Source organism: Rhinatrema bivittatum, chromosome 8 (assembly GCF_901001135.1).
Source record: "Rhinatrema bivittatum chromosome 8, aRhiBiv1.1, whole genome shotgun sequence".
Lineage (NCBI taxonomy): Eukaryota > Metazoa > Chordata > Amphibia > Gymnophiona > Rhinatrematidae > Rhinatrema > Rhinatrema bivittatum.
In genome coordinates this window covers 133,873,670-134,134,254 of record NC_042622.1, presented here as the reverse complement: position 1 = coordinate 134,134,254, position 260,585 = coordinate 133,873,670, and the positions used below count along the sequence as shown (strand labels likewise).

General features: G+C 44.8%; 2 protein-coding genes across 9 annotated transcripts; one reads left to right on the top strand and one right to left on the bottom strand.

Moving 5' to 3' along the window:
- Positions 1-43,441: 43,441 nt before the first annotated feature.
- Positions 43,442-256,703, bottom strand: DPP7 (dipeptidyl peptidase 7). Of its 8 annotated transcripts, XM_029612205.1 has the most exons (15): positions 256,482-256,703; positions 251,797-251,997; positions 242,166-242,305; positions 221,312-221,356; positions 220,975-221,138; positions 199,374-199,509; positions 179,675-179,756; positions 176,748-176,914; positions 154,072-154,132; positions 103,743-103,861; positions 103,139-103,295; positions 94,345-94,409; positions 64,758-64,828; positions 55,317-55,353; positions 43,898-44,039 (listed from the first exon to the last, which is right to left on the bottom strand). In XM_029612205.1, the coding sequence occupies exons 1-15, from the start codon at positions 256,579-256,581 to the stop codon at positions 44,028-44,030; spliced, it is 1,557 nt and encodes a 518-aa protein (XP_029468065.1). In that variant the 5' UTR covers positions 256,582-256,703; the 3' UTR covers positions 43,898-44,027. The 8 variants fall into 8 exon arrangements, 6 of the variants coding, with proteins under 6 accessions (XP_029468062.1, XP_029468063.1, XP_029468064.1 ...); XM_029612202.1 differs by lacking the exon at positions 55,317-55,353 and having other exon boundaries at positions 43,442-44,039; positions 64,663-64,828; XM_029612203.1 differs by lacking the exon at positions 55,317-55,353 and having other exon boundaries at positions 43,442-44,039.
- LOC115096915 (kelch-like protein 9) lies at positions 122,954-153,898 on the top strand. The gene is made up of 4 exons (XM_029612201.1): positions 122,954-124,439; positions 134,074-134,326; positions 142,191-142,351; positions 151,409-153,898. The coding sequence occupies exons 1-4, from the start codon at positions 123,375-123,377 to the stop codon at positions 151,772-151,774; spliced, it is 1,845 nt and encodes a 614-aa protein (XP_029468061.1). The 5' UTR covers positions 122,954-123,374; the 3' UTR covers positions 151,775-153,898.
- Positions 256,704-260,585: the final 3,882 nt, after the last annotated feature.

The following is a 260,585-nucleotide window of genomic DNA, read 5'->3' as shown; positions in this document are numbered from 1 at the left end:
CCAACAAATCACCACCTGGTGCAAAATTAAGGATATTGCCGTCAGATCCTTACGCACCATGCTAATAAATTGTCATCCAGACATGGAACCCCAGTCATTCCCCCCCCCCCCCCCCCCCCCCCCCCAAATGAATAACCACCGCGTGCGGATAGCCAAACCGCACAATGCTCCTTTGTATGCAGAGAAGCAACTCGTCCAATTTCATGCCACCACGACCTATCCAGTGCACAGTCCCATTTAGTTGGCTCAGGTCCAAATGAATTCCGTATGGACGTTTCTGTGCGAGTCTGAACGCCCGTCCAATGTAAGACCTATTGCTACTCTTACCTCTCTGTCAAAAACTATTGAATCAGCCGTGCTTTTCCAGTTGAGAGATTATCTATCAGAACATGATATTTTACACCCAGATCAACATGGTTTTAGAAAGGGCTACTCAACAGAGACCCTCTTACTTTCATCCTTCGATACATATATACGAGGATTGACTCTAATACCGATTTTCTTTTGATCTTACTGGATATATCAGCAGCGTTTGATACGCCTGATCACAAGATTCTAATATCTAGACTACAAGCGATTGGTATACAAGCTACAGTATTGAATTGGTTTACTAGTTATCTTGCCAACCGCCATTGCCAAATAAATTTTAAAGGCAAATCCTCTCAAATTTACACACAAAATACTGGGGTCCCACAAGGATCATCCCTGTCACCAGTTTTATGTAATATATATCTCCTTCCATTGTGCCATATACTAGCTACATTGGATGTACAATTTAAGATCTATGCGGATGACATCCAAATCTATGTTCCATACAAATCTTCTTGGGCTGAGACTACTTCACTGTGTAATCTCTACTTCAAAACAATTGAACATTGGTTAAGCCATAGCCGGCTCAAACTTAATGCCAAAAAAACAGAACTCCTTCTAGTGAGCGTACTAGATAACCCTACAAATGGCCCACCACCTCTGGTTACCTTAGGTAGTGAGGCGATTAAAGTTAAGAAAGTCGCCCGTAATTTGGGAATACAAATTGATACAAATCTAGCCTTATCTCATCATGTTTCCACTTTAGTAAAAAATTCATTTTTTAAGTTACATACTTTAAAAAGATTAAAACCTTTACTCTTCAAAAGTGACTTTCAAACAGTCCTTCAATCCCTCATTTTTGCTGGTCTAGACTATTGTAATAGTCTATTTTTAGGCCTTCCAGATTCCGCTATAAAACCATTGCAACAAATACAGAATTCTGCGGCCCGATTATTAGTAGGATTACCAATGAGACATCATATTTCTCCTATTTTGTATAAACTACACTGGCTTCCAATCAAATTCCGCGTAAAATACAAAGTTCTTTCTCTAATTCACTCTTTAATCCATGATTCAGATTCAACTTGGCTTTGTACATCTCTACAGTTATACAAACCAGCGAGACATCTCAGATCTTCATCTCAATATTTGCTGGATGTCCCTACAGTTAGACTGGCGAGACTAAACATGACTAGAGAAAGAGCTTTCTCAGTGGCGGGATCTCTGCTGTGGAATTCACTGCCTAATACTTTAAGGCAAATTACCAGCCATAGTGAATTCAAGAAGGCAGTAAAAACTCATCTATTCAAGATCGCATTCGGTGATCTTGACAATTTGAACATTTAAAGCCAATAAGATATATATCATATGCTCCTATTGATTGTACGATTATACATCTACCAGTGCCTTAGCCTCTATTAGTCTCAGGCTCCTAAGGTTTCTTTTTACTTTTTCTGGCTTTTTACTTGTTTTGTTATAAATAGGTATAGTCTTACTTAAAAGAGTAGGGATTATAATGATATACTGTATTTTTTTTCTTTCTTTCTATTTTTCTCTTTCTATCTTATTTTATTATATTTTAACCTTTGGTCTTAATTTATTTTACTTTATAGTTTTTATTTAAAGTAATTTTTAGTTATTTTTTTTTGTTTTTATAATTTGTATTTTGTAAACCGTTTTGGTCAAACTCGTTTGAAAAGACGGTATAGAAATATTTTTAAATAAAAAAAAAAAAAAATAAAAAGAATGTCCCACCAGTCAAATTTCTCAAGCTTGACTTACAGGACCTGCAAAGAGAAAAGTGTTAGTGTATGCTCTCCCTCATTGTGGCCCCGGGCGTATGTATCCCTTGAAGGCCCCCAACTTCCACCGCCCAATTCTTTGAATTGTTCCACTCGGCAGACCAGCACCAGTAGTTGACGTAGCCGCTCCAATGCAGAACGAATGGGTCCCAAAACGCGAGACATCCAAACCCAATGCGCCCAGGCCCGCCTTCAATACCGCTTCAAACTGGAACTTAGTGAGCGGACGCAAATCCGAATGGACTAAAAATCTGTCCTCCCCTACCGGCCGAAGGGCAACAAAAGCCATGTAATTTGCTATCGGGCATGTTCTACATCCTGGGATAGCCCGCAACACCACAGAAGCACCCTTCCCTAACTGATCGGTCTTCAACAGAGGGATAAATAAAACAATAGTTTCGGGGGTCCTTGTAACAAACCAGGTAAGGAGCCCAGAAGTCTTCCATCCCTTCGTGGCTCTGGCCACCAGCTCACTAACTCTAAAAGCCCCAAAGAATGCAAACACGGAAGCCACCCGGATTAGTTGGCATTCATCCCCGAGCTACAAACATGTGCAAGGACATCCAATAACCTGAGCAATATGTCATGAGTAATAGGCAACCTCCCCACAGAAACCCTCATTCCTTCCCTAGCCAAGCAATAATCGCCTAATCAAAAAACGACTGCAAGGGAAGCCCCACCCATGCGCTCTCATAAAAAAGGAAAAACCCAATATACGCCTACCCACCGCTGCCCTAGTACCCCCCCTCCTTCTTAGCTTTTTCAATGTAACTCATGAGGGCCAAATCAGATACCGGGCCTCCACACCAACCCTTTTCTGCCAGGAAAGACACCACCTGTTCAGCTCCCCGCACGTAAGCAGACCACATAGCTAATGATGCTTGTAGCATCTTCCAGGCTTCAGGAAACCAAATCGCCAGAGGAAAAGAGGCACTGAATCTCCTTGAGGGTCTGCCTCCGGCGCCAGCCTCTTGAACAGGTCCCACTTTGAACGAGAAAGAGAATCGGCGATAGTATTAGCGTCTCCCGGTATATGACGCGCCCATACTGACATATTCAATTCCATACAACATAATATGAACTCCTGGAGTAATTAAGAAACTAGTAAACATTTTGCCGCTCTTTTATTAATTATCTCTACTACTCCCAAGTTGTCACACCAGAAAATCTCTTTCTTATTCCGCAACTTCTCTCCCCACAGTACTACCGCAACTACTATGGGAAATAATTCTAAAAAAGTGATATTCCTTGTAATCCCCGACTGGTGCCACTCATCTGGCCATGAAGCTGTGCACCAAGCACCCTGACAATAAGCTCCGAACCCAATTGAGCCTGCCGCATCAGTACACAGCTCCAGGTCCACATCTGACACCGCTTCCGACTGCCATATCAATGTCCCATTAAGGTGAGATAAAAATCTGTTCTAAACATCCAAATCCTCCCTCATCTTGTAAGTTATTCTAATACGGTGAAACTGTTTCTTAACTCCAGACATAGCAGCAGACAATCGGCGCAAGAAAACCTGCCCATGGGGATCACTCTACAGGCGAAATTTAAACTCCCGACCAAAAATTGTACTTGCTGCAATGTCAGCTTCTTTGCTTTAAGCACTTGCGATACTAAACCTTTTAGCTCACACACCTTAGTTTCCAGTAATCTCGACAGCCTAGCCACAGAATCCATTTCTATGCCTAGAAAAACAAGACATGTCGCTGGTCCCACTGTTTTATCTACCGCTATCAGGATTCCAAACTCCTGTGCCAGCATATAAAAACCGGCCAAGAGATCTGCACAAATACTAGAATCAGCCTCCCCGACAAATAAAAAGTCATCCAAATAGTGCACCACATTATTACAACCCGATTCCTGTTGCAAAACCCAGTGAATAAAGGAACTAAGAGCCTCAAAGTAAGCACAAGTAATCGAGCATCCCATTGGAAGGCATTTATCTACAAAATAACTACCCTGAAACTTAAATCCCTAACAAGGGCATGCTCCCCGGATGTATAGGTAATATCCTGAATGCAGATTCTATAGTATCTTGGCCATCAGTGCACCCACGCTGCAGTTCTGCACCAAGCGCACCGCAGAACCAAAAGAGGCATATCGGACTGTACACTGGTCTCGAGGAATAAAATCATTAACAGACCGACCTGCTGGGAAGGACAGGTTATGTATTAATTGGAATTTTCCCGGCTCCTTTTAACCGCCAATGGGGACAATACCAGATCCTCAAAAGGAGGTTCTTGAAACGGCCCCGCAATGCGTCCCAAACTTATTTCTAATACTAATTTATTAAGAACTACCTCAGGCTTTCCCGCAACTGAAGAGGAATTGCCCCTGCCCCCAACCCCTGTGGGCCCTTCAAACGGAATAACGAAACCTTCTGTAAAACCCTGCCATAGCAACAACGCCCGTTCTGAATCGATATACTTGGGTAACCAAGCCCGGAGTGCCTCCACTCTAACAGGAGAAGGGGCCAAACTTAAATCCTTATTTTGTAATATTTTTGTGCAATCCCCCTGTAACCGCTCCCCAACTTGCAGCCCCATCTCCCGAATGCTTGCTACACTTGGACAGTGGATGAGCCGCCCCGCAACCGGAGCAGTAATGACGGAACTTACAGTCTGTAAAGTTACATGACTATTTGTTAAACCGCCCACAGACGTCGGCTGTCCCTGCCCCACTCCAAGCTGTTCCCCCTGTGCCCGACCCACGAAAGGAATGTCCCTTGGAAATCGCACTCGCCCCAGCCATGCTATGACCTGCTGAAGAGATTTTGGCTGACATCTGCGTGAGCCTTAGCCCCACATCCCGCATCCCCCAGGACATAAACCTATTTTCTTCCATGCGATTACGGAAACGCTCGTCGTAGTTTAACCACGACCATCCATCATACTCTTTGCTCGCAGCTAAAATGGTATCCGCATACGTAAGCAGTGGTTCATATTGAGTACTATCTCTATGTCAGATCACGCTACCTAATCTAAGGAAACATCTGATCCAATTTAGCAAGTTCCTAGCCACTTTCTTATGTGTGCCTGGAAAACGCTCAAACTTCTTCTTCTTAGATTCCTTTCTCTGCCCTCTCCTTCCCTCCAATAGCTTAAATATATCTATATATTGCTTCTGCCTTATTTTCTTTCTTAACGCCCTTGGCACCTCCTCCCACAGCTCAGTACACGATACAAGCTCAGGCACTCCTCTATCTGGCCCTTTTTCACCCTTCACCCTTCTCACCACCTGAAGTAGAACAGGATACAGAGGAAGAAGACTATGAGGAATCGGACGAACTAGAGCTACTACGCTTTCGCTTGCATTTATTCTTCCCTGCCGCCCTTGTCGCCCTCTGCCCCTCCTCATCAGCCGCAGTTACCTCCATTCCCGATGCCCTTACTCTCCTCTCTCTCTTCCTGCCCTCCCTTTCCCGCACAGTTTCCCTAACCATAATTGCCGCTGCGTCACCTCTACACTCACCCCCGTGACTCGTCCTTCCGTCTCCTTCATCCTCTGTGTGACCCATTGTGCCGGTGACACTTGCTGCTGCAGACCGAGGATTCCCACACCACTCCTCCTCCCGTGACGTGCCTGGACCTTCCGGCATCCGTTGTCCTCCAGGGCTCTGCGAAGGTAAAAGCACAGCAACAGCAGCAGTACCCAGCACAGTAGACCTGTTTATGCTACCCATTTCATACCGTGCTCAGTCTCCCACTAAACCCCAATTCGGGACTACACCCGGGGATCTCCAAGCAGGTGGCGCCAAAGATCCAAACGGGAATCCCATCTCACCCCCCAGTGGCCAATATTCAGCCGGAACCCCCCCAATTAGGACCCAGCAGGGAAGCTAAACGGGCCGAAAGTCCGCCAGAAGCCCAGGGAGCTGTTGGTCTCCATGGCCTCTGTACACCCTCACTCCCCAGTCCAATTCCCCAGTCACTAACCTGATGCCCAAGACCCGAACCCCCAAATCCCCACTCTCCTGGATAACCTGAGCCAGGCAGAATAGGCCTCCCCTCACTCCCTCGACACCTCCAAAACCTGCATTAGCGCCGACCAGATCCCCTGCCTCCTCCCTATTCGGCACTCGCCTCTCAATATCGGGTAAACGCTGAGCATTACCATTCTGCGCCGCACCCCTCGTCCCACAGGGTGCAGGATTAGTCTCTCTTTGCCCCACTGCCACACCTGCTCCCCTGCATGCACCCATGTTCCTTTCCAACCCCAAAACGAGGCCTTGGGGATCAGTGTCATCCCTCCCTGTAAACACTGGCCGAGGATCGGAAACTTCCACCCCAGACAGCAACACTCCAGGAGCCGCCGCTGCATCCTCATTCTCCCCAACTGACATAGAGAAGGCAGGACCTGAGGCACCGAGGACACGAACAGGCCCTCCCCAGCCAGCGCAGTTTTCCCACGCCTTCAGACCAGACGCTGTTCGGCACCAGGGCACCTCCGGCCATCCCCCTCAGCTAATGGCACCTGCGCCCCAACTCCTCCCACTCCTTTCTTCTGCGATCCTGCCTGCTTAACCTCCCGCAGCACAGCAATAATTAAGCCCTCTCCCGCCTCCATTTCATGCTCACCCGGCTCAGCATGTAGGCGAATCGCAGACCCGTCTGCCACTCCTGGCTCAACCTCCACCTCAACAGCTTCCTCAGAATCCATGTATTAAACGTCCGAATTTGTGTTTTTGTTGGGGGGGGGGGGGGGTTGTTTTCTGTTTGTTTTTAAAGCTCAAATACCTCACAGGACTCAGGAAATGCAGCGGCTTCAGGGAGCAACAGCAGACGAGTGTTTCTGACCGTCACTCCCCCGTCATACATCCCCACCAGGCTCCTCCCATCCGGGGAACCAATAGGTTCCCGCGTTTTTCCCCTGAGGCTTGAAATCAAACCTTGTCATTTAGTCAGCCAATGGGCTTCCCTGCCGAGCACTGACATCACTTTCAGTGCTCAGCAGCTTGCCCCTCCCCCTCGGGAGCCAGCACGAATCGTGCCTGGCGCCCATATTACTTCTCATGCTTTAACAAGTTGCATCTTTGCACCTGCTGGCTTCAGGGTTCAGCTGGTAAATGAAGTGAGGGTAGGAGTGGTTTTGTTTCTTTAAAGGTGAGGATGAAAGTATTTTGTGAGAGAGAAGATAAAGACCTCTTCTTTTATTATATTGACTGCTTAGAACTTCATGTTTCAAGTGAATCTTCACCAGCTGTTTTACAGCGTGGTGGCAGCGATTGGACCATGAGAGAAGACGTGACAAGGCCATCTACTTGATAGTATTGCTGTCTTCAGGAGCTGCAGTAACAGAAAGATCCCCTTTGAATTTCTATACAGAGAGATGCATTTTCAAAGGGGTTTGTCTGGCTAACTTTTGAGTTAGCCGGACAAACACGATTTAAATATCTGGCCCCTTTAACTGGATAAATTTTATCCAGGTAAGTCATTAACCAAATCAAATGTATCTGGATAGACTGGAGGAATTCCCAGGGTGTTCTGTGACCTAGTTGATGTAGCTAGATAATTTGTGTGGCTAACTCTGATATTCAGAGTTAGCATAAGTTATTCATGCCTCAGAGCATGGTTGAAGTTATCTGCGAACGTGTACCCAGATAATTTTACCTCAATTGGTTGTATTAACAATATAGCCATTAAGTAGCAGAAAAAATAGTTTGTGGGCCTTCCAGCCCAATCTCCCAAACTCTCTAACAAAGTGTATCTAATGTCCGGCTAATCGCCTGAAAACCCCCACACCCACCCCCCTAAAAGATATGAAAATTGTGTGGGCCTATTGGCTTGAAGAGCCGCCCTCTCCTCCCAAACCCAGTAAATAAAGGTCTCCAGGCACCCTCATTGTGCCCCCAGACTGTCGGGAGTGCGGTATGATCGTAATGTTCCTGCTGGGGTCCAGCGTTGCTTTCACATTATCTGACAGTAATGCTGAATGCCACCAGGAGTGCTAGGATCCTACTGCCCTTCCAGGAGGATGGCGAGCTGGGGGCCTGAAGACCACATGTATTTGGGGAGGGGAGAGGAGCAGCGAGGCTCCTTGGACCAATAGTCCTGCAATGTTTTGAATTATGACAATTCTTTTGGGGGGTGCATGAACTGGCATTTACAATTTGTTAGGGGTGAGGATGGGGGTCAGGCCAGTAGGCCTGCAAACTTATTTATGTCTGCCACTTTACTGTCTATAATTTGAATATAGCTGCTTAAGTTAAAGTTATCTGAGCATGTACCCAGATAACTTTTAAACTTATAAGCTATATTCAAACAGCTGGTTAGGTTTGAAAGTTAACAGGGTACGTATACCCACTTAAATTTAAATGAGTATTTTCAGCAGGACATTTATATCACTGAATTTCCTTTAACAACTTATCTAGCTTTAGCTGGATAAGTTGTCCATGTGCAACTTTTCTGAATATTGACCTCATAATGAAGATTTTGAGAATTTTTCCTTCAAGCTCACATAATATAGTGTATTACCTTGCTGTTTGCACAGAGTCTGCACTGTAGATTTCTACAATCTATTGACTGCTCCTTATGAAGCAGAGTTTCCTATGGATGCCTGTGAATTGTCTGAAGAAATCTATTATTCTCCAACAGCCTGCTCTGTGTACAAGCTTGATGCCAACAAAGTAAGAACAGCTGTACTGTCATTTTAAATGAGCATTCCAAACCAATATCTATAGCCCTGGAGGCTAGTTAGGCATGTAATGTGCTATGGAGGAGATTTTGTAAAATAGATTATTATTTGTAATAAAAGTGAAGTAATTTTATTACAAAATATGAAATGCTATAATATATAGGTATGAGCAAGAAACAGAACGAGGAGTTCCTTAAATACATCCCCAATAACAGTGGTTTCATCACAGATGTAAAACATTAAAAATTAAAGAAACTTCAATTCCCAAATGTTAAGCTATAAAGCCTAGACATGAAATTTAAGGGTTAAGTACAAGCAAGATAAATAGTATGGGATCTAGGACCTGATTTACTAAACTTTTGACTCATAGACATACAATGGGGTTCTAAATTTTGAATTTGTCATGACCACCTTGTTAAGCCTTTCCTCTGGAATTAGTGCATTAAAAATATGGAGTTCGAAGCCATTCATTTGCAATTTACTAGTTCTGAGATAGCCCATAAGAGCATGTTTTGTTTTATGCTGCTTTAACAGAAGGTCTTACCTGGAGTTAATGGTTAATCCAGCAATCACAAACAGGCTGATGCAATACTGACATGATAAAAACGTACCAAACTGGATGCACTTTTTTTTTAAAGCGCACACAATCACCTCTCCTGGCGCTCGTTGCAATACGCAAATGAGCCGCTGGCTAAAAAGGACACGCTAGGGATAAATTGTGCAGCCTTAACGTGCCCATGGTATCGAGTGCCCAGGAGACGTGGCTGTGCACAGGTTAGGAAAACGAATGCTCGATTTTACAAGTGTCTGTTTTCCTAACGCATGCACAGTCACGGGCTAGGGAGACGGAGGCTCGTAATGTGGAGCATCTCTTGCTAATCTGACTGCTTTAAAACCTTTTTTTTTTTTTAAACTGCTTCTGTGGTTCCTCCTCCTTACATGGAAAAGCAGTATTTTCTGCTCTTCTATGCATGGCTTGGGGCGCCTCAAAACAAAACGCCAGCTCCGGGACTGGCGTTCATTTTTTAGCATAAAAACATGAGCGACCAGTGCGTGGTGACTGTTTATATCGGGCATCAACATGTATTTAAATGTGATGAGCACTATTAGCTATGCGCTGATTTGGATGCGATAATCCCGGTATTGTATCGAGCATAAGTCTAGCGTGTGCAAATCATGTGGCCCCAACCATGTGTTCAGCGGCATGCTGACCTTGGTGCCTGATATTGCATTGACCTGAGAGTCTTAAAACCCAGATATAAACAGGAAGGAATGGAAAATGGATGCCACTACCATTGTGTCCCCTGTAGGCTCGTTTTATGGAAGACCTCCCTTGATGCCAGCAAGGGTTCCTGGTTCTGTCTGGGCTGTGTCATCCGTGTTGGGAGGTCTATAAAAAGGTGAAGTCAATACAAAAGAGATAGTGAAGTGATCGCAAGATGGCATTTCAAAAAACTTATTTCATTAAAAGCTTTTTTCAAATTTGAATAATCAAGATGAAAAAAATCTCCATATGTGTTATCAAATCCCCAGTAGCTCTGTGCTTGTTATTTAAAATTATAATTTTATTATTATATAAAATTATTATTAAATTATTTTCATATTTTTAAATAAATCTCTATATGAAGGGGAAAAGATCTCAGAAACTATGGTATCTCACAGGGAAACCAGCTAAAACAATTAAATCAGATCAAAAAACCCTCATTTTTATTTACTTTTTTTCTTTCTTTGTCAGTGTTAAATTATTAAGTGCCAGCTACTTTAAAGGCTTAAACCGCTATAAATTTGTTTGATTCACAATATTAGGTTTTACAGGAATGAATTGAAAATTTCCGTTTGGAGTTACGTACATTTTTTAGAGATGATGCAGACTATCAGGTTCAATATATATCCTTGAAGTAACTCTTCAATTAAAAGAAATATTAAGAGGATTACTTTTGATTCTTCATCAGATAGTTCTTCTGATTTGGATAATCCAAACAAAACTTCCTCTCCTCATTTTTTAGAACAAGTCCTGAAGGGAAGGAGAAATCAGGGGGTTTGGAGAGCCCAATCACAAAGATGGACCAGACCCACTGTATGATCTCAGTTGTGATCATGTCTCTGATAGAATTTTTATTGATATGGAGGTACAGCTACTTGCAAAAGAGTTGCCCTTTGTTCCTTCTCAAATACATGATTATTTTCAATTACAAATTGATTTACATAGATGTACTCATTTTTTGTCCTTGGTTATACTTTTTTGAATACCCTGCTGAATCCATTACACCATCTAGGGGAAGGAATCTGTCAAATTGGATTTCTCCAGGTCTATTAGATTCTATTTTATTAACTTTCTAGAGAATTGGTATTGAGAGATTTGAGTGAATTAGAATAAGTATCATTAAAAATGGAAAACAATTTATCTAAAAGGGAGTGGCTCTCAGGAATTTGTCCATCGATTGTAATTAATGCAGCAGATAAAGAGGGAGCAGTGGTCTTTCAAAGTAGAAGCAATTATGTTGCTGAAAAAGGTCAATTTTTTAAAATAAGAATTGATACAAGATTTTATCTGATCCCATCATTCCTCTTCAAAATAAAATCAAACAAAATACATTTTCTGCTCTTTAGTATGGTTTTCTCACTAAACATGAACATATGTTTTTTAAAGTGAGTTTTCCAAGAATTACCTAAAATACATAGACCTTAAAGAACCCGCCTGGACGACCAACACTCTTAGCCAGTGGTTTTTTTGCTGGCATCGTTATTAATCATTAAATAGATTTATTTTTATTTTAAAAATCATTTCTATTTGGTACAGCTTTATATTGCATGATTTTAGTGTTTATTAACATTATTAAAGATTTTGAAGAGCAGTGCTATGAAGATATTAATAAGTTTATTTTTGTAAACTTGGATGATATATCTCTTAATGCTAGCATTCCTCAAGATGAGGTGGTGTCAGTGTAAAGAATTTGTTTTATCAGGACACCTGAGATCTCATAGAGTTGCCTATGAGATTCATTTTGCAACTGGCAGCTCTTACCTTTGATATATAAATATTTTATTTTCAAAAGTATTTTTTTCAACAGATTTCAAGGCCTCTGTGACACCATCTTTTGCCAGTTTGTATGTGTCTCATTTTGAGTCAATATATAAATTATATAAGAATATGAAAAAGATATATTGATGATTTATATTTCTTACGGATGGATACAGAAGATCAACTTCTCCAGTTTAATTTTTGATTTAATAGTTGTGTTCCACATATGCAATTTGTTTTGCATTATGATTTGTGGAAAATTTCATTTTTGGATCTGTTAGAATGTAAAAATGAATCTGAATCGGTCATCACTAGTTTATCAAAAATTGACAGGAACACTTTTTTATATTCTTGATTCTCATAGATTTTTTTAGGAATAAATCTTCCTTTTCACAGTTTTTGAGATTAAGAAGAAACTATACCAACATTTTAGATTTTTTTTCTTTAATTATAGTTTAACATTTAATCCATATACATACATTAAAGCAAAGAAAAAATGAATAATAAGAGAAAAATAAAACTCAGGAAAACAAAAAAAAGGTAAACATCTTATAATACATCTTCGGTTTCTGTCAAATTAGGGGGGAATGGGGAACAACTGGAGAAACAATTTACTAACAGGGCCTGATTTTAAAAAGCATTTACACATGTAAAACTGGGTTTTACTCAAATTAATCCACTTTTCTCAAGTAAATGGACTTTTAAAAATTGCTACAATATACGCCATTGAATTGTCCATAGGATTCGCTTGCGTAAGTGCACTTTGCTCACGTAAATGGTTTTTGAAATTTGCTATGATAAGTTACATTTATATGTGTAAATCCTTTTTGAAAATTCAGCTGTCTGGTCCACCCAACATTATTCCGATTCTTATACATCCCACTAACACTACACAGGCATCAAAGTTATGCAGTCTTATCAAGAAGAAATGTCTCCAAATGAACAGGATCAACAAAAATAAACTTATTCCCTCGATAAACAATTATACATTTGCAAGGAAACTTCAAAAAAGATGCACCCAAATCAATTATACGTTACTTAAGCTGTAGAGAGAGGTTTTCTCATTTGAGTTTCTCTAACAATGTCAGAAAAAATCTGAATATTTTGGCCACTAAAAAAATGCATTTTGTACTTAAAATACTGCTTAAGTCTCTGAATTGAGAGAAAAAGTAACCACCAATGTAGCTTTAGCTGAAATGACATTTTGGGAGTTCTGCAAAAAAGCTAACACGTCAGATCTCTCAAGAGGGGCAAACACATTTATGGAACCATCTTCTGCATTAGTGCTTTTCTTTTTTGTCAGGCAAACAGTAAGAGAGCTTGAACTCTTTATCAGAAGGAAAAAGTAATACAACAATAACATTCTTCCTAAATAATCCAGATGAAAGCAACCTTGTTTTAGGGAAATTTAACAAATGCAGATTTTTAGCTCTCAATACATTTTTCAAGGATTCACATTTATGATGCAATATCTGACTCCAGAATTCATAGTAGAATACAGAAATTAAAAAAAGAAGACACCTGAGACTCAATGACACCTAATCTATTCTTAAGACCAGTCAATTTAAATGAAGTTCCAGCAGGAAAAGAACATAGCTGAGTGACAGTACATGCTAAGGAGGCTTTGGTGCATGTGCTTCCATATACCCCTGAATGTGATATCTACTGGTTCGAGTGTAGACCCATCTACATATGAGCCCCCCAGGCCTTGAGGTGGAAGCACAGTTTACCGATAGTACCCTTATAATTTTCAGGGGCACAAACACGAGCAGATGATAACATATTGGTGCCTAGCTCTTTACTCTACTCTTCAAGTTCAGGGGGAGCGTGACATGATGTTCAGATCTATAATCTAAAGATCCTGCTGATGCAGATTGTAAAGCTTCAGCTAGTTTCAAATTAAAAGCACAGTCTTTCTCCACTCTCAATGACCAAGAGTAGAGGTATACGGACTCTGGGACTCAGAGAGCAACTTCTCAATTTGCATCATTAAGTTCAAGAACAATGGGACACACACGATGATCATCCATGGCATCTCTTACAGGAGTCAATGCAACTGGGGAAGCAGCAGCCTTCCACTTTCTTTTCCTGCTCATAACCACGACAATCTGTTCCTAGGGGCATGCCCCTTTGGTGCACAGCTTCAGCAGCGCATCAGTTTAAATAGCCCAAGTGGGCTTTAAATTTTATTTATAAATAAATGATAGCACGAGAATGTACAAGTGAGCAGGTGGAAAATAACTTACAAGGGCTATCAAGAGGCAGAGAAAGCACGGATGGCACCTTTCACAGAAACCCCCGAAGATAGCTGCAGCACATCAGTTTAAATAGCCCCAATGCTTAGATGATGTTATCGCCAGAACGTTCAAGTGAGCAGGTGGTGAATAACTCACAGGGCTATCGGGAAAGGCAGAGAAAGCATTTTAGATTTCAAGATTTCTGCTTGGCCTTTCTTCCCCCAGAGAATGTTGCAGAGGGGCAATTCATTTAGATCTGTTCATAAAACTTATAAGCAAGCTTTGTTTTTTAACAGAGACTTTTTGTTACAACAAAAATAAAAAATGCAAACAAACATTTTTAATGTGTTTTGAGACAGTCCTTTATGTCCAGCAGAATAATCAAGATAAAAAAAAAAGCCTCTATTTCCTAGTGTGTAGCCAGATGGACTCAGACCAATGGATTTTTCTCCCCTGCCAGCAGATGGAGATGGAGTCAGATTTCAAAACTGTCATAACCCTACATACACCCCTGCACTGACCTCAGCCCTTCAGTATTCTCAATCTCCAGCAGATGGTGGATGTACCTCTCCCTATGGGGATTGATGTACTTTTTGGAAGGAGAAATTCTACATTTAAATTGGGGGAAAAAATTGAGCCCCGCTCTCTGCAGTGATACCTATAAGTCCCTCCCCCAGTTGAGAATTCCTGAGGCGATTTCCGAGATCCCTCAGAGGTGTGTCTTGATCCAGTAGCCAGTTCACAGTGTGGACTTTGCTGCTTAAGCAGCTGAAAGGCAGTGGGTACTAGAGATGTGAATCGGAACCAGAATCGGTTCGGATTTCAGTTCCGATTCACATCTCTATAGATGTGAATCGGAACCAGAATCGGTTCGGATTTCAGTTCCGATTCACATCTCTAGTGGGTACAGGAAGCTGAATGCAGCGGTGACGGCCAAAGCCCTTTCCCCCTGCAGCTGGAGACAGTCTCTGTACCCTGCCAATAAGCGCTGAGCCCAAGTAAGTTTAAAAAAAAAAAAAGTGAAGAAGACTTACCTCCCAATTCAAAGACATTTGGAGGGGTTTCAGTAAGACTTCCTCTGGTCTCCTTGCTCTGTGCACCGTACCAGTGTCTATCCTGTTGGCGTAAGGGGAAGTGGGCTTCTGAGCAGGTTGAGCAGCCCCCTGTCGGTTAGGCCCTACTTTAGGCCTGGTCGGCACACCGCATGGTAGGCCGCGATGGTACCATCTTGCGTGTCTTTATGCGTGCCATATTGCCCTCCATAGAACGTTGGTATGTACATATGCACACAACCTCCTAAGCGCAGAATACAGGTAAAGCCGGGTGCAAGGATTGTGTGTATGCCTTGCCGTATACCACCTAGGTACCCGAAATCTGTGCATATAAAATTTTAAGCACGAGCCGACAGAACACACAGTTACCGCTGCCAATGGCTCCGGCAGCCAAGAAAAATAAGCACCTTTCTTTCTTGTCATATTAGGGCTTCACAGTCTGACCTGGATGCCAACTTATGGTCAGTACTGTGAGGGAAGCCCAGGGAGAGTTGGCCTCCCCGTACTTTGCTAAGCCCGACTCCTCCTATTCAGAGGATGGGTTAGCCACAGCCTTAACTGGAAATACCCCGAATCTGAGTAACCCTGTGTCTGGATCATACATGGGAGAGGGAAATTCAGTGGCACTACCCTAGTACCTGCTGGGCTAGGCATGGACCCGGCTGCCTTCTCTTGGGTGGAATTTTTCTAGGGCCTTCAAGCCTTCGTAAAGGCGCAGTCTGCTAACTCACTTGCCCCTGTCTGGATGGAATCTCATTGCTATGATGTCAAAGGCCTGTTGACAGACCTCAAGGCATGCCTCACCTCGCCAAGGGTATCCCTAGCAGGGACCTGGATGACACAGACGAAAAGGGAGGATACAGATTCCTTGGAAGATGGGAAATTCCCCCTGGTTTAGAACTGTATCGGACTATGTTATGGTTTTTCCATAGAGATGAATTGCTGGCCCTGGTTTCCCAGACACTGAAGATGTTGAGAGTACTTGGGGCGGACTCTATGATGGAACAAAAGAAGAATCCCATTCTGATTTCCCTACAGAAAGCTTCTTGCTACTTTCCAGTACTGGAAGCCATTCAGGAGTTGATTGACCTGGAATGGGATGCCCCAGAAGCAATTTTTAAAGGGCAACAAGCATTAGAAGCTCTATACCCATTGGATCCGGCATTGAAAGAGCATTTGCATTTCCTAAAGTGGATGCGCTAGTCTGTGCCATATCTAAGTGAACAAGTATCCCAGTAGAGGGAGGAGCAGCCTTAAAGGATGTGCACAATAGACGGATGGAGTCCATCCTTAATCAGGCCTTTGACACAGTAGCAATTACCTTACAGATTGCTTCTTGTTGTACCCTGGTAGCTCGTTCGTGCCTACTCCTCTCTCAGAAGGTGGATGACTCAGGGGTGAATTCCAGAGTGGTTTTGGAACCCGCCACCACCGTTTTAGCTGATGCGGGCTTGGATCTAACCCGTACTTTGGCCACAGGAGTAGCCTCAGTGGTGGCGGCCAAAAAAATAGCTATGGCTGCAGAATTGATCAGCAAACACAACCTCCAAGGCAAATCTTACAAAGATGCCTTTTAAAGGATCATTCCTTTTTGGAAACAAACTGGAAAAGCTGGCCAGTAAATGGGGCAAATCTCCAGTTCCCCAGCTACTTGCAGATAAGAGAAAACAGTTACAGCGCCCCTTGCCTATGAGGAGTCGACCCAGGTGCTCCCAATGCTTTCGCCCCTACAGAAACTTGGCATTTCAGAGGTCTCCGCCCTTTGGGAGGTCTCAGTCCTTTCATAGTTGACAGCCCAAGTAGGGGCAGGCTCGGGTTCAGGTTTGTCCCGAACCCCCAATGAAAGTTTGCCGACCCACCCTCGGAACGAGGAGATAGGTGGTCGACTGTCCCTCTTCTACCAATGATGAATCAAGATCACTTCGGACAAATGGGTACTGGAGGTCATATGAGAAGGATATGCACTGGAATTTCATAGCACTCCTCGGGACACATTCATGATGTCTCCTTGCCACTCCCAGCACAAGAAGAAGGCAGTGGAGACTAATCTTTTAAGGCTCCTCAAGTTCAGGGCTATAATCCCAGTAGCTGCACCCCAGGAAAATAAGGGGCATTATTCCATCTATTTCATCATACCCAAGAAGGAAGGTTCCTTTCGCCCCATCCTGGACCTCAAGAGCATCAATTGACATCTAAGAGTGAATCATTTCCACAAGGAAAATCTACACTCCGTGATAATGGCCATACAAATAGGGAGAGTTCTTAACCTCCCTGGATCTATCAGAAGCCTACCTATATATTCCAATCCGTCAAGAACACCAAAGGTTCCTGCGCTTTGCGTACTGGGTCGCCATTATCAGTTCCAGGCACTACCCTTTGGCCTAGCCACTGCCCGCCGAACATTTTCTAAGATTATGGTGTTCATAGCGGCAGCATTGAGAAAAGAGGGAATCCTGGGGCACCCGTAGTTGGATGACTGGTTGATCTGGGCCAAGTCCGTGGAAGAGAGTTTCCGGGTGACCAAAAGGGTGACCTCCTTGCTTCAGGAACTCAGTTGGGTTATAACCTGGACGAAAGCAGTCTTAAGCCTTCCCAGTCCTTGGAATATCTAGGAGTCTGGTTTGACACCAAGCAGGGCAAGGTCTTCCTTTCGATCACGCAGATAAGGAGATTTATGTCCCAGGTGTGTCAGTTGATGAGCACGATATGCCTGATGGTGTGGCGCTATCTCCAAGTTCTCGGTTTGATGCCGGCAACCCTGTAAGTAGTGCTGTGGGTGAGGGCATAAATGCAACCACTTCAATGCTCACTACTGTCATGTTGGAACCTGCAGTCTCAATACTATTGATTCGCCTCCACTTATGCATGGGAATATGCTCTCAGCTCCAGTGGTGGCTGCAGGAAGCTCATCTGAGTAGGGGTGTACTCCTTTCCTCCCCAAACTGGCTGGTTCTCACAACAGATGCGAGCCTCCGGGGTTAGGGAGCTCACTGTCAGGAAATGACGGCCCAGGAACATTGGACCAAGGAAGAGGCCCTTGGAGCATCAACCGCCTAGAAGTCCAGGCAGTCAAATTGGCATGTCTACAATTCAGCCACAGACTTCAGGGTCAAGCAGTCAATGTAATGTTGGACAACACAACAATGGTAGCCTACACTGCAGGAAAAGACGTCAGAGCAGACTTTCTAAACAGGGAGAGTCTGGATCCAGGAGAGTGGGCGTTATTGGCCAAAGCCTTCCAGCTGATAATAGATCGCTGGTGTCTCCCATCCATCGACCTGCTGGCCACATCTCACAATACGAAGGTTCCCCAATTCTTCAGTCACAGAAGAGATCAGTGGTCCCTGGGGATCAATGCTCTTATTCAGACCTGGCTGGAAGAAGCATTGCTATATGCCTTCCCTCCGTGGCCCCTGCTGGGCAGGGTAATTCGCAGAATCAAGCACCACACAGGATTAGTTCTACTAGTAGCGCCAAGATTGGCCCAGGTGTCCGTGGTATGCGGACATGCAAAGACACCTGGTGGAGACCTCACTGTGCCTCCCACGCTCAGAAGTTCTCTACATCCCTAGTGTATGTGTGCAAGTGTGGAGAGTATTTGAGGCCTGGTGCAAGGAACACGGCATCCCCCCTCGGGCGGTCAAAATCCCACTAATTCTGGAATTTTTGCAGGACAGCTTGAATAAAGGTTTAACCCTTAACTCCTTGAAGGTCCAGGTAGCAATTCTCTCCTGTTTCAGGGGCAAGATGAACGGAACCCTCCTGTCAGCTCATCTGGACGTAGCCTGTTTTCTGAAAGGGGGATAGTACCTCCAGCCAGCCCTTTGGATCTAACCCTATTGGAATTTTTGACAGGGCCCTCCTTCGGCCGCTGCACAGTCTTTCCTTGCGTTTATTAACCTTGAAAATGGTGTTCCTGGTGGCTATATGCTCAGCATGTCGCATCTCTGAACTGCAGGCATTGTCATGTCGGGAACCGTTCTCCGGATGACTCCAGAAGCTTTACAACTTTATACCGTTCCATCCTTCTTGCCTAAGGTAGTCTTGGAGTTTCATTTGAATCAGTCCATTTCGTTGCCATTCCTAGATAAGCACAAGGACGCGGAAGAATACCGCCTCCTCTATCATTTGAATGCCAGTAGACTTTTGGAGCGGTATCTGGAAGTTTCAGAACTGGTCCAAAAGAGACAGATAGCCTGTTTGCCTTCATGGTGGAAGGAACCAGGGCAAACCAGCTTTGTGGGCTACCATAGCTCGCTGGATTAAGGAGGTGGTCATGGGAGCCTATGTGAAGGCAGGAAAGCCCATTACCTTTTCAGGTTAAAGCTCATTTCACTAGGTCTCTGGTGGTCTCATGGGTGGAAGCTAGACTGCTGTCCCCCGTCTATCTGCCAAGCGGCGATGTGATCCTCCTTGAACACCTTCTCCAGGTTCTATCACCTGGACGTACAGATCTGAGAGGACACAGTTCTTGCAAGGGCAGTGTTAACCGGAGCGCAGGCAGCCTCCCGTCCCGATCAGGAGTAGCTTTTTGTACATCCCATTGGTTCTGAGTCCATCTGGCTACACACTAGGAAATGGAGAAATTACTTGCCTGATAATTTAGTTTTCCTTATTGTTGATAGATGGACTCGGCATCCTGCCCATGGCTGCCCAAGTACGGTGCCAAGGATTCGCCCATGGAGTGGATATCGATTCCAAGAGATTACGGGTAAGCCATCATCTAGTCCTAGCTCAGGGCATCTATTTTCTTACTGGGGTTCAGTGTTTGATTGGTTGAGTACAGTTAGTTATCTGTTTTTACTCATATTTTTAATCGTTTTTTTCAATAGTATGTCCACAGTGGCTTTTGAAGAGAATACTAAAGGGCTGAGGTCATTGCAGGGGTGTATGTAGGGTGACTTCAGCTTTGAAATCTTACTCTGTCTCCATTTGCTGGCAGAGGAGCATAACCTGAGGCAATTTATCTACACTAAGGAAAACGAAATTACCAGGTAAGTAATTTCTCCATTTTGACAGTGCATCCTTGCTTCATAGAGAAATCAGATTTGCTTATACTTGTTCACGGAATCTGAAACAATATTTATGTCCCTCAGTTTTGCCATATGTAGCAATAAGTTTAGATCAAACATTGATGGGGACACTATAAATGTAGTCATTTTTCCACCTATGTGATTACATTACAGATTCAAGAGTTAATTCACCGTCAAAGCGAGTATTTTGATAGTAGTTGACTAATTGTTCTACTAATTGTATGCATTGTCATCTGTACTTGTGCTTTGCTATGTTGTAAAACAAAAAAAAAAAACCCAACAAAAGAGCTTTCCATACTAGTATGTCAAAAAATCAGAATTGTTTGTATTTAAAAAATCTTAATACATTTTGGTACATCATTGTTTGAAAAAATTGCATAATTTTCAACAGCTCCAGTGTTTCATCATAGATCATGTGAAGAGATCTGTGAGTTGGGAGCTCAAGCAAAATATTTATTGAAATCAAAACAGTGTTGGATTTTCCATTTAAACTCTGTGGAGCCTGCAGGTTTAAATACCTTGTGTGGGATGAGCTTGTTTTTATGAAGCCCTTTCTGAAGGAATCCTACTGCAAAATAATGAGTGGCTAGCTATCCTGCTTACCTTTTTGTGATGGGATGTTTTAAGTTTTAATCTGATTGGTTGAGAGTCACTATAAATGTCATGCTTTGGATGTGCCAAAATACACAAACCACACTATAGGTGATATATGATATATCATCAAACTATTACTCTATCACCAAATCCTCTAGTCAGTTTCACTTTACTAATGTTCAAAAAATTAATCAAGGTCACCTCCCAACTTAGTAAACATTTTTTAATCAATAAATTATTATGGAAAGAGGTGGTTGGTTTCATATATTTTCGCTACCACCCGGTAGTATCTGAACAGTACTTTTTCTAATCTTAACCACCAACCTCCTTCCATGAAAATCTAAGTGAAATCTGTGAAGTTGCAGTGTTTCTTCCCAAATGATTAAACTTTTTTTATGCAACATTTTTTTTTAAGAATCTGAAAAGGCTATCTTTGTTATAATCAAGTGTGCGTCAGACTTCTTAAATCAACAAAACCTCTTACTCCCAACATGACCATGTTTCAAACATGAAGTCCTTCAGGGGATATGCAAATAACGAGTCATCGGCATTAGTTTGTATCTTCCTTGCCATTCGTGTGGTAGATGCCCAATATAAACGCCACGCCGATCTCCATTGTCAAGCCGCTAGGTCGACTGATATATGTCATGGAGCACTCCCATTCCAGCCAATAGAAAACCTTTTTTTCACGGGTCCCAATCACTTCCGTAGATGTCACTCCAAGTTGAGCATACCAACCTATCAAAATTTAACCAGGGACTGCTACAATACTAATCCAAAACACTCAATAACACCACTGTTGTTCATGTTAATGCTGCCCAATTCAATTCTTCGTTCATACCAAATAGTGTCGATGTACATAATGTATATATCCAAAAAGATTTGCGATAGTCCAAATGAGACACAACATGCCCCCCCCCCCCCCCATTTGAATGCTGTACTTGTTATGTAACTGTCCATTCCACTTTTGGAACCAACCAGACTTTCCCCGTAATGGTCCTCTCGTATCACTCACACTGTCCACATTCAAAATGGCCCGTGTCAGCTTCAAGTTTTGCTGGATTTTGCACCTGGGCATGCACCACTCTATCACGAATGTTGGAACTCCTAGATGTAGCTATCAAAGGGGATTCTTTAAATATTTCATGCAAAGATAATATATGCAAATGTTTTTTAATGGGCACCGATATAGTAGCCACAGCTGTAGATTGTTTCAAAATGCATGTGATCCGTGTAAGATCCTTCACTGGTTTATACTGTAACAACTGTTGTCTAGCAATATACTTGGTGCGTTTGTATACCTGCTGAATGGCCTTAACTGGATACCCCCTAGCTTGAAAGCGTGCTTTCAATAACTTTGCCTGCTCCTCAAAAGCCATTGTAGTCGAGCATATCCTTCTAATCTGAAAAAACTGGCTAACTGGGAGACCCATTTTAAAACTTTTTGGATGATGGCTGTGAAATTTTAAAATATTTTGTTTTTATTCGTTGGTTTCCGGAATACTGTCGTTTCAAATTGACCATGTCTATATGTCACTTCTACATCCAAAAACGTTAGTTTATGTGCAGAATATTGTGCTACAAACTGTAAATGTATGTCAACTGTATTAATCCATTGCAAAAATTCTTTCAGTTGTAATTCCGTGTCATTCCACACCATGAAAATATCAATGAAATGATACCAGGCTTTTACATATTGCTACCATCGTGAAGTGTAAAGAAATTTTGCTTCAAAATTTGCTACGTATAAATTCGCCACCAAAGGGGTTAATGGAGAGCCCATCAGAATTCCATGTATCTGGTGGAAAAACTACTGATCAAATACAAAGTAATTGTTATTCTGTCAAATGCACTAAAAATTCAGAAGTGATACGTTGAGGTGTTACCCCGTGGGACAAAATCTCTAGTACAATTTGTAATGCATTCGACTGAGGTATATTTGTGTATAATGTGCTGATGTCCAATGTAACCATCCCTATCAAAATCCCTGAAATTTGTATTGACTGTAAAGTCTTCAAAAACTGTGCTGTGTCTTTGATATAAGATTTCACTAAAAGGTTGCAAGAAAAGATCTACAAAAGATGCTGGTTTTTCCAAAACAGAACCATTCAAAGAGACTATTGGTCTAATTGGGGGAAATTCAATGTTCTTATGTATCTTAGGGATGGAATATATCACTGGTATTCTTGGGTGTGGTACTTTTAAATAATTTTTTTCTTTTTCAGTCAGATCCAAGTTTGCTTGGACACATTCTGCTACCTTACTTTGAAGGTCCGCTGTAGGAGCTGCCGGAAGCGTTCTATAGTACTTTGTCCCCTAAATGTGCCAACATGGTGTTAATATACATTTGTCTATCCTGAACAATGACCACTCCACCTTTGTGGGTTTTATAATTTCTGAGGATCTGGATAAAGATAATAACGCTAAGAGAGATTGTGACACGTCACCTGTTTTGTTTCAAATTGAGATAGATCCTGTAACACAAGCTGATGAAAAGTTTGAATAAAGAGGTCTACAGGACCAGGAAGGGTACCAGTTAGACTTGGTGCTTACCACAGATCCATCCATACCACTACATGGAGTTTTAGAAGAATATAATCTAAGGCTCAATTTTCGAATAAACCTTTGAATTGAAATCCTACTGTCAAATTCCGAGTGGTGGGTACAAATGATAAACCTTGATTTAAGACTTCCAATTGGGCTTCGTCAACTTCACTAAGGATAAAAATTTATTGATGGATTTTATATAAAAAAATGTTTACTAAGTTGGGAGGTGACCTTGATTAATTTTTTGAAAATCAGTAAAGTGATATTGATTGGAGGATTTGGTAATAAGAGTAGTAGTTTGATGCTTTGGATGTGGGCATCCCGACTTTTTTCAACTTGCAGTAAAGATAGTCTAGCACTTCTAAGGACCTGTTCCGTATGGTATGGGGTGGCCAACACCAGTCCTTGAGAGCCAGAAACAGGCCAGGTTTTCAGGATCTCTCTCATGCGTATTCATTGTGGATATCCTGAAAACCTGGCCTGTTTGTGACTCTCGAGGACTGGAGTTGGCTACCTCTGGTATAGTAAGTAAAAGTCAAAATCCAGCAATATCAAATATTTAACTATCTTTATGATAAATTCTTTTGAAATTATTAAGTGTCAAAATGCATTTGGTGAGATGTAATTTTGCTTTTGGTATTTTTCACAGTATTGTCCTGATGAAGCCCTAAGGCAAAACTATTCTTTTCATCAAAGAATTAGTCATTGATTTAACAAGCTCTTTTGCTTTCATATAGAGATTGAGTACAGTGCTTTAGTTTCAATTATTCTAAGAACATAAGAACATGCCATACTGGGTCAGACCAAGGGTCCATCAAGCCCAGCATTCTGTTTCCAACAGTGGCCAATCAGGCCATAAGAACCTGGCAAGTACCCAAAAACTAAGTCTATTTTATGCTACTGTTGCTAGTAATAGCAGTGTCTATTTTCTAATCCTTTTTAAACACAGCTACACTAACTGCACTAACCACATCCTCTGGCAACAAATTCCAGAGTTTAATTGTGCATTGAGTGAAAAAGAACTTTCTCAGATTAATTTTAAATGTGCCACATGCTAACTTCATGGAGTGCCCCCTAGTCTTTCTATTATCCGAAAGAGTAAATAACTGATTCACATTAACCCATTCTAGACCTCTCATGATTTTAAACACCTATCATATCCCCCCTCAGCCATCTCTTCTCCAAGCTAAAAAGTCCTAACCTCTTTAGTCTTTCCTCGTAGGGGAGCTGTTCCATTCTCTTTATCATTTTGGTTGCCCTTCTCTGTACCTTCTCCTTCGCAACTATATCTTTTTTGAGATGTGGTGACCAGAATTGTACACAGTATTCAAGGTGCAGTCTCATCATGGAGTGATACAGAGGCATTATGACATTTTCCATTTTATTCACCTTTCCCTTTCAAATAATTCTCAACATTCTGTTTGCTTTTTTGATTGCCGCAGCACACTGAACCGATGATTTCAATGTGGTATCCACTGACACCTAGATCTTTCTTGGGTGGTTGCTCCTAATATGGAAATGTGATGCCCTTGGAGCGGTCTAAGACAGGAGGTAGGAGAACAGACCAGGCTGGAGTCTGTTCTGCTTTTCAACAGTTTAATTACAAAAAGTTCAGCAAGACAGAATCAAAATGGCTGCTTACCTCAGCGGAGTGACAATGGAAGAACAGTTTTTCCAAAAGAGCACAACACTCCATTACAGCTTCCTTCTCCCTAGGGCCTATCTAACTCTCTCAGGGCCTCACCTTTGTATTCCTTGCCTCGGGGAAATGTCCCCACCCGAGGATCCCTTTCCTGTCTGTCTTAAGGTGGACCAGGCCAGATAGCTGGAGCCGGTCCGTTAAGGCAGTCTGAGGCTCTCTGTCATATACTCTATCACATTCCCTCCCCCTCAGCTCAATCTTCCTTAGTTGAGTGCCTGCCTGTACAAGGGAGACTTCTCTAGAAAGGAAGTCTGCATTTATATTCACCTTCCCTGCTCTGTGTCGGACTTTAAAGTCAAATGGTTTAAGTGCCAGAAATCACTTCATTACTCATCCATTGGATTCTTTATTCCGAGCGACCCAGACAAGGGGTTGGTGATCTGTTACCAGCGTGAACTGGCGGCCCAGTAGGTAACGAAAAGCCTTCAAGGCCCATTTGACAGCTAAGGCCTTTTTCTCTATCGTTGAGTAGTGGCTCTCTCGGGGTAGTAGCTTCCTGTTAATGAAGGCTACTAAGTGTTCTTCGTCTCCTTTCTCTTGTGTGAGGACGGCTTCTAGCCCCACCTCTGATGCGTCTGTCTGTACTGTAAAGGGCTTGGTAAAGTCCGGACTTAGTAGAACAGGTTCTGAGCATATGTCTTTCTTTAAACCCTGGAAGGCTTCCTCTGCCTCTGCAGACCATCTAACCTTCTCTGGGGCTTTCTTTTGTAATAACATGTGAGGGGCTCCGCTTTTTCTGAAAAGTTTGATGTGAACCATCGATAGTAACCGATGAGGCCTAAAAAGACTCTCACCTTGCTCTTTGCCTGTGGGACTAGGACTCGGGTAATTGCTTCTATTTTCCGTGTCTATGGGTGGACTTTCCCTCTCCCAAGGGAGTATCCCAGATATCGTACTTCTTGACCCCCTAATTTACATTTCTTGGGGTTGGCTGTCAATCCAGCCTTTCGTAGACTTGTAAGTATGGCCTGTAATTGCCTTAGGTGTGTCTCTCAGTCTCCACTGTAAATGACGATGTTGTCAAGATAGGCCGCTGCATAACCCTGATGTGGGTGAGGTAAGCGGTCTACCAAGCGTTGGAAGGTAACTGGAGCCTCATGAAGTCCGATCGGCAGGACCATAAACTGGAAATGTCCCTTCGGTGTTGAAAAAGCCATCTTCTCCTTCGCAGTTGGTGCCAGGAGAACTTGCCAGTACCCATTTGTCAAATCAAGCATGGAGATAAACTGGGCAGTTCCCAAGCGTTCAATAAGTTCATCCACTCGGGGCAACTGGTATACGTCCAGCTTCGAAGTCTCATTGACCTTCCAGAAGTCAATATAGAACCGGATACTACCATCCAGTTTAGGTACCATTACAATAGGCGAGGACCAATCACTATTGGATTCCTCTTTTACAGTGGTCCCCAACCTTTTTTGCACCAGGGACCTGCTTCAAGCAAGACCATTTTTCCATGGCCCGGCAGGGCAGGGTGGGGCAGAGGTGTGGCTTTGGTCATATGGGGGCGGGGTTATGAAGGGGGTTGGATTTTAGTGCATACTTATCATTTAATTATGAAATTTATAATGTGAATGTGACTCAACTCACCATAGGTTCAGAATGAGTGGGAGCACCGGGCTTGTTTCCCTGGATCAGTGGGAGCACTGGGCTTGTTTTCCTGCAACAAGACGGTCCCATCTAGGGGTGATGGGAGACAGTGATACACGAAGTGTGTTCCTTATGTCCAGTCTACTCCGTAATCTCGTTTTTGTTGTTGTCATTGCAGAAAACCCAGTTTCACAAAGATAGGATGTTGGAAATGGAAGCAGAGTTTTCAGTGCTTTTATGGCAATCTCAGGATATTCTGCCTTGACTTTAATCCAGAACATTGGGAGATTTGCAATCTCAAGCAGTTGGTCTTCTTCAAGCACGGACAAGGTCGATTCACCTGGCTTGTTCACAAATGGGTTGTGAATCCATTCCTTCCTAGTTCGTGGGTCTTTTGTGGTTGGAAAGTAACGCTCAAACTCTACTGAAAGCTGAGATAGGTGATCATGCACCAGTTGGGAGAATGAAGGCTCAGGCTCGGTCTCTTCCAAAATCCCTGCTAATGTTTGAAACATGTCAAATATCCCTGTTCTCACTCGCCGTCCCCATACTTCGTTTGGCTTTGAATGCAGCAACTTTATCTGCCAACTTGAAGGCAGTTGTCATTCTCCCCTGAAGTGACAGATTAAGTTCGTTCAACAAGTTGAATATGTCACACAAGTAAGCAAGTTTTGTGACCCATTCCTTACTACTGAAATGTGCTGCAAGTGATTATTCTTTTTCTAAAAGAAATCTATGAAGCGGTTCTCGTAACTCAAATACTCTGGCCAGTGCTCTACCTTTAGAAAGCCATCTGACTTCTGTGTGTAAGAGAAGATGTTTCTGCTCTGTGTCCATCTCCTCACAGAGCTGCTCGAACAGACGTGAGTTAAGGGCATGTGCTTTGATGTGATTAACTTTAATCACATCTTGCAAAACGCTGTTAAGTTCAGGTGACATTTTTCGGCTTGCCAGCATTTCTCTATGGATGAAACAGTGCGTAGACTCACATTCAGACGCAACCTCTGACCCGAGTAGTTAAACCAGAAAGCCATCCAGTCATGGCAGCTGCTCCGTCCGTGCATATACCGACACAAAATAACCAGTTTAGTTTTCCTGATATGAAATCATCCAAAGACTTGAATAGTTCTGCATCTGTGGTGTTGGCTGGCAACAATAATGCACATAACATATCCTCATGCACATCCTCCTGAAAAATATATCGCACATAAACAAGCATCATTGCCTTGTTGTCAACGTTAGTAGACTCGTCAACCTGGATTGCGTACTATGGTGATGCATTAATCCTAACAATTGTACCTCGATGTCTTCTGCTATTTCATTATTTTGTCTAGTGACAGTGCTCGCTGAAAGAGGAACCTGTGCCACCTTTAACTGCAGCCTCTCCTAAAAGTTCATGGCAAATGTCCTTAGCGGCAGGCAGGATCAACTCTTCACCAATAGTGAAGGGCTTTCTTAGCCTTGGCAATGCAGTTAGCCACTAAGAATGATGCTCTCAGTGCAGACATATTTGTTGATGTGGTGGCCTTCAATAATTGCTTCTGTCCTTCGTGTTCACATTTTTTTCTTTCAAAAAACTCCAAAGGCTTATCTTTTGATGCAGGGTGCTTGGTCTGTAAGTGGCGAACCAGTTTTGAAGGCTTCATGGCCTGATTGTATAGCCAGTCGCCACATATCAGACAGAGTGGGCTTGGGGCCTGTGAATCGCCTGTTGCGATGAACCCATAATTTAAGTAGGACTCATTGTATTTTCTTTTACATGCAGCTTTTTTTTTTTTTTTTTTTTTTTTTTTTTAGCAGTCATGGAGTCTTCATCTGTCTCATCATTGGGTCTTTCTCCCTTTTCAAAGAAGCTCTCCAGCAATGTTTTTTTACTCATTTTACAAGGGTTTGAGGCGGAGGTGTAGTGGGCCCCTAACGCTGAAAGATGGCTACCGCTACTGATGACGGGCACTACTGAAGATGATGACAGCTTCTGGACATGTCCACTGCTGCTATTAAGGATGGCTGCTATGATTTTTAACTATTTGCTTTTTTTTTTTTTCACTTTTTTAACCAGCAAATCTGCTGCTGGGCTGCATCACACCGCAGGAGGGGAAAGAGGGCTGGACACATATGACGTTCTTGTCCCTGCTCCTGTCTGAGCAAATTCTGCAAGTATAGTAGCAGCACTGTACATTGAGCCTCAGTGTACAGCACTGCTACTTAGCAGCGCTATACACCAAACAGCGCTGTAGACCGGGGGGGGGTGCTGGCGGGACCTCTGTGTACAGCACTGTAGACGGGGGGTGCTGGCGGGACCTCTGTGTACAGCGCTGTAGACCAGGTCCATGCCAGGAGCCACGACACTGTGGCCAGATCGCCGACCCGCCCCACCGCACCCCAAATAATGTGCTGTGCCGGGTGCCGCGTCTACTGAGGCCAGTCCGCCGCCCCATCACGCCCCGCATAATGTTCTCTGCCGGGAGCCTGGGCCTTTTCCAGGCATAGTCGGGCAGCCTCTCCTGCCCTCCCCAGTCGGTCCTGCATCTGGGTCACATAGTCGGCCAAATTCCGCCCAGAATTGGGTTCCTCCTCCCAGGTCTCTCGTACTACATCCAGGATTCCCCGTGTTCTTCTACCATACAATAATTCAAACGGGGAAAACCCGGTCGAACTTTGAGGGACCTCTCGAATGGCGAACAGTATATATGGCAAGAGTAAGTCCCAATTCTTGCCATCTTCCGCGATGAACTTCCTCAATATCTGTTTGAGAGTTTTGTTAAAATGCTCCACGAGCCCATCAGTTTGTGGATGTTAAACTGATGTCCACAAGGTTTTTACCTGCAATAATATGCAAACTTGTTTCATCACTTTAGAGACAAACGGGGTCCCTTGGTCGGTTAATATCTCTTTGGGTAACCCCACCTGGGAAATCACCTCCACCAAGGCCGTGGTTATTGTATGAGTCTTCATATCTTGTAGAGGAATAGCTTCTGATTTCCTGGTTGCATAATCGCGAATGACCAGGATATATTTGTTTCCGTGGCTAGACCTCTCTAAGGGGCCTACCAAGTCCATAGCGACCCTCTCAAAAGGTGTCTCTATAATTTGGCATAGGCACTAGGGGAGCTGCGTGAGTTGCTGCCGGTCTGGTCAGCTGACAGGTAGGGCAGGACTGACAATAGTCCTGAGCGTGTCGATACAAGCCAGGCCAATAGAACTGGGCTAAAATCTTCTTTTCTCGTGTTTTCTCTTCCCCTAGGTGGCCCCCCAAAAGGTAACTATGGGCGAGCTGCAACACTTACTGACGATACTGCTGGGGATCCAAAAGCTGCTCAACTGTTTCGCCCTCCAGAATCCCCTTTACTACTCTGTATACTAGATTTTTCTTGAGTACAAAAAGGGGGGGGGGGGGGGCTGGCATTCGACCCTCCACCCCAGAGACTAATTCCCCATCTATTATCTGTATATTCTCCCGGGCCCCTTTTAGTGTCCCATCTTCTTGTTGGGCCCGCCTAAAATTCCCGGGGTTTCCCTCACCTATCCAGTCTATGGGTTGGGGAGCCCCCTCTAACTCCATGACTGCTCTAAAACTTGGGAATAATTATACTTTTCTATCCTACATTGTCTACGAGGCTTAGGTATCTTAGGATTATTAATATACAAGTCCATGTCTTCTAACAGAAAAACCTCTGGAAATGAGGTCTTTTCCTCGCTGAAGTCATCTGGGCCCCTCATGAGCCGGGCCCAAAGAGTCCCAAAGTCTGGATAATCTCGTCCCAGTAGCACTGGATATGGTATCCAGGGGAGCACTCCACTTTTACTGTCGCTTGTCCCACTGGAGTCTTCAGTAGGACCTGACTGGTCAGGTATTGTCTCTGGTCTCCATGTATACAAGCGAGGGTCACTGTCTGTTCATAATCACTGTGTTCTTTTTACCAGTTCCCTCCGAATGAGAGTTTTTACACTTCCCGAGTCTACTAAGGCTTGGGTCGAATTGCCATCTAGCCCACCGGACCCACGAAGGTTGTAAACCCCGAGCGGGGAATGTCCACAAACGAGCAGGAGTAAGGGGCCACCAAATTGACATCCATAAATTCATCCTCCACTCAATAGCAGTCCCAAGCAAAGTGCCCCCTCTCTCCACAGTTGAAGCAGGTCCATTTGGACTTCACTGCTTCTAGGTGTTTACTCGTTCCGCCCTCAAATCCCTCTAATGCATTATCAGGGTCTCGTGAGGTAGGGAGACTCTTCACTTCTCGGCCGATATAGCAGCTTAGGGTTCTGCCCCTCGATTCTCTTCTTCCTTTCTCCAAGCCCTTGATTTGGGAGTTCTTCTCTGCTGGAGTAAGCCCATGGCCTGTGTCTGCAGCATCCAAATAACTCTCTACTAGGGAAACCACATCCTTCACGGTCCCCGCTGTCTGTCGCCGCACCCATTCACACACTCGAGAGGGGAGAACGTCCACAAACTGTTCTGCCACGACAGTCTCCGCAACTTCAACTCCCCTTTTATTATCGGGTTCTAGCCACCACCAGCACAGGTCCTTTAATTTCTGAGCCAGAACCCGGGGTCTCTCTCCTGGTGTAAAGGTTACGCCCAGGAAACTTTTCCGATAAGATTCCTTACAGTCCCAGTCTATAGAGTACGGCAGCCTTGACCTCCTGATAGTCTTGGGCTTGCTGGTTGTCAAGGGCCAGGTATGTGGCCTGGGCCTCACCGGTTAAATGTGGGGCCACTCTCATGGCCCACTGGGACCTAGGCCAGGCCATGGCCTCTGCCACCCTTTCAAAGGTGAACATGAATGCTTCCGGGTCATCTTGGGGGCCCCATCTTTGTCAGCCGAATTTCCAGTGTTGCTGGGGTTGGACTCTGTTCCTTCCAGTGTGTACCCCATCGGTCCCTGGCACTGGGGTCCTTCATAGTAATTGGCCATTAAGCTGTGCTTGGGTTTCCAGGTGTTGCTGCAATTGTTGCAGTAGCTGCTGGTGCTGTGCATACTGGGTCTGAGCGGCAGCCCGGAGCTGCTGTTGACCCTCCACCAGGGCTTACAGTAGCTGCTCCATTTCTCAGAGAGGTTCCTGCAGAGGCTATTCTGAGCTCCTGCCCCTTCAAGACCGGAAACCTTTCCCCTTTTTCCAAACAAAAGAAAAGCCTGCTTCACCAGCTCTAACTCACTTCTTCTGTTCCCTGCCTACGGAGCTTCTCTCCTTAGCTGGTACCAACAAACAACAAAAAAAATCCTGTGTGGTTTCTGCTGCAGCCAGGCCCCCCCCCCCCCCCCCCCCCCCCCAAAAAAATATATATTTTTTTTCTGCTAGTGTGCGTCCCTGTCTGTGATGCTTAGAACAGGTAATCCTGCTTCTGCCATCATATGTGATGCCCTTGGAGCAATCTAAGACAGGAGAAGGTCAGAGAACAGATCAGGCCTGGAGTCTGTTGAGCTTTTCAACAGTTTAATTACAAAACGTTCAGCAAAACAGAATCAAAATGGCTGTTTATCTCAGCAGACTGACAATGCAAGAACAGTTTTTCCAAAAGAGCACAGCACTTCATTACAGCTTCCTTCTTCTCCCTGGGGCCTATCTAACTCTCTCAGGGCCTCACCTTTGTATCCCTTACCTCAGGGAAACACCCCCACCTGAGTATCCCTTTCCTGTCTGTCTTAAGGTGGACCAGGCCAGGTAGCTGGAGCTGGTCCGTTAAGGCAGTCTGAGGCTCTCTGTCGTATACTCTATCACAGGAACCTAACATTGTGTAACTATAGCGTGGGTTATTTTTCCCTATATGCATCACCTTGCACTTATCCACATTAAATTTCATCTGCCATTTGAATGCCCAATTTTCCAGTCTCAGAAGGTCTTCCTGCAATTTATCACAATCTGCTTGTGATTTAACTACTCTGAAATTTGATTTCCTCACTTTTTGTATTTCTTTCCAGATCATTTATAAATATATTGAAAAGTACGGGTCCCAATACAGATCCCTGAGACCCTGATCCACTGCCCACTCCCTTCCACTGAGAAAATTGTCCATTTAATCCTACTCTCTCTTTCCTGTCTTTTAGCCAGTTTGTAATCCACGAAAGGATATCTCCACCTATCCCATGACTTTTTTTTACTTTTCCTAGAAGCCTCTCATGAGGAACTTTGTCAAACGCCTTCTGAAAATCCAAATATACTACACTTACCTAACCTTTATCTACATGTTAACTCCTTCAAAAAAGTGAAGCAGATTTGTGAATCAAGACTTTCCTTGGGTAAAGCCATGCTGACTTTGTTCCATTAAGCCATGTCTTTCTATATGTTCTGTGATTTTGATATTTAGAACACTTTCTACTATTTTTCCTGGCACTGAAGTCAGGCTAACTGGTCTGTAGTTTCCCAGATCGCCCCTGGAGCCCTTTTTTTTTTTTTTTTAATATTGGTGTTACATTAGCCACCCTCAAGTCTTCAGGTACAATGGATGATTTTAATGATAGGCTACAAATTTTTACTAATAGGTCTGAAATTTCATTTTCGAGTTCCTTCAGAATCCTGGGGTACATACCATCTGGTCCAGGTGATTTACTACTCTTCAGTTTGGCAATCAGGCCTACCACATCTTCTAGGTTCACTGTGATTGGTTCAGTCCATCTGAATCATTGCCCATGAAATCCTCTGATACGGGTATCTCCCCAACATCCTCTTCAGTAAACACCGAAGCAAAAAAATCATTTAATCTTTCTGCGATGGCTTTATCTTCTCTAATTGACCATTTAACCCCTCGATCATCTAATGGTCCAACTGACTCCCTCACAGGCTTTCTGCTTCGGATATATTTTAAAACGTTTTTACTGTGAGTTTTTGCCTCTATGGCCAACTTCTTTTCAAATTCTCTCTTAGTCTGTCTTATCAAAGTCTTACATTTAACTTGCCAACGCTTATGCATTATCCTATTTTCTTCTGTTGGATCCTTCTTCCAATTTTTTAATGAAGATCTTTTGGCTAAAATAGCTTCTTTCACGTCCCCTTTTAACCATTCCGGTCATTGTTTTGCCTTCTTTCCACCTTTCTTAATGTGTGGAATACTTATGGACTGCACCTCTAAAATTGTATTTTTAAACAATGTCCATGCCTGTTGAACACTTTTAACCTTTGCAGCTGCACCTTTCAGTTCTTTTCTATTTTTCTCATTTTAGGAGAGTTTCCCTTTTTAAAGTTTTGCACAAGAGCTGTTGATTTTGCTTACTGTCCCCCTTCCAGTCATTAATTCAAGCAGTTGATTGATAAGGACGCACCAAACTAGAAATTGTTACTTGTAACCTACAAACACATATTAATGTTAAATCCATACCGCCTAATATGTTCCTAACATACAAGCTTAACTTACATGCATAGTTTATTGTATTAAATTGTTATTGTACTATGATGGCACATGATTAATTTGTAATCTATTCCACTCATATTTTTCATTATTGTGCCTTGCTGTAAACCGTTGTGATGGTTATTTAACTTAACGACGGTATAGAAGAGTTTTTAAATAAAAATAAATTAAAAAAATATTATGATCACTATTGCCAAGCAGCCCCACCACCATTGCCTCTCTCACCAAATCCTGTGCTCCACTGAGAATTAGGTCTAAAATTGCTCCCTCTCTTGTCGTTCCTGAACCAATTGCTCCATAAACTGTCATTTATTCCATCCAGGAACTTTATCTCTCTAGCATGTCCCGATGATACATTTATCCAGTCAATATTGGTTTAATTGAATTCTCCCATTATTACCGCACTACCAATTTGGTTAGCTTCCCTAATTTCTCTTAGCATTTCATTGTCCATCTCATCATCTTGACCAGGTAGACTGTAGTATACTCCTATCACTATAGTTTTCCCCCAAAACACAAGGGATTTCTACCCATAAAGATTCAATTGTGCATTTAGTCTCATGCAGGATGTTTATCCTGTTGGACTCTATGCCATCCCGGACATAAAGCGCCACACTGCTTCCCAGGTGCTCCTTTCTGTCATTGCGATATAATTTGTACCCCCGTTTAAACCTTGTCCGATTTGTTATCCTCCTTCCACCATGTCTCTGAGATGCCAATTAAGTCTATGTCATCATTCACTGCTATACATTCTAATTCTCCCCATCTTACTTCATAAAAGTCTGGCATTAGCATACAAACATTTCAAAGTTTGTTATTTGTTTGTATTTTCATTCTGCTTTTTAATTGATAGGGATAAGTTAGTTTAGCTCAGGTGAGTTTTTAGTTACAGGCACTTGGTCTACTTTTCTTATTATTGGAACCTCACTGTCGGGATGCCCTAATTCTAATGCATCATTAGTATCCTTTGAAGATACCTCCCTCCGAACCATGCGCTGCTGAGCGACTGTTGGCTTTCCCCTTTGTTCTAGTTTAAAAGCTGCTCTATCTCCTTTTTAAAGGTTAGCACCAGCAGTCTGGTTCCACCCTGGTTAAGGTGGAGCCCATCCCTTCGGAAGAGACTCCCCCTTCCCCAAAAGGTTCCCCAGTTCCTTACAAAACTGAATCCCTCTTCCTTGCACCATCGTCTCATCCACGCATTGAAACTCCGGAGCTCTGCCTGCTTCTGGGGACCTGAGTGTGGAACAGGGAGCATTTCAGAGAATGCTACCCTGGAGGTTCTGGATTTAATCTTTCTACCTAAGAACCTAAATTTGGCTTCCAGAACCTCCCTCCTACATTTTCCTATGTCATTGGTGCCCACATGTACCATGACAGCTGGCTCCTCCCCAGCACTGTCTAAAATCCTATCTAGGTGATGCGTCAGGTCTGCCACCTTCGCACCAGGTAGTCATGTTACCAAGCGATCCTCATGCCCACCTGTCTATATTTCTAATAATCGCATCACCAACTATGATGGCCGACCTAACCCTTCCCTCCTTGGAGACACATCCTTGGTGCGAAAGGACAATGTACCACCTGGAGAGCAGGTCCTTGCTACAGGATCCTTTCCTGCTGCACCAGGTTGATGCTCTCCGATCATGAGACCTTCTTCCTCCAAGGAAGCAGCAGGGCTGCCAGTCTAAAGTTGGGACTTGGCTACTATGTCCCTGAAGGTCTCATCCATATACCTCTCTGTCTGCCTCAGCTCCTCCAGGTCTGCCACTTTAGCCTCCAGAGATCGGACTCGTTCTCTGAGAGACAGGAGCTCTTTGCATAGCATGCACATGTACAATTTCTCACCGGTGGATAAAAAATCATATATGTGACACTCTGTTATTGTATGTGTTATCATTTTTGCTGGTTGACTTTTGTAAGAAATTTTTTGTATAAAATTAATAATTGAACACTTAGAAAGAAAAAAAAAAAACTAAATGGAAAATGAGGGGAATTTGTTGACTTGTGATTTGTCTTAACTGGGTTTCCTGTGGGATACCAGCAGTCTCTGAAGTCTTTTCCCCTTAATATAGAGATTTATAAAAAGAAATGGAAAAAAAATATATTAAAACGTGTTATAATTTTCAATAACGCACACAGCTATTTGGGATTTGATAATAGTTTTTTTAAATTTGAGAAAAATATTTTGGTGAGGGTAAGTTGTATTTTTTTTTTGTGTTTGTTTGGGTTTTTTTTTATCGGTCTATAAAATGGTAAAACAACCTTCATAAACTTTTCGGTCCAGTAATGTCACAGTAGAAAAATTGAAGTGGTAGTTTCCTGTCTATAACTGCTCTGTAGGGTTGTGCAGGCCAAAAAAGTTATGTGTTTGGTTTTTTTTTTCCACTGGGGTAGGTTCTCATCCAAATTCCATTTCATTGGGAGCTTTATTTGGTGATTTTTGGTTTCACAAACAGTGTGTGCTAGTCACAACAGCACACACAAAAAAGAAAACACTTCTTGTTATCATTTCTTTTTTAAAATGACATGAAACAACATAGACAGTCATTTCAAATGAAAGCACATTCCTATTGCTCTGTAATTTCTGAGTTCTGTCTTAGTTGAGTGGTTTTCTTTTGATAAAAACTATACTTAAGTGTTAATCAGATTTCCACTGTGTTTTGTGGTGGTGGATGGAGCAATTGGACACCATTGACACTGTGTAAATTATGCCTGGACTGATGAAATCATATGGACATGATGTGAAGCTTATTCTGAATGAGAAGATTTCTAGACTGTATTGCCTTAATAAAGAAACCATATTGTGCAAAATGTTTTAAAAGATTTCTTTATCTTTTTATTTTCATTTTTAACCATTTTTCTTTTCTGTTAAAATTAAGTGGAGCGAGCATGCACTCCTAAGAATATGGCAGTTTCAGTAAACAGTGATTTACTGTGAACCTCAGAACCAGTACAGTGATTTAATGCACCCCAAAATCTTTATTTTGGTCTTAGTGAAAATAAATTGAAGGTCTGTCAAGATAGCAAAATTGCTTACCTTGTAATAGGTGTTATCCCAGGTCAGCAGGATGTAGTCCTCACATATGGGTGACGTCACCAACGGAGCCCTAGTGCGGGAAAGCTTTCTGTCAAAGTTTCTAGAAACTTTTGACTGGCACTGTGGTGCCACTGAGCATGCCCAGCATGCTATGATATTCTCTGCCACAGGTGTCTCTCTTCAGTCTCGTATGTAGCAATAAGCTTTAGCAAAAATAAAATAATAAAAGGAATGTGTCCCAACTCCACGGGGTAGTGGGTGGGTTTTGTGAGGACTACATCCTGCTGTCCTGGGATAACACCTATTACAAGGTAAGCAATTTTGCTTTATCCCAGGACAAGCAGGATGCTAGTCCTCACATATGGGTGATTAGCAAGCTAGAGGCTGAGTCATTGTGTATTGAGCAACAGTGAAGTATTGTTTGTGAAAATGAGTCAGCCGAAGATCACAGCAGGTTGAATGTAGAAGGAGTTGGGATCATACTGGAAACAAGTTCTTTAAGACAGATTGTCCATAGGCTGAATCTTGTCGTCCTTCTTTGTCCAAACAGTAATGAGCTGCAAAGGTGTGAAGAGAACTCCATGTTGCTGCTTTACATACGTCAAGGATTGGCACTGAACGATAGTGTGCTACTGAGGGTGACATTGCTCTTACTGAATGTGCCTTTACTCGCCCTTGGAGAGGAAGGCCTGCTTTTTCATAGCAAAACTGTATGCAATCTGCTAGCCATTTGGATAGAGTATGTTTACCCACTGCTTTCCCTGGTTTGCTTGGATCATAAGAAACAAAAAGTTGATTGGATTTCCTGTGGACTCCCGTGCGGTTTAAATAGAAGGATAGTGCACGTTTACAGTCCAAGGTATGTAAAGCCTGTTCTCCTTGGTGAGAATGGGGCCTTGGGAAGAAAGTGGGTAAACTATGGATTGGTTCAAGTGGAATTCCTTAACTATTTTGGGAAGAATTTTGAATGTTTACGGAGAACCACCCTATCATGTAAGAATTTCGTGTAGGGGGCGTATGTTACAAGTGCTTGTAACTCACTAACCCTTCTAGCTGATGTAATGGCTATGAGAAAGATAGTCTTCCATGTGAGGAATTTGAGATCACAGGAATCTATGGGTTCGAAAGGAGAACGCATAAGTCTTGTTAATACCAGATTCAGGTCCCATTCTGTGACTGGTGGCCGAATTGGTGGTTTAAGTTGAGTCAAACCTCTCATAAACCTACTGGCAAGAGGTTGAATGGAGATTGGTGCATCTCTTATCCTGTTATGGTAAGCTGAGATTGCACTGAGATGTACTCTTACTGACGAAGTCTGGAGGCCGGAGTCTGAAAGATGGTATAAATAGTCTAGTAGAGAAGTGATGGGGCAAGTAAAAGGATCAATATTGTTTTGTCTGCACCACAAAGTAAATCTCTTCCATTTGGAAGAATAGTTCTTTCTTGTGGAAGGTTTACGTGAAGCTATAAGCACTTGAGATACAGTGGTTGAAAGACTGAGTGGTTGTAAAGTCAAGCTTTCAACATCCATGCTGTCAGGGATAGGGATTGAAGGTTTGGATGGCGCAACCGACCCTGATCCTGAGTTATGAGAGTGGGAGCTATTCCCAGACGAATTGGATCCCTGATCGAGAGGTCTAGAAGTGTGGGAAACCATACTTGGCGAGGCCAATATGGGGCTATGAGTATCATGGACCCCTTGTCCTGTTGTAGCTTCACTAGAGTTTTGTTTATGAGTGGTATCGGAGGATATGCGTATAGTAGGCCTGAGTTCCAAGGGCGAGCAAAGGTGTCCTTGGCTGGCTGGTTCTTCTGTTTGTGTAGAGAACAGAAGTTGTCCTCTTTGTGATTCAGATGTGACGCAAAGAGGTCTATTGTTGGTTGACCCCAACTTTGAAATATACTGGTCGCCACTGAGGGATCCAGCGACCATTCATGTGGTTGGAACTGACGACTGAGTCGATCCGCCACTACATTGTGAATACCTGCCAGATAAGTGGCCCGGAGAAATATTGAGTGGTTTAGGGCCCAATCCCAAATCTGAGCAGCTTCTTGACAAAGGAGATACGAACCTGTACCTCCCTGTTTGTTGATGTACCACATGGCTACTGTGTGTCCAGTTGGATGAGAACAGTCTTGTGTGAAAGGCAGTCCTTGAACGCATGCAGTGCATAACGTATAGCTCAAAGCTCCAGGAAATTGATTTGGAAAGTTGCTTCGCGTTTTGTCCAAGTACCCTGGGTTTGGAGATTGTTTATGTGAGCACCCCAACCCAAGGTGGATGCATCTGTAGTTAAAGTTATCTGTGGGACTGGTTGTTGGAAGTGTAAGCCCTTGCGCAAATCGTCCTTGTTTACCCACCAGAGAAGAGAGGAACATAGTTGGTGGGTTACTTGGACTGAAGAAGGTAGTGGTTGAATGGCTTGGATCCATTGTGATCTTAGAGTCCATTGGGTTACCCTCATGGCGAGCCTTGCTAGAGGCGTGACATGAACTGTAGAGGCCATGTGGCCTAGAAAAGTTAGAAACTGATGAGCTGTTGCTTGTGTCTTTGAGTGAATCGAGTTTGCCAACAAGGACAATGTTTCTGCTCGATCCTCGGGTAGAAAGGCCTTTGCAAGGACGGTGTTCAGTTCTGCTCCTATGAAGTGGAGCAGGTGAGACGGTGTGAGATAGGACTTTTGATAATTGATGAGAGAGCCCATGGAGTGAAGTACAGCAATTGTTTGGTTGAGAGAAGTTATTGCTCCTTGGTGAGATTGACTTCTGATGAGCCAGTCGTCTAGATATGGGAAAACATGGACACCTTGTTTGTGCAAGTGTGCTGCTATTACTGCCAGACATTTGGTGAAAACTCTGGGAGCAGAGGTGAGTCTGAATGGCAGTACTGTGTATTGGAAATGTTGATGACCCACCATGAAGCGCAGATACTTGCGATGAGGAGGGAATATTGGGATGTGAGTGTAAGCGTCTTGAAGATCCAGAGGACAAAGCCAATCTCCTTTTTGAATAAGTGGGAGCATGGTGTCTAGAGAAACCATCCTGAACTTGTCTTTCTTTAGAAATTTGTTGAGATTTCTGAGGTCGAGGATGGGACGTAGGCCTCCTGTTTTCTTTGGAATGAGGAAGTAACAGGAATAGAATCCTCTGCCCTGCTGAGTCAGAGGTACTAACTGGATAGCCTTGGCTCTCAGAAGGGTGGATAATTCTGCTTGTAGATGAGTTAACTGAGATTTTTGCTGTGGGCAGAAACTCGGTGGAGAATCTGGTGGAATGGAGAGGAAATTTAGTTTGTAACCATGGGCGATTATGGAGAGTACCCCTTGGTCTATTGTTATTGTTTGCCAGTGTGTGTAAAAGTGGGATACTCTTCCCCCCACTGGAAGTTGTTTTTGAGGATTTAAAGGTGTAGCTTGTTCTCTGGCTTGAATCTCAAAACCCTGCCGCTGGGCCTGACTGAGGCGGAGGTTGCGTGCGAGGAGCTCTAGGTTGTCTTGTTTGGGAACGTTGTTGTTGAGGCCTAGTAGATCTACTCCTGGAAGTTTGGGAGTAGTATCTTCGTGGCCTGTAGTAAGAACGCCTAGGTTCCCTCTGGGGTAGGCGTCTTTGAGGTTGTGTGGAAGTATCCTGAGGCATTTGGGACAGCTGACGTAATGTTTCTGTATGGTCCTTTAGCTGTTGGACTGCTTCTTGGACCTTATCTCCAAATAAGTTGTCTCCCAAACACGGTAAATCTACAAGTTTTTCCTGGACCTCAGGCCTGAGATCCGAGGCCTTGAGCCATGCATACCTGCGAGCAGTAATTCCAGCAGCTGCAGTCCTGGAGGCAGTGTCAAAGCTATCATAAGCCGCTCTCACCTCATGTTTCCCTGCTTCTAGGCCTTTGTTCACTATGGCCTGTGCTGGTTCTGGAAACTGTGCAGGTAAAGAATTTGTGAATTCTTCCATCTGTTTCCATAAGTCTCTCTGATACTGTGTCATGTATAACTGGTATGCAGAGATTCTGGAATTTAGGATTGCAGCCTGATACACTTTTCTTCCCAAGGAATCGAGGAAGCGGTGATCCTTACCCGGGGGAGTTGAGGAGTGAGGGCGGATACGCCTTGATTTTTTCTGGGCAGATTCAACTACCACTGATTGATGTGGTAGTTGTGCCTTTTGGAAACCAGGTGCTGTCTGTACCAGATAAGTTGAATCCACCCGTTTATTTACTGGTGAAACTGTAGATGGATGCTCCCAGATCCGGTGTTGGAGATCTAAGAGCACCTCATGAATTGGGATTGCCAAAACTTGCTTGGGTGGATCTACAAATTGCAGGACCTCTAGAGAGTGCTGTCTAGTGTCTTGCTCTGCTTCCAACTTAAAAGAATCGTCATAATCTCTATAAGGAGATTTTGTGGTGGATTTGGGTGGTAGATGTATTCCTGATGGACCCGGCAATGGGTCATCGATAGGTGGCAATGGAGATGTCTGTTCCACTGGTTTTTTTGGTAAAGTGTCGATGACATCCTGATATCTTTGTTGTAGACGCTGGAAGAAAGCTAGATCTTGAACTTCTGGCTCTTCCAGTGGTGATTGCATCGATGGAATAGAAGTAGGAGTCGATGTCGAAGGTGGTTGCCTCGGTGTTGAAACTGCCGTCGGCGGTAACATTGGTATCGATGTCGAAGAGGTCGATGGCAGTTGTGCGTATATCTATGTCGACGCAGTTATTCTTGGTGTCGACATCGAGTCACCTTTTGTCCTCTGTGTGAACCTAGACACCGGCATCGGTGGACCCACCGGCATCTGCAAAGTTGCCGGCATCGATGCTGGAAGCATCGGCATCAACGAGCCCATCGGAATCAATTGTTGTTACATGAAAGCCTGTGATACCGCTTGTCTGATGATATCAGACAATTCCGGCGTTACAATTGATGGTACCAGAGCAGTTGTAAGCAGTGGCGGAGGCTGAGGTGTAAGATCCGGTGCAGAGCCCTGCAGAGGACCAGGTATCGAAGACCGGAGGATGAGGCCCAGGAGCCGATGTTTCCTCTGTCCGTGGCCGCTTCGCCGTCGATGGTGCCTGGGGAACGGGTTCAGATATCGATGGTCATAGATGTCGATGCTTGTGCTTTGATTTTTGAGGTTCGATGGATTTCGTCGAAGATGATGAAGGCGACGAATGATCCCCCGACGGTTCCGGGCAGGGTTTTTTAAGTAACAGGCGCTTAGTCGCTCCGGCCGGAGACGACTTCAATGATGTTGAAGGCGATGGGATGAGCTGAAGACGGAACAGATGTTCCATTTTCTCCAGTCGAGCTTTGCGGCCCTTCGGAGTCATCTCGGCGCATTGTGGACAATTATTTACATCATGTTTTTCTCCGAGGCACAGCACACATTCGATGTGCGGGTCGGTAATCGACATTTTTCGAGCGCATACAGGACATTTTTTAAATCCTGTAGCCATATTTCCAGTCGACAGCCGTCGAAAAGAAGTGAGAATTCGTGAGAGGAAAAATTTTCCTTCAGCAGGAAGGAAAAAATGAGAAAGACGTACTCACCAGCCGGTGAAGAAAATACCCCGAGAGATTTGTGAGAAGAATATCAAGAAAACTTTGACTTTACAGTCAAAAAGTGTGTTGAGAGAATCTCAACGGCTCCTATCCCGCGATGCCTACAGCAGCGCGGAAAGACGAAGACTGAAGAGAGACACCTGTGGCAGAGAATATCATAGCATGCTGGGCATGCTCAGTGGCACCACAGTGCCAGTCAAAAGTTTCTAGAAACTTTGACAGAAAGCTTTCCCGCACTGGAGCTCCGTTGGTGACGTCACCCATATGTGAGGACCAGCATCCTGCTTGTCCTGGGATAAATAACGTTCATAATATTTGCTAGTGGCTTGCCACAGCTCAATTTGACTTTTGCCAATGTGAGACAGTAGGTTGACCTGGACTGTCCCAATGCATTATACAAGACAAGCATCAGAGTTTTAAGTAGAAAGGAGACTAGGTATGGATTTGTACTTTGGGATCACCTGAAGTCTGATTTGTAGCACTGATATTCCTATGCTAAAGAAAACATCAAATGTCATTTAGGCAAGACTGTTCTTGACTTGTTATCTTTTAACTCTAGGCCACTGCTATAGCCATATACATATGCTTATTTTACATTTCCAGTAAAGATTACTTACAAATTACTTTAATTGAAAATAAGTGTTTCTTAAAAGCCAGCAGTTTGTTGGAAAAATTGTTTTCCCATAGTGTTAACATACTTGGAGTAAAATAGACCCAATCATTTGAGTATGCATTTGCCATAAAAGATGGTCTTTTAAATCTACTGTATATCTATTTCATCCCTAAAGACTGATTCAATTGACAATTATGATTTTCAAAAACTGAGAGAATTATCAAAATAGCTTGTTTGCTGTTTTCATTACAAAACACTCCATATTCATGATTAGAAATTAGAATTAAGTTTTGAGAAAATACCAAAATTGTGGCATATTGCCTGAAGCAAAATCTATTTGTAGGACAATGTATTTTTAATTACTGCATCTGATTGGTAAGTGCCCCCACTTTGCCACTCCTAGATTAGTAAAATAAAAATGATTGAATTGCTGGCAGTGATAAATATGGACAAGATGTAAAAATAATAAATAAGTTTTATTTGATTTTCTTCTTTGTGGGCAATTTTCACTGATCTTGAGCACCACTTATAAGTAGGTTTGTATTTGATTGAATTTTCAGTGTCTCTGTAGAGAGAGTAGTTATATAACAGTTCATAAGTCAATAAAAATGTTTAATGAAATTTTTTGCAGGCATGCTTAGCAAATGGGTTATGGCTAAACTATTTTCTTGTAATTACAAGAAGAAGAGGAAGAATTTCTTTTAACATCCATGTGCTGTGTTTGTGAGGTTGGGCACAGGCTCCAGAGAGTTGTGTTTATAATACAAGGTGCAGGCTGTAATAAGGGCCAGAACAGATGCCACTAAGGGTTAGTTAAAGCTGTCTCCTCTGATTGATCAGCAAAAATGCCTGTTAGTGTCTCCCATGCTGTTTCAATTGTAGCATCTTTCACCCATTTGGAGATGATGGCTCCTTCTTTTCTGCGAGCCGCTGTGATACATTCTGGATCAGCTTTATTGGACCCTCTGATGGGGGATAAAAAAAATAAAATAATTTATTTATAACATTTAATATATGAAACATGATTTTCAGCCTTTTCCAGTTTTAAGTCTACTAAATATTCTTATGAAGACAATTTTCAAAACAATTTATACAGGAAAAAGTGACCTGTTGAACAGCCATCTAAAAATTGCCTTCCCTCATTGCAGCTAAAAGTGACTTTTTAGCCAAATTAACAAGAGGCATTTTGTGAGGGGGCCAGGGAGGGCATGTTTAGGTCTGAGGAGGAAAAGTATGCACACAGACAGCCTTTTCAAATCTTCATGTATAATTTTCCAGCAAATATCTGTGTGCAGAAAAAGCAGGTGCAAGTGACTGTGTACTGTGAATCTGCAGCAAGTTTCAAAGCAAAAGTATATTTGCACATACTTTTTACTTGTGGAAAGCCAACAAATAAAAAGTATGTGCAGTCTTGGATACAATGCTGACAGTTTGAAAAATGCCCCCATGAGAGGCTAATTTAAAATAGTCTGCATAAATTTGCAGGCCATGTTGCACTCAAACACCAAATTTCTCTGTTGACAAGCAGGACTGAATTAGCCATGACACGTGGATTATGACATTCGACAGCACCAAATGGACCTATCTCACTAACTCAGTAATGAGCATCTGCAGGAATTCCTTATGAGCCCCTCATTCTTTATTTATCTGTGCTACTGCTTGGACATGTACCCTCTTTTTCTCGCTGAAAAATTGTTCCATTGGCCTGTGGCTTTTTTTTTTTTTTTTTAATAATTTAACAGACCAAAAAAGAAAAAGGTGTAGAACCATGTCAACATAACATATGCCCATTCCATAGACAAAAAGTGCCATATAGATAACATATAATACAAAAAACACAAATCAGAGAAAATACAATGCTACACAGCCCCCATAAACATACAGCAGTATAGAATACCACATCCCAACCCCCTGTAACTCAGCTTGAAAATGAAACAAAAAAAAGCATCCACAATCTATTTTTTATTACAAATATGACAGGTATGAAATAAGATACAGCATAGATAATCGATTAAGTGTTTCCTTAAGGAAATCTAATCCACATCTTCCTGACTACCTGGTATTTAGCAGACAAAAGTTCCAGTTCCCTCCCGAATTCCTTATACCTATCTTTGAGCCTTCTTTCAAAACAGTAACACACTCCTACCTACAACCAAGAGCCTCAAAATATTCAAGTTGTCAAATGTGTCCATCTGAAAGGGCCAATAAAGAAATATTCAAATATCATCCAGTAGGTGTATCTTACAAATAAATGATATAGTTTTCTGAACTGGTGCCCAAAAATCTTTGAGAACTGGGGGGGGGGGGGGGGGGGAAACAATCTATGGGAAACAGTATTCTTCTGACCACACGCCCTCCAGCAAAGATCCGACCTGGGATTATCAAATACCTTTAAACAAGAGGATTAAAATAAGCTCACATTAATATTCTATATAGTGTTCCATGACATCCATTGGTAAAATGCATTTCCAAAGCTCTGACAAAATAGACTCCCAATCCTCTTGTCGCGGCTCCTGCCCCAGTTCCTTATTCCACATTTGCATCACTTTAAGAGGGTTAAAGTCATCCCATTGAAGAGCTCTATATATTTTAACCTGTCCCTTTGGATTTTTTTTTCTTTTTTAGAAAAATTCTTTCCACCATTATAGATCCTCTAATCAATGCCATTCATGGCAGTGGCTTAGTCAATACATCCCGTAGTTGAAAAAAAATGCACAAAAGGGGAAAGGATTCTAAATTAAAGTGTTTGCATCTCTGCCCATTTACAAAAAGCTCCCTGCACAAATAACTGAGAAAAGATCTTCAAAGATGAGTCACAAAGCAAATGGCAAGCAGCTGGAGACAATATTTGACATATTTCCTCATAGTCCAAAATAGGGGATATCCCCAGCAGGTGATTACCACCTGCAGGCTTCGAATAGGCCCGCCACCCCTCGTAGCAATCACAGATCAAAAAGACTTGCAAGAACACCCAGGGGAACCAACCCTTCCCACTGCCTAACTCTTTCTGCTCAGACTAGCTCCTAGAGAATTCCACTGAGCGAGAATATTAAAGAGTTGCTTTATAATAATCAGAAAAATTAAGCAAACTGATGCCCCCTTAGTTTTAGCCTGTTGAGGGACATGCAAACTGATGTGTGCCACTCTACTCACCCATACCAAATTCACCACTTTCTTATTCAAACGGGCCGATTCAGTAAAGTCCACGGGAGAGCGGACAAACGCCCGCTCTCCCGGCGCGCGCACAGGCCACTTGCCTGTGCGCGCGATTCTGTATTTAAACTAGGTGGTGCGGTAGAAACAGGCAAAAGGAGGCGCTAGGGACACTAGCGCATCCCTAGTGCCTCCTTTTAACCCGGAGCGGCGGCTGTCAGCGGGTTTGACAGCCGATGCTCAATTTTGCCGGCGTCGGTCCTCGAGCCCGCCGACAGCCATGGGCTCGGAAACTGGACGCAGGCAAAATTGAGCGTCTGGTTCTCGGCCCGACAGCTGCTGGCCCATTTAAAATGTTTTTTTTTTCTTTTTACTTTTTTTACTCTTTGGGACCTCCGACTTAATATCGCCATGATATTAAGTCGGAGGGTGCACAGAAAAGCAGGTTTTACTGCTTTTCTGTACACCCTCCGGCAGAAACTAGCGCCTACCTTTGGGTAGGCGCTAATTTCTGAAAGTAAAATGTGCGGCTTGGCTGCACATTTTACTTTCTGTATCGCGCGGGCATACCTAATAGGGCATCCGTCGGAGCACACTGTACTGTATCAGCCTGTAAGTTAGTAGAAGCAGCATAGTGAACAGTGTCCTTGGTGACCAATTCATATGAATCACGTTAACTCTACCCAGCCAGCTCAGCAGTAATTTTCCTTTAACAATCTCACCAAGGAACAATAATTTAAATTTTATTTCTTATGCTTTTTGGCCCTTCAAAGCAAATTACATTCATTTCATTTCTCTGTCCCCAAAGGGCTCACAATCTGTTTGCACTTGAGGGGACGTGACTTGCCCAAGGTCACAAGAAACAGAAGTGAGATTTGAACCCTGTTTTGTAACATGCTGCTCTAACCACTAGGCTGCTACTCCACTCTGATTTATATAGATCCCCTAAATTAGCAGACAGACAAACCCCCAAATACCTAAAAGCAGTGATATTTTATTTTAATGGGCCTCAAAGCCCTTTTGAAAGATTAGAGAAAATCAGTGCAGTTAAAAGCAGAAGTTCAGATAGTGGATATTAATCTTATAACCTGCAAATAGATATTATACAGATCCACATGCCAGTACGGGGAGGCAGCCAGTCTGTAGAAGTCTGTTTGCTCCCAAGCAACAGCAGGTCTCCTACCTGTCTGTTTTTGGGCTGTGGGATTGGTCTAACTTACACAACTCCATCACTTTTCTTCACTTGTCACACATAAGATATGCCGTTCTAGGTCAGACCAAGTCTAGTATCCTGTTTCCAACAGTGGCCAATCCAAGTCACAAGTACCTGGCAAGTACTCACAGCTGCTGACAATGTGTTAGAGAAGCCAGCAAGTAAAAGACATTTTGTTTAGTGTGGATCCTAGAAGGGGCTTTGTCCATATTGCCTTTTAGGTGGAGTGAGGACTCAAGAAAGGGTCCTGATGTAAAGTATTGTGGGATGATTAGTGTTACTTGCCCTTAATACCACACAGGCTTTATATTTACACTATTTACTCTGTCCTGGACACCTGCAGCTACACAATTATGCTCCCTAGAGATAAAACACACCTAGGGATTTATGTTATTTTCAAATAGCCCTCTGACTGAAGACTTATGACTTGATAGCATTCAGTGCCAGAGAGAAGGGCCATAGCTTGGTCAGAGATGACATATCTTCACAATGTTATGGGCCAATGATTTGTAATAGGTGCACTATTATCTTTGCAAGGCTAGAGAACGCATTGGTCTCCAACAGAGAGAAGACATAGCTACTGCACCTCTAGCCAACCATTTCTATACCTATTCCACCAGACTATATGGAAGTAAACACTAGCTAGCTAGTGGCCAGCTCCCACACTGGCCATGTACCCAACAGTTAGCTAAGAATATGCTCTCTGGATAAGGCAACTGTAAGTAAGGAGCTTCCTGTTTAGCCCTTCTGTCTTCCTTGGGAGCATACATTCAGCTTTTGGTTGTATGCCGTAGATCTTACCTGCCAGAAAAGTGCCTACTTGGAATGACCACTGGCACTCTAGCATGCAAGGTCATGTGGATCTCAAAACTTTCACCTAGTGAACCCTTAAGAGAGAAAGCACACAATAAAAACAGACAAGCAGAAAGTGTTCTTTCAAACCTGTGACCACTTTATTACACAACAAATGTCAACAGATTGAAAGCAAGTCAACATCTTTGGTAATCACATTATGCAAGGACAAGACCTGTAATTGCACATGACATTGTAACTGAAATGAACAGCACATTGGGGCGGATTTTAAAAGGAGCGCGAATAGCCTACTTTTGTTTGCGCTCCAGGCGATTTTAGTAGATACGCGCGGAGCAAGGCTATGGATTTTGTATAGCCGGCACGCGCCGAGCCGCGCAGCCTACCCCCGTTCCCTCCAAGGCCGCTCTGAAATCGGAGCGGCCTCGGAGGGAACTTTCCTTTGCCCTCCCCTCACCTTCCCCTCCCTTCCCCTACCTAACCCACCCGCCCGGCCCTGTCTAAACCCCCCCCCTTACCTTTGTCGGGGGATTTACGCCTCCCAGAGGGAGGCGTAAATCCCCGCGCGCCAGCGGGCCTCTTGCGCGCAGGGCCGCGACCTGGGGGCGGGTACGGAGGGCGCGGCCACGCCCCCGGACCGCCCCGGGCCGTAGCCACGCTGCCGACACACCCCCGAAACGCCGCGAAGACCGGCCCCGCCCCCGACACGCCCCCCTCGGAGAACCCCGGGACTTACGCGAGTCCCGGGGTTCTGCGGCGCCGGTAGGCCTATGTAAAATAGGCTTCCCGGCGCGCAGGGCCCTGCTCGCCTAAATCCGCCCGGTTTTGGGCAGATTTAGGCGAGCAGGGCTCTGAAAATCCGCCCCATTGAGTGTAGGCCTCTGCATACATTGTTACAAATGCCAACATTCCATATACAGTATTAGCATCTCATCCTTTTGCACAATCATGATTACAGCAAAGAACATAGGAAGCAAGAGTGGCACCCCAGTAGCTACAGTACAGCTCTAATGTTAGAGCTGATAGCAGCACAACTATGTGATATAAACCAAAAGGCGCCCAGACGGTCCATGTTGAAAGAGCACACTCAAAGCAGGGGACAGCCTAAGGGCCAAGGCAGCAAAGGTTAAGTAGCAGGACCAGGACTGGAGAGCACAGCATGGAGACAGGAGTTTCAGGAGAAGACCCAGCAGCATGGAGGCAGGAGCACCAGGAGAAGACACAGCAGCATGGAGGTAGCAGCAGGATGAGCTGAGAAGAGCCAAGAAAAACATCAGTATCAGGAGATGAGATGATGTGAAGAGGCAGCAGCTGGACCATGAATGGAGACCGCATCAAGGAGGCTGGTATACGGGCAGAGCATTAAGAAGGGCTTTAGAACTAGGCAGCAGGACAACAGTGGCAGACAGTTGACTATCCCCTTCAGGAACCAGCACAGGAACTCTGTAATGAAAAGGAGCCCAGCAATCTTCTTTCATCTAGCTGGCCCAGGAATTCTGGCCAGAGGCCCAGCCAGGCTTGTTCAACAAGCCTTGTTTCTAGGCATTACAGGGCATCAGTTGTGAACATTCATGGCCCTTTGCCACATCGTGGCTTGCCACTTGGGGGTCTATCCCTGGGTTGTCTGTCAGGCCAGGCACTACTACATGGCATAGCGTCTTGGGATGCTGAGGAAGGCACTGGTGGAACTCCGACAAATTATAGACATTAATACAACTTGTTTTGTAGGACCAATACGCAAAGAGTCTATATCAATCAGACCCACCATGGTAAGGTCACATTGCTTTATTTATAAATCTCAAATATTTTTAGTATTTTTCTCCTTTTTTATTTTTTTTGAGTAAAATTACTTCATGCTGCCACGGGAACTTCAATGTAAATAGTCTGATTGATAGATCTATTCCAATGCTGTAGATAAATGCTCCAAATGTAAATATACAATCTCTACATCAATGATACTTATCCATTAGAAAGAGCAAAGTCCTGATACTTATCTCATTAAAATAGCAAAGTCCCGACGCGATCGTGTTTCAAACCTAACGGTCCTGCTTCAGGGGAATCATCTACTCCAAATCTTCCACAGTCAATCTTCCCTTTATGGCATCAACGGTGGCTTCTTAAGATACTTTCTCGGCGGGCTGAATTCAGACTCGCAAATTCAAAAACATGGCGTACAAACAGGGCTTTTAACCCTCCTCCGGATGTGACATCAAACTTCCAAAAGTTCCCAATATGGTCGTCTCTTCTCCCGTATAATGATATGTAGAGAGAGTCTCCTTTAACAAATGGTCTTCAATCAAGTCCGCATGATATTTATTCCGGAAATGGCAATCAAGCCTTTCAAAAGTTCCCAATGTGGTCGTCTCTTCTCCCGTGTGATGATATGTAGAAAGAATCTCCTTTGCAATTGGTCTTCAATCAGGTCCGCCTGATATTTATTCCGGAAATGACAATCCAGCCCAAGGGCAAGTTATGTCTCATGATCTTCGACCAGGGACACTTGAAAGTCCCAAAAAGGAGAGAGTTTTCAAACAGGTCATAGCTTGTTAAATCAAAAAAGCCTGCAGACAGATATTCTTCATTGTTATGAGATGGAGAGGAAGTCACGAGGAATATGCAGATATTTCCAATAAATTCAACGGTAAATCTGAAACTATTCAAATTAATGTATACCAATTAATTTTTCTCATTGAGCCCCTGTGGATGGGCTGACTGCAATGTAAAAATCCAGTAATGTTCCCGTTGATTTAAGCGTATTTGGATATCTCCTCCTCGTGTCCCCTGGTACAGTTGTTCTAAAACCAGCCATTTCAGATCCACAAAGCTATGATGAACTTGTAAACAGTGTTGGACAAGAGGTGCTGTTAATTTAGAGGTTTTAATACAGCTTCGGTGTTCAATCAATCTGGTGCGAATCTTTCTCTTCGTATGCCCTACATATACCAGATCACAGGGGCACTGTATAACATACACAACACATTCTGAATCACATGTTGTGGATGACACCAAATCTACTGTAATGTCCAATGTTGGAGATTTCCACTGATGTCCTACTATGGTCTGTGCACACATGTCACATCTACCACAACTTTGATGACCTCCTCCTTTAGGGCTTAGTGTGAAGAGTCAAAAGCAGACCTGACAATAAGATCTCTGATGTTCTGTGCACATGAATACGCAAATCTAGGTGCGTGCTCAAAAACTTTATGTAGTGCTAATATATGCCAATGTGATTTTATGATCTGCACTACTTCATTGGTGTATGCTGAATACTTCATAACACATGTCAAGTTCTGATAAAACGGTTTCTGTTTATACTTGAGTAGTAAATCTCTGTTAGCAAACAGAGCACGCGTGAAGGCTTTATTAATAACCGATTTGGGATATCCCTTCTGGAGAAATCTTATCTTTAAATCGGATGCTTGTTACTGGAACTCTCCTTTGTTCGAACAGATCCTGCGTAATTGCGCGGCCCTCATTCTTATTTCCTCATTGGCGCGTTCCTCAGGGGCATCCCCCTGTGATGTCATGCTGCCCGGATATTTAAGCCTACTGTTTATTGCTAGCCGTTAAGTTAGCAAGGGAGATTCTTACGGATGGGATTCGCTCTCCGTACCCAGCTACTCTGCCTTCCAACTTCTATTGGACTCTTTCTGCTAACAGGGTACCCGCTCCTCGGGGGGCCTCTTTGCTTCTTTCAGGTCGCTGTCAGGTAACTGGTACTCGCTCCTCGAGGGCCCATGTTCCCTGACCCGCTGCCTGTATCCAGCTCCTTTCCTACTTGGAGGAATTCGCTACAGACACCATCAGTGAGTACTACTATCATCTACTTCTCAGAGCTGTCTCCCTGGAACCAGGTACTCGCTCCTCGAGGGCCTGCCCCCGTTCCAGCACCAGTGCCATCTCTTACGTAGAACCGCTGTGAGAGTACTTTGCCAACAAGCCTCTCTACCTCCAGGGATCTAGTACTCTCTCCTCAAGGGCCAGCTCTCCCTATCTCAGGGCTTCTCCATACTTGGGATCTGTGAATGTTCGATTGTACTCACTTTCTCAGTTCTCTCCACTACAGCACTGCTGGCGCATCCTAGCCCAGCCGCGCTACATCTTCTACTCACTACTGCCGGCTCTGGTGGTTTCTCAAACTGTCTCATAAAGAACTATCTGTGTTTGTGTGTCCAGAGCTGAGCCTGACCTGTGGCCCCTCACGGGACTTCCCCTCATGGGCGTGGTCAGCTGCTACAGTGTCCAAGGGTCCACCCAAAACCTCACTAACTATATAACAGTATCTAAAGACTGGAGGGTGGCTAATGTAACCCCAATATTTAAAAAGGGCTCCAGGGGTGATCCAGGACACTATAGACTAGTTAGCCTGACTTCCGGGCCGGGAAAAATATTGGAAGCTATTCTAAAGATCAAAATCACAGAGCTATAGAAAGACATGATTTAATGGAACACAGGGGCAAGGGAAGTCTTGCCTCACAAATCTTCATTTTTTTTGAAGGGGTTAATAAACATGTAGATATAGGTGAACCGGTAGATGTAGTAGATTTGGATTTTCAGAAGGTGTTTGACAACATCCCTCATGAAAGGCTTCTAAGAAAACTAAAAAGTCATAGGATAGGAGACGAGGTAGATTACAAACTGGTTAAAAGATAGGAAACAGTAGGATTAAATGGTCACTTTTCTCAGTGGAAACAGGTAAACAGTGGAGTGCCTCAGAGATCTGTACTTGGACTGCTGCTTTTCAACATATTTATAAATGATCTGGAAAGGAATATGACAAGTGAGGTAATCAAAGTTGCAGATGATACAAAATTATTCAGAGTAGTTAAATCACAAGCGGATTGTGATAAATTGCAGGAGGAACTTGCGAGACTGGAAAATTTGGCATCCAAATGGCAGATGAAATTTAATGTGGACAAGTGCAAGGTGATGTATATAGGGAAAAATAACCCATGCTACAGTTACACAATGTTAGGTTCCATATTAGGAGGAAAACGATTTAGGTGTCATAGTGGATAATACATTGAAATCGTTAGCTCAGTGTGCTGTGGCACTCAATAAAGCAAACAGAACATTAGGAATTATTAGGAAGGGAATGGAAAATAAAATGGAAAGTGTCTTAATGCCTCTGTATCACTCCATGGTGAGACCACAATGTGGAGCAGAGAAAAAGGTAAAATTCTTCCCACCACGATGGAATTTACTCCAGACATCAATAAGCTCAAGATCTTGCAAAGTAGTCTGCAGAAACGTAGAAATCCCCTTTCCATAATGCCAAAGAGAATATTTGCTATTCCTATCGAGTACCAGATTAAGAATAACATAATTCCCACCCATCAACAAAACTCCTTTACTCTCAGGGCCAGATTTTCAAAGGGGTATGCGCGTAAGATACGCGCGTACCCCCTGAAAACCTGGCCCAAACACCCCCTGCGCATGCCGAGCCTATGTTGCATAGGCTTCCGGCGTGCGCAAGTCCCGGGGCTTTCCTGGGGGGGGGGGGGGGGAGCGCGTGCCACGATCCGCGCGTCATCGGGGGGCGTATCGAGGGGGCGTGACACGTTCAGCGTGTCATCCAGGGGCGGCGGTGTGGGCATGGTTTCAGCCCGGGGGCGTTCCGGGGACATGGCTGCGGCCTCCGGACCAGCCCCCGGACCGGAACATGGAGCGTGGCAGCCGGCCAGGCGCGCGCAAAGTTACGCCTGCTTCGAGCAGGCGTAACTTTCGTGATAGAGGTGGAGGGGGGGGTTAGATAGGGCCGGGGGTGGGTAGGTGGGGGGAGGGCAAAGGAAAGTTCCCTCCGAGACCGCTCCGATTTCGGAGCGGCCTCAGAGGGAACGGAAGCAGGCTGCGCGGCTCAGCACATGCAGGCTGCCAATTTTGGGGAGCCTTGTGCGCGCCGACCCCGGATTTTAATGGATAAGCGCAGCTACGCGCGTATCTATTGAAATCCCGCGTACTCTTTTCTTAGTACCTGGTGTGTGAACAAAAGTACGAGTCTGCGCAGATTTATAAAATCTGCCCCTCAGTGTAAAGCAATTCAAAAACAATATGAAAAAATTGTAGACCATTCATTAAGGGGTACATTTTAAAAGACAGCGTGCACGCAAACAAAAGTACACTGGATTTTATAAGATACGACCGCCCCTTTTTGCAAGCCGCGGGACTTACGTGCGTCCCGGAGCTTGCGTGCACTGCCGAGCCTATGCAAAATAGGCTCAGCGCACGCAGGGGTTTTTTAAAAGGGTTATGCGTGTACCTTATGCACGTAACCCTTTTAAAATCCGGCCCTAAGGGTGTAAACATTAAGCATGGTAATTAATATACCATTTAATCTTCCCCTAAGAAATACTTCAGAGTCCTGAATTATCTTGTCATGGTGAAAATGGACATTTTTCCCAATCAAAATTGCAACACCTCTTAGTTTCTTCCCCTTATAGAAGGCAGAAAAATAATCTGACACCCAGGGGCATTATATTTCTCAGTAATATCAGGCTAGTATGTCTCCTGGAGAAAAACATCCATCTTCAGTTGTTTCAGTCTATGGGCCAGTGTTTTCCCTTTTAATCAGGTGGTTCAGGCTCTTAATATCCCTGTTTTAAAAACTAACCATCAAATATGGGAACACATACCAGTTGACTTTCACTATCTCCCCCTCCCATTCTATTTGCAATCATTAGTATGCACAGTAAAAAAAAAATAATTTTTTTTGAAAATCCTTTCCCTCCTTTCCCTCCCCCAACACCTTCCACCCTCCCAAATCATTAAAAAAAAAAATCCCACCTAGCAAGCTGGCAAACCTTGCTTCCCAGCATATCTCTCAAGTAGAAATTAAAATAATTAATCATATTATCCTATTCACCCCCTCCCCATCAGAAATACCACACAAGTAATGTATGTCACACTTTACAAGTCCTAACAAATTGCAAAAATCAAAAACATCAAACATCTGCAGTGAAAATAAGAATAACAGTCTTAAAATCCTACTTAATTAACATTAGCCTCAGAAGCAGCACATTCGAGAGTAAGAAAAAGAGAGTGCAAAGAGAGAAACTCAACCCACCTCCCTTTCAAACAAAACACCCATGCGGTGTTTTATCCTGAAAAAGAAAAGAGCCATGTTAGCAAGGGTTCTGTTAAAGATAGCAGCAAATTTCATTGAGTCTCAAGTTGGTTCAGACTAAACACCATAGGTCAGTGAGAGACCTGCTGAACTCAGCTCTCCGTCTTCATACAATGTTGGGGAATCCAATCTCCTGCCTTTGAGGAACCTGGCAGCTTTACTCACACTGGAACATCTGGATGAGCTGGAAGCCACACAACTTAGGCTCTCATTTCCCACTTGGATGGCAGCAGGTTCTGAACAGAACAGGAAAAAGGCTTTAGCGGCAGCAGGAGAGAAAAAGGTTTTCTGCGCTCCATAACACAAACTGAAAGTTTTGCAGGGCACAGCAGGTTAAAATGCAAATATCTCTCATATAGAACCCGCTTAACCTCTATACATGTCGCCTTCTTGTGCATCGGCACTAAAATCAGGAAAGATAAACACATGGTGATCCTTATAGTGCAAATGATCACCTTTCTCACCACTCACTCCTTGGTCTGGTAGGAGTGGAATTTTATTAAGATGTTACAAGCTCTGTTACATCCTGAGACACCTTGAGTGTTCTATGTGCATGATCCATTGCAAAATAAGGGGCTGTCTCACCTGATGATAGGACTTCCTGCAACAACTTTTTCAAGAATGAGAAGATATTTCCTTCTTCTCCCTTGGGGATTCCCAAAAGCCACATATTGCTCCGCCACAATCTATCTTCCAAATCTATGATCCTCCCCTTTAAATTTGCAACTCCCAGTCCTGTAGGTCTGAGACCCATTGCTCCAGCTCTTCAACCCATGGGGACAGCTTGGACAACTATTCATTAATTGCTGTCATCAAAATTTTCAGAGTTTGAAGGACTTTGAACAGATCATCTCTCAGGGCTCAGATCTCCAGAAGAACCTATAAGGTCTGTGGGCTCTGTTGACGTAGCCAATGCCATTGACACACAAAGCTTCTGATAAGTCTCCATCATTAAAGGATTCTCATTTGACACTCCCCTTGAACTGGGAGGACAAAGAGGGGATATGTTCATGGTTCCGTTTTCCTTCTTGGCAGAAGAAACACTTAACCCCGTCTCATCTCTTCTTTCCAGACCCTAGACTTGCCAAGCCTTTAGATACGGAAGTTTAGACCACAAAGCCATTATCTACCTTGCAGCTAAAATTCCAGATCCAATCTGTTTAGTGGTACCCTAGATCACCCTAAGGGCCTAGGAGGAGGCTGCATGGAGTCTGGTGCAGGCATCTGCCAGGAGGATGATCCTATTATCTTTGAGAAGGATGTATCTTCTCTAACTCTGGCCCAGAGGGCACAGCAGTCAGTAGATCAGATATCAGAACTGATGAAGAATTTCTTTACCTCTTTGATGGTCAATGTCAAGGATAACACCCTTCAATTATTCCTGTCAAAGATATCAGATTTATTTCTGCAAGAAGGAGTCCTAAACTCTTCCATGCCATGGGACATTCTATTAGCAACCCTGGTTGTGGAAGTCTGCCACCCTGCTCGTGCAGACCTTCCCCTTCCGTTTTGGAGTCCAGCCAACATTCGGGTCGATACAGTAAGGCCGCGGTAAAAACAGTGTGGCAGTGTCAGGCGCACCCTTCCTCCCCACACCCACAGTTCTCTAGACCTAGCGCCTGATACAGTCTTCTAATCGCATGCAAATGCATGCCGCGGCTGTGAGGCGTTAGGGAAGGGTTATGCCCGCGCAACCCATTTTACTGTATAGGTGCTTAATACAGTGCCTATACAGTAACCTGGGTGCACTGGTACCTGTCATTTCAAATGACATTTGAAATGACAGGCACCAGGAAGTGTAAAAAGTGTAAAAACCCCAAAACCTGTGTGTTATATAAAAAATATTTAAAAAAAAAATAAAAATTTTAAATACCTGTCGGAGGGCCGGGGGTCCAGGCGGCGGCGAGAAGCAAAAAAAAGCGGCATCCGGGATCCGGGGGCAGCAGCGGGGGGGCAGCAGGATCCGGGAGCGGCGGGTAGGTAGCAGCGGCAGCAGGGGGGGAGCGGCATCCAGGATCCGGGGGGAGCAGCGGCAGCGGGGGGGCAGCGGGATCTGGGAGGAGCAGCGGCAGCGGGGGGGGCAGCGGGATCCGGCGTGTTCAATCGGGCGAGCGGGTAGGTGGCAAGAAAAGATGGCCGCCTGCACGGGGAAAGCGTGCAATTGGCCGCTGAAGACGTGACGTCACGACGTTTGGCGGCCAATTGCACGCTTTCCCCGTGCAGGCGGCCATCTTTTTTTTGCCACCTACCCGCTCGCCCGATCGAACACGCCGGATCCCGCTGCCCCCCCGCTGCTGCTGCTCCCCCCGGATCCCGCTGCCCCCCCCGGATCCCGGATGCCGCTCCCCCCCTACTGCCGCTTTTTTTGCTTCTTTGCTGCCCCCCATCCCCCCGCTGCCGCTGCTGCCCCCGGATCCCGCTGCCCCTGCTACCTACCCGCCGCTCCCGGATCCCGCTGCTGCCCCCGGATCCTGGATGCCGCTTTTTTTTTGCTTCTCGCCGCCGCCTGGACCCACGGCCCTCCGACAGGTATTTAAAAAAATTGTTTTATTTTTTTATGCTGCCCCCGGATCCCGCTGCCCCCCCGTAGCAGGCCCGAGCCTTGCTACTTTTTCGGTTTTTTTTTTTTTTTTGCTTCGGGAGGAGGGGACCGGACAGGGCTGCAGGAGACCGGACTGGGGCTACACCGGACGGCTGGACTGGGGACCAGGCGGGTAAGCAATGTTTTTTTACACTACACTACACTAACTCCTACTAGGGGGAGGCGGTAAACTAGCAGGTTAAGGCCGCGGCAGAACAGCGGGTTACGGAGGAGATAATATCAGCGCCCGTTACAGTATCGCAGGGGAATAGCTAATTCCTTCATTATACAGCTTTTTCGTTCATTTACATGCTGGGTGCGGAAAGGGTTAGGTGTTTATTTTAGGAAGCGCTAAGGACGCGTGAAACTGGAGACTGTATTGCTGGATCGCCTTACTCGTCAGTATTGTGCGCTCCCAGCACGTTACAGACGGGGAATCTTTAACTGAACGTTACTGTATCGACCTGATTGAAAGTTGGGGCATGGCTGACCTAGACCTTCCCCCTTTGAGATGATTGAGGCTGTCACCATCCTCTTCGTTGAGGTCCTGAGCTAGTATTCCCCTGGCCTATGACTCTGAGGAGGAATCTAGAGGAATCCCATCTGACCCTTTATCTGACCTGCCAGAGCATTCATCTCCACCTGGAAGATCACTTTACTCCAAATTCCTTGATAAGTTGGGAAGGCCATTGCAGTTAATTTCTGTAGGGATAAAGTCCCACATTCTGAAGTTTTTGGCCTCCTTCAGATACTGGAGACCCCCATCCAAAACAGCAGCCATCCCGATGCACCAAATCCTGCAGACAAGAATGTGAGGTAATCCAGCAACATGTCCTTGCCAGAAAGTTAGACTTCAAGTATAGAGTGCAGCAATCTCCTGGTTTCGAGGTGTTTCAGATACTCCATCAATCCATGGTGTGGTAGAGTCAGCCCTGAAGCTGGCTACCAAAACCTTTATTTTCTCAAGGACCCTAGGCTGTTGGATGCCTTTAGGAATGCTCAATGCATGCATTGCATCCCATCAACTTTAGATGGTCCAGTACTTATGTGACTGCACTAAGAAGTTAAAACTTTAATGGAATATTTGGATGGGGAGCAAGGAAGTTGTCATTATGCCCTCTTGGATGCAGAAGAATGAAATCACCATCTTTTCCAATTGGTATATGAGGCCTTTGTACAACTGCCAGATCAGCAGCAGTAGCAGCCATCTGAGCCTATTGAATGGCTTGAATCAGAGCCAAGTGATCTGCAGGAGGAAGTTCACAACAAGCTGGCTTATGTCCCTGGAACTACGGACAGTCTCTTCAGGAACAAGATCAGGGAAACAGTCACCCATATTAAAGAACAGTATGTGGTCATACAGTCCTTCTTTGGAGACACCAAGTAACTGCTTGGTTTGAGACTCTAGTACTTCTGTTATAGGCAGTCCTTCATTCTGAGATGCCCCTTCTAACTTTTTCAGTTTAATTAAGTCATATCTGCTCTATCAACATCTTAGCTTCTTGTGCAAGGATGACCACATGAAAGGCAGCAACAGCAGGTTCAATCAAAACCAGAGCCAAGCTTATGACGGCATCAATCTTTGCGCCAGATTCCTTCAGTGGGAGGAAGGGTTCAACTATTCCTTGAAGAATGGAAGAAAGCTTTGTCATGAAGTGGAGTTGCTTCTCTGTCAGCAAGTGATACAGCCTGTTATGGTCAAGGAATGTGGCAAGGGGTTTTACTCCCACTATTTCCTTATCCCCAAGAAATCAGAGGGTCTGAGGCCTATCCTGGATTTATAAAATCTGAATAGGAAATTGCTAAGGGAGAAGTTCAAGATGAATTACCTCCATACCATTCTCCCCTTCATCCAGCCAAGGGGACTGGATTGTACTCTGGATCTGAAGAATACATATGGTCATGTTTCCAGCCACTCCTCTCACTGGAAATTCTTCAGGTTCATGCTGGATAGGACACACTTTCAATACAACTTTCTGTTTGGTCTCTCAATGGCTTCAAGAGTTTTCACAAAGTGCTTGGAAATGGTGGCAGCACATTTGCACCATTGAAGAATCTATGTCTTCCTATACTTGGATGACTGGTTAATACTGGGGCCTTCACAGAAGAGAATTCTAATCTCTGTAGAAAATACAACTCAACTCCTCCAGTCCCTTGGCTTCATAGTCAAAAATGCCATTTGAATCTTGTTCTTAACCAAAGGATAAAGTTCATTGGAACTTCAGATAGAATTACTAGAGGAAAGAGCTTTCCTTCCATTGGAAAGGGTTCTCTGTGAGCTTTGGTCCTGGACCTGTTGCAATAAAGTCAGGCTCCAGCTTAAGTCATCGACCACGTGGCAGCAGCAGTACACATGGTTACATAGTAACATAGTATTAATGGTAGAAAAAGACCAAATGGTCCATCTAGTCTGTCCAGCAAATTTCTTATGGTAGTAACTGCTGCTCCATGCAGGTTACCCCCCAAGCCTTATGTTAAGGGTAGTAACACTACTAGCTACATTTTTACAGGATGAGCAGCCTTGATGATTTGGGATGAGCTGCTTGAACATGCTTTGCTTTTGAACTAGGCCATAAAAGCAGTCTTATGCTTTATCCCTAATGTCTGCATATCAGTACCCCGGACCATAAGTCAGGGCCCAGTGTTGATTGTTGTCTGAATCTAACTCCTCTTTCTCCCCCACCATTGAAGCGGAAAGCAGTATTGCAATTGCGTCAAAATCATGAAAGCTAATTGGTTAAGGGTAGTAACTGCCACTCCATGCAAGTTACCCTCGTGCACCCTTTTCTTCATTTCCATGCTCTATCCTTTAGGGATCCATGGTGTCTTTTTTTTAATTCATTTACTGTTTTTTTTCCCTCACCATCTCTTCTAGAAGGGCATTCCAGGCATCCACCACCCTCTCCATAAAGAAATATTTCCTGACATGGGTTCTGAATCGTCCCCCCGGAGGTTTTTTCTTTTTTTTTTTTTGTAACCCCTAATTCTACTGTCTGCTTTCCACTGCAAAAGGTCTGAAGTTCGTGCATCATTAAAATCTTTCAGGTATCTGAAGGTCTGTATCATATCTCCCCTGTACCTCTTCTTCTCTAGGATATACATATTTAGATCCTTCAGCCTCTCCTCATTAGTCTTCCAATACAGACCCCACACCATTTTGGTCACCCTTCTCTGGACTGCCTCTAACCCTTCTCAAAATGAGATCCCTTCAATGGGGCTTTCATTTGTAGTGGCACTAGCTGACTCAACAATTTTCTTACTCTGTGTCAGTCACCAGGAAAATGAAAACGTCTCTTCAACGGTGGCTCAATCCTGCTGTTCTGGAAGTAGGATCTCTCTTGTGACTATTGTCAAGTCAGGTGAACTTGGTCACCAAGGGGTAGGGTGCACATACAGGTCTCTTCTGGACTCAAGGAACATGGGTCCCAGTGGCGTGTCATCTCCAAATCAATCTTCTAGAGCTGCACACCCTCCAGCACATGCTAAGTGAGTTTACACATCTTCAAAGAATGAGAATTCTGGCAATCAAGTAGTAGTGTTCTCTGGGAACAAAAAAGGATACATGGGATCTGGGAATGGGCGATCAGGCATGAGCCTAACTGCAAGCAGCTTATCTGCCCAGAATCACCAGTACATTAGCAGACTGTCTCAGCAGCATCTTTCTTCATGAGTGGTCACTGGATGAAATGGTGGCAGAAAAATTGTTCAACTTCTGAGGTCTTCCATCCATTGATCTGTTTGCTTCAAAAACAAACAGGAACATTGAAAAGCTTTGTTCTGTGCTTCAAAGCGAGTTCAGGCAGGTGCCAGATGTGTTTCTGCTGCAGTAGGGTGGGATGCAGATATACTCTTTGTTTCCGCCATGTCTGTTAGTGGAAATGACTATTCAGAAGGTGTTCAAAGAAACACATCCCTCCAGCTTTGGTTCTCATATCTAGTTAAGTTCTCATATCTAGTCCCTCCAGACAAGTTTGGTTCTCATATCTTGTTAAGTTTTCCAATTCCTTTGGGATCTGATCCATCACTCTTAATGCAGGAAGGAAGTCATCTGTTCAGACCGAATCTCTCCTTGCTCAACCTGACAGCATGGATGCTGAATGCTTGGTAGTTTCTTTACTGGCTTTGTCCAAAGAGGTTGAGGATATTGTGATATCTGCTCAAAAGCTGTCTATCAGGAAGGTATACAATTTTAAATGGAACAAAATAATGAAGGTACATGTAATTCCCTAAAGGACAAATACAAAAATAAACAAAAAGTGAAGTGCTAACTCCAATGCAGTAATAAATTGTTTTAGTACATTTAATAACCATAAAACGCTAATATATTTTCTAACAGTTTACTAGAATCCTCACCGCCCAAGCCTAATAAATCAACATGACAGCTCCATTAATTAAAAAACATATAAATCATACCACATTCACACAGACACAATAAAATACAAAGGTCCAAACTTGTAGTTACAATGTATAAACCGATGCAATATGTGTAACAAAGTACCCCAACAGAGGCCACTGTTGCACTAAGACTTCATCAGGGGGATTTGTAACAAGAATATGTTACAACATTTTTCTGAGGCTCGTCCTTAGAAGTGGCTTGATGGCTCAGAGGGCTTGACATGAGGTATTTAGTGAGCAATCATACATTTACTTAGGGGTAGATTTTTAAAAACAGCGCGATCGCGTACTTTTGTTTGCGCAGCAGGCGCAAACAAAAGTACGCTGGATTTTATAAGATACGCGCATAGCCGCGCGTATCCTCTAAAATCCTGGATCGGCGCGCGCAAGGCTGCCGATTTTGGGCAGCTGGCGCGCGCCGAGCCGCGCAGCCTGCCTCCATTCCCTCCGAGGCCGCTCCGAAATCGGAGCGGCCTCGGAGGGAACTTCCTTTCGCCCTCTCCTCACCTTCCCCTCCCTAACCCACCCCCCCGGCCCTATCTAAACCCCCCCCCCCACCTTAGCTTTGTTCCTAGATTTACGCCTGCGAGAAGCAGATGTAAATCTACGCGCGCCAGCAGACTGCTGGCGCGCCGTCCTCCGACCCGGGGGCTGGTCTGGAGGCCTGGACCACGCCCCCGGGCTGGCGCCACGCCCCCGGTCCCACCCCTGAAACGCCGCATCCCGCCCCCAAAACGCAGCATCATCGGGTCCTGCCCCCCCCCGACATGCCCCCTTCGACAAACCCCGGGACCTACGCGTGCCGGCAGCCTATGGAAAATAGGCGCGCCGGCGTGCAAGGCCCTGCTCGCGTAAATCCGGGCGGATTTACGTGAGCAGGGCTTTTAAAATCCGCCCATTACTGTCCAAGTGGAACAACAAAGTCAGGTCTCACAATGGCATTATAACATGGGGGCGGATTTTAAAAGCCCTGCTCGCGCCGGCACGCCTATTTTGCATAGGCCGCCGGTGTGCGCAGAGCCCCGGGACGCGCGTAAGTCCCGGGGCTTCGTAAAAGGGGCGGGGAGGGGGCGGGCCCGGGGGTGTGGTGCCAGCCCGGGGGAGTGGTCGAGGCCTCCGACCAGCCCCCGGGTCGGGTGATGGCGCGCCAGCAGCCGCGCGCATTTTATAAAATCCAGGGTCGGCGCGCAAGGGGGTGCACAATTGTGCAATTTGTGCATGCTGAGCCGCGCGGCCTGCCTCCGTTCCCTCCGAGGCTGCTCCGAAATCAGAGCTGCCTCAGAGGGAACTTTCCTTCCGGCCCCCGCCCCTCCCGCACCTTCCCCTCCCCTACCTAGAACCCCCCCTCCCCCCCACTCACCTTTGTTGAAGAAGTTACGCACACCGGCCAACGGCCGGCCCACGATCCCGGGCACAGCAGCAAATGGCCACTGTGCCAGGAGGCTCAGGCCATGCCCTGCCCCGCCCCCGCCCCGCCCCTTTTTGCAAGCCCCGGGACATAGGCACGTCCCGGGGCTTGCGCGCACCACCGAGCCTATGCAAGATAGGCTCGGCGCGCGCAGGGGCAGCTTTTCGGGGATTACGCGCGTATCCTTTGAAAATCTGCCCCTATATTTACATGACTTTGGAAACTGTAATATCTTTTGTTGGACCAGCAAAATGATTGTATGTAGATGCATTTCAGCAATGGATCTCACTTATTCTTTCTGTAGTTGCAGGGCCTGCTTTTCCATTAGGCAAATTAGGCATCATCTAGCATGCCAAGGTTTTTTGGGGGGCAGGAAAATCCAAGAAACATCTGGGTGCCAACCACCCCCTTTTAGGGAAGGTCTGGTACTTCCAAGTCTGCCTCACAGCTCACCAATAGAGGTAGCTAAGCTGAAGCGTTCCTCCTGCCAGCTCTCTTTCCTTGATTAGCTAGGAGCTGTCAAAACACTCCCACCTACTGCCAGCACAGTCTCTTACTGCCCTCCTCCTCACAACCAGGTCAGGTCACAGACAACTAGCAATCACAGCCATCACTGCTGTTTTCCCCATTCTTTTCCTTTCTCAGCCAGAAGGTAAGTCTATATAGGGGGTGAGCAAGGCTAAAGGCTCATCTAGGTTATCTAATATGCACTGACTGGCCCTGTGTAGCTGTGACCTCTGAAAAATGAGACATAATATCAAAGACTAAAATTTTGTTAGTTGAATAAAAAACATTACAACTTCCAAAGTATCCTGTTTATTCCTGGGACCAATATAACAATAGCCATATTGATTTACAAAGCTTATTTTGTAAGATGTTTGAAAATAAATCTTTGAAACTACCAAGCATTTTGGTCTGGCATTTTATGCAGGCTCTCAGTAACAGCAGCACCAGCCGGTTGAACTCCATGAACATAGTTGGTTCTGCCAATATGTACCTTAGGTCCATCTGATGACCTGCACATTTAATGTAGATTCCAATTAATGTTGAGGTCAGGTTAGTCTTGACCTGTTCAGAAAACAAAGCAAAAATGATTCCCTTGTCAAATGGTTCATCAGTATCTAGTCAGGGAATAGAAAGCAAACTTTTGGAAAATGCAGTAACAGATATGGCATTGCCTCACTCCTATTCAATAATGCTAAATATTGTTGAAGTCCATATTCAAAGGTATTTAGCTGGTTAATTTCTGAATTCTTGGGCTAAATGCCAAATTTTGAATATTTTGGACACTTATCTGATTACATTGTAGCTGGATGTCTCATTATCCAGCCAAATTTTAGCCAGAAACATAGGAACATTCCAGGACTATTTCAGATAATTTAACCCACTAACTCTGGTGGGCTGTTTAAACTTATCCAGCTATCTTTAATAAGGTTGGGTATATTCAGTGGTGCAACTGCACCACTGAATATCCTGCCAAAGTTAGCCAGATAAGTTTATCCGGCTGACTTTGCAAGCTGGCCAGTAGCTGAAAATGGACACCTTTTATATAATTTATACTTTATTACCCACCTAATATTTACAAGCAAGTAAACCTTGAGGTGGGAGACAATGGAAAATAAATAATTTTCCAAATCACCTCATAACCATACATCAATTAAACAAAACATCAGGTGCCACAAATAAACTGCTTATCTTAAAAATGCTTGATCAAAACACCAAGCTATAACCTTTCTGTGAAACTGACAATAGTTCAGCTTCTGACATATCTAAAGGGATTTGATTTCACAAGGCAGATGTAAAACAAAAAGCTGACTGCTTTTGTAGTTTCCAATTTTCTCCAAGGACGAGCAGGTCATGAGACTCTTCACATGTGGGTGATGTCATCAGCCAGAGACTCAATCAGAACCACTGACGTCATAGCTTCTAGAGTTTTCTGAGCACATACATGCTTATCCTGTATTGTGTGGGGACCCTCTCATTTCTATTTTTTCCATGGAGCTGGTCTGTTCACTGTCTGATGTAATATTTTTCCATTTACCTCTACAAGTCCTTTTTGGAGTTTTTGTACTTAGGATCCTGTTTCTGAAGTTTTCCTCCTCCCTCTTACTCCCTAGGTAGGTTTTTTGACCTTTTTCAAGTTTTCTTTATTTTTCTGTGGCCGTATCAACACTGGTATTGGTGCACTGGTTGGCTCATTTTTCTTTTAAAAATTGAATCATTTGATTTCACATCGGCTACTTTATCCAGTGTCCATCAAATTGAAGATCAGCAACAAATCAGCGCCCAGGTGCAGCTGCATCATGTCAGTCACAGAGCTGTATGACATATGTGTGCTGTGTCTTGGGTGTGAGCACGACATCTCAGAATGCGTCACATGTGGGAAGATGACTCCCTGAGGCTGTCAAACCTAGTTAGAGTGCATGGAAAAGCTCTTTGTGTTGGATAAGTCTGAGACGTCTGCATTGGTGGCATCAACAATCAGGGGCCCAAAAGGTGCACCAGATACTGTTGATGTATCATATCGAGGAAGCATAGTCCTTCAATGATATAGAGCATTGACTGAGGCTGAGAGTGCAGTGCATCCTCCAGTTCCACCCATCTAAAGAAAGTGAAGGCTCCCACTTCATTGGTATCGGTACCAAAGGATACTGATGCAGCGTGTATCATGAAGGCAACATGAGAACAGGGAGATATTGGCAGTAGCCCGTAAGTCCCCCTAAGCAGCCTCCAAAGGCCCAAATCGCAACTCCTGAAACATTTCAGGTGATCCAGCAAGATGTGACTTCTCCTGCCTCCTACCCTGTGTTGGCATTGCCAGTTTTTGACAAGGAACTGAACTGAAGAATCCAGAAGACATTGGAGCATCAACTTGCTCTATTCCCTGCAACAGCATTGACAATGATGCAAACTGACATCCAGTCCATCTTGGAATTGCAATGGCATATAAATACTGACAACTGAAGGGCAATTTGTATCGATGCTAACCACACCATTGTCTATCTCCAGTGTCTTGGGAGAGGAAATTTCCCCAGCACATTGGCATACATCGGTGTCTAGAGCCTTCCTCACTCTCTTCCTCACACCACACCTCCCACCTACACACACACACAAGTTCAGGTTCTTTCACAGGTGCAGGTGGAGAGACAGATCTACACTTGGCCTCGTCACCAATCCAACCATCTGATTTGGAATTAAGAGTATTGCTAGAGGAACGATTCTGGATCTGAGGATTTATCTAAACAGGAGAGTCCACAGGTGATCCCTCTCCTCCACAGGAAAGGAAAAGGTTCCCACTAAAGAATCTCTCTTCAAATTTAGTGAGGGAATTGTCTAAGGACATTCAATTTAATTTGGAGAAGGAGGCAGATCCCAGGGCTCAAATGTTGAATAGTATCCAATTTCTTAATCCCCCCCCTTAATAAAATCATGGCATTGCCCATCCATACTATTTTTAAGGATGTACAGATGAGAATGAGACCCCTCCTGTCCATGCATCCAGTTAACAAGAAAGCTAACATCATAGGTCATATCCAGAAAGCTTCTGAATTCAATAATGACTACTTCTGCACCAGTCTGTAGTAATTTAATCAGCTCTCAAGAAAGCCAAAGGTCTAAGACCCACTCTTCAGTGCCTCCTAGGAAAGAGTCTAAAATTCTTGACTCTCTTTGATTGTATTACCAGAATGTTATGCTCATATCAGCTCTTCATGAACCAATATTGCAGAATATTCTGGCAAAAGCCAGGTCTCTCAAAAGATATCTTTTGACCTAAGAGCAGTAGTGGACAAGGATCAGACTTCTTCAACCTATGATGTTTCTGAGCCAGCATCTTGAGCCTCTGTCATAGGAATCAGCTCTTGCAGACTCTCATGGCTGCAAGCTTTGGACCTCAGAACAGATGAGCATGCTAGGCTTGCTGACATGCCCTATAAAGGAGATGTTTCTTCAGATATAAAGTCAAGGAAGCAGTGCATCAAATAAAAGACCGCATTTATATGCTTCAGACACTCTCTTTAGTCACTATTGACCTGCCCTTTACATCATCCAGGAGTTACATGAGTAGGATACTCAGGACACACTTTTATCCTTTGCCCCTTGTTCCTTTCAGACTCCTTGCTCCTCAACAGAGGAGCCAGGAACCACAAACTGCTTCCCAGTTAAAATCTGGAATAGGGCTTTGACTAGACTCAGGAAAACATATCCAGTATCCCAGTTGTCCATTCCAAAGAACCTCACTGCTGGGGGAAGACAAAGATTCTATGTAAATCATTTTCCTAGTATAACCTCAAACAGCTAGATTCTCTCCTTATTCAGAACAGGTACTGACTACATCTCAATATCAGTGACTAATTCCAAAGGAGCTGTCCTTCCTCTTAAAGACCAAAGAGTTTGAACCTGTCTTAACAGTGGAAAGAGAACAGGGATTTTATTCCAGTATTTCCTGATTTGAAAAAAAATGGGAGAACTCCATCCCATCCTAGACCTAAGGGCCTTGAACAAGAATTTAGTAAAAAAAAAAAAAAAAAAAAAGTTCAAGATTTCCCTGGTCACTCTAATTCCATTTATTCAAAAAGGGAACAGGTTATGCACCCCAGATTTAAAAGATGGTACACCCACAAAGAAATATGTCAAAGTTAAAGGATATATCTCAGATTTGTAATAGGCAAGAAACACCTCCAGTAGCATATCCTGCCCTTCAGCTTAGTGTCCACATGAAGAGTATTCACAAACTATCTAGCAGTGGTGGTGGCACATGTATGCAAACAGGAGGTGCATGTGTTTCCCTAACTGGACGATTCAAGACTATTTTTCAGGAAGGTGCAAACAAATCAATGAACAAAACCATTCAGGTGCTGGAGTTGCTAAGAAACAGAGAGTAGGATTAAATGGTCAATTTTCTCAGTGGAAAAGGGTAAACAGTGGAGTGCCTCAGGGATCTGTACATGGAGTGGTGCTTTTCAGTATATTTAGAAATGATCTGGAAAGGAATACAACCCTTCAGGTAATCAGATTTGCAGATGATACAAAATTATTCAGAGTGGTTAAATCACATGAGGATTGTGATACATTGCAGGACGATCTTGCGAGGCTGGAAGTTTAGGCATCCAAATGGCAGATGAAATTTAATGTGAACAAGTCCAAGGTGATGCATATAGGGAAAAATAATCCATGCTGTAGTTACACAATGTTAGGTTTCATATTAGGAGTTACCACCCAGGAAAAAGATCTAGGCATCATAGTAGATAATACATTGAAATCAATGGCTCAGTGTGCTGCGGCAGTCAAAAAAGCAAACAGAATGTTAGGAATTATAAGGAAGGGAGTGGTGAATAAAACAGAAAATGTCATAATGCTTCTGTATCGCTCCATGGTGAGACTGCACCTTGAGTACTGTGTACAATTCTGGTTGCCGCATCTCAAAATAGATATAGTTGTGATGGAGAAGTTACAGAGAAGGGCGACCAAAATGATGAAGGGGATGCAACTGCTCTCCTATGAGGAAAAGCTAAAGAGGTTAGGGCTGTTCAACTTGGAGAAGAGACGGCTGAGGGTGGATATGATAGAGGTCTTTAAAATCATGCAAGGTCTAATGGGTAAATGTGAATCAGTTATTTACTGTTTCGGATAATAGAAGGAGTAGGGGGCACTCCATGAAGACAGCAAGTAGCACATCTAAAACTAATTGGAGAAAATTCTTTTTCACTCAAGCTCTGGAATTTGTAGTCAGAGAATGTGGTTGGTGCAGTTAGTGTAGCTGGGTTTAAAAAAGGTTTGGATAAGTAATTGGAGAAGTCCATTAACTGCTATTAATCAAGTTGTCTTAGAGAATAGCCACTGTTATTACTGGCATCAGTAGCATGCGATCTACTTAGTGTTTTGGTACTTGCCAGGTACTTGTAGCCTGGATTGGCCACTGTTGGAAACAGGATGCTGGGCTTGATGGATCCTTGGTCTGACCCAGTATGGCAATTTCTTATGTTCTTATATCCAATCTGAGTCCATTACCTCAACTGGAATTCATAAGAACTCTACTAGACATGACTCAGTCAAAGGCCTTTCTGCAACAACCAAGGACCAGCATGTTGATGACCCCTGTGGAAGAAAGAAAGTCAGCAGACAACACGAGATTTGTTGAGGATGTCGAGCCTAATGACATCAATAGCACTTATAATACCTTTGACAAATCTCTGCATAAAACAAGCCCAATGGACCCTAACATCTTAGTGGCTCCAAGCTTCTCAAGATCTCCAAGACAGCTTCAAATCACCTACCCTCTCAGGGACTCACTTTCCCAATGGCTGATCCAATAAAATCTCACAAGATGGATTCCCTTCCAAATTTCTCTCATACAAATTATCCTAACTACGAACATGTCAACCTTAGATAGGGAGCTCATGTAGAAGGCTGCACTTCCAAGGTTTTTGGTCTACTCAGGAGTAACATCCTCAGTTATATTTAATGGAAATAAAGGCAATTCTGAATTCTCTAAAGGCTTTCAGAGATCAGTTGACCAACAAAGTCATCCTAGTCCAAAAGGAAAACCTGGTAGCTATGTTCTCCCTAAACATGCAGGGAAGAACAGGCTCATATATCCTGTGTTGGAAAACCATAAGGATGTGGAAATGGGTCGTTTTGCAGGAGGTCACTCCTATAGCTACATACCTGCCAGGCAAAGAGAATGTCCTAGCAGATAAACTAAGCAGTTATGTGGAACCACATGAGTTTTCCTTGGACAGGGCAGTAGTAAACTAGATATTCCACAAGTGGGAAGTGCACATGCTGTGGATCTGTTGCATTGCCTCTGAACAAGAAAGTTCCTCAATTTTGTTCCAAGAAGAGGGCTGAAGCACAAACTAGCTTTGGATGTCCACTAAATTGGGGACAGTATGCATATCCTCCTATTCTTCTAGTGACTAATAATCTCCTGAAACTTAGAAGGGACAGGACCACTATGATTTTCATAACACCATATTGACCGAGACAGGTTTGGTTCCCATTTCAGCAGGACTTGTTTATTAGGGATCCAGTTCAGTTGAGGAATTCTCCCACACAGAATTGGGAAATGTTACTCCATCCTATCATTAAGTCCCTACTCCTTACAGCCTGGATGTTGAAAAAGTACTCTGTCCTCTGGATCTGCCAGATGAGGTGGCTTGAGGGATCCTGGTCTCTAGAAAAGACTCCACTTCAAGGTCATATGGTTTCCCTTTTGGCATGAGGGAAAGACCTTAGATTCTTTCTCCTCTATACAAAACTGCTTGAGCACCTTCTACTTCCAGAGGACAGAGTACTTTTTGAATGTAAACCGGTGTGTTATCTCAATTGAAATGAATGTCGGTATATAAAAATAATAAATACTAAATACTTCTCTTAGGTCTCAAGACTAACTCTGTTAGGGTTCATCTCAGTGAAACTAGTGCTGTCACCATCATGTAGAAGGTAAACCCATTTTTGTACAATCTTTAGTTAATCATGCGAGATTTGCTTTTTTTTAAGCCTCTCCTAAAACCTCCAACTTTGTCTTGGGACCTAATCATAATACTATCTCAGCTGATTAGAGCTACTTTTGAGCCATTAGATTTCTGTGAGCTGACGTTCCTGACCTGGAAGGCTATTTTTTTTTGTGGCGGTCACATTGGCACACAAAGTTCAGACCCTAGTGATTTATTCACTTTATACACATTTTTTATAATAAGGTGTTTCTGTATACTCATCCCAATTCCTGCGTAAGGTAGGGTCTGACTTCCACCTTAAATAGTCCTTTCAATATTTTTTCAGAAGCAATGTGTCCACAAAGTTGAACAAGCTTTGCACAGTTTGGACTCTGGGAGGCGTAAATCCCCGCACGCCAGCGGGCCTCCTGCGCGCCGGGCCGCGACCTGGGGGCGGGTACGGAGGGCGCGGCCACGCCCCCGGACCGACACGCCCCGAAAACGCCGCGACGACCGGGACCGCCGCCCCGACACGCCCCCGACACGCCCCCCTCGGAGAACCCTGGGACTTACGCGAGTCCCGGGGCTCTGCGCGCGCCGGTAGGCCTATGTAAAATAGGCGCACCGGCGCGCAGGGCCCTGCTCGTGTAAATCCGGGCGGATTTACGCAAGCAGGGCTCTTAAAATCCGCCCCTATCTGAATTGGACAGAAGCCTTCAGAAAGTGCATCTAGCATTTTTGTTTCTATTGACCCAAATAGTCCTGGAATTGCAATAGCCAAATGCATACTGTCTAATTAGATAAGAGATTGCATCTCTTTCTGTTATGCCTGGGCAGGCTTGACTCTAGAAGGGCATGTCAAAGCTCATTGTGTTAAGAGTATGGCAGCACTGGCGGCCCATCTAAGGTCAGTCTCATGAAAGAGATCTGCAAAGCTCTGATGTAGAGTTTAATCCACACATTCACACCTCACTGCTGTTTGGATAGGGAGTTCCAACACAACAGGTTTAGTCAATCTGTCCTGATAGGTTTATTTGAAGTTTAGAATCAATCTCCAGTCCCACTAGGACCTATTCTATTTATTTTTAGGCTGCTGTTTGAAGAAAAAAAAAAAGTTACAAAATTTGGAAAATGACCTGTTGCCAACAAAAACATTGTTGTGCTCATTGGCACTCTTCATGTATTTTCCCCTTTTTGTTTGAAGGCAGCCAGGAGATAAGGATGAGTCTCTCATCATGCTTGTCTTCATAGAAAACAAAAGTTGTTTGTTTATTTAAAAATATTTAATCGCTTTTCATGTCTAGTAGAGCTGTAGAAGCTATGAAGTCAGGGCTCTGATGACATCACCCATCTTTGAGGAGTGCAATGGTGAAGTATTTATTTATTATCAACTATTTATATTCCACCAATTCACAGAATGTTCTCAGCACAGCACAATTGAAAAATAAAATTCAATACATAAAACAAATACCACATAATACATAAAAAAAGAAGACAAATAGCCTACCAAATACTCAAATACAGCATGGTAAAGACATTGTGAAGAGAAATTATTTTGGATTTGTTGCTCTAAAAGTAGCTAGTGTAGACTCTGCAAATTAGCAGTCACATGATTCCTAAATCATTTTCCCTCCACTAATCTCACTATGATGTTCTGCAATTGCTTAAGTTTAACTGCTGGAAGCCCCTGGTACAGCGAGTTACAATAATATAACTTCCCCTATAACCAACTCATGAACGATAGTTAACAAATCCTTTTAAGCCAACACAGAGTGCAATTTTCCAATGCATCATAAACTAAAAAAAGTGGACCTGACTACCTGAGATATTTGGTCCTTCATAGTTAACTGAGTTTTCAACTGAATACCCAAGCTCCATACATCCTCTCCGGGCTTAAGCTGATATTCATTTACAGAGGGAAATACAAAGAGAGGTTTCTTTTGTCTGCTAATCCAATGCATATTTGAGTTAAAGTTCAACTGCTTAATTTCCAGCAAGTTAGCTACTGCATCCAGACAGGCACTAAAACTGCCCACAGCTTTTAACTGGTCACTATACACCGTGGATATCAACTGAGGTAGTACTCTACCTCAAACCTCTGGATTACTGCATCAACTGGGGCTAAGCAGACATTAAACAGTAGCAGTGGCAATACTGACCACTGTAGTACACTGTAAACCAGAGATCTAGAGGCAGAATGATCACCCTCCCCAGGATACTCTGCAATCTTCCCTTAAGAAAAACTTTAACCAGTCTAATGCCACTTTACTCAACTTTCGCAAATGGAGCTGTTCAAAATCTATGCAGAAGTAGCAGGAGAGCATGTTGTCCTGGAGATTTCATTAGGGAATTCTTACTCTAACTGAACAAGTATTTCCTCAGCATTTGCTGTTATAATATCTGTTAATTTTATAGTGCTTGTGTCTGTATTGTTAACTTGGAAAAGTGAAAACAGTCCTGTATTTGTTTAATGGGTGAATGTAGGTAAATATTATTGATGCTTTCAAGTGTTCATTTCAGCAAAGTTGTTTACCTGTAACTGGTGTTCTCCATCAGAGAGCAGGATTAATAGTATCACATGTGGGTGACATCATTACATAACACCATATATAGAAAGGTTGGCTCTTTGAATAGAAGCCTGGAAAGATCTGCACATATGTAGCAGGCACTGCACTAAGCAGCCTTCAGCAAAGCCCCTCAGTTTGTCAAAGCTAATGGCATGCAGAATAAAGAGGTGATTAAATTCTATGGGTAGTTGGGAGGGACTGTGAGATTATTAATCTTGCTGTTCGTGGATAATACCAGTTAAAGAAAGCAATTTTGTTTCTATAGATGCGTAGGATGAACAGCCCACATGTGGGGAAACCTCAAACGAAGGGATGTTTTGATATCACCATCCATTTACCCTCCATTAACCTGCCATTTGGGTAATTACAGGAGGAGTTTAATTATCTATATTTTAAATAGATTTTTGAGGACAGACTGATTCTACTCTCCTGAGAGGCATCAATCTGTAGGCAGTAGTAGAATGCAACAGTGTGCATTGAATTCTACATTGCTGCCTTACAAATTTCTTTGCGAGGCTGACCCAATGTATGCTGTGCAAGTAGTCATTGCCCATACCTTATGAGCATGTCATAGCCTGCAACAAGAGGCCTGCTTTTTGATAACAGATGAATATACAGTCAGAGATGCAGTTAGCTATCATATGTTCATTCATAGAACTTCCAGGTCTATTTGGCTCATAGGAGACAAAAAGCTTTGTGGATGTTCTGATTTACTTTGTCCTATTCAAATAGGACAAAGATCTTTTACAGTTGTGTATGTAATTCCACCTCTTCTGACAGCATACATGGTTTAGGAAAGAAGGTGGGCAGGATAATTTTCCTGATTTAAATTAAAATGCTAGACTACCTTCAAAAAGAATTTTGAATGTATACACAAGATGACCCTGTTGGGGAAGAACCTTGTGTATAGAGGTAGGTGACGAGCTCTTGGAGTTCACTAATTCTCACTGAAGTGATCACAAAAATGAAAACCATCTTCATGGTCAGATACTCTATATATTCCTTATATATATATATTATATATATTCCTTATATTAAGGATTTAACTATATTACTATATTGTTATGTTCTGTTCTTGTTTATTTTAATCTATCGCTTCCATACTGCCTCTGGTTTATCCCCTCCTTGTTCATTTTCCCCTGTTAATATGTACTTTCCATTCTTTTGTTCAACTGTAAACCAGTATGTTGTCCCCACTAATACCGGTATATAAAAGTTTCTAAATAAATAAATACTCTAGTGAGAATATGTCTATTGGTTTGAATAGAAGTTGTGTTAGATATGAGAGGGCCACACTGATCTTTCACGATATGGAGGGCAGCCTTAATTGTAGCAAGCTCTTCATGAAACAGGATATTAAGGGATGATTGGAAGCTGGTTTTCTTACCCCCTGGTCATTTTAGGCTGTTAAGGCACTGAGATGAGCTTGTACAGAGTTTGGTTTTAGCCCAGAATTTGATATGAAGAAATTAATGTAGCAAAGACTGGACAATATAAAATATGACTCTTCCAATCTGAGACATTAGAACCACTAGCAAATTGCTTTCTTGCTTCTAGGAGCACTCTGGATAGTGAGCAAGAGCATTATTAACAGCAACTATGATGCTCTGAATATCCCGCTGTCAAAGTTAGCTCTAAAATAGGAGAAGGAGCACCCTTTTCCCTGCCCACCACTCACCATGCTGAGAGACTAATGATGACTTGAGCCGAACTAGCTTTGTTAGGGACAGCTGAAGGAGTAGCGGAAACCACAGCTGCCTGTGCCGTACTAGAGCTCTGCTTTGCAAGGGTCCTGGATGTTATGGTTTTGAGGTATTGGAGTGGATTCTTGGGTACTGTTGTGATGGCCACTCCACAGGGAGGAGCCCCGTGAGGGACCACAGTACTAGGCTAGACTCTAGACACGCAAACACAGAGATTTGTCTTTTATTATACAGCAGAATGATACCACCAGAGGTGGCAGTCCAGGGGCCCTTGGCAGAGGAGACCATTCTCGCAATGATAGTATAGGGAGTGCAGGATGCAGGTTCCCAGTGCTGTAGATGAGACAGACTGACAATGTTAGATTACTCATTAATGGGCGGATTTTAAATGCCCTGCTCGCGTAAATCCGCCTAGATTTACGCAAGCAGGGCCAGCGCGCGCAGAGCCCCAGAACGTACGTAAGTCCCGGGTTTTTTTTAAGGGGGTGTGTCGGGGCGGGGCCAAATGATGCAGCGTTTCGGGGGTGGGGCCGGGGGCATGGCGCTGGCCCGGGGGCAGGGTCAAGGCTTCTGGACCAGCCCCCGGGTTGGATGACGGCGCGCCAGCAGTCTGCTGGCGCGCGTAGATTTATGTCTGCTATGCGCGTATCTTATAAAATCCAGCGTACTTTTGTTTGCGCCTGCTGCACGAACAAAAGTATGCGATCGCGCTCTTTTTTAAAATCTACCCCTAAGTTGGTAGCTGTATAGATGGAGATCCCAGCAGGCAGAAGTAGTTGAATACAGGCACCGAAGCAGAGAGAACAGGCCCTCGAGGAGCGAGTACCTGATCCCTGATAGGCACCTGAAAGAAAGCAAAGGGCCCCCGAGGAGCAGGTACCCAGGTTAGAGAATTACCCCGAAGGGCAGAGAGAGCTTCCAGCGGCAGCAAGGAAACGGCTGAGTAGCTTAGTCCAGACAAGTCCAATCCTTGCTAACTCGATTTGTTAGCAAACGAAGGGCAGACTAAATACCTGGATGGTGTGACGTCATTCGAGGGGACCGCCCCCGAGGTTCCCCGCCATGACTTGGATAAAGACATGGGTTTCTTTCTTAGATTGCAGGGTACAATGGTCTTGCCCGGAGGTACCGGATGTGTAGCTGACAGGATAACTCTCTTCAGGTCGATGATATGCCAAAAAGAAAGAGCTTGGCATAAAGATCCATCTTCGCAGCACTCTGCCAGCTATAAAACAGCCCTCCACTACTACAGAACGTCTACTTGGAAGCACAAAAGAGACTACTATGCAACCAAAATCCACAACTATAGATACAATCCCAAAGTACTGTTCTCTTACGTCACTAGCCTCACTAAGCCAACATCCCCAATCACATCTGACTCCGAGGCAACTGCCAAATGTGATGAACTTGCTCACTATTTTCATGACAAAATCACTAAACTTCTGACCAGATTCCCTACCTTTGCGCCTCCCCCCCTCCTATCACCATACACACTACCCCTGCGCTTTTCTCCCTCGACCTCACCTCCTCCAAAGAAATTGAATCCATCCTCAAGAAACTTAGACTCGCATCCCACCCCAGCGACACCATCCCTACTAAATCCCTCTTAGCTATCCCCAACTCCATAGCCAGAGCCCTAGCAGACCTTATCAACTGCTCCCTCTCCACTGGCACCGTTCCTGACTCACTCAAGGAGGCAGTAGTTAAACCCCTCTTGAAGAAACCTACCCTCGACCCAAAAGACCCCTCCAACTTTCGCCCCATTTCAAACCTCCCCTTCATCGCTAAGGTAATGGAAAGGGTGGTCAACACGCAGCTAATGGAATACCTTGAAACCCACAACATCCTACATGCCGCCCAATTCGGCTTCCGGAAAAACTTTAATACCAAATCCCACCTGCTCTCCTTATCTGACCACCTCCTCAGAGGCATGGGGCAAGGATGCTCCTACATCCTTGCCCTCCTAGATATCTCTGCTGCCTTCGACACCATCTGCCACTCCCTCCTCCTTGCTCGCCTTGAGGAAATTGGAATAACTGGGCTTGCTCTTGCATGGTTCAAATCATATTTATGCAATAGAAAATTCTCTGTTAAAATTAGCAATGCTACTTCTGCCCCACACCCCCTCTTACAGGGAGTTCCACAGGGTTCTTCACTTTCATCCACCCTCTTTAATATTTATCTCACCCCACTCTGTCACTTACTCTCTGATCTTAACCTTAAATTCTATCTTTACGCAGATGATGTTCAAGTCATCATTCCTATTCATACCTCTATCTCCGACGCTCTGAGACACTGGGAAACTTGCCTTGCATCTATTAACGCTCTCCTCACCAACCTACACCTTGCCCTTAACACTAATAAAACTGAGCTACTTCTCATTTCACCTCACGCTCCCCCCAACCCCTCACTTTCAAATGACCCCTCCTTCAATTCTATTGCATCATCTCTCTTTGTGAAAGATTTAGGAATCTTCCTGGATCAACAACTATCTCTGAAGAAATATGTAAGCTCCATTATTAAAGATGGCTTTTACAAACTTAACATCATGAAAAAACTCAAACCACACTGCACACTGTGATTCAAGCGACTCTCTCCATGAAATTAGACTATTGCAATTCCCTCTTACTAGGCCTCCCCTACTCAACCATAAGACCGCTGCAAATGCTCCAAAATGCAGCAGCGAGAATAATCACTAACAAACGCAAATCAGAGCACATCACCCCAATACTGAAAGACCTCCACTGGCTCCCTATCCCTTCCAGAATCCTCTACAAATCACTATCCATCATTCACAAATCCATGTACTCTCACAATTCCAATTGGCTTGACAGCCCATTTAACCTGGTGCAGTCTAACCGACCCACAAGATCAATGAATAAAGGGACCCTGCTCGTACCTTCCCTCAAAACTGCACACCTCTCTTCTACCAGAGCCCGGGCCTTCTCAATTGCTGGCCCATCACGATGGAATGCCCTACCCACCAGCCTTTGCCTAGAACCCTGCACTTTCAAGTTCAGAAAGAAACTTAAAACCTGGCTGTTCACACAAGCCTACCCGGACTAACCCACCTCTACCTCTCCAGTCTCCTCCTCCTCCTTCCCCCAATTATATCTTCACCTTTCACCATATCCCTGTACATACCACCCTGTCCTTAACTGACAACATTACCAATACCTGGTTTGTTACACTACACATTTATGCTGCACTTTATTTATCTCATGTTTATAGTTGATCTGCCTTTCCATTTCTTTCCTATGTTTGATCCCCTGTCCAGTTTATTATAGACCTTGTTATAATGTATTTTCCACTCTGTCTGTTCAATTGTAAACCGGCATGATGTCCATTCGAATGCCGGTATAAAAAAGTTCTTAAATAAAATAAATAAATATGCTGAGGTTCATCAGGTACATCTTCAGAGAGAAATGAGCGAGATAGGGCATCTGCTCTGACGTTCTTATCTCCAGGGCGATATTTCAGCACAAAGTCAAATCTGTTGAAAAACAGGGACCGTCTCGCCTGTCTATGGTTTAAGCACTGAGCGTGACGGAGGTACTCCAGATTTTTGTGATCAGTGAAAACAGTGATCTGATGTTGTGTACCTTCAAGCCAGGGGCACCACTCTTCGAATGCCATCTTTATTGCCAGTAGTTTTTTATCCCCAATGCCGTAGTTCTTCTCCGCTGGCGAGAAGCGTTGGGAGAAGAAAGAACATGGATGCAAGATCTTAGAGTCACTGGTCTGGCTTAGCACGGCCCCTACGCCTACATCCGAAGCATCGACTTCCACAATAAAAGGCCGTGTTGGGTCCGGATGGCGAAGGCATGGCTTACTCGAAAAGGCGTCTTTCAGCTTCTGAAATGCTGTGTCAGCTTCCGTAGACCTTTCTTAGTCATTGCTGTTAGTGGAACAGTTAGTGAAGAGTAATTCTTGATGAATGTTTTGTAGTAGTTGGTAAATCCCAGAAATCGTCTAAGAGCCTTTAGACCGGTGGGTTGTGTCCATTTTTGAATGCTCTCAAGCTTCTGAGGGTCCATCTGATTCCTTGTGAAATTCGCATTTAGACAACTTGGCGTATAAACGATTCTTGCGAAGTCTCTGCAGCACTCGTTTGACATATTCCTGGTGGGTATTCAGGTCCTGGGAAAATATCAAGATGTCGTCCAAGTACACAACAATACATTGGTAGAGTAGATCATGCAAAATGTCGTTCATCATGTTTTGGAACACAGCCGGGGCGTTGCACAGGCTGAAGGGCATCACCAGGTATTCAAAGTGTCCATCCTGGGTATTAAAAGCCATCTACCATTCATCACCAGAGCGGATGCGAACGAAGTTATAGGCTCCCTTGAGATCAAGCTTGGAGAATATCTTGGCTGCCTGTAGTCTAACGAATAGCTCCGAGATGAGTGGTAAGGGATAGCGGTCTTTTACAGTGATCTCGTTTAGACCTCTATAGTCAATGCATGGGCGTAATGTTCCGTCTTTCTTTCCCACGAAGAAGAAGCCTGCGCCGGCAGGAGACTTGGAGGGTCTTATGAAGCCTTTCTGAAGATTCTCCTGTATGTACTCAGACATAGCTTTATTTTCTACTATGGAGAGAGGTAAACCCTTCCTTTGGGTGGTTCTGTGTTAGGTTTCAAATTGATGGTGCAGTTGTAGGATCTGTGTGGGGGCAGCACGTCTGCGGCTTCTTTGGAAAATAAATCTTGAAAGGATGCATATTGAGGCGGCAACCCTGGCAACAACGGGGTAGTTGGCATGCAGGGTATAGGAAAGACCTTCATCAAACATTTACCATGGCAATCTGGGCCCCAACGTGAAAGCTCCAAGGTGACCCAATTGAATTGAGGCATATGTTTCTGCAGCCACGGTAGTCCCAGTACTAAAGGGTGCATGGCCTTCTCTAGCACAAAGAAGGAAATAGTCTCTGTATGAAGAGCACCAGGTACATAAGTTCACTGGTTCAGTGAGCAGGATTACTTCACCCAGTAAGGGCTCCCCATGGATAGAAGATAGGAGTAGTGGAGACGTCATGGTAGTGGTGGGGATCCGCAAATGTTCCACTAGACGTTTCAATATGAAATTTCCTCCTGCCCCAGAGTCCACTAAGGCAAGGGTCTGGTATTCTAGAAGTCCGCAGATTAAGGATACAGGAAGAGAGAGTGGAGGAGAGGGTGCAGTTAGACCTAAGAAGAGTCCTCCCACAGGACTTAGGTCTGCCAGTTTCCCAGACATATAGGGCATGTTTGTTCAGCATGAACAGCTTGTCCACAATACATGCATAGTCCCAATCTCTTTCGCATTCTTCTCTCTTTTGAAGTCAAGTGACTGCAGCCTAATTGCATTGGTTCTTCTTCGCCAGCAACTGGAACTGAGGGAATAGGCCTGGGCGTAGACTTAACTCGAGTCTCTCCCTGAAGTGGTCTTCTGGGACCCTTGGCCTCTTGAATCTTGTCACGAAGTCGGCGATCAATTCTTGTTGCCAACTTCATTAGTTCTGCTAAGGTCTCAGGCATCTCTTGAGCCGCCAGCTCATCTTTCAACCAGGAGTTCAGTCCTTCAAAGAAGAGGGTCTTCAGGCATTTAGGGTCCCAATGTAATTCTGACGCCAACGTCTTGAATTCTATGGCAAAGTCTGGCAAAGATTTATTACCTTGTTTCAGATGAACCAATGTAGATCCTGCTGTCGTGTACCGGGCAGGGTCATCAAATACTGATCTGAACAGTTCAAGGAACCCGGCAAGATCATGCAGGATAGGGTCATCACACTCCCACAATGGAGAGGCCCAAGCCAACGCTCTTCCATCCAGATAAGACAAGATATAGGTGGTCTTGGCATAAGCTGTAGGGAAATGATTAGGTTGCAGAGAAAAGTGCATGCAACATTGATAAATCCTCTACATTTCCAAACTTCCCCTGAGAAGCGTGTTGGAGCAGATAGAGGTACAGTTGTTTTGACCGTCACTTCTGGCGGTGTAACTTCTTTACCTGTGGTGATCGATCTATTCATCTGTGCGTGCACCTGGTTAAAGGCAGTAGTCAAGTTATCCAGTGAGTTCTGTTGTTCGGAGATTCGCTGGGCCAGGCCTGGAATGGCCTGCAATGCGGTGAGCTGAGCCGAATCTATGGAGTTAACAATTTGTTATGGTTTTGAGGTGTTGGAGTGGATTCTTGGGTACTGTGGTGATGGCCACTCCCACAGGGAGGAGCCCCATGAGGAACCACAGTACTAGGCTAGACTCTAGACACGCAAACACAGAGATTTGTCTTTTATTATACAGCAGAATGATACCACCAGAGGTGGCAGTAGTGAGATGATCCAGAGGTAGCAGTCCAGGGGCCCTCGGCAGAGGAGACCCGTCTTGCAATGATAGTATAGGGAGTGCAGGATGCAGGTTCCCAGTGCTGATCTGTAGATGAGACAGACTGACAATGTTAGATTACTCACTAAGTTGGTAGCTGTATAGATGGAGATCCCAGCAGGCAGAAGTAGTTTAATACAGGCACCGAAGCAGAGAGAACAGGCCCTTGAGGAGCGAGTACCTGATCCCTGATAGGCACCTGAAAGAAAGCAAAGGGCCCCCGAGGAGCAGGTACCCAGGTTAGAGAATTACCCCGAAGGGCAGAGAGAGCTTCCAGGGGCAGCAAGGAAGCAGCAGAGTAGCTTAGACCGGACAAGTCCAATCCTTGCTAACTCGATTTGTTAGCAAACGAAGGGCAGGCTAAATACCCGGATGGCAATGACTAAGAAAGGTCTACGGAAGCTGACACAGCTTCCGTAGACGTGGATAAAGACGTGGGTGGCGTGCGCGCACCCTAGGAGGGCCTCAGGAGAACATGGCGGATTGTCTTGCCATTGTTGTTCTGGGGATGCCGGAGAGAGCGGCATGCAGACGCGGTGGTAGCCAACTTACCAAGGCTAGCGGGGAGAGCAGAGAGAAAAGGTGAGGCAAAGAGGTCGAAGCCGTCTGAGACCAATAGACGCAACACTGGATATGTGCAGTATCGGTTTATAGAAGACCCTGTCTTCACTGAATGGAGGTGTTTCCTTGCTTTACAGTGTGCCTCATCTTTTTTTGAGCCAAATTCATTTATATAAATTAAGGCTACTTGATTGGACATAGTAATATAGTGAATGATAGCAAATAAAGATCAAAATGGTCCATCCGGGTTTGTCCATGAAGTTGCTTGGGATAAATGACTGTTGCTCTGTGCAAGAGACCCAATGCAGAAATGTAAACTTTGAGTTTAACAGAGGTTACTCTATTTCTTCATTTCCATTCTCTAGCCTCTGTGTTTGTCTCATTCCATTTTGAATTCTATTACTGTTATGATTTTCATCACTTCTTCGGGAAGGGCATTCCATGCATACACCACCTTTCCATGAAGAAATATATCCTAACATTGTTCCTGAGACTTCCCACTTGGAGTTTCATATCCTGACCCCTAGTTTGGATAGTTCCATACATGGCCTCAGCCATGTATGGAACTATCCAAAACCATCTTCCTTATACCTGGTTTGAACCATGTATTGAAATTGTCCAAATGGGTTAGCATTTCCTTCCCCTTTCCATGAATAGTTAACACTTCTGAAAAGGCAGTAGTCTTTGCTATGTGTCCAGTCTGCTTATCCAGAGTCTGGAAATCTCTATGTACTACTTGGTTGCTGTTTCTAGTGAGATCATCGGTCCCCAGATGGATGATATCAATTATATAATCCTTACTTTCTTCTTTAATTTCATTTAACTATCTGGTTTGCATTTCAGCCAGTCGAAGATCCTCAAAATGAGTTCCTACATTAGTGCCTCTGATGACCGAGTCTCCCAGAATAAGGAGCTTTCTGTTTTGACATTTGATAGTGTTATGGGGTTCTGTGTTCATTGAGTATCTTTTTTCTTTTCAGTTACCACTTCATTATCCATTGCTGGAACATCTTAATTTTCCAATGCAGAAAAGATATTTTGTAAGGTTACCATTGGGGAGGGTGGGAGACTCTTTGTCATAGGTCATATCTTTCCAGAGCCCACCATAATCTATTTAGTCCTAAGTTTCTGACTCCTTTGTGGGAATGGGAGCAAATAGCTTGGATGCTGCACAGTTGGGGAAAAATGGGTGTCTCTAGTCCCCAGGTCTAATCCTATCAGAGCCCACAGTAATCCATTTATTCCTGGGCTTGCTAATCTTCTGTGGGAGTGGGAGGAGATATTCTGGGATGCAGCAAAGTTGGGAAGGTTTTTATAAACAAAGACAATTTTTCTTGCAGATGAATTAGTTAATTTTTTATTGCACATAGCTGAAGGCAAATTGGACAAGCCTTAAGTATCCAGATGGTATGCCTTAGGACTAAAGAACCACATCTGTTACCACATGTCTATGAGGATCACTTATTATTGCGACAAATTAGTATTTAAATTTGAGTGGACAAAATTAGTCCTATAACCTTGTAAGAATTATTTAGAAAGAGTAGAATCTAGGAGTGGGTGGATGAGAGGGAGGGAGAGAAGAAGTAATTCCCTTAGATTCAAGTCCTTTTTAAATCTCAGCAAATTAATAATAAAAATCTAGCAAGAGATTCTAAACAGATATTAGAAAGACAAAACAAAATTAACAAGCCAGCATAGATTAAAAGGCAGAATTTGAAAGCAAGATTTTGTCTAACTTAATAAAACTCCAGAAACGTATTCGAGTCATAGCTCCAGCAGCATGCTGCATAGATCTCAGCAGACCCACATGTGCTCTGAGGCCAGGTTTGTAGTAAATCTAAGTAATTCCTCTGGCTAGAGACCCCCAACAGTGAAACAGTTAATCTCCAAGCAAAATATCTCCATTAGATTAAATCTCAGCAAATTAATATGAAAACTCTCTAGCAAGAGATTCTAAATGGATATTAGCAAGACAAAAAATTAACAAATAAGCCAGCACATATTATAAGGCAAAACTTGAAAGCCAGATTTTGTCTAAATGAAAAATAAAAACACTAGCAAGAGACCTCAAAATTGCTCTTGAAGGAGACAGTTCTCTAGGTATGGAGAAATACATACTCTGTGCCTTCTGAGGTATGCAGCCAGAACCACTAGCTATTTTCTGAAGACTCGGCATGAAATTATGACAAAAAGAAGGATCTTGTATTGGAACTGACAGTCCCCTACTAAGAAACATAGCAATTTTCTTTGATCTGGATGAATCAGGCTGCATGCATGGACATCCTTCAAATCTAGAGAGCAGAACTAGTCTCCCTTCTCCAGGAAGGCTAAAATTCTAGACATGGTGATCATTTGAATTTTTCAGGGTTCTGAGGTCTAGAATAGGATGCAAGTTTCCACATTTCTTTGGGTTTAGGAATTACTTGGAGTAGACTCCTATCCCCTTTTCTCTGAGTAGCCCTGACTGTATGGCAGGGGTTAGCAATTCAGATCCTCAAGGGTTACCTACCAGTCAGGTTTTCAAAATGTACTTAATATGCATGAGATATATTTGCATACAGTTGAGTTTGTGTGCATGCAAATCTATTTCATGCATATGCATTAGACGAAAGATATCCTGAAAACCTGACTGTTGGCCCTCGAGTACCAGAACTGTCTACCCTTGCTAAATGGCCTTCGCATTGAGTAAAGTAAAGATTTGTGCTTTCAAGAGTTTATGATCCTGTTGAACCCACCTCCTTTGAGATCCATTTGGCAGGACTTCTTTGAATCTTGGTCTGTGCCTTTACTATGCAAAGGACCAATGAGTCTGATATTTTCTGAGCTTACAAATGAGCCCATCCTGAGATTGAAATCTCTTAAAAAAAAGTAAACAAAAAAAAGTTTTCGCTGCGTGTTCAAGTCTGGTGTTTTTGTCTTGCAATCACCAGCATTGCTTTTTGTTGCTGAGTTCTCGAAAACAAAAAAGCACTAGTCTATAGCATTTACCTGGTAATAAGATTGCCCTTCTGGAAAGGGAGATGAAATCGCTTTACCAGATGCTGTTCCTCCTGCATAGCAGTGCATAATGTTTGTCACTTAGTAAACGGATCCACCATTTCCTTGATCTTAGCCCCAAACAGATTATCACCCAGGCAGGGCAGATCAGTGAACCTATCATATACATCTTTATAGAATCCTGAGGCTCTGAGAGAGGCTATCCTGTTTTCTACTATGGATAGCGATGGTCCCCTGGTAACTATATTAAAGTATTCATATGTTACTAGGATAATGTGTTTGCCACATTCCTTGCCCCCAGAGATTAGGATAAAGCTGTTTTAGTATTTTGTATCTGAGAGAAACTCTGAAACCTCCTGGAATTTCTTCTGTGTCTTCTCCAAAACAGTAAGTAAATGCTCACCATTAGCAACTGATATGAAGATATGCATGCTGGAATGGGATAAATTTTGGCAAATGAATCGAGCAGTTGCTGATCCTTGCCTGATAGAATTCCAGTATGGATTCTCCCACCACTACCGCGTGGAGAGGAAACTGAGCATTGTTGAACCCTGGTATAGCTTTGAACATATACTTTATATTCACCCATTTGGCTACCAGTTAGGAAGTGAGTGGTACCTCTCAATTTTTAATTGCCGGTCCTTAAGAATTTGGTGGACCACAGTCATGGTGTCCTTAGAGCGGTTACAATATTGGAAGAGCCAAGCATTAAGACTGGAGGCTCTGTTGAAGCTTGAGGCATCTTTTTTATAAAGGCTAAAGAGAGAAATCCAAACTGATGTGTATACATGAGCAGTGAGGAATGGGTCTGCCTAGAGAAGGTCCTACCTGAATTAAGATTGGAGCCACAGCAGGTGGCTGAAATGTAGATGCTTAGCCAGAAAATCCTGAAATATTCTAAGTCTTTTCCATAGCCTGTCTCTCATAACTGATATGGAACAGCTACATGGGCTAATATCCTCCTTTCCCCTAGATTTATCAAAATGCTATAAATATAGATGAAATAGCACCTGCAATAAAAAAAAAAAAAAAAAAGGGGGGGGGGCATGGTTAGGCTAATTACCCTGCTCCCGCATGGCACAGGCAATTTCCACAAGGCATAATACATTTATGACTCCTGCGCTATTTTTCACTTTGCATGCTGATTAATACATCATGGCCGGTGGGGGGAGAGAGAGACTGTATAGAGTCAGCCTGACACTGTATATATATGGGCACTCTGAATCGGGTTGGGTTTCAGAAGGTGGGTGGTGGTGATTTGTGTTGATTGTGTACAACACAAATCAACTCCTCTAGTTAAACTTTTCATCCATTTTAATGACTACAAATCTTTAGTGATTTCAATTTTACTATGAATACTTCAGAATATTTCTGTAACATCACCCCCCCTAAACTCCCACACCTTCCGAAACCCACCCCTTTTCAAAGTGCACCTCTACAGTGGTACATATATATAAATATATATATATATAGAGAGAGAGAGAGAGAGAGAGAGAGAGAGTGTGTCAGACTGACTCTATACAGAGTCTCTCTCTCCTCAGCATGTGATGTGCAGGACAAACCTCCTGGATCTTATCCTCACAGACAGAGGGCTGAGAAGATGAATTATCCAGAAAGAGTGCTGGGAAAAATTATTAAAATAATAGAGCAATGTGGACAGTTCACAGGATAGAATATACATTTGATTTTATATGAACATAAGATATACCATACTGTGTTAAACGAAAGGTCCATCAAGTCCAGTATCCTGTTTCCAACAGTGGCAAATCCAGGTCACAAGTACCTGGCAGGATCTCAAAATTTTAATAGATTCCAGGCTGCTTATACCATGGATAAGCAGTAGATTTTCCCAAGACCACCTTAATAATGATTTATGGACTTTTCTTCCAGGAACTTGTCCAAACCTTTTTTAAACTCAGCTACACTAACAGCTTTTACCACATCCTCCGACAATGAATTCCAGAGTTTAATTATGCGTTGAGTAAAAAAATGTTTCTCCTATTTGTCTTTAATGTATTACCTAGTAATTTCATTGCATGTCCCCTAGTCTTTGTACTTTTGGAAAGAGTAAACAACCAATTAGTGATTACCCATCTACTCTACTCATCATGAAGAGTGTAAAGGAGTATATATCAGTACTCCCTTAAAAGACCAGGCCCACGCATTTAGCCTCTACTTAAGGCACAGCCCAGAAGGGAATTTTGGTCCCAGGTTATTTCCCTAAGCAGGGGATAAGAGTGCAGGCCAGGAGTGAAAGGGAGGTCCTAGGGTCAAGGAGAAGGCAGCTCCTACAACAAGACTGTCTATTGCTGTAACTTCTAATTTAGAACTGCTGAGATAAGCAGACCTTTTCTGCCTGTTTTCTATTATGCTGTAAATAATAAAGCTGATTAAATAGTTAAAAGGCCAGTCTAGGCTAATCTTCCCTCCAGTATCCTTATATTTTATTTATTTATTTATTAAGGCTTTTATATACCGACTTTCTTGATACAAATCAAATCAATTCGGTTTACAATGAACTAAGCAGAATATACAATTAACCAATCAACAAGAGATACGGAGCATACAGTTACATTATAACAAGGAAGCCTTAACTTGGAGTAGGAAAATAAAGAAGGGGTGAACGGAGCAATAAATATATAAATAAAATGAAATAAAATATAATAAATACTATATACAGAAGAGGGGGCAAGGGGCCAACCTCTCTTTAATGGATATTATGCATGAAAAATTTGGAGAGTTTTGTTTACAGAGATGTGTGGTGTACAATTCTAGATCAGGGAATGGAGTTTGTAGTGGGGAAGGCTTGGCTGAACAGCCATGTCTTTAGTTTCTTTTTAAAAGTTGTTAGACAAGTCTCCAGTCTGAGGTCCGGAGGCATGGCGTTCCACATGGAAGGGCCTGCGGTAGAAAAAGACCGGTCTCTGAGGTTTGCGTGGTGCACTAATTTGATTGTAGGAACGTGTAAAGATCCCTTGTAAGCATCCCTTAAAGGCCTGGCTGTCGAGTGCAGTCTGAGAGGATGAGACAGGTCAAGCGGGGTTTGATGGTGGATATTTTTATGAATGATTGTGAGAGATTTATGGAGGATCCGGAAATTTACTGGGAGCCAGTGGAGATCTTTTAGAATGGGAGAAATATGCTCTCTCCGATTGGTATTTGTCAAAATCCTTGCCGCTGCATTTTGTAGCAGCTGGAGCGGTTTAATGGTAGAGGCTGGAAGACCATGCAGAATGGAGTTACAATAGTCGATCTTGGAGAACAGAATGGCTTGGAGGACGGATCTGAAATCGTAGTGGAATAGGAGCGGTTTGAGTTTTTTGAGTACTTGTAACTTGTAAAAGCACTCCTTAGTAGTGTGTTTTATAAAATGCTTTAGGTTCAGGTGACTGTCGATTAAGACTCCAAGATCTCTGGCGTGTGATATATGTGAAATATTTTGTGATTGGAGAAGTATGGGACTACCTTCTGGAGTAATTAGCAAGAGTTCGGTTTTAGAAGTGTTGAGCACAAGGTTGAGGCTGGATAAGTAGTGGTTTATAGTTTGTAGATGAGAGTTCCATAACCTGAGTGTTGAGTCCAATGATTTGGATATAGGGATTAAAATTTGAAGGTCATCTGCGTAAATATAAAATTTGAGTTTGAGGTTTGAAAGTAGGTGGCAGAGGGGGAGAATGTAGATATTAAACAGGGTGGGTGATAGGGAGGAGCCCTGGGGGATGCCAAAAGGAGCATTAGTGTGAGGTGATTCCATGTTTTTAATTTTTACCTTATAGCCTCTATTACTGAGGAAAGATTCGAACCATCTGAGGGCTGAACCTGTAATTCCTATGTCTGAGAGTCGGTTTAGGAGGATGTTGTGATTTACCGTATCAAAAGCCGCAGAGATGTCGAGGAGAGCTAAGAGAAATGACTGTCCTTTATCAAAACCAATATATAGTTGATCCAGGAGGGAGGTGAGGAGGGTTTCCGTATTGTGTTCTTTTCGGAAACCATATTGTGACGTGTGAAGTATATTGTGGTCTTCTAGGTAATTTGAAAGTTGCTTATTTACAATTTTCTCGATGATCTTAGATACAAATGGGAGATTTGATATGGGACGGTAATTGTTGAGGTCTTCCGGGTCCAGGTTGGATTTTTTGAGTATGGGTTTGAGCGTGGCCAATTTGAGCGCGTCCGGGAATGTTCCTTGTGTAAGGGAACAATTGATGATATCAGCTAGATATTTGGATATGTATTCTGGAATGAGAATCAGTAACTTGGAGGGTATTTGGTCCAGCGGGTGGGTCGAAGGTTTCATTCTTTTTATCAGCGATTCTACCTCTAAAGTGTGGGTCGAATCAAAGGAGTCCAATCTTATGTCTAAGTTTGGTAGGAGAACTGTGTCCGGAAGAGTAGGATTTGTGTTGACAGGTAATCTAGCCAGGGTATTGGTGATTTTATTTTGAAAGAATAAGGCCAGGTCATTGGCCTTTGATTGAGCTGTATCGTCAGGGATATTAGGAAGAGCCGTTTTGGTAAGTTCCGAAACATAGGAGAAGAGGGCCCTCGCATCATATAGCATATCGTGGATGCGGTGAGCATAGAAATCTCTTTTTGTTCGGAGTGTTGCTGATCTGTACTGGTGGAGAGTAGTTTTGTATATGGAAAGAGTGAGGGGATTAGAATTCTTCCTCCATTCTTTTTCTTTCCGTCTTAGATTTTGCTTCTGAGTGCGGAGTTCATTTGAGAACCATGGTTGCTTATTTTTATGGGAGGGGTTTATAATTTTTTTTGACAGTGGGCATAATTCGTTGGCTATCATTTCAGTGATGTTTTGCCATGAGGTGATAGCTGAATTAGGATTTGAAAGATCCAAGTTTGGGAGTTTTCTGATCAGGGATTTGCCAAGATCTTCTGAAGAACAAGTTTTCCTGTAGTATAGAGTTGTAGGCTGATGAGGTGTGGTCAATCCTGTCAATGACCTGAAGGTGGAGTTGATCATAAAATGGTCTGACCATGGGACTGGTAGGCATATGGAGGGTGAGATTAGAATTTGTGAAGATAAGGTCAAGAGTGTGACCCGCTTTGTGTTGGTTGGTTAATGTGCTGTTTGAAGCCCATGTCCGAGAGTGCTGATAGGAAAGAGTGCTGATAGGAAAGCCAAAGACTGCTTGCAGATTATCACATATGGTGGCAGTTGTGGGATGTCTGTTCTAAGCACCTGCATAGAGCAGAGACCCCATGCTAAAAAAAAGATGAACATTTTGGGCACTGTTTCTGTTCTAAGCATCTGCACAGAGCAGAGACCTGTGCTAAAGGATTTCTGCCCTAAGTGCCAACACAAAGCAGTGCTAAAAAGAAAAAAAAATTTCCTGGGGCCTGGCTGCAGTAGCAGCCCTGAAAATATGTACAGCGGGCCAAGAGGGTAGCTCTACCTGGATAGTAAGGGACATAGAGTGAGTTATTTTTCCGAAGAAAAACAAGCTGAGGGTATTTTGGGGTTTTATTTTGCTGTGTTCTTCAACAGGGCAATGGTCTTTTGGGAACCGAAAAGCCTTGCACACAGCAGAGCCCCTACTAAACCATCATGAAACATTTACTCCAGGTGCTCATAGAGGGGCAGAAGCAGCTACAGACTGTTATATGGGCCCTGGGTGCTCAGCATCAAGTCCTGCAAGAGAGTTTGAATAAGTACAGGCTTCCTTGATAGGGATTACAGAAGCCCTGCAAGCTAGTATAGCCTGGCATACTCCTTTTACTCCTGATATCTAAGATGTGGCTAGGAGAGGACCTAATGAAGGAGATGAATGCCAACAATGAGGAGGTAAAGGGGAATAACGCTGGAAATGGCAATATGGATCATGAGATGATTATTGTGAATGATCAACAAGAATGAAAGGAAAATGTTCACAGAGAGGAATCAGAAGATCCAGAGAAAGAACAACCAAGGGACTTAGGCTCACAGGCATGTTTTCATGGCAGAGAGAGAGGCCATTTCACCATAGAATGTCCTGAGACTGAAGAAGAAGCTATGAATGCCAACCAGAAAATATTCCACAATTGTAGCTTTGTGGATACTCCTCACCCTGGCCTTGGTACTTTTGTGGTTCTGGTTGAGCTGGATGGAGTCTCTGCACAGATGTAGTTGATTCAGGAAATAGAAAACCCCTCATTTCGAGGGAGCTAGTTAAGCAAGTTTACATTGATTATGAACTTCCAGTAACTTTAGCCTACACTTATGGAGACCAGTGGTGGAGTCTGTCACACAAGCCTCACTGCGGATGTTGGTTGGACAGACCAGTATTGAAGTGGGAACACTCCAGGAGCTCTCATACCCAGTTGTCCTGCAACATGATTTCCCAGATTTTGAGATTCTGTGAACCCACCTTTAACGCTGAGTCTACCAATTATGAAGAAGTGTCCTTGCTAGAGATCTCCCCTTGGAGAAATCCAGAATGTATTCTTGTGGAAAAGGAAGAGTTGATCCTTGAGGGTATCAAACAGCTCTACAAAAATATGGAGAGAAAGAGCTCTGAAACACTTTGGGGCAGATTTTAAAAAAGTACACGCGCGTGTACTTTTGTTCGCACAACCGGCGCAAACAAAAGTACGCCGGATTTTAAAAGATACACGCGTATCTTTTAAAATCCGGGGTCGGCGCATGCAAGGCTGCGCAAAATTGGCAGCCTGCGCGCGCCGAGCCACGCAGCCTGCCTCCATTCCTTCCGAGGCCGCTCTGAAATCAGAGCGGCCTCGGAGGGAACTTTTTTTTTTGTCCCTCCCCCCAACTTTACCTCCCTTCCCCTATCTAACACACCCCCAGGCCTAACTAAATCCCCCTCCCCTACCTTATTTCATTGAGTTTCGCCTGCCTCTGCCTCTGGCAGGCGTAACTTGCGTGCGTCGCTGGCACCCTGCCCCGGCACAGGCTGCTGTGCCGGAGCACTCGGCCCCGCTCCCGGACTGCCGTCACGCCTCCGGACACGCCCCGAACGTTGCGCTGCCCAGACACGCCCCCCAACACACCCCCCAAGCAAAGCCCCGGGACTTACACTCGTCCTGGGGCTTTGTGCGCAGGGCTTTTAAAATCTCCCCCTTTGTGAATTGTGTCTTTAAACAGGTTGTTATTCTCCTAAATACAAAGGGAAAAGTTGAGTGGTTAACTGGAAAGATGCATGCCAGGGAGTTCACTGTCTCTACTTTGCATGATGACGGATCAGAAAGAACAATATGAAGGATTCCAAGACAAAGGAGGAACCGCAGACACTCCAGGAACCCTTAACTAGCTCCCCAGAAACAATGGGGAAAGGTAACCCTAGAAAAATTAAATGAAAGAGTGTTGAAGGGTCTCCCTGCATGTTACCAACTGTGTGCATCCTCTGTCACCATTTCCTTCCATCGTGGGCAGCTGTGCTAAGATTCCTCCTTGACATCACCAGTAGGCATCTACTTAATGTGGCGTGCAGCTACAGAGATGGGAGAGAGTGTTGGAAGGCCTCCCTGCATGTTATTAACCGTGTGCATCCTCTTTTGTTTGTTTCCTTCCATCATGGGCAGATGTGCTGAGATTCCTCCTTGATGTCGCCAGTAAGTGCCTACTTAATGCGGTATGCAATGGCGTGCCAAAACCACTCACCTAAAGGGTGCGCCCCTTAGCGCAAAATTGCAGTTTGACCTCCAGCATTATTTGTTTGGAAGATTCCTTCAATGGGTAAGAAAAGGAAGGGCAGCGTTAGGCCCTACCTGCCCGGAACTTTCTTTGCCCCTATCTCATCACAACCGACATTAGTCTTTCCAATTTACTAGTCAAATATCGGATTTTTTTTTTTTGTACTTTACTGTTTGAGGAAAGTTAGGTCATAACAGCAAAACATAATCCATTTTAACATTCTGTAATACAGAGTATCAGTACATAACTGACAACTTCCAGCACAAGCATATGCAGGGCCAGTGCAACCCATTGTACAAGCCATGCACTTGCATGGGGCAGCAGCCTGAAGCGGCGGCGACCTGGAGCCACAGTCAGCCCCAATACTGACTCCACCAGGAGGCTAAGAATCAGAAGACGCCACTGCTGCGTGGCGGCTGTGGGGCCGCCTGGCATTCCCAAGCCACTACACGGCTGAGCGGAAGGAGCTGTGGGGACACCCAGTACTCCCAATCTGCTGTGCGGCTTAAAGGAAGGAGCTGCAGGCTGCCTGGCGCTCCCAACCTTCTGCCTGCTGTCCCAGGTGCTTTCCTACAGCGGGCAAAGCACGAGCCTGCAAGAGGCGCGCTCAGTCATTCTGGGCACAAGGCAAAAACTGTGGTGGGGCCTTCTGCGAATTTTCCTGGCTTGGTGGGGGGTGGGGTATGAAGGGGGGGCCTGGGAACAAGCACAGCCGCCCCGGCACTCAGGTCTGAGCCTGTGGCTGTACCAACTGCAGCTACTTCAGGAACACAGAATGTAATGGCTTGGACATTCTTCAGCCCCAGTCCCTCATCCCAGGGACTGTGAACATTATCGTCACACCATTCCCTGACTTGGCCAGCCCAAGTCTTACAAAATGGGCTCAGGAATTGAATTCAGATCTCCTGTATGGCAATATACAGCAGTTTCACTAGGCTATTATGCTGGCCACTTTGGGATCTTTAATGTCTATATTGTTAATAGTCTCAGTTTGTTTCATCTGAAATATGGCACATCAGGCAACATAGTGCATTCAATATCTGGCTGAGTAATTTTTTATTCTGTGCTTGGAAAAAAAGAAGTGTCCCCACTACTCAACCCACCAAACTGACTTTCTTGCATCAATTGATGACCTGCAGCATTTCCCATCTGTGGTGGCTATCCTCAATCATACTTAGCTTATAAGAGTTCACAAGATCAAATCCCAATGCAGTCTGACTGCAAGCTGATCATTTATTTTATTACAGCGGAAGTTTACATTTTATATGTTCCTTTATTTAAGACTAGAAAACATCAACACTCACGCCACCGCCTGCCCAAGGATCCAGGTATCCATTTGAAAATATAATGTTGCTTGCTGCTTTAAGGTCTGAAATGCAAAAGGAAAGATAAAGTTCTGAAAACAAATGCCTGTGCATTACTAATGTATGCATATGTGTCTCATCTCAGTGTAACACAAACTAGGAAATCATTGTTTTTAACAAAATACATTATCAGAATAGATTTGACTAAAAGATTAACTTTTACACAGGGTTTGTTGTTATTCTAAGTTCAGGGTTAAAGTTCAACCCTGAGCCTATTTTTATTTATTTATTTAGGCATTTTTGTATACCGAACATATTGTGAGCACTTCACGTCAGTTTACATCAAAATTTGGGGACAAGCCATTAATAGTTTGTCCCTAAAAAACATTAAAATTAAATATCTAAATAAAGCCTATAAAATGAATAAGAACTCATAATAATAATCTAAACTATAAATTACAAAATAATAAAATACATTAAAATTAGTAAGACATCCTAACTGCTAGTAACATCATTTAAGAGAATTAAAATTATAATACTAAAAACCTTCTTTATCTAATCTAAATTTTTTACAGGGGGAGTTGCTAAAAGATGTTATTCAGCATTGTTAAACGCCTGCTCAAACAATCATGTTTTTAGTTGTTTCTTAAATGGTTGTAGGCGAGCCTCTAATCGTATACTAAGTGGAAGAGAGTTCCAAAGGTTTGACCCAAATCCTATCATAGGCAAGGGGATGCCTGTTGTAATAAAAAATCAAGAACATGCCAAAACGGTTATTTTTATCTAACATGCGAATTATAAATACCAAACATGCTTGCATCACAAATCCAGCAGAAGCACATGGGATAGTAATATAAATGAATGCCTGCCCTGTGCATTTTCTTTGTTCCCTACAATGTTGCACAAAAGCAGAAGGGATAGGGGTCTATGTATGCTTTTTATGTGAAGTAACTCACACTAGTTTTAAAGGTAAAGTACCATCAAAAACTATCTTCAAGATTTAAGTATCTTGTTAGTTTACTTGGAAACTTGTATTTTTACTTTTACATTTTTGATTTGCTAGTACCTGTCCTGCAAAAGTGCTTTTAGAGTAATTTTCTGTTTTCCCTATGAATCACCATGTTAATCACGCTCTCTTCCTGAGGCAACAATTGTTAAATAAAAATAACAGCACAATGCTTTGGGGTCTTAATGTACATGTGTACATTAAGCCTCCTGCAGGAAAAAGGAACCAGAGTTAGTGGGAGGTGGGCAGCAAATGCTAGGTATTGTCTGCTGCTACGGACCAGAGTATTCATGAGCCAGGTGGTGCGGGCCAGCCCATGGTTTGAAAGAATCAGCAAAAAGCTATGATTGCTACGCTTGTTTATGGAGTGGCAATGGAAGGATTTGAGAAATGTGGGTGGCATCCACTGGAGGGGAAGGATCTAAGGAGTGTGAGGTGCATCTACCAAAGATGTTAGGGGAACTGAAGCACAGCAGCAGTAGCATCAACATGAGGTGGTGGTGAAGGTGGGGATGGAGAAGAAGGAACTGAGAAGTGGCAGTAGCAGAATAAGACAAGGGAAAGGTGGAGATCAGCAGCACACGTTGGTAAGATCTGAGAGGTGGGAGGCATATTGCAGTGGCAGGTGGAGAGGGGGAATGGAGTCAGGAGTAGTGGCTGACTGGAGGTGTGTGAGTGGAAAGTTAGTGGCTGTAGTGCAGATGAGCAATAACTAAGAAATTGCTAGTGTGAGCAGTTAATATAGCTATTAAGGAGGCTAAACTGAATACTGCAGCAAAAACAGTGAATATAATCTCACATCACAGTGAGTGTAGTGTGAGCAGGTGCTAAATGCTGGCAGGAGCTAGGTCAGGGACAAAGGAAATGAAATTGTGAGAGATGAGAGACAGAGAAGCACATTGACACAGCATTTTATGTTATTATGGATAAATCTTGCAGAAACTGCTCTGAACTGCATTTGTTTTGCAAGTGAAGAGTAAACGTTTATTTTGCCAGTTACTTGAACGGTGGCTTCTCTAGGCAGCCAGTGTGAGCAAGACTAGCACCCTAGATAGGATTTATGCCATCACCAGCAATGTTTTATACTATGGTCCACCTGGACAAAATTGTCAGACAGATGACAAAATGCTATGAGAAATCAGGGAAGCTAACCAATTTGGCAGTGCAGTAATAATCGGAGATTTCAATTACCTCAGCATTGACTGGGTAAATGTAACATCAGGACATGCTAGAGAAATAAAGTTCCTGGATGTAATAAACAACTGCTTCATGGAGCAATTGGTTCAGGAACCAACGAGAGAGGGAGCTATTTTAGATTTACTTTTTAGTGGAATGCAGGATTTGGTGAGAGAGGTAACGTGGTGGGGCCACTTGGCAATAGTGATCATAACATGATCAAATTTAAACTGATAACTGGAAGGGGAACAATAAGTAAATCTACAGCTCTAACACTAAATTTTCAAAAGGGAAACTTTGATAAAATGAGGAAAATAGTTAGAAAAAAACTGATAGCTGCAGCTGCAAAGGTTAAGTGTTCAACAGGCATGGACATTGTTTAAAAATACAATCCTACGCAATCAGATCATGTATTTCTTATGCAAACATCGTTTGTATTTATTGAAAATGATAAATAAAGGATTTAAAAAAAAAAAATACAATCCTAGACGCGCAGTCAAGATATATTCCACGCATTAAGAAAGGTGGAAGGAAGGCAAAATGATTACTGGCATGGTTAAAAGGTGAGGTGAAAGAGGTTATTTCAGCCAAAAAAAAATCCTTCAAAAATTGGAAGAAGGAAACATCTGAAAAAAATAGGAAAAAGTATAAGCATTGTCAAGTTAAGTGTAAAACACTGATAAGACAGGCGAAGAGAGAATTTGAAATGAAGTTGGCCGTAGAGGCAAAACTCATAATAAATCTTTTTAAAATATATCCAAAGCAAGAAACCTGTGAGGGAGTTGGTTGGACCATTAGATGACCAAGGGGTTAAAGTGGCTCTTAGGGAAGATAAGGCCATTGCAGAAAGACTAAATTAATTCTTTGCTTCTGTGTTTACTAATGAGGATGTTGGGGAGATACCATTTTCAAGGGTGAAGAGTCAGATGAACTGAACCAAATCACTGTGAACCTGGAAGATGTAGTAGGCCAGACTGACAAACTAAAGAGCAGCAAATCACCTGGACCGGATGGTATACATCCTAGGGTACCGAAGGAACTAAAAAATGAAATTTTAGATCTATTTAAAATTTGTAATCTATCATTAAAATCATCCATTGTACCTGAAGACTGGAGGGTGGCCAATGCAACCCCAATATTTAAAAAGGGCTCCAGGGGTGATCCGGGTAACTATAGACCAGTGAGCCTGACTTCAGTGCCTGGAAAAATAGTGGAAACTATTCTAAAGATCAAAATCGTACAGCATATAGAAAGACATGGTTTAATGGAACACAGTCAACATGGATTTACCCGAGGGAAGTCTTGCCTAACAAATCTTCATTTTTTTGAAGGGGTTAATAAACATGTGGATAAAGATGAACCAGTAGATGTAGTGTATTTGGATTTTCAGAAGGCATTTGACAAAGTCCCTCATGAGAGACTTCTAAGAAAACTAAAAAGTCATGGGATAGGAGGTGATGTCCTTTCGTGGATTACAAACTGGTTAAAAGACAGGAAACAAAGAGTAGGATTAAATGGTCAATTTTCTGAGTGGAAAAGGGTAAACAGTGGAGTGCCTCAGGGATCTGTACTTGGACCGGTGCTTTTCAATATATTTATAAGTGATCTGGAAAGGAATACGACAAGTGAGGTTATCAAATTTGCAGACGATACAAAATTATTCAGAGTAGTTGAATCACAAGCGGATTGTGATACTTTACAGGAGGACCTTGCAAGACTGGAAGATTGGGCATCCAAATGGCAGATGAAATTTAATGTGCACAAGTGCAAGGTGTTGCATATAGGGAAAAATAACCCTTGCTGCAGTTACACAATGTTAGGTTCCATATTAGGAGCGACTACCCAGGGAAAAGATCTAGACATCATAGTGGGTAATACTTTAAAATCGTTGGCTCAGTGTGCTGCAGCAGTCAAAAAAAGCAAACAGAATGTTAGGAATTATTAGGAAGGGAATGGTTAATAAAATGGAAAATGTCATAATGCCTCTGTATCGCTCCATGGTGAGACCGCACCTTGAATACTGTGTACAATTCTGGTAGCCACATCTCAAAAAAGATATAGTTGCCATGGAGAAGGTACAGAGAAGGGCAACCAAAATGATAAAAGGGATGGAACAGCTCCCTTATGAGGAAAGGCTGAAGAGGTTAGGGCTGTGCAGCCTGGAGAAAAGACGGCTGAGGGGGAATATGATAGAGGCCTTTAAGATCATGAGAGGTCTTGAACGAGTAGATGTGAATTGGTTATTTACACTTTTGGATAGTAGGACTAGGGGGAAGTCCATGAAGTTAGCAAATAGCATATTTAAGACTAATTGGAGAAAATTCTTTTTCATTCAACGCACAATAAAGCTCTGGAATTTGTTGCCAGAGGATGTGGTTAGTGCAGTTAGTGTAGATGGGTTCAAAAAAAGGCTTGGATAAGTTCTTGGAGGAGAAGTCCATTAACTGATATTAATCAAGTTTACTTAGGGAATAGCCACTGCTATTAATTGCTTCAGTAGCATGGGATCTTCTTGGTGTTTGGGTAATTGCCAGGTTCTTGTGGCCTGGTTTGGCCTCTGTTGGAAACAGGATGCTGGGCTTGATGGACCCTTGGTCTGACCCAGCATGGCAATTTCTTATGTTCTTAATTTTTGCTGGAGGATGTGGTCAAGGCAACTAGCAAGCTGAGTTTAAAAATGGTTTGGACAAATTCAGGGAAGAGAAGTCCCTAAATAGTTATTATCCAGGTGACTTAAGGAGACCCATCAATTGTCATAGGGAATGAGCAGCAAGAAACTGAATCTGCTTTTAGGGATTGGTCACTGTCTAAGACAGGATGCTGTTGCTAAATGCAAGTTGTCCAGTTGACTAGAAGACTGTATTGCTCATTGCTATTCTCTGGCTGACCTCCAGATCACAGACTTTCAAGGCTCATCAAATAAAATTCATGGCTATATCAGTGACTCACCCAAGAGCTGTGTCCACTGAAGACATCTGCAAAGCTATAACTTGGTGTTGCGTCCAGTCTCAGATGGCTTTGACCTCTGTGCCTCACCTTTCTTCCTTCTCTCTCCTCAAGCCTTGGGAAGATGGCTGCTGCCACGTCTTCATGCCACTCTCTCCGGTGTCCCTGGATCGGCAATGGCGACGGTGTTCACCATGATTTTCCTGAGGGCCTCCTAGGGTGTGCACGCACACGCCATCCCCGTCTTTATCAACGTCAGGGCGGGAACCAGGGGCATCCCCTCCGAGTGACGTCATCACATCCTGGTATTTAGCTTGCCCTTCGTTTGCTAACAAACTGAATTAGCAAGGATTGGATTGCTTCCGGTCTAAGCTGCTCTGCCACTTCCCAGCTACCGCAGGAAGCGCTCTCTGCCCTTCGGGGTATTTCTTCTCTAACCTGGGTACCCGCTCGTCGGGGGCCCTTCTGCTCTATTTCAGGTACCTATCTTGGGAAACCGGGTACTCGCTTCTCGAGGGCCTGCTCTCCCTAATCTGGTGCCTGCCACTGATCTACTTCTGCCTGCCAGGACCTTCAACAATACAGCTTCTGCTTCAGTGAGTACTAACCCTTTCAGTCTGTCCCTTTCAGCTTCAGCGCTCTGTGTCTATATCCGGGACCTGTCCCTGCTATGCTGCGCTGCCTATCACCTACTTGAGTGTGAGACTGGTCTCCTCTGCTGAGGACCCCTGGACTACTTCTGCTGTGCTACCTTCACTGCTGCCCGCTCCCCGGGCAGTACCATCGAGCTGTACAATAAATACAACTTCTCTGTGTCTGCGTGTATAGAGTCTAGCCCAGTACTGCGGTTCCTCACAGGGCTCCTCCCCGTGGGAGTGACCACCACCGCAGTACCCAAGAATCCACTCCAACACCTCATAAACATAACACTTGATCATCAGTTCATACCTTTACATCTCATTACTGTCTAGACAATCTCTCCAGAAGTAACAGTAACTTTGGGCAAGCAGTTTTGTGCAGCCTGTTAACCTAATTGTTCACTCTCCATGGGTTGGGGGTCCAAGTTGCTTATTCAGTAAGTGTCTGCCATGCTTGGGACTCCCCATGTGTCATGGCTAATTCAGTCTTGCTTGTCAACGGAGAAAGCAAGTTTGTAAACAGGGTTCTCCATCGAGAGCAGGATGTATCAGCCAAGCTTAATATCCCCCGCCTCTCTGGAGAGCCTATTATGAGATGGCCAGCTTTGGTCCTTGAGAGCCACAAATAGGTCATATTTTCAGGATATCCATAATTAATATGCATGACATAGATTTGCATGCCTGCCTCCATTGTATGCAAATCTGTCTTGTTGATACCATGAAAACCTTACCTGTCTGTGGCTCTTGAGTTGGCTACCCCTGGTCTACTACTTAGCTGAAGTTAAGCTCTACAAATTAAAAGAGGGGCTGACAAGGCAGCATGTGCATGCTCAGTAGAGTAAAAGCTCAAATAAACTCAGAGAGGAAACATTTGATGCTGTTTGACAATGTCATCACATGTGTTATAGCTAATTCATCCTGCTAAATAAGGAGAACCCTGTTCATGGTAAGCAAACTTGCTATATTATGGATATAGGCACACTATCCCTCACCTACATTGGGAAAATGAGTTATCTGATAGAATCCCTTCAGAGCTTACAGTTCTGATCTATACAAAAAAATGGCCTGTAATCAGGCAAGGATTGCATACTGAAGGTATTTAACACAGCTGCAGATAGAAGAGTGAACATAAGATATACCATACTAGGTCAGACCAAGAGTCCATCAAGCCCAGTATCCTGTCTCCAACAGTGGCCAATCTAAGTCACAAGTACCTGGCAAGTACCCAAACATTAAATAGATCCTATGCTGCTAATGCCGGCAGCAAGCAGTGACTATTCCCTATTGATTAATAGAAGTTTATGGACTTCTCCTCTAGGAACCTATCCAAATCCTTTTTAAACCCAGCTACATTAGTTGCCTTAACCACATCCTCTGGCAATGGATTCCAGAGCTTAATTGTATGTTGAGTGAAAAAGAATTGTCTTCAATTTGTTTTAAATGTGTTACTTGCTAAATTCATGGAGTGCCCTCTAGTTCTTGTTTATCTGAAAGAATAAATAACAGTTTCATATTTACCGGTTCAAGTCCTTTCATGATTTTGTAGATCTCTATCATATCTCCCACTTAGCCATCTCTTCTCCAAGCTGAACAGCCTTAATCTCTTTAGCCTTTCCTCAAAGGGGAGCCAGTCCATCTCCTTTATCATTTTGGTTGCCCTTCTCTGTTCTTTCTCCGTGCAACTATATCTTTTTTTTTTTGGTATTCCAACAGAACATGGAGTTGAGTGCTACCCTTCAAAGAGAGCATGGAGAACAGGTAGTCCAAACCTACTATCCTACTGAAGACTTGTATCCAAACACTAATAAGATGTGAATGTGTGGACTAAATGTAACATTGCAAACTTGCAAATATCATCAATGAAGGCTGATCTTATCAGCAACCAGTTCTGCTATGGCCCTAAGATTATAGGCCTTTATATGCTCCTCTAGGTCAGACATGCCTGGACATTACAGAAGGAGATGCAATTGTCTATGGAATCAGAATTGATGTGCTGTGAATCCATAAGTACACTCTACACTCTGTAGACTGGTTGGCAGTCTTTCAGGACCTCTTAGGAGTTCCTTTGGATTGTCACTGAGGGTCCCTAATACTTCCAGGTCACCCCTCATACCTTTAATCCTTGACTTCCTGCTCTTTCTGTTGGCACCAGATGGGTACTTGCTTGTAACTTCCTTTATGGCTTCAATGCCTGGATAGCACTCCTGCATCAGCTAGGATAGCCAACACATATTCCTTCTTCTTCTCCCAAAAACTGTAACCAGACTGCTATGGAATCCTAGCAACAATTCTAGGGATCCTGTATCTCATCCAAAATTTTACACAAGGTTATTTTCCCTTGCCAATAAATCCAGGGAATAAGATCTCTCTTTCTTTGGAGAAGGGAAGAACTCTCCACTCCCAGAAGACAGAAAAGAGGATAGGATCCTACAATGCCTTTTCTGCCAATCAAGAAGACAAACTCAAAGGAATAAATTATCCTCTAAAAGTCCAAAGATAAGATTCAGCTAAGTGGTCTGTTGCCAAGAGATGTACCAAGAAGAAAACAGAAACTGGGTCAGCAAGGATGTAGAAAATAAAACTTTGAAAGAGTTAAAATCTTTACTAGAGGATAACTAGGATTCTTATGGCCAAAATTAGAGGAAATAAATCTCTTCAGCAATTCTATGGGGCTGAAGCAATGAAGACACAGCCCTGTCTGTCTGAAGCTGTTTGGCAGATGAAAAGAACTGAGAGGTGCTGCTGGACTGTGGTAGCACTGCAACTACCATGCATGAACAGTGAAAGACTTTTACGCCTTTCCAGAAAGCTCTGGAAAAATCCATCTGTTCAGTGCTGAGCGCAGCCACACAGCCCATGTGTGTAACTAAGAGGAACTGCTTGTCTGCAAATGAAAGCTTCATAGACTAGCACTTTGTCTTGAGATATACATGAAATATATTGTTTGAACAGCTACTTTTCGTAAATAACTGAGTAACTTGCAAACCAGCCCAAATGCAAAAAACGTTTCAGCTTCAAATTAAATTACCGCTGCCCCAGAATTCAGTCTTCAGCCAGTCTTTTCTTGGCCGAACATGCCACTTGGAGTAACAGTATTGCTCTCGTATGGAGTCGGTAAAAGGTAAATTGGGGAACATGTCAGTCACGTTGTTACTTCCAGATAAGAAGTTTAGTTCAGTACAAGCCTAAAGAGAGAAACATTCACTATTCTAGTATAAGTAAAAACATACAAATAAAAATGAACTTTAATCCAATTTTATAATGGCCAATTGACATATTTTGATGTTATAAAACAAGTCATCTGCATAACATTATCTGAAAATCCATAAATGCTTCTTTATGTGAGGTGCTGAATCCAGTCCCATTGCTTGAGCCTCAAATATAGCCTGTGGAATTTTTTTCCCTTGCAGAAGCACCAGGAAATTAAAGATACACCATACAAAACTTATGCACACAAACTTGCAGGCTGTTTACACTTTTTTTCTTGATCCTACTACCTAGTCTTTAATCTTATGGTGTGTGGTACCAGCAGAACCCCTCTCTAGTAATACTGTTCCATAATTTGTGATTTCTTATCTATAGTTAGGAAAAATATTTTTGTTGAAAATGATCAAGCTGTGTGTTTAATTTACCTGATAATCCCACATGATGCTCTCTGGTCCACTGCCACAGCCTGTGGGATCAGCACATTTTGTGAACTGTCTATATATATCATAACAACTTGCTTCTCCAGTGGTATTGTAAAGTAGTCCTGTTAGACAAATGTAGAGAAATGGTCAGAAAGAGGCAAACATGAAAAGTTCTGTAACTGAGAGAGGGCAGCAAGCATCACTGAGAAGATAGCTTTCAGCTTTTTCTTGTATACTAGACAAGTACTTTTCATCTGAAAGAGAAATACTTTTAGTGTTGACATTTCTGCTCTGCATCTGCAGAAGTAATGAAAAAGAATCTTTAAGTGTGTGTGTATGTATTTTGGGTGGTATATTATTCCTTTTCTTCACTATAGAGAAGCCAATATTCAGTAGACCCTTTAGTGGACAAGTTATCTGGCTAATGAGAGGAGGAATAGCCTAGTTAGAGCAGTGGGCTATGAACCAGGAGACCAGGGTTTGAGTCCCACTGTTGCTCCTTGTGACCTTGGGCAAGTCACTTTACCCTCCATTGCTGAATATACTTGCTTAAAGTGGTGGATGCCTGGAATGCCCTTCCGGAGGAAATGGTGAAGTCTAAAACTGTGAACGACTTCAAAGGGGCAAGGGATAAACACTGTGGATCCATCAAATCTAGAGGGCGTGAATAAAGAGGAGGCATTCAAACACTGCACGGAGCGGCAGTAGCCACAGAGGCATTCAAACACTGCACGGAGCGGCAGTAGCCACAGAGGCATTCACGGAACGGGATGCCAGTGGCCAGTAGTTGGTGTTCCACCTTCACGGAGCGGAAGGATGGAGGGCTGCTATCTCAAAAAATAAAAAAATAAAAACAGGGGTGGGTAAGAGTATGGGGTAAGGGTGTGGCCTGCTTGTTACAGCGGTTGCTACCCCTAATTGAGCTGGACGTTCACTTGGATGCAGATACGGCGCTGCTCTCTAAATTGGTGGTGGGGTGGAGGGGAATTAGGGCTGGAGGGTACTGGAAGCCAATAGTAACAGGTGGGAGAGAAAAAAAGGGGAAAAAATGGATAAAGTGCGTAGCTTGCTGGGCAGACTAGATGGGCCTGAAATGCCCTTCCGGAGGAAGTGGTGAAGTCTAAAACTGTGAATGACTTCAAAGGGGCATGGGATAAACACTGTGGATCCATCAAGTGTAGAGGGTGTGAATAAAGAGGAGGCATTCAAACACTGCACGGAGTGGCAGTAGCCACAGAGGCATTCAAACACTGCACGGAGCGGCAGTAGCCACAGAGGCATTCAAACACTGCACGGAGCGGCAGTAGCCACAGAGGCAATCACGGAGCGGGATGCCAGTGGCCAGTAGTTGGTGTTCCACCTTCAAGGAGCGGAAGGATGGAGGGCTGCTATCTCAAAAAAAATAAATAAATAAAATAAAAACAGGGGTGGGTAAGAGTATGGGGTAAGGGTGTGGCCTGCTTGTTACAGCAGTTGCTACCCCTAATTGATTAGGGCTGGAGGGTACTGGAAGCCAATAGTAACAGGTGGGAGAGAAAAAAAGGGGGAAAAAATGGATAAAGTGCGTAGCTTGCTGGGCAGACTAGATGGGCCGTTTGGTCTTCTTCTGCCGTCATTTCTATGTTTCTATGTTGGCGGATAACTTGAAAACCTAAATGGCTATGTTTGAATATAGCCGGTTAAGTTTTAAAGTTATCTGGCCTTTACAAGCAGTTTACACTTCCAGAGCTGCCTATCAGAAGCAGTGCTGGAGTCACCAGGACTGGGTAAGACCCTCGTTCCCATTGGGATATCTGTTTTGGCCAGGATGAGACAGTTTCTGTTGTGATCTGGCGGGGGCGGGCGGGAGGGGGAATGAATGTCGGGGTATCAATGCCAACTTTTCGAATTAAACCAGGAAAGGTTGTGGCAGTGGCAGCAGGTGGGATGAGAAAAGGATTGGTCTTGTTTTGGGACTGCTAAACCTGACAGGGCCATGTATGTATAAGGGGGGGGGAAGGGTCACAATTGGGCCATGGGTCTTTAGAATTTTTTTTTTTGGGTGACAGTGACAGCTACTTAACCAAATATCTTTGAAGATATCCAGTTAAGTAGAAAGTTATCTAGCCACATAAGGCCAGATAACTTTAGACCTGCTCTGAAGCAAGTCTCAAGATTTCCGGCTTACCTAGCTGCTTTAGCCTCTCTTAGCTGGCTAATTCAGCCCCCCTATCTTAGCTGGCTAATTCAGCCCCAGTATTCCCACATTCCAGTGGGAACACTGAGAGGAGAGGATCACCTTGCTGGTGGCTGAAAGGAATCAGTAAGTTTTTGCATGGGACATTGTCTTTTTTAAAAGTATTGGGGCAAAGTTAACTATTTGGGAATATTATTTAGTGTGTTTGTGCTTTTAATAGAAAGGCAATGAATAAACAAGTTAGACTGTATTTTTAAATAGTCAGTCAATAAGGTAGCTAGTAAGCAGTAGGTAGTATGTTTATTTTTAAAAGTCTGCAGAACTGAGTGTTCTGCAGACTTTTAAAGAACTGAGTGTTTGTATTGGGAAAAAAAAACCCCACAAACCCCCCCCCCCAAAAAAAAGTAGCCAGAAGCTAGAAATAAAGCTAGGAGCAGTGTATACCTAAGTAAAAAGGTTGAATAGTTCAGCTCAGTTACTCACCTTGGAAAGGTGTTGAGGTAGTGTGATTGGGTTTGAATAGGGACCAACATTTGTTAATCAAGAGAGCAGTGAGTCACTCTGGCTGACTAACTGAAGTTAGACTGTTTGTATTTCCCAACCCACCTACCCCTAGCTCATTCCTTAATTTATAGGCAGGTGCCACTTTCACAAAAAAAAAACCAAAACAAAACATCAACAAAAACTTTATTGAGAATTCGATCAGACCCCGGTAGGCCACTACCAGACACATAGTGAATTCACGAATACATTTAAAGGACATTAGACACAGTCCTACTCCCATAGCAACCTAAAACTTAACTAGGAACTGATCAAAATTGAGATGAAGGCAGCAGTCCAGCAGCAAGAGGGGGGCTTCTCAGTCTTTTGCAGAGTGTCACATGTATGATTTTTTACCCACCGGTGAGAAGTTGTACATGTGCATGTGATGCAAAGAGCTCCTAGCTCTCAGAGAACGAGTCCGATCTCTAGAGGCTAGAGTGGCAGACCTGGAGGAGCTGAGGCAGACAGAGAGGTATATAGATGAGACCTTCAGGGACATAGTAGTCAAGTCCCAACTTCAGACTGGCAGCCCTGGTGCTGCCTTGGAGGAAGAAGGTCTCATGATTGGAGAGCATCAACCAGGTGCAGCAGGAAATGATCCTGTAGCAAGGACCTGCTCTCCAGGTGATGCATTGTCCTTTCGCACTGATGATATCTCCCCAAGGCCTACTGCCCAGGAGGGAAGGGTTAGGTCGGCCGTCATAGTTGGTGATTCGATTATTAGGAATGTAGATAGCTGGGTGGCTGGTGGGCGTGAGGATCGCCTGGTAACATGCCTACCTGGTGCGAAGATGGCGGACCTCAGGCGTAACCTAGATAGGATTTTAGACAGTGCTGGGGAGGAGCCGGCTGTCGTGGTACATGTGGGCACCAACGACATAGGAAAATGTGGGAGGGAGGTTCTGGAAGCCAAATTTAGGTTGTTAGGTAGAAAGCTTAAATCCAGAATCTCCAGGGTAGCATTCTCTGAAACGCTCCCTGTTTCACACGCAGGTCACCAGAGGCAGGCAGAGCTCCGGAGTCTCAATGCGTGGATGAGACGTTGGTGCAAGGAAGAGGGATTCAGTTTTGTTAGGAACTGGGGAACCTTTTGGGGAAGGGGGAGTCTCTTCCGAAGGGATGGACTCCACCTTAACCAGGGTGGAACCAGACTGCTGGTGCTAACCTTTAAAAAGGAGATAGAGCAGCTTTTAAACTAGAACAAAGGGGAAAGCCGACAGTCGCTCAGCGGCGCATGGTTCGGAGAGAGGTATCTTCAAAGGATACTAGTGATGCATTAGAATTAGGGCAGCCTGACAGTGAGGTTCCAATAATTAGAAAAATAGTCCAAGTGCCTGTAACTAAAAACTCACCTGAGCTAAAAAATTCTAACTTATCCCTATCAATAAAAAAGCAGAATGAAAATACAAACAAAAAACAAACTTTGAAATGTTTGTATGCTAATGCCAGAAGTCTAAGAAGTAAGGTGGGAGAATTAGAATGTATAGCAGTGAATGATACCAAATATCAAAAAGCACCCAAAACAATTTTTGGGGGAATCACACTGTAAAATCCAATTCACATTCAAAAAACCCCCTTTTTGAATTATTTCTAATAAGATATTTGAACGTTTAATAGCTCAAACACCGCTGAACGTATTCATGGCTTCTGTTTGAAGAAACAATCGATTATCCACAGAAGACTTTTGATTCACCGGCTACTATGCACACAGGATAACATCCCCTGAAGAAAGGTCTGCTTGCGGACCAGAAACGTGGCTACGTCGGGCTTTCAATCATCATCAGATAAGTCGGGACTTTTTTAAAATATTTTGTCAAGTCAACTGTGTTTGGATATTTTTTAAAAGAAGAATTTAAAAATATCACATCGGGACATGAAGATTTAATTTGAATTGGTTGCACAGAGTTTTCTAAAAAATCGGACGGTGGTGGTTTGGTTTATGATTATATATACAGAATTGAGTACACCCTGGCTGGGGCTTGAAACTCATATATATGAAACCTGCCCTCCGTCTCTTAAAAAATTTTTTTCAGCCTTCAGCAGTGAGGTTGGTTTGGGTCAGACACTAGATCCGCCGACCTCCTGCATGAACAACGCTGGTTTATTGGCAAGATTCACAGATTGTGAGCTATTAAACGTTCAAATATCTTATTAAAAATAATTCAAAAAGGGGGTTTTTTGAATGTGAATTGGATTTAGCAGTGAATGATGACATAGACTTAATTGGCATCTCAGAGACATGGTGGAAAGAGGATAACCAATGGGACAGTGCTATACCGGGGTACAAATTATATCACAATGACAGACAGGAGCACCCAGGAGGAGGTGTGGCGCTTTATGTCCGGGATGGCATAGAGTCCAACAGGATAAACATCCTGCATGAGACTAAATACAAAATTGAATCTTTATGGGTAGAAATCATGTCAGGGAAGACTATAGTGATGAGTATACTACCGTCCACCTGGTCAAGATGGTGAGACGGATAGTGAAATGCTAAGAGAAATTAGGGAAGCTAACCAAATTGGAAGTGCAGTAATAATGGGTAGGGATGTGAATCGGGCTTCAGACGATTGAAAATATCGGACGATATTTTCAAAATCGTCAGAAACCGGGGGCTCCCCCAAAACAATAGGAAAACCCCTCGATATTGATCGTGGGGGTTCTCTTATCGTTTTGGGGGAGGGCGGGAAAAACCGCACACAAAAATAACCCCTAAACCCACCCGACTCTTTAAAACTAATCCCTTAGCTTCCCCCACCCTCCCGACCCCTCCAAAAACCTTTTACAGGTACCTGGTGGTCCAGTGGGGGTCCCTGGAGCGATCTCCCGCTCCTGGGCCTTCGGCTGCCACTAATCAAAATGGCGCAGATGGCCCTTTGCCCTTACCATGTGACAGGGTATCCGTGCCATTGGCCGGACCCTGTCACATGGTAGGAGCACTGGATGGCCGGCGCCATCTTGTGCTCCTACCATGTGACAGGGGCTGACCAATGGCACTGGTAGCCCCTGTGACATAGTAAGGGCAAAGGTTATCGGCGCCATTTTGAATACTGGCAGCCGACGGTCCGAGTGCAGCAGGTCGCTCCCGGACCCCTGCTGGACTTTTGGCAAGTCTTGTGGGGGTCAGGATGGTCCCCCAAGACTTGCCAAAAGCCCCTGGTGGTCCAGCGGGGGTCCAGGAGCTATCTCCTGCACTCTGGCCATCGGCTGCCAGTAATCAAAATGGCTCCGATAGCCTTTGCCCTTACTATGTCACAGGGGCTACCGGTGCCATTGGTCAGCCCTTGTCACATGGTAGTTGTACAAGATGGCGCGGGCCATCCAGTGCTCCTACCATGTGACAGAGTCCGGCCAATGGCACAGATACCCTGTCACATGGTAAGGGCAAAGGGCCATCGGCGCCATTTTAATTAGTGGCAGCCGATGGCCCGGGGCGGGAGATCGCTCCAGGGACCCCCACTGGACCACCAGGTACCTGTAAAATGTTTTTAGGGGGGTCGGGAGGGTGGGGGAAGCTAAGGTATTAGTTTTAAAGGGTCGGCTGGGTTTTTTGTTTATCGGCTCGGGTGCAGTCGATAAACAAAACCGCGATCGGGCCCGATGAAAAAAAAACCACATGTGAATCGGAACCGGAATCCGAACCAATTCCGGTTCCGATTCACATCTCTAATAATGGGAGACTTAAATTACCCCAATATTGACTGGGTACATGTATCATCGGTACACGCTAGACAGATAACGTTCCTGGATGGAATAAATGATAGCTTTATGGAGCAATTGGTTCAGGAACCGATGAGAGGGAGCAATTTTAGATCTAATTCTCAGTGGAGCACAGGACTTGGTGAGAGAGGTAACGGTGGTGGGGCAATAGTGATCATAATATGATCAAATTTGATTTAATGACTGGAAGAGGAAAGTGTGCAAATCCACGGCTCTCGTGCTAAACTTTCAAAAGAGAAACTTTGATAAAATGAGAAAAATTGTTAGAAAAAAACTGAAAGGAGCAGTTACAAAAGTAAAAAATGTCCAAGAGGCGTGGTCATTGTTAAAAAATACCATTCTAGAAGCACAGTCCAGATGTATTCCGCACATTAAGAAAGGTGGAAAGAAGGCAAAACGATTACCGGCATGGTTAAAAGGGGAGGTGAAAGAAGCTATTTTAGCCAAAAAATCTTCATTCAAAAATTGGAAGAAGGATCCAAGAGAAGAAAATAGGATAAAGCATAAACATTGGCAAGTTAAATGTAAGACATTGATAAGACAGGCTAAGAGAGAATTTGAAAAGAAGTTGGCTGTAGAGGCAAAAACTCACAGTAAAAACTTTTTTAAATATATCCGAAGCAGAAAGCCTGTGAGGGAGTCAGTTGGACCATTAGATGATCGAGGGGTTAAAGGAGCACTTAGAGAAGATAAGGCCATCGCAGAAAGATTAAATGATTTCTTTCCTTCGGTGTTTACTGAAGAGGATGTTGGGGAGGTACCCGTAATGGAGAAGGTTTTCATGGGTAATGATTCAGATGGACTGAATCAAATCATGGTGAACCTAGAAGATGTGGTAGACCTGATTGACAAACTGAAGAGTAGTAAATCACCTGGACCGGTGAACACCCCTGAAATGCCCCTTTATTATCTGGCTAAATTATAACCAAAAAGAAGTTATCCGACTATAATTTAGTCAGAAAAGTGTTTAATGTGCCATAATGTGTTATGCGTGCTGGCCACGGCAGACCCACAGCCTGGCCCCCTCACCTCTCTCAGACGAATCCAGCGCCTGGTTCCTTGTCCCTGGTGGCAGTGGGCCAACGGCTCTCTCCTTGGGCCACCCCTAGTGCCTCTGGCTCAGCTACAGATCCTTGTGCTCCGTGTTGGGCCTCTCCGCGTTCCCCGCGGAGAGACGCCACTACTCAGTGCCGCGCCCCTCCCTAGGCAGGCATGCGCGTGCACGCGCGCACATCACTGTGTCTTAAGTAGGGCCCGCAGCAGGAACCTAGCCGCAGCCCCGGATGATGACATCAGCGGAGCTCTGGTACTTAAGCCCAGGCTCCACTCTCAAGGATTGCCTTTGCAACAGGTCCCCACGCTGGTCTTGTACTCGATGCCTCGTTGCCTCCTGGTGATTCTGCTTCGTTCCTGGTTCCTGATCCTCACTGTCTCCTGTTCCTGACTACGCTATAGCCTCTCTCCAAGCCCAGACCTCTGCATTGTCTGACTACGCTCTTGACTCTCTCCTCATCCAGACCTCAGCCTTGCTTACCACTGCTTCCAGATTGCCACCGGCCCTGACTCCAGCTTGCTCTACGACGCCTCTTCAGTCTACATCCTGGACTTGGCCTATTCAGACTTCGGCCTGTTCTTGCTCGGGCACCCCCTGTCTGACTTTGGTTCTATTGGCGCCCGGGTCCCCGGGACTCCGCCTCATCCAGTACAGATTCCTCCTCTCCACTGTTGCTGCCTCTGGGCTGATCTCGATCCTTCCATCGATGACATACGGAGGCCCACCTAAGTCCAGCCGGCCTCGGTATCCAAAGGCTCAACCCGCAGGGAACAAGGGCTGGTATTGGTAAAGTGCCAGCCGGCCTCCATCCTTCAGCCCACTCTGCCTGCCGACAGTGGGGACCCATAGGATCCCTCCTATGGGTAGCGTCAACCCCACCTCGGTCCAAGGGTCCACCTCCAGCATAACATAATGGCCATTTAGATGGATAACTTTTGAGTTATCTGTCTAAATGGCTTTTGAATATCTATCTCAGAATGTTCCCAGCTTAGTTCCATATGAGATTTGAGCATATTTATACATACTATGGTTTCTATTCTCATAGTATTACTTTGAATACAACATTCCTCCTTTTGTGCAATAGTCCATTCAATTATTGTTCGGTAGTTTTCAACTTTTTATTTAACTGCTTTGATTTTTGGAGAAATGTTGTATATTAAAACAAATAAACTAAACATTATCAGGGTAATTTTAAAAGGATAATGTAATTGTAACAACATACTATCACAGCAATTTTCAAAAACCCATTTACCTGTGTTAATTGCACTTAATGCGGGTAAAACCTATTGACAATTCAATAGCATATATTATAGCAATTTTCGAAAGACTTTGAAAATTTCCCTGTCTGTCTGAAATTGTGGAAGTTCTGCTCTCAAGGAAAGAGAGCAGCAGGAGCTTCTCCAGTGGTGTTTGCAATTAGGGATAAAAATAGAGGAGAGCCTAAAAAGTGAAAGAGTAATCATCCTGTTCAGACTGTCCTATCCTGTTTATTTTCATTAACCCGGGAGAAACAACTTGGTGTCAAGGAGACTGAGGTACAAAAGGGGAGTCCAAGAGAGTCACAGATGGTGCCCTGGAGTAGCTTGAAGGAGTGTAAAAAATCAAGGGAGACTCAAGTGCGTCTTTGAACTCTTTAGTTGATTGTTTACATTTATTGTGTGGATAGCACCAAAACAAAATGTACTCTTTGTCATCTGATCATTACACAACAAGTTATACATCTGTAAACTCTTCATTTTGGAACAACACTATCTGACATGGAGTTATTTCAAGACTAGAAGAGTGTGTCCACATCTTTTAGGGCCCTGAAGTAAGACTTTCCCCCTGTTAAAAGAACCTTAGGGAGCACTATGGGTTGCGCAATGACCTTGAAGAACATTTCATCTCATTGTCATGTGCTGGGCCCTCTGTACCATAGTCTATGGCATATCTGCATTCATTACTTGATAGTTGCCTGCTTTTCAGGGCTGGAATTTGATTCTTTCCAATACTTCTCAGTTCTCTACTGTGGTTATGCCCTTCTGCTCTCTTCACAGGATCCCCAGCAAAGTTGTCTGTCTCAGGGACAACCCTTCCTGTCTCTCTCCTACTTTGTCAACTCCTAGTCTACTGGTAATGACTTAAACACACAGTCTAAAGGATGTCTGGGTTCTATTTACTTCTTTAGTCTGTTCCCTCACAGACCTGCAAATGGCTGTATATTCACAAACCTCAGTGAAATTACTCACAACCCATAAACAGTACTTTACACAACAGGAATCACCTTTCCTCTTTTACACAGTAGATAGGTCTCACAGTCTGTGTCCTATACAACCCCATAAGCTACTCTGTATCACCATTTAAGGGGGTAATTAGTCACAATATTCAATAATATCCCACAATAGGGGTCAGACATCCCCATGTCATACAGAGGCCATGTTCCCTTTCTAGCAGCTTACCAGTCAGTCTGCCAGCTTTCCCCTGCCTTCTCCAGTTGGTGTCCCACTTCTTTGAGACCCTGTGAGACCCAGACAGTATGCCATACCAGGCTGCAACCCTCCTGCAGATTGCTCACTGTCTTCAGACTCTCTCCTTTTCCAGAGGCAGACCCAGGTTTAACCCCATCCAGGTTCAATGTATCTAAGCCTCTCCTCCTCTCTCCTTTCCCAGGCTCACCTTGCTCTCTAGATAATAATATTAATTTCACATGCATCCAGAAAAACTTGTTACTCCTGATTATAATTATCCCCTTGTGAAATCTATTGTCTGTGGGTTGCCCCAGGAATGAGTGACCTAATGTCTGATAAGGCAAATCCAGGTAGATGATGGTGGAAACTAGGGCTGTGCAGAGGGACGCCATACGTTGCATTCGGGATTCGTATTCGTCGGGGGGGCAGATACGTTGCATTCGGCAAGGGGGGCCCCCGATACATTTATACGTTAATTCTTATTCGTTTCCCGGCTAAAATTAAATTAACTACAACCCCCCACCCTCCTCACCCACCCAAGACTTACCAAAACTCCCTGGTGGTCCAGTGAGGGATCCGGGAGCCATTTCCTGCACTCACACCCTCGGCTGCCGGCATTCAAAATTGCACCGATAGCCTTTGACCTACTATGTCACAGGGGCTACTGGTGCCATTGGTCAGCCCCTGTCACATGGTAGGAGCACAAGATGGCGCCGATGGCCATGTGTTTCGCTTCCCCATGAATACAACGAATATGGCCCTATACATTGCGGATTACCAATTCGTAGGGAACGAATGCACACCCCTAGTGGAAACCTAGACGTTGGGTGTCTTCTGCCTATGCCAATCACCTTGAGTTGAGCCCTCAAGTGCTGGTGGCCAACATAGTATGAGAAATGTTGTTAGTTCCCAATACAAACAAGGAGTAAAAATCCTGAAACAGAGTGGGAAACTGGAGCATACCAGGAAACCAGGAACAGGAATGAGGTCAAACAGGAATGCTGAAGGCAGAAACTGGAGATGAAGAAGTCTTCTGGATTCAAGTAACATGGATGGAGCAAGAGTATGAAGACCAGGAAGTAGGATCAAGCTCTGGTAACTGACTGATAAAAAGCCTGAGTATAAATACATGTATAGGCAGGAAACAAGATGACCGCTGGGAGGGAATGAGGGACACAGAGTTGGGAGGACAGGAAAGTCCAAGCAGCTCACAGCAGCACCTGCAGACCAGAGATGAAGTTAGCAATGGATCCTCACATCCTTCCAGACTCTCTCCCTGTACTCGATTTTCCAGAGAGCGCCTATACTCCAAGTCATCTTCCCAATGACAGACGTTCCATATCCCTGCTCTTTCTCCTCTAGAATTCCCACCAGAGTCCTTTCTGACATCCTGGCTCCATTTCCAGCAATTTCTGACTGTGTGAGACACTTGGTTCATGACACTTGCCAACTTTTTAAAAAATTATTTTTATCCATGATTTTTCCCTGTTTCAGAAAGCAAAATTGCTTACCTTGTAATAGGTGTTATCCCAGGACAGCAGATGTAGTCCTCACATATGGGGTGACGTCACTGACGGAGCCCTAGTGCGGGAAAACTTTATGTCAAAGTTTCTAGAAACTTTTGACTGGCCCTGTGAGGCCACTGAGCATGCCCAGCATGCCATGATATTATCTGCCACAGGGGTCTCTCTTCAGTCTCGTATGTAGCAATAAGCTTTAGCAAAAATAAAATAATAAAAGGTATGAGAACCAACTCCGTGGGGTGGCGGGTGGGTTTCGTGAGGACTACATCCTGCTGTCCTGGGATAACACCTATTACAAGGTAAGCAATTTTGCTTTATCCCAGGACAAGCAGGATGCTAGTCCTCACATATGGGTGATTAGCAAGCTAGAGGCTGAGTCATTTTGTAGTGAAGCAACAGTAAAGTATTGTTGTTGAAAATGAGTCAGCCGAAGATCACAGCAGATTGGATGTAGAAGGAGTTGGGATTAAACTGGAAACAAGTTCTTTAAGACAGATTGTCCATAGGCTGAATCTTGTCGTCCCTGCTTGTCCAAACAGTAGAAAGGCTCTCAAAAGGATAGTGTTCAAGTCTGCACCTATGAATTGAAGTAGGTGAGACGGAGTGAGATGGGATTTTTGATAGTTGATGAGAAAACCCATGGAGTGGAGTAGAGAAATCGTTCGACTGAGAGAAGTGAGAGCTCCTTGTTGAGAGTGACTTCTGATGAGCCATTCGTCTAGATATGGAAAAACATGGACACTTTGTTTGTGCAAGTGTCCTGCTATTACTGCCAGACATTTTGTGAATACTCTGGGAGCAGAGGCTAGACCAAATGGCAGAACTCTGTACTGGAAATATTGATGGCCCACCTTGAAGCATAGGTACTTGCGATGAGGAGGGAATATTGGAATGTGAGTGTAAGTATCTTGAAGATCCAGAGAACAAAGCCAATCTCCTGTTTGAAGAAGTGGAAGCATGGTGCCTAAAGAAACCATCCTGAACTTTTCTTTTTTCAGAAATTTGTTGAGATTTCTGAGGTCTAGGATGGGACGTAGACCTCCTGTTTTCTTTGGAATGAGGAAATAACGGGAATAGAGTCCTCTGCCCTGCTGAGTCCGGGGCACTAACTGTACAGCCGTGGCTCTCAGAAGGATGGATAATTCTGTTTGTAGATGATTTAGTTGAGATTCTTGCTGTGGAAAGAAGCTCGGTGGAGATTCTGGTGGAATTGAGAGGAAATTGAGTTTGTAACCTCGAGAGACTATGGAGAGTACCCATTGGTCTGATGTAATTCTTAGACAATGTGTGTGAAAACAGGATACTCTTCCTCTACTGGCAGGTCTGGTCGAGGATTCAGGAGATGGACTTGTTCTCTGGCCTGTATTTCAAAAACTCACAGCAGGGCCTGTCTGCGGAGGAGGTTGCGGGCGAGTGGTTCTTGGCTGTCTGGTTTGGGAACGGTGTTGTGGTCTGGTTGACCTACCCCGAGAGGCTTGGGGGTAGTATCGTCTTGGTCGGTAGTATGGGCGTCTGGCTTCTCTCCTAGGTTGTCGACAAGGAGGTTGTGTAGAGGGTTCTTGTGGAACCTGTGACAACTGGCGTAAGGTCTCTTTATGGTCCTTAAGCTGTTGTACTGCCTCTTGGACCTTTTCGCCAAACAAGTTGTCCCCCACACACGGCAAGTCAACAAGTTTATCCTGGACCTCAGGCCTGAGGTCAGAGGCCTTGAGCCATGCCCATCTACGAGCGGTGATTCCAGCAGCTGCTGTCCTGGAAGCCATCTCAAAACTGTCATAGGCCGCCCTCACCTCATGTTTCCTGGCTTCTAGGCCTTTATGGACTATGGCCAGTGCTGCTTCTTGAAATTGTGTTGGTAAAGAGGTGACAAATTCTTCCATCTGCTTCCAGAGATTTCTCTGATACTGTGTCATATACAGTTGATAAGAAGAGATTCTGGCAGTTAGGATGGCACCTTGATACACCTTTCTTCCCAGAGAATCTAGAAACCGGTGCTCTTTACCTGGTGGGGTTGATGAGTGAGGGCGGATACGCTTAGATTTTTTTCTGGGCAGATTCCACTATCACAGATTGATGTGGTAGTTGTTTTTGGTATCCTGGAGCTGCCTGTACCAAATATGTAGTGTCTACACGCTTGTTTACTGCTGAGACAGAACATGGGTGTTCCCAGATGCGTTGGTGATCCAAGAGTACTTCATGTATTGGAATAGCCAATACTTGCTTTGGTGGGTCAACAAACTGCAGGACTTCTAAAGTTTGTTGCCTTGTATCTTGTTCTGCAGTCAGCTTAAAGAGAATGGTGTCTGCCATGTCCTGTATGAAGTTGGAAAAAGACAAATCTTCTGGTGGGGACTTTTTTCTCTGGTCTGGAGGTGAAGGCTCAGATATGAAGTCCTCAGAAGATGTGTCAGTCTGCTGATCATCCCAGGAGTCATCTGGATCGTCTCTATATGGAGATCTTGGGGGAGACCTGGTTGGATGATGAAGGCCTGAAGGGCCTGGCTGTAGATCATCAGAGGGGATTAATGGAGAAATTCCCTCCAGCGTTTTTGGTGGAAGTTTGTCGATGATATCTTGATATCTCTGTAAAAGACACTGAAAAAATGCCAGATCATGGGGTTCAGGATCTTCAGATGGTGGTTGCTTCGATGGAATAGTAGTTGGTATCGATGCAGGCGCTGTTAGAAGTTCTGTAACGGTGTCGAAGACGTCGACGGTGTTGGCATCGAGATTGGCCTCGAGGTCGATGGTATTTGCGCATAGATGGATGTCGATGCCGTGATGAATCTCGGTGCAGGCATCGATTCCATGCTTGTCGTTGGTGTCGATATCGACACCGGCATTGGTGGGACCTCCGGCATCGGCATATTTACCGGCATCCATGCTGTGTGCATCGGCATTGGCGGAACCGCTGGAATTGGTTGTTGATCTTTTAAGGCCTGTATGGCCACTTGTCTGATGAGATCAGAGAATTCCGGCGTTACAACTGATGGAAACAGAGCAGTTGTAAGCGGTGGCGGAGGCATCAGATCCTACACAGAGCCCTGTGGAGGATCTGGTGTCGATGGTTGCAGTAGAAGAGGCCCAGGCGCTGAAGGAACCGATGTTTCTTGGTTCCGTGGCCACTTTGCTGTCGATTCCTCCTGGGGAATGGAACTGGACGTCGATGGACGTCGATGTTTCGTTTTATGTTGATCGGCAGACTTCGTCGATGCTGTGGATGGCGGTGGGGAAGGATGATCTCCCGATCCTTCCGGACGAGGTTTTTTAAGTAAGACGTGCTTAGTAGCTCTGGCTGGAGACAACTTCGATGATGTCGAGGGAGATGGTATAAGTTGTAGTTGAAACAAATGATCCATTTTCTCTTGCCTCGCTTTCCTTCCCTTCACCGTCATCTCTGCACATTTTGGACAAGTATTAACATCATGCTTCTCACCGAGACACATGACACACTCTAAGTGTGGGTCGGTGATAGACATTGTTCTGTTACATACAGGGCATTTTTTGAAGCCCGTAGCCATTTTTAAGTCGACGGCCGTCGATGAAAAAATGAGAGTTCGTGAGAAAAAATTATTTTACTCAAAGAGCAAAATATGAGACCGAGGTACTCACCAGCCGGTGGAAATCCCAGAGAAACTCCAATGAGAGAGAATATAGAGAAATTTATGTGACTTTTCAGTCAGAAATTGTTGTGAGAGACTCGCAACGGCTCCTGTCCCGCGATGCCTATAGCAGCGCGGAAAAACAAAGACTGAAGAGAGACCCCTGTGGCAGAGAATATCATAGCATGCTGGGCATGCTCAGTGGCCTCACAGGGCCAGTCAAAAGTTTCTAGAAACTTTGATAGAAAGTTTTCCCGCACTAGGGCTCCGTCAGTGATGTCACCCCATATGTGAGGACTAGCATCCTGCTTGTCCTGGGATAAAACCCTTCACCCAAATGATTTGATCAGGCAAGACACATGTGCCCATGCTGACCAGAAGGGATGAAGAATGGTCTGCTTTGAAACTTACCTTCAGTGCTGTTCCTTTGTTCAATAGGGTTGGATTCAGTAATAAGGATCAAATTGCTTCAGCTTTATAAATGCTAGACAGTATACATGAGAACAGGTGGTAGAGGCTAAAACAGTAGCAAACTTCAAGAAGGCATGGGATAAATACAGAGGATCCCTAGTTGCAATAAAGTGAAAAGATAGCAAACGTATGACCATTGGTGCAATAGTTTGGTAACGTATGACCGTTGGTGCAATAGCATGGTACTATCCAGAAAGACCATGGAAATCTTGCAGGTCAGATATCTGGACAACAGCCACGCTTCAAGCTTTATAGTTAGACATGGAAAGAGAGGGATACTGGGTGTGAACTAAATGGGGGACTGTAAACTCATCTTCCCAAGAGTACAAAGGAAGAAGACATTAAAAACTGTCTTGGATAAGGAGTTATATCTTAAAAGCAGTCATGCTGTATGGCTGGCAGCTGAATATACCCTTAAAGGTAAATTTTCAAAAGTTCTGCGCATAAAAATTACCACTTATGCATGTAAAATAGCATATTTGTGAGTATACACTATTTTAGAAACCTCAACATACATGTGTAAATAAGGGTTCCTGAGTACATTAACACATGTAAAAAAAAAAGGGGTGGGCCAGAGGTGTTCTGGAGTGGGGCCAACATTTACATGAGTAGGTTGCTATTTTATAAGCAATTTATGCATGTAAATTTGGCATTTTTCTTGTGTATATTTACTCCTGCTCAATATCAGGAGTAAATGATTGTAAATATCTTAAAAGTGAAAAAATGACTGGGTAGGGCATCTGGGTGAAATGGGGGGATTTCAGACTGAAGAACCAGGAGGGTCTTCACAAGCTGTAGATGGACTGGATGAACTGGTAGACTAATTGGTAAAACTGGTTATTTCATTGCAGTGCGAATGTTAGAAAATTATGACTTACACATGTAAAAGCCAAGTTACAGGGGGAAGGGAGTAAATGCATCTAATTAATGCAAGTAAAATTTACTCAAGTATCCCTTTAAAATTTGAAGTACAAATATATCATTTGCACACACTTAACATAGAAACATAGAAACGACAGCAGAAGAAGACCAAACGGCCCATCCAGTCTGCCCAGCAAGCCTCGCACTTTTTTTTTTCCTCATACTTATCTGTTACTCTTGGCTCTTAGTAACCTTTTGGTTCTATTTCCCTTCCACCCCCACCATTAATGTAGAGAGCAGTGTTGGAACTGCATCTAAGTGAAATATCTAGCTTAATTAGTTAGGGGTAGTAACCGCCGCAATAAGCAAGGTACACCCATGCTTATTTGTTTACCCAGACTATGTAATTCAGTCCTTGTTGGTTGTTGTCTGTATATAGATCCATTTTTCTTCATTCCCCCTGCCGTTGAAGCAGAGAGTTATGATGGATATGCATTGAAAGTGAAGTATCAGACTTTCTCCCCTGCCGTTGAAGCAGAGAGCTATGCTGGATATGCGTGAAGTATCAGTCTTTCTCCCCTGCTGTTGAAGCAGAGAGCTATGCTGGATATGCATTGAAAGTGAAGTATCAGGCTTATTTGCTCTGGGTAGTAACCGCCGTAACAAGCCAGCTACTCCCCGCTTTTTTGTGAATGCAAATCTTTTTTTCCACACTTCCTCTTGCCGTTGAAGCTTAGAGCAATGTTGGAGTCGCATTAACCGTTTGTATGTTTATTGAATAAGGGTATTATCTCCAGGTAGTAGCTGTCATTCCCGCGAGCCAACCACTCTTCATTCACGTCCTCTAGACTTTATGGAGCCACAGCGTTTATCCCACGCCCCTTTGAAGTCCTTCACAGTTCTGGTCTTCACCACTTCCTCCAGAAGGGCATTCCAGGCATCCCGCACCCTCTCCGTGAAGAAATACTTCCTGACATTGGTTCTGAGTCTTCCTCCCTAGAGCTTCAAATCGTGACCCCTGGTTCTGCTGATATTTTCCGACGGAAAAGGTTTGTTATTGTCTTTGGATCATTAAAACCTTTCAAGTATCTGAAAGTCTGATTCATATCACCTCTGCTCCTCCTTTCCTCCAGGGTGTACATATTTAGATTCTTCAATCTCTCCTCATAAGTCATTCGATGAAGACCCTCCACCTTTTTGGCCGCCCTTCTCTGGACCGCATCCATCTTGTCTCTGTCTCTTTGGAGACAGAGATGAATGTGGTCTCCAGAACTGAACAGAGTACTCCAGGTGAGGCCTCACCAAGGACCTGTACAAGGGGATAATCACTTCCCTTTTCTTACTCAATATTCCTCTCTCTATGCAGCCCAGAATTCTTCTGGCTTTAGCTATCGCCTTGTCACATTGTTTCGCCGACTTCAGATCATTAGACACTATCACCCCAAGGTCTCTCTGTTGATCCGGCTAAATTCCAACTTATCTGGCTAAGTAGCACCTTTGCTGCATCTTAGATGGACAAATTTGAATTTATCCAAATAAGTAATGGCATTTATCCAGCTAAGCAGCAGCAGGCTCTACTAATCTGCATGAAGTCTGAAAAGTGCTAATTCTCTAAGTAGTGCTTTTCAGAGTTATCGTAATATGTAAGATAGCTGGATGTCTAAAAAAAAGCACTACTTAGCCAGATAAGTCTTAAAATGCTACCTATTCAGCTAAGTCAAATATCCAGATAAGTGTAAAAGCTCTACTTAACTGGCTATGAGATTTAGCCAGATATCTAAGGCTTTTTAGACTTATGTGGCTATCTGACTTTGCCGGATAAGTAGCATTTTAAGACCTATCCGGCTAAGTAATGCTTCTTTTTGAACAAGTAGCGCTTTTCAGATTTATCCAACTAAGTAACACCTGCTGCTATTTAGCCGGATAAGTGCCACTACTTATCCAGATAAATTCCGATTTATCTAGTTAAGTGCCATTACTTATCCAGATAATTCCGAACTTGCGTGGCTTGCAGTTTTTACATACATGAGCAAGTTTGCATGCATAAGTACTTGTATAACCTGCGCATATTATTTGCATGCAAGTTATAAAATACAGTAGTAAATTTATGTGTGCCCTGTGTGGACAGGTATTACTGCATAGACTGGATGATTCAATTGTTTTTCTTTTCTGCTATCATCAATTTAGCTTGTTCTGTGAGAACTTGTTGCTTTGCTAAATTATTTGTATTTCTTGATCACTTACTGCCTAAGGGACTTATACGGCTATGTGGTGGCTGCTGAATGTGGGAACATATTCAGCGGCTGCTACTTAGCCACATAAATCCCACTTATTCTGCTAAATAGCACTGAATGCACTTTGAATATTGGGTCCCATATAATTAGTAAAAAGTCAGTTTAAATAAAAAAGTCTTAACTCAGATGGAGGTTTTCAGGTAAAGTATTCCAAAAATCAGGTGCTGCAATTGAAAAAAACCTCTCCCGCATCTCAACAAGATGAGCCTGTTTCACTGATGGAACTTCTGAAAGGCTGCATTGTAATTTATAATAAGAGCTAAACTACTATTAGGTTTGAATGAATAATTTACCAGTCTCTTCTGTGAAAACTATTTCTTAGGAGCTGCAGGAGAGGGCTCTGGGGACTGGTTGTGTTGCATCTAGAAACATGTATATGCAGAGGGAAATGTTGACTTACTCTGATGAAAGAAAATTATTTTGTGGTTGTCAAGAAGGGAGGCAAGTCCAGACATGCACAGTTAAAACTTCTGACTTGACCCCACATAATTAGTCTTAGCATTTCACAGGAACCAAAGGAGGGTGTTGCTTTTGTGCTGTCAAGCAAACTCCAGCAAAGGTATATACAAAGGAAAAGAAACATTGATCTGGACTATCGTGTAGAAGCCTAGGGTTAAATGCTACCAATTTAATCTAAATACTAACAAAGACCTTTTTCTAGATTTCCAGCTATAGAGCTAGTGTGTCTTGCCATGTCGGACAAAACTACACTGCTACAGTTAACTGGAAGTAACAGAAAATTCTCAAGAATAGAAGAAATATGAAGAGTGCTACTATTGTTCAAGATAATTGAAGGTCTTTTAGAGAAGAATCTGATTTTTTTTTAAACACAGCACCTACCGACAGACTGTACTGAGAAATATGGTCTGATTGCAATTCATGCTCTCTCTGTAGACATTTCTTTCTGTATTAGATTAACTATATACTATATGTGCTCTTAAATAATGCCTCTCAGTGCTCAAAGCAGAACAGAGGTGCAATGTTTTGCTTCAGACACATACTTGCTGAAGTTGCTGGAAGGGGTCAATCACCTCCGTATGCAGAATGTTCTGTGTGACGTTTCACTGGAAGCTGATGGGGTCATCTTTCCAGCGCATAAAGTTATTTTGGCATCAGCCAGCAGTTACTGCAAAATGCTGTTTGCTGGGAATGCATCAAGCACCGGAGATCCTGAAAGTACCATTAAGGTAAAAGATGCCAGTGCCCTAGGGCTTAATTCTATCCTGAATTTTATCTATTCCAACACACTAGATCTCTCTCTTCTTAACATTGAAGATACATTGAAGGCAGCAGAGATCTTGTTGGTTCGAGAAGCTATTAAATTGTGTTTTAAATATTTAGAAGAATGCCTAAACCACCAAAACTGCTTAACTATCCTTAATATTGCAAAAAAGCATGGCCCAGAAGAATTAAAACAAAAGGCTATTTCCTACATAGGTCAGCACTACAAACAAATCTTTTCGGATGCCCAACTGCTGAAGGATATAGACAGAGTTACCTTGTGTGAAATCTTGGAGAATAACAACATTTCTGAATACAGTGAACTGGAGCTATTCGGTTTTGCAAAGACTTGGTTGCAACATGACAATACAAGGCACAAAGAGGCAGCTGAAATTTTTAAGAGAATCCGATTTCCTTTGATTCCACTAGAAGATCTTCAAAGAGATGTGCAAGTAATGCCCATCATGAAAACCAATACCACCTGTTTCAGGTACTTGCAAGAAGCATTGAGCTACCATTCTCAGCTCTATGCGCAGCCCACTATTCAGTCTGAAAATTCAGCTGTACGCTCCAGTTCAGAGAAACTGCTGGTACTAGGAGGAAGAACTAACAACAACAACATCTGCGGGAGCATCTGGGTTGGTGATCAGGGCTGCAGCACGTGGGGCAAACTTGGAGATCTTTGTACTCCTGTCTACAATCATTGTGTGGCTGTAATTAATAATTTCCTATTTGTTATTGGAGGCCAAAATAGATTTGATCCTTCAGGCAAGTATCCTTCAAATGAGGTAAGAAATTATCTTATGTATCATACAATATTAAGTGATTGCAGTATATTCATATCAAAAAATGGATCATGAATCCTTTTTGATTTAGCAGTAATGTCATAAATCTACAGTACTTTTGAAAGCCCTAATGTCGGGAACACTGAGTTCAGTTCTCAGGCCTGGTTTCTGTTCTCTGGTTCAGCCAGGGCTGGGGATGCTGCGGAAGCAGTGCTTACAGCCCCTGGTAGGGAGGGAGTCTCAACTATTGCACAACAGTGACATTTATTGGTTAGACTCAGACTGCACATATAACAAAGGGAGCCAAAATCCATAACCTCTGGCTATAAACTGCCACTGTAATAGTTCAACTAGGTGTGGAGTGGGGTGGAGGAAGGGAAGGGGGGTTTACTAAAATAGAGGAAAAAAATCTGAAAGGTTGGAAATAAAAGCTTATGATACCATAGCCCAAATAGAAGCTTGTTCTAATTGAGCTGAAAACCCAGAAGATAATGAGAAACCCCAATTGTCCCTCCCCATGACACCCCCCCAAAAAATAGTAATTGATGATGACTTGGCCAACATAGCACTATTTCAGAATGTTTATTTTCTTGTAAATTTAAATAGTGCATTTTATCAAAATGTTTAACACAAGGAAGGTTCAATATGAAGGGAAAGCCAAGGTCAAAGCCAGAAATTCCAAACCCTGAGGCACGAGGAGACAGTGACAGCCAAGGTCACACAGAGAGCTGGAGGCAGAGAGGAGTCTTAATTTTAATATCCAAGACCATCTGAATCACAGTTCAGTTATAAGTCTTTGAGAACTTGAGTTGGCCACCCCTCCACTAGGGCTCCTGCTAGAATCCTGCAATCATGGGCCCTAAATCTGGCCAGTAGGTGTCACCATTGTGCGATAACTGCAGCATCTCCAGACCTAATCAACCTTGGAAGTAAAAGACCTCAGGAGAAATTTAATATAGGTCTCTCAGCATGGTAGTGCATAGCACTAGTGATGAGACACCATGCCAGCTCTAGTGTTAGCTTTTACTTGGACTAAATTAATATATTTGAAATTAAACATTTTCAAAAATACACAAAGGGACTTACTAATGATATATATTTGCAAATAGAGAGCCTGAGTTACTAAGGCTTTTCTCCCATTCTTTGTCTATGGTGAAAATGTTTAGTAAACCTAACGCCCATAGACCTCCTATAGCTGAAATTCTTCTGTTTATTTCCCTTTCTCCCTTACTTTAACTTTACAACTCTTTACAGCTTTGTAAACACCTTTACTGTAGTGCAACCTGTAATTTACTTGTACATATAGTTGGTCAAAATACTGCTTAGCTCATTCAGCACTGACCTGATAAAGTCCCCAATGTAATAAGGCGCACTAAGTTACACACACATATCAGCACACGGTTCTGCGGATGTAGCATGGCTGTCAAAAGCTGGTCACAAATGTATGAGATGGTTCAATAAAAAACTCTCACCTACAGCTTATTTGTTGATCTATATTTCTATGAAAATAAAACTGACACTACACTGACATCCCTTTATAAATCCTTAAGCAATTCAGCTAGCAGAAAAGCACTACAAGGAATATTTCTGAAGAACAAGCAAGTTTTCTTACCGTAAATGATATTTCCGTAGATAGCCATGCTGTCTGGGACGTCCCTCTGGGCGGCCTCGAGGTGGAGCTTTTGTAGCAGTTACAGAGCTTTGCCCTGTGCAGCTGCATGCATCTTCCCACGTGGTTCAGCACCCTCTGCCTCCTCAGTCTGTAACTTAGCATAAAATATTTTGAATGCAACTCTCCCCTCCCCCTGACCCTTCTCCTCCGGCTTGGGCTGTCCATGGAGATGGGGGGGGGGTCTGCATGGCTAATTCATCTTGCTATCTATGGAAATACTGTTTACAGTAAACAAACTTGCTTTTTCCCTTCCATAGCAGGGCTGAATTAGCCATGTTGTCTAAGAGACCCCAGCTCCCGGGTTGTGCCTCGCTCGGCACATGGCACCTTCCCGTTATAGGAATCCCACTGCGAGTCCAACCCAGCTTACCTTGGATAGCCCTGAGGGATTCTTCCGTGTGAGGAAAGTCAGCATCGCCATACCCAGCACCAACGTCTGCTGGTCCAGGCAGTAGTGGACAGTGAAGGTGTGCAACGATGACCACGTGGTGGCCGACAGATGTCCACCAATAGCATGTTGCGGAGATAAGTGACAGATGTGGCTAACACTCTGACTTGATGTGTTTTGACTCTGGTCGGGAGCGAGTGGGAGCACTTGAAGTAACAGAATTGGATGCATTGGGAAATCCAGCTGGCAATGGTGCATTTTGCTACCGGGAGACCAGAGCATTCAGGTTGAAGGACACAAACAGTTGCGAAGCCCTGTGGTCCACGTGGGTTTTACGTTTATAGAAGGCCAATGCTCTTTTGCAGTCTATGGGGTGCAAGTGTTCTCTGGCATTGGTGTGCGGCTTAGGGAAGAAGATGGAAAGAATAATGGTTTGATTGAGATGGAACACTGAGACCACCTTGGGCAGGAAAGACGGATGAATGCGAAGGGTCACCTTGTTATGGTGGAACTGTAAGTAAGGAGGATAGTGGACTAGCACTAGTAGTTCACTGCCTCTCCTGGCTGATGTCAGAGCCACAAATAACACCACTTTCCAGGTCAAGTACTTGATGAGGGTACTGTCCATGGGCTTGAACTGGGATAGAATCAACTGTTTGAAGACCAAGTTTAAGCCAGGGAACTGGGGATTTTGTCATCGGGGGCCAGAGGTTCAGGAGGCCCTTCATGAAGCATGAGATCAACCGAAGCTGTTGCTAGATTGGTAGAGGGTAAGTAGGCAGTCTAGGAGCGCTTCTGGCGCGCAGGCCAACAGATCGATCTGGTGACTCTAGCACCAGGCCGAGTACCTCTTCCATTTGAGTTGGTAGTTCCTCCTCGTGGATTGCTTACAAGAGGAGATGAGGATGTTTTGTGCTTCATAGGAAACCCCCTGTTCTATTAGTAGCATCCTTTCAATCTCCAGCCTGTAATATGCAGAGAGGAGCACATCAGGTGTTGTAGGGCACCCTCCTCCTGTGAGAGGAGGTCCAGGTCGTGACCTAGAGGAATTGGTGGAGCATACCATGGCTGCCGAGGTGCTGGTGCAATCAAAATCAGGTCGGTGACATCCTCTATGCATTTCTGCAACGTGCGGGACAGCAACAGAATGGGAGGGTAAGCGTAGAAAGTCCCCCGGTCCATGGGATCAGGAAGGCATCTTGTACCATCTGAAGGGGCTAGGAAATAGGGAGCAGAGCCTGCACACTTTCCTGTTGCTCTCTGTGGTAAAGAGATCCATGATTGGAATTCCCCACCGGGCAAAAATGCGGTCCGCTACGCTCTGGTTCAATGACCAATCGTGAGGGTGGAATATTGTGTTTAGGCGGTTTGCGCAGGTATTTGCTATCCCTGGAAGGTAGGTAACCTGCAAGATGATGGAGCGGTGAGTTGCCCACTCCAGAATGATTATCGCTTCCTTGCAGAACTTCCAAGAACCAGGCCCTCCTTCTTTGTTGATGTAAAACATGGCCATTTGGTTGTCCATGTGGACCATGACTACCTTCCCTTGAACTTGATCCTCAAAAGTGAGTAGGGCATTCCGGATTGCCCAAAGCTCCAAGAGGTTTATCTGTTGAGTTCTTTCCAATAGGGACCACAGGCCCTGCATCTGCAGCTGGTCGATGTGGACTCCCCAACCCTTCTGTGAAGTGTCCATGGTTAGAATGACTTCATGGGAAGGCAGCCGGAAGAGCATGCCCATCGTGAGTGAGTGTGGGTGCAGCCACCACACTATATCTTTGCACATGTAGTGAGTCAGGCAGACTGGGTGCGACAGCGGTTGACGATACTGAGTCCACTGCACCTTGAGCCCCCACTGCGCAGGTGAAGCCTGGTGGCCCGCCATGTGGCCGAGAAGAGTGAGGATTTGAAGAGCTGACATGCTGCGGGTGGCCCACAAGTGCCTGGCTAGGATCCTCAAACTGTTTGCTTGGTCGATGGGTAAAAACGCCCTTTGGACCAGGGTGTCGATTCTTGCTCCTATGAACTGTATGACCTTGTTGCGTTTGTCGGCCGTGGCAGCAGGCCCTCTTACCCTCTTCTGCCTGCTCCAGCATCTGGCTCCACTTCCCTTGCGGCTGTGGGCCGCCGTGTCCATCCATGGGCCATCCCTGGCGCTCCTGTCTCTACAGTTGCCTCCAGTGTTCCGAGGCGGGCTTCCCCGCGTAGTCCGCGGGGAGACGCCACCGTCCCGCACCGTGCCTCTCCCTAGGTGTGCGCGCGCATGCGTGCATCTCTGTTCCTTTTAAAGCGGCCACAGCGGGAACCTAACCCGCGGTCCCGGATGATGACAACACTGAGCTCCGGTATATAAGGCCAGGCTCAGCTTCTGTTAGTCACCTTTGCAACAGGTCTCCACGCTGGACATGTACTTCGTTGCTTCCATGGTGATTTCCTCGTGCTCCTGGTTCCTGTTCCTTCCATGTTCCTGATCCTGGTTTCTTCTTCTCCTGAATCCTGTGCTTCATTCTACTCAACTATTCTTACAGACTGACCTTCTCCTGGACCCAACCTCTGCTTTGCCTGACTACGCCATTGATCTTCTCCTGGACCCGACCACTGATTTTCCTGATTATGCCATTGATCTTCTACTGGACCCGACCACTCCTTTGCCTGACTTTGCCTTTGATCTTCTCCTGGATCCGACCACTGCTTTGCCTGACTGCGCTATTGATCATCTCCTAGTCCAGACCACTGCTTCATCTGACCACGCTACTGATCATCTCCTAGTCCTGACCTCTGCTTCGTCTGACCATGCTACTGATCATCTCCTAGTCTAGACCACTGCTTCATCTGACCACGCTACTGATCATCTCCTAGTCCTGACTTCTGCTTTGACACTGCTTCTGATCATCTCTTGGACTTGACCTTAGCCTTGCCTTGCCACTGCTCCTTGATTGCCGCCTGCCCTGACTTCAGCCTGTTCCACGATGCCTCCACAGTCTTAGTCCTGGACTTGGCCTTTCAGGCTTCAGCCTGTTCTTGCTCGGGCACCCCCTGTCTGTCTCTTGTTCCTTTTGGCGCCTGGGACTCCGCCTCGTCCAGTATAGACTCTCCTGTTCTACTGTTGCTGGTCCCTGACTGACCTCCTCATCCTCCTGAAGACCTCGGACAGAGGCCCACCTAACTCCAGCCGGCCCCGACACCAAAGGGCTCAACCCGCGGGGAATGAGGGCTGATATTGGCGAAGCTCCAGCCAGCCTCTGTCAGTCAGCCAGCTCCACCTACCGATGGTGGGGACCCATAGGGTCTCCCCTAAGAGTAGCGAGTAGCATCATCCCCACCTCGGTCCAAGGGTCCACCTCCCGCGCAACAGACCTGGGTAGGCTGGAGACTGGATTTCTCGTAGTTGATCACCAGGCCCAGATTCTGAAGGCACTCTATCGATTTCTGCAGGTGCAGTTTGAGTATCGCGGCATTCAGAGCTATGAATAGCCAGTCGTCCAGATATGGGAAGAGTTAGATTCCCTTCCAATGAAGGTGGACCACCACCACCACTACTCATTTGGTGAAGACCGGGGGGGGGGGGGCAGTCCGAAGGGGAGCACCTTGTACTGGTAGTGCTGGCCACTGGACCTGAAACCCAGGTACCACCATGAGGAGCGGTGCATGGAAATGTGGGAATAAGTGTCCTTGAGGTCCAGCGAACACATCCAGTTGTTGGGCTGCAGGAAAGGCAGGATTGTCTTCAAAGACGTCATCTTGAACTTCTCCTTGAGGAGGAATTTGTTCAGGTCGCAAAGGCAAAAGATGAGGCAAAGGCCTCCCAATCTCTTGGGGATGAGGAAGTATAGGGAGTAGAAGCCCTGCCCCTGTTGGCATGATGGAATCACCTGGATGACCTGCTGGGTGAGCAGTGAAAACAGCACATCCTGAAGGATCCGCGATGTTGGGGGGATCCTGGGCTAGACCGCGTTCCAGTGAAGGGGAGGAGCCTGCTTGAAATTGAGTCAGTAACCTTCGCAAATGATTTCCAAGACCCAACGGTCAGAGGTGATCGCGGACCATGCCAGTAAGAATTGTGCTACCCTGCCCCCCACTGGCATTGATGGTGGTGGCTCCACATGACTCAAAAACTCTGCGGGGTTTGGGGGTGGGATGGGTGGTTGACGTTATTGACGTTGGCCACTGGCTCTGCCCTGCTGTTGGGTAGGCGGAGGGGTTTGGTGTTGTAACTGAAACATCGTCCCCCTGTATGGTTGATAAGGGCGGAACTATCACCTCTGGAAGCTGGGTTTGCAGTACCCCGAGTAATAACGCTTTGCACTGGTGGAAGGCTCAGCTGGGAGGAGTGATAGGACTGCCACATTCTGTTCCTTTAGTAGGGACACAGTCTCACGCAGCTTGTGCCCAAACAGACTGTCGCCCTTGTAAGGAAGATCCACCAGTTTTTCATGTATGACTTCCAGAATTGCACTTTCCCTCAGCCAAGCCAGGCGACGGGCGGTTATGACTGAGGCAGATGCCTCTCAAGGAATGTCGAAGGACTCATAGATGATACAGAGGAAATGGCGTAGTCCTTCTTCCATGTCCAGAAATGGTTACGGGAGTCCTCCGGGTGATGGGTCCACACCAAAGAAAGGTTTCAAGAACTGGAGACACTTGTAGAGGTACTGAGTGATGTAAAACTGATGCTGTTGTATTTTCGCACCCAGCATGGTGGATTGGAATGACTGTTTATCAAACTCATCCAGGTAGTGGTTGTCCTTCCCTGGTGGCGTGTTTGAGTGCAGTCTCATCTTCTTGGCTCATTTCATGGCTGATTCCACCACTATGGAAGCATGGGGGAGTTGCGGTGAGGAGTAGAATGGAGACTGCCTCATTTTAAACTTCAGGTCCATTTTTAGGGAGGTGGGCAGGGTGGAAAAGGGAGACTACCAACATTTCTCCAGCACTGAATCAAGAACGCTATGTGAGGGAAGCACCATAGGTTTGGCAGGCACCTTGAAAATCTTGAGGATGGCCATGACTTTTGTTCTGGGGTCCAGAATATTATTGGTCTTGATGTTGAGCTGTAGGCCCACCTTTTCCATGAATTTTGAATAAGAGAAGTCTTCTGGCGGAGAGGAGGGTTCAGGCGGCTCATCAGGTAGGTCTGAAGGGAGCCCAGTAGATGACCCCAGTGATGAGGGTGGCGAGCCCTGTGAAGGTGAGTTGGGCTGAGGGGAAAATGGGGAAAAGGGAAGCATGGTCTCTTCTGTGGCTTCCCCTTGGCCAGCTACATGTCCTCCTCTGGAGGGATTTCCCCTGACGATGAACAGGCCAGAGGTGAGGTGTGGTTGTCCGGTTCCAGGGAGGCAAAGAGACCAGAGAGTACTGTCAAGATCTGGGAGATGGCCTGTTCCACTAGAGCTCATCTGCTGGGGCCTGGAGTGGGTTGTTGATGTTTCTCTCCCCCTTTGGAGAGGGGGGCGTGGGTCTGTGATGGGCCTGGTATGGTGGCCAGCAGGATGTCGGAATCCAGGCCCCAAGGTTGCTGCGGCAGTGGGGGGACCACCCATGGAAAATGGGGGCAATCCAGCTCCTGTAGCTGTGGTGATCTCCTCCTCTGTTTGGAGACTGAGGAAATGTAAGAGTATAACCTCAACGAGGAGGTTGAGGAAGCCTCCGAGTCAGGGTAGTCCAATAAGGGCTTTCTATCCGTAGGATGCATATCTTGACTGTGTTTGTGCGAGTGGTGCTTCATGGGGTCTTTATGGCACAGAGAAGGATGGAGATGAGTCTGATCTGGTTGGTCTCATGTCAGTGCATTGGTGCATTGTGCACTGCGTCATGCGTCGGGGCTCGAGGCGGTGAGTCAAGCATCGGTGCATCGATCACCTGACACATGTGTGGGGCGAATGTACATCGGAGTCCAGGTTTGGTCGATGTGTTTAGGATCCTGCGTCGGTGTCTGTGTCACGTCGGGCGGACAGCGGTCCTGCTCCCAGGATGTCGGCTCCTGGGCTGAGTCGGCTTGTTTGGGGAGCCTAGTTCTTTGGCCATGGGGATTCTTGACCTTCTTGGCCCTAACGAGGCCCCAGGGAGGAGGCCCATTTCTTCTTTTCTGGCCCAGCTGTGCTGGGCCCCAGTGAGGAGTGGGACTCCGATGGCAAGGCATAGGAGCCCCCGTGGTCCTCCTGGAGTCGAGCCTTCTTTTCGGCTCACTGTCTTTGGGCCCGGGGGGACATTCTGCCACAGTTGCAGCAGGATGACTGATCATGATCCGGGCCCAGACAGATATAACAGTAATTATGCCATCGATGATTGACATCACCTTGCCGCACTGGCAGTATTTAAAGCCAGGCGGTCTCGGCCCCATGGTAGCACTGAAAAGTGCTTTTGAGTTCTTCTTTTTCTCTGAAAACAAGGCAGAGGAGAGAGCTTTGCGTGTGATCGGCAGCACGGAAGAGACAGACTGAGGAGGCAGAGCATGCTGAACCGCACAGGAAAAAGCATGTAGTTGCACAGAGCAAAGCTCTGTAACTGCTACAAAAGATTGAGGCCATCCAGAGGGACATCCCAGACAACATGGCTAATTCAGCTCTGCTATCGATGGGAAAAGTGATGTTTTTTACAATAAATGTCCTATGTACTTTATAGAAATACAAATTATTATTATTTAAGTCTATATTTGCAGAATTATTAGCAATCCAGCTTTACTGGAAAATAGAGAAAGTTAAAAACAGGTATGGAATATATATAGTGTATGTACAATTTTTTACATATGCAGTCTTTCACAAATAATAAGCGTTCAATAGAAGTATATGTTAAATGAGCAAATGTAGTATTTCAGAGTGTAACATAAAATAATGAGATGAGTGAGATACAAATACAGTGAACCTCTGATTTTTATACCAATAAAATGTTTAAACTGGTATAATAAGCCATTTGATTGATTAATCCATTTGGATTTAAGGGGGACAATTTTCAAAAGTTATTTACTTGGGCAAAAGGATAGCCTGAAAATCGCCTACCCTCTACATAGCTAAAAGTACATGAAGTGTTTCAAAACACACCTACTTTTACCTACATAAAGAGATGTTTCCAGGGGGGTGTTTAGGTCAGGGAGGAAAATAATGCACTTTGGAGGCAATTTTCCAAAGAATTTACACGCTTATATTGGCTTTTGAAAATTACTACTTTTATGCACCTAACTCCTTTGAAAATTCACTCCTTATGGCTGTATTGTCAAAAGGTTTTACACACATAAAGGGGCTTTTGAAAATCGCTATAATATATGCTACTTTTATGCATGTAACTCCTTGAAAATTACCTCCATAGAGTGCATTTTCAAATCTGCAGATGTTATTTTCTATGGAAAAAAATACCTGCAAACAAAGCAAGTGCAAGTACCTGTGGGTATATTTTCTCTAGGGCAGGAAAGAATGCAAATAATTTCCATTTGAAAACTGATGAAAAGATCCTGTGGACTAAGCATCAATGCATGCATTCTGAAAATTGTCCCCATGATGTCAGGAACCATGTGTAATCCTGGTGTAAGCCTAGCCAGTATTGGAAGTTCCTCACTGTAACATCTATTCTCTCCTGCTTTTTAGGTCTTTAGGTTTGATCCACGGAATGGCTCGTGGCTGCAGGTAGCTGGGATGTTGGAAAGGCGGACACGTTTTCATGCAGACGTGATCTCTGACAGAATCATCGTCATAGGCGGGGGAACACTGTTAGGAAACCTCACCCACACAGTGGAAGAATATAGGCCTGCTAAAAACAAATGGGAGTTCATAGCACCACTCTCAATGGCTGTAGCAGACCATGCAGGCACTAAACACAAAGGGATTCTTTATATTTCAGGTGAAAAGAATACTACAATAGATCTGTAAGCAATACGATGCAAAAATATTTATCAATTTCATTTAAGGGTGGACTGAAAATATATTTTAATTACAAAGTTCTAATTTAAATGACTAGAATGGAAAAGTTGGTGAGAATCTATTACTGATACGGAGTCCATTAAAAATATTTTAAGTTAGGTATGTAACTTACTAATAGGTAGAAAATATAAGGGTAATATTTAAAGTATTTTACATAGTTAAACATATAGGGGCAGATTTTCAAAGGGGTACGCGCGTAAGATACGCGCGGAACCCCCGAAAAGCTGCCCCTTCCACCCCCTGCATGCGCCGAGCCTATGTTGCATAGGCTCAGTGGCGCACGCAAGCCCCGGGACGTGCATAAGTCCCGGGGCTTTCCTGGGGGGGGGGTGTCGGGGGGGTGTGTCACGCCCAGCATGTCATTGGGGGATGTTCCGGGGGCGGGGCCATGGGCGTGGTTCCGGCCCAGGGGCCTTGGAGGGAATGGAGGCAGGCTGCGCAGCTCAGCGCGCGCAGGCTGCTGATTTTTTGCACACTAAATAATATACCCCAAACTTCGCCCCAATACTTAAAAAAAAAAAAATTCCCAAGCAAAACTTACTGATTCCTTTCGCCCACCAGCAAGGTGATCCTCTCCTCTCAGTGCTCACACTACAACAATAACCTCTTTCTGCACAGTAGAATCTTTATGGGTAGAAATCCCCCATGTGTTTGGTAAGAGTATAGTGATACCATCCACCTGGCCAAAATGATGAGCCAGCAGTGCAGTAATAATGGGAGATTTCAATTATCTCAATATTGACTAGGTAAATGTAACATCAGGACATGCTAGAGAGGTAAAGTTCCTGGATGGAATAAATAACTGCTTCTTGGAGCAATTGGTTCAGGAACCAATGAGAGAGGGAGCTATTTTAGATCTAATTCTTAGGGGAACGCAGGATTTGATGATCATAACGATCAAATTTGAACTGTTGATGGAACAGGGACAATATGTAAACCTATAGCTCTAACACTAATCTTTCAATTGGGAAATGGTTAAGATGGATAAAATGAGGAAAAGAGTTAGGAAAAAACTGAAATGTGCAGTTGCAAAGCTTAAGGGGCACATTTTCAAAGGCTAAGTGCGTACCATATGCGCGTAACCCGAGAAAATCTGCCCCTGCGCGAGCCGAGCCTATTTTGCATAAGCTTGGCGACGCGCGCAAGCCCTCGAACGCACCTATGTCCCGGGGCCTTGCAAAAGGGGCGGCGGTCTGGGGGTATGGCAGCTGTTCGGGGGCGGGGTCGACTGCTCCGGCACAGGCCTCAGGCAGGCGTAACTTTCGGAGTAAAGGTGTGGGGGGGATTTAGTTAGGGATGGGGGGTGGGTTAGATAGGGGAAGGGAGGGGAAGGTGGGGGGGGTTGGAAATAAAGTTCCCTCCAAGGCCGCTCCAATTTCGGAGCGGCCTTGGAGGGAATGGGGAAAGCCATCAGGGCTCCCCTTGGGCTCGGCACGCTCAAGTTGCACAGGTGTGCACCCCCTTGCACACGCTGAGCCCAGATTTTATAACATGCGCGTGGCAGCAAGAACTAAAACATGAAATTTCAGATCTATTAGTAAAAATCTGCAAACTATCATTAAAATTGCCCATTGTATCTGAAGATTGAAGGGTGGCTAATGTAATCCCGACATTTAAAAAGGGCTTGAGGGGTGATCCAGTATTTTATTTATTTATTTATTTATTTAAAGAGTCTTCTATACCGGTTAGTCGAAACATCACCTCGGTTTACATGGAACAAAAACAACGGAAATTACAAGTAACAGGGGAAGGGTAGGGGGTACAAAAAACCAATAGGAGAGCAGAGAAGCATAGGAACAATTAACAAGTGAACTATAATGTCATAAGAACAAGTTCATAGTCAAATTCAGGTCATGATCCATCACAATTCAATATTCATCAAGGATGTTGGGGAAAGGCTTGTTTGAATAGCCAGGTTTTGAGCTGGGCTCTGAATTTGGTGATGCAAGGTTCAAGTCTGAGGTGGGTTGGGAGTGAGTTCCAGTGCATAGGTCCAGCAATGGAGAGCGCCCGATCCCTTGTAGCTGTGAGGTGTGCTTTCTTTAGGGATGGCACATGGAGGGACCCTTTGTTAGTGGTCCTTGTCGGTCGATTCAAGCAGGTAAATTGGAGGGGATCTACCAGCCAGTTGGAGTGATGGGAATATAAGGCTTTATGGATAATGGTCAGGGATTTAAAGAGGATGCGGGAGGGAATAGGGAGCCAGTGTAGGTCCTTCAGTATAGGAGAAATATGGTCGTATTTATGAGCGTTGGAGAGGGTTCTGGCTACAGTGTTCTACAGACCAATGAGCTTGACTTCATTGCCTGTAAAAATAGTAGAAACAATTCTAAAGACCAAAATCATAGAACATATAGAACACATATAGAACACAGCCAGCATGGATTTACCCAATTTGCTACATTTTTTGAAGGGGTTAATAAACATGTGGATAAAGGTGAACTGGTAGATGTGGTGTATTTGGGTTTTCAGAAGACCTTTGACAAAGTCCCTAATGAGAGGCTTCTAAGAAAACTAAAAAGTCATGGAATAGGAGGTGATATCCTTTTGGGATTGCAAACTAATTAAAAGACAGGGAACAGAGCATAGGATTAAATGGTCTGTTTTCTCAGTGGAAAAAGGTAAACATAGAGTCCTTCAATATATTTATAATTGATCTGGAAAGGGATACGATGAGCGAGGTGATCAAATTTGCAGATGACACAAATTTATTCAGAGTAGTTAAATCTCAAGCAGATTGTGATAAATTGCAGGATGACCTTGTGAGGCTGGAATATTGGGCATCCATATGGCAGATGAAATATAATGTGGACAAGTGCAAGGTGACACATATAGGAAAAAATAACCCATGTTGTAGTTACACAATCTGAAGACGGCAAAGCAATGTGACAAGGCGATAACTAAAGCCAGAAGAATGCTGGGCTGCATAAAGAGAGGAATAACTAGTAAAAAAAAATAGGGGGTGATAATCCCCTTAATACAGGTCCTTGGTGAGGCTTCACCTGGAGTACAGTGTTCAGTTCTGAAGACCAAATCTCAAAAGAGATAGAGACAGGATGGAGGCGGTCCAGAGGGCGACCAAAATGGTGAGTGGTTTCCATCAAATGACTTATGAGGAGAGGTTGAAGGACCTAAATATGTATACCCTGGAAGAGAGGAGGTGCAGGGGAGATATGATACAGACCTTCAAGTACCTGAGAGGTTTTAATAATGCATAATCAACAACAAACCTTTTCCGTGGGAAAGAAATCAGTAGAACTAGGGGTCATGAAATGAAACTCCAGGGAGGAAGACTCAGAACCGACGTCAGGAAATATTTCTTCAGAGAGGGTGGTGGATGCCTGGAATGCCCTTCTGGAGAAGGTGGTGAAGACAAAAACAGTGAAAGATTTCAAAGAGACATGGGATAAACACTGTGGATCCCTAAAGGCTAGAGGATAGAAATGAAGTAATGAATGAATGGGGTAACTTGCTAGTGTGGCGGTTACTACCCTTAACTGTTGATGCAATGGTATCATTGCTCTCTGCTTCAATAACAGGGGGAAAAAAGGAAAAGGGGAATTAGATTCAGACAGCAAGCAACAAGGATATTTAATTTGGCAGTGTGGGAAAACAAACATAGGGGTAACTTGCTGATGCGGGTGTTACTACCCTTAACCAAAAAGCCTGAAACTCTTGATGGAAATTTAACATTGCTCTCCGTTTCTACGGCAGAAGGTAACAGGGAATTGGACTCAAACAGCAAACAACAAGGGCCTTGACTTTGACGTTCTGGAAAACTGATAAGTAAGCTGGGTAGGCTGGATGGACCGTTGGACATTTTCTGCCGTCATTTCTATGTTTCTATGTAAGGTTCCATAGTAGGATATATTACCTAAGAAAAATATCTGGGCATCATAATAGATAATACATTGAAACTGTTGGCTCAGTGTGCTGTAGTGGTCCAAAAAGCAAACAGAATGTTAGGAATTATTAGGAAGGGAATGATGAATAAAATGGAAAATGTCATAATGCTCTGTATCGCTCCATTGTGAGACCAAATCTTGAGTATTGTGTGCAATTCTGGTTGCTGCATTTCAAAAAAGATATAGTTGCACTGGAGAAGGTACAGAGAAAGGTGAGAAACTGTCCAACATACTTAAAAGTCTATTATTAAGGGAGCAGGTTTCAAAATGTTTGCATGTGATAAAGTTTGAGGGTATGTTTTACAGACTTTGAACCAATTTTCAAAGAAAAAGTATACCTGACTTTCACTTTGAAACTTGCTGCAGATACAAAGTACTCTTGGAGGTTTTTGCTTTCCTTTTGTGTGGGTACTTTTTCCAGGAAAAAATATGTATCGAGTTGAAAATGCAGTCTACGCATATTCTTTTTGTTATGGTTCCAGCTGCTGTGCAGCCTCCCCTCCACCACAGGACTCCAGTGAGTCATGTTCTGAACTGCATTCTCCAGCACGTCGCTGGTTTCTTGCCTCAGTCAGTCCTACAGCCTCCGCTCCACCAAGGAACATCCTTGAGCACAGTCCCTTGATTGACAAAGCTCTTCTCGCCTGCCTGCACCACACCGACGCTAGCCTGTCCCTTGCCTCAATGCTTTGGCATCAAATTCCTTTAAGCTTCTTGTTCTAGGCACCTCTGTCATGTGGCCTTACCAGGCCTTTCCTTGACTCACTTCATGACCTCTGGGCCTTCTGATGACTGTTTTGCCTTGCCTTGTCCTTTGGCCTTCTGTCCTCAGCCTTCCTTGTCTCTGTCTTGTGGCCTCTCAGCCTTCAGCTCTGTCTGGGTCTAGCCCTGAGGCCTCCCCAGTGGCGTAGCGAGGGGTGGGCGGCCGCCCCGGGCGCCGGGTCTAAGGGGGCGCCAAAAAGCTATTTAAATAAAAAAAGAAATTAGTATTTTAAGCCCAGATGTAAGTGTTGTTGAATACTGGCAGATCGTCTTATTTTATTTTATTTTATTTTGTTTTGTTATGAGAGATTTATAGTAATGGTCAGGGGCGGATTGACCTATCGGGGGATCGGGCATCCCCCGGTGGGCCGGTCTACCTGGTCACGTGGTCTCGACCGCGTGGCTTTTCTTCAGCCCAGCCTCAACGCCTTCGCCAAGCTGGCAGGGGCCGAAGAAATACAAATCGAGGCCGGCGGGGGCCGAAGAAAAAAAAATCAGCCAGCGGCAAGCGGGCCGAAGAAATGAAGATGGGAACCTCCTAGCCAGCCCCCGCTGGAGAAATTAAAATCGAGGCCGGTGGCGGCCGAAGAAAAGAAGATGGGCGCCTCCCAGCCAGCCTCAAGCGGGGGCTGGCTGGGAGGCGCCCATCTTCTTTTCTTCGGCCTCCGCCGGCTTTGATTTTAATTTCTTCAGCCTCCGCCGGAGACAGCCAGCCCCCGAAGGCTGGCGGGGGCCGAATAAATTAAAATCGAGGCCGGCAGCGGCGGAGGCCGAAGCAAAGAAGATGGGCGCCTCCCAGCCAGCCTCAAGTGGGGGCCGACTGGGCGGCGCCCATCTTCTTTTCTTCGGCCCCCGCCGGCCTCGATTTTAATGTCTTCGGCCCCCGCTGGAGACCAAGAGGGCCGAAGACATTAAAATCGAGGCCGGCAGGGGCCGAAGACATTAAAATCGAGGCCGGCGGGGGCCGAAGAAGTGAACACCGGTCTGCTAACCGCCGCCGGAGACCAGCTGTTCAACCTTGGATCGGAAGGGTGCTTCTGTGTGTATGTGAGAAAGGAGCGGTGTGTGTGTATGAGAAAGGATGTTACCGTCAATTTTTACGCAAGATGCAAATCACTGATGGAGGGAGGGGGCGCCGAAGAAGTCTCTTGCCCCGGGCGCCAAATTGTCTAGCTATGCCACTGGGCCTCCCTAGGCCTCTTCCTAACTCTAGGCCTCTCTCTGTCTCCCTGACCTCTGGCCTAGCCCTGCCTGACTCTAGGCCCCTTCTGTCTTGCCCCTTGGGGCCTTTCTTGCCTTCAGGCTTTATGTTTCATGTTCTGTGTTGTCCTTGTCTTGTCCTGACTTAGTTAGTTCCAATTCCATGCTTACCCGTACTCTGTTCCAGTGTTCCTGAGTTTCATTCTTACCTCTATGCAGCTCTAGTCTGTTCTAGGTGTTCCAGTTCACTCTTACCTTCACGCAGCTCCAGTCTATTCCTGTGTTCCAGTTCACTCTTACCTTCACGCAGCTCCAGTCTATTCCTGTCTTCCAGTTCACTCTTACCTCCACGCAGCTCCAGTCTGTTCTAGGTGTTCCAGTTCACTCTTACCTCCACACAGCTCCAGTCCGTTCCCGAGTTCCAGCCCAGCCTGCACGCCGTTCCTGAGCTCCAGTCCAGCCTGCATTCCGTTCTTGAGCTTTAGCCTAGTCTACACAGCCTGCCTTGTTCCAGGCTCACTGGACTACCCAAGTCTAGCCCTATTCTTGTCATGCTATCCTGCACCACTCTGGAGGTAGTGTCCACCATGCTTCTGCAGCAATGGAGCACAACACTTTTCTTCTTCAACCTATACATGCCCCCAGGAATGCCACCTTTAAATGCATCTAAATGTACATATGTTGTGGAACAATTATTGCACTTTTAGCTATATTGAGAGAATGCAATTTTCAGACAGCCATTTTAAGTGAGTGAATCAATTTTTTCCTGTGAACATGGCTTTGAAAATTGTCCTTTTTATCTTTAAAGATAGATTATCATTTCAGAGAATCATAAAGAGGAGGAGTTGAAGGAACCTCAAGATGTCATCTAGTAAATTTTCTTTCCTCCAAGCAGGGTGTTAAACTTGTATAATCCCAATCAAATCTTTGTGTATCCTGCTCTTAAAAAGCTCCTGTGATGGAGACTCCACTGTCTCTTAAGGTAACTTCTTCCAGTGCTTGATGCCCTTATAATTAGAAGGGTATTCATGTCTAACAAATTTCTCCTGTCCAAATTTAAACCTATTACTTCTTGTCCTTTCCATAGTGGAAAGGAAAAGTCCCAAATGCCATCCTTGTTGTAAGTCCTCTTTATATATTTGAAAACTGTATCAAGAGCCACATGGGATCCCTTCAGTTTTTTTTTTCTGCTGAGCCTGGTAGTGTGTGTTTTCTCTCATTCAAGTCTCACTTTTTTTTTTTTTTTAGGTTTTTTGCCTCTTTTATTGCACAGCAAAATAAAGAAAGCAAAAAGTTTCAATATGTTTTTTTTACAAAATGAACGGCAGTTTTTACTTAAGAAAATAGCAATTATGGCATCTTGCATTTATTTACTAGTAATACTTACCCCCAAACATCTCAACAGCAGGCCTACCTTACGTGGCATGGATCCCACCTTCCTCACACTGGCTCCACTCTCCTTAGGTGTGCGCATGCTTCGGCTGCCCAGACTTAAAGGGCCCACAGTGGGAAACAGGCTGCGACGCCCTTGGATGATGTCATAGGCTTCAGCCCTTAAAAGGGCCTTTCAGACATCCAGACCTTGCCTCAGCAATGGGACTCCTGCATTCCCTGCAGTGTGTGTTGCCAGCATTCCTGTTCCTTCTTCCAGACCAGTCCAGCCTTGCCTTCCCTTGTCCAACCTTGCCTTGTCTTCCAGCCCATCTTGTCACCCAGACTAGTCTCATCTAACCTGTCCCATACAAACATTTTGAAACCTGCTCCCTTAATAATTGACTTTTAAGTATGTTGGACGATTTCCCACCTTTCTCTTCTGAACTCAATTTACAAATATTTTGTTTTCCAAAATGTCTAAATCAAATTTAAATGACCCAAAACTCATTTGTATATAGAATTTTTCTTTTTTCTTTTTTTTAGGAGGATTTTCTGCAGGGAAAGCATTAAATGAGGTATATAGCTATCTACCACGGCTCAAACACTGGATCACCAACCGGGCTATGACATTTGCCCGCTGTGACCATGGAATGGCTACAGTAGGAGACAAAATTTTCTGCATTGGAGGACGAACATTAAATTCTGTAAGTCAACAGTTTATAATAGGCTTAATACTTGTGAATATGCCTTTTATGTTCTGCAAATGCTACCAGCCATCTAGTCTTAAGAATCCTAATTTAATTTCCTTGCGATACTATAGAACAACAGATGAAGAATAATCAAAAACTATAGTACATCAAAAGGTTCTTGTAACACTAAAAACCTTGGCAGCAGCTTTCAGAACCAAATTTAGTTCTTGGGCTTGGCTCTTGCTCCTTGATCTCAGAGCACCACAGAAATATAGGTTAATCAAAGACTGAACTTGTGACAAACTGATGAGAATGCTGTGATCAATGCATGTGTACCAGGAATTTCTCCTTTAGCATCTGGGTTCTGAAAATTGGAAAAAGTAGAAAAATGAGTATCCATGGTGGATCAGCTCCAGGCCAAGTACTGAACAAAACTCAAGAAACAATATGATCAGGCTTAAAGCCCAGTGATCAGAAGAGACTGATTTCCTCTGCATTCAGGCAGGCCAATCCCTACAAGTAGTTATGCACCTCTACCAGCAGATGGAGACGGAGTAAAAGCTGACATCATGAATATATAGCCCTGCCCTGACATCAGCTCACTAGTATTCTTCATCTCCAGCAGATGTGGACATGCATTTTCCTACTGGAGACTGCCTGTATAAAAAAAAAAAAAGAAGTATAGTTTCTGGAGCAGACAAATAACTGGATAGCACAGCTTACCTCCTGAGGTGATACCATTGGGTCCCTCTCTCAGTTGAGAGCCTTCAGCTCGGTAGCCATTTTTCTGGCATGGACTGTGGAAAAAAAAAGCAGTTGCCAACTGAGAGAGGTTTGGTGAAGACTTTCGACCTCCCCCACTTTGGCCAGAAGGGGAGGGGAGGCCAGGGAGGGCTGAGCTCAGGTAAAAAAAATAAAATTTCTTTAATTCAGAAGCAGAGCTTTTAGTGAGGCTCTCCTCCTTCTTACCAGGTCTTCCTTCTCAGTGTTGGCGTTCAGCATCTCTTGCTCACGTCTCTGGGGAGTTTAGTGATGTGTAGAGACAGTGCAGGCTCGGCGGGTCGAGCAGCTTTTTGGCTAGGCCCTGCTTCTAGGTTTCCTTTTTGCTGGCTGCATAGTAGGGCGTGGTGGTTCCTTTGTGCATTTTTTGTGTATGGCGCATGCATGCATGCCGACTTGTGCATCTAGTTCCTCGACTCCTGCTCTGTGTATACTTATGCAATCTATCATGCGTGCTTTGAGGAGTGCCTGAGCGCGTATTGTGTGCATGTATTGTGCGTGCAGTTAAACACGTAGCTGTGAGCATAGTTATACATGTACCTGGCCACGTAGCTGACTGCTAAGTGTGTATAAAGCACGTATCTTATTAAGGTACATGTTAACCAACACACCATGGGACCAAAGTCTAAGAAAGCTAAATGCTTAGCAATTTGTGCTGTATACCCTATAAGGGCAATACAGCAGGAACTTTCTGTGAGCCTGTGCCAGTGTTATCTAGATGCTCAAGAGGATTTCCCCCTACTGATTTTGCCAATGCTGGCCCATCCCCACAGTCTGAGGGGAGTGGGGCTGGAGGTGAAACACCAAGGGTGTTCCCTTCTTTAGTTGATCCACTGGCAGAGACGTCCTCAGCATTCTTGCTCACAGGACGTCAGATTTGGTCCTTTGGGGCCTGGTATGAATCCATCCTCCTTTTCCTGGATGGAATTTTTCCAGGGACTACAGACCATTCTGCAGGGGTATTTTGCAGAGACGGCAATGCCTCCTAAATCAGGGTTGCATGCCTTCCTGTATCCGCCACCATGTGCAAATGCCATGGTGCAAGAATGCCTGACGATGTTTGAGAGGATGTGATTCAAGACGACGCTGATGATGATTGAGGTTGCTCCCCTCTTGAGGATGGGGAAATTCCCCTGGATTTAGAGCCACACAGAACATTTCTCCATTTCTTTCACAGAGGTGAGTTGCCAGGTTTGTTTACTCAGACTCTGAAGACCACTGGGGTGGCTGGGAGTGATTTTTTGGTGTGCAGAAGAAGGATCCCATATTTGGTCACTCTACACAAGGCTTCATGTTTTTCCCCTCCTGGATGTGATTCAAGAGTTGATAGTACTTGAATGGAGTGTGCTAGAGGCAAGTTTTAAAAGATGTGCCTTGGCGGATTTATATCCCTTGGATCTGCAAGCAAGAGAGCAGTTGCGTTTCCCAAAGGTGGATGCGTAGATGGGTTGTCACTAAATGAACCACCATACCAGTTGAAGGATGGGCAGCTCTAAAGGATGCTCAGGATAGAAGGATTGAAGCTATCCTTAAGCAAGCCTTTGAGGTCATGGCAACAAATTTGCAAATTGTCACTTGTTGTTCCCTGGTGGCTTGAGCTATTCTGCATCCCTCTCAGGAGTCTGGGGGATTGGTTTCAGATGGCAGAGCGGTAAAAGAACCAGAGGCGGCCTTCTTGGTTGACGCAGGCTGTGACCACTGCCACCAGAGGGGTTGCTTCTGTATTAGCGGCTAGACATCAGGTGTGACTCCACAGTTGGTTGACAGTCACTGTTTCTAAGTCTAATCTCACAAAACTGCCCTTCAAGGGTTCTCTTTTGTTTGGCAGTGAGTTGGAGAAGTTGGCAAATAAATAAGAGGAAGCCCAGACCCCTTGTTTGCTGGAGAATAAGAAGCCAGTTTCAAAGCCTTTTCGTGTAAGTGGCCGCACTCAAGATTCTGAACTATTTCATCCTTATAGGGCAGCTTCCTCTCAGATACCCCATCCCTTTGATAGGACTTAATCTTTTCAGGCCAGAAGGCCTCGGAGGAATGTGGGCTCTGGGAGTGAAACCTCTCAATCTTCTTAATGAAGGTTTGAGGACTCAACTGCTGGTGCAGGAGATAAGTGGCCGCCTATCTCACTTTTATCAGAGGTGGATCCAGATTACATCGGACCAATGGGTCCTGGAAGTGATTTGGGATGGTTATGCTCTAGCATTTCTTTGTATTCCTCAGGAGATCTTTATGATCTCTCTGTGCAACTCCCCTCAGAAGAGGATAGCAGTGGAAACTAAATTGAGATTATTGGACCCAAAGGCCATAATTCCTGTCCCCAAATCGCAACAAAATACGGGCCGTTATTCCATCTATTTTGCTGTAGCCAAGAAAGAAGGGACTTTTGACCCATCCTGGATCTCAAAGGAGCCAGTTCATTTGCAGGTCACTCATTTTCGAATAAAGACTGTACGCTCCGTAATAATGCTGGTACAGTCAGGGGAATACCTCACGTCTCTGGATCTGATGGAGGCATATCTGCATATTCCCATTCATCAGGAACATCAACAGTTCCTAAAGTTTACCATTCTGGGACATCTGTTGCGTCCGGTCTCAGATGGCTTCGTCCTCTGTGCCTCACTTTTCTACAACCCAAGAAAGAGATCTAGGTGTCATAGTGGATAACACCTTGAAATCGTCGGTTCAGTGTGCTGCGGCAGTCAAAAAAGAGGTTAGGACTTTTCAGCTTGGAGAAGAGACGACTGAGGGGGGATATGATAGAGGTGTTTAAAGTCATGAGAGGTCTAGAATGGGTAGATGTGAATCGGTTATTTACTCTTTCGGATAGTAGAAAGACTAGGGGGCACTCCATGAAGTTAGCATGGGGCACATTTAAAACTAAACGGAGAAAGTTCTTTTTTACTCAACGCACAATTAAACTCTGGAATTTGTTGCCAGAGGATGTGGTTAGTGCAGTTAGTATAGCTGTGTTTAAAAAAGGATTGGATAAGTTCTTGGAGGAGAAGTCCATTACCTGCTATTAAGTTTACTTAGAGAATAGCCACTGCCATTAGCAATGGTAACATGGAATAGACTTAGTTTTTGGGTACTTGCCAGGTTCTTTTGGCCTGGATTGGCCACTGTTGGAAACAGGATGCTGGGCTTAATGGACCCTTGGTCTGACCCAGTATGGCATTTTCTTATGTTTCTTATGTTTCCTTCTCTCTCCTCAAGCCTTGGGAAGATCGCTGCTGCTGCGTCTTCATGCTGCTCTCTCTGGTGTCTCCGGATCAGCAACGGCGACGGTGTTCACCATGATTTTTCTGATGGCCTCCTAGGGTGCTCGCGCACGCCACCCACGTCTTTATCCATGTCATGGCGGGAACCTCGGGGGCATCCCCTCCGAGTGACATCATCACATCCTGGTATTTAGCCTGCCCTTTGTTTTCTAACAAACTGAGTTAGCAAGGATTGGATTGCCTCCAGTCTAAGCTGCTCTGCCGCTTCCCAGCTGCTGCAGGAAGCTCTCTCTGCCCTTTGGGGGGTATTCCTTCACTGACCTGGGTACCCGCTCCTCGGGGGCCCTTCTGCTCTATTTCAGGTACCTATCTTGGGATACCAGATACTTGCTCCTCGAGGGCCTGCTCTCCCTAATCTGGTGCCTGCCACTGAACTACTTCTGCCTGCCAGGACCTTGGGTCCCAATGTAATTCAGAAGCCAACGTCTTGAATTCGATGGCGAAGTCTGGTAAAGGTTTGTTACCTTGTTTTAGATGAACCAAAGCTGATCCTGCTATCGAGTACCGGGCAGGGTCATCAAATACTGACTTAAACAGTTCAAGAAATCCGGCAAGATCATTCAGGAAGGGTCATTGCACTCCCACAGCAGTGAGGCCCAAGCCAGCGCTCTTCCATCCAGATATGAAAGGATATAGGTGGTCTTGGCATACGCTGTAGGGAAATGGTTAGGTTGCAGAGAAAAGTGCATGCAACATTGATTAATAAATCCTCTACACTTCCAAACTTCACCTGCGAAGTGGGTCGAAGCAGATAGAGGCATTGTAGACTTGACCGTCACTTCTTGCGGTGTAACTTCTTTACCTGTGGCAGCCGGTGCATTCATCTGTGCGTGTAGCTGATTAAAGGCAACAGTCAAGTTGTCTAATGAATTCTGTTGTTCGGAGATTCCCTAGGCCAGGCCCGGAATGGCCTGCAAAGCAGTGAGCTGAGCCGAATCCATGGAGTTAGCAATCTGTTATGAATATGAGGTGTTGGAGTGGATTCTTGGGTACTGCGGTGGTGGTCACTCCCACGGGGAGAAGCCCTGTCAGGAACCGCAGTACTAGGCTAGACTCTATACACACAGACACAGAGAGGTTGTATTTATTGTACAGCTCTATGGTACTGCTTGGGGAGTGGGCAGCAGTGAAGGTAACCCAGCAGAAGTAGTCCAGGGGTCCTCAGCAGAGGAGACCAGTCTCACACTCGAGTAGGTGATAGGCAGCGAGGCATAGCAGGGACAGGTCCCGGATGTAGACACAGAGCGCTGAAGCTGAAGGTGAGACAGACTGAAAGGGTTAGTACTCACTGAAGCAGAAGCTGTATTGTTGAAAGTCCTGGCAGGCAGTACCCCCCTTCAAAGGGCCCCCTCCAGACCCCCTATCTAGTCTAGGTTTTTGAGGATGCGATCGATGAAATTGACGAAGCATCTCTTTGTCCATTATATTAGCCAATGGTTCCCAAGAGTTTTCTTCTGGTCCGTATCCCTCCCATGACAGGAGGTATTCCCAAACTCTGCCTCTCTTTCTTACATCAAGTATGGCATCAACCATATATTCGATGTCTTCTTCTGCATCAACTGGGATAGGTTCAGGTGTCTTGGTGGAAAACTCTCTAAGAACAAGCGATTTCAGCAGCGAAACATGGAATGCATTGTGAAACCTCCTAACTGGAGGAAGTCTCAGACTATAGGTGAGTAAGCCCAACCATCGGAGAATAGGAAAGGGTCCGACAAAGCGTGGAGCAAATCGAGCAGATGGAAGCTTAAGTCTCAGATGTTTAGTAGAAAGCCAAACTTTATCTCCAGGCTGGAATTCAGGAACCTTGCTTCACTGAGCGTCATAGCCTTTCTTTGCTCTTTGTCCTACTTTTTGGAGCATCTCTTTAGTCTTTCTTCAGAGCTGCTGTATATTTTTGGCAGTAGATTGAGCTGCCAGGGATGACACAAAGTGTGGTGTTTAGATTTCTATTACCTCAATATTGACTGGGTAAAGTAGCATCAGGACATGCTAGAGAGATAAAGTTCCTGGATGGAATAAATGACAGTTATATGGAGCAAAAGAGGGAGAAATTTTAGATCTAATTCTCTGCGGAGCACAGAATTTGGTGAGAGAGGTAACTGTGGTGGGTCTGCTTGACAACAGTGATCATAATGTGATCAAATTTGAATTAATGACAGGAATTCAAAGGGAATCTTTGAAAAACTGAGAAAAATAATTTAAGAAAAAAACCAAAATGTGGAGCTACAAAGGTTAAGAGTGTGCAATACGCATGGGCATTGTTAAAAATACAATCTTAGAAGCGCAGTCTTAGATTGCAGTCCACATATGTTCAATGTATTAAGAAAGGTGGAAGGAAGATCAAACATTTGCTGGCATGGCTAAAAAGTGAGGTGAAAGATACTATTTTAGCCAAAAGATCTTCATTCAAAAATAATAAAAAGGATCCATCAGAAGAAAATAGGATAAATCATAGCATTGGCAAGTTAAACGTAAGACACTGATAAGACAAGCTAAGAGAGAATTTGAAAAGAAGATGGCCATAGAAGCAAAAAATTATAATAAAAATTTTAAAAAATATATCCAAAGCAGAAAGCCGACGAGGAAGTCATTTGGACCTTTAGATGATTGAGGGATTAAAGAGGCATTTAGAAAAGATAAGGCCATCGCAGAAAGATTAAACGACTTCTTTGCTTCAGTGTTTACTGAAGAGGATGTTGGGGAGATACCTGTTCCAGAGAGGGTTTTCAAGGATGAGAATTCAAATGAACTGAACCAAATCATGGTGAATCTGGAAGATGTGGTAGGCAAACTAATTGACAAATTGAAGAATAGTAAATCACCTGGACTGGTTGGTATACACCCCAGGGTTCTGAAAAAATTAAAAAATTAAAATTCAGATCCATTACAATTAATTTGTAACTTATCATTAAAATCATCCATTGTACCTGAAGACTGGAAGGTGGCCAATGTAACCCCGATATTTAGAAAGAGCTCCAGGGGTCAGCCAGAAAACTATAGACCAGTGAACCTGACTTCAGTGCTGGGAAAGTCATGGAAACTGTTATAAAGAATAAAATCACACAACATTTAGATAGATATGGTTTAATGGGACACAGCCAGCATGGATTTACCCAAGGGACGTCTTGCCTCACAAATCTACATTTTTTTGAAGGGATGAATAAACATGTGGACAAAGGTGAACCGATGGATGTGATATATTTGAATTTTCAGAAGACGTTTGACAAAGTCCCTCATGAGAGGCTTCTAAGAAAACTAATACGTTTTCTTATTACCTACCTCTGTACATATGTTCCTGATTTATGGTTCCCAGTTACATTTAATTGAGTTTATGAAAGTTCTCTTTAATAGTTTTCCTGTATACTTGTGTTAATGTATTCTGCCTTGAGGCGACTGTTTTAATGTATTTCCGCCCTGGAGGCGACTGTTCAGTTCCTTGTAAACCGGTGCGATATGTATTCTTTACAGGAACATCGGTATATAAAAATAAATAAACAAACAAACAAACAAACAAATAAATAAATAAATAATAAGTCATGGATTGGAGGCGATGTCCTTTTATGGATTGCAAACTTGTTAAAAGACAGGAAACAGAGCGTAGGAATAAATGGTCAGTTTTCACAGTGGAAAAAGGTAAATAGTAGAGTGCCTCAGGGATCTGTACTTGGACCAGTGCTTTTTAAAAGGGGTACGACAGGTGAGGTGATCAAATTTGCGGATGACACAAAATTATGCAGAATAGTTAAATCTCAAGCGGATTGTGATAAATTGCAGGATGACCTTTTGAGTCTGGAAGATTCAGCTTCCAAATAGCAGATGAAATTTAATGTGGTCAAGTGCAAGATGATGCATATAGGGAAAAATAACCTTTGCTGTAGTTACACAGTGTTAGGTTCTATCTTAGGAGTTGCCACCCAGGAAAGAGATCTAGACATCATAGTGACTAATACATTGAAATTGTTGGCTCAGTATGCTGTGGCGGTCAAAAAAGCAAACAGAATGTTAGGAATTATTAGGAAGGGAATGGCAAATAAAACGGTGGATGTCAAAATGCCTATGTATCTCTCCATGGTGAGACCATACCTTGAATACTGTGTACAGTTCTGGTCGCCACATCTCAAAAATGATATAGTTGCACTGGAGAAAGTGCAGAGAAGGGCAACCAAAATGATAAGGGGCATGGAATGGCTCCCCTATGAGGATTCAATAAAACTCCTATCCATACACTAAAACAAATAAAGCAATCCCTCCCATCAACTACCCATGCATTAATGACTGTATGTTTTGTGGTATGTATTTATGGATTTTGTAATACAACATTGAGTACATTTTTTCTGTAAAAAATCATGACCCAACTGAAATTCAGTTCAATTATTTTTTTTCACATTGCCCATGTCATAAAACTGAACTAGTGAACCTCAGCTCTCAATAACAGAACAAACTTTGCATCATTGATAGCATAATTGCTTGTTATATGACCAAACAATAAGCTTTATTATCATCAGAATTGGACAGATGGTTTAATTATGACTGACTAATGGGCTGATCAGGTGGTTCAGTGGCAAGGACTGTGCTGTGGACCATGCAGAAGGTCCTCAGTTTGATTTTTGGATCAGATCTTCCAACGGCTGGGACTAGGGATGCTGGAGGGAATCAAGGTCATTGTTAAGGGCAACACCTAATGGCCAGATTTAGATCCCATGATATAGGGGTCTGGAAGGAGCCCTGGTACATGGCTCCCAGTCTCAGAACCATTGCAGCAATGACCAGACTAGGAACAGTAGGAGGAGGGACATTATTAAAACAGGAGAAACATCCCCTAGTAGTTGTGAATGACAGCTCATGGCACCATGATCCCAGCGCTGGTTCCAGTTGAGTTGGAAGAGAAAGGAGGAACTATTTCTCCAAAAAAAGAGATTATAATTTATGATAGAATAATAGTTTAGTTTAATTTGCCCCATTTTTTCTCCATCTCTGACCCCTCTCAGTAAACAGAGATATGTTCATGTTTTTCCAGACAGAGGGGTGGATCCATGTGAATGAAACAGAATACTATTGTCCAGCATCTGACCAGTGGAGCACTCTGAAGATTTCCCCTTTTGAGTGCTGCCAGTTCAGCATGGTTGTCCAGCAATCTAAACTGTATATTATTGGAGGTGGATCACTAAGAAGCATGAATAAGGAGAATGGCGTATTCACTTATGATCCTGGTTCAAAAATGTGGAAAAAGGCAGGTTCGTTGCCTGAGCCTTTGGTAGATCATGCCTCCTGCATTATTAAACTGTCTCATCAGCTGCAAGTGAAGTTACAGAACAAAAGTACAGCACACTTTGCTCCTACCAAGAAGAAATCTACTCTTAATTTGTTCATAACAGAAATGTAAGCAAGACTATTTTTACAGACTAATTCAGAGCACAATTCTCATACTCTAGCAAATGTCAACAGGTACTTTCCTGCATTCAACAATAACCATGTGTCAGAAATGAAAACTACAGTTGTGCATACAGTAACATGCTTTACAGGTTGTGCATTAATTTTTCATCAGGAGATAAATGTTACTGTGTACAAATGACAAATTAAGTTTCAGAGAATTCCACTTCATCCCCAAGATGTGCTGTTTGTGTAACTGATGTCATCCCACAGAATTATGATCATTGTCTACTGATATTAGTCATAGGAAAAAAAACTTGAGCTTTCTATTCTGTGTTCTCTGTAATGGCTGTAAAATCCGATGAGAATTTTATCAGCTGTACTAAGCAGCTGAGATGGAAGTGACAGACATACAAGCTACTAAGATTCCCTGCTGTTCATAGGATCTGCAAAGCTAAACAAATGTAATCTGTTTTCAAGACTTGCAGCAGGTTTATTTGATTGGTGGTCTTCAAAGCTCACTTGCTACATATTTTATTATTGGACTTTTAAAAGATCTCACAAACTACAAAGACTCCAGGATCAATATGGCTATTAGAACTGGTACAATTATACTGGGCCTTTTGGCTAGAGTCTGGGCTATGAACTGAAGACAGTTCCTTCTTGACCTATTGGCTGAGATTGAGGACCTGTACAGTATTGGGGGGGGGGGGGGGTCAACACCCTGCCACCTGACCCCATTATAGGCATGTTTATGTTAGGAGCCGACCCCACAACAGTGGAGGTGCTCTGCCTCCAGGGAGGGGGTACAGAGGCGGTGGAGGGCTGGTGAGTTCAATTCAAGCCAGGAACAGTCCTCCCACAAACCTCTTCTTTCGGCGGTATTTCCAAGCAGCCCATCCATATCAGCACAGAATTTACGGTCTTGAGGTATCGTGGCAGGGTGCTAAACAGTTTTGGCATGGGGGTGGCAGGGTCGACCATGCCCCAAGGGTGCACAGGAAGTGATATTTTAAAGTTATTCAAAGAATACCAAGGGGATACTCCTGCTGCTACGTTGTGCTCGGCAGGTGCAATGTGAAAGCTGGACAGACAGTGAATGGCAAACAGGTATCTCCTGCCACTGTGTTGCATGGGTGGGTGAAAGAGTAGATGAGTTGCTTGTCAGTGGCCACCCTCCTCCCAAATACTTCAGCTGCATCCTGAACAAGTGAGTCTTGCTCTTGCTACAGACCAGGCCATTGTCGGAGGGGTGAGGCTTCGATGGCCCTGTGTCCCCAGCACCAGAATATTGCATTAGCATGATACTGAGCCCTTAGGAAATGCAACTTAAGTGAGGGCAAGGTCACCCTTTAGGGATTGCATAATGATTCAAACTAGTAGTGTTATTTGACCTATGTTGTGGCCATAATCATCCAATAAAGATCTTCTTTTGTGAATAATGTGCCAGAAACTTCATTCATGGAAAAATTAACTGGGGGATGTGGGGAGGGTGAGATTGGAGATATATGGGATTTGAAAGGAGGACGCGCGTACACACCTGACACGGTTGTGACCATTTCTAAAGTGGGAGGTTTAAATAACTCCTGTTAAAAACAATCTGTTGTAAAAGTGTAAATCTGTTCTTATAATTATTGACATTCTCAGAACCCATGAGCAGCATGGAACTCTGGTAAAGGTGAGGTTTAAAGTGGTAATGCTCATTCCTGCCATAACTATCTATAAACTTTATAAAAATAAACACCATAAGAAGTGCATTAAAACACAGCTCTTCCAGAACCAGATCCAGGAAGCCTTTCAATATCTGTAAAGTTCATCCTAAAGGTTTAGGTTCCCTTTAAGCAAGCAAATGTAAAAATTAGCTGCAAATATTAAACTATTAAACCTACTTTCTATCTTCAAATTAACAAATTTATGAAGACAAACCTCTTGAATTAAAAATATTTTAAAATGTAGAATAACTTTGAATTAATAAAATGTTTTCTTAGTAATATATATACTATGGAGGAAGCATAGTTAACAAACAGAAAACAGAACTTTTACATTCCAGTTCTGGCTCTGCCACTGTCTATGTGTGATCTTGGATTAATTACCTGTGTAATAAAATTACTGTACTATTGCTGACCCTCTGTCCCTTAAACCTTCTATTTTGTCTGAATGGTCCTACATCCTTGAAGATGCATGCATATTTTTGAAGTGCAATGTTGGGTTTATGGACAGTAATGATACAAATCTAAGCTGTTTTGAAATTCTATTTCATAAACATCGTGATAAGTTTTAGCAGAACCTGGCACTTCTCATTAAACTCACCAACAAGATCTTGTAAACCTCTAATAGAGTCAGAATGTTTCAGAATTCGAGAGCATGCGACCTAGAAAATAAATTATGTAGAGCAATGTCATAATCAGTAATTTACAGTGAGCATCAAATCTTAATGTTCTGGAGCTAGGAGCCTCATGTCAACGCATTACAAATATGATATTTTAAAGCTTGAAAGGTGAATTTTAAAAGCCTAGCATGCGCCAAAACTGAAAGATATGTGAATATGTTGGGCCGGCGCATTCCGAGTGGATTTTAAAAGGCATCTGTGTACTCATGAACTTGCCGCTATGTGCACAAATAAAATGTTCTGAAAAAGGGGTGGGGTGTGGGTATGGTCTGGGCGGGGCATGGGTGTTCTTGGATTTCAATTTAAATTAGTGCGTAAAATACTTATGTGCACAACCACGCACCAGGGTCCCCTGCTCTGTAACTTTACTTTTGTTATGGAGAACGTGCAAGTTATAAAACAAAAAAATCTAGACAGATCAGTGGGGTTTTAAGGGTTTTGTCTAACAGGGGAGAAGGGAGGTTATTAAATTATTTAATTTGTTCCCATTTCGCCCTTAACCGGACAAAATGGGAACAAACTGGGAAAATGGCTAATGGTGTCAGCACACGTGGCTTTTAAAATCCCCCCACTTAGACAGTAGAAATGGCATTTACACATAGGTGAACATCCACTTAAAATTGCACACACATGTGTGCATGGTCAGGCTGTTTTATTACATGCACACATATACATGCGTATGTTATAAAATGGCCACATCCCCCAGCAAAGGCCAACAAATGTGCTTACATGTGTGCCCATGCGCCTGTTTAAAAGTTACCGTCCCTATTTCTAAAGAGCTGAAAGTGGATTTCTCTACTTAAATACTAACTTGGGCTTTACTTTATTTTATAATAGCTTTGAGGTGCATTTTCAAACAGACCTAGCTATACAGCAATGGAATTAGGAAGCCAGATTCTCCATGGTAAAAATTTCAACTCATAAAAAGCGCAGTTGCTTACCTGTAACAGGTGTTCTCCTAGGACAGTAGGATATTAGTCCTCATATGTGGGTGACATCATCCGATGGAGCCCGGCCCGGAAAACGTTTGTCAAAGTTTCTAGAAATGTTGGCCAGCAGACTGAGCATGCCAACCTGCTACTATCCAGGCTTCCACACGAGGTTCCCCCTTCAGTCTCGTAACATAGCAAAAATATGAACGAAAAACTAAAGAAACCGGAGGTGAACCCAGTATCGTGGGGAGGTCGGCGGGATTCCTGAGGATTAACATCCTGCTGTCCTAGGAGAACACCTGTTACAGGTAAGCAACTGTGCTTTCTCCTAGGACAAACAGGATTGTAGTCCTCACATGTGGGTGAGTACAGAGCTCCAGACTGCCTCATTCAACCAGAGAGACCAACAGAGGTCGAACAAGGTGCCAACGGGTACAACACAACTGTGGCGCTGTGGGGAAAATAGGGGCAGTCTGATCCCACAAGGAGCACGAGTAGAGATAGTTGGGTTCAGGTGTGGAACAGGTCACGCAGGATGGACTGACCAAAGGCACTGTCCTCATGGTTATCCTTGTCAAGACAGTAGTGAGCTGCAAACTTGTGGAGAGAACTCCAGGTTGCAGCCCGGCAAATTTTTGTGATGGGACTGCATGCAAATGGGCCACCGATGCTGCCATGGCACACCAGAGTGAGCCTTCGCATAGCAGAAGGTAATGCAACCCGCCAGCCAGTTCAATAGGGTTTGTTTACCCATCGCCGTAGCCAGCCTGTTGGGGGTCAAATGACACGAAGAGCTGGGCGGACTGTCTGTGGTTCACCGTGCAATCTAAGTAGAAGGCTAGCGCCTGTTTACAGTCTCCAGGGTGTGGAGAGCATGTTCCCCAGAGTGGGAATGTGGCCTCTGAAAGAAGGGGGGTAAAATGTTTGACTGATTGATGTGGAAATCAGTCACCACCTTGGGCAGGAACTTAGGATGCGTACGCAGGACCACCCGGTCATGGAAGAATTTTGTGTATGGTGCGTACGTAACCAGGGCCTGAAGCTCACTGACCCTGCAAGTGGAAATGATCGCCACCAGTAACATGACTTTCCAAGTGAGGACTGCAATAATAAAATCAAGACTGGATTGATCCTGTTGCCACCCTTTAGCACTGGAAAGTAGAAACATTGAAATGATTCCCAAGATTTAGGATATTCAGCCTAGTAAGAGTTTCAAAAACTAAAGAGATCAGGAGAGAGTCAATTACAATGACAACTGTTTGGCAAGAATATAAGAATTTGCCATACTGGCAATCCAGGTCACAAGTACCTAACAAAATCCCAAACAGTAAATAAATCCCCTGCTGCTATTGTGTAGTGATAAGTAGCAGCTATTTATTAAGTCTACTTGGTTAATAACAGTTTATTGACTTCTCCAGCTATGCTAAGCCCCTTAACCACAACCTTTGACAATGAATTCCAGAGCCTAATTGTGCATTGAGTGAAAAAGATTTATTTCTGATTTGTTTCAAATGTGCTACTTACTAACTTCTTGGAGTCTCACCTAGTCTTGGTATTTTTTGAAAGAGTAAATAACTAATTTACATTTATCTGTTCTTTTCCGCTCATGATTTTATAGATCTCTATCATATACCCCACTCAGCCATCTCTTCTCCAAGCTGAACAGCCCTAACCTCTTTAGCATTTCTCCATATGGGAGCCTCTCCATCCCATTTATCATTTTGGTCACCCTTCTCTGTACCTTTCCCAATGAATTATTTGTATTTATTTATTTATTTAAAAACTTTTATCTTTTTTGAGATGCGATGACCAGAACTGCACAGAGTACACTAATGGCCCATTTGTAAAATGCACGGGCACTTAAAAATCAGGGGTTATGTGTGTGGCTGGGCCCTGCGCACACTGCGCACATTTTTGGAAGGGCCCAGCCTCATGCGTAACTCCCATGTGCATCAGTTTGCACTTGTTCACATTATTTATTTCATCTGCCAATTTAAATGTCCAATCTTCCAGTTGCAGAAGGTTCTCCTGCAATTTTTCACAATCTGCTTGTTATTCAATAACTCGGAATAATTTTGTGTCATCTACAAATCTGATCACTTCACTCGTTCCCCTTTCCAGATCATTTATAAATATATTAGAAAGCACCAGTCCCAGTACAGATCCCTGTACTGAGAAAATTGGCCATTTAGTCCTACTCTCTGTTTTCTATCTTTTAATCAGTTTGTAATCCACAATAAGACATTTCCTTCTATCCCATGACTTTTTCATTTTCTCAGGAGTCTCTCATGGGGCATTTTGTCAAATGCCTTTTGAAAAAGCAAATATACTAAATCCACCGGCTCACCATTAACCATATGTTTATTAACCCCTTAAAAAACACAGCAGATTGGTGAGGCAAGATTTCCCTTGTGAAAATCCATCCTGGCTATGTCCCATTAGATAATGTCTTTCTACATGTTCTGTGATTTTGTTCTTTAGATAGTTTCCATGATTTTTCCTGGCACTGAAGTTAGGCTACTGGTCTAAAGTTTTCCAGATCAACTCTGAAGCCCTTTTTAAAGATTTGGGATACATTGGCCACCCTCCAGTCTTCAGGCATGATAGACAGTCCTGATGATAGGTTGCAAATTACCAGTAACAGATCTACAATTTCAGTATGGCAAGTCTTGGATCAGACCAAAGGTCTATCAAGCACATTCACCTGTTTCCAACAGTGGCTAAACCAGGTCACAGGTACCTAGCAGGACATCAAGCAGATTCCATGCTGCTTATCCCAGGCATAATCAGTGGATTTCTGCAACTCCACCTTAATAATGGTTTATAGATTTTTCTTCCAGGAACTTGTTCAAACCTTTTTTAAATGCAACTACACTAATAGCTTTCACCACATCTTCTGGCAACGAATTTCAAAGCTTAATTATACACTGAGTAAAAAATATTTTCTCTAATTAGTTTTAAATGTACCACCTATTAACTTCATTGTATATCCCCTAATCTTTGTACTCTTTGAAAGAGTAAACAACTGATTAACATTTACTCATTCGAATCCACTCATTTTATAGACCTCTATCATATCTCCGCTCAGCGGAGTTGTTCCTCATAGGGGGATTGTTCCATCCCCTTTGTCATTTTGGTTGCCTTTCTCTGTACCTTTTCTAATTTTGCTATATCTTTTTTGAGATGTGATGACAAGAACTGCACATATACTCAAGATGAGGTCGCACTATGGAGCAATGCAGAGGCATTATGATATTCTCTGTTTTATTCTCTATTCCTTTCCTAATAATTCCTAGCATTCTATTTGCATTCTTCACTGCTGCTGCTCGTTGAGCAGAAAATTTCAACATATTATCAATTATGACATCTAGATCCTTTCATGAATGGTGACTCCTAAAGTGGAACCTTGCATTGTGTAACTATAATTTTGGATACTTTTCTCTAAGTGTATCACTTTGCACTTGTTCACATTAAATTTCATTTGCAATTTGCATGCCCAGTCTCCCAGTTTTGCAAGAACCTTTTACAACTTCTCACAATCCTCTTGTGATTTAACCAATTTGAATAATTAAGTGTCATCAGCAAATTTGATCACCTCACTCGTTCTCATTTCCAGGTCAGTTATAAATATATTAAGAACATAAGAACATAAGAACATGCCATACTGGGTCAGACCAAGGGTCCATTAAGCCCAGCATCCTGTTTCCAACAGTGGCCAATCCAGGCCATAAGAACCTGGCAATTACCCAAAAACTAAGTCTATTCCATGTTACCGTTGCTAGTAATAGCGGTGGTTATTATCTAGTCTTTCCTCATAGGGGAGCTGTTCCATTCCCTTTATCATTTTGGTCACCCTTCTCTGAACTTCTCCATTGCAATTATATCTTTTTTGAGATGCGGCGACCAGAATTGTACACAGTATTCAAGGTGCGGTCTCACCATGGAGCGATATAGAAGCATTATGACATTTTCCGTTCTATTAACAATTCCCTTTCTAATAATTCCCAACATTCTATTTGCTTTTTTGACTGCCGCAGCACACTGAACCGACGATTTCAATGTGTTATCCACTATGACGCCTAGATCTCTTTCTTGGGTAGTAGCACCTAATATGGAACCTAACATTGTGTAACTATAGCATGGGTTATTTTTCCCTATATGCATCACCTTGCACTTGTCCACATTAAATTTCATCTGCTATTTTGATGCCCAATTTTCCAGCCTCACAAGGTCTTCCTGCAATTTATCACAATCTGCTTGTGATTTAACTATTCTGAACAATTTTGTATCATCTGCAAATTTGATTACCTCACTTGTCGTATTTCTTTCCAGATCATTTATAAATATATTGAAAAGTAAAGGTCCCAATACAGATCCCTGAGGCACTCTACTGCCCACTCCCTTCCACTGAGAAACTGTCCATTTAATCCTACTCTCGGTTTCCTGTCTTTTAGCCAGTTTGTAATCCACAAAAGGACATCACCACCTATCCCATGACTTTTTATTTTTCCTAGAAGCCTCTCATGAAGAACTTTGTCAAATGCCTTCTGAAAATACAAGTACACTACATCTACAGGTTCACCTTTATCCATATGTTTATTAACTCCTTCAAAAAAGTGAAGCAGATTTGTGAGGCAAAACTTGCCTTGGGTAAAGCCATGCTGTCTTTGTTCCATTAAACCAATGGTCCCAGAACAGATCCCTAGGGCACTATACTATTCACCTTTCTCCATTAAGAACATTTACTATTTAGCCCTATTATCTATTATCTATCTTTTAACTAGTTCACAATCCACAACAGAACATTGCCCCCTACCCCATGACTATTTAATTTCCTAAGAAGTATCTCATGCCTTTTGGAAATCCAGATGCACTATATCAACTGGCTCACCTTTAATTGTTTATTTATGCCCTCAAAAATGTAGCAGATTGGTGAGGCAAGACTTCTTTTGGCTAAATCCATGTTGACTCTGTTCCATTTAACTATGCCTGTCTATATGTTCAGCAATTTTGATCTTTATCATGGTTTCTGGCACAAATGTCAGACTTGCTGGTCTGTAATTTCCTGGATCACACCTTGATCCCTTTTTAAAAATCGGCTTTACAATGGCAACCCTCCAGTCTTCAGAACTCTGGGGTATATGTTGTTTGGTCCAAGCAATTTACTACTCTTTAGTTTGCCAGTCTGCCTTTTTACAACTTCCAGTTTCACAGTGAAATGTAAGTTTTTCTGAATCATCACACATATCTCCCCAACACTGTTGTCAGTAAATACTCAAAGCAAAGAATTCATTTAGTCTTTCCGTGATGGTCTTATCTTCCCTACAGTCCCCTTTAACTCCTTGATTATCTATCAGTCCAACCGACCCCCTCACAGGCTTACAGCTTCAGGTATAGTTTTTAAAGATTTTATTATGAATTTTTGGTTCTAAGGCCAGCTTCTTTTCAGATTTTCTTTTAGCCCACCTTATCATAATTTTACATCTAACTTGCCAATGTTTATGCTTTTTCCTATTTTCCTCAGAAGAATCCTTTTTCCAATTTTTTAAAGTTCTTTTGACTACAACAGCCTTTCACTTCACCTTTTAATCAATCCGGCAGTCATTTGGCCTATGCTTCCACTTTTTTTAATGTGTGGAATACATTTGGACTGTGCTTCTACGATGGTATTTTTAAACAATGACCATGCCTGATTAAACTTTTTTTTTTTTTTAATTCTTTATTTTCAATTTTCTACATGATTTTGCCAAACAATAATTTGACATTCATGAAATATTGAACACATTTTTCTCCAACAGAAAATATAAAAATAATAACATAGAAAATCAGTTCAAATAAGGCCTCTAACTGGGGACTGTTATAATTGAAATATATATAGGTAATTCCAGTTAATTTCTATCTATCCACTAGATTTCTTTACACTTTTAACCCTTAGACTTTAAGAGGAAATAATTCAAGGAATTTCTCTATTCTGTAAAAATCGCTCTAATTGGTCTGAATCAAAGAATAGATACTTTAAGGTACCCATCTTACTGAACATTTACAAGGAAATAGCAATTGAAAAGTTGCTCCAATATTTAACACTCATTGTTTCAAACATAGAAATTTCTTACTTCTCAATTGCATATTTTTCGGTAAATCTGGAAATAGAGCCAATTTCTGACCATAAAACATTTTCTCGGTAGAAGGAAAAAACATTTTTATGGTCCAAATCTCATCATGTTCTAAAGCAAACACAATTATCAAAGTTGCTTTTCCCACTATTTCTGTTTGCGAATCTTGCAAAAATTCAGTTAAATTCTCCAAGGGGTTTAACAACTCAGGAGGGTTATTCTGTTTGTCTTCCACTCTAGGAAAAATATAGAATGTTTTAGTTATGGGGGGAATGGCATCTTGCGATACCTTTAAGACTTCTATATAAAACTTTCTAACCATTTCAATAGGGGATATGGTTAACGATTTAGGGAAGTTCAAAACCCTTAAGTTTAATCTCTTGGAATTATTTTCCAAGGATTCTAATCTACGATCATTTACTTCTAAACCTTTAATCAAAACCATATCACTTTTTACCAAATTATCACATTGTTTTTCCAAATTTGCAATAGATTCCACATTACTCTTAATTACTGTGTCATGGTCTTGAACCATAGGTTGAATAATTTTTACATCCTTTGAAATGCCTTCAATTTTTAGACCAAGAGATATCTCTAAACTTTTAATTGCAGTCTGGAGTGTTTCCATGGTTATCTGACTTGGAGTCTCAGGCAATCTTGAAATAATTTCCAAAGAATTGTCTGCCATAGGATTATTTACTCCAGTCTTTGCCTGTGATCTGAACACTGTAGGATCCCCCACCATAAGTGAAACCAACGGGGCATTATCCATCTGCCCGTGGTTTTCTTCTGATCTTGCATGTAAAACAGACTCCAGGATTCGTGGCGTGTGGACTTCGGGGCTAAGGGAGATGGAATTCACTGAAGTAGAGGTAAGGAAACTCCTCTACTTATTACATTTTCCCCTATTGGAGTACTGGCTTCTGAAGGTTGGACAAAACCTACTATAGTCTGTTGGGACATGGGAGAGGTGGTACTGCAGGATTTGGTGGGAAAACTCGTACTGTGCCCTTCCTCTTCTTCCCCACAGACTTATTTCAGGTTTTGCAGGCAATGAAAGGAAAAAGGTGGTCAATTCCTTAAGGAGAGCAGAAGTCCTCTAAGTCCATTCAAGATGACAAAATTGTAGGGCAAAGCCGTGTGCCCCTTTGGCACGGGTGGCTTCGACGACGCGCCGGCGACTGCTACGTGCCACAGTGGAGCCGATTTTAAAGGCCCTCACGGCGTCTCACGCTGATGACATCAGGACATTATACACTCCCTGGCTGAAGCTCCGTCGGAGGCACACGCTGGCAATGCTCTCCCGGAAGGCACCGGTCTCTCCTCTCACCTTCTCCTCTCCAGTCCTGGTTAGTACGCAGCAACAAGGCCAATTTTAAAGGCCCTCATGGCGTCTCATGCTGATGACGTCAGGACTTTGAACACTCCCCGGCTGGAGCTCCATCGGAGGCATATGCTGGCAATGCTCTCCCGGAAGGCACCGGTCTCTCCTCTCACCTTCTCCTCTCCAGTTCCCCTGATTAAACTTTTAACCTTTGTAGCTGCACCTTTAATTTTTTTTTCTATTTTCCTCTTTTGATCAAAATCTCCCTTTTGAAAGTTTAATGCTAAAGCTGTATTTTACTTAATATCCTCCCAGTCATTAAGTCAAAAATGATCATACTATGATCACTGTTGCTGAGTGGCCCCACCACCATTACCTTTCTCACCAAATCTTGCATTCACTAAATGCAAGGTCTAAAATGATTTGCCGTCTCATCGATTCCTGGACCAACAGCTCCATATAGCAGTCATTTATTTAATCTAGAAATTTTACCACTCTAGCATGAGCTGATGGTACAATTACCTTGTCAATACTGGGGTAATTGAAATTGGCAACTATTACTGTGCTGACAAATTTATTAGCTTCCCTAATCTTTGTTAACATTTCATCAACTAACTGCTCATTTTGGCCATGTGGACAATAGACTACCTCCACCGCTACACTTTTTCCTATCACACATGGAATTTCCACCCATAAAGATTCTACTGTGCATTTAGTCTCCTGCAGGATATTTATCCTTTTAGACTGTATGCCATCCCTAACATAAAGTGCCACCTCCCCATCATGCTGATCCACCTTATTATTGTGATATTTATTTTATTTATTTATTTAAAGCTTTTCTATACCGTCATTCATAATTACATCATAACGGTGTACAATATGTTTATATCTAAGCGATATTCACATCCTTAGATATACATTAAAATATAAATAACCTTAAAAATAAAAAATACAAATCACATACTATAAAACATGAATCTTGATAAAATTATACTAAACGTTAGCTGCAAAACATTTGTTAAAAAATCTAAAAACTAGAATCATATGCTTAAAACTTAAATCATAATAATAGCTATTCTAAGGGTTGACAGCAAAAGCTTGCTCAAAAAGCCAAGTCTTCAGCCCCTTCTTAAAATTCCTGAAATCTGACTCAAGCCGTAGTTCAGTTGGTAGAGTGTTCCATGTGTTTGGGCCTGCTATTCACCCTAGTGTAGCACTGTCCTATTAGTTATTCTCCTTCTACCAGGTCTCTAAAATGCCAATTATGTCTACCTCACAATTCAGTGCTATACATTCTAACTCTGCCATTTTATTTTTTAGACTTCTGGCATTAGCATACAGACATTTCAAAGTCATTTTTTTGTTGATATTAACAATCTGTTTATCACTTCCCAGGGGTATTTTGGAATTTTTTAATTCAGGTGGTTCTTTACTTATAGGCACATGGGCTATTATTGCTTTTATTGGAATCTCTCTATTTGGATGCTCTAACTCCTCTATTATTTTAGTATTCTTTGAGGATACCTCATTCCAAACCATTCACTGCTGAGTGATTGTCAGCTTTCCTCCATGTTCTAGTTTAAAAGCTGCTCTATCTCCTTTTTGAAAGTTAGTGCCAGCAGCCTGGTTTCACCCTGGTTAAGGTAGAGCCCAACTCTTTGGAATAGGGTTGGGCTCTACCTTTCCCAAAATGTTGCCTACTTCCTAACAAACTATAATCCTCTTCACTGCACTATTTTCTCATCCACTCATTGAGACTCTGGAATGCTGCCTGTCTCGGAGTCCTGCGCGTTTAATGGGGAGAACTTCAGAGAATGCTACCCTGGAGGTTCTGGATTTCATCTTTCTACCTAAGAGTCTAAATTTGGTTTCCTGAATCCTTACTCCCACACCTTCTTACCACAACAGCCGGCTCCACCCCAGCACTGTCTAAAATCATATCTAGGTGACACGTGAGGTCTGCCACTCTTGCACCAGGCAGGCAAGTTACTAAGCGATCCTCATGTCCACCAGCCACCCAGCTAGCTACATTCCTAATAATCAAATTGGCAACTATGACAGCTGACCAAACCCTTCCCTTCTGAGCACTAGACCTTGGAGGAGTAGCCTAGTGGTTAGATCAGCAGGCTACAAACCAGGGTTCAAATCTGACTGCTGCTCCTTGTGACCTTGGCACATCACTTCACCCTCTATTGCCTCAGGTGCAAATTTAAAGGTGAATTTTCAAAGCCCGATGCTCACTAAAAGAAGGGGAATGTGCAAATATATCAGGCTCACGCACGCTGAGTGGATTTTAAAAGCCACCCGTAAATGCAGCACAGCCATCTTGGAAGTTTTCAAAAAGGGGCGGGCCATGGGTGTGTTCTAGGTGGGGCATGGTGGTACATGGACGTTTCAAGACTTTAACCAGAAATTTGCGTGTAAATACTTACGCAATCCGGCACATACCAAGGCTCCCTGCCACATAAATTAACTACCGTATTTTCCGGCGTATAAGACGACTTTTTAACCCTTGAAAATCTTCTTAAAAGTCGGGGGTCGTCTTATACGCCGGGTATCGTCTTATAGGGCAGCGGTTCTCAACCAGTGTGTCGCGGCTCCCGGTGTTCCAGTGCCCACTTGTGCTTCCCTTCTCCCTAGGGGCAGGACCGAAGAAAGGAGAGACGATGCGCGTCACTGCTGGAGGTCAGGCCGGCAGGGCCAAAGAGAAGAGAGACCTGTGTGCCGCCGAAGAAAGGAGAGACGCTGCGTGCCACCGCGGGAGCCCAGGCCGGCAGGGCCGAAGAGAAGAGGGACCTGCGTGCTGCCACAGGCGGGGCCGAAAAAATGAGAGACGCTGCGCGCCACCACGGGAGCCCAGGCTGGCAGGGCCGAAGAGAAGAGAGACCTGTGTGCCGCCGCCGGCGGGACCGAAGAAAGGAGAGACGCTGCGCGCCACCGCGGGAGGCCAGGCCGGCAGGGCCGAAGAGAAGAGAGACCTGCGTGCTGCCGCCGGCGGGACCGAAGAAAGGAGAGATGCTGCGTGCCACCGCGGGAGCCCAGGCCGGCAGGGCCGAAGAGAAGAGAGACCTGCGTGCCGCCGCTGGGACCGAAGAAAGGAGAGACCCTGCGCACCGTGGGAGGTGGCTGGGAGAATTTGCATGCCACTGGAGGTCAGGCCAGAGGTGGCTGAGAAGCAGAGGCCAGGTTTATTGGGCCAAACTATGAGAAGAGGCTCCATGTGAGCTTGTATGTATGTGGTAGAATGGGTGCCTGGGTGCATGAGTGAGAGCTTGTGTGTGTGGTAGAATGGGTGCCTGGGTGCATGAGTGAGAGCTTGTGTGTGTGTGGTAGAATGGGTGCCTGGGTGAATGAGTGAGAGCTTGTGTGTGTGTGGTAGAATGGGTGCCTGGGTGCATGAGTGAGAGCTTGTGTGTGTGTGGTAGAATGGGTGCCTGGGTGAATGAGTGAGAGCTTGTGTGTGTGTGGTAGAATGGGTGCCTGGGTGCATGAGTGAGAGCTTGTGTGTGTGTGGAAGAATGGGTGCCTGGGTGCATGAGTGAGAGCTTGTGTGTGTGTGGTAGAATGGGTGCCTGGGTGAATGAGTGAGAGCTTGTGTGTGTGTGGTAGAATGGGTGCCTGGGTGCATGAGTGAGAGCTTGTGTGTGTGTGGTAGAATGGGTGCCTGGGTGCATGAGTGAGAGCTTGTGTGTGTGTGGTAGAATGGGTGCCTGGGTGCATGAGTGAGAGCTTGTGTGTGTGTGGTAGAATGGGTGCCTGGGTGCATGAGTGAGAGCTTGTGTGTGTGTGGTAGAATGGGTGCCTGGGTGCATGAGTGCGAGCTTGTGTGTGTGGTAGAATGGGTGCATGAGTGGCAGTATGTTTGTGAGTGGTTGTAAGTGACAGAGTATATGTGAGCTTGTCTGTAAGTGGCAGAACATGTGTGTGATTGAGAGAGACTGGTCAGGGAGGTGACTGGTGTGTGTGTGTGTGAGAGACTGAGACTGGTCAGGGAGGTGACTGGTGTGTGTGTGAGGAAGAGATACTAGTTAGGGAAGTTACTGATCTGTGTGAGACAGAGACTGGTTGTGGGCCCTAAGGAAGAAGACTGTGAGGACAGAGCTTCAGCAGCTACTGCTGCTTCTGGTGAGTGCTTTTTGCCTGCAAGGGAAAGGAATAGGAGAGTTTCTGGAGAGGGTAAGTAAAGGCAGCTTTTAAAGTTTACTTTTCTTGATTGACTGCCATTTTAATTATTGGGTGTTATATGATGTGTCTGCTGTTTTGAAATATTTTATTTATATTTGGACAATTTTTAATAATTATGAGTTTTTAAATTGTTGGATGTTATTCTGTTCATAGCTGTTTTGAAACATTTATTCTGCTTATTAGTATAGTTTTACAATTATTTCTGTGTGGGGATCTATAGCTGCTTGCTAGTTCTGTTTTCCTAATAAGAGGTGTATTGGTTTTTAGGGCCTGATATATGGTATTTGTAGTGTTGCCTTTTCATAGATAGGGTTGCTCCTGTTTGAATGTAAAATTATTTTTTTTCTTAAAAATATGTATAAAAAAGGGGGGGTCGTCTTATACGCCCAGTCGTCTTATACGCCGGAAAATACGGTACTACTATGGATGGCATGTAAGTCAAAAAAATAATAATTAGCCATTTCGAAGGGGTTTAAAGGGTCTGGAGTAACTGGTGGGTGTACAGGTTATCAAACCAGGAGGGGTTGGAGGACATATCTGTTAACTGGGTGAACTGGGAACCAACTGGTAAAATTGGCAAATGTGTCAGTGTACCTCCCTTTTAAAATCTCCCCACTTAAGTGGTAGAAGCGGGATTTGCGTACACAGGCAAGCATGCACTTAAAATTCAACTCATTTGTGCGTGCAGCTAGGATATTTTACATAGAAACACAGAAATGACAGCAGAAAAGGACCAAATGGTCCAACCAATCTGCCCAACAAGCTTATTGTAGCATCAGCCACACCATCCAAGTTTTCCCTATAATGGTAGCATCAGGGGGTGGCATCTGCTGTGGCATACAAGTTACCCCCAAACTTAGTTTCCCAAACCATTAAAGTCAGGGTCCTTGTTGGTTACTTGTCTGAGACCAATTCTCCACTAGGTCTTATCTCTTGCTGTTGAAGCAGAGAGCAAATTTGGAGTTACATCACAAATTTAAGGCTTATTGGTTAAGGGTAGTAACAGTTGCATCAGCAAGTTACTCCAATGCATATTTATTTTCCCAAACCGTAAAATTCAGGATCCTTGTTAGTTGCTGACTGAAACTAATTCCCCATTTTCCTCTTTTCTCCCTGCCATTAAAGCAGAGAGCAATAATGAGTTGCATCAACCGTATGAAGGCTTATTGGTTAATGGTAGTAACCGCCACACCAGCAAGTTACCCTCATGTGCTCTTTTCCTCATTTCCATCCTCTAGCTTTTAGGGATCCACAGGGGCAGATTTTAAAACCTTGCGCGAGCGCATACTTTTGTTCGCGCAGCAGGCGTGAACAAAAGTATGCTGGATTTTATAAGATACGCGCGTATCTTATAAAATCCGGGGTCGGCGCGCGCAAGGGGGTGCACATTTGTGCAACCTGCGCGCGCCGAGCCCAGTGCGCGCTGCCTGTTCCCTCTGAGGCCGCTCCGATTTCGGAGCGGCCTCGGAGGGAACTTTCTTTCACCCTCCCCCCACCTTCCCCTCCCTTCCCCTACCTAACCCACCCCCCCGGCCCTATCTAAACCCCCCCCCTTACCTTTGTCGGCAAAGTTACGCCTGCTGAAAGCAGGCGTAACTTTGCGCGCGTCGCCGGCAGCCCCGCTCTGTCCTCCGGTCCCAGGGGCGTGGTCCGGAGGCCTCGACCACGCCACCGGGCCGGTGCCACGCCCCTGGGCCCGCCCCCGAAACGCCGGGGCACGCCCCCGAAATGCCGTGTCGTTTCGGGGACGCCCCGGACACGCCCCCTCCCGCCCCTTTTCAAAAGCCCCGGGACTTATGCGCGTCCCGGGGCTTTACGTGCGCTGGCGGCCTATGCAAAATAGGTGCACCGGCGCGCGAGGGCCCTGCGCGCGTAAATCCTGAAGGATTTATGCGCGTGGCCCTTTTAATATCCACCCCACAGTGTTTATCCCATGCTCCTTTGAAAATTTTCACTGTTTTTGCTTTCATCACCTCCTCCAAAAAGGCATTCCAGGCATCTACCAACCTCTCCATAAAGAAATATTTCCTGTCGTTTGTTCTGAGTCTTCCTCCCTGGAGTTTCATTTTGTGACCCCTAGTTCTACTGATTTCTTTCCAACAAAGAAGGTTTGTCAAATGTGCATCATTAAAACCTTTCAGGTATCTGAAGGTCTGTATCATATCTCCCCTGCACCTCCTCTCCTCCAGGGTATACATATTTAGTTCTTTCAACTTCTCATAAGTCATTTGATGGAGACCTCCCACCATTTTTGTCACCCTTCTCTGGACTGCCTCCATCCTGTTTCTATCCCTTTTGAGATATGGTCTCCAGAACTGAACATAATACTCCATGTGAGGCCTCACCAAAGACCTGTAGAAGGGGATTATCACCTCCTTTTTCTTACTTGTTATTCCTCTCTCAATTCAGCCCAGCATTCTTCTGGCTTTAGCTATCGCCTTGTCACATTGCTTCCAAGTCTTCAGATCACTAGACTATTACCCCAAGCTCCCTCTTTTGCTCCATGAACAACAGCCCTTCTGCACCCATCACATACAGCTTCTTTGGATTACCACTCCCTAGATGCATGACTGCATGTCTTGGCATTGAATCCCAGCTGCCATATCTTCAACCACCGTTCAAGCTTCCTTAATCACATCTCATTCTCTCTATTCCTTCTGGCATGTCTACTCTGTTGCAGTTCTTAATATCATCCACGCATAGCCAAACTTTACCTTCTATCCCTTCCACAATGTCACTCACAAAGATGTTGAACAAGACCAGATCCAACACTGATCCCTGTGGCAATCCAATTGACACCACTCTATCTTCAGAATAGGTTCCATTTACCATCACACACTGTCTTCTATCCGTCAACCAGTTTGAAATCCATGCCACTAACTTGGCACTCACTCCCAAGCTTCTCATTTTATTCACAAGCCTCCTATGCTGGACTGTATCAATTGCTTTGCTGAATTTAAGTAGATCACATTGAGCGCTCTTCCTCAATCCAATTCTGTAGTCACCCAAGCAATCAGATTTGTCTGACAGGACCTTCCCCTGGTGAATCCATGCTGCCTCGGGTCCAGCAATCCTCCTGAGTGCAGATAGTTCACTATCCTTTCCTTCAGCAGAGCCTTCATTACTTTTCCCACCACTGAGGTGAGCCTAACCGGCTTGTAGTTTCCAACCTTCTCTCTGACTCCACTCTTGTGAAGCGGGACCACAACCGCTCTTCTCCAATCACTTGGCACCACTCCCGTTTCCAGGGATCTATTGAACAGGTCATGCAGCAGACCCACCAGCACATCTATGAGCTCCCTCAGTATCCTGGGATGAACCTCATCAGGCCCCATGGCTTTGTCCACTTTCAGTTTTCCTAACTCTTCCTATACATTCTCTTCTGTAAATGGTGTTTGGTCTACACCACCCCCTCCAATGTCTTGTTAACTAGCAACGATCCTTCTCCAGGGACTTCTTTAGTGAACACCGAACGGAAGTATTTGCTTAATATTTCTGCCATTTCTTCATCTCTCTCCACACATTGATCCTTTTCACCTTTTAATTTCACTATACCACTTCAGACCTTTCTCCTTTCTCTGATATGTCCGAAAAATGTTTTGTCGCCTCGCTTTACCTCTTTGGCAATCCTTTCTTCCGCCTGACCTTTTGCTTTCTTGATTTCTTTCTTCATCTACCTCAGTTTCACCAGATATTTTTCCTTGTGCTCCTCTTTTTGGGATCCTTTATATTTCTTGAACGCTGTTCTTTTTGCTTTTATTTTATCAGCCACTTCCTTAGAGAACCAGATAGGTTTCTTATTTCTCTTGCTTTTGTTTACTTTATTAACATATAGATTAGTTGCCTTTATAACTGCTCCTTTTAGTTTGGCCCCCTGTTTTTCCACATTTTATTTTCTCCCAGTCTTCTAATTCTCCCTCCAGGCATGTCCCCATTTCAACAAAGTCTGTAGTTTTGAAATTCAAAACTCGGATCTTTATGTGACTTTTCTGTATCCTATTTGTGATATCAAACCATATCGTTTGATGATCACTGGTACTGAAGTGGGCACCCACCCGGACATTAGAGACATTATCCCCATTAGTGAGCACTAAGCTGAGTATTACTCCCTCCCTCGTGGGTTCCATTACTATTTGTTAGAACAGAGCAACTTGCAGGGCATCCGCTATCTCTCTACTTCTGTCAGATTCCACAGAAGGGATTCTCCAGTCTATGTCTGGCAGATTAACAATCAACATTTCACCCTTCTTTCCCACTTTTTAGATGTCTTCAATCATATCTCTGACTAGTTCTTCTGTTTGAGTTGGAGGCCTGTAAACCACTCCAGTAAAATTGGATGTACCATCATCTTTTTTTAGTACAACCCATAATGATGCTTCGCTACCCCACCTTCCTTGCAGTTCAGTTGCTTGGATATATTTTTTTATATAAAGGGCTACTCCTCCCCCTTTTCTATCCTCTCTGTCTTTCCTTAACAAGTTATAGCCTTGTATGGCCATATCCCAATCACGAGAATCCGAGAACCATGTCTCCATAAAAGCAACACGTGTAATTTATAAAAATAGCCACGTCCCTGGGTTCAGGCCGACAAATGCATGCACGTGTGCCCGCGCTTCCCAGTTTTAAAATTCACCTTTTAGATTGTAAGCCCTCTACGATAAAGAAACATCTACAGTACCTGAATGTAATCCACTTTGAAGTGCCAAAAAACAGAATATAAATCAAAATAAATTAAATTAAATTAATCCTCAGTGTGAGAGGATAATGTATTACCTGGAGATCAGGTTTTTGCTACAGGATCACTTCCTGTTACAGCAGGATAATGCTCTCTGACCAGGTGAACTTGGTTCCTCCAAAACAGTACAGAGGCTGCCGGACTAGAGTTCGGACTTGCGACTATCTCCCTAAAGATCTCCTCAATATACCTCTCTGTGTTGCGTTTGGTGGTCCACGGGTCTCTCCTGAGAACCGCCACACTTACCTCCAGCACCAAACCACCCATGCTGCCAAAGATCCTCTGGGCAGACATGTTCAGGCAGATCCAACGCGATGAGTGACAGGACACCGCCGGCTCCTCATATGGCCACCCCTAGGCGTGCATGCCTCCGACACAACCTTAACTTAAAGGGCCTGTGGTGGGAAATCCCCATCTGGAGCGTTCCCTGCCTGTGTTCTGTTGTCTCTACATTTCTGTCTTCAGTCCCTGGTCTTTGTCTCAGCCTTTTGCTGCTCTAGTCTTCATTGTCCTTGCTCTTCAATTCTCGTGGTCAGTTCTTCAGTTCTTCTGTGTTCCACATCTCCTCTTCGGCCAGCCTGTTCTGCTCCTCACCTCCCTGCTCTGCCTATCCATCCCACCTTCCCTTGGACAGATAACTAGTATTGACCTCTGTATGTCTTCTGGACATCCCTTGATTGCTGCTTGCCTCTGACCTCAGCTTGCCTCCTGGACAACCCTGTATGTAGCCTGTCATTGATCCGAGCCTGTCTCTGACTTTGCTTGTATGTTCCAGCATATTCAATGGATCTTCTGACCATCAACAGAGATGCCCACCTAAGACCTGCCAGCCCTCGCACCCAAAGGCTCAACACGAGGGGAATGTGGGCTGGTATAGGCGAAGCTCCAACTGGGCCTCTGCCTCACCCAACTCTGCCATCTGACAGTGGGACCCTGCATGGTCCATGCCCACAACAGATTGCCAAAGCCATGGACTCAAAGGAGCCCAACACCATATAACCATTTATAGGGACCACAGAAATCTTGAACACCTTCACCATGCTCAGGAATTGAATACAAGGTAGGCTTGCTGGTCTTTGTTCCATGCCCACTTCTACTTCGAGCTGCGGTATCACACAGCTCTCAAAAACCTATGGACAAATGGTGTCTCACACTCTTTCCAGACTGAAGATATCCCAGAGTCACTTCCATGACTGTCTCTCCAGGGAAAATGGTCATACCTTCCCGACTACATGAGAAACTGTTGAAATAGGTCCATGACTCCCATGTTACAGATCATCCTGGATGGGCTCGATCTCCCTTGAATTGCTTCAGCAATATTACTGGAGGCCTCAGATGAAGCATGATATCAAGGCCTATATCAATTTGTGCCCTACCTGTGCACAGCAAAAAACACTGCATGGCTGAACCTGGCCGCTGTTACAGCCATTACTGGCCCTCAGGGAACCCTGGACCTACCTGTCCATGGATTTCATTGTGGACTTCCCTATCTCAAACAGAGCCATCGTGATCTGTGTGGTCATGGATCGTTTCTCAAAGATGGCTCACTTCGTGCCAATTCTGGGCCCCTCTTCAGCCCCAGAATTGGCACGACTCTTTACACTTCATGTATTTCACCTGCACAGCTTGCCAAAGCATATCTTATCTGACCAAAGGGTGCAATTCACTGCAAAATACTGGTGCTCACTCTGTAAGAAATTCAGCATCACGCTAGATTTCACTATGGCGTATCACCCCCAAGGAAATGGACAAACAGAACACAGAAATCATACTCTCAGAACCTTTCTCTGTGCCTATGTCAACCAGCACCAGGACAACTGGGTCTAGTTCTCACACAAAACTCACATCAATGTTGTTAAGATTTCGCCTGTTATACAGTCCTATCTTTCCTTCGTGACACCTCCCCAACAGCAGAGGTCCTCAGTATGCCTAATCACTAGTTTTGTAAAGTTCCTCCTCAATGCCCTTGCCATGCCCAAGTTCCAGCCCTATGTAAACCCATCTTGCCATAGTAGCCTTGTCTTCTGATGGTGTCACTTCTGGTTCCATGGCCTGACCCTTGTTCTTGTGGCCTATGGGCCTTCTTCCTTGCCTTGATGCCTTGTGGCCTACAAGCTTTCTGCCCTGTCTTACCTTGCCTTGTGGCCTTTGGGTCTTTTAGTCTCTTGCCTTTCCCTGAGGCCTTTGGGCCTATCCTCCTCTGTTTTCTGTCCTGAGGCCTTCTGGCCTATTCTCTCTGGTATCCTGCCTTGAGGCCTTGAGGCCTATTCTGTCTGTTCCAAGCCCTGCTGCCTTCGGCTTGTGTTCTTTGTTTCCTTTGTCTAAACCCTGTCCTTGTCTGCCTTGTTGGTTTTGTCCTGTCTGTTTCAGTCTCCAGTCTTGCTTGTACCAGAGTCTTGTCCTTGCCTTGTCTCACCCTTGTCTTGTCTAGTTTCCAGGTCCTGTTTAGTGTCCAGCCAGCTTTGTCCTGCCTGCCAAGCCTGCCTGCCTTGTCCAAGCTTTATCTCCAGCCTGTCTTGTCTAATCCTTGCCTGTGTGGACTCACCACTATGATATACTCCTGCCACAAAGACCTACTGGCCCCCAAAACCTAAAGGCTCAACCTGTGGAGGAGGGGGCTGGCTAGGCGGAAGACCAGCCTTGTCTTGCCCCTAGTCCTGACCTACAGTCTCAAGCCACTCCCCAGATGGGTTTCCCTGACTCTGGGGTCCATAACAAATGCAGCCACTGGATCTTCTCCATTCCAACTGGTTTATGGGAAACAGCCATTACCACCGCTACCAATGCCTGTGGCAGTATCCTCACCAGCAGTCCAACTGTCTGCCTAGGAGTTACAAGAATTATGGACCCAGACCAACATCCTCATCCAGAAAGCTGCTGACAGGGCCAAAAGAACTGCTGACGCCCACAAAAGGCCAGCTCCTTGGTTCGAGGTTGAGGCTGAGCACACACCACCTACGCCTGAGAGTGCCGTCCATGCATCTAGCTCCCCTGCTACACTGGGCCCTTTGCAGTGCTCCAGCAAGTCGGATCCATGACATATCAGCTGAAGTTACTCCCAACTTTAAAGATACATAATGTTTTCCACGTGTCATTACTTAAGCAGGTGACACTCTCCTGGCCATCTAGGGTACCTCCAGAGCTGAAGGAAGTGATCAGCGATGGTGACACTGTCTATGAGGTCGAAGATGTTCTAGACTCTCGATGGAAGGGCAAAAGGATCAAATACCTCCTTTTCTGGAAAGGATATGGCCAATAGGAAAACCCTTGGGAGTCAGCCTGGAGGCTGGATCACAATCTGTTAAGAGACTTGTGATCATCCTGGATCACAATCTGTTAAGAGACTTCCATTTATGCTACCCCAAGACACCCTAAGGCTCAGAGAGAGGGTTTAAGAGGGAGGTACTGTTGCATTCGTCAGACTGCAAGTCTCCCTCGCAAACCGCTACACTTATCTCCAACCCTGATGCCACTGAAGATCCTCTGGACAGACACACAATAGGCCACCACATTCAGGCATGCACCCCTACACGACAAAACTTAAAGGGCCCGCAGGTGGAAATTCCCTGCGGCACCCTTGGATGACATCACAATCCTTGGCCTATAAAAGGCCCTTTCTCCCTGGAGTCCACCCCTCAACAACAGGTCTCCTACAGTCCTTGAAGTGTGAGTTGCTTCAGCATTCCCTACCTGCGTTCTCTAGTTCCTGCATTCCTGTCTTCATTTCCTAATCTTCTTTCCTGCCCTCAGTTCCTGGTCTTCATTACTGCCTTTAGTGCTTGGTCTTTGTTCCTGTCTTCAGTTCCTGGCCTTCATCTCAGCCTTTAGCTCCTCTAGTCTTCACTGTCCTTCTCTTCAGTTCTCATGGTTAGTTCTTCAGTTCTTCTGAGTTCCACGTCGCCCTGTCAGCCTGCCTGTTCTGCACATCACTTTCCTGCCCTACCTATCTGTCCCACATTCCCTTAGACTGATAATCGGTATTGACTTCTGCTTGCCTCCTGGACATCCCTCGATCGCCATCTGCCTCTGTCCTCAGCTTGCCTCCTGGACATCCCTGTATGTTGCCTGCCATTGACCCAAGCCTGCCTCGAACTTCGCTTGTATGTTCCAGCCTCTTCAACAGATTTTCGGAGCATCAGTAGAGGCCTCCACCTAAGACCTGCTTGCCCCAGCACCCAAAGGCTGAACTTGAAGGGAACATAGACTGGTATAGGCAAAGCTCCAGCTGAGCCTCTGCTTCACCCGACTCTGTCAGCTGACGGTGGGAACCTGCAGGGCTCTACCCTGCAGGTTGCGCCAACTCCACCTTGGTCCAAGGGTCTACGCCCATAACACTCTGTCTGTGTCAGCTCCTCCAGATCTACCACTCTAGCCTACAGAGATCGGACTTGTTCTCTAAGAGCCAGGAGCTCTTTGCACTGGGTGCACACACACAACATCTCACCAATTGGTAGATAATCATATGTGTGGCACTCGGTGCAAAAGATTGGAAGGCCCCCATCTCGCTACCGGATTGCTGTCAGCATCTTGATATTGTTGAGTTCCTAATTAATCTAGTTTGCTATGGGAGTGATAACAGCAGACCTGTCAAACAAGTAGTGGGAACTATATCACACTCTGTCTATTGCATTTTTTTTCCTATATGGGAAAGAAATTAAAAACAAAGAGGCCATCCCACTATCAGAAAGTACGTTGAAAGTTGGATAAGTGGGCAAAATATGGAAAAAAAAACCAAATACTTTAACATTTAAGTTAATTACAGAAGCAAATAGAATAAAGAGGGTCATTTTCAAACAGCCCACACAGGCTAAAGTCTTCAGGTACTTTTTATCTGCAGACTTTAGAAAAAATTTTCAAAGCAAATTTATGTGCATAAATCTGCTTTGAGAATTTATAAGTATACGTGTAACCAGTGCCAACATATACGCACAAAGTCACAAAGTGTAACTTTGTGCACATATACATATGCACTTACTTTTGAAAATCAAAAGTATGCGTGCAAATTCTGTCTCTGCTCCTGGAATGCTTATTTGATGTCTGTGTAAAAGTATGCACGAATTGGCTTTTGGGTATACTGTTACATGTGCAGCCTCTCCCCCCAAGCAATTTTAAAACATCTTTTACAAAAAACTAGGGTTTATGCTTGTAAATCCTTTTGAAAATTACCCCCCAAATTTTTTTTTTTTTAAAGTTTATCATTAATCAAACTATTAGAAAGCAAAGTGCACTGAAAGTAATGCTACCACTGAATGGATAAGGGTTATTAATGATATCTAAATGTCTGCCTATTACATTGCTTGTCTCTTACCTTCACTGAATTAGCAGGGAAATAGCCCATAAAGTTTGTTGGATAGGGATAGTTCATTACAGCTATCATGGTAAATGCGTATCTAGCAAATTCATAGAACTGATGGAGATCATCACTGGTCTCAATCTTTTCACAGATGTTCATTTTCCTACCAATAGTATCATATTCTGCAAAAAAAGACATCCATGCAATTTATTGTGCAGTGAAAGCCTTCACATCCTCCAAAAGTATTGTACTGTTGCATATAGTGATATAGAAAATCTGAGCTTTCTTACTGATAATACAAGATCACGTCTTACTACCATCCTTTAACATTATGCAATTAGCATTTGAAAGAGTTTGATTGGTCAAAGCACTTCTCAGTCAAAATGAGTGAAGCTCTATCAAAGAAATGTATGTTTTGACTTGGCAGTCATATTGAAATTTCTTTATTGTATGACTGCACTTAATGGCAGGAGCAGGAAAAATTCAGCTGCTTGGGATCATATACTGGGACCTGCAGGAAATACCATGGTGGATTCTCCTGTCTATGAACCATGAGGACATTTTCAAAGGAATTTGCCCGGGTAATTAACCATTTACCAAGTAAATTCTTCGGACTCAACATTACTTTCCCTTTAGTGATGAAAAGTAGGTGCATTATTTAATTATGCATGTCCTTTCAGCTGCTGGATAAAGGGAGGGCTTAGGTGAAGGATGTGCAGGAATTTAATTTTGAAATCCCCATGCATACTTTTACCAAATGTACTTTGTGGGGACTTTTCTTCTCACCATCCCTGCCCACCATAAAATTTCAAAAGGAAACTCCAAAGAGCATTTCCTTTTGAATATGAGCTTGTAGATCCATGGGTACAAAATACTATGTATCTGTAAGCTGCCCTTGGGGTTTCAAAATTGTCTCCCCATGTATACTCTATCTATCTTGAAGCCAATATTGAAAACAGCACTTAACTGAGTAAGTAGTATTTATCTGACACAGGGGCCGATGCAATACACTGCGCTCAGCCGAATGCAGGTTGTATAGGCGCTAACTAATCCCCTTATCCAATAAGGATCCAAATAGGGCAGGAATGATCCCCACTTGCTCCTACCCCACCAAAATGGTGCCAGCCATCCTGAAGTCAGTTTTTAAAACATTTTAGAGCATGTTATTGGCAAAGAGCACACACTAAAATATTTGATTTATTTGATTTATAACAAATATTGGACACAAAAAAGAATTAAACAAAAAGGAAATGATACAAAAAAAATCCAAATCCCTACCAACAAAATGAAAATAAAATGAAAAAAAGTAATATCACACACACGCCTAGTATTTTCCTCCAAGATATTGCAAGTTGTGCACAACTTGATTATGACAGCATTATATTTCATAGATAATTCAGCTAGCACAGCCCGTAGCAGCTAGTGCGTGTTGTTATGCACAAGGTTTTTCCACAGTAGTGCTGTTATGACACAGGGCATTTTCCTATAGCTGAAAATGGTAGAGATTTGGTTAACCATGATCTATACTATCTAAGACAGAAGGATTTGAAAATGCTTTCCAATACTAAAGTGTCCTAAAAAGTTTAGTGCAATATCTGTGGCACAATCTTTCTCTTAAGCCCAAAGATCATTGAAATTATTGTTGTTTTGACATTTATAAAGCACCATATGCCAGTGCCTTTTATAACATCTTGCATACAAGTACAATAAGTTCCTTCCTCAGAGGGCTCACAATCTTTTATTGAACTCTTTGTAACTTGTGTAAGGTTATTTACTATATAAATAATAAAAAGAAAAAATCAGGGTGAAAAAATGGCAAATTAAAAAGTGTCTGACCCAAAAACTTTCATTGATCAGTTTACATTGAGTTTTGCCAAAAATATGATGGTAGCTTATATGGCTTATTATCACATGCCATAATCTTGGAGCCTTGGAAATCTTAAGTTTTCAGCAATTGATATTGTAACAAATCGAAATGCAGTGAAGAAATGGATGACAAAAATGCTGTACACATCAACAGCAACTATAAGTGCTGCCCCTACCCCTGGGTGTGAAAAAGACTGTGAAGGTGAGACCAAATACTTTTTGAGATTTTCAGTTTGTTCTTTTTTTCTGGTAATTTTGGTAATGGATCAGTCAGTACTCATTATATTAATGGGACTTTGCAACATGCTCTTATCATTGCTTGCAAGTTTTCTTACATGGATTTTTTTTTATAATGCATCAAAATGAGGGTGCACAGACCACTTTTACAGTGAAACGTGTTCCATTTATCTGGTGGAGGACAATGGGTAAAACATAGATTGACTCTCTGAAAATTACCCTCCTTCAATGTAGCTAAACGTTGCATGGAATTTCATATCACGCATAATTTTAGTTGCATTACAGGAATGTATTCCCAGAAGTACGCATAGGTTAGGGGAGTTGATAATGCATGTAGATTGTATTATCAAATCTATGCTCATGATAATGAAAAAAAATCACCCACTCAAAAAGCAAATAAAACTGTCCACAAATGCTCTGTACCCATGGCAAGCTTCAAAAGGAAAGGAAAGGAAAAGGAAAGTAGGCATGTATTTTCCCTTTGAAAATTGGCAAAGCTCATGAGTAAAAAGTACCCCCAGACTTTTTCTAGTGCGGGCAGTTTGAAAATTGTCCCCATAACTTGTGGAAAGCACAAAGTGGCAAAACTGGCAGCAGACTAGGAAGATGTTACCATCACTTGTATATTCAATGGTTCATTAAGTTATAAGTAATTTGCATACTAAACCTTCTTAAACTCAGTGGGTCTGAAATTAATTAATATTTATTTATTAAATTTAATATACCACCTTTAGTAAATAGTGACTAGGCTTTTATTATGTTCTACGATGAGAATTTCATAAAACCTACCTGAAATGTATTCCATTAACTTTTAATAAGGTATTAAAGAGGCTCATTACCTTGCTGCATATACAACTCTCTGATGTTCTTGAAAGCGTCACGTACAGCTGCAGAACAGTCAGGATTGCACTTTTCAAAGATCTAAGAAAGAAAGAACAGTACTACAAAAATGAATGGAGAAGGATTTAAGCCCATACTAAACATGCTGAGGTCCATATTCAAAAGCCATTTAAGAACATAAGAACATAAGAAATTGCCATGCTGGGTCAGACCAATTGCTCCATGAAAGATGATGATGATGGATAACGTAATAGTTATCCATCTAAATGGCTTACCTGGCTAAATTCGAGTTGGGTAACTGGTTACCCGGCGCGAATTTAGCCAGATAAAAAGGGGCTGTTTCGTGGTCAGGCAAGAGGTGTTCAAGGAGGAGTGGAGTTAGCCGGCTTTTCATCCCCCCTGCATTGGTGTTGTCAGTGGGGATGGGGCCAAGTCCAACAATTGACAGCTAGGCTGGCTGGAGCAAGGAGAGAAGCAGGAACATCCTTTTCTCTTGCAGGGGAGCAGCTGATAAACTCCCTGGAATCTCAGATCGCCTTGATGATAATGGGCCGGATTTTAAAGGCCCGGCGACACACGTAAAGCTCTGGGACGCACCTAAGTCTCGGGGCTTTACAAAAGGGGTGGTCCAGGGGCAGGGCAGGGACAGAGCCAGAGGCAGGCTGCTGGCGCGCGCAACCTGCGCCTGCCTGGAGGCAGGCACAGAAGGTAAAATATAATTTTGAGGGGTTTAGGATAGGGGTGGGAAGGTTAGTTTAGGGGGAAGGCCGCGGGCGTCGGCGCGCACAAGCTGTACTAGTGTGCACCCCTTTGTGCGCGCTGACCCCCGATTTTATAACAAGAGAGAGAGTGGAATAATTGTTGGGGGGGGGGGGCTCACCTCTGCTAATTTGGGTTTTTTTTGTCCTTGGGGTCATGTGAATTTTCAATTGCTAAAATGGGGTGCCATATTGACTAAACATTTGGGAAGCCATGCTTTAGAGGCTAGCGGATGACAGTGAAAAAATGGGATAACCTATGTTAGCTTTAGGTGTAACATTTTTGCATGGGGACAACCTGCTCAGAGCAGCAGTTACTATCCTTAATAGAAGGCATGGGTGTAATCTGCATGATGTGGCAGTTACTATATACAAAGCAACTTGCTGGGTACACTGAATGGACCATTTGGGTCTTTATCTGCTGTCATCTACTGTGTTACTATGTTACTATGATCTGTAAAAAAAGAGTAATAAGTGAGGTAATTTAATCTGTAGACGACACAAATTATTCAAAGTAGTTAAATCATGAGCAAACTGTGAGGAATTGCAAGAGAACCTTGTGTGACTGGGAAATTTAATGTGGACAAATACAAAGTGATGCATATAGTGAAGAATAATTAACTATAGGTACATGATGCTGGGGTCACTACCCACAAAGGGATCTTGGAATCACTGTGGACAATACTTTGAAATTCTTGGTTCAGTGTGCAGTGGCAGTCAAAGAAGCAAATAAAATGTTAGGTATTATTAGGAAAGGAATGGAAAAGAAAGTGGAAGTCTTGCAATTGGTAGTCCATGGGCTGCTCCCTCAGACTGTTCCTCTTACCTCCGGGCCTAAGCTGAAGCGACAGGACGTCGCCAACAGACCAAGGCTGCACCAGCCATCACTTTCTTATGTGGCAGGACACCGACAATGACCCGATGTGGCTGGAGAACACCACTGATTCCCTGATGCTGCTCCTAGGCACGTGTGTGCTTCCCTTCAACTAAAAAGGCCTGTGGCAGGAAGTCCCCTGCAGCGCCTTTGGATGACATCACTGCCAGCAGCCCATAAAAGGGACTTTCTCCCTGCAGTCTACACCCCTGCAATAGGTCGACTACCTCTGGTATAGCGAATTGCCTCAGTGTGTTCTTGGTCTTCGTTCCTGCATTCCTGGTCCTTCTAGCTGTTTCTGGTCTTTGCCCTCTGTTCTTCATCTTTGTCCTGTAGTCTGTCTTCAGTTCTTCATCTTTGTCCTGTGGCCAAGTCTCCAGTTCTTCAGGGTTTTTACCTACCCGCCTGTGCTGTTCCTCACCTCCCTTCGTGCCTGTACAACCCATATTCCCTAGGACAGATCTCTGATTCTGACTTCAGCTTGTCTCTTCACTATGATTGAACTCCACCTGCCTTTGACCACTGCTTGACTCTTGACCTCGCCTGAACTCTGCCTGCCCTGACCACTGTTCGCCTCTGATCACACCTGTACTCAGTCTGCTCTGGACCCTGACCTGTGAGACAACTGCTTCCATGGATCACCTCAGCAACAGAGGCCCACTCCTGAGTTCTGCCGGCCCCGGCACCTGAGGGCTCAACCTAAGGAAAATGAGGGCTAGTACAGGTGAAGCTCCAGTGGGGTCTCTGCCACAGCCAGCTCCACTAGCCAACGGTGGGGACCTGCAGGGCTCCTTCCTGCAGGTTGCATCAACCCCACCTCGACTCAAGGGTCCCTGCCCGCAACAGATTGCCGAGGCTATGGACTCGACAGGCTTGTCTGCGCTAAGGCCATTCCTGGTTTAGCCCAGAAATTATAGGCACTTCAGACGGCTTTGGAACTCTTGGTCAATGACATGAATCATCTTGCTGCACATTTGGACTCCTTGTCCATACTTGCTACACCCTCTCGAGTGTAACAGTACCAGTACTGGCCCCAGTAACCGACCAGCCCATACCTCAGCTGCAGGCTCCACCCCGGTATACCAGAGATCCCTAGAAATGCCAGGAGGTTTTGAATCAGTGACACATGCACTTTTCATTACAAGCCCCATTGTTCCCTGACGATTTAACTAAACAACCTACATCCTTTCCCTATTGGAAGAAACAGCCCTAGCCTAGGCCTCCCCCCTGTGGGAGTGTGCAGACCCACCTCTGAATAACCTACAATAGTTTACTGAACAATTCAAGGCAGTCTTTGAAGAGTCTGGCCATACGACCATCCTGGAATCTGACTTGCTCCACCTACAGTCGGGTTCTAGAACCCTGGCAGACTATGCCATTAGGACCCTGGTTTCAGAGCTTAACTGGCAGAGAGACAGCCTGCTTACTATTTTTTTGGAAGGCATATCACCTCAGATCACAGATGAGCTTGCTGCTTGGGAGCTTCCCACCTCTCTAGAGACGCTCATTGACCTTACAGGGAAGATAGGCGCCTCCGGGAGAGAGCTCAAGAAGATCGCTTGACTCAAGGATTCTCATATGGGCATCACCCTCCCAATGCTCACCTGTGCCTGATACCATCACGCCAGTGATTCTTCCACCAGAAAAGCCCATACAACTGGGCTGGTCTCACCTGGTTCCCGAGAAAAGGACCGACGCAAACAACTCGGCCTCTGCCTATGCCTATACTGCGTGGCTTGAGGCCACATCTTGTCCCACTGTCCTGAGAGGAGGAGGAGGCTGCATCAGACAGAGCCCATTGGGAGCATAATCCTAGGACTTACTGCCTCAACACTCCAGCTTCTCCTGCCTGTCATCTTGGAACAATCTTCCACAGGTTGCTCCACCCAGGCTTTGGTGGACTCCGGCTCGGGGGGAACTTCATACAAAAAGAAGTTGTCGAGCAATACCAAATTCCTACCGTTCCCATGATTCCACCCTTGGCACTCTCATCAATCTATGGAGACCCCCCTGGCAGGATGGGTAACTCGGTCCATGGTATCACTTAAATTACTTATTGGACCCTCAAACATAGAGATTATCACTTTACACTTCCTACCCAGAACTGTGAGCCCAGTTATACTGGGCATGTCATGGTTTCAGCACCATCAGCCACAGTTTGACTGGTCTATGTAAGAACTTATTCAGTGAAAAACTAAGTGTACTGAATCCTGTAAGGACTCCCAGGGGTTGTCCCACCCAATGATTGTGGCCTCTATCCTTCTAAGACCTTTCATATCTGGAAAACAATCCAGAGGATCTCAAACTGCTCCACAGAATTTCCAGAAAAACACTTTCAAAGTGGTCTATGAACAGCTAAGGGAACAGAACAAGAGAAGTACGCATGAGAAAGCCAGGAAAAAGGAAGACCATCTTGTCAAATGGAAATGTAAGGTGCTTATCAAAGACAAAGATGAAGAGATACGAATCCTGCATACCCAGCTTCAACAGGCAAGGGAAACTTTCACCAGCCCTGAACCTAGAGGGAAGGTAGATATTTCTGCCCTCATGGTAAAGGCCACATGCCAGCCAAGTAGTTTAGAGGAGATCATTCCCTCATTTACAGCTCAACTTCAATCCCAGGAATTGCATGAACTATGGGAGAAAGCCAATTGTTTGGTTGTGGAAGCTTCCATTCGACTCAAGAAACCTGCGGATCTCTGAAAGCAGTCGGCACACCAACGCAAGCTAAAGAAACACAACCTTCCTCGTTGGTACCCTTTCAAACTCAAGGCCTCTGAAGGGGAGCTTAAGAGGGGGTTACTGTTGCGATCGACAGTTTGTAGGCTGCCCCCATGGCCGACTCCTTTGACCTTCAGGCCCAGGCTGATATGGCAGGATGCTGTCAACAGATCCAGGCCACACAAACTACCACTTCCTTACACAGCAGGATGCCACTGCTGACCGGATATGACTGGAGGATGCCGTTGACTCCCTGATGCTGCTCCTAGGCGCTCGTGATCCTTGTCCTGGCAGTCTCTGGTCTTCATCCTGCCATTTTTTGTCTTCACCCTGTGGTCAGATTTCAGTTCTTCATCTTTGTCCTGTGGCCAAGACTTCAGTTCTTCAGTGTCTTCACCTGCCTGCTTGTGCCCTGACCACTGCTCAACTCTTATCATGCCTGTACTCAGTCTGCTCTGGACCCTGGCATGTAACACAACTGCTTCCATGGATCTCCACCTCAGCAACAGAGTCCCACTCCTGAGTTCTGCCGGCCCCGGAACCTGAGGGCTCAACCTAAGGGGAATGAGGGCTGATATAGGTGAAGTTCCAGTTGGGCCTCTGCCACAGCCAGCTTCGTCAGCTGACAGTGGGGACCTGCAAGGTTCCTCCCTGCAGTTTGCGCCAACTCCACCTCAGCCCAAGGGTCCATGTCCGCAACAGGAAGATATCATAATTTCTCTGCATTGATCCATGGGCAAACAGCATCTTAAATAGAATGTGCAGTTCTGGTCACCCCATCTCAAATAAAGATATATTGAAACTAGAAAAGGTACAGAAATGATAAAGGGGATGGAAAAACTCCCCAATGAGGACAAGCTAAACAGGTTAGGATCTTCATCCTGGAGAAGAGACAGTTGGGAGGAGATATGACAGAAATCTATAAAACCATGAGTGAGGTGCAATGGGTAAACAGGGAATGGTTATTTACCCTATACAATAATACTAAGACTAGAGGACATTCCATAAAGTGAATGTGTAGCATATGTAAAAAAATAAGAGAAAGCAAAATTGCTTACCTTGTAATAGGTGTTATCCCAGGGCAGCAGGATGTAGTCCTCACATATGGGTGACGTCACTGACGGAGCCCTATTCTGGAAAACTTTCTGTCAAAGTTTCTAGAAACTTTTGACTGGCATCCTGAGCCTACTGAGCATGCCCAGCAAGCCATGATCCCTCAAGCCACAGGGGTCTCCCTTCAGTCTCATTTGTAGCAATGAGCGTTACCCAAAAATAAAATAATAAAACATGTCGGACCCAACTCCGCGGGGTGGCAGGTGGGTTTCATGAGAACTACATCCTGCTGTCCTGGGATAACACCTATTACAAGGTAAGGAATTTTGCTTTATCCCAGGACAAGCAGGATGCTAGTCCTCACATATGGGTGATTAGCAAGCTACAGGCTGAGTCATCTTTGTATTGGACTAACAGTGTACAACTTGTGCAACAGGCACAACAACTGGTGTACTGTTGGGAAAAATGAGGCAGCCTGAAATCATGAAAGGTTGGATGTGGAAGGAGTTGGGATCATACTGGAAACAAGTTCTTTAAGACAGATTGTCCATAGGCTGAATCTTGTCGTCCTTCCTTCTCGAGACAAGTAGTGAGCCGCAAAGGTGTGAAGAGAACTCCATGTTGCGGCTTTATATATGTCAGCTATTGGCACTGAATGATAGTGTGCTACTGAGGTTGACATTGCTCTTACTGAGCGAGCCTTTACTCGCCCCTGGAGAGGAAGGCCTGCTTTTTCATAACAAAACTGTATACAATCTGCAAGCCAATTAGATAGAGTTTGCTTGCCTACCGCTTTACCCGGTTTGTTTGGATCAAAAGAAACAAAGAGCTGGGTGGATTTCCTATGGGCCATAGTGCGATCTAAGTAATATGCAAGCACACGTTTACAGTCTAAGGTGTGTAAAGCCCTCTCTCCTTGGTGAAAGTGTGGTTTTGGGAAGAAAGTAGGCAAGATGATGGATTGATTCAAGTGGAATTCCGTAACTACCTTGGGAAGAAATTTTGGATGTGTACGGAGTACCACTCGATTATGTAGGAATTTTGTGTAGGTGAGTATGTAACCTATCATTAAAATCATCCATTGTACCTGAAGACTGGAGGATAGCTAATGTAACCCATATATTTAAAAAGGGCTCCAGGGGCAATCCGGGAAACTACAGACCGGTTAGCCTGACTTCAGTGCCAGGAAAAATAGTGGAAAGTGTTCTAAACATCAAAATCACAGAACATATAGAAAGACATGGTTTAATGGAACAAAGTCAGCATGGCTTTACCCAAGGCAAGTCTTGCTTCACAAATCTGCTTCACTTTTTTGAAGGAGTTAATAAACATGTTGATAAAGGTGAACCAGTAGATGTAGTATACTTGGATTTTCAGAAGGCGTTTGACAAGGTTTCTCATGAGAGGCTTCTAGGAAAAGTAAAAAGTCATGGGATAGATGGCAATGTCCTTTTGTGGATTGCAAACTGGATTGCAAACTGGCTAAAAGACAGGAAACAAAGAGTAGGATTAAATGGACAATTTTCTCAGTGGAAGTGAGTGGGCAGTGGAGTGCCTCAGGGATCTATATTGGGACCCTTACTTTTCAATATATTTATAAATGATCTGGAAAGAAATACGACGAGTGAGATAATCAGATTTGCAGATGATACAAAATTGTTCAGAGTAGTTAAATCACAAGCAGATTGTGATAAATTGCAGGAAGACCTTGTGAGACTGGAAAATTGGGCATCAAAATGGCAGATTAAATTTAATGTGAATAAGTGCAAGGTGATGCATATAGGGAAAAACAACCCATGCTATAGTTACACAATGTTAGGTTCCATATTAGGTGCTACTACCTGAGAAAGAGATCTAGGTGTCATAGTGGATAACACATTGAAATCGTTGGTTCAGTGTGCTGCGGCAGTCAAAAAAGCAAACAGAATGTTGGGAATTGTTAGAAAAGGAATGGTGAATAAAACGGAAAATGTCATAATGCCTTTGTATCGCTCCATGTTGAGACCGCACCTTGAATACTGTGTACAATTCTGGTCGCCGCATTTCAAAAAAGATATAATTGCGATGAAGAAGGTACAGAGAAGGGCTACCAAAATGATAAGGGGAATGGAACAGCTCCCCTATGAGGAAAGACTAAAGAGGTTAGGATTTTTCAGCTTGGAGAAGAGACGGCTGAGGGGGGATATGATAGAGGTGTTTAAAATCATGAGAGGTCTAGAACGGGTAGATGTGAATCGGTTATTTACTCTTTCGGATAATAGAAAGACTAAGGGGCACTCCATGAAGTTAGCATGTGGCACATTTAAAACTAATCGGAGAAAGTTCTTTTTTACTCAACGCACAATTAAACTCTGGAATTTGTTGCCAGAGGATGTGGTTAGTGCAGTTAGTATAGCTGTGTTTAAAAAAGGATTGGATAAGTTCTTGGGAGTAGTCCATTACCTGCTATTAATTAAGTTGACTTAGAAAATAGCCACTGCTATTACTAGCAACGGTAACATGGAATAGACTTAGTTTTTGGGTACTTGCCAGGTTCTTATGGCCTGGATTGGCCACTGTTGGAAACAGGATGCTGGGCTTGATGGACCCTTGGTCTGACCCAGTATGGCATGTTCTTATGTTCTTATGTTCCTGAAACATTTTTCTGCCTATGTTGTCCAAGAATCTATTGTCTTTATCTGGTGGTGTAGAAGAATGAGGCTTTATTCATTTGGATTTCTTTTGTGCTGACTCAACTACTACTGATTGATGAGGTAGTTGAGTCTTCTGGAAGCCTGGGATGTGTTGGACTAGATATGTGGCATCAGTCCTTTTATTTACTGGTGGTATGGTGCATGGGTGCTCCCATAACCTGGGTTTCAAATCAACATGTACTTCGTGAACTGGTATTGCTAACACTTCTTTAGGTGGGCCCACGAACTGCAACACTTCCAGGGTCTTTTGTCTGGTGTCCTCCTCAGATTCCAGCTGGAAGGGGATGGTGTCAGCCATATCCTTAATGAAATTTGAGAAGGATAGGTCCTCTGGAGGGGATTTTCTTCTTTCCTCTGGAGGAGAGGGTCCTGAGAGTACTTCCTCTGAAGAGGTATCAGTATTAGGATCATCCCAGGTATCAGGTGTATGTGGTCGAAGAGGTGTAGATGGTAATGGTACCGTTGGCATCAACTGTTTTTCTCTGGGTTTCGAGGGGAACAGTGGAGAAAATGGTGGACATGGTTGTGGGACTCCCGATGGGCCTGGGAGTGGCTTTGGCTTCGGTACTTCCTTTGCTATGTCCTCTTCCCTCTGTGCTGGCATCGGTAATTCTGGAGATTTCATCGGAATGACGTCAATAAGAGTATCCAGTTTTGCTAAAATCGGCGCAAAAAATGATACGTCCGGCATTGGCATCGACGGAATCGGTACTGGCATCGGTACTGGCATTGGTGTGGGCGCCGGTGATGATAGTGGAACAGGTATCGGCGATGGTGCTGGCCTTGATGGCGGAGTCGGTGCTGGCATCGGAGTCGGTGCTGGCATCGGAGGCACATCGATGTATCCATCCAGTTCCGCTCACATAGCTGGTGAGATCAGAGCAGCTATGGGGGGAGGCAGCAAAGGCGATACCAGTACCTCCAAAGGGGCCCTGTGGAGGTACAGTTCCCGGCACCGATATCGGTGGGGATCGCCATGGAGTGGAAGGCCTCGGCGCATCATTGTCTCTCCGAGGTTTCTTAGAAGCTGATTCGGGATCCATCGATGGAAAACCAGGTATCGGATTGGTCTCGGGATCATGAGGCCTCCGATGCCGATGCTTCTGCTTGTGCTCGATACCTGTTTCGATGACCGATGTCAATTTTATGGACGACCTTGAAGGGATTGGTGACGGCCGATCCCCCGCTTCGTCCGGTCTTTGTTTTTTTAAGGACAACCTTCCGTATCACTCCAGATGGAGACAACTGCGTGGATGTCGATGTTGAAGGCATTAACTGGAGATGGAATAGGTGCTCCATTTTCTCCATCCTTAGTCTTCTGCCTTTCGGCGTCATCTTGGTGCATTTACTCAGGGTTGTAAAGTTTGACCTACCATCTTCTCAACCCAATATGCGTCTATTCCGCTCCAGGCACAGTTTCACATGAACTTCCTGGAGCTTGTAGCCATGAGTTATGCCCTTATGCCTTTCAGTACTGCCTCTGCAACAAATCTTTGTGCATACAGACAGACAGCATAGGGACAATGTGCTTTTCCAACACACAAGCACCCCTAACCTCTTAGCTGCTCTGCTAGGAAGCTCTGCAGCTCTACCCTTGGCCCTTGCTCGCTCCATGCATCCTCGGGTCACTTATCTGACAGACTTACTGAACGCACTAACAGACTTTCTCCATATAGGTTTCCATCCTCTTGAATGGTCTCGGACTACATGTGTAGCGAGAGAAATCTCTAGCGCCGAGGTCAAACTAACTTGCCCTCTGCGGCCGATTCGAATCAACTTGGTCTTCTGCCTTTCGGCGTCATCTTGGTGCATTTACTCAGGGTTGTAAAGTTTGACCTACCATCTTCTCAACCCAATATGCGTCTATTCCGCTCCAGGCACAGTTTCACATGAACTTCCTGGAGCTTGTAGCCATGAGTTATGCCCTTATGCCTTTCAGTACTGCCTCTGCAACAAATCTTTGTGCATACAGACAGACAGCATAGGGACAATGTGCTTTTCCAACACACAAGCACCCCTAACCTCTTAGCTGCTCTGCTAGGAAGCTCTGCAGCTCTACCCTTGGCCCTTGCTCGCTCCATGCATCCTCGGGTCACTTATCTGACAGACTTACTGAACGCACTAACAGACTTTCTCCATATAGGTTTCCATCCTCTTGAATGGTCTCGGACTACATGTGTAGCGAGAGAAATCTCTAGCGCCGAGGTCAACCTAACTTGCCCTCTGCGGCAGATACGGCTCCGCGCGTATCTGCTAAAAACCTGGATCGGCGCGCGCAAGGCTATCGATTTTGTATAGCCGGCGCGCGCCGAGCCGCGCAGCCTACCCCCGTTCCTTCCGAGGCCGCTCCGAAATCGGAGCGGCCTCGGAGGGAACTTCCTTTTGCCCTCCCCTCACCTTCCCCTCCCTTCCCCTACCTAACCCACCCACCCGGCCCTGTCTAAGCCCCCCCCTTACCTTTGTCGAGAGATTTACGCCTCCCAGAGGGAGGCGTAAATCCCCGCGCGTCAGCGGGCCTCCTACACGCCGGGACGCGACCTGGGGGCGGGTCCGGAGGGCGCGGCCATGCCCCCGGGCCCGCCCCCGGAACGCTCCCGACACGCCCCGAAAACCCTGCGCGGTTCGGCCCCGCCCCGACACGCCCCCCCCCGACACACCCCCTCCGAAAACCCCGGGACTTACGCGAGTCCCGGGGCTCTGCGCGCGCCGGTAGGCCTATGTAAAATAGGCTTACCGGCGCGCAGGGCCCTGCTCGCCTAAATCCGCCCGGTTTTTGGCGGATTTAGGCGAGCAGGGCTCTGAAAATCCGCCCCTAAGTGTGGGTCCGTAATGGACATGGTACGGCAACAAATCGGGCATTTTTTAAAACCTGTAGCCATTTTGAGAGTCGGGCAGCCATCGACGACTTTCAGGCTAGAATTAAACGGTTGCAGAACCGACAGAAAAAATGGAAAGACTTACCGTGATGGTAAAAAAGGGAGACCCCTACGGTGTCGAAAGTTTTTCTGAGTTTTTATCAACTTTTTTGTATGGTGAAAATTCACCACACAGGACTCCTAGAACCGCAAGGCTAACGGCTTCGCAGAAAAAAGAAGACTGAAGGGAGACCCCTGTGGCTCGAGGGATCATGGCATGCTGGACATGCTCAGTAGGCTCAGGATGCCAGTCAAAAGTTTCTAGAAACTTTGACAGAAAGTTTTCCGGAATAGGGCTCTGTCAGTGATGTCATCCATTTGTGAGAACTAGCATCCTGCTTGTCCTGGGATAAAGTATTTTTTCACTCAGTGCACAATTAAACCATGGAATCTGTTGCCAGAGGATATGCTGAAAGTAGTTAGCATATCTCAGTTTAAAAAGGGTTTAGACAAGTTCCTGGAAGAAAACACCATAAATCATTATTAGTCTTGTAGACTTGGGAAAGCCTGGTTATGAGCAAGAAGGATAAGAAAATTATTATTTACCTGCTAATTTTCGTTCCTGTAGTACCATGGATCAGTCCAGACCGTGGGTTATGTCCCCATTCCAGCAGATGGAGTCAGCCAAAGCTTTGAGGGGGCGTCACCATAAGTACTACTACCCCCTCTGCAGGAGTTCAGTATCGAGTATATCAAAGCCCGAGTAAACAAACAAACCCCCGTATTGGATCAAGTTTAAAGTGAACGGCAGCAAACAGCCGCACAACCAAAGAATGAACTGTAACCCTCCCACCAACGGGTAGGAGGACATGAATACAGCGTGCCAACCCCAAAAGGGACTGCGAAATACAGTGAGAACTGAGAAATCGTGAAAAACAGGAATGATCACTATCGCCCCATAGAAGACAGCTGAGCAGGATTACAACCCAAAAGTGGTGGGCGTCTGGACTGATCCATGGTACTACAGGAACGAAAATTAGCAGGTAAATAATAATTTTCTTTTCCCTGTACGTACCTGGATCAGTCCAGACCGTGGGATGTACCCAAGCTTCCCTAAACCGGGTGGGGTCCTGCGAGGCCTGCTTGGAGAACCTGCTCGCCAAAATGCCCAGAGACAGAAGAGGCGAGGTGTAGACGATAGTGTCTCGAGAACGTATGTAGCGACTTCCAGGCGGCCGCACGACAGATTTCCTGTGGGGAGACCGAACGAGTCTCCGCCCAGGAAGCCGCCTGCGAACGCGTAGAATGCGCCATGATGCCGGGCGGGGGAGTCCGCCCCGCCCCAATGTAAGAAGCGGCAATGCTGGCTTTCAGCCATCGGGCCACGGTCGTCTTTGAGGCCTGGGAACCCTTCCGAGGACCGGACCAAAGTACGAAGAGATGGTCGAAAGTCCGGAACTCATTCGTAGCCTCCAGATAAATACGCAGAGTGCGCTTGACATCCAGAAGTCGGAGAGCCCTTGGTTCAGACGACGAGAAAGACGGCAGTTCCACCGTCTGATTCACATGGAACGCAGACACCACCTTCGGAAGGAAGGAGGGAACAGTGCGGAGCGAAACTCCGGAGTCAGAGAAGCGGAGATAGGGTTCTCTACACGACAGGGCCTGCAGTTCCGAGATGCGTCGAGCGGAGCAAATGGCCACCAGAAACACTGTCTTGAGAGTGAGGTCCTTAATCGTCGCGTTGCGCAATGGTTCAAACGGAGGTTCCGACATAGAGCGGAGCACGAGGTTAAGACTCCAAGCGGGACAAGGTTCCCGGACCGGAGGTCGCAAGTGCTTGACACCCTTGAGGAAACGCATAATATCCGGGTGCTGAAGCAGGGAGCCCCCGTCGCGCAGGAGCGACCCAAGGGCGGCCACCTGAACTCGCAGTGAATTATAGGCGAGCCCCTTGTCTACCCCCGCTTGTAGAAACTGAAGGATCTGAGGAACCGAAGCCTTTGTGGGTCTCGTGTTCTGGTCGGTGCACCACAGTTCGAAAACCTTCCAGACCCGACCATAGGTCGCCGACGTCGAAGTCTTCTTGGAACGCAAGAGCGTTGACACTACCGCCTCCTGGTAACCTCGGCGGCGGAGACGTTGCCTCTCAAAAGCCAGGCCGCAAGACAGAAGAGTTCTGCCAGGTCGAAAAATACCGGGCCCTGATGCAGGAGGCGAGGGGGATGTCCCAGGCGGATGGGGCCGTCGATCACCAGTTGGAGAAGGTCCGCAAACCAGGGTCTCCGTGGCCATTCTGGTGCGACGAAGATCACGAGTCCCCGATGAGCTTCTATTCTGCGGAGTAGTCTTCCCACCAGAGGCCATGGCGGAAACGCATAGAGAAGAAGATGGTCCGGCCACGGGAGCACCAGGGCATCCACACCCTCTGCTCCTCGCTCTCTTCGACGACTGAAGAAACGGGGAGCCTTTGCGTTTTGCGCGGACGCCATTAGATCCATGTGGGGAGTTCCCCACCGGCGAACAAGCAGCTGCATCGCCTCGTCGGACAGGGACCATTCCCCGGGGTCCAGGCGCTGGCGACTGAGGAAATCCGCCTGGACGTTGTCCCCGCCCGCGATGCGCGAGGCCGCCAGACGGACCAGATGTCGTTCCGCCCACTGCATCAGCATGGCTGCTTCGAGCGCGACCTGTGGACTGCGAGTGCTGCCCTGCCGGTTGATGTAGGCCACCGTGGTCGCGTTGTCCGATAGGACCCGAACCTCCCGATTCCGTAGGAGTGGTAGAAAGTGGCGCAAAGCTAGTCTGACCGCCCTGGTCTCCAGACGATTGATGGACCACTTCGTCTCCTCCGTGGACCACGTCCCCTGCGCAGAGCTGCGTTCGCAGACCGCCCCCCAGCCTACGAGACTGGCATCGGTGGTGACCACCACCCAATGTGGGAGATCGAGGGACACGCCGCGAGCCAGATTCTCCGGATCCATCCACCAGCAGAAGCTGTTCCTGGCCACCTGTGGAAGGGGAAGGAGCACCTGGTAGTCCTGCGAGAGAGGTTTCCAGCGGGATAGAAGCGCCCTTTGGAGGGGCCGGAGGTGAGCGAACGTCCACGGGACCATGTCGATGGTGGAGCCCATCACCCCCAGGAGCTGCAGGTAGTCCCATGAGGTGGGAACTGGTAACGCAGAGAACCGCTGTATGTGTTCCCGCAAGGCGAGCGCCTTGTCCTGTCGTAGAAAGACCGCGCTCAGACGAGTGTCGAAAGTCGCCCCCAAAAAATCCAAGCGCTGTGAGGGTACGAGGGAACTCTTGGAGAAGTTCACTACCCATCCCAGGGACTGCAGGAACTGTATTACCCTGGACACCGCCGCCTGACCAAGTGTGAAAGATTTCGCTCGAATGAGCCAATCGTCCAGGTAAGGATGAACCAGAATACCCTCCTTCCGAAGGGCGGCCGCCACGAGCACCACGATCTTGGTGAAGGTGCGCGGTGCCGTCGCCAATCCGAACGGGAGCGCTACAAACTGGAACTGTTGGTCCAGAATCTTGAACCGGAGAAGCCGATGATGCTCCCGACGGATGGGGATATGAAGGTAGGCCTCCGTCAGGTCCAAGGAGGCCAGGAACTCCCCCCGAAGCACTGCCGCAATCACCGAGCGCAGTGTTTCTATCCGGAATCGGACCACCCGGAGGGATTTGTTGACTTCCGTCAAGTCCAGGATGGGTCTGTGGGAGCCGTCCTTCTTTGGAAACACGAAGTAGATGGAATAATGGCCCAAGCCCACCTCTCCGGAGGGCACGGGCACAATGGCTCCTATCTCCCGAAGACGGTCCAGTGTCGACTGCACCGCCCTTCGCTTGGAGGCTGAGCCACATGGGGAGAAGATGAACCTTCCCTGCGGGGCGCGGACAAATTCCCAACGCGTAGCCGTGTTCTATGGTATCCAGGACCCACTGGTCCGAAGTGATCCGCGCCCACTCCTCGTAGAAGAACGCCAGCCGCCCTCCAATCCTGGGGACGATGGAGTGGGCGAGCCGAACATCATTGGGAGGACTTAGGAGAGGGCTGCCCTGATCCGGAGGCGGGACGCGCGGGCCTGCGCCCACGAAAGGAGCGCGACCAGGGCTGTGACCTGGTGGCGGAGGACCTGGGGGCCGCCGGCCTGTAATTCCTGTAGCGCCGTTGCGCCCTGGCCCTGGTTCGTGAAGATGAGAACGCCCTGGAGGGCCGGTACCTGTCCTCCGGCAGACGATGGACCGCGTTCTCCCCCAGGGACTTGATGAGCTGGTCCAAGTCCACCCCGAACAGGAACTTACCCCTGAAAGGCAGGGACCCCAGGCTCGACTTGGAGGACGTATCCGCCGCTACCGAGACCATTGATCGAGCCAGGACCCGAAACAGGTCGTAGGAGGCATCAGCCCCATACGCCACCGCAGCTTCCAGCCGATCCGCCTGGGCGGCCTCTCCGGCCGGCAGAACCTGAGAGGTGAGAAGCTGTTGCACCCAGAGGAGGCTCGCCCTCTGCGCTAGTGAGCTGCACATCAGCGCCCGCATCCCGTAAGGCTGCGCCACCCGTGACAGGTATGGTTGTCCTCTTCGTGACTGCCAACACCGCGGGGTCCACTTTCGGTACCTTGATGAGATCCAGATAATCCTCCGGCAGCGGATACAGTTTTCCCATAGCACAACTGACCTTGAGGGAAGCCTCGGGAGCGTCCCATTCCCTAGTGAGGAGCTGCAGGAACGACTCGTGGATGGGGAACGCCCGAGCCCTCGGACGAAGGGCTGCCAGCACCGGGTCACCTTTCTTAGTCGAAGTGACGACAGCGGGCGCTACGGGAGCTGGTGGATCCGGCGGTGGATCGAGGTCTAACTCCTGGATGATTTGCGGGATAAGCTCCTCCAGCTCTTCCCGCTGGAAGAGACGCAGCGGGCGCGGGTCGTCCCACTCTGCCGAGGAGTCCCCTTGCGCCAAATCCACCAGGTCCGGCCCCGGGGACGCTGGGCCCGGCCCCCCGCCTCCGACTCCCACGGGAAGCCGGCTGCGGGCGGGAGGCTGGGGGCCCCCACTCCCGCCGGGACGGGGGGGGCCTGAGGGGGAGACGAGGGCCACGGGACCTTAGCGGGGGGCGGACCCGCGGGGGCGTCCAGGCCCTGTAGATATGCAGTGTGCATCAGCGGTATAAATTCCGGGGAAAGCCCCGGCCTACCCGAGGGGGCCCCGGTGGGGGGGACCCCGTGGAACCCGTGTCCACCAGATCCGGTTCCGGCAACAAGCTCGGGGGGGAACCCTTGGGGGAATCCCTGTCCTCCCGCGCTGCCTGAGTCCCCTCAGGGCGCAGGGAATGCAATATGGCCGCCGTTCCCGCCAAGAATGGGGGAGGGGCCGGCCCGCACCGCCCGGGCAAACCTGCCAAAAAGGAAAAATCGTCCCGGGACCGCGACGTGCCTTCCCCCCTGGGGAGGCACCGAGCGCAGATCCCTTCGCGCGAAATGCGCGATCCCGGGTCGCCGCAGGCCGAACAACGCAACGGCCGCGGCATCGGGAGCGCTGGCGAAAACGGAGCAGGCAGGCAAAAAAAAAAAATTCAGAAAGCCTCGGGGGGGCCGAGAGGAGAAACGCCGGTGCGGGGGGGCCCGATCGGCCTGCACTGCCCGCCGGCTGAAAAACGGCGCCACGGGGGGGCCTTCCTGGCCTCACAACCCGCCGAAGAAGAGCTCCCTGCTCCCTGCTGCAGCCCACGAGGCCGCGGAGGGGCCTTCCTGGCCTCACAACCCGCCGAAGAAGAGCTCCCTGCTCCCTGCTGCAGCCCACGAGGAGCCGGCAAGATGGCCGCGGGAGAGGGAGAAAACGGTGGGAGGCCGGTTCCACCGGCCGCCGCGTCCAAATAAGCTGCAAAAGAAAAATACAGCAAAAACCAATACAACTTACCCCGGTGAACAACAACAGCCTAGTCGCCGGGAAAGGAGAGAGAGAGACAGCACCAAAAGGAAGCCACGCCTCTCCAATTAAACCAATTAACTTTTTTTTTTTTTTTTTTTTTAAAGAACAAACTTGATCCAAAACAACTAAATATAATAGACAGAGAAGAAAAACCCAATCAAGGGAACAATGGTTACAGGTAATCGGGAGCAAGCCCAGATTCCCCTACTCGCATCTGCTGGAGTCAGAAGATACTGAACTCCTGCAGAGGGGGTAGTAGTACTTATGGTGACGCCCCCTCAAAGCTTTGGCTGACTCCATCTGCTGGAATGGGGACATAACCCACGGTCTGGACTGATCCAGGTACGTACAGGGAATGTATCTATTCTTTGGGATCCTGCTGGGTAGTTGTGACCTGGATTGGACATTGTTAAAGACAGGATGCTAGGCTTGATAGATCTTTGGTCTGACCCAGTAAGGCATTTCTGATGTTTTTATGCTATTTGAAAGCCCAAGCATACTTCTAGCCACAGCAAAGAGGACAAGTTTCATCCAAAGAAATTCAGCCAGGTAACTACTTACTTATCCAGCTGCATCCTTTCGAAAAGTCTCCTCTTAATGTATTTATTTATTTATCACTAGCGGTACCCGGCCACGCATTGCAGTGGCAGAGTCAGGTTCTTTATCCTCCCTCCCCCTTCCCCTTGCTCATTCACCTCAGTCACTCATCCTCCTCCCCCTTGGTCACTCACCCCCCCCCTTCCCTCCCCTGTCCCCACTCCAACTCTCTCCCCTCACACTAACCTTTCCCCTCATTCTCCCTCCCCTGACACTCACCTCCCCCCTCATTCTCCCTCCCCTCACTGTCACCTCCCCCCACCTACTGCCTACCCTTCAGATCAGAAAACCTTTGTCTTTCTATTTCTGTGGGAACCCCCCACCCCAAACCCCCCCCCCCACCAATCCCAACCCTTTAAATCAAATAATAACCCCCCACCCTCCTGCCCCCTCCCAAGACCTGGGAAATTAAAATTGTTGGTGTTACATGTGGTCTGTCCCTGGGCGTCTGTGCGCATTATGTAGCCAAATAGGGGAGTGCCTAACCAAATTTGAACTTCCAAATTTGTTTTGTGGTCTGGGGAGGGCTATTTTGGTGCGTTCCCGAGATCGTGCAAGTTTAGTGTATGTATTTGTGTGTGAACCTCCCCCTTCCCCCAAAAAACAACCCTATGAGAAAAGTTGTCTTAAACTAACCACCCCACACTCTCCTGCCCCTCCCCCCCAGCCCTGCGAAAAACAGTAGCCCATCCCCCTGCCCCCCCAGAGTTGCTGAATGAATGAAACCTGCCCCCCCTCGTGACCCCTCCCCAAGATGTTCGCAATAAATTCATTACCAACCCCCACCCTCCAGACCCCCCGAGACCTGATAAAAATGTCAGTCGGTGGAGCGGGCGCTCAGGAGCGGTCCGGGAGCGATGTATTGGCGTTGGTCCATCAGCTGCGAGCACTGAAACGGATTCAGACGGCCCTTTGCCCTTACTATGTCAGTGGGGTGGAGCAATGGCAGTGGTAGGTCCTCTGACATAGTAAGGGCAAAGGTCCGCCGGCTGCCAGTCCTAAAAATGGCGCCGAGGGCCCTCGCCCTTACTATGTCACATGGGCTACTGCCACCATTGGTGTCCCCGAGTGGCATAGTAAGGGAAAGGGCCGTCGGCGCCATGTTGATTGCTGGCAGCCGACGGCCGTAGTGCAGGAGATGTGTCCCGGACCGGTCCTGGCCCCCCGCTGGAGCCTCCCGGACTTCTGTCAGGTTTTGTGTGTGTTGTGAGGGCCTGGGAAGTAAATAAATTTGGCATGTGTGTGGGAGGTGTGAGGAGGGTGGTTTTGTGTGTGTTGGGAGGCTGTGGGAAGTAAATCAATTTGGCATGTGTGTGGGGGGTGTGAGGAAGGTTGTGGGTGTATTTTATCTGTAAAGGAAATAGTTATCTTCAGGCAAAAAAAGTGCACGAATGTGTTAAAATGGAAGTGAAATGTGGACCTGGACTGGCGAAATGATTAGTGTAGCGTGTGTTAGTGTAAGGTGTAACAGATGGCGCTTACGTCCAGCAGATGTCGCTGTTTTCTCGAAACAATTTTTAAACCTATTTTACCTGTCACAGGTGTGGCACATCTGTAATGTAAGTACAGAAGAACCTTCCTGTATGCGAAATGAAGGTTGTGTCCACATTTGAACACAATCGGTTCAGTGGTTTCTGAGATTAGCGATTTTGTCCAAACTATTTAATATTTTTATTTATATAGATTACTTAATTTTTTATATAGTGCCCTAAATAGGATGCTTTCCAATAAAAATAGCAACAAAATGAGACAAATGTACTACACTTTTCCCATACACACAAAAAATGCATTGTATGGTACAGAGTAAATAATATTAAATACAAGAACAAAACAACTGAAAGAATAGGAAACTGGACTAAACCTGACTGAAAAATGAGTTTGACAGATTATAACCAAGGAAATAGCCCCTTGAACATCAGGAAGGTAGAAGGGTACTAGGAAAGAGAAAGCCCAAAAGCAAAAGGAAGCCCACTTAGTATGAAGGATACAAAGACGATTATGTGATCTGGAACAGAGAGAGGGATAGAGTACAGAGGAACAAGACTACAGAGAGATTTAAAGATGAACAAAGTTTTAAATAGTACTCAAATCTTCATCTGGAATTATTATGATAAGCAGAAGAGCAGAACAGCAAATGAATAATGCAAATTTTAAAGGAAATATTTCCCAAATGGAATGTTAACTCCTTAACAGATTTTAACTTACTGTAGTGACATCTGCAAAGAACTGGCCACTGTCTCCAATACCAGCAACTGAATACAAAGGTGCACTGGAAGCTAGAGCTCCACTCACAATGTCTGGATACTTTAGTCTCATGTAGGCACTCAAAAGCCCTCCATAACTGAGAACAGAAAGAAAAGTTTAATTTCTTAAACTAGATCTTACAAGACAGGCTTCAAAAGAAAACATCATTTGTATCATTCATTTAGAAGAAGTATAGCAATTTAAAACAATAAGACTACTGGGTACTGATGTTTGGTTTTTTTTTACTTAAAACATACTACTGGTAAGATAATTCCCAATGTAAAAATGAAAATGGGTATTGAATAATTAAATTCCTGTTCTTTACCTTGACTGCAGTAGCTGTAACAAGCACTATCATGCCAAAAAAAGCAACCAAAAATGTATTTATCTGACAAATATTTTTGTGCCTTGATACCACCAACACCCTTGCCCTAATAATCTAAGATAGAATGGTTGAAAAAGCAAGGCTAAGTGTACAGTGAATAGTTTGGGAAGAATCAATTGGAATCTGATGAAGCCACAGGGGAAATTTCCACACAGCTGGGGATTTGATTTAATCTCTGCCTACTAGCCAGAGCTCAAAGGAAATACCTGCAGTCTGTACTAGCAGTTCAAGTCACAGAAAATAATTATACAATATTATCTTGTTCTCATTTTTCAAGGTACTAGATGGGAAACATAAGGAACCTGTAGCTGCATTATCTAAAATATGATAAGTTGTTATTTCATAGCAGAACATGAAAATAGCAAATGTTGCTTACCTGTAACAGGTGTTCTTACAGGACAGCAGGATGTTAGTCCTCACATATGGGTGACATCACGGGATGGAGCCCTGTACGGAAAACTTTTCTGTCAAAGTTTCTATAAAGCTTTGATTGACATTGGCACACTGAGTGCACTGAGCATGCTCAGCCTGCAATTATCCCTGTGACCACAGGTGTCTCCCTCAGTCTCGTCTTATAGCAAAAAGCGCAAGCGAAACTAAAATATATAAATATACAGACCCAACTCCGCGGGGTGGGTTTCGTGAGGACTAACATCCTGCTGTCCTGTGAGAACACCTGTTACAGGTAAGCAACATTTGCTTTTTCACAGGACAAGTAGGATGGTAGTCCTCACATATGGATGAGTACCAAGCTGAGGATGCCCAAGAGTGCACCAAATGCACCCAAGACGCGCAAAAGGTGCAATGATGGGGGTGGAATTTGGAACAGAGGGCATCCTGAAACCCTTAACGGGTTGGTGGAAGGATGTTGGGTAGTTAAACCGAAAAGAATAGGAATAGATGGACTGGCCAAACATGGAGCATGCCGGCTAGTTGTATCTAAGCAATAATGGCTGCGAAGGTATGGCGAGAGCTCCAGGTCGCGCCTGATAAATATGTACAAGCAGCACCGGCCGAAGGTAAGCTATGGAGGCTGGGATGGACGGAACAGAGTCTGTTGTAGTGAAATGCCTGCTTGTTGGTAGGAAAAAGAGATACAGACCGTCAATTAGGAGGAATAGGTCTGTTTGCCCACTGGAACTCGCAGTTTGGCTCTTGCCACAGAAGGAAAGAGTTAGGTGGAATTCCTATGGAGTGGAAAAACCCTCTCGCTTTGGTGAGAGAGAGGTCTTGGGAAAGTGGGCAGAGTATATTCTGAGTAAGGTGAGATGTTGCATCTCACCTTATCCTTCTTAAGGTAGACGTTGCGTCTACCTTAAGAAGGATATGAAGTCAAAAACGTAAAACCACTCGGTCTCGGAGGAACACAGGGTCGGGTGAGTATGTAACAAGGTGTGTAACTCACTGACCCTGTTGGTAGAAGTGATGTCCATGAAGGAAAGAGTTCCCCATGGCAGACTGTTAAGTGAGAGGAATGGAAAGGCTCGAACGGAGAACGTATGAGTCTTGTAAACACGAATTACATGTCCCATTCCATGACTAGTGAAAACAGAGGTGGCTTGATCATAATCCATGGTAAGCTAACTCAGAAGGGGTTGACCATTAAACGGGTATCCCCACTCCCAAGTGGTATGCCAATTGGAACCGAGGTGTACCCAAGTGAAGGATGTCTGGGGAGCAGAATCCGAGGGAGTAAGAAAAAAGAGTGGTGTAGAAAAAAGAAAAAGGGTAAAACCCTTTTGTAAGCGTCATGTGGTAAATCATGCCATTTTGAATGGTAGGATTTGGGTGTGGAAGGGTTTTTGTGACGCTACCAGTACCTGAGAACATCAGTGAGTCTATGATATGAGACTGACTTGTGAGAAGGCGAATTGGTTACTGGTGTGATAGACCGAAAAGTATGGGAAGAATACTGGTCTCGGCCAAGACGTGGGTCTGAGGAACAATGAACCCATCCCGTTTCAGCATTAGAAGAGTGCTGGCTATGAGAGGCAGCGGAAGAGACACATATAAGAGGGTCTTGATGGAACAAAGGCGCCTATGGGAACGCATTGGAAACATGTGTAGGAAGGAGAATCCGTGCACCATATGATTCGAATCGGCCGCAGAGGGCAAGTTAGGTTGACCTCGGCGCTAGAGATTTCTCTCGCTACACATGTAGTCCGAGACCATTCAAGAGGATGGAAACCTATATGGAGAAAGTCTGTTAGTGCGTTCAGTAAGTCTGTCAGATAAGTGACCCGAGGATGCATGGAGCGAGCAAGGGCCAAGGGTAGAGCTGCAGAGCTTCCTAGCAGAGCAGCTAAGAGGTTAGGGGTGCTTGTGTGTTGGAAAAGCACATTGTCCCTATGCTGTCTGTCTGTATGCACAAAGATTTGTTGCAGAGGCAGTACTGAAAGGCATAAGGGCATAACTCATGGCTACAAGCTCCAGGAAGTTCATGTGAAACTGTGCCTGGAGCGGAATAGACGCATATTGGGTTGAGAAGATGGTAGGTCAAACTTTACAACCCTGAGTAAATGCGAGCATTAGCAGGAGCAGACTAGGTTTTGGTTCTAGATCTGTAATATGGATGAGGGACGAAAGCGGTTGAACAGCTTAGACCCACTCATAATGAAATTTCACTGAACCTAACCCATAGCAATTTTGGATCTATGAGGAAAGTGCATAGTGAAAAAACCCCATGGCCCAACAATGAAAGAATTGAGGAGCTGAAGTTATGGAATATGCACGCACGGACATATAGGAATTTGTTAGAATGTCTGCGCGGTTGCTGGACAGGAAGGTCGTTGTGCCATAAATCCCTTATAGAACACTTCTGGACACACTTGTGTCCACTTGTGTCCAGAAGTGTTCTATAAGGGATTTATGGCAGTGACAACAATCCCAGTTATTAGATTTATAGTGAGTCATGAAGAAGTTAGAGCTCCTTGCTTGGATTGACTGTGGTTATGCAGCTGTCCATGCAAGGAAAAGCGTGAATGATGTTGTACTCCGTAGAGAAACAGCAGTCACCGATAGTGATTTAATGAAATACCCCAGTTGCCGAAGCTGGTGCAACCGGCAGAGCTTGGGATTGTAATATTGTTGACTCACCATGAAGCACATAGAAAGATTAGAGGCAATCTACTTACTGCGACATGGAAGCATGGTGACGAGAGATACCATTTTACCTGTGCCTTCTGAAGAAAGTTGGTATTTCTGAGGTCCAGGATGGGCGGAGAGTAACTACTTTCTGTTGAAAGAAAGAATAGTGAAATTAAAACTCCCCAACCCCCCTCTCCCTCCTGCATTTTGTAGCATCCGGGGGAGTGTACCGTGAATCTTGGTACAGAGTGAGGTGGCCGCTCTGACATCCAGCAAGTTGAGAGACCCGGAGGTGTCCAACTGGCAGGGCTGATGTAACCTGGATATCATGTAACCTCCCAAGGGAGCATGAGCGGTAAAGTCTTACCCGCATTTCTGTGTGCTGTACAAGAAAACGTCGAGACCTGTCGCCAGGTTTCGAAGTGGACTTGCACTTGAGGCAGTATTTGCTGGATCTCGTGTTTAGCAGATCAGCGAATCCATCTGGAACTTCGGTCCTGAATTAGGAACCAGAAGCCAGAGTATTAATCAGTACAGGGTCCCGTTGCTGACAACGGGAGGATGTCCTGATGCAATCCCAAATAAATGGTAGAGAGGTTCTCTTGGTATGGTGTCTGACATAGCTGGCAATAGCTATATGTGACACTAATATGGTTCTTGGAAGACAGACGCCCTAGAACCTTTCGAACCATGTGGCTCGAATTAGAGAACAGATCTCAATGGGAATGCCACTGAAGTGGGATTAGAGTACTTACCATCGGATCGCCGAAGGACGAGCCGGTGAAGATTGATGGCTCAGTGGATTTCAGGAGTCATCGAGGGGTAGCCTGTCGGACGTAACGTCCGTCTCAACTCTGAAACCTGGTATGGTAGCGCAGGTATAGAGGAGACAGGCTGAGCATGGCTGGCGCTACCACAGTAATTTGTGGAGGGCCACAATCCTTCACCGATGTCAGTGGGACACGTCTCAGGTACAGGGGAACCATTATGACTCGTGAACCCGGCCCTCATTGCAGCGGCTCAATGTGTCGTGACGCCAGTCCAGAATTCTTCAGAACTCGTTCTGATGTTTCTGGAGCACCAAGGACTGCCAGCACTGTGCAGAACAGTGGCGATGGCAGTGGTGATGTTGCTCGGCCCGGGCATTCTCCAGCACCGAGAAGGATAGCACCGAGGTGCTGGATGGCATAGGTGGCGGACAGTCACCGTACCGGTGACAATGAGTGCCATGGTGCTCGGCCCGGTCTTTCCCCAGCGCCGAGGTGGATGCCCTCGCTGTCTTGGATGGCGAGGGCATCCACGTCTGCACTGCTCCTGGCACTATGTAGTGTCGTAGGCTAATACAGGGCTTTAAGAAGAACCCAAAGCATGGAGCACTGTGTTTAGGCGAGGGCATTACGTCGAGGTGCTATGTCGGTATTGACGGTGTCGATGATGGCCGAAGCGGCCTCGAGGGCATCGTCAAAAATATATATATGAAAAACGTCGATGACCCGGGCAGAGCAAGGAAAACAGTGACGAAAGCACTGATGGCATCGGCATAGGTATCTATGGAAACGATGTGGCAACGAGAAACTGAAAAACATCATTGGCATCGGAAAAAATGATGCCAGCACCGCATCGATAGGAATATCGAAGACATCAATGGAAATGATGTGGGCATTGACAGCATCGATGTATGGCGGCAGGTGCCGACGGCATCGGTGGCATGGCCACAGGCATTGACGGCATGGCCACGGGCATCGACGGCATTGATGGGATTGACTTGGGCACCAATGGCGTCGATGGCATTGATGGTACCAGCATGGGTATCAACAGCACCGACATGGGCACCGATGGAATCGACATTGGCATCGATGCCACCGATGGAATCAACATTGGCATCGATGCCATCGATGGTATCGACCCGGGAATCGATACCACCGATGGAATCGACCCAGGCATCGACCTAGGCATCGATGCCACCGATGGAATCAACCTGGGCATCGATGGAATCAACCTGGGCATCGATGACATTGATAAAATAAACAATGGCATCGATGGAAATGACCCTGGCATCGATGGAAGTGCCCTGGGCGACAATGGCATCAACCCGTGTATCGATGGCACCGACGACTCAAGGGTGTGCATCGATGGCATCCATCTGAGCAATGATGGCATCAATGAAACCCAGGGAAAAATCAGTGCCATGGATGAAAACATGGATGGCACTGATAGAATCAATGCAGGGAATGATGGCATCAATGTACCCCGGGGGAGGGGTACCGATGGCATCGAAGAATGCAGTATGGTCTGGAAGGGGGTACCGACAGTAGCGATGGGGGCAGACTGTGCGAGGCTACTGAGGAATCGAAGGACCTGGATTCGACAGAGGCCCTGGCGGCAACGGAAACCGTGGAAGTCCCTGTCCCACTAGCGCTAATAACCAGGCAGAGTGTCACCGAGGGACACTCGTAGGCTATGTGGCTAACTATGAAAACATAGGGAGAGGGAAGGCCGCAGTCAGTTGGCAGGCCAGGGAGGTGACAGGAACCGACCGAAAAACAGGGCATAGTACTCACCAAGCGTCGAATAAATGTACGCGAAGGGAGACCCGTGCAGGGAAAAAGTGTTTGTGAAGTAAAAGTTTAAGTGTTTCCGTGAGGAAAAAGTATTAGAATTTTTCACAGAGCTCCTAACCACTATGCTTACTGCAGAGCGGAAAAAAGAAGACTGAGGGAGACACCTGTGGTCACAGGGATAATTGCAGGCTGAGCATGCTCAGTGCACTCAGTGTGCCAGTGTCAGTCAAAGCTTTATAGAAACTTTGACAGAAAAGTTTTCCGTACAGGGCTCCGTCCTGTGATGTCACCCATATGTGACGACTACCATCCTACTTGTCCTGTGAGAAATACATTTACGATATATTTTCAGCAATTTATTCTGAAAGTATTTCTTGTATAGGCAGCTAAGAAATTGCAAAAAGCTTGGGAATTCCTGTTTAAAGAAATTATTCTCTGCAAACTATGTTACATTTATGCATAATTTTTTGTAAACAAAATTCATACCAAAGTGGTTTACAGTAAAAATGCAATAAATAAAATAGGTATACAATATAATACAAAAAGTGCATAATAATAATATAATGCATTAAAAAATACATTGCTATAAAACACAAAATATACAGGAATATGTTTTGTGATACAGGGTTGTAAAAATGTATGCATGGGTCTTACAAGATCGCATGAGGAATCTGCAAGCTGAATCTAGATTCTTGGAGGTACATAAACAAAATATCTATAATGTTAATAGGGAAAAATTGAATGCAGGCAGTTAGGAAATGAGGCCTGCTAAAATGCTGGGAGCTGAAAGGAGTGATACCATTGCGACATGATGTTTGTGATAATTGTTTTTATATATTTAAAGATGTAGCCCGCCCTTGTGTATTCATCACCAAGAGGGTGTCATTCTTGAGGCTGCTGAGGACAGGCACAATTCACTACAGTCCCAAACAGGGAAAAAGCAGAGCTTCAGGACCCTTAGGGTTAGGACAGACAGTCGCACCCATTTCCAAAAAAGTATACTCCACTCCAGCTTTAGCTGTTCCAACAAATATGGTTTTACTTGAAGTTCAACTTCTTCAATGGAAATAATCTGACATAAAACACATTTCTTATGAGTAGAATCCCTTGATTCATAAATGGTACATTGAATGACACATTCTGTTAGGAACTCCTTGGGCAATGGATCTAAGGGCTTCTTTGCACTAAAGGTCACCCACTGTACCTGTTCTCCAGTTCTATGATCCACTCTGGTCTCCTTTCTCCTCTTTGTAATACTAGATGGGCACTCTCTCCTTTAGATTCACTACCAAGTTCTAAATTTCAAAAATACAGACTTTCTCAAAATGGGGATGTTCTTGGAGGAAGACCTAGAAAACTGGGAGAAAATAGGTGACGTAGAACAGCAGTGGGCCAAGTTAAAAGGAGCTATTACAAAGGCAACACATTTTTATGTTAGAAAAGTAAACAAAAGTAAGAGGAAAAATAAACCGATCTGGTTCTCAAAAAAAGTGGCTGAAAAAATAAAGACAAAAAGAACAGCATTCAGGAAGTACAAAAAGAGGAACACAGGGAAGAATACCTGATGAAGCTAAGGGAGACAAAAAAAGAAATCAGGAAACCAAAAGGTCATGCAGAAGAAAGGTTTGCCAAAGAGGTCAAATGAGGTGACAAAACATTTTTCAGATATATCAGAGAAAGAATGAAGGCCAGAGGTAGTATAGTAAAACTGAAAGGTGAGAAGGAGCATTATGTGGTGAAAGATGAAGAAATAGCAAAAATATTAAACAAATACTTCAGTTCAGTGTTCACTAAAGAAGATCCTGGAGAAGGACCATTGCTGGTCAACAAGACCATGGATGAGAGCGGGGTAGATGCAACCACATTTACAGAAAAGAATGTATGGGAAGAGCTAGGAAAATTAAAAGTTGACAAGGCCATAGGCCAGATGACATATATCCCAAGATACCGAGGGAGTTCAGAAATGTGATAACAGGTCCACTTAAACACCTGTTCAGTAGATCCCTGGAACTGAGAGTGGTGCCAAAAGATTGAAGAAGAACAGTCATGGTCCTGCTTCACAAGAGTATTATTCTGCTTTTCAGCACTTCAAAGTGGATTATATTCAGATACAATAGGTATTTCTCCATCCTTAAAGAGCTTGCAATCTAAGTTTCTACCTGAGGCAATAGAGGGTACAGTGTATGCCTAAGGTCACAAGGAGCAACAGTGAGATTTGAACACTGGTTCACAGCCTGCTGCTCTAACCACTAGACTACTCTCCACTCTAGTAGCAGACAGGAGGCTGGAAACTACAATTCGATTAGCTTCACCTCGGTAGTAGGAAAAGTAATAGAAATTCTGCTGAAGAAAAGGATAGTGAACTAGCTACAATCCAGTGGGTTGCTAGACTGGAAGCAGCAGGGATTCACCAGGGGAAGGTCCTGTCAAACAAATCTGATTTCTTTGGATTGAGTGACTAAAGAACTAGATTAAGAAAGAGCGCTCGATGTGATTTACTTGAATTTCAGCAAAACTTTCAATACAGTTCTGCATAGAAGGCTCATGAATAAAATGAGAAGTTTGGAAGTGTGTGCCAAGGTGGTGGAGTGGATTAAAAACTGGTTGACTGACAGGGGACAGCATATAATGGTAAATGAAACCTACTCTGAAGAGAGAACAGTGTCAAGTGGAGTGCCACAAGGATTTGTTTGGGATTGGTTCTGTTCAATATCTTTGTAAGCAACACTGCGGAAGTAACAGAAGGAAAATTTGTCTTTTTGCAGATGGTACTAAATCCTCAAAAGAATTGACACACCTGAAGAGTAGAAAGAATGAAAAGTGATTTAAAAAAGCTTAACGAGTGGTTCAAGATTTGGCAGCTGGGATTCAATGCCAAGAAGTGCAGAGTCATGCATCTGGAGTCCAGTAATCCAAAAGAGTTGTATGTAATGGGGAGTGAAAGACTAATATGCATGAACTAGAAGAGGGACCTTGGGATAATAATGTCTGGCAATCTGAAGGCAATGAAGCAATGTGACAAGGCCAGAGGGAAGTTTGGTTGCATAGAGAGGAATAACCAGTAAGAAAAAAGGAGTTGACAATGCCCTTGTTCAGGTCCTTGGTGAGGCCTCATTTGGAGTAATGTGTTCAATTCTGGAGAGCTTATCTCAAAATGGATAGAGACAGGATGGAGGCAGTCCAGAGAAGGGCAACCAAAACTGTTTTGGGTCTGTATCGGAAGACTTATGAGGAGAGACTGAAGGATCTAAATATGTATACTCTGGAAAAGGGAAGGTACAGGGGAATATGATACAAACTTTCAGATACTTAAAAGGTTTTAATGATGCATGAATTTCGAATCTTTTCCATTGGAAAATGTAGTACTAGGGGGTCATGAAATGAAACTCCATGGGGGACAATCAGTTTGTGATTTAACTATACCACACTGAATTATATTGTGTCATTATAAATTTGATCACCTCTCCTGTCATTCCCCTTTACAGATCATTTATAAATATATTAAAAAACATTGGTCCAAGTACAGATCCTTGAGGCACTCCACTGTTTACCTTTCTGAAGGCCCTTGGAGTGAAGCAGCGTCTAAGTGTGCAGCTTAGAGTGGTCAGAGTAGCTAAACCAAAGTCCTTGCTAACTCAAAGGTGGTAGCGAAGCGGAGGCTTGATATACCTGGAGGTACTGATGTCATGCAGTGGGGCCGCCCCCGAGGTTCCCGCCATGATGTGTATTTGAGGATAGGAGATGTGCGCGCTCGCGCCCTAGGAGGCCTCGGGAGTGAGCATGGCGGACTGGAACGCCCATGTTAGGTTGGAGATGCCGAGACCCTCGGCACTAGGCACCAGAGGCAGCCATCTTGCCCAAGGAGAAAGAAAAAGGAAGAAAAGAGGTAAGGCAGAGCGGTCGCAGCTGTCTGCGACCGACGGACGCAACAACCTTGCACTTATCCACATTAAATTTCATCTGCCATCTGGATGCCCAATTTTCTAGTCTCACAAGGTCTTCCTGCAATTTATCACAATCCGCTTGTGATTTAACTACTCTAAATAATTTTGTATCATCTGCAAATTTGATGACCTTACTCATCATATTCCTTTCTCAGATCATTTATAAATATATTGAAAAGCACGGATCCCAGTAAAGATCCCTTAGGCACTCCACTGCCCACCCCACTCACTGAGAAAATTGTCCATTTAATCCTACTCTATGTTTCCTGTCTTTTAACCAGTTTGTAATCCACGTAAAGACATCGCCACCTATCCCATGACTTTTCACTTTTCCTAGAAGCCTCTCATAAGGAACTTTGTCAAATGCCTTCTGAAAATCCAAATACACTGCATCTACCGATTCACCTTTATCTACATGTTTATTAACTCCTTCAAAAAAGTGAAACAGATTTGTGAGGCAAGACTTGCCTTGGGTAAAGCCATGCTGACTTTGTTCCATTAAATCATGCCTTTCTATATGTTCTGTGATTTTGATCTTTAGAACACTTTCCACTATTTTTCCTGGCACTGAAGTCAGGCTAACTGGTGTGTAGATTTCCAGATTGCCCCTGGAGCCTTTTTTAAATATTGGGGTTATATTAGCCACCCTCCAGTCTTTAGTTACAATGGATGATTTTAATGATAAGTTACAAATTTTTACTAATAGATCTGAAATTTCATTTTTGAGTTCCTTCAGAACCTTGGGGTGTATATCATCCGGTCCAGGTGATTTACTACTCTTCAGTTTGTCTATCAGGCCTACCACATCTTCTAGGATTACCGTGATTTGGTTCAGTCCATCTGAATCATTACCCATGAAAACCTTCTCCGGAATAGGTATCTCCCCAATATCCTCTTCAGTAAACACCGAAGCAAAGAAATTGTTTAATCTTTCCGCTATGGCCTTATCTTCTCTAAGTGCCTCTTTAACCCCTCGATCATCTAACAGTCCAGCTGACTCCCTTGCAGGCTTTCTGCTTCGAATATATACAGACATTTCAAAGTATGTTTTTTGCTTGTATTAACACCTGCTTTTCAATTGACAGGGATAATTTTGAATCTTTTAACTAAGGGTTCTTTACTTATAGACACATGGACTACTTTTGCTTTTATTGGAACCTCTCTTTTGGGATGTCCTAACTCTCCTGTTTCGTTAATATCCTTCGAAATACCTCCCTCTGAACCATACGCTGCTGAGCAACTGTTGGCTTTCCCCCATATTCTAGTTTAAAAGCTGTTCTACCCCCTTTTTAAAGATTAGCACCAGGAGCCTGATTCCATCCTGGTTAAGGTAGAGCCCTTGCGGACTTGTCCTTGGGCTGACAGGATAATGCATCAATTGGAGTGCAGGTTCTTGCTACAGAATCACTTCCTGCTACACGAGGACGATGCTCTCTGACCAGATGACCTTCCTCCTCCAAGGCAGCATTAGGGCTGCCAAACTGGAGATGGAACTTGGCTGTTATGTTGCTGAAGGTCTCCTCTATAAACCTTGCTGTCTGCCTCAGCTTCTTCAGGTCTGCCATTCTAGCCTCCAGAGATTGGGCTCTTTCTCTGAAAGCCAGGAGCTCTTTGTACCGGGAGCACACAGACAACTTCATACCAACAGGTAAAAAATCATACATGTGGCATTTGATGCAAAAGACAAGAAGGTCCCCCCCTCCCCCCAGCTGCTGGATTGCTGTCTTCATCTTGATTTTTGTTAGTTCTTAATTAAGTTTGCTAAGGGAATGGAATGAGTAAATTAGAGTCCTTTAAATTTATATCGGGATAATTAAATTCTTGATAAGGGTTGGGGTAAGTGGTTCTATTTGACACTTATCCAGCTATCTTATTTAGCTGGATATGTAGCGCTTTTGAGACTTATCCAGCTACGTGGCAGTAAAGCCTCTACATAGCTAGATAAATTGGATCTTATCCAGCTAACTTGAATATCTATTCATGTTTATTTTTTAAACATCATGAATGTTGCAGGGAGGAATTACATATACATGATACACATAGGTTATAAAATAATGGGGTAGATCTGCATGCAACCATATACACACTTATGTGGGTACACACACAGGTCTTTGAAAGTTGTCCTCTCTGAATACAAAAATGCCCTGGTCAAATCAAAGTGCAACTGTCACACTATTCTCTAAAAGGTGGATTTTTAAATCCGTGCGCAGTTCCCAGTGCGCGCACATGGACGATCTTTTATAACATGCAAGCGTTGATGCACACGTTACAAAATCCACTACCCACAATTTTATATCGGCACAAGCATGTGTACAAGTGCCATCTCGTGCACGTAAGTGGGGGTAATTTAGTAGATGTACGCAGCGACGGACTAGGCCTTTTCCCCGGGTCCCTCCCAGTCTGCTCCAACAAAGGAGCACACTGGGAGGGAACTTTCTAAAACATCTACCTAACACCTTGCCTCCCTTTTCCCCTACTAACCCTGACCCCTAAAATCCCGCTAACTAACCAATTTTATTTTAAATTTACCTGCTCTCCAGAGCAGTAGCAGGTTGCGTGGTCTGGCAGGCTGCCTAATGGCACTGTCCCGGCCCGCCCACACTCAGACGCCGCTCAAATCCTGCCCCCGGCCCGCCCCTTTTTCCAAAACCCATTCCTCTGCATGTAAGGGCAGATACGCGCATGGCTGCGTGTATTTTTTTGCTTTCTTCATTGCAGATTCAACAATTAAGGCCAGATTTTAAAAACCTGGCGCTCCAAAACAGGCCATGCATATATCTGCCCATTTAGGTTTTAAAATCTGGCCTTAATTTTTGAATCTGCAATGAAGAAAGCAAAGAAAATAAAAGCTTGTTCAAATTTGGCGCCAGGAAAAGACCCAAGATTAATAGATACAATAGGAAAAAGAGTTTACCAGGAAGCAACATTGCAATCAACAATTGGTATGCATCATTTGCAGATGATCGAATATTTGTACAATAACCGTGAAAAACTACAGGACGCACAAAGAAAATACCAGAGGATGACTTGAAATTCTTCAATGACATAATGACAAAGACAACAGACTGTGGAAAACAGATGACTCATTCCATTTACGATTCTTTTGATATTGCCCCAAGAATATCATCTACTGTCATAGCAGCAAAGAGATCTGCTTGGCTAAGGGCTTGAGGCCTAAGAGAGGATGTGTATGAAAAGCTAGCAAATACATAATGTACAGGTGACAATTTGTTTGGAAAAAGTGAAAGAAACAGTAGAGGCAATTAAAAAAAAAAAATTTCAGGACAAGATCAGCATAGAGGAAGAGCTAGGCTCATGTGGTTTCATTAGCGCACAGGCCAGCACACAAGGAGGACAGCAGAATGGCTCCCAGTGGTATGTGTGTGTATGTGAGTGAATGAATGAAGGAGAGCCTTGCTGGGGTGAAAGGGTAGGATGTGTATGAATGAGGGCCTTTTTGAGGTGTGGTGTGTATGAATGAGAATCTTATTGGGGTGTGGGAATGTGGTGTGTGTGAATGAGAACCTGACCTAGGGGTGTAGTGTGTGTGAATAGGAACCTGACTGGGGGGGGGGCTATGTGAATGAAAGCCTGACCGGAGTGGGGAGTATGTGAATCCCTTGTGTGCTGGAGAAGACTATAGTGATAGGAGTATACTACTGTCCACCTGGTCAAGATGGTGAGACGGACAGTGAAATGCTAAGAGAAATTAGGGAAGCTAACCAAATTGGTAGTGCGGTAATAATGGGAGATTTCAATTACCCCAATATTGACTGGGTAAACGTATCATCGGGACATGCTAGAGAGATAAAGTTCCTGGACAGTTTTATGGAGCAATTGGTTCAGGAACCGACAAGAGAGGGAGCAATTTTAGATCTAATTCTCAGTGGAACACAGGATTTGGTGAGAGAGGTAACGGTGGTGGGGCCGCTTGGCAACAGTGATCATAATATGATCAAATTTGAATTAATGACTGGAAGGGGAACAGTAAGCAAATCCATGGCTCTCGTGCTAAACTTTCAAAAGGGAAACTTTGATAAAATGAGAAAAATAGTTAGAAAAAAACTGAAAGGAGCAGCTACAAAGGTAAAAAGTGTGCAAGAGGCGTGGTTATTGTGCTACGTGCGCCAGCCGTGGCAGACCCGCGACTCGGCCCCCTCACCTCTATCAAAGTGATCCAGCACCTGGTCCCTCATCTCTGGCGGCTTTTGGCCACCGGCTCTGTCCTCGGGCTGCCCCTGGGGCCTCCGGCTCTGCTATAGTTCCTGATGCTCCGCGGAGAAACGCCATCCCAACGCTGAGCTCCTCCCTAGGCGCGCGTGTGCACAAGCAGATCCTTTAATAGGGCCCATGGTGGGAACCTGGCCTCGGCCCCGGATGATGACGTCGGCTAAGCTCCGGTATATAAGGCCGGGCTCCATTCTCTCAAATTGCCTTTGCAACAGGTCCCCTCGATAGTCGAGTGCTCGTTGTTTCTTTTGTGTGACTGGGTGAGTGTGTGTGTATGTGTGTAAGGATAAAGTTTGTATAGCTCCCCATCCTTCAATCCACCCCAGTCTCAGAGTGACTGGAAATTGAAATATCCCAGGTTTGAAGAATGGGAAATTTCAAAAGTCCTTCTTAGTTTCATTATTAGATGTTGTCTGATATATCTGCTGTTTTGAAATATTATATTGGTATTTTGGGACATTTTATAAACATTTTTATGAGGTTTTAATTACTGGATGTTCTATTCATCAGTTTTTAAATATTTATTTGTTTTATTAGTATGGTTTTATTTTATGATCAGTGTTTTATATTTCTTTATTTTTTGTTTGTTAGTTTCTTATTTTGCCTTAAGTAAGGTCTGTCTTTGTTCTGTATGTGTGATCGAGGTGAGAGATTTTACCAGTGTATAATTTCTGTGTAGGGGTCTATAGCAGTCTGTCTTGTTCTGTTTTCAATAGGAGTGTATTGGTCTTCTAAGACCTAATGTAATATTTGCAGTACTACTCTTTCCTGTGTAGGATTGTTACTGTTTGAGTCCTAGGAGTTAGTGTTGTTTTGGTATGGCAGATTTGTCTCGGGGTAAACTGTATTCTTGGCAAGCTGTGTTTCATTTTTATTGGATCTATGCAAGTATTATCCAAAAATATTGTATGTGAGCTATTGAGACAATGTAGGACATCTGAAGGAAGGAATTTTAAAAGCTTTTGTGTTAAATATTTTAGGTACATGTATTTTTTTAATTTACAGGTGCTTTAGGCAGCTTGGCTTATAGTGTTTTCTAAGTAGGAGGTATACTGGTGTTTTAGAGCCTGATGTGATATTTGCAGTGTTGCTTTTTTGTAGGTAGGGTGGTTACTGTTTGAGAGCTGACAATTAATGATGTTTTTCATATGGGAGATTTACTATATGGTAATTGTTTATTTATGGCTTTCTGAGGGTCAAGCCCATGTTACATTAAGCGGTTACAACAGGCCTAATGCCATATGGGTTCCAAGTGTCTTTTGTCTCTAGGGGAGAGAGGGTGAAGGGATGAGGCTGCTGTAGACCGGGGATGAATGGGGGGAGGGCAGGTGAGCGAGACTGAATCCCCTGCTATAAATGTCACTGCACATCACTGTTTACCTGTAACAAGTGTTCTTCATGAACATGCTGAAGACACAGAAGACTGGACAAGGCTGAGGACACGAAAGGCTGGATGAGGCCGAAGACGAGGGTAAGACAAGGCTGAAGATGGAGTCTGAAGCAGCAACGCACACTACCAGAAGATAGTCAACCCGGTGCTGAGGCACCTTGTATTGCACAGCTGGGGGTTTAACTACCCAGCCATATGATGTCATCAGGAAGTGCTGGCGAGCTGGTTTCCAACCATGAGGCTTTAAGTGCTAGCACACACACACCTACAGGTAGATTTTAAAAGCATTACACCCACAAAAACAGAGAGTTTTTGAACACCAGAGGGAGAGAGAATCTGACACTCTATATCTCCCACTGTAAGAGGAGCACTTTCAACTCAGGATGGGTTTTGGGGCAGGGGCGATGTTACATTGGTCTGCCTAAGGTACAAGGGTCGGTAGACCCTTCTAATACCGCCCCCCAAAAAAAAATCCAGCCTGAGTTAATAGTGCCTCTCTTACAGTAGGAAATATAGAGTGTCAGATTGTCCCTCTAATAGAGTCTCTCTCTCATCATTTGTGTAAGCACGTTAAAATATGGATATTTTAAATAATATGCATGTATTCACATGCACGCTATAAAATTAAATGTATCTTTGCTCCTTTTAAAATGTACCTGCTAGCGAGCAACAGGGATAGGAGGATAGTGGTGTGTTTGGAGGCTGCAGGAGCTGCTTCAGCATTGGGCTGAGTGAGCTGGCTTGCAGCCTGTCTCGTGAGTTGGCAAACGTAACACTCGGGATGCAATGAAAAACCCATAAGCAACTTTTACTGAAATAACGGCTTCTCTGAAACAAAGTGGTGTGGGTGTTTCAGCATGTACAATAAGGAAAAACTTGAACAAAAATGGGCTGAATGGTAGAGTTGCCAGAAAAAAGGCATTGCTACACCAATGCCACAAAACAGCCCGCTTACATTACTCCAAACAGCACCTAGAGAAGCCTCAAAACGTCTGGAACAAAATTATTTGGAGTGATGAGACCAAAATTGAACTTTATGGTCACAACCATAAATGCTATGCTTGGAGAGGAGTCTACAAGTGTTATGACTTCGCTGCCCGTTGGTCTTCCCGCGAGCAGGCTCACTCACCCCATGCTGCTCCTGTCCCCGACGTGGCATGGACGCCGCCGTCGGGCCTGCACTACGCTGCTGGAGCCGCGACCTGAAGTTCTTCATGTGGTCCGGAGGCCACCCTGGATGTCTTCTTCACCGCGGCTGGAGCCGCGGACTTTCCTGCCCTCCATTGCAGCCAGATACCGCCGCTGACGTCTCTTCACCTTTGCGGCGCTAAGGCCGCAGCCCCGGGCTGGGGTAGCGGCTGGAGCCGCCTCTGGGGCCTCCTGCAGCGGCTGGAGCCGCTGCCGACGTCAGAGCCTGCATCCAGGCTCGGTCCTGACTCTCTCTGCCTTGTGCGTCGGTGCAGGCCGCTGTCCGCGGTCCTGCACAGCTTCCTGCTTCCCTTAGGTGCCGGCGCGAGCCTCTCTTCAAGATTTAAAGGGCCAGGCACAGGAAGTGTGCTGGCCCCACCTGTTATTGGACTTCCTGCTTTAGCCCTATAAAGGGCTGCTTCGTCAGTCTGTTCTTGGCCTTGCATCGTGATGACTTCCCTCTGGAGGCTCCTGCCTGCCCAGCCTTGTAAGGTCTTCTGTCTTCGTGGAGCTCCTCGTCTCGTCTGCCTTCTACCACGTCTTCATGTTCCGCCTGAGGTCCCGGTCCATGTTGTGATGTCTCGCTATGTTCCTCCACGTCCTGATGTGTGTTCCTGCGTCTCGTCTTCCACGCTCCTGAGACTTCTGGTCCTGTGGCCCGGACTCCCTCGGACGATGTCTTTCACGGGTTGGAGTGGCCTGCAGGTGGACTGGTGTCCTGCGCTCTCGAGCCGACATGTCCTGGATCTTTCCTGCGCTGTCCCATTCTCCTCGTGGTCCATGACCAGCCTGCCTGGGCTGTGTAGGGCACGCAGTGGGACAGAGTGGTCCGCGACTCAGTCCCGCGGGTGGCCTGAGTAGGGCGCCCTGAGAGAAAGTGCCAATGTCCAAGCCTTGTGTTTTGCCTATTTGGATGTCAAGTTCTTCGTCATGGATGCCGTTGCATCAGCCATGTGTCTTCGTCATGGATGCCGTTGCATCAATCCTCTGTCTTCGTCCAAGGATGCCGTTGCATCAACCCCGTGTCTTCGTCCAAGGATGCCGTTGCATTAATCCAGTGTCTTCATCTAGATGCCGTCGCATCAATCAGTGTCATGTCTTTGTGTCAAGGCCGTCTGCCCTCAACCTCAGGCCAGGCCTGCTGCTCCATGCTGTTCGCAGCAGGTCCGAAAGGGCTCGGAATGGTCAGAGGACCATTCAACTTCCAACATCCTCGGATGTTGGCCTTGGGAGCTTGCCGGCCTGGCAGAGGGTAAGACCGTCAGCCATGCGGAGCCACTGTCAACCCTCGGCTCGGCCCTGAAGGTCTGGGCCCGGGCTGAGGCCCAAGGGCACACTAAAACCACCCGTTCTCAACAGAATGCAAGGCCTTTCGAGGCCGCTCTCAACAACAAGGCCTATGAAGAGAAGCACAACATCCCTATTGTGAAGTATGGAGATGGATATCTGCTGTTTTGGTGGGGTGTGAGCTACAGCGGCACATTCTGTCATCAGTCAAAACTGACGACAGGATGAATGTAGCTTCTTATCAGAATACTGGAGGAGAATTTGTATTCCTCAGCCAGAAAGCTGCACATGGGGCACACTTGGACTTTCCAACATGACATGTTGCCTGAAGACCTAGGGTCGCGTGCGTGCACTCTGATTGAAGTACCAGCAAGAGCGCGAACCTCAGGGGCTTCCGCCTGAGATGACGTCATCTGCTTCCAATATTTAAAGGTCTCTATTTTCACTATCTAACTGAGTTAGCAAGGGGTTGGGTATGGGAATGTGTCTCGCTACCTACGGACTACTCCCCCCAAGCTACTCTACCTCCTCGGACTTACCAGAGGTACCCACTCCTCGGGGGCCTTGCTCTTTTTTCTTTACTTTCAGATTACAGATAGGAACCAGTACTCGCTCCTCGAGGGCCCATGTTCCTGGTCACTCTGAAAATTCTCTACTGCTTGGAAGCTATCGCTGCTACAAACAATTGTGAATAACCATCGCTCTCTCAGAGCTTTCCCTGGAACCAGGAACTCGCTCCTCGAAGGCCTAAACCATTCCAGCACCTGAGCTTCCTTGAGACCTTATGTGAGTTTTGTCATCTCGTTCTGTTCATCAACTCTGCCTACTCTGCCTATTCACTTTCTACAGTTTCTCAACAGCTCAGCCATCCTGGATCGCTGTTCCAGTACCTGAGGGACTATAGCCATGCTGGGCATATCAGATCACTACTGCCACCTCTGGTGGTTTCAAAACCTGTTTAATAAAAGAACTAATGTGTGTCTGTCTCCATACTCAAGCCTAGCCGGTGGTCCTTCTCAGGATATCCTCCCGGGGGCATGGTCATCTGCCACCAGCCCAGGGATCCACCCACAACTATATCAGATTGCTGACTCCTCCTTCTTTAGGAGCCAATAAGAACAGATTGCTACTCCGCAGTCTAACTAACAGCAGATTTATTACAGGCATGGAGCCAGCAGCATTCCAGGAGGCAGAGTCTGGTCCCCCAGGAGGGTGTGGACCCGAATGACAGACTGGGAAGCAAAGTTAGGTCCCCAGGAGGGAATTGACCTCAGTGTTGGCACGGACCTTTCAGTGGAGCGGAAGTGGCGCACAAGAGATGGCAGCGGTTTAGATACAATGGACCCCCCCCCCCACCCCAGGCCAACACTGCCCACCAGCCCAGTTGCATCTTTTCACATGGGTGAGATTTTGGATAAGAAAGGGGAAGGATAATAATAATAATTGACTAAGCAGGAACACAAGAGGTCCCTTCTATTCTATTTGATGGTATACTGAGGGAGTCAGAACCCCAAATTACCAAATATGAAATGTTCTTGCTATCTTGCTGAAATGTAAATAGTTGCATGGCCTGAGACTACTAACTGTTGCGACCATCGCTGCTCGACGTCCTCACTCCGCCCTCTTTACCTCTGTGGCGACTCCCTCCGGGTCTGATGGACGGCTGGCTGCCGCGGCGTCTCTATGCCGTCTCAACTCCGGCGTCCCCAGACCAGCTCGATGTTGCAGATCTGCCATGTTGCCTGAAGACCTAGGGCGTGCGCGTGCGCTCTGATTGAAGTACCAGCAAGAGCGCGAATCTCAGGGGCTTCCGCCTGAGATGATGTCATCCGCTTCCAATATTTAAAGGTCTCTATTTCGCCATCTAACTGAGTTAGCAAGGGCGGGGGATTGCTTCGGCTACACCTCCCAAGCTACTCTGCTTCCTCGGACTTACCAGAGGTACCCGCTCCTCGGGGGTCTCGCTCTTTTCTTTATTTTCAGATTACAGACAGGAACCGGTATTCGCTCCTCGAGGGCCCATGTTCCTGGACACTCTGAAGATTCTCTACTGCTTGGAAGCTATCGCTGCTACAAACAATTGTGAGTTACCATAGCTCTCTCAGAGCTTTCCCTGGTACCAGGTACTCGCTCCTCGAGGACCTAAACCTTTCCAGCTCCTGAGCTTCCTTGAGACCTTATGTGAGTTTTGTCATCTAGTTCTGTTCATGAACTCTGCCTACTCTGTCTACTCACTTTCTACAGTTTCTCAACAGCTCAGCCATCCTGGAATCCTGTTCCAGTACCTGAGGGACTACAGCCGTGCGGGGCATATCTGCTCATTACTGCCACCTCTGGTGGTTTCAAAAACCTGTTTAATAAAAGAACTAATATGTGTCTGTCTCCATACTCAAGCCTAGCTGGTGGCCCCTCTCGGGATATCCTCCCGGAAGCGTGATCATCTGCCACCGGCCCAGGGATCCACACACAACTATATCAGATTCATTACAGATTGCTACTCCTTAGCAAGATGATATCTGAGACTCTACAAGATTGCTGACTCCTCCTTCTTTAGAAGCCATTACAACAGATTGCTAACTCACAGTTCTATTACAGAGCTTTCTTAACAGATTATTAACTCCTATCTGATTGCTCCTCCCACCAGATAGTGGTTTCACAACACTAACCACGAGTAGATAAATGTACTGTTTGACATCCTATCAGCCATATTCATGTAGAAATGTACATATTTATATAGTCTAATAAACCTGTATATATTTGTACATACTGCCACCCTTGTTCACAGTCCCATTTGTTTTCCTGGGGTGAAGGGAGGGAAATCCCACCCACTAACACCTACTTCCCTAGGTGGGGGCACCAGGTGCAAAATACATGAGGACCGACAGAGTCTGCCCTAGGGGAGCTCCTTCCAGGTCAGTCCCAGACCCAGGAACATCCCACAAGGCAAGCGGTCAAGGAGGTGATACACCAATTAGTGTATCAGATCACCTAGTCCATTTGTAGAACATCAACCCCCTCCTGGTTCTTCAGCCTCAACTGCCTCCATTTCACCCAAACTCCTCACCCAGTCAGTATTTCACATTTAAGATTTTTACTATCACTTACCCCAAATATAGAGCAGGTGTACATATTAGGGATGTGTATTCGTTTTAGACAAAATTTTAAATAAAGACAATATTTCCTATTTCGTCGTGGATTGGGGATCCCCGAAAATGATGGGAAAACCCCACGAAATTTCATGTGGTTTTATCATTTTGGGGGGGGAGAAAGGGCACACAGAAAAAAACCCCCAAACCCACCCTAACCCTTCAGATCTAATTATTTACAATCCCCTACTCTCCCGACCCCCCCCCCAAAACTTGCCTAAAGTCCCTGGTGGTCCAGCGGGGGTGCCAGGAGCAATGTCCCTCTCTCGGGCCGTCTAAAAGTAAAATGGAAGTCAACAAATCCCTTAAAATATTAAAATAAGAACCTGCTACAGTGAATTTACCTGCCTCCGAAAACAATCACAGGAGTATTCTTGGCATGGTACTGTGCTTTAATATCTTTTATAAGCAAAGCATAATCAGCCAGAGCTTGCTCCACAGAAAGCAGACCAATGTTTTCTCTCTCTGATGACCTATTCTCATATAGAAGTGATTTGCCATAATATCTCTGAAAAATAGGTAAGATCATCCAACTATTTAAAATGGTCAACCTCCACATTCTAGCAAATAAAAAATATATATTATTTTTTACCTAAACCCCATTAAGTTGCATTTTTTTCTGTATATCATTGCAGATTACAAATTACTTTTGGAACAGAAACTGTGTCCTGTAGGTTCTACCTTCTCCGGAGTCTGCAACATCACAGTCTTGTCCATGGTAGGGAACTATGTGGAGAGGGAAAGGGGACTGGTTATTGAAGATCTGTATTTGTAAAGAAATTGTCTCCTGTAGGTTCAGCCTTCTCCTACTGCTTCCTTCCATTTTTGATGTGACAAAACATCTATGCAGTCGCAAGGCTCACAAATTCCTCCATAAGGTAACAGAATTATAGTATGTATCATAAACTATTCAGGTCTTTTGGTCTAGAGTAACAAAGACATGCTGAGCTGTTCTAAGTAAGGCACCTTGTATATAAAGTCATATAGCATGGAAAGTTTTGTAAGTTATTGTGATGTTACAGACAATGAAATTCTAGTGCCGCCAGAGGCAGGAAAAGAAGGCTAAATCTAAAGAAGACAGTTTCTATTACATACAATATATCAATTTTCATTAATCAGTTTCAGAATTTATAGAAAGGAAATGTCAAAAAGTATGTTATGGGGGTTAGGTAACATATTTGTTAAAATGTGCTATCTTTTTGTATTTGGCATTCAATAAAGAACATTCTAAATAAGACCATAAAGCAGGAACAACCAACTCCAGTTCTCTAGAACAATGGTTCTCAACTTTTTTCCCATCATGACACACCTGACAGACAATGCTCAAATGTGTGACACACTGCTCATTACAATCCATGGTGGAAATAAAAAATAAAGGTCCAGTATTACTATTATTGTTAAGAATAACACAAGGGAAAGATAAGTTACTCCTGGGGGAATTCTGTGCAAACAAATTTTAAATTCTGCATGCAAAAACAAAATTCTGCAAAATTCTGAAAATTTTATATTGGTCAAAATAACACAATTTACATAACAGTCTTTAAGTAATTACATTTTAAATTAATACAGAAAAAAGTTATTACTTAAAGATGCAGAATTTTAAATATTTTGAGCAAAATTTCCCTAGAAATTCACTGTAAGAGTGTCCCTTCCACTCGCTCTCCCTACTACCCTAGCCATTTTGCCCTCTCAGGCCCCAACTCCTCCACCTGCCAGTATCCCTCCCCTCCACCTCCAGGCTCAACCCCTTCCACTCTATCGTCAGTCCCAGAATTTGACCCTGTTCTCGGTACTGCCCCTCACACAGGCTCCCTCTGTCCCTCCCTCCCTTCTCACACACATGCTCCCTCTCTCTAGTACATACCCTCATACAGGCTCCCTCACTCTCTCGCATACACACACACACACACACACATCCCATCATATAGGGTCCCTCTCTCTTGCATACACACACACACAAGCTCCCTTTCTCACTCACATATATATCCTCACACAGGCTACCTATGTCTTTCTCTCACACACCCCTTCACATAGGCTCTCTCACACATACACAATCCCTTTACACAGGCTAGCACCCTCACATACACACGATCCCTTTTTCATACGCACGAGCTCCCAATCTCTCACACACAAACACAGTCCTTCACAATCTCCTCATATAGGCTCCCTCTCTCTGAAACCCACACTCAAGCATCCCCCCCACCCTCTTACCTCCCATGCTCTTTCACCCTTCCCTCTCCCTGTTCTCACCCTCCCCTCTCTCACCCCCTCCCCTCCCCTTTCTCACACCCCTCTCCCTCTCAACTCTCACACACACACACATTTTCTCTCACCGGGGCCTTTATCTTCACTGCAAGTGGAGCACACTCCGTTCGCGGCACACAGGCCTTCCATCTTCACCGTGAGCGGAGCACACTCCATTCGTGGCACACTGGGGCCTTCCATCTTCACCGCGAGCGGAGCACACTCCATTCGCGGCACATGGGGGCCTTCCATTTTCACCACGAATGGCAAGCCGGGCCTTCATCTTCGCAGCGAGCAGAACACGTCGCCTTCATCTTTGCGTGCTCTGTTCGCGGCATGCCAGGGTCTCCTCTGCTATTTTCTGCACAGGGGGGAATTCTACTCAAATTCTGTGCTCTGCAGTAGCACAGAATTCCCCAGGACTAATAAGTACTCTGTCTAAACAGAAATTACATAAATAGTAATCCTCCCATACTAAAACAGCACCAACTTCCAGCATTCAAACAATAACACCCTACCTAAGAAAAGGCAACAGTGAAAATATTACACCAAGCCTTAAAACACCAATACACCTCCTATTAGGAAAACAGAACAAGTCAGGCTGCTATAGAGCCCTGATTGACAATAAATTCTTTAAACACAAAAAGAAACTACACAACAGCAGAATACCTCACCAGTCAAATGTGCCAGACCCTCACCTAACAAAGAATAAAGAGATCATAAAGCATAACTAGAAACATGCAGTCAAAAACTGAACTGGAAACCACAACAAACCAGAGTCTCTGTATGCAGTGCAACAACAGAAAAAGAGAAATCACCAGTTCTCATAAAATAAAGCAAGAAATATAAAATCAATAGCAGTAAAAACATACGAATAAAAAGAACAGATTATTTCAAAACAGCTGATGAATGAAATATCCAATAATTAAAAACTCAAATAAAAAATCTCCAGACACCAATAAAATATTTCAAAACAGCAGACACAAAGAACAAATAATTAAAAATAATAAGGATAAAAAAAATGCTTTGCTCTCCATAACATAACATTTGATATCCAGGTGCTCTGAGATTGTTTTAGTTAGCAGGAAGGGAGTAGTTTGCTTGCAACTTTCTCCTCTTTCTCAGTCACACACAAGCTCTCTTAAACAGGCTCTCATTCATGCACATATATGCATGTTCTTTCTCTCTCTTACAAAGGCTCTTAATCATTTACTCACATATTGTCTTTCTTACACTTACACACACACAGGCTTTCAATCACATACAAACATGCTGTTTCTCTTTCTCTCACTTAGGGGCCGATGCAATACAGTGCGCTCAGATGGGCACACTATTTAACCTGCAGTTGGACGCGGGTTGTGTAGGCGCAATCTAATCCCCTTATACAAATGCATGTTGATGAGGTTATTACTCACCTGAAATTTAAAACAAAAAATGTGTCCAATACGCATCTGAGCACCCCCAAAAGTTTACAGAAAAGCAGAAAATACTACTTTTCTATACATCCTCCGACTTAATATCCTAGTGATGTTAAATTAGAGGAATAGCCTAGTGGTTAGAGCAGTGGATTATGAACAAGGAGACCAGGGTTTGAGTCCTGCTGTCGCTCCTTGTGACCTTAGGCAAGTCACTTTTCCCTTCATTGCCTCAGGTACAAAACTTAGATTGTAATCCCTCTGAGGAAATACCTACAGTACCTGAATGTAAACTGATGTGATATCTCAGATCAAATGTCAGTATATAAAAAAATAAACAAAAAGTTTTTAAAAAGTGCTGGAAGTCAGATTGGGAAAACAGACACTCAATTTACCAATGTCCATTTTTCCGAACCTGTGACTGTGCACTGGTTAGGAAAACAGATGCCAATAAATTCAGCGTCCGTTTTCTTTACTGGCAGATGGCCGTGGACAGCCAGCCTCTCCCGGGTGCACGCTATCAAGGAGGTGCTAGGGGTGTGCAATCAACCCTAGTGCCTCCTTGACAGCGTGACCCCTAATTAGAATATAGCATGGCATCCCCAGGAGGGGTATCTGGGGGTGCATTAGGAAAGTGGGTGCTGAACACTCAATGCCCACTTTGTGCACATTTTAATTGCATCATCCCCCTAGACACAGACTCTCATTCACACATAAGCTCTCTCTCTTTCTCTAACTTACACACAGGCTCTCAATCACATACTCACATGCACTCTCTCACCTACATAGGCTCTCAATCACACACAGACAAACATGCTCTTTCTTTCTCTTACTTATACACACAGGCTCTTAATCATACTACACATGCTGTCTCTCACACATATAGGCTCTCAATCACACACTTACATATATGCTGTATCTCTCATACACAAAGGATGTCAATCACACATAGACACACACAGGCTCCTCAATCACATAGTTACACACATGCTCTCTCTCTCACACACACCACACAGGCTTTCAATCATACACTTACATACATGCTGTCTCAAACACACATGCTCACTCATACTCTCTCTCTCCCCACTTAAGAACAACTGGTGGCAGCAGCAGCAGCAGCCTCCTCTTCCAACCCTTGTGGCCTCAAGAAAGGTGTCTGACGGGGGCTGACATTGTTACTCTTTTTGCTCCAGGCTGATGCTGCCTGCACTTGTAAATTACCATGGTCTCTTCTTCCCTTGTGTGCAGCTGCTAACATCACTTTCTCTTCTGGGCCATGGGGGCAGGAAGAAGAGACCATGCTGCTAGTGCCACCGACTCCAGCTATTCTGCCTTGTCCCTCCCAGGCTATCAGCATTTCAAGCCCGGGCAGAAGAAGAATTTGCATCTCACTGGGGAAAAGGGGAGCAGCTGGACCAATGGGGGACCGGGAAGTGTGGTGATACACTTGTGTGTGCTTGGCGACAAACTGGTGTGTCATGACACACCAGCTGAGAACCGCTGCTCTAGAACCACAAACAAGCCTAGTTTTTAGGATATCCATAATAAATAAGCACAAGATAGATTTGCATGCACTGCATCCATTGTCGATATCTTGAAAACCAACCTGTTTGTGGCTAAGAGCTGGAGTTGCACACCCCTGCCATAAAGAATTTAAATAATTTATCATTATGCATATCTATTTATTAAGTTATCAGTGTTTCTCAATCCAGTCCATGATGTCACCAAACAGGTCTCAAGTACAGGGTAACCTAAATATGCAGTTTAATGTGTTTATTAGACCATTTGTAGGTCATGAATATTTATTGTGGTTAAATACCAGGTTTGTTTTGGATATGAAGAATTAGATTTGAGAACTTGTAAGTTACATTCATGATTGAGATTTTTGAGACCCTTCTAGCTTGTAGAAATTTGTAGAGACAAGAAAATGAAGCTTGACTTCAATCAGCTTACTGATCTTTATCACCTCATGGCACAATTATTGAAATTTCAGTGCCTGGAAGCTCTAGAGATAGCCATGAGTCTTTTAACATTTATAACTGGGACATGTCGCTGGGAATTATTTTCACTTAAAAACATCAACATACAATTAATACAGGGGTAGCCAAATCCAGTCTTCAAGAGCCACAAACAGGCCTAGTTTTCAGGATATCTACAACAATGCACTGCTTCCATTGTATGCAAAATCTCTCTCATGCATATTCATTGTGGATATCCTGAAAACTAGGCCTGTTTGTGGCTCTTGAGGACAGGAATTGGCCATCTTTGTACTAATATCAATCTTAATTATTGTAAATCACCTAAAATATTAAATTATTCAGATCACTGGACTAATTGGACATTTCTAAGTTTATAATTTTAATTGAAGAAAGGAAAATTGGTTCTTACCTGCTAATTTTCATTCCTGTAATACTACAGATCAGTCCAGACAAGTGGGTTTTGCATCCCTACCAGCAGATGGAGGCAGAGAACAAAATCTTTGAGGCACTGCTACATATCTGAGAGTGCTACCTGCAGTCCCTCAGTACTGACATGTACCCAAGCCAATGAGTAGACACCTTCCCCCTTTTCAGGGCAAACAGGTAACTCAGGGTTGGAATACCCTGACCTGGCACCCTCCAAGCTTCCAGAAAAACAAATACTGATAACCAAATAACCCCAAAACATAAACTCATTTACAATGTGTAAATTTCTGCAATTAGTACCAGGATATTCAGTCTTTCAGCAGCAAAAATGAGCTGGGCCTCTGGACTGATCTGTGGAATTACAGGAACAAAAATTAGCAGGTAAGAACCAATTTTCCTTTCCTGTTCATACCCAGATCAGTCCAGACAAGTGGGATGTACCAAAGCACCCCTAAACTGGGTGGGATCCCGAAAGAACCGCATGAACACTGACACCAAAGGATGCATCTTGTTGCGTCTGCAGATCCAAACGGTAATGTTTAGTGAAAGTATGAAGCATTGACCATGCCACCACCTTATATATCTCCTGCAGAGATACCAAAACTGACACTCTGCCCATGAGATCGCATGTGCCCTTGTAGAATGTGCTTGCAAGCCCTCGGAAACCATATGACCCTTACACAAATAAGCAGAGGAAATGGTTTCCTTCAACCAGTAAGAGATCATAGCTTCTGAGGCCTTAGCCCCTTTATGCACACCCCTAACAGCACACAGAGGAAAAATAATCAGTCCAGAGGCCCAGCTCATTTTTGCTGCTGAAAGACTGAAGGGAGGAGGAGGAATAGCCTAGTGGTTAGAGCAGTGGACTATGAACCAGGAGATCAGGGTTCAAGTCCTGCTGTTGCTCCTTGTGACCTTGGGCAAGTCACTTTACCCTCCATTGCCTCAGGTACAAAACTTAGATTGCCCTCTGGGGATAGGGAAATACCTCCAGTACCTGAATGTAAACCGGTGTGATATCTGAGATTGAATGTTGGTATATAAATAAATATGAATGCTGAAAAGTATCCTTATGTTTATGCAACAGGGTCCTGCGCACATCCAAAAGATGCAGCTCCCTCTCTTGTGAAAACTCCCTATACCAGTCTGGAAAAACTGGAAGCTCCACCATCTGGTTCAAATGAAAAGAGGAAACCACCTTCGGTAAAAAAGGAAGGCACCATCTGCAACTTCACCCTGATGGTCTCAAACTGGAGAAATACTATCCCTCGAAGATAAAGCCTGCAGCACCAAAATCTGCCTGGCCGAACATATGGCTACCAGAAAAAAAACAGCCTTCAACATCAGAACCTTCACCGATTCTCCCCTTAAAGAGTCCCAAAGAGCACATGCAGTACCAGGTTGAAGTTTGAATCCAGACACAACTTCCTCACCGGAAGCTGAAAGTGTATGACTCCTATCAGAAATCGCAAAACATCTGGATGGGACCTGTCCCTAAGGCAACCCAAGTTGGAAACCTGAACTCAGAGAGAATTGTAAGCTAGACCCTTTGACAGCCCTTACTGCAAAAAGTTCAAAATGCAGGAGATGCTCACAGATAGGGAATCCAGTTGTTGCTGAAGGCACCTAGCACCAAACACTTTCCAAACCCGGCTTAAACCCTAGAAGTAGAAGGGCATCTAGCCTGGATCAAAGTGGAAATGACTGTCTCCGAATATCCCTTTAAGTACAACTTCCGCCTCTCAAAGCCAAGCCGTGAGACAAACGTGATCCTCCTGATCTGAAAATATGAGACCTTGCCAAAAGAACCCTGGCAGGTGAGCCAACCTGAAAGGACTGTCTAGCGCTAGTCCTACCAGGTTCACGAACCACAGCCGCCGCAGCCACTCCAGTGCCACCAGAACCATCTGCCTTGGATGTGCCTCTACGCGCCACAACATGCAACCAACAAGCGGCCAAGGAGGAAAAACATATAGGAGAATTCCCGTTGGCCACGGGTATGGTACAGCATCCAGCCCTGCTTACCCTGACTTCCCTTCTGCGACTGAAGAATGTCGCCACCTTCATGTTGGCCCTAGTTGCCTTTAGGCCCAACTGAGGATCTCCCCACCCGACACATAGGCAATCCCAGGCCTCCGAGGAAAATTCCCATTTCCCCAGATCTACCTGTTGCCCACTGAGGAAGTCCACTTGCACATTGTTCAACACCACTACGTGAAATGCTTATACCTTCGAGATGATGCTCTGCCCAAGTAAATAACTGCTGAGCCTCCAGAGTCACACCTGACTCTTTGTACCTCCCTGACAAATAATGTAAGCCAATGTTGTCACATTGTCTGAGAAGATTCCATCCAACCCTTGACCAAAGGAAGAAAAGGCCTCCAGGGTATGTGTACTGCCCTTGTCTCCAGGCGATTGGTCGACCAGGCCATCTGTGCTGAAGACCAATGCCCTAGAGCAGACTACCCCTGACACATCACCCCACAACCCTTGAGGCTGGCGTCAGTGAAGACCATTATCCAATCCAGATCCACTCCCTTCTCCAACTTGGGATGGGAGAGCCCCCACGAGAGACTGGATCTGGATTCTCCCAGAAGAAATAAAAGCTGATGATACTCCTCTGACAATGGATTTCATCTGGACAACAGCCCCTTCTGCAAAGGACGCCGGTGAGTCAAGGCCCACGGAATCAAATCCAAAGTGTAAACCAAGGATAATACTCCAAGACCTTCGGTACTGACAGATGGAGCAGATGCTGCACTTGTGCTTGCAACTTCAACACTCTGTCCACGGGCAGAAAGACTCTGTCTTTTTTCTGAGTATCAAATTGCACTCCCAGATATTACAACGATTGGGTCGGCACAGATAACTCTTGGTTGCATTTATCACCCAACCCAGAGAACTCAATCAGAGCATCATTCGCTGTATGGAGCGACTGCACTCCTCCTCTGACTTCTCCAGGAAGAGCCAATCGACCAAATATGGGTGGACCAAAATCCCTTCTCGCTTAAGGCTGACACTTTCATGAAGGAGCGGGGCACCGTGGCTAACCTTAAGGGAAGAATTAGAAACTATAAATGCTGGCCCAGCACCATGAACTGTAGAAACTTCTGATAGTCCCTTCGAATGGAATTATGGATGTAGGCTTCTGTCAAGTCCAATAACACCAAGAACTCTCTTTGCAGCCCGCTGCTACAACTGCGCACAACATCTCCATCCAAAAATGTGGAACCCGCAAGGCTACACCTCTTGCAAATCCAGGATGGGCCGACAGGAGGCCTCCTTTATTTATTTAAAACCTTTTCTATACCGTCGCTAAGTTATATACCATCATAACGGTTTACAAATAGGCACATAGACTAAGGTATGTAAATGTAGGTTATCGTACATTCTAACAGGTGCCAATAAAATTCGGTTACAATTTCATCAATAAAATCAATATTTGAGTAATGTTGGTCTAGTCCAGGTGTATTATTGAGTTACTATCTCTTTGAAGGAGTTAATAAACATGTGGATAAAGGTGAACCAGTAGATATAGTATACTTGGATTTTTAGAAGGCGTTTGACAAAGTTCCTCATGAGAGGCTTCTAGGAAAAGTAAAAAGTCATGGGATAGGTGGTGATGTCCTTTCGTGGATTGCAAACTGGCTAAAAGACAGGAAACAGAGAGTAGGATTAAATGGGCAATTTTCTCAGTGGAAGGGAGTGGACATTGGAGTGCCTCAGGGATCTGTATTGGGACCCTTACTGTTCAATATATTTATAAATGATCTGGAAAGAAATACGACGAGTGAGATAATCAAATTTGCAGATGACACAAAATTGTTCAGAGTAGTTAAATCACAAGCAGATTGTGATAAATTGCAGGAAGACCTTGTGAGACTGGAAAATTGGGCATCCAAATGGCAGATGAAATTTAATGTGGATAAGTGCAAGGTGATGCATATAGGGAAAAATAACCGATGCTATAATTACACGATGTTGGGTTCCATATTAGGTGCTACAACCCAAGAAAGAGATCTAGGTGTCATAGTGGATAACACATTGAAATCGTCGGTTCAGTGTGCTGCGGCAGTCAAAAAAGCAAACAGAATGTTGGGAATTATTAGAAAAGGAATGATGAATAAAACGGAAAATGTCATAATGCCTCTGTATCGCTCCATGGTGAGACCGCACCTTGAATACTGTGTACAATTCTGGTCGCCGCATCTCAAAAAAGATATAATTGCGATGGAGAAGGTACAGAGAAGGGCTACCAAAATGATAAGGGGAATGGAACAACTCCCCTATGAGGAAAGACTAAAGAGGTTAGGACTTTTTAGCTTGGAGAAGAGACGACTGAGGGGGGATATGATAGAGGTGTTTAAAATCATGAGAGGTCTAGAACGGGTAGATGTGAATCGGTTATTTACTCTTTCGGATAGTAGAAAGACTAGGGGACACTCCATGAAGTTAGCATGGGGCACATTTAAAACTAATCGGAGAAAGTTCTTTATTACTCAACGCACAATTAAACTCTGGAATTTGTTGCCAGAGAATGTGGTTCGTGCAGTTAGTATAGCTGTGTTTAAAAAAGGATTGGATAAGTTCTTGGAGGAGAAGTCCATTACCTGCTATTAAGTTCACTTAGAGAATAGCCACTGCCATTAGCAATGGTTACATGGAATAGACTTAGTTTTTGGGTACTTGCCAGGTTCTTATGGCCTGGATTGGCCACTGTTGGAAACAGGATGCTGGGCTTGATGGACCCTTGGTCTGACCCAGTATGGCATTTTCTTATGTTCTTACTTCTTAGATGTAGGATTGAATAAATTCATTCTCATCTGCGTTTCCCTGTACTTTCATTCTCTACCCTCTAGACTCTTTAGTGAAGGCTTTTTTAAACAGCCATGTTTTAAAATTTTTCTTAAAAGTTTTTGGAGCCACAAAATAAATGGAGTACCTCCACTGTCCCTGTTCGACCAACGGGACCAGAACTATGGTGTCCAACATATCTAACCTTTGCATAGTCCCCTCTGCTTTGAGACACACATTGGGACTCTAGACAGGCCTCCCTGTCAGAACACAAAATTCTAACGCATAATCGTCTCTTACCACTGCTAGAATCCATTGATCTGTGGTAATTCCAGCCCATGCCCCATAAAAGCAGAACAACCTGCCCACTTCTGGCTCCACAGAGGAAACGACGCAACTGGCCTAATTTTGTTGACTTTCTGCCTCCGGTCCCCTGAACGGCACTGGCTCTGGCAGAACTGCAGATCCCTTGAAAGGAGCACCTTGCAGGTTCCACATTTTCAGATGGAGACGTTGCCTGCCCAGAGTCTGCTTCGACCTACAGAAGGCACTCTTGCCTGAACAGAACCGTCTCACATCTTGAAAACAGGACTGGAGAGGGAAACATCCTTGCCGCCCCTCTTAACTTCATGCAATTTATTTTTCTTTTGACTCTCCCAAAGTATTCTGGACCCAGCACAATTAGGCTCTCTGCATCATAGTGCTACAAATCACCACCCTCAGGCTCAAGGCAGAAACTTCAAACATTCGCTTCAAGTGAATCTGCAATTTATGGTCCTAAACAACCTCCAGAGTTGCAGATCCTGCCACTGGAATCATTGTCTTCTTAGTAATGGTGGACACAGCTGCATCCACCTTAGGAAGCCGCAGGAGATCCAGCATCTCTTCTTCAACGGGTACATTTTCACCATTGCGAGCATGACCATCAAGTCTGCTTCCTGGAAGTCCCCGTCCCGGTTTACCAGATTACAGAACTTTTTAGACAGAGGAAAGGCACTAGGACCCTAAGCCGGCCATCCAGGAATGGGTCCAGCTCTCCCTTATCAGACTCCCCCAGGGCTACCTTAATCCCCATTTCCTCCAGAACCTGGAGAATAAGAGGGCACAACTCCTTCTTAATGAACAGACAGACCACTATGGGGACATCCCCCTCTGTTACCAGGAACTCAACTGCAGCAGGATCATCCTTATTCCCACCAGGATTAGCATGCAGATCTGCGTCGACACCCACATCCGGGTCCACTACCCAAGGATCTGCAGGGACCCCATGCCTATCATCTGAGTCATCTCGGCCTCAGCGTGACCAAGACCCAGATGCCTCAGCAGGACTCCAGAGCCACCAGAAGGTCCCACTCTCAGCCACTCGACCGATCGTGAGGAGATCTTCTCATAGGAATGTTTCCCCCCACCCCCTTTCATGCCAGAAAGGCTTTATGCAGGAGGAGGACAAACTCCAGATAAAACTCCTCCGGAATTTCAGCACCCTGATCAGGCAGATGAAAACCAGATTCCCCCTCTTCATCCTGAAACTCTGCAGCCACATGCTCCACAGGCAAGAACGGGGGAGGAGAATCTCCAGCCTCCCTATGGGGCGCAGAACCGTTGACTGCGGTACTCTGCCGGTCCGGCCAACCAATTCGATCCCCCTGGGACCACAGCTGCAGCCCCCAACGCCTTAGAGGCCCTCCTTTCACCCGCTACGCCCAAAGAGGTTCCTTCCTTCCCTGTCACACAACCAGTGCTAAGGGAGCGTGCATTGAACTGTGCCGCCCAAAGGCTGCAGACCCTGCATGCCGTCATGCGTGGTTTTGGCGCCATTCCCCCCCACAGCACCAATCACTGCAGGGAAACAAAAATATCAGCTGGATTGTGCCACTGAAAACAACTGGGCCACACATGTGGTCGGCAACAAGAGCCGTGCCGCTCTGAACAGAAAGCGAGACAGCTCCTCCCACCCTGGGATCCCCTGATGGAACACAGGAAATATGGACTAACCATTCACTTCCCATAAGCGGTGCAGACAGCCCCCGCTGCCGCAAGCGCCTCACCGCCAATCTGCCTCGACTGAAGTGATGTGCAGAAAAACTAGGCTGCACCCGCGAGAGCTGCACTGTGCCCCAGCCAAACCAAGCTGCGTGCAGAAATAACTCCTTCAGTCTCCCCGGATCCCCTGGAGCAAAGGAACAACCGCATGGCACTCACTCTTCAATCCTGCGGGTGCTGACCCACTCCCGCAGTCAAAGGCGCCCCAACCGCCGAGTCCTGACTGCAGTTCCTGCACTGTCAAATTAAACTTTTCTTTTTCTTTTTTATCAAAAACTTAATACAAAGAGGAACAGCAATAAAGGGTACTTCACTTCAGGGACTGGCAGCTCGCAGGCGGAGACTTCAGAGGTTGCAAGGGAGCCAGTCCCCTGGCTATCAGGACCTCCAGACAGCAGCGGGCTAAATCAGCAAAGATCCCAAAACCCCGGTCGCCTGGCTTCACCTGAGGAATGGTCCATAAAGGAGCCTAACACCTTAGGGAGCCTCCAAAACCAAAATTTCTAGTCTCTCTAACTTCTATTTTTTTTAGTCAGACTGCAGGGTTGAATGTCTACCATCTGCTGGACACAGAGAAATACTGAGGGACTGCAGGTAGCAATCTCGGATATGTAGCAGTGCCTCAAAGTTTTTGTTCTCTGCCTCCATCTGCTGGTAGAGATGCAAAACCCACTTGTCTGGACTGTTCTGGGTATGAACAGGAAAGCACATTTCCTTTCACTGCAGTGAACAGAAGACAGTTGTATGTGTTTGAACTACAACACTTTTTTACAGATTCAAAGTGCTATGTTAACAACTTTCCAGGGCTATGGCAGAATGCTTACAGTTGAAGACAGTCTTGTTTGGTTCATGTTAATGACAGCCCTGATAAAAATGTTTCACATAACTTACACCACAAACTTGTCCCTCTCACAAAAAATCCTATAATTTAGTTGAAGGAAATATCCAAAGAGGGTAAGTTTCAGAAGGATTTTATAAGGATAAACACGTTTATCAGCATAAAATAGGGTTTTGAAAATTGCCCAGCCTTACTGCGGGTAAAAGGGATGTTCTTAGTGGCAGGGAGATTGAAAGGATGCAAAGAGATATGATTTTTACATCTCCATATGTACAGTACTTTTCCCAGCAGACCCAACCCGCACAATGAAGTGGCAAGGAGTTTCCCTTTGAAAATTGCCCCAAAATCCAAAATTCCAACTGTATGAATAATGGCCTCTATTAGGAAACATTCCTGAACCATGTAAATGACTACATATTTTCTGTGGCATTTTTTTTTATGCTGCCAAAAGATATTCAGGGATGCACTTTTGTGCATCCCTAAATATCTTCAAATTTCACAGACTACAGGACTTTGGATCTATGAACAGGCAAATGCTGAGCACAAATTTTGTTAAATGCTGCTTTGGAGCCTCCAATTAATGCTTTGTTACTTATCAAAATGATTATATTTATCTTCATGTAATATCTATATAAAACCTATTTGCTCTTAAATTTTTGTTCAAGGGGAGGTGACACAAATTATTTTTTTATTCTATGTGCCTTAACTATCATCTAAACAGGAAAATTAGTTCCTACCTGTTAATTTTCGTTCCTGTAATACCACGGATCAGTCCAGACCATGGGTTGAGCCTCCTTTCCAGCAGGTGGAGACAAACCAAAACTGAAAGGGTATCCTATATGAGGACAGAGCCTACCCTGTAGCCCAGAGCTTTCCAAACTTTTCATGTTGGTGACACACTTTTTAGACAAACATAATTTCGGGACACAGTAATTCAGTCTACTAGCAAACCAGAGGTTAAAGGTTAAACGAACGAAACATATTTCGACAATTTATGTATGTTTCCTTAAATATATACATAAATAAAATGTTTCACGACACAACCTATCTCATGAAAACCTTAAATTTATATTAAAAATATATATTCCAAGATTCATGTTATTGTTATAATTTATGAGAAACAATAATAAAACAAATTGTCTGTCCCCCACACACTCATCTCTCTCCTCCCCCCAGCACATGTCTGGCCCCCACACACTCATATCTCTCCCCCTCAAGCACATGTCTGTCCCCCCAGCACATTTGCCCCCCACTCACTCATCTCTCTCCCCCCAGCACATGTCTGGCCCCCACACTCATGTACCTCGTCTTTTTGATTGTTGCCAGTTAAGTGCTTCACTCCCTTCCATGATCACCAGACACTGCTGCTTGCAGTCAGTACTCCTCATGGCCAGGCCTCATCGGCGGCAGCAGCCAATGCAAGGATGGCTGGGCTCGTTCCACCCACCAAGCCCCCCAAAAAAACGCGATTGACAGCAAAAATCACCCAATAATAAGCAACCCATAAACTGAAAAAAAAAAGTGAATCTCTAGAAAAAAAAAAAGCCCAAACTTGCGTCAGAGTTGACCGGGCTTGCGCGACACACCTGCACACTGCAGGCGACACACTAACGTGTCCCGACACACAGTTTGGAAAGCTCTGCTGTAGCCCTTCAGTAAAACCATTGTCAAAGCAGAGAAGATAAACACCATGGAACAAGCAAGTAACAGAAGAACTCAAGCAAACCACAAGAGAACTCTGAACAAGGAACAGCAGGGAATAAATGAATGAATGAATGAACTCCGTGCATGGACACTCTTGCATAAATGCCCACCATCATCACATGGATGCTTCCGGTGCCTCCAATGAGGAAATACATAGCATAAGGATCTTCGAGTGGACAGGATGATAGAAAGGGAAGGGCATCTAGACTGATCTGTGATACTACAGGAATGAAAATTAACAGGTAAGAACTAATTTTCTTTTCCCTGTATGTATCCGGATCAGTCCAGACCAAGGGATATACCAAAGCTTCCCTAGACAGGGTGGGACATTGACAGGCCTGCTCGAAGTACCTGCCACCCAAAAGAACCAAAAACTGGCACGTGAACATCAAGGCGGTAATGTCAAACAAATGTATGCAGAGACTTCCAGGTAGCTGCCCTACGTATCTCCTGCGGGAAGATCGACTGACTTTCCGCCCAGGAGGCCGCCTGAGAACGCAAGGAATGGGCCTTAAGGCCCTCCGGGACCGGGCGTCCCTGACAGATATAAGCCGATGATATTGCTTGCTTCAGCCAACGAGATATCATAGTCTTAGAGGCCTGGTTGCCCCAGTTGGGGCCACTCCATAAGACAAAGAGGCAATCCGACACTCGGAGTTCATTAGTTACCTCCAGGTAACGCATGAGAATGCATTTCACATCCAGAAGGTGTAGGTCATCCCTGCCAGGGCTTGCAATGTCCGCAGAAGAGAAAACAGGGAGCTCGACCGACTAACTGACATGAAAAGAAGACACGACCTTCAGTAAGAATGATGGGACCGTCTTGAGGGAGACCCCGGAATCCGAAAAACGTAAGAAAAGCTCGCGGCAAGACAACGCTTGGATCTCAGACACTCGTCTGGCGGAGTAAATAGAAACCAGAAATACCGTCTTGAGCGTCAAATCCTTGAGAGTGGAATGGTGAAGAGGCTCAAAGGGAGCCCGACAGAGCGCCTGAAGGACCAAGTTCAAACTCCACGAGGGACAAGTAGGACGCAACAGTGGCTTCAAGTGTTTGACGCCTTTGAGGAAACGGATAATATCTGGGTGAGACGCAAACACGTGGCCATCGAGGTTTCCCAAAGAGAACCGAGGGCAGACACCTGAACACGGAGCGAGCCAAAGGAAAGACCCTTAGAGAGACCTCGCTGGAGGAACGAGAGGACGAGGAGACTGGGGCCGAATGCGTCGTAACGCCTGCTTCCACGTAGGCCAGCTCGAAAACCTTCTAGAACTGGACATAGGCAAAGGAAGGAGAAGTTTTGCGGGCCCGCAAAATAGTGGAGATGACGTCCTCAGCATATCTACGCCGCCTTAGCCTTCGCCGTTCAAAAGCCAAGCCGCAAGACAGAAGCGATCTGCCTGGTTGAAAAATACAGGACCTTGACTGAGAAGGTGCTGAAGATGGCCTAGGTGAAGAGGACCGTCCGACACCAGGTTGACTAGATTCGCGAACCACAGTCTGCGTGGCCACTCGGGAGCTACGAGAATGACCGTGAAGCTCTATGCGTCTGAGCACTTTTCCCTATGAGGGGCCATGGAGGGAACACGTACAGCAGGACGTTGCTCGGCCATGGAAGGGCCAGGGCATCCACCCCTTCCGAGCAGTGTTCCCACCAGCAGCTGAAGAACCGGGGAGCCTTGGTGATGTTCAGAGTTGCCATCAAGACCAGGTGCGGAGGACCCCACCTGTCGATAATGAGGTACATGGCGTCGGACAGCTCCCACTCGCCTGGGTCCAGGCGCTGACAACTTAAGAAGCCGGCTTGAACTTTGTCATTGCCTGCTATGTGGGAGGCAGTCCAGGTGCCGTTCCGCCCACTCGAGAAGGCGACTTGCTTCGAGGGCCACTAGTCGACTTCTGGTGCCCCCTTGGCGATTGATGTACGCCATGGTGGTAGAATTGTCCAAGAGCACCTGGACCGCCCGTCGCCAAAGTAGAGGGAGAAAGTCCTTGAGTGTTAGATGAACCGCCCGGGTCTCCAGGCGGTTGATGTGCCAGAGAGACTGGGCTGGGAACCAGTGCCCCTGCGTGGTCTGAGACTGGCAAACCGCTCCCCAGCCGGACAGGCTGGCATCCGTCGTGACTACCATCCACTGCGGGAACCGAAGGGACATTCCACGGAGGAGATGCTTGAGAGAAAGCCACCATTGTAATTCGCTGATGGTAGAGTCTGAAAGCGGGAGCTGCATCTGAAACTGCTCTGATACCGGCTGCCAATGAGCCAGCAAGGCTCTCTGTAACGGTCGCATATGTGCAAACGCCCAGGTCGATCATGGAAGCCATGGTCCCCAGGATCTGCAGATAATCCCACGCCATAGGGAGAGGAAGCCCTGGAGCTGATCCATCAACTTGAAAGCTCTCAAGTCCAGGAGAAAGACCTTGCCGACGCGGGTATCAAAGCGAGCCCCCAGGAGCTCCAAGACCTGAGACGGATGGAGATTGCTCTTGGAGAAGTTGACTATCCAACCTAGGGACGAGAGGAGAGCGAGTACGCGGTCCACTGCCCGGCGGCACAGGGTCTCTGACTTGGCCCGGATTAACCAATCGTCCAAGTATGGGTGGACCAGGACACCGTCCTTCCGGAGGGCTGCTGCCACCACCACCTTGGTAAACGTGCATGGTGCCGTGGCAAGACCGAAGGGCAGGGCCCTGAACTGGCTGACCCAAGATACGGAATCGGAGGAACCTCTGATGTTCGGGACGGATCGGTATATATAGGTAGGCATCCGTCAGATCGAGTGAGGCCAAGAACTCTCTGGGATGTACAGCCGCTATCACCGCCTGAAGGGTTTCCATCCGGAAATGGGGCACTTTGAGGGCCTGGTTCACCCTCTTGAGATCCTGCACCCTGAGATCATAGAGAGCATCAGCCCCATAGACAATCGCGCCTTCCAGCCTTTCTGCCTGTTCTGTCTCTGCAGACAGGAGGTCCTGGGTGCTGAGTAATTGTTGAACCCACCTGAGGCTTGCCCGCTGCACGAGACTGCTACAAACTGTGAAGACCGAACCCTGAGCTCCACCAGGACTGCAGGAATGAGGGGTTCTAACTCCTCCCTCTGGAACAGACGTACCACCTGAGGGTCATCACCCTCCAAAGAAGCCTGTTTCCCTTGCTCCTCATCCATGCCCCCCCCACGGGAGGAGGAGGAAAGGCTCCAGCACCTGCAGCTGCACTGCCCGGCACGTCCGGAGCGGCAGACCCTCCTGAAACCACCGTGCCTTTTAACTTCGCGACCCTTAGAGACGCAGGAACATCGGCACGCTTGGCTACCTTGGGGGGGCAGTCCCTGCGTAGGTCTGACTGGCAAGGCACCACCTTGCAGAGACCTGGGAGCCAAGAAGGCTTTATGCATAAGGAGGACAAAATCTAAAGAAAAGGAAACAGAATCAACATCCTGATCTGGAAAAGCAGGGTCCTCCTGTAAAAAAAAACCTGATCCTGAGTTGCATTCTCATCAGGAGTTGCAGGGACTGGATACAATGTTGGAGGAAGCTCCCCCCCCCCCCAGCCCTTGCCTGAGCTGCATGACATGTGCTTAAGACATGTGCTTGCTTAAGATGGCTGCCATCCCTGCACTGAAGGATGGTATTGGTTAATATCACATAAAATATCTAATGCATAATCGTCACGGGTATGCAAGATCAATCCTCAGACTTCTGCATTGAACGCTGTAAGTTAAACTGTTTGTAAATTTATTGATCATTTCCCAGGCTTGATAACATACATGGTTTAATCACAAATATTCCTGTTTATAAAAGTAGATCTCAAATGTATTAAGTAGTTTTTTGGTTTCAGTTACTGTTAAATGTACTAAGTTGTTGTATATGTAAACCGGAGTGAAGGCATCTAGTTATACTTCGGTATAAAAAAAACCCTTAAATAAATAAATAAATAAATAAATAAATAAACAAACAAACAAACAAACAAACAAATAAATAAAAGACCAAGTCTGAGCTCCTGCGGAGCCTGACATTTTTGAGCCCCATGAGGCTTGGCTGTTGCTGCAGACCCTGAAAAAAAAAAAGAGCTGCCCACTCCCCCTGGAAGGCACCTCGAGCAAATTCCAGTCCGAGAAAACCGCGCGGCCAATTCCTCACATGCTATACATCTGGATGGCCGCGGCATGGTGGGGGGAAAAAACGGCTCACAAAATACGAAATTGGCCAAAAACGCAGCGATTCAGGTGGGCAGGGGTCCTGGATTGCAGCTGACCAAAAAAGAACATTTTTTTTTTTTTACACAGTGCTTAGACACACACGGGTGAAGAGAGGGACTGGACCACCAGTAATCATTTCCCCGACTGCTTACCTTGCTGGAGCCTGCAATGAAAAGCGTGGGTAAGCTGTGCCTCCGATGGTCTTTTTTTTTTTTTTTTTCAAAGAAACGAGCAGAGGAATGGGAGCCTTTCTGCTAAAAGTCCTGAGGCAGACGCAAAAAGGGGGAGTGACTGGACCACCAGTATCAGCCTGTTAAGCCAGGCAAGTGGTCACCGGGAAGAGGGGTCCCAGGCTGAGTACTCAAAGGGAAAATCCCCCCTGGGACCCTGTAAGAGCTGTGAGACAGAGCTGTCTCACATAGACAAGAAGTTTGATTTCCCTCAAATTCTTTTTTTATTTTTAAACATATAGAAATTAATCAATACTTGCTTGATCCTGGAAACAATCAGAAGAAGAAAGAAAGAAATCACCACAGTGTAGAAAACAGAGAAAGCTAGGGAGCTGCAGGTTCAACTGCCTGCCTCTAGGGGGGGTTCGGGGTCAGGGTCCGGTAGGGGAGAGTGTGGGAGGCTCAAATCGAGGGGGAGGGGTCATCGGGACCTCGGAGGAACCTCCCCCCCCCCCCCAGTAGGCAACATGAACAGAGCCCCTCCTGCGAAAACCTGACTGAGGAATCCCCGCAGGATAAACACATCAGAGATCGTGGCATGGCTGCTGGGTGGGGGAGGGGCAGCACTAAGATAAGCTGAGCTGCCGGTGCTGAAGGAGCGGAGGCACAGAATGAACTGTGCACGCTCTCAATTCACTCTCTCAAGCTACAAAAGTAAGTAAGGCAGGAGCCTTCTGTTAATGTTATCAGGGACTCCTTTAGGTAAAATCACCTTTTATTTACTCTTTGTTTTTTTGTTTTTACAAAGGTCCCTGTCAGCAGCTACAAAAACATGGATCCCAATGAAGGGAGAGCAGTACAGAAGAGGAGAGAGGAAGCTGAACAGAGGGAGTGACTGGCACCACCAATTTTCACCCCTGCAGCCGAGGATCACCGGGAAAAGGGAGCCTAGGCTATATAAAACAAGGGCCCAAGCCCCCCTAGGCCCCCGCAAGATTGAGGAGACAGGGACTGTCTCCTGTGAAGGATCCACAGAGTTCACACTTTTTTTTTTTTTAAAACAATAACTCAGAAATACTTGCTTAATCCAAACACGATAGACACACAGAAGAAAAAAAAAAAAAAAAACGCCCAGAAGGGACAAGTAGAAGTTAACAGGGAACCACAGGGTGAGCTGTTCCACCTGCTGGAGACAGACAAATACTGAAGGGTTACAGGGTAAGCTCTGTCCTCATATAGGACACCCTTTCAGTTTTGGTCTGTCTCCACCTGCTGGAAAGGAGGCTCAACCTATGGTCTGAACTGATCCGGGTACGTACAGGGAATGGATGTTAGTATTTTTCTGGCATTTCCCATATGCTGCTATTCTTTTTTCATATTTAAATATTTCTTTTTCATCTCTGTTCTACACCATTTTCCACCTCAGACAGCATCTCTTCATGACTCAAGTACTGTTCCCAGTCCAGTGGTTGGAAGGAAATCTCCTCTGATACAAATCCCCAGTGCCTCTGTTTGGTTAACTGGGTCACTCCATTAGTGGCAGATGTCTTCCCACCCTCACAGTATTTATCATGTCACCTCTGTGTCGTGCCTAAACTCTGTCTGCCCTTCAGACTCACAACTTATGTTTATGGGGTACTGTCTATCAGGAAACATTTGCTCAGCTGTGCATTATTGTAAAAGTAATTAAAGAAAAAGGAAAATAAGTCTATAAACTCGCACATGTTCAGCAAATACAACCAATGCTTTCTGTTCTATTGCCAGTTCAACAATGAATGTTGAGGTTTTTGCAGAATCCCAGATGTCTCCTTCATTTCCAGTGTAAAAGAAGAGTGGGCCAATTGTTTTATTCCAGTATTGATCTGTAAAAAAAAAAGCATAATGTTAAAATACGTAGCAGCCTAAAATTTAAAAAATAGATATTTGCATAGGAGATGAAGAATGAGGAAAACAAGCAGTATATTAAAACAAAAGGTAAGAGCACATGCATTTAACAAATTACAAGCTAATTAATGTAGTTTACAGGGAATTTTAAATGCAATAAGTCCGATTTTTTTAACTATTTTATTTTTCAGTTATTTTTGCAAAACAGGGAAAGAGAAAAATCTACAAGACTTGGTATTTTTATATACTGCATATAACGTCTGATGCTGAATTTGGGCTTTCATAATTGTTTCCATAATAGCAGCCTGTGATGTCATAAATATAGGAGTGAATTTAGTGCCCTATCAAATCACAAGGGGATGCTGGGCAGTGAATGAAAATACTCTAATTCAAACACAGATATCTCCAGTAGGAACCAGAATCATACTGTGATCTTGTCTAATTTTACTGTGCTTTTCCAACTATGTCTGGTACTGCTGTAGAAATGATAAGTAGTAGTAGTCTCTATGGGGCTAATTTTCAAAGGGATTTCCATGCGTAAAGAAGTGTTTACCTGCAGAAAAACATAGTTGTTTGAATGTTGCACACACACCCCTCTAGTGCAGGAAAAAATACGTGTACTGTCTATAGCATGCCCATGGTGGAAAAGAGCAGTGCTGGAGGCCGGGGCTGTCCCATCAAAGTACACATAGGCCTGGATTTTCTAAGGTCGCTGCTGGCTTTTGCACCCAAAAGCGCCATCGTAAAAAGTGGTGCTATTGGGCGCGAAACTAGCAGCGAAAAGGGCCCTTACCTTTTCGCTGTCAGCGACGTCTTCGTGGCATCCGCCCCGGTGCCGCCCCAACTCCTCCCCTTCCGGTGCGGAGCCGGAAGGGGAGGAGTCTTCGTGGCATTGGGGCGGGTCTTCGTGGCATCCGCCCCCAGAACCCGCCCCAATCTTTTTCGCATGCGATCCCTTTTGAAAATGACCCCCATAGTTTATTTTTAACTTCCTGTGTGTAGTGCCAGGCAGGGAGTTTGCACCTGTGGGCCAAGCCAGGAACGGAATTTTCAAAGGAAAACTTCCCAGGGATTTGCCCTTTGAAAACTAGCTGGCAGGCCTGCTGATAAAAAATACCCCTGGGTCTGCAAGCTACACAGAGAGCTGAAAATAGCCCTCTCTCAAAGGCAATTTTCAAACTGCCTGCATTGTTGCATATCCTAATTTTCAAAACGAAAATACACATGTACTCTCACTATGAAACTTACCGCGGGTGCAAAGTACCCACAGACATTTGCAACTGCTTCCTTTGCAAGTACTTTTCTCATAGAAAGTAATGTGCATAGATACAAAAATACACACATTATTTTTCTTCTCCAATCTCGGCATGCCCCAAGAACAACACCTACTGATGTGGAACCCCTTGCATACTTGTAGCCAGCTTAAGGGTAAGCAATTTCCAAACAGACCTTTTACACATTGGGGTAGATTTTTTTAAAAAGCGCGATCGCGTACTTTTGTTCGCGCAGCAGGTGCAAACAAAAGTACGCAGGATTTTATAAGATACGCGCAGCCTGCCTCCGTTCCCTCCGAGGCTGCTCCGAGGGAACTTCCTTTCACCCTCCCCTTACCTTCCCCTCCCTTCCCCTACCTAACCCAACCCCCCGGCCCTATCTAAACCCCCCCCTTACCTTTGTCCCTAGATTTACGCCTGCGAGAAGGAGACGTAAATCTACGCGCGCCAGCAGACTGTTGGCGCGCCGTCTTCCGACCCGGGGGCTGGTCTGGAGGCCTGGACTATGCCCCCGGTCCCGCCCCCGAAACACAGCGTCATCCGGTCCCGCCCCCGACACGCCCCCTTCAAAAAACCCCGGGACCTACGCGCGTCCCGGGGCTCTGCATGCGCCGGCGGCCTATGCAAAATAGGCACGCCGGCGCGCAAGGCCCTGCTCGCGTAAATCCGGGCGGATTTACGCGAGCAGGGCTTTTAAAATCCGCCCGATTAGGTACTAGTAGTCTATGGGTACATGATCAATCAAACTGATTTGACAGGTGAGATAAGGATGACAGCATTACTTTGCATTGTCTTTATTAAATTGCATCTGCCGTCTGGATGCATAGTTTCCTAGTCTCACAAGGTCTTTCTGCAGTTCCTCACAATCTGCTGCTGTTTTATTGATTCGAAACAATTTTGTGTCATCTGTGAATTTGTGTCACTTCACATGCTGCTTCTTTTTCCAGATCATTTATGAAAATTGATCATTTAGTCCTTCTCTCTGTTTCCTGTCTTTTATTCAGTTACCAATCCATAACAGGACATTGCTTTGTATCACATGACCTCCCAACTTCCTAAGGAGTTTCTTATGAGGCCTTTGTCTGGTTCCCAACCTAGGGTCCATGGACCCTAGAGGTCCATGAGCCCATCACATGGGGTCCACCAGAAAGAAGGTATCCAAAGTACAACTGCTGAGAAACAAAGTAGGCTGATCTCAACTCTGAGGAGTTCTGTTCTAAGGCTGCTGCTGCCTGATCCAATCCGAAGAGAGGAAGATCCCAATCTCAGGAAGCCCAAACCAGTGTGGAGAGGAGGCAGGGAAGAGTACGTTTTAACTGTCACCAAGAGAAGCCTGAAGGTATGTCAAAAGGAAGATATATGCTGCCACCAACACCTTCTATAGCTGCTGTGCCACAAGACCAGAGGTGGCAGCAAGCAGGGTAATAAGCCAAAGGAGTATTTCTGACAACTGCTACATGTGCTCTGGCTGTCCTGCTGGCTTGACAGTGAGGGAGCAAAGCTGCACTAAGGGAGTAGTAATGTTGTGATAATAGGGGGTGGAAGAAAGGAGGCAGGTAAGGGGCTGTAAGGGGAAGAGGAGAAGAGGCAAGGCACTTAGGTAAGGGCCATAAGGAAAACGAAGCAGAGAAGGAGGGAAGGCACTTTGGAAGGGATTGTGGGAGTGGTGGTGGACCCTTGGCCCAAGGTGGGGTTGATGCTACCCGTAGGGCAAGCCCCAAGGGTCCCCACCGTCGGGAGGTGGAGCAGACCGGGTGGCAGAGGCTGACTGGAGCTTCACCAATACCAGCCTTTGTTCCCCACAGGTTGAGCCCTTGGGTGCCGGGGCCGGCTGGTCTTAGGCAGGCCTCCGTTAGATGAATCCCAGTAGATGTTCAGAGCAGGCAGCCAGGAACCAGCAGAGATATCGGAGGGACCTAGGCAGGTCCAGATGAGGCAGGAGGCCAGAGGCCCGGGCGGCAAGGACGTACCCGAGTGCAAGGATAGGTGACGCCCGGGCAGAAGAAGACCGAAGCCTAACAGGGCCAAGTCCAGAAGCGAGGTCAGGAAAAGGCTGGAGTCGGGGCAGGCAGCAGTGCTAGGCAAGGTACAGCGGAGCAAAGGGTCAAAGCCAGAAATCAGTCCTGAGTATGGTCCAACGAAGCAAGGGTCAAAGCCAGTAATCAATCCTGAGCGTAGTTCAACAAAGCAAGGGTCAAAGCCAGTATTCAGTCCTGAGTGTGGTCCAATGAAGCAAGGGTCAAAGCCAGTAATCAGTCCTGAGCATGGTCCAATGAAGCAAGGGCCAAAGCCTATAATCAGTCCAAGGCAAAGGCTAGGTAGGAACCAGGAACAGAGTCAGGAACAGGAACCAAGAACAAAGTCAGGAACAGGAACGAGCAGCAAAGCACGCGACTAGCATGGAGACCTGTTGCCAAGGCAAGGAATGAGTAGCGGGCCCTGCCTTAAGTAGTGAGGCTCGATGATGTCATCATCCGGGGCCGCGGGTTAGTTTCCTTTAAGGGCCAATGAGATGCATATGCACGTGCACCTAGGAGAAGGCAGGATGCTGGATGGCAGCGTCTCCCCGCGGCACACGTGGGGAGATGAGCCGGAGGGGTCCACGGAGCAGCCGGGAGCATCCGAGAAGGCAGCGGGAGCGCAGATGGCTGCCCACCACCACCAGTGAGGACGGGCCTGGTCCGGGAGCCGGGCGCTGGAGGTGAGTAGGCCATGTTGCAGGCCTGCCGCAGCCGGGACATGCAACAAGTGGCGCACTCAGAAAAGGACAACCCACACTAGGAACCCTCCTCAGTATACAAATTTACATCTAATCAACCATCATAATAGGCATTACCGATATAAAACCTTTATTGCCTTATCCTTAATCATATGGCTTCATCTGGCAATGTCCAAGAATATTTCATTTTTTAAATTTTTGTTATATATTGCCAGTAAAATTACTTATCTTAACAATTCAGCTTTTGCTGTCATCCCGTGAACAATTTTGGATTTATTTTCTCAACACTGTAACACCATATGGATTGAATTTGGATACAGAATGATACTCAATTACCTGTTTTAATTTTCATTTTAAATACTACACATTGCATTGTGCTATATAACCCTCTTGAGTTAGGTTTACTTCCAGCTTTGAACTGGCACCAAAATGATACCAGATGCTCGCATTTGAAAGGTGAGTGATTGCTTTGTAAGTTCTGAGGCACGAGGATACTAACATAGCTCATTTTACATTTTTGTTTTATATTTTAGACTAAAGAATTCATGTATATGCAAAGAATTCACATATACGCAACATTGTCCTGATGGCCCCCTGATGCAGAAAACAATTTCAAAATGTGGACCGTAAAAATAGGATAACAGCAAAAGCTGAATTGTTAAGATATTTTACTTGCAATATATTAAAAAAATTTAGAAATAAAGAAAATATTCTTGGGCATTGCCAGATGAAGCTATATGATTAAGGATAAGGCAATGAAGTGTTTATACTGGTAGTGCCTTTTATGCTAGAACATAGAAGCATGACAGCAGAAAAAGACTGTATGGCCCATCTAGTCTGCTCATCTGTCCAATTAATTTAGCATTATAATTCTCATCACTTCCTTGGAGATCCCTGTATTAATCCCATGCTTTCTTGAATTCAGATCAACAGATGTAACTTTGTATACTGAGAAGGGTTCCTAATGTGGGTTGTTATTTCCTTCCCTTGCTTGACTTTGACACCACTGTATTGTTTTGGGCACTCAGAAAAAGACCATGGAGGAAGGGGTGACAAGAGGGAAAGCACTGGGGAAGGGACCAAATGAGTAAGAGGTCAGAAGGAAAGGCATTGGTGAAGTGGCCATGGGTAGCAGAGCTGGAAGAGAGGCCCTCGGGAAGGAGAGAGAACAGAATTGCGAGTACTCGGGAAGGGGTCACAGTGGGAGGGCAGGAGGGACAGAACCAGAGAAGGGGCTGCAGGGGGGAAATGCAGGAGAGAAAACACTAAGGAAGAAGCTGTGGGTGAAGGAAACCAGAGCAGTAGGGAAAGTACAGCTTGGAGAAGAGACGGCTGAGGGGGGATATGATAGAGGTGTTTAAAATCATGAGAGGTCTAGAACGGGTAGATGTGAATCGGTTATTTACTCTTTCGGATAGTAGAAAGACTAGGGGACACTCCATGAAGTTAGCATGGGGCACATTTAAAACTAATCGGAGAAAGTTCTTTTTTACTCAACGCACAATTAAACTGGAATTTGTTACCAGAGGATGTGGTTAGTGCAGTTAGTATAGCTGTGTTTAAAAAAGGATTGGATAAGTTCTTGGAGGAGAAGTCCATTACCTGCTATTAAGTTCACTTAGAGAATAGCCACTGCCATTAGCAATGGTTACATGGAATAGACTTAGTTTTTGGGTACTTGCCAGGTTCTTATGGCCTGGATTGGCCACTGTTGGAAACAGGATGCTGGGCTTGATGGACCCTTGGTCTGACCCAGTATGGCATTTTCTTATGTTCTTATGTTCTTATCAGAAACCATTCCTTACAGAATATTATGGAGGGAATTTTCAAAGGAAAATGTAAATATGACATATTATCGTAGCAATTTCCAACAGCCCATTTACCCATGTAAAGTGCACTTTTTGCAGGTAAATAACCTTTGAAAATTGCTTCGATAGTATGTTACATTTACATGTATATTTTCCTTTGAAAATTACCCTGTAAGTTTTATATATTACATATGGTTCTGGAGTGCATATTGTTATTAAATGAATCCTTTTTTGTATGGCATTTAACCGCATGTAAAGCATGTGCCACAAGATTTTTGGAGTTTGAAAAGGGTCCATCCTCCCCAAAAAGTTGGGAACATGTGTACTATATATCAACCAGCTCACCTTATCACATATTTACACTTTCATAAAAATCTGGTATATTGTTTATTTCTCAGTTCTTATAATACGCACATTAGATCTGGCCAGAGTGGTTTACAATTAATGCACAATAAAATACATTTGAAATAAAAAATACCAAAACATTAAAAACTCCCAAATCTTTTGGTAAGGCAAGACTTCCCTTTGTAAAAACCACATTGCCTCTCCCTCAGTAAACATGTCTAACTATGTGGTCAATTAATTCTGTTTTTAAGGATAGCTTCTACCATTGTGTCCGGCACTGGCATTAAGCTCACCGGTCTACAGTTCCCCAGATTACCCTTTGAGCCTTTTTTAAAAGCTGGCATCACAATGGCCATCCTTCAGTCTTCAGGTATGGTGATTGTTTTAAATCAGGGTTTCCCAAACTTTTCACCAATGTGACCCTGTTTTAGCACTTGAAACTTCACAGGACTCCAGATGACCAAAACAACAATCACTCTCCCTTACTGCATTCCAGTTGATCCTCTCTCTCAACTTCCACCCTCTCTAATCAGTCTTCTCTCTCAACCTCCACCCCCTCTAAAGGACATCCTCCCCTCCAGCGGACGCCCTCTCACCTTCTGCCCCTTTAGCTGATCCCTTCTTACATCTCCCAGATGCTCTCACCTACCCAGCGCATTGCTTCACTCTGATCCCCACTAGCCTTTTTCATATCCCTCTAGTTGATCCTCTCTTATTCCAAGCCCTCTGTCATGCCTCCCTCTCACCCTATTCCTCAACCTCCATTCCTATCTCACTCTCATCCTCCTTCCTCTCTCATACATCCCTCCATCTGATTACCTTTTACCCCAAGCTCCTCTTACATCCCCCAGTTGAGCTCCTCAAAATCAATCCCTCTCCAGTTGATCCAACCCTCAAACCTCTCCTGTATCTGCGCCCTTGCTTCAAACAACCCCTTCTCCAAGCATCCCTCTGGCCAAGGACAGTGACAACATTCTCCTTTGGGCCCATGGCCAAAAGTGGATGACAACTGGTGGGGAGAGACAGAAGTTGATAACAGAGGCAACATTTTTCTCTTGAGTAAGTTCAGTGTTAGGTGAGGAGAGAGGAACAGTGCAATCTCCAAGGGCCCCTGCACATACAGCTCACCCCTCCCCTCCCTTCATGACTGGTCCCAACAAGACAGTGATCTGCAAACAGCAACAGCTTTAGTAATGAAAAATCCAAACGGGCTTGTGAGCCAATGCAAGCTCACAGGCCCTGCAACAGCCCTAAACCCTCCTCATGAAGGGCTTACCATTACCACATAAATTCATACAAGGGCAGGGCCACTGCAGGGCCTATGAACTGGCTCACAGGTCCCATGCTAACTTATACTACTAATGCTGATGCCAGTTGAGGCACTTGGGACCTCAGATGAAGGTTTTGTGAATTCACAGTTTGGTAGCCCTTTTTTAAATGATAGCTTATAGAGCACGAGAAAAAGGTCTGCAATTTCTTAAGAACATAAGAACATGCCATACTGGGTCAGACCAAGGGTCCATCAAGCCCAGCATCCTGTTCCCAACAGTGGCCAATCCTGGCCATAAGAACCTGGCAAGTACCCAAAAACTAAGTCTATTCCGTGTTACTGTTGCTAGTAAAAGCAGTGGCTATTTTCTAAGTCAACTTAATTAATAGCAGGTAATGGACTTCTCCTCCAAGAACTTATCCAATCCTTTTTTAAACACAGCTATACTAACTGCACTAACCACATCCTCTGGCAACAAATTCCAGAGTTTAATTGTGCATTGAGTAAAAAAGAACTTTCTCCGATTAGTTTTAAATGTGCCACATGCTAACTTCATGGAGTGCCCCCTAGTCTTTCTATTATACGAAAGAGTAAATAACCGATTCACATCTACCCGTTCTAGACCTCTCATGATTTTAAACACCTCTATCATATCCCCCCTCAGCCGTCTCTTCTCCAAGCTGAAAAGTCCTAACCTCTTTAGTCTTTCCTCATAGGGGAGCTGTTCCATTCCCCTTATCATTTTGGTAGCCCTTCCCTGTACCTTCTCCATCGTAATTATATCTTTTTTGAGATGCGGCAACCAGAATTGTACACAGTATTCAAGGTGCGGTCTCACTATGGAGCGATACAGAGGCATTATGACATTTTCCATTTTATTCATCATTCCCTTTCTAATAATTCCCAACATTCCATTTGCTTTTTTGACTGCCGCAGCACACTGAACCGATGATTTCAATGTGTTATCCACTATGACGCCTAGATCTCTTTCTTGGGTTGTAGCACCTAATATGGAACCTAACATTGTGTAACTATAGCATGGGTTATTTTTCCCTATATACATCACCTTGCACTTATCCACATTAAATTTCATCTGCCACTTTGATGCCCAATTTTCCAGTCTCACAAGGTCTTCCTGCAATTTATCACAATCTGCTTGTGATTTAACTACTCTGAACAATTTTGTGTCATCTGCAAATTTGATTATCTCACTTGTCGTATTTCTTTCCAGATCATTTATAAATATATTGAAAAGTAAGGGTCCCAATACAGATCCCTGAGGCACTCCACTGCCCACTCTGGGATTAATACTATCCAGTCCCTCCTTGAAAAAGGAAAAAGTATGCACTTATCACACCAATGCCTCATTATTTAAAAGTTTCCTTCTTTGTGGTCAGTTTTCTACTGTTTGGGGTAGATTTTCAAACCCTGGTGCGCGTAAACACTGGGATTTACGCAAGTGGGCGGGCCTGATGTGCGCTGGGCCAATTTTCAAACGGCCCGGCCACATGCGAAAACCCCAGGAGGCGTGTAAGTCCCGGGGCAGGGCTAGAGGCGCCCAGCACCGTGGCCATTTGCCGTGGTGCCAGCACGCGCAACTTGCTCCTGCTCCTTGGCAGGAGCAAAAGGTAAAATAGAAAAGTTTGGGCGAGTTAGGATAGGGATAGGGGGAGGGCAGGATAGGGGAAGAGAGAAGGAGATTAGACTAGGGGAATGGGAAGTTCCCTTCCAGTCCGCTCCTTAATTGCACACTCATGTTATAAAATTGCGTCCATGTGTGCACGCCGGGTAGCGTGCGCACATGGACGCACACGCGTAAGTTTTGAAAATCTACCCTTTAATGTTTATTCAGACTTCACTAGCTTAAAATAGTATAACTATTCAAAAAGAAATTTCTTTCAAAAACTTAAAAATAGTATGAACACTAGACAGAAAAAGTAGATTGGTCAGGTTCTGATAGTTCTGTCTCCCAAATTATATTTCAAAAGTTAACACTCCTGCTTAAATCTTGACTGGCACACATATTCACAACAAATAAAATAAAATTACATACCTGTAATTAAGTATCTTTGGAAGAAGGTCTTACTACCGTGCATTTCAAAATCGAAGTGGTCTAAAAGTTGTCTGAAAAACTTCTCCTGGAAATCAAGTTCTTTGATTGTTTTATCTGTTTCTGTCTCCTCATATGCTGCTATTTCCTCATCTGCTGCTGTCTCCTCATCCACATCGTCATCCAATGTCAATGTCTCTTTATCTGTCATAAAATGAGACAGCACTAAGACCTGTATATCAGTAGCTGCTTTGATCCTGCAAAGAGTCAGCAAGTTTGCTATCACTCACAACAGTGCATCATCCAATCCACTATGGGTTTCTATATCAAAGTATATACCGTAATTCAGGATGCACAGCAGACTAGTGAGATGTCGCCATAACCATGATGAATAGAGCAGGGCATTTCCTAACTCAGAGATGTCTGGTGATGTGTCCACGTAACATTGGATGAAGAGTCTCTAGACCCAGAATGGGCTTTCAGACAAAAGTTAATTTTGTACTATGCATCCCAAACCATGGTTATTTTCTAAATTGTGTGACCTAACAATATTCATTAAAACCTATATAAGCTTGGTAATGCCTGTCAGACCCATGATGTTTTGGTGATGCAACGTCTCACCTGCATTGCAATGGTGATGCATTGCCAGACCCACTATGACTTGTTGAAACATGAATAAACCCAAGGAGGCCAATGTACTAAGGTGCACCAAAGTTCACAAACATGTTAACATATAATAAATCAGCAATAATGCATGTGATTATATTTACAAAATTCTGAATGGATTATTTACAGTCTTATATAACAAAAGAATATAAGAACATAAGATTTGCCATACTGGGTCAGACCAAGGGTCCATCAAGCCTAGTATCCTGTTTCCAACAATGGCCAATCCAAGTCAAAAGTACCTGGCAAGTACCCAAACATTAGATAGATCACAAGCTACTATTGCTTATTAATTACCGTCATAGCAGTTTATGGATTTATCCTTTAAGAACTTATCCAAAACTTTTCTAAACCCAGTTACACTAACTGCTGTAACCACATCCTTTGGCAATGAATTCTAAACATTAGATAGATCACAAGCTACTATTGCTTATTAATTACCATCATAGCAGTCTATGGATTTATCCTCTAGGAACTTATCCAAACCTTTTTTAAACCTAGTTACACTAACTGCTGTAACGACATCCTCCGGCAATGAATTCCAGAGCTTAACTATGTGCTGAGTGAAAAAGAATTTTCTTTGATTTGTTTTAAATGAGCTACTTGCTAACTTCATGGAGTGCCCCCTGGTCCATCTATTATATGAGAGAGTAAATAACTGATTTACATTAACTTGTTCATGATTCTGTAGACTTCTCTCATATCACCCCTCAGTCGTCTCTTCTCCAAACTGAACAGCCCTAATTTCTTTAGCCTTTCCTCATAGGGCAGCCAATCCATGCTCCTTATCATTTTGGCCTTAGTATACATTATTTAGCTATCAGTGCAAAATCTATGCAGCACAACATATGAATTATGCAATTCAGCTTATTCCATATGTTCGATTGCTAAATAACTTGTGTTAAAATGTGTGAATGTCAATGCAAAACTGTCATCACAAGAAACTATACCTAAGAGGGGAGTAGGTTAGATTTTTTCTTATAATGGGGAGGTTAATACAAGAAATTTAACAAGCAATATTTACTTCCAAACTAATTTGCATGCAATTACCAAGGGTAGTTATTGTGCATTAATTAACATGCAATAATGACACATTTTATCACAGCTTAGTACATTGCCTCAAGATCTGAAGATGCTTTCAGATTTGTGGTAGAATAAAATAACTTCTACAACCCCCTGGTAGCACAGTGAAAGGCTCCCAAATCCCTGATGTTATGGTAAAGAGTTTTCAAACCCTTACTAGATTATTTCAGGACCTAACATTTGATTTGGATGAGGATCAGGGTTTTTTCAGTGGCTGTGCCATTATGGAACAGCCTAGCCTTGCTCTTGGTATTAGATTGGAGTAAAATTATCTGCATTTTCACAAGGGGAAGACCTGGTTATTCCCTGCAAAGTATGGCATTAGCAGGTAAGCACTGGGACATGGCCCTGGGAAGTCTGGGGCATGGTCTTATGTGAGTTTTCGGGGAGGGTTTTAAGTATGAGGGGAGATCTGGGTTTCATGTCTGATATTTTCTTGGGTGCCCTAATGGATTCGAGGGGTGGGGGTGATTAGTGGTTGATGCTGCTGGTGTTTGCTGATTTAGCTGGCTTTGTTTGTAATTGTATTAAGAACATAAAAAGTTGCCATACTGGATCAGACCGAAGGTCCATTAAGCCCAGCATCCTGTTTCCAACAGTGGCCAAACCAGGCTACAAGTTCCTGGCAAATACCCAAACATTAAATAGATCCCATGCTACTAATACTGGTAATAAACAGTAGCTGTTCCCTAAGTCCAACATGATTAATAGCAGTTTATAGACTTTCCCACAAAGAACTTATCCAAACCTTTTTTTAAACCCAGCTACACTAACTGCCCTAACCTATATTTTCTGGCAACAAATTCCAGAGCTTATTTGAGCTTAATTTTCTATTTGTTGTAAATGTGCTACTTGCTAATTTCATGGAGCACCCCCTAGTCTTTCTATTATCTGAAAGAGTAAATAACCGATTCATATTTACCCATTCTAGTCCTTTCATGATTTTATAGACATCTATCATTTCCCCCCTCAGCCTTCTCTTTTCCAAGCTGAACAGCCCCAACCTATTTAGCTTTTCCTCATTGGGGAGCCATTCCATGCCCTTTATCATTTTGGTTACCCTTATCTGTACCTTCTCCAGTGCTACTATATCCTTTTTGAGGTGCGGCGGCCAGAATTGCACATAGTATTCAAGATGCAGTCTCACCATGGAGATTGAGATTTAACTACTCTGAATAATTTCATGTCATCTGCAAATTTGATCTCCTCATTCGCCATACCCCTTTCCATATCTTTTATAAATACATTAAACAGCACTGGTCCAAGTACAGATCCCTGAGCACTCCACTGTTTACCTTTTTCCACTGAGAAACCTAACCATTTAATCCTACTCTCTGTTTCCTGACTTTTAACCAGTTTGCAATCCACAAAAGGACATCATCTCCTATCCCATGACTTTTTAGTTTTCTTAGAAGCCTCTCATGAGGACCTTTGTCAAACATCTGCTGAAAATCCAAATACACTACATCTACCAGATCACTTTCATCTGCATGTTTGGTAACCCCTTCAAAAAAATGTTTCAGATTTGTAAGGCAAGACTTCCCTTAGGTAAATCCATGCTGGCTGCATCCCAATAAACCATGTCTATCTGTGATTTTCTTCTTTAGAATAGTTTCCTAGATTTTTTCTGGCAGTGAGATCCAGCTCACAGAGCTACAGTTTCCTGGATTACCCCGTAGCCTTTTTAAATATTGGGGTTACATTGGTCACCCTTCAGTCTTCAGCTACAACAGATTATTTTAATGATACATTACAAATTACTAGTAATAGGTCTGAAATTTCATTTTTCCTAGGATGCATACCATCCGGTCCAGGAGATTTGCTACTCTTCATTTTGTCAATCTGGCCTAATCCATCTTCCAGGTTCACTGTGATTTGGTTCACTTCATCCGAATTATCACACTTGAAAGCCATCTCCAAATGTTTTTCAAGGCTGATGATTCACTTGAACTGAACCAACACTGTTTTCAACTTTCCACTATTTAGCCATGAATTTCACCTTGGGTGGTCTAATACTGGCTGGGGCAGTGGTTAATAAATTTGTTTAAATAAATGATGATAGGTCTCCCGACCAATGGTCCTATGACAACTGGCTCCAAGTCACATGGTATGATGGAGGCAGGAAATACTGGCAAGCGCAGTCAAATATCTGGGAGTATGATGCTGGCAGCTAGACCAAAAGAAATAAGGAGGGAATAATAACTCCTGACATGAACAAGTTTGGTTGCCTGTGGCAGGAGTTGCCATCCCCTCCCTATGTCTGTTTAGTCTAGCTGCCAGCATCACACTCCCACATATTTGACTGCTCATGCCAGTATTTCTTGCCTCCATCATATCATGTGACTGGTATTAACAAGAACTGCTAGACCTGTGGGTTTTAAACAATAAGCTGTTAGACCCAGAAAGCTCCTGTGAGAGATATAATGGCAACCTGTCAAAACCATTTAGGGTTTGCACTGGGTTGCCAGATGGTAGCTGTGGTGGTTTTTGTAGGGGAGGGATTGAGGATGGGCTGCCAGATCCACTATTATAATGAAGGCCTGTTAGAACCCTGAAGGTTTTATCATGGATTGCCACTTGCACAGCCCATAGCCATTTTATGACGGTACATAGTAAAGGGTTGAGAAACCCAGAGGGATTTTTGAACCATGCCTCCAGGGCCGTTGAGCATAGTGATGGGATATCAGGTTGAGGGCTCTGCTATGCCATTTTAACAAAAGATACTCAGGTTCAGCATGCTTTGAGACTAGACCCTGGACTAGAGAGTTGATGATTTGACCATGAGCCACTAAGTGTGGCCCACCCCCAACCCCAAGCTATTAAGGTGTGTGAGTGCTGGGGGAGGAACCCCTCTTCTCCCCAACCCGAAGCTTGATAGTCATGGCACCCTGATCCTCAGTAGTGACCCAACTCCTCCATCTTCTTCAGGCCCAGGCTACCTGCCGGCCAGACAGTCTCCGCGCCGGGCGGGGTCCTCCTCTCCAGGAGGCAGCGGACGAGAAAGAGCAGCAGCAGTAGTAAGGATCTCGCCACTCTCATCCCTCTCGCCGCCCGGCCCAGGCTGAGCGGCTCCAGGTGTCCCTCCTTCCGTGACCGCCTCGCATTACTCCGCCGCGCCCCTCCTCCACTCTCAACCCGGCTCCGCCCCCTTCACCAGCGGCCGTTAAGAGTCGCCAGGCCTGGCTGAGGGACGATCACGCGCCCGGCATCTGTCGCAGAGAACTCGCGCATGCGCGAGCTCAAGGGCAGGCACTCGAGTGCCCTAGGATAATTAGTTGGGTGCTAGGCGCAAGGCATGCGGTGCTGCAGTTTGAGAGGAAAAGAGAAGGGTAATAGGTTTCAAGGCACTGATTATTATCATCGTCATTATTATTCGTCTAGAGGAGCTGCTGCTTATAAAGGGAAAAACATTTTGGTGTTTCCGTCAGAATTATTTTTAGAAGTATAGGATGCAGAAGTTCACACGAAAAAGAAAATAGCAATCCGAACCTTGTTTTCCAAATATTAATACTAATTTGAGGTTCTTTGTAACTCTAAATAAAAAAAAATGGGTTTTTATCTTTCCCAAAGTCTCAGTATATTGCAATGTGAATGCGTTTTATTAAAATCTCCTCTCTCCCACATAGATTCTTTCAAAATTAGGACCGTGTAGATAATTAACTTCAAAACACTTTTTTCCGTTATAAAGCAGCACCTATTTATTTTGACTGGCAAAATTTGGTTTCACTGATATGTTTTGGAAATAAAAAATATATATATTTTTTTTTTTAGCAAACATTAGGTGGTGCGGCTAGGGGTTCCCTTGCTAATGGGAAGAACAATTTTCAAAGCAGTTTACACCGGTAAATAATGATTTATGTTATGTGTGTTAATTGACTGTCTGAAAATTGCCCTCCTTCAACACATCTAAAAAGTAAGTGTGATGGTCCATAACGTGTTTAGTTTTAGTAGGATTTAGAGGAGGTGACCCCAGGGGCAAGACTAGATTTATAATGTGGGTGCTCATAGGCAGCAGGGAGAGGGAGCCAGGTCAACTCCAAGTCCCCCACTGTAGTCATCAGAAGTACCGGGGAATAAGAAGGTAAGAGATTCCAGACTGACCCTGTCGGTTTTCTCTCTTTTCTGGTTCTTCCCCTTACCTCCGACCCATGGTGCTCCACTCCAGCAGCAGCAGAAACTTAAAAAAAAGAAATTCAGAGCGGGGCTTCCAGTCAGCACTAAAGGACCTGTGGCATCCTCTCCTCCCATATTGGCTCCCTATTACTATGGAAACCCATGTGAGGGGCAGAGTTGCTACAGGGCCTCCAGTGCAGGATTGGGGAGGCTGGAGGCTCCAAACTGAATTTCCTTTTAAAGTTGAGTTGCTACTGTTGCTGGATTGGAGTGCTGCTGACTTTTGAAGGCAGACCTGGGGTAAGGCCTCTTAATTTCGCTCTTACCTCCGTTGGTCCGGGCCCGACCACGCGGCTCCCAGGCCGTCCTCCTGCCGCTCCGAACGCCGAGAAGGCCCGCCCCACACCAGCAGCCAGCCAACCACAAGGGGCCCTGAGGCTCCTTAAAGCCAGCTGCAGCTCCGGAGATCCCCCTCTTGTATTGGCAGCGATCTCCCTCCACGGCGGCGATCTCCCTCCAAGGCGGCGACCTGACCGAGCGAAGGCCTGTGCAATCGGCGCCACAGACCCACCGGGGTAAGGCCTCTTAATTTCGCTCTTACCTCCGTTGGGTCCGGGCCCGACCACGCGGCTCCCAGGCCGTCCTCCTGCCGCTCCGAACGCCGAGAAGGCCCGCCCCACACCAGCAGCCAGCCAACCACAAGGGGCCCTAAGGCTCCTTAAAGCCAGCTGCAACTCCGGCGCCGCACATCAAAGGAGTGCGACAAAGGGGCCCGCCCCTATGAGCGCCCCTTCGAGCAGCCCCGGCAGACAGCCCAGAAGGATTTCGTGACTGTGTCCAGGCGGTCTCTAATCTTATGCAGGCATCGCCAACGTGTTTCCCACGCACCTTTTTCCGGAAATGGCAGCAAAGTTCCCGGATGACCAGACCAAGCATTTCTAGACTAAACAGTAATATTGGTGAAGTATCTTAGACCAACCATTCTCGAATGTCATTTTGAATTTATGAAAGATATATCCTTGAATTGTCTCCCATCCCTTGCTGCTAAATATGTATGCTACCTAATCCTCTGAACCATTCCTGTCTTCCCTCTATCCACGATAGTTAGGTTAACACTTCAATTGCTCCTTCCTAAGACTTTTCATGCTAGTCTTGCTATTTATCACAACATTTGATTGTTTGTAAATTGCATCTAATTAGTTCCTTGTATTCTCCATTTATACCGGTATCCATACCTGTATTCATAACTGTGCTTTGCATCTTGTTGTTTCGCATTCATTCCTGTATTCGCCTAACCCTGCTACTTGCTTTTATCTGTAGTACAACAATGCCTCCTTTTCTCGGAGATTGCGCCTTAACATATCAAACAGGATTCCACCCATATGCTGCCCTTTCATCCACTCATCAAACCACACTCCACAAAACCCCTCACAACAACAGAAGACTTATCCCTATACACACCATCTCTCGCACTCAAGCTATCAGCCTCTCTCTCATTTCCATTATCCTTTTCAACGCACAATCCCTCCAAAAGAAAACCCATCTTCTACATGACATTCTCACTGATTCTAATCCAGAAATATGCGCTATCACTGAAACCTGGTTCAAACAACATGACACTCCCCTCATCAACCAATTACCCTTAGATATCTATGATGTTTTCTCAATCCCGAGGAAGAAGAAGAGAGGAGGCGGCATACTCCTGGCTGTAAAAAAAGGACCTCCAACTTCTATCCCAGAAATGTGATATCCCATATCAATACGAAATTGGCTTCTTCAAATCAAAATCACTCCAACTGTGCCTCATTTATACCCCCCCCCCCCCAGGTCTCCTAGAGAAAGATTCATCACCCCTTATTGAATTCTTTGCAAACGCACTATCACCTGACGTTCCCACGATTCTCCTAGGAGATTTTAATTTACACGTGGATACCTCGCCACAATCCCCCGCATGTGAAGCTTTCCTTTCTTCACTCGAAGCTATGGGTTTCCAACAGATAGTGAACTCTCCTACACACAAAGCTGGCCACACCCTTGATCTGATTTTTATCAACTCCCCCATCAGCCTAACCAATCCTCCATCATGTATGGCAGTACCCTGGTCTGATCACTCCCTGATCAAGACTAAACTTACACTTCCTGAAAGTTCCATTTCTGCGCCCCGTCAGCCCATATCTTTCAAATATCGCAAATCCTGCAACGTAGAAACCATCATACTAGCATGCTCAGACATAGACAAGCAAATTGACCTATCATCCCCAAATAACGCATTCTCCACCTGGGTTAACCTCACCCTTAGCATTGCCAATAAACATTGCCCCCTAATAACAAAAACTGTCAACCCGAACCGTAAAAATAGGAAACCCTGGTACACGCCTGTCCTCAGAAATCTTAAAATCCAACTCAGAGCTGCGGAAAGGTCATGGCGCAAACACCAATCCCCCGCAACCAAAACTCTATACTATCAACGTATGCACAAGTATAGAAATTCCATCCTACAATCTAAGCGTGAATACTACGCCAAAAAAATTAATGGTCTGCAATATAACCCCAAGGCCCTTTTCGCTATGGTTGCTGACCTGACTTCTCCCACACACACACACAACAACCAGCTAACTCCTCTAAAAATCGTTGCAACGAGTTAGCACAATTTTTTAAAAACAAGGTATCTTCCATCACGTCACAATTCTCGCACAACAACCTCAATAGCTGTCTTCCCACTATCAACTCTCCAGTCTCCCTCTCCTCTTTTGAATCCTCATCCTCACTAGAAGTAGAGAACATACTCAAGAAAATGAAACCCTCAACACATCCCTCTGAAACCATCCCTTCTAAACTCCTACTATCTATACACAAGGTGATCGCCAAACCTCTATCAAATATTCTCAACTGTTCTCTAGAGCATGGCATTGTCCCTAATTTTCTCAAAC

Bases quoted from the DNA above. Each gene is read 5' to 3' on its own strand.
- LOC115096915 (XM_029612201.1), top strand. From the start codon at position 123,375: ATGCCTCTCAGTGCTCAAAGCAGAACAGAGGTGCAATGTTTTGCTTCA. The intron at 124,440-134,073 runs GTAAGAAATTAT...CCTGCTTTTTAG, and splicing joins GCAAGTATCCTTCAAATGAG to GTCTTTAGGTTTGATCCACG. The intron at 142,352-151,408 runs GTAAGTCAACAG...ATGTTTTTCCAG, and splicing joins GAGGACGAACATTAAATTCT to ACAGAGGGGTGGATCCATGT.
- DPP7 (XM_029612202.1), bottom strand. From the start codon at position 256,581: ATGAGAGTGGCGAGATCCTTACTACTGCTGCTGCTCTTTCTCGTCCGC. The intron at 179,757-199,373 runs GTAAGTTAAAAT...TTTCTTTCTTAG, and splicing joins TCTTTGCAGATGTCACTACA to ATCTTTGAAAAGTGCAATCC. The intron at 103,862-154,071 runs GTGAGTTTAATG...TTTGTCTAACAG, and splicing joins AGGTTTACAAGATCTTGTTG to GACTACTTTACAATACCACT.